We start from the raw sequence: 220,990 nt of genomic DNA on the forward strand, positions 1-220,990 counted from the left end.
AGCCGCGGCCGCGAATGGTGGCGCAGGTAGGGTGCGCGCAAGCTGCGCCTGTCAATCACCTACCCGGAAATGCAAAATCACGTATATACTGTATACGTGATTTTGCGCACCCGTTCCGCTCTGTAGCAGTATTATAGGACGGTCAGGAAGCGATTAAACTTCTGTGATATTGATCTGGTCAGTTAAGTAGCAGAGGGGGTTGTTAATTAGTTTCAGTTCCTTTGGTGTTAATGAAATTAACAACAGGTGCACTAGATGGGCAACAATAAGATGAAACCAGAAATGGTTTTACGGGTGGAGGCCACTGACATTTTTTTCCCTACTCATCTTTTCTGACTGTTTTTCACTAGTTTTGAATTTGGCTAGGGTCAGTGTCACTACTGGTAGCATGAGGCGATACCTGGACCTTACAGAGATTGCACAGACAGTCCAACTCCTCCAGGATGGCAGATCAATACGTGCCATTGCCAATCTCAAGAGCATGGAGGAGATTTCAGGAGACAGGCAGTTACTTTAGGAGAGCAGGACAGGGTCGTATAAGGTCCTTAACCCATGAGCTGGTCCGCTATCTGCTCCTTTGTGCAAGAAGGAACAGGATGAGCACTGCCAGAGTCCTACAAAATAACCTCCAGCAGGTCACTGGTGTGAATGTCTTTGACCAAACAATCAGAAACAGACTTCATGAGGGTGGTCTGAGGGCCCGACGCCCTCTAGTGGACCCTGCGCTCACTGCCCGGCACCATAGAGCTCAATTGACATTTGGCAGGTCCAACATTAGTGCCTTGTGCTTTTCACAGATGAGTGCAGGTTCACCCTGAGCACATGTGACAGATGTGAAAGGGTCTGGAGAAGCCTTGGAGAACGTTATGTTGCCTGTAAAATTGTTCAGCATGACTGGTTGTGGGTCAGTGATGGTCTGGGGAGGCATATCCATGGAGGGACGCACAGACTTCTACAGGCTAGACAATGGCACCCTGACTGCCATTAGGTATTGGGATGAAATCCTTGGACCCATTGTCAGATGTTACACTGGTGCAGTGGGTCCTGAGTTCCTCCTTGTGCACGACAATGACTGGCCTCATGTGGTGAGAGTATGCAGGCAGTTCCTGGAGGATGAAGGAATTGATACCATTGAAAGGCCCCCACGCTCGCCTGACCTAAATCCAATAGAACACCTCTGGGATATCATGTTTATGTCCATCTGAACCTGCCAGGTTGCACCTCAGACTGTCCAGGAGCTCAGTGATGCCCTGATCCAGATCTGGGAGGAAATACCCGAGGACACCATCCGTCGTCTCATTAGGAGCATGCCCCGACATTGTCAGGCATGCATACAGGCACATGGGGGCCATACAATCTACTGAGTACCATTTTGAGTTACTGCAATGAAATTTCAGCAAAATGGACTAGCCTGCTGCATCATTTTTTCACTTTGATTTTCAGGGTGTCTTTGAATTCAGTCCTCTGTAGGTTGATAATATTAATTTCCATCAAACGATGGGGCATCCTTATGTTCCCAACACATTACCCAGTCCATATCAGTATAGATATCCAGCATGATGATTTTCCCCATTGAGATCTGATGTGTTTTCAAAGTTTTCCTTTAATTTTTTTGAGTAGTGTACTTGATTCCAATGCAACAAGACTCACACATAGTAAAATACTATACCACCATGCTCATATTCCCTGTCTATTATTGTAAATAATAAGAACACAGGTCTATTTATAGCATATTCGCAACAATTGACTCAACATATTTAGTTGATTTTCAGCATCTTCAGACATTAACCACTTGACCTCCAGAGGATTTACCCCCCTTAATGACCAAGGCTCTTTTTGCTACTCGGCGCTGCACTAATTCAACTGATAATTGTGCGGTCATGCAATGCTGCACCCAAACAAAATTTACGTCCTTTTTTTCACACAAATAGAGCTTTCTTTAGTATTTGATCACCTGTGCGCTTTTTATTTTTCACGCTATAAACAAAAAAAAGGCCAAAAATTTTGAAGAAAAACGATATTTTTTACTTTCAGCTATAAAAATTATATAGTAAACTCAAAGTTGGTTATAAATTTAGGCCTCGTGCGCGCCCCCTACCTGTTTTCAAAACACACGTTTTAAAACGTGCTTTTGCCCAGCCGTGCCGCCCTGCCGCCTTATTTCTACAGTGGCTGGGCGGCATGTGGTTAATGGTGGGTAAACAATCTAAAGTTTACATAACAATACAAAAAGCAACTATAAATATAAATAATTATTTACAAAAATACAGACTAACTAAAGAAAAAATGTCTTGTTTTATCATTAGTACTTACAAACATGATAAAAAAGCACGCATATGAAATCATGTGGAGATCACTCTTATCAAGGTATTATTAAGGCAGGAACAAGGGGAGGCGCTGCCAGTAACCACTGGAAATGAACGCTCAGAAGAGCAGTACTGACAAAATGTACTATTTTATTATAGTCTTTTTCTATAGTCTTTTCAATGCCCTTTTTATGTACATGAAGAATAGATCACATTTATGTACAGTAGATTTATGTAACCACATCAAACCGTTTAATAAAGTGATTTGTACATATATTTTATGTGATGTACATATTATACTTTCTTACTGCACACACACGATCTACAGTACTTCCTGCTTTGAAGTGCTACACAATGGTTGTGTCCTATTACTTCTTCTCACAATGCAAGTCTTTGATTCATATGGATTGCTTTACTAAAGGCAAATACGCTGTTCACGTTGCGTGTCCCTTAGCTTAGTTAATTTGGCGCAAATTCACTTTGCAAAGCATACCCAATCATAGGAAAATGAAAAATGGTATTTTTGCAAGCATTCACTAAACTAAGGGAAAATTCCATTCTTGGGTGCAATTTCCCTTGCAAAGTGAACAGTCTATGTGCTCTTGTCAAATCAACCCTGCTGAAAACAATGCACCTAGGCAGGGAAGTGTGAACATCATGAAAGGACTCCAGAAGTGGCTTCTGGATTGTTTGGTCCTCCTACGGTTCCCAGAGGTGACCCACCAACCCAACAACTCATTGACACATCATTCGTGATGAAGTAGGCTTTATTTAAGTAGGAATAAACCATATAAGGGAAGTTCAGTTTAAACAGAAGCAACAATCACAGGTTAACCCAATCTGAACTTCTGAAAAAAGTATAAGTGTAACAAGGTAAATACTGTTTGTTTCCCTAGCTGCCTGTGAAATGGCACTGCCAGAATGCACTAATTGCGCAAAAAGGTAACAACACGAACACAGGAATAGCAGCAGTATCTAAGGTTAATACCTTTGCAATGTAAGATAAAGCAGATGTCTACTGTAGTGTTCAAGCCCTGTCAAGCCACTAACCAGTGGATTAATAGAACAAGTTATCTGGAGGTGGGGCCCTTGATTTCAAGTTGGAGCACTCACCCTTAAAGTAAGGATACTTGTAATCCACAAGAAAAGGAAGAGTGATGCAATGTGAAGGCATCAAGTTCAGTACATATAAGATTGGCCAAAGGCCCCTCACCACAACAGTGCTTTGCATGAACACTGTCACAGCTAGCTGGAACCACACAGGCTGCTTCATCTCTAGATGTCTTCACCTTGCTCACCTAGAGGAGAGGGAGACCAACAAGCTCTGGGCCTCACCTCTTAAGCCTTCACCTGTAGCTGATGCTCATGTGGATCCTATGGTCTGATGCTAACTGCTGTGCAGACTGACTGCCCTGTCTGATGACTTGTGGATCTCCCACTGGTGCAGGCTGACTGCCTGCTTTGTCCTGGTGCATGTCCCTTCAGGGTTCTCCTTTTTTTTCTTCTCCTCTCCCATTTCCCAGGCAAGTCCTGCTCACAGGAAACGGCATACAGAGTACACTCCCCTCAAGGCTGACCTACCAGAGATCCCATGTTGCTGGATGTGCCTGCTTGGTCCGCAACCATGATCAGTGAACATGAGGAAAAGAAGTAGCAGCACTCCAATATACAAACAGCAGACTTCTTTATTATTCAATCCATGAAGATCAAAAGACATTAATACATGGCTCTGGGATCATCAGTAGATGTGTTTCACACTCCTTTAGTGCTTATTCATTACTATTACAGTGTCGTGTCCTACAGAGCCGTGTATTGATGTCTTTTTATCTTCATGGATTGAATAATAAAGAAGTCTGCTGTTTATATATTGGATTGCCGCTACTTCTTTGAGCAAGTCCTGCTCACAGTTCCCTCTCTGGTTTGGTGCTCATACATCTCTCTGCGGGTTCTGGCCTATTTATTTCCCTGGCCATGGACTCTTCTCTCCCCCCTGGGTCTAGAGATGGGATTTCTAGCTGGCTGGCAATGCAGCCAATCAGAGTCCTCTTCTCTCATCTGTCTGTTACATTGTCCTATCTTGGTGGGGATGAGATGCAGGCTGTTGTGGTGAGAATGCTTGGGCTGAGCAGCTGCTGCTCCCTAAAAAGGCTGCCAGCCAAGGCAACATACATTTGCTCTGACGGCTAAACTCCAGGCAAACAGTTACAAACACAGATAAAATAGAAGAAAATTGTTTACCTGCTAAGCGATTTTTATTTCTATTTATCCAGTTCTGCAATTTACACAAAAAACACAGAGTGCACAGGTTCTGGTGCAATACCGTTAAATAAGACAATAAAGGAAGTGGGGAAATTAGCAGTCACAAACAACAACTTGTGTTCAAGCATATCATTCTACATTACCCTTCGGACAGTTCTCTTGCCATCTCCTGGGATAGAATAGTCACATGGTGTAGGAAGCAAGGGCCTAGGTCGGGTGTCGGCAACCCGCGGCTCCAGAGCCGCATGCGGCTCTTTTTCATCTTTGCTGCGGCTCCGGAGCACACTGCCCACCAGGTGGTCGGCAAGCCGCAGATCGCGAGCCACATGCGGCTCTTCTGTGTGCCGGGCGCCCGCTCCCCTCCCTCCTCAAAAATCCGGCCCGCGGAGCGTGGAACATTGGCTGTCAGGATGTAGGTGGGGCAGCCAGGATGTAGGCGGGGCAGAGTGACGAACTCCTCTCTCAGTCCGCCCTGAAGACCAGAACGGCGCGGGAACACAGCGAGAGGAACGCGCGGAGCAAAGGTAAGTGAATTGAGACAATATGGGGGATGAATTACTATGTGGGGGATGAATTACTGTGTGGGGGATGAATTACTATGTGGGGGATGAATTACTATGTGGGGGATGAATTACTATGGGGGATGAATTACTATGGGGAATGAATTACTATGTGGGGGATGAATTACTATGGGGGAAGAATTACTATATGGGGGATGAATTACTATGGGGGAAGAATTACTATATGGGGGATGAATTACTATATGGGGGATGAATTACTATGGGGGATGAATTACTATGGGGGATGAATTACTATGTGGGGGATGAATTACTATATGGGGGATGAATTACTATATGGGGGATGAATTACTATATGGGGGATGAATTACTATGGGGGATGAATTACTATATGGGGGATGAATTACTATGGGGGAAGAATTACTATATGGGGGATGAATTACTATGGGGGAAGAATTACTATATGGGGGATGAATTACTATATGGGGGATGAATTACTATATGGGGGATGAATTACTATGGGGGATGAATTACTATATGGGGGATGAATTACTATGGGGGAAGAATTACTATATGGGGGATGAATTACTATGGGGGAAGAATTACTATATGGGGGATGAATTACTATATGGGGGATGAATTACTATGGGGGAGGAATTACTATGTGGGGGATGAATTACTATGGGGGATGAATTACTATATGGGGGATGAATTACTATGGGGGAAGAATTACTATATGGGGGATGAATTACTATGGGGGAAGAATTACTATATGGGGGATGAATTACTATATGGGGGATGAATTACTATATGGGGGATGAATTACTATGGGGGATGAATTACTATATGGGGGATGAATTACTATGGGGGAAGAATTACTATATGGGGGATGAATTACTATGGGGGAAGAATTACTATATGGGGGATGAATTACTATATGGGGGATGAATTACTATGGGGGAGGAATTACTATGTGGGGGATGAATTACTATGGGGGATGAATTACTATATGGGGGATGAATTACTATATGGGGGATAAATTACTATGGGGGATGAATTACTATGGGGGATGAATTACTATATGGGGGATGTATTTTCAGTTTTAAAAATGTGGCTGTCAAAATAAATTTCAATCGTGGTTTTGGCGAGATTTGGCTCAGTTGAAAAAAAAGGTTGCCCACCACTGACCTAAGGCTATGATTGTGATTATGAAGATACACTGTGGCCCTGATTAACCCTTTGCTTACTGGGCCCTTAAACCCCCTTCATGACCAGAGTGCTTTTTGCAATATATGCAGTGTCGGATTTGTTATAAATGTTGCAATGGTTTTGCGGCTCCCAGTCTTTTTTTTCCCTTCGGAAACGGGTCCAAGTGGCTCTTTATGTCTTAAAGGTTGCAGACCCCTGGCCTAGGTTGTTGTTGCCATTGTTATAATGATGCGTTTCAGAAGGCATGGCCTTCTTCCTCAAGTCTGCCCAACACTGGTACAGTCCCCATTATATAGCCGAACCAGCTAGCCTAAAGGATCAACCCTCAATTAACTCATACCAATCCAACTAGCTTGAGGGATTAACCTTCTATTCATTCCCAGATGGAAAGGCTAAGGGCAAACCAGTGTGTGTAGTAGCCACAGAATGCCATAATTATAACATAATATTTCACAGCATAACCCTTCCATTTCAAAAATACTTACAGATCTTGCACCTTCCCCAATCAGTGAAAGGACAGTGAAAGGAGAAATGTATAGAATCCAACACCAGGATAAACCCCAAACACCAATCCTCTAGCACAGATAAATAAAATATATAAAAATCAATAAACTCACCCACATGACACAAGATCCCCAGTTGCTAAGATATTACTTCCTCCCCAGGAAGCCAAGAAATAAACTCATTGCTCATCGTCCAAATTTGATCAAAAAGTATAAATTCATATGGTAAGTTCTTATTTTTCCTGAATTTTCACCATGGGTTTTTAAGTGCTCAGTTCCTATATCTCCAAGACGATGTGGTCCTCTTCCTCTTTACCACTCAAAAAACAAATTTCTAAACCGCACATTGCAGTGCATTATCTCTTTCACATATAATAAATCAAAATTAAATTACACTCACACAGAAGTGCACACAAAGTGCAAAAACTTCACCAAGTGCCACCATACTATGTCCATAATTCCTACTCTTACCCTCTAGTCAAAATTTCTTGCTTTATAAACGGACATAAATCCCGTGAGTTCCTCCTTAAACGTTTCCTCTTCATATGTGATGAATGACTCTCCAAAACAACAAAATTCATATAGTGTAGTATTTAAAATCAATGAGCATCATATAGTGCCACTCTATGTACCCTTAACTCAAACCAGTGACCAAGTATGATAAGTAAAGGTGCAGCGCTAAAAACCACATCAAAATAATAAATAATTAAATATCAATAAAATTGCTAGTGATAGCAACCAAAACTCTCAATAAAGATGTATAACAAGGAGTTACAATATTTCCAATATCAGGAAAAATAAAGTGACAAAAGTGCAAATGCACATCCAAGATGATGACTACTAGTGTTTTGGACTCGGTCACTTACAGACCATTTACCGTGATCTACCAGTGAGCCAAATTAATATGAGAATACGTGCACGTGGAAGTAAGACACTGACACTTCGCGGTTTGCCAACTTCCTAAAATTCTGTTTTATTGAGGAACTAACAGTATAATTTATAGGGCTTATGTTGCAGGCAAAGCATATACATTGATTGGGTGAAAAGTCCACTGGATTTCTGCGTGTTCTTCCATCAGTGTTGATATCTTCCAATCATTTTCCCCAAAAAGACTCATTCCCTTTTATGGGGGTTGTTTACATTAAAAGATACTTTTCTCCTAATGAGTGACCTAGGGTGAGACTCCGGATGAAGGCACCATCTTAATTATCATCATTGTTCTGTCAACCTATATCTGATTGTTTACTTAAGAGAGTAAGGAATTTTAAAGAGCAAGAAACAGAAAGTAGCAAGACTATAAAATTGTCATTTTACTGATCATCTAATAAAACGTGGACTGTCTATCACAATCCACTACACTAGTGACATAGTCTATATATAATGTGAAGCTCTTATTCGACTGATCCACTGTGCATCTTCTGGTCATCAAATATGCTAATTACACACTCACCAGATGCATAATTCTATCATGCATTTGAAAAAATATCACATCTCAGTGGGTCAGCTGGGTCCTCCTATGGACTCCTCTATCCTGGTAAGGACTTATCTCTGGTTCATCAATGGGATGCTGCACCTCTCAGCTCCTCTCTAACTGGGCTCTGTGGGTGGTAGGCTCAACAGGAGCCCCAAGAAAGGATGCCTAAATGGTGTGATATCGTTTCAACAGGGGATATTTATTGATCCATAGCAGGAATAGACAAACAGTATAAAACAGACTGACCATGAGTTGACGGCTTGACGTCTAGACGCTGCAGCTCTTCCCTTACGCGTTTCATGCTAAAGCACGTATTCATAGAGTGTGCCTGCAAGCGTCAGAGGTCTTGTATGTTCAATTTATAGCCAGCAATGGTGCGCATGTTATCGCGTCCACCATATTGCTGACTATTCTGCGTATGCGCAGTAAGACCAGCGCCAAATCGTTCGCTTTTTTGCGCATGTGCTCCGCATCAGCGCCGTTTTGTTGTAGTCCCCATTTACACATATGACAAAGGCAGATGCGCACGCAGTAAGTGGCCATAACCAATTCTTATTATGCACATTACCCTTTGATCACCAGGGAACAAACCATATACTGAAATAGTGAATATATTGCGCAGTTTGTGTATAACAATAAAGTGACCCACTACCTCACGGCTCATGCCCCATACCAAATTCCTTAGAAATAAAGCCTTGGGTATATACAATCTCTGCGACAATTCAGACCACCATCACTGTTGTCAATTCCGTCTCAATACCGGTATGTAAGTCAAAGCACAGTAGGCAACCATAGTATAGCAAACCAAACAAATTAATGTAATAAATGTAAAAAGCTCTTACAAGTGAAATGATGTACATCAGCATTATCATGCAATTCCTACCTCCAACCTCAACCAAAATGGCCACCGCTGGACTTCCGGCTAGCGTCTGAAGTAAGTTCCGGACGCGTTTCGTCATTACGACTTTGTCAAAGGATGCAGAAGCAGAAGACTTCACTTTACCAGACTTTTCTTATCCTATAATCATGCTGCTTGCATTGTACCAGAATTAGCTCCTTGTACTTTCTTGTACTTGACCTAGTCAATTTCAGGTATTAACACTGCTTGCATTTACAAAATACCTTTAATGGGTATTAATTAATACACAGCTGCATTAAAATGGGACTTTTAATATCTTCTTAGAGTTCATCTTTAAGTGAAGACATTAGGGATGCAAAAGCTCAAGCCCTGGGAACCTGAGCATTGGAAAGAAATGTAGTCTGGTGATATATCTTTCCCCAACATCCAGATGGAAAGTCCATGGGTGTGTTTAAACCATCAGCTGCCTACTATTAAGCATAATGTGAAATCCATAGTGGCATGGGCATCCAACTTGTGGACTTCATTAATCACTGCAAACCACGAGCCACTGTGGACACTGCCAGAGGGCAGAAGTGATACAAAACAAGTCATTGGGCAATTATGAAGTATGAGAGGATTTTTAGCGTAAAACAAAAGTCTACAGCCCACCTAGAAGACTGGGATAGTTCACTGGGATGAAAAGAAACATTAGTTAATGTTTTGTTTTTTAAAAACAGTAGCAAAAGCTTTCACAACAGTAAAGAATCTAACAGAGTTTCAAAACAAAGCAGCAATGTACAAAATTCTGCTCGTCCATGATGCCATTGGCTATTCACAGACTTTATCAGCATATCCAATTATCATGCGAGTTCACAACACGCCTCTTTAACTCAGCTGAGTATTTCCACAGTACCCAGCTTTTTGGCAGAGCTCTCTCTACACTTACCTTTTCCTCTGACCTGCTCCATAGTAGGATTTCCTGTCCTGTTAGATGCCCTATGCATCTCCTGACCCCTGTCTTTTATTAAAATGTGCCAGATGCAGCAGGTTGACTGCCTAGGTTTTCCTGGTACCTGGGATAGAGGAAGGATGACATATTTTACCCATACATGCAATCTAGGATGTTTTTAGATCACAGAAAATAGACATTTGGAATTTGCATATAGAAAAACATCTAATCAATATAGCCTGTGGCTTTTTATGATAATTGTTTTCTGTTAGCAGTAAAACATATGAACAGTGTAAATATTAATTATTAATCCAAATAAGTATAAATCTGTTGCTTGATCTTATATGAAGTGAAAACATATTACATGTTAAATATTTAAAAATTAGTTTTAAAGAAAAAGTATTTGTGATGATTGTAGCACACAGTTATGGTGTTGATGAGATGGTGATATGGAATAAGATTCTAGGCAAAATATCCACGTTAAGAATATTAATTTTCCCCAGCAAAGTGAAATAGCCTCTATCTCATTGTTCCCTTTAAATGCTTCCATGGAAAATTTGCTGAAAACAAGTCTTCCACCTTAGCAGTTAGAGTAATGCCAAAATAGATAATAGAGAGGGTCTGCCACCCAAAGGTGATAAAGCTCTCTAGACTTCTACCTGCCTTAAGGATCTTGGTCAGAAGAATCTAATTTAACTTAAATTTCATCCAAAGTTCCTTTAACAATTTTGGACACTTTTTTGGGGGGAGGGGGAGAGCAGGTATCTGGTTTTAATGAAAGAAAGTGAAAGTGAGCGCTAGATAAGAAGCTGCTAAGCGCCAATAGGAACCAAAGGACTCTACAAAGAACAAATGAAAAATGGGGCGCAGCGCTAAAATATACCTGATACACATATATATATAACAAACAGAATTATTGAAAAGATAAGTGATATAGTGTGCCAAGGAAATTGTGCAAAAAAGCATTCAAAAGCCTTTTTAAGGACTTTTGAATGCTTTTTTGCACAATTTCCTTGGCACACTATATCACTTATCTTTTCAATAATTCTGTTTGTTATATATATATGTGTATCAGGTATATTTTAGCGCTGCGCCCCATTTTTCACAGGTATCTGGTTTTGTCTAGGCAATTCAAGCTGAAGTTCGCCTACCCACTTTGCCCACAGCTTTCTGGGACATGTCACAGGTCCCAGAAGGCTGCAGAACCATTCACAAAGTACAGCATTGCTCAAAATACATAGTGACATAGTGGGAAGCCAGCTGTGAGACCACAAGGAAGCACAGACGCCTTTCCTTAGTAAAAATGCCGGTGCTGAGGAACCAAAGACCGGCAAAGAAGCCTCCTGGGTGAGGATGGAGCTGCATCCATGGACAGGTAAGTGTCCTTTTTTTAAAAGTCAGCAGCTACAATATTTGTAGCTGTTGACTTTGAATTTTTTATTGAGGGATTAGAGATCTTCTTTAAAACTAGAAAGTTTCTGGAACCTATCCAGTTCTTCTAAAATATTAGGCAAGGAGATAAGGACCATAGTGACACAAAACAATATCATCAGCAAAAGTTGCAAGCCTGTAGAAAACAGGCTTGACTTGAACACCAGTAATATCGGGGGTTCAGTCTGAATCTGCGAAGCTTCAAAAATCAGAACCAATTATATAGGCAACAGGGGGCACACATATTTAATGCTGGTCACTCACAAACGCCAAACTAAACATTGACTGTATATTTGCAATCTTATGTCATGGTCCCGCTGAGATGTAATTTCACATGTTTAAGAAAGGCACTGAGGGTACTATCCTTACCGAACACACTACCTGTACGTATGCCTGCCAATGGCAAGATCATTTGTTTTATTTTTGCCCCAAAAGTACTATCTAATTTTCATTGCGTTTACTGATTTGTTATCTGTTCAGTTAGCTGTATTTGTTCATTTTTTTCCTTTTTGTTTCTACTATCGTGTAATTCCTGATAGTCTAAATGGTTTAACTGACATGTGCATAAAAATATATTACCGCTTTAGGAGCCCCTTGGTTAAGTCCCGATTAATATTGGTAAATATATCTAATCAATGGGTATAAAAATTATCTCTATTAATATCAATGGCTTTAATCATCCAGCCAAATGTACAAACATGTGGACACAGGCATTTAAAGATAAATGTGATATATTCTGTGTTTAAGAGACTCATTTCTTAGATTCGGCCCCTCCTAAATGCTCACACATGTCTAAACTGCCAATGCCTCTGAAAAAAACTCACTGCTATTAGAACTTTGTTCTTCATAAAAATATCTCAGACCCCAAAGGCCGGTACCTGATTCTTATATGTACTATAGATAATACAGATTACACTATTGCAAATTCATATGCACCTAATACTCATCAAAAAAGATACTTTATCAAGCTCTTCAAACTAATCTCCAAAAATCGTTCTGGTTCCCTTATACTATGCGGTGACTTCAACCTCATAGTTGACAGAAACCTAGACTCAAGAAAATCTCAAAAAAAGACTTCCCCAACTCTATACCCCTTTCTAATAAATGAAGATGTTTATGATGTTTGGAGGTGTCAACATGCAAGTGATAGAGATTACATTTTTTTTTTGGCTAGACACCAATCTTATTCGGGAATTGACCTTATATTGGTATATAAATAGCTACTGCAAAATGTTAGCACATCATCCATAGGCAATATAACGTGGTCAGACCACGCGTCGGTTTCAAATACTATTTATAACCACTTATTGAACCACTAACTTCTGGCGCATAAATACCACCATTAGAAAAATCCCTAACAATTACTTGATACTTGAAAAACATCTTGAGAAATTCTTCCATATAAATTCACAATCTGTATCAAAATCTGGCACCCTTTGGTGCATTCACAAAGCATATATACGTGGTATAATTTTACAAATGTGCGCTAAAGCTAAAAAGCAAAGAAATAAACAGCTTAATGACTTACTACAGGATATTCACAAACTAGAAATGCAAAATAAAGCTGAATTCAATCAAACCACCTCAAATACACTCTCCAGACTAAGGAACGAATTACGCTCCTTACTAATGTACCAATTTGATAGAAGTACGCAAAGATTAAAACTCAACTACTACTCTAATGGAAACAGGGAAATACCTAGCGAATAAAATGAAATCCCTGCATACTAGAACTAAAATACTGTATCTTATCAACCCAAATGATAAAACTAAAATCACTAATCCTCAAGAAATAGCAAATTGATTTGCTAATTACTACGATTCGCTTTATAACCTAAATCAAGACAAATCCACTCTCCAACCTTCTATGGAAAACATACAAGCATTTTTATCACACATTCGCTTACCCACTATTTCGAAATCACAACTAAGTATCTTAAACTATAAATACAATAAATGAAATAAACAGAACAATAGAAAAACTACCCAATGGCAAAAGTCCGGGACCAGATGGATTTTCCAGTGAATACTATAACATTTTCAAAAATACCTCAGTCCTCATCTAAACCAACTATACACTGACGCGTTTTCAAGCATTAATTGTAACAAGCATTAATTGTAACAATCCCTAAATCAGGTAAAGATCCAGACAACTCACAAAATTTAAGGCCTATTTCTTTATTAAATACTGATATTAAGATCTACACTAAAATTATAGTGTGCAGACTGGCCAATATACTCCCAGATTTGATCAAGCCTGATCAGTTAGGCTTTACTAAAGGTAGACAAACATCTAATGCAACCCAGGGACTAATCAACATAATTCATTACGCAGGCTCATGTAAAATTCCCTCCTTATTACTTGCTCTGGACGCTGAAAAGGCTTTTGATATACACTGGACATACATGTTCCAAGTACTGCATAAATATGGATTTTCAGGAACAATTATTAATGCTATTTCAGCACTTTACTCAAATTCTTCCACCCAAGTCTATGTATCTAACATGCTATCAAAACCATTCTTAATTGTGAATGGTACCAGACAAGGATTCCCATTGTCGCCACTATTTTTAACCTATCAATTGAACCTCTTTCTGAAATTACAAGAAACAATCCAGATATACATGGCTTCTATATATGTAGAAACCACCACAAAATAACGCTCTTTGCGGATGATATCATTTTATTGCTAACTAATCCCTCTATTTCTTTAGCAACAAACTTTCATACAATTCAGTTATATTTCATATTATAAAATAAATGCATCCAAATCTAATATCCTAAATCTGTGTGTAGATCACATTCTAAAAATGCACCTCCAAAACAAATTTCCCTACATCTGGGAAAATGAAGCCATTTCTTATCTTGGAATATTGTTGACAAACAAAACCTCTGACCTAGGAACTCTCAATTATTCTAAATTCATTCCAAAAATTCAACCTCACCTTAATCAAATGACTAAACATGAACTATCCTGGTCTGGCAGAGTGGGCACATTTAAAATGTTCATATTGCCACAGATTTTATATCTATTTAGATCAATTGCAATCCCAATTAAATCTTCATATCTAACAAAACTACAATCTACGCTTAAAAAATACTTCTGGGGAAATATGAGACCTAGATGCTCACATAATATATTAATCAAACACAAAAAAATAGGGGGAATGGGATTTGTTGACATTAGGGACTATCACAAAGCATCATTATTAGACCAACTTAAACATAGGTTTATAGTGGAAGATGATACAAAATGGGGTGACATTGGAAAAACTCTAGCCTATACTACAGATTTAAGTGCCATAGTACTAGTGAGCTCATGGCAAAGGATTCCCACTAGTATATTAACACCAAATATACAAGCCGCAGTTGAAGCCTGGAAATCCCTAAGCTCCATGCCTATAGATCCTCTCCGAATAAGTCTCCTTCCTATACCTATAACAGCCTTAGAAGTCGTAATACCTAGCATAGATATCTCAAATTGGAAACATAACGGCATACGCACAATACAAAATATTTGTGTTAAAAACTATATAAAATTTTTTAAATTCTTTATGAAAGATTTTAACCTCCTCCCTTTTGAAAAATAAACCTATACACACATCAGTTATTGAATCAAAACATCCAGTGAAAACAATATATATACCCAAAGTATCTTTACAGTTCTATAGTTCCGCTACTCCTAAATCAGGTGGTATAACCCTATTGTATAACCTTCTACAATGTAAATCAGAATTTAACAAGACTACTCCCTTAATCAAGTGGAAAAAAGACATATGGCTCGTTCACACTTGACTGTTTTACCAACGCTTGCCAAACGCCCCTATAGCGTTTGGCAAGCAATGGTCCGGCATTTGCGGAGCATTTTTTAACGCTCCGCAAATGCTCCACAAACACCGCATGCGCGGTTTAGCAGCGTTTGCTAGGCATTTGCCGTGCGTTAAAAACGCACACGCCTCCGCAAACGCCTATAATGAAATTTAAATGGTGTTACCACTCCGCAAACGCCCCACAACCGCGTCGAAACCGCGCCGCAAACGCCGGCCGGGCGTTTGCAGAGCAGCACCATAGCCTAGAATATGAGGTTTCAATGCCTCCTGACTCGACCAGAGGCGTCCGTTTTTTTGCGACGCTAACACTCCCATTAGAACAGCACCATGTGCTGCAAGATGCAGAATTGTCAGAGGCGTTTGGGAAGCGGTAAAAATGCTTCCCAAACTCCTCTCTGCCGCCTGCACACAACACTACTGTGAACGTAGCCTTAGAGATGGAAATCTCTATTGAGCAGTGGGAATGTGCATTCGGGAATGTGTTTTCAGCTACTAGATGTGTTAAACTTTGGGAGCTAATGCATAAACTTTCCACAATACGGTATCTAACTCCTTACCAAATGGCCAAATTCTCAGAACAACATACCTGTAATTCTCAATGCTGGAGAAACTGCAGTCATATTAGAAGCTATTGGTATAAAGTTTTCAACATGATATCTGAAATTGCTGGGATATTAAAACAACCTGATCCTACCCTAGCCATTCTGAATATAAATATAGACACATATCCAATCCATTATCGACTTTTAGTGACACATATTCTTCTAGCATCAAGACTTACCATTACTAGACACTGGAAAAAAGACCTAGCCTCTTCTCTAAAAGAAGTCATTGAGCTTGTCCAGACCCACTTCAGCTATGAGAAATCTTTAGCTTATCTAAATGATAGAATTACCAAATTTGACAAAGCTTGGAAACCCTGGTCCGACTGGTTCAGAACTGTAAGCTAAGATATTGTTAAGTTTAACTTCTTCACGTCGGCTGCAAGAAATGTGCGGCCTCCTGGCGTCTGGGCCTACACGCCGAGCGGCTGCACTTTTGGGTCGCAATTAAGAAAAACATATGTGCTGAGAGCGCGCGCCCTGCATGCTCCCAGCACACATGTCTGGTACTCACTCACGGAAAGGTTCCGATCTCCTCTTTCGATCGGGACTTTTCCCAATAATGTGACTGCCATGACAGCGAATCACGGCGGTCACATGACCCTAAAACCCCGCCCTGCCTCCTGGCTTCTGAAACTCTTAAAGGGCCGGGAGGCGCCGGCGCCAAGAGGTTAACCTTTTTTGTGGATACTCTAAAATTATTATTTCGTGGAACAAGTAGGATTATTAGGAATTAATAAATATTTCGTTTTTTTTCTTTGGTAAACTTTACCGCAATACCTATACTGTGATATTGTGTAGCTTTTTACTGTCCTATTTTTTTTTTTTGTAACTATATTTGTAAAACCAAATAAAAATGTATTATGAAAAAAAAAGAAAAATAGCATTAAAAGCACTATGAGCAAAACAAGAAACCCGGCCATTATAGAAGGCAGCTGTTTACTTTTGATGCTGGATGTGCTGTCTCTATTCTCGTTAAACATTTACACTGGGTTACCACATCCAGAGTAAATAATCTCACTTGCCTCTGTTAAAATAAAGCATTTCAGAGAAATAAGCAACCACTAGATGGTGTCCAAATCACATACTGCATATGAGGATCTTCCGCTTCCAGATCTTCCATGATTTAAGGATAATGCTGCTATTATTATAAATAGATAACTGAAGTATTGCTCAGCATTTTATTGCAGTTCAGTAATGTTTAGTAATTAAATAATTACTAAATTGTTATCGTTAGTTCCAAACAATGTCATACTAACACTTACTGTACATTAACCTTTACACATTTTTCCTAATTAGCCAGACAACCAAACAAACTAAAGAATGACAGCAATCGTTCCTCTTTTGGTGAAGTTCTCTTATCATCAACTTGCAAAACGGCAATGATTGTTTACCAAGATAGATGAGCAAAGTTCCCAAAGATCAACCCTGCCAACGATTTCCAACTACGAGCTTTTAAAAGGTTACATTTTCTTTCAAGGAACCCCATTCACCAATCTTTAGCTTGTTATCACAAAGTTGTGCAATTCAAATTTTTGAGAAACTTGAGACTGAAAGAATAACTTTTTAAAAAAATACATCTAATTGAGCAGCAAATAAGATGCAATTATAAACAAAAAACTGCTTGATGAGGATGTTGCCAATTCCACTGAACACCGCTGAGGGGGAATAAGGGAGTCCCTGAGCATAGCTTAGACATGTGCGGCTCGTTTCAAATTGATATTTGGAAAACATTTTATTCAACCAGTGATTCGGATGAATTTGAATTTCCAAATTAAAATAGTAAATAATTTAAAAGAATACAAAATAACGAAACACATATGAAATATATACATATTGATGACTATTGCTGCTTTCCTTCAAAGACTGTGTAATAGTGTTAATATATAGCTGTCTTCTGAAATTTGAATTTAGAAAAGAATAGAATAAAACAGAATAAAATACAAAAGAAAAGAACCGAAAATAAAAGAATAGAATAGAAAAGAATAGAATCAAATAGAACAAAAGAATAGAATCAAATAGAACAGATAATAAAGGAATAGAATAGAAAATAATAGAATAGAACAAATAGAATATAATAGAATAAAATAGACTATAGCCATCTTCTGAAATTCAAATTCCAAAAAGAATAGAATAGACTATAAAAGAATAGACTAAAAAAGCACAGAATAGAATAGAAAATAAATAATAGAATAGAAAAGAACAGAATAGAATAAAATAAAAAAAATAATAAAATAGATTTGAATTGAATAGAATACATACAATACAATACATTGAATTCAGAGTGATTTGATATTTTCAATTCAAATCTGATTTGAATACTTTGAATACAATGGAAACATTTGAATTCAGTTGAAAACGAATAAAAGAAAGGAAAGAAAATTAAATTAATTTATTTACGAATGCAAGGAAACAAAATTAGAAACCTAAAGAATCGATCTGAAATGAAACAAAACAAATTTTTCGTTCTGTATATGTCTAGTGTAGTTGCCCTACATGCAAGTAGTGGTGTGTTTCTGCGAACACAGCATGAACCCCAATGACAGTGCCATATTTATGGCCAGTGGAACATTATATTATCCAGTGGGGCAATGGGCTCCTGCTGCTGTCTCAGCCAATGAGGAGGGAGAGTCCGCAGACAGCAGGGGATGTTGAGAATGTGGCTGGAATGGAAGGGCCCAGGTAAGGATGGGGGGGCGCTGCACACAGAAGGTTTTTACCTTCATGCATTGAATACAGGAAGGTAAAAACCTTGAGCCTTTAGAACCACTTTAAGAAGGAAGCTCACAGGGACAAGTTAATATGTCAAGTATTACAACCCACCAAATAAATCTAAGTTAAGATAATTTCATATGCGTTTGCTAAGGGTTTCTCCACTTTGCTAGACCTCTGTGTGTTCTTGATGAAATATAGTTGTCACGTTTCAGGCAAATGGAAGTTTGGAAAAGAGCATGGAGGTATAAAAGGCCACTTTCACCTTGTAAAACAGTTTAAAATAGAAATGAAAAGCAACACATTTGTGTATACATGTAAAAAACATGATAAATACTTTTTTTCTTTTATATAAGTGATCACATAATCTCTGTTCTCAGCTGCAAAAGGGGCTTGGAGAGGTAGGGGTGGAGAAACAGAAGTACACTGATCTTCCCAGTGAATGGCTGTGCAGGGGGGGGGAGGCATGTCAGAACAAGTCTGATCATTGGAGAACAGACAGGCAGCAAACTAACTACACTGTGATGGATGAGCTCTCGTGCCTAACGTGGTCAGTTTGAATCAGGAAATCAGGGGGGCCTGGCAGGATCACCAGGTATTTCACCCAAATGGAGAAATATAAACAGAACAGGATACTTTTTAACACAAGTACATGCTACAACAGACACATATCAGGAATAAGAAATGTTTGAGTTACATATTCTTTAACCAATTGAGTCATTGCTTCTCTAAATTCTACCTCTATATCATCATTTATTATACATCAATAAAAACACACAACAAAGTAATAAATCATTTATGTTAAGATTTTTAATACAGTGGAAGATAAACTTTTACTAGGTTTAAAAAGATACAAGAATGTGGAATATATCCCCAAACCATATTTCTATTAATTTGGGTTGTGTATTAGATAATCAGCAGTATACATTTTATATTATAAATTGCACTTTTAACCAAAATAGACCAAAGAAAGAGATGAGACATAAAATGGCATACTAGGTAGTCAAGTGCACCTTGCAAGAGATTAATTAGGACCAGCCTTTTACATTGAGTAGCAAATGTCTGATGGCTGTTTTGTTCCTTGGCAATAACATCTCTTGTGCATCTTATAAAAAGGATTGTATTTGGTTTCCGTCTTACAAAAACAGCAATGGTCATCAGGCAAGGAAAAAAATCAGCACTTTAGGTCAATGTGACAGACGATTCAGTTTGCAAGGAAGATACATTACACTTAGATCCAGACGATAATTTATTAGACAATGGACAATGAGCACATCTGTTTATAGTGGGTACTGCTTTACCTGCATTGATATAAATTCAATCTGGACACATACAATATCCAGTGATTTTATATTAACATATTGCTAATAAGATACCTAAAATGTGGTTAGCATGAAACCTGTCCAGCCTTTTGACTGCTGCTAGCGCCATTATCCCCCAATGTTTTGGGAATGTTCCTGTAAAAACTTACAATGAGAACAGATGTCAGACCTTGGTAAATGGTATCTGACAAATGAAAAGTCTTTTTGCCTTGTATAACATGTTTTATTGAAGTACTATACTAAATGGTTTAGGAGGAGTGATATTTGGAGAGAAGCCATAAGAAAATAGCATTTACTTTCATAATTCCATTTATGTGATATACTGATCTCAAAGCTGCATGCTGAGCATTTTGGCTCCAGCTTGTGTGTGTAGAATACATCTTGGAAAGGGATCAGAATTCTGAAATCTGTGCCCCCCTAAAAATAAACACAGGCAGAGGTCAAATGACTAGCCACTGGTATTACCTGTATTCTACCAGAAGCCGGTCTTTTCTACATTACTAACTTACCTGCCTTGTTTACACTGTGTGTGACACCCACCAGCAGCCCCATTATGCCACTCGAGTGGTGCTCACCCTGTGCAGCTTGTTGTTCCCTCCCTGGCATCAGACCAAGAACATGGGGAGAGCAGGAGCTGAAAGAACCCACCCCTGGAAATCTGAGGCTAGGAGAAATCTCATTGGGTACTGCAGCTAGGGGAAGTTAAAGTGGTTGTAAACCTCTGACATGAAAAATGAAAAAATCATATCCTTCTACAGCTATTGCCTCTGTCCAAAGTGTGATTTCTGTCGGCTGTCTCATTCCTCTGCTACCTGCATAAGTACTTTCTGACAGGCTGTGCTGACTCCAAGGAATCCATGGGGGATGGGTTTTCCAGCATACAGCCTGTGATTGACAGCCTCAGCTGTGCCTATGTGATTTTGTAGAGGGGGATGACTCAGGTCTCAGATTACACTCAGCTTTCCTCTCTGAACTGTGAAGTGTGTGACAACAGATAACCCCCTTCCCTTCTGGAGCTCTGAGAAACTGTTTAAAAGGTGTGCTGTAGGAAGCTGTAGAGAAAAGATAGCAACAGATAAATAGGTACAACTTATATAGGAGGATTTATTGATTTCTGTGTATCACATGAGGCCAGTCACTTCACTGGGTACATGTAAGGGTTTACAACCACTTTAAGCCCTGTCTACCACTCAGAATGGGACACAGTGGTGGACAGCCCAGGGAACATAGAGATTAGTTGGGGCCTGTTTAGTAAGTGGGGGTGCCTGGGAGATTGTGCACTGTCCCCTAGAGAGGATGGAACCAGCAGGCTGAGCAGGGTAGTTGTGGAGGACAGAGGTGAGAGCGTCAGGAAGTTTAGGGTAGAGATTGGACTGAGCTACTGTGCAAAATTGCTGGCGAAGGAAGAGACCATGTGCTGCTGTGCTTTCCAGTGCTGTTCTCGGAGAGAATGATTGTACTGTAAGTACTGCTGCAGATGGAGAGGGACTTTCTGCTGTTTGAAGAAAGCTACAGAGGACTTTGTTGCTTTGAACCACATGACTAGTGTGCTGCTCTGGGATGAGTGTATGTTACAGAAGCCCTAAGGCCATGTGTTGCTGTGCTACTGATACAAAGTGTGTTGCTGTGCTGGATTGCCACGATGGTCTATTCAGAGGGGACCAAGCTGCTGTTCTGTTGTTCTGTGGTTCCAGTGCTCTGCTGTTCCAGTTCTGCTGTGATTATAGTGTCGAAGACCTCTGTGAAGGAGAGACGGTGACTTTGTCCAGCACCAAACCACCAAGAATGGTGAGAGATCTCTGGTCTTTAGTTTCTGCTATGAATACTTGGACTCTAAGTGAACCAACAATATCATAGATGCATAGACTGATTTTTGTGTCCCACAAATTCTTCATACACCACTAGATGCTGCTGACAAATGCCTATATGAGCATACTTAAATGTATGACTTACACATGAAAGTATAAAATGTATTTAAAGTGCATAGTTGAAACAGGTACCAGCATTTAAATTTGAATTGAACTACCCACATTTAAAATATAGAGAGTCCAGTGTTAGTGCAACAATATAAGTCCAATATGTGTCCAGAGGAAACATGATTTTTTTCTGGGAAACATATAGTGCTTACTGACCTTCCTTTGGGGTTCAAAATTATCCGTGAGGGGCAGTGTGTTTGGTGTTGGTGAAGGACTTTTTCCTTTCCTCTTTGATGTTTCTTCTGGACACATATTGGACTTATATTGTTGCTCTAACACTGGACTCTCTATATTTTATATGTTGAATTTCTTGTATTATGTCATTTTAAACATATACTTAGCCCTGCATTTTTTTCCATTTCTATAGTTTGTGTATTGTAACCTGTAATACTGTGCTAGCTGCTAGTGTGGATTCTAACTGTTGATTTACAATTGATCTCAAGCGTGATTTTATGTTTCTGTTTTGGTGTACTACCCACTTGGCTGCTGATTTGAGAATTTCTACTACAAGAGGTGGTAATGCCATTTTTTTTTATAGTTTTACCATGGTGGGACAAAATTTTGACCAAATTTGGAAAAAAGTTTCAATTGACAACTCATAATTTAAGAGTAACAAGAGTAACTCTGCTCGGGCAGGCAAGGACGAGAGTCAGGGATACTCTGACACTATGGTGTCCGTTTATGACACAGAGAATAGCTGTGATTCAGAGGATTGCAGCTATTCTCTGGTCATTCACAGTTTATGACACTCAGGAGATCAGCGGAGAACATGTTCAGCCCTTCACTGGAGATCTGTGTTCTCCCTCCAGATTCTCCAGCCCAGAGCTGGAGAATCGGAGGGACCGCAAACTAAGCAGCGATAATTTACCTCTGCTTAGTAAACTGATCTTTTACTGTAATCTCATGAGATTATAGTAAAATCAGCCGTTTTCCAGCTGATTTTACTATTCTCGGAGAATGCCGGAGAACTGTGTTCTCCGAGAATGCCGGAGAACAGAGCAGCGTTCATTTACCGCTGGTTCATAAACGGACACCTATGACTGATAACTATCCTATTAGTTCTCACCTCAAATTTGCCTAATTATTATTATTATTATTATACAGTATTTATAAAGCGCCAATAGTTCACTCAGCGCTGTACATTACATTACCTGTAGATGCTGATTAGGGATGAGTGAACCAGGCAGAGTTTCATTTGCAGTAGGTTCGGTAAACCCAAGAAACAATCAGTTAAACCTGAACATATTGCTGAACTCCACTGAGGTCTATTTTTTATGCCCTTTTTCAAGACCAGTTTACAGTATTTTGTTAAATAAGGGTATGAGTAGCTAGGAACTGCCATGGGGTCATAAACCACTGTAAAGTATTAAAAAAAAATACTCTTCAGGGAGAGAGTGTCTTTTAATATGGCTTAAGAGCAACATCAGACATTCATATATCATTTAAATAGCATGCTCTGAGGATGCCTTAAACCTGCACATCATGCTGCAGAGCAGTACTATGGACTTCGTTAAAAGCTATGATTGTTATTTTCATTTTTACTAACTCTTCTGCTACTAAATGACGGATCCCTGCCAGCTTGTTTGTAAACATACAAACTGGAAAACTGGGTAACATCATTGACCAAATTTGGTCATGACCTAATTTGTTCAATTACATGAAGCATCCCTGGACTTATTTGTTTACATACAGAAGCTGGCAGGGCTAGGAGTACCAGTGAGTGAACATCATTGGGTATTGTGGGTTGTCATGTTGGTGGGTCATCATTATTGGCATAGATCTACTTCACTGGTCAATATGAATACAAATTTACTTTGGGGTTTCCAAATAAAAGGGATCATCCAGCAGAAACAGGGGATGCTTTGGTGGCTCTGTGGGATCAGTACACCTTGATCCACACTTCTCTTTCCATGGATATTTTCTCTTTTTCGGACCTTTTTCTGTAAACCCTAAAGATGGTTGTGTGTGAAAATCCCAGTAGATTAGGAGTTTTTGAAATACTCAGACAAGCTGGCTGGCACCAACAACCATGCCACATACAAAGTCACTTAAATCACCTTTCTTCCCCATTCTGATGCTCGGTTTGAACTTCAGCAAGTCATCTTCATCACGTCATATTGAGGTCATATTGCATGAATCCAAGTCATCGATTTTCTGCTCCCTCACTGGGTATGAGGTGTCTATTTGCTATTGTCACATGTTAGCCTGCATTTTCTTGTTTGTGTATTCTTACCTCCTTGCTGCAGTGCTGTTCCTGATTCCTTCACATGTGCTTGTCTGTGCTCACCTATGGGCGTCATCTTCTGTTCTCTGGGTTTTTTTTCCTTCCCTTCCATCACTTCCTGGACCGCCTCCTTGTTTGCCTGCCTATATAATACATGCTCGGTCTAGGCCACTTTACCTGAGCAACTAGTTGTCTAAGCTCCTGTGTATTGCTATCTCCTGTATCCTGCATTGACTACTTGTGTACCGACGCCGGCTACGGTCTCTGACTGTGCTTGTTTTCCGCCTGTCCTGACCTCGGCTAGTATATCGGATTTCCGTTTGTCTTCTCCCATTGTACTCTGCTCCCACAAGCGGTCTCCTCATCCTCAGCTGGGCATACTGGGGGCCTCAACCTGGTCCCAGCTTGCTGCAAGTCCATCCCCACCATCAGGGGCTGTGGTGAAGAAGCAGGCTGGGGCTTAGACTCCACGCCCTGGGGAACCCCAAGTTGGGTATCTACAAGGGCTCACTACCACAGGTGCTGACAGTTTGCTCAGGCCATGAGCTCCTCAGAGACCCCATAGCATCTCCTGGAACAACTCCAGTGTTTGGTGAAGAGAGTTGATGTCCAGCAGGCCTATCAGGAATGTATTATGCAGTGTCTGCAGGAACTTTCCTCCTGGTTGGATCAGCTGCAGGTTGTGTCCACTTCCTCACCCTCTGTTTTGGCTCCTGCTCTGGTTCCTGCTGCTCCAACCCCCGCTGTTCCTCCAGTGGAACACAGTCCTTCAAAACTCCAGCTGCCTCCACCGCCTCGCTTCTCTGGTGATCCCAAAGCTTGTCGGGGCTTCATTAATCAGTGCTCAATTCACTTCGAGCTAGCAGACCACCATTTTTCTACTGACAAGGTGGCGTACGTGATTTCCCTCCTTTCTGGTGAAGCACTGGCTTGGGCCTCGCCACTGTGGGAGCATCAAGATCCAACTATTTACAGCCTCTCAGCCTTCCTGCAAGCTTTCCGTAAAACCTTCGATGTGCCCGGCAGGACTTCATCTGTCGCAGGAGCTCTTCTTCGGCTTCGTCAAGGTAGCATGACTGTTGGACAATATGCAGTTCAGTTTTGCACCTTAGCTTCGGAACTGGCATGGAATAATGAGGCCCTTTCTGCAACCTTTGGCAGGGTTTAGCAGACCGTATTAAGGACGAACTAGCTGGAAGAACCATACCAACCACCCTGGATGACTTGATTGCTCTTAGCATCCAAATCAATATCCATTTCCAGGAGCAAGATCTGGAAAGGGCTCGTCCACGTCACCCCCCAGTGGGTTTATTTGCTCCTGTGTTCCAGAAAGCCCCTGAACAACTTACCTTTGCAACCATACCGACATCTGAAGAGCCTATTCAGTTAGGCCGAACATGCCTCACTCCACAAGAGCAATCTCGTCGCCTTAGATTTGGTCTATGCCTTTACTGTGGGGCTGAAGGTCACACAATTAAGTCCTGTTCTGTCCGTTCGGGAAACTCGGGTCTAGGTTACTCTGAGGGAGGCGATCTAGACAACCTGAATTCCGCCACCTTCCCTTTATCTTACCTGTCTCCATTCATCTTGCCCTGAACTCGTACCAGGTTTCTGCTTATTTGGACTCTGGGGCATCCGGGAACTTATTGAATTCATTCACTGTGTATGAGGTGTCTACTTGCTATTGTTACAGGTTAGCCTGCAGTTTCTTGTTTGTGTATTCTTACCTCCTTGCTGCAGTGCTGTTCCTGATCCCTTAACATGTGTGTTTGTCTGTGCTCACCTATGGGTGTTGTCTGCTGTTCTCTGGGTTTTATTTCCTTCCCTTCCATCACTTTCTGGCCTGCTTCCTTGTTTACCTGCCTGTATAATACATGCTCAGTCTAGGCCACTTTGCCTGAGCAACTTCCTAGTTGTCTGAGCTCCTGTGTGTTGCTATCTCCTGTATCCTGCATTGGCTACTCGTGTACTGACCCTGGCTACGTTCTCTGACTGTGCTTGTTTTCCACCTGTCCTGACCTCGGCTAGTATATCGGATTTCCGTTTGTCTTCTCCCATTGTACTCTGCTCTTGCTAGCGGTCTCCTCATCCTCAGATGGGCGTACCTGGGGGCCGCGACCTGGTCCCAGCTTTCTGCAAGTCCATCCCCACCATCAGGGGCTGTGGTGAAGAAGCAGGCTGGGGCTTAGACTTCGCTCCCTGGGGAACCCCAAGTTGGGTATCTACAAGGGCTCACTACCACAGGTGCTGACAGCTATTGGATATTTCTCCTATAAGCGGCAGTATGACCCCTAAATGGAAAGACTTCTTGTGCTCCTAAATAGACTCCTTAAAAATAATTTTACAGTGAGTACAAAATTCCTAATTCTCAGTTTTTGATAGATTACAATTTATTTTCTGCTGTCCTTGTCCAGTCAGGGAGATTTCTCTTCACTTCCTTTCCTAGATATGCAACAGGAAGTGTGAAGAAAATCTGCACACAGTGGAGCAAATTACCTTTCTTGACAGTTGCCACCAGAACAGATGTCCTCATTAAAAGATATATCCTCACCTCTTTTTCTGGTGACAACTATACAATTTTGAATTTCCCATCACTTTTTCTTTTGGTAACATTGGTCATCAGGACAAATAGAGGGTGTTTCTCCCCAATGGAGACACAGACAGAGTATAAACTTGACATGGTTTGAAATCCTTTCCTACTCTATACTAAGTTTACAATATGTTGGCTATACCTAACGTTTTAACTTGTTCATTGTTAAAGTTACAATGCAGAAACCTGTTTGGTGGGCACAACAGACTATTCAGTGTAATGTGTGAAGGGGTAACAGCAGATTACACAGTAACAAGCAAGTACGCCTTTGCTAATAAATGTAAGCACTGATGTAACTATTTTACAATGCAGCCATTGACAGAAGACAAACACCGAAGAAACATGTTTCAACTCATAGTTTTCCATTACAGCCAGCTCAACAGAGAAGTAAGATTACATGTGTGCAGGTACACAAAGCAAGAGCAATGATATCATAGGGCATTTGAACATAGAAATAATAATTATAATACAATTAAAATATGAAAATATAGTTGAATTGGGGGATATCTTTTTAAGCATTAGGCAAAATGATTGCATTTGTCCTTACATTGTATTTGCCTCTAAAGTCTACTTCATTTTATTTAGGTCCAACACAGAAAAATCTAGTAGGTTTGAGAAAAAATATATGACATCATGAGAAAAGCATCTTCTTCAGCTTTCTTCCAATAAAAAGAATGGATAATCTATCTATAAATAAATCTGAAAGGATTATTTTCACCTTAATTAATATATGCCAAAAATGAAGCGGTACCGATTTAGAAACAAGCAAATAAAATAAAAATCAGATCTTGTACTTATAAAATCTTTTCCCTGAAGTCCATTGATGTGCACAGGGATTCTAAAACAGTCAAGTTATATTGTTAACAAAGGAGGTTGGGGCATTGGCAAATAGAAAAATGTTGTAAGACAGCTCTAGTATAACCTGTCCTCTAACCAGTATGCCTAACCCTTGTGTGGAACCAGTACATAGGGCCAAAAAAACACAGAGGGGTGGGATTTTTTTGGCAAAGACAAAAATGAAGGAATTCAGGTATTTATAACCAGTTGAGACATTCAAAAGCAGTCCAACTGCATGGTGGGTAACAACTACTAAGAGATCTAACGGACATAGGGATGTAGGGACCATCCCACAACAGAGTATCTGAAGGAATCAATACCCACATCAAGCTGGATTAAGAAAATGCCATGCAAAACAGAGGAACTACAATCACCGAGAACACTGAGGATCGCTCTAGTATGCTTAAGAGTCTGCACTGCTTATCCTGTCTCACTCTGTTTTTAGCCAATAGGGTCACCTATGACAGCCATGAGCTAATAATGAGATGCTGGAGAGAGTGAGCCAGGTTCTCCCAGAACCCCCTTTGCATATCAGAGGGCATTTGAGTTCAGAGCTCCGAGGACACTAAACAGGAAATATAAAATGAATTAAAAGGTATAATGCATGCTACCCCCAATAGCACAGCCTAATGATAGTGTCACATGACAGACAGAGCTTGTACAAAAGAGTGTAATTCAAGTGAGTCTAAGGATGCATGAAGTCTTTGTACATTGCTGACTAGGTTGCCTGTCATGTGTCATTCACCTATATCACCAATCAACAGTTCAGCCGTAGTATCACATCAACAAGAGGATAGGAGAGTGGCTAAAAGAGTCAGTTTGCCTTATTGTGATGGTATACCTCAAACCAATGACAGAATAATGCTTTGCTAGAAGTTTGAATCTAGGTGTACAAACCCAAGTGAATGAACTGTAAATACACAGTACATTTTCCCACCAACAAATATTGATTGGCATAGAAAAAATGTGGTACCAGATTACAAAAAAAGGAATGAGATGTATACCAGGAGATCACAGACCAGTCAGCCTAACATCAGTAGTATGTAAGGTATTTGAGGGAATGATAAAGGGCTCTATTTATAAATTTGTCTGTGATAAAGATATCATAAATGACAACCAGCATGGATTTATAAAAGGCCGTTCTTATCAGACCCACATGTCATCGTTCTATGGGTAAGTAGGTGAGAAATTGGATGGTGAAAGTCCAGTGGATGTACTTTATCTAGATTTTGCAAAGGCATTTGATACCATACCTCATAAACATTTATTCTATAAAATAAGATCTGTTGGAGTTTATAAAATTGTAAGTACACGGATAGGAAACTGGCTGCATGATTGGGTCCAGATAGTAGTGATAAGGAACTCATAAGGAACTCAGTTGTGAGTGGTGTGCCCCAGGGTTCTGTCTTGGGGCCAAATGCTGTCCATTTTGTTTTTTAATGATATACCCTTACCAGCTACTTTATTACTGTAGGTACACCTTGCTAGTACTGGGTTGGACCCCCTTTTGCTTTCAGAACTGCCTTAATTCTTCATGGCATAGATTCAACAGGAATCATTCCTCAGAGATTTTGGTCCATATTGACATACTGAGTTACTGTTGCCTTTCTATCACCTTGAACCAGTCTGCCCATTCTTCTCTGACCTCTAACAGCAACAATGCATTTTAGTCCACTTAACTGCGGCTCAGTGGATATTTCCTCTTTATCGGACCATTCTCAGTAAACCCTAGAGATGGTTGTGCATGAAAATCCCAGTCGATCAGTTGTTTTTGAAATATGCTGACCAGCCCGACTGGCACCAACAACCATGCCATGTTCAAACTTAAATCCCCTTTCTTCCCCATTGTGATGCTTGGTTTGAACTTCAGCAAGTCTTCTTCACCACATCTAGATGCCTAAATGCACCGAGTTGCTGCCAGGTGATTGGCTGATTAGAAATTTGTGTTACCAAGCAATTGAACAGGTGTATCTAATAAAGTAGCTGGGGAGTGTAGAGGTTGGAATGAAGAGCTCATTTTCTGTGTTTGCTGGTGATACCAAATTATGCAGGGAAATAACTTCAGAACATGATGTGCATCATTGCAAGTAAAGTTTGAGGAAATAGAGGGTACGACAGCTACATGGCAGGTTCAGTATAATAAAATGTAATATTTTGCACTTGGGTACCAAAAATACACATAAGGAAGGGCCCCCTTGGAATCATCAGTGCTGGAAAATAATGTGGGGTCACTTGTAGATCACAGACTTAATAACAGTATAAAATGCCAAGCTGCAGCTAACAAACCTAGCAAAATACTGTCATGCATTAAATGACATGACATACATTCCAGAGATTTAATAGTTCTGCCCTTTTTCAAAACACTGGTTTGGGCACATCTTGAATATGCAGTTCAGTTTTGGTCACCAATCCTCAGGAAATATGTTGTTGAATTAGAAAGAGTTCAGAGCAGATCAACAAAATTAATAAGGCGGATGGAGGACCTCAGCTATGAGGATCTATCACAAAGATTACAGTTATTCACTCTGGGGAAGAGGAGCTTAACTCCATTGACCACACACAAATTATCGGCCTCACAGAATTAGGCTTTTCTCTGTGGGGCCGCTAATTTGTGTACCTGTCTTCAGGGGCGGACTGACAATACATGGGGCCCCTGGGCAATAGGGGATCATAGGGCCCCTGTGTCCTTGCCCAAATTTAAAAAAGCCTATGAAAAAGGTACCAGGGGCATCTCATGGGGCCCCCTACTGACCCTGGGCCCTCGGGCGGTGTCCGAGTTTCCAAATGGTCAGTCCGCCCTGCCTGTCTTTGTGCTGGAAGAATGCCGCATGTCATGCTCCCAGCACAAAGACCAAGGTGTCACTAAGAGCCTTGGGTCCCGTTCTAATGATTGGGACCTGAAACTCCCTATTGTGGGTCACCTGATCGCTGGGATAGCCTCTGATTGGCTATCACAGTGATCAGTCACTGTGAAGCCCATTGCCCTTGTATTCTCTCTCTGAATGAAAGAGAGGGATACATTGTATCTCTCTCTGTCCCTTCAGTGAGAAAAAAAAAAGAATATGTAAAAAAAAAAATAAAAAAAATAAAAATTAAATAAATAAATAAACATTAATACCTAGAACAAGATTTGATCTAGGTCTGTGCCAGGGTTAGTGTTTGGGTCAAGGTCAGGGTCAAAGGTCAAGATCAAAGGTCAGTGTCAGATTTGTTTGTTTTTTTGGGTCAGAATTTTTTTAAAATTTTTAAATTAGTATCAGTGTCAGTTAGTGGCAGGAAGAAAAAAAAGTAAATTGCGCACTATTGTTTCTGGGCTTTACTACAGGTACAGAAAACAACTAACATACACACATGTGATATCGCTGTGATCGTCAGGAGCAGGAGAAATTATTTTGGGTTGTTCTTTGATGGTAGGTTATGGTAGTAGCAAGAAATATACAGGTACAACTAAATTTAAAAAAAAGTTTTTTTTTCACTATTTTGGGCTGTTTTAGTTTGGTAATAAAAAAAATCATGAGATATCAATTACCATTTACCACCAAAGTCCAACTTGTCCTGAAAATCCACCTGGATGCACAAAGTAGTTGTGAGGATATGTGCGGTTTTGCTAACACATGTCAAAGTTGCAAAATTGTGCTTAAGCATTGAGACTTGTTTTACCCTTAGGCACAAAGGGGTTAAGGGGGGATATGATGGGGTGACTATATTAATTGTAATAAACAGCTTACTCTAAACTCCCTGTAGAGGACACGTGGCACAATATGAGGTTAGAAAAAAGGAGGTTTAACCTTAGATTGAGGAAAGGGTTATTTACTGTTAGAACAATAAAAATATTAAACTCCCTCCAGCAGAAGTGGTACTAGCTGAGAGTGTCGACAACTTCAAAAAACGTTTAGATGTCTTGATTAGGAAGCAGAGTATACAGGGCTATGGGAACTATTCGAGATTAAAAATCACACACAGACACATATAGGGTGAACTGGATGGACCTGTGCCTTTTTCAACTGTAGAAACCCTACAGCCTTATGTAAATATGTTCCAATTGTGCAGGGACATCAACATTGCGGACGAGCCCGAATGTTCTGACAGGCAAACATTTTTGTTATACATAGTAATGCCATATCTTAATGTCATAATGTGTGTGCTTCCCCTGACATCCTTGCAGCTCTAGGTAATGGCCGACACTGGCTATGTAAAAATAGACCATACAATGTATGTTTAACAGGCTGATGCATTGGCTTATCTCATCCAAATATTTTCAACTTGCAAGATGTTTAATAATTTTATTTGTTGTGATTTACATAATCTTTTGTAAGCGTGCTCAACCTTCTTAACAGAAGGAACCAAAATTTTGAGGTCTCAGGTAGTCAGTGGGAGATGGGCTCCATTACACACATGGTCAGTGGAAAGAATGCTCCTTATATTGGTAGCCATTGGGAACAGAGGTGAGCTGACTTTTCCATCTGAACCTAGGTTTAGACCGAACTTTGGCAGTTCGTGTATTTGGATGAACGCTGGAACTTCTGGCCAAGCATCATATATAGAATCAGCAATGTGGTTGATGATGGATTTATAATAAGGGATTTTTATATTTGCAAAAAAAAGGACATCAAACATTTGGATGTTTTTATTTCTTTTTCCTATGTCTTTATTTCCTATGACAAGCCCTCCTGCCTGCAGACCCACACAACCACTTGCCAGAATTGTTGGAAAGATTTCTTTGTAGTCAACAACATGGGAACAAGGTGCTTTGCCATGGGAGTCCTCCCTGGCAAGGCACCCCTCACGTATTGAGACCTGGTATGGTTCAGGGAGGATAAAGGGAGCGCTCAGATTAAGGGCCTAGTATGGATTTTTATGGGGGCCGCATGCATTTTTTCCTAGAGATCCTTCACACAGACCCCTCCAAAGGTACCCCAAAATACATAGAAGACCCTTGCACGGGTCTGTGTGATAAAATTAAGTGTCATTTTAGCCACTTGCCCTCCAGAGGATTTACCCTCCTTCCTGACTAGGCCATTTTTGCATTACGGCGCTGCGTTACTTTAACTTCCCTGGCGGTATTCCCGAGTGTAGCTCGGGGTAAAGTTTCAGTACCACAAGCGGTAACCCCGAGCAACACTCGGGCTTACCATGCGGCGTTGCTCCAAGATCCCTCGATCACTTACCTTGTCCTGCGCTCCCGCAGTGTCCCCTGTAATGTACTCCGGCGGATGCCGGCATCTGTCATCTGGGTTCCGTCCCCTGCGAGCGTCGGGACGTACGGGGACGGAACAGAGGGAAATTTGAAAATGACAAAAAGTGACATTCACTAAAATCACTATAATCACATAGTAAAACATTACTGTATCAAACCATTTCACATACATTTTGTCCCTAGTGCTTTGTCCTGTGCCCTGCCTGCATTTTGACTGGTCTTTCTGCCTGGAAAGTTAGAAAAGTCCATGACGTCCAAAAAGCATCCCTTTAGGTCAAAAGAGGTTTTAGACCAGCTAGAGAACGATAGTAAATTAGAACCACTTGCAGAATTGAGTGATAATGATTCGTGGGGAAATTCGTCATCAGATACTGAAAACGATTTTGCGACTTTGCTCAGTGATGTGAGAACTTGGCGCTATATTTCAAATTTCAGTGTTTTTGGTTTGATTATATTATTGAATTAAATGTATTAATATTATATTATTATTTTTTATGATTATTTATTAAATTATACGTTATGATTTCGTGTTTCAAGTTTTATCTTACCCGGGATGTTTACTAGACTCTTGTTCGGACAGATTTCAGTGAGTTATTCCTAAAAATTACAGGCCTACAATAAGAAAAATACATATTTCCATGCAACAAAATTTACCGCTTTGAGCACAGAAATATGAACATAATCGGACCGCTAGGGAGGTTAACTGAAAATTGCGTGGACATGCAATGCTGCACCCAAATGAAATTACGTCCTTTTTTCCCACAAATAGAGCTTTCTGTCAGTGATATTTGATTGGCTGTGCGCTTTTTTATTTTTTGTGCTATAAAAAAACATACCGCCAATTTTGAGAAAAAAAAACAATATTTTAGACTTTTTGCTATTAAACATGTCCAGTAAAAAAATTTAAAAAATCAAATTTTGTCATAAATTTAGGCCAAAATGTGTTCTGCTACATGTCTTTGCTAAAACAAAATCCCAATACATGTAAATTAATTGGTTTACGTGAAAGTTCTACAAATGGCGGTATAATTTAAAAAATTTAATTTTTTTTTTATACTAGTAATGGCGGTGAACAGCAACTTAGCAGGACTGTGGGAATGTGGAGGGCATTCTGACACTCGGGGGGAACTGACTAACTGTCACTGACATCCCCAGTGACACCAATACAGTGATCAGTGCTAATAAAAAGCACTGACACTGTACAAATGACACTGGGCAGGAAGGAGTAAACATCTGGGGTGATCAAAGGTTAACTGTGTGCTGTGTGTGTTTTACTGTGGGCTGTGTGTGTGTGCTTTACACTGTAAGCACACTGCTTTGTATAGCTCTGCTATGCAGAGCCATACAAAGCAGTGTGCAGGAGCTGACAGGGGAGAGATCTGTATTGTTTATATACAGGTCTCTCCCCCATCCGTGATACACGGTGATCGCCGGGTGCCAACAGGGAATCACTGGCTGGGACCCGGTGGTTGACAGGTGAGGCCGCCAATGGTGGTGTGGGTAGGGTGCACGCCCCCTACCCAGAAATGCACACCCCTGCCGCCTTGTAGCAATATTTCTGCTATAGGGCAGCGGGAAAGAGGTTCAACACTTTCTTTCCATTATAAATATTGCAGCACTTTTTGTACATCACGGAGATATGCCCCATTCACAAGCAGGATGACGGTACACAGGCAGGATTGCCTTGTCAATCAAACTACTCCATCTGTCTAGTGCGAGAGTTATCTGTGTGGCGGCTGGGTTTCAGGATCTCCACCTTACGCTGGTTATATGTACAATGCTGGTTTTGTGTTCACTTCTGTAAGTTTATCTTTTTATTATTAAAGGCGAAGTACAGCCAAAGCTTGTTTGGCTGTACTTCTGTGGATCACAGGACTGCAGTTTGTTGTGCACTCCTATGAACCATTTTCAGTGGACAGCAAGCTGAAATCCAATGTCTGCCGAAGTCACCCAGCCAGTCCAGGCTGGGGAAAGATCCTGACTTTAAAGTCAGGATCAACCCAGATGTCTGAACCGGCACTTGGCTCAGTGTTGTGCTGACAGCCTGAGCCAGTTACTCCCTCGCACCCACCCAGATGCCTACTGACAACTGACTCAGCCTCTCAGTGTTGTGCTGACAGCCTGAGCCAGCTATTCCCTCTCACCCACCCACCCAGATGCCTACTGACAGCTGGCTCAGCCTCTCAGTGTTGTGCTGACAGCCTGAGCCAGCTACTCCCTCTCACCCACCCACCCAGATGCCTACTGACAGCTGGCTCAGCCTCTCAGTGTTGTGCTGACAGCCTGAGCCAGCTACTCCCTCTCACCCACCCACCCAGATGCCTACTGACAGCTGGCTCAGCCTCTCAGTGTTGTGCTGACAACCTGAGCCAGCTACTCCCTCTCACCCACCCAGATGCCTACTGACAGCTGGCTCAGCCTCTCAGTGCGCCACTGAGAATCTGAACCAGCCATTCCCACCCCCTCCACAGCTCAGAGCTCCAGTGAGTGCTGGGGAAGGGGGAGGGGCAGAGCAGAGAGCGGTGACTGACAGTCACCAGCTCTTTGCTCACAGAGCGCTGAGATCCTAGGATCAGCAGTGTTTGATCACTCAGTCTTAGAGATGGTGGGGACCTATCACCTAGGCAAGTATACTTTCAGAAAAAAAAACGAAACTTCTCTTTTTATAGTAGTTTTAAAAGTGAATGCACTATTGAGCTTCTCTCTTCAATTTATTATTGATGGAGAGAGGGAGACTTTCTATTAATCTGGGGGCAAAGTGGAGTTGAGGAGACTGACAGCCCTGGGATTTAAAGTGCTGAATGCCTATCTTTAACCAAAGAAGGCATGACCATTTGGTGAGTGTCTGTCTAATTTTGGCACTGATGGTAAATGATAGTGTGGAGACAGTTTTGGAAATCTGAAGACTTTTGTGTGGACTTCTGCATTATGAGAATGTTGCACTAAACTGGATATTATTAGTCATTATTTTCATGGAGGATTTGATTGACATGCAAGGCTTCATGTACACGAGTAGCTGCTAAACTCGGGTTTAGGAGCTTTTGGCATTTTTTTGCCAAAGCTCCTAAACTCAACTCCATAAAAGCCAATATGTCCATGTATACATAGGCTTTTAGCAGAGTTTACCCTCCCTGGCGGCATTCCCGAGTGTATCTCGGGGTAAACTTTCAGTACCAAAAGCGGTAACCCCGAGCTACACTCGGGAATACCCTGCAGCGTTGCTCTGGGACTCCCTGTTTCACTTACCTTGTCCTGTGCTCCTGCGATGTCCCCCCTGCAGAGTCCTCAACCATCTCCTCCAGCCGATGCCTTCTGGGTTTCGGTCCCTGCGAGCGTCGGGACGTACGGGACGTACGGGGGACGGAATCGGCGGGAAATGAAAAAATTTTAAAAGTGACATTCACTCAATACACTAAAATCACATAGTAAAACATTACTGTATCACAGCATTTCACATTCATTTTGTCCCTACTGCTTTGTCCTGTGCCTGCATTTTTACTGTTCTTTCTAACTGGAAACTGAGAAAAGTCCATGGCGTCCAAAAAGCGTCCCTTTAGGTCAAAAGTAGTTTTAGACCAGCTAGAGAACAGCGATAGTAAATTAGAACCACTTGCAGAATTGAGTGATAATGATTCATGGGGAAATTCATCAAACACTGAAAACGATTTTGCGACTAAGCTCAGTGATGTGCGAACTTGGCGCACTATTTCAAATTTCAGTGTTTTTGGTTTGATTACATTATTGAATTACATTTATTATTATATTATTATTTTTTATGATTATTTATTATATTATAATTTATGATTTAGTGTTTCAAATTTTATCATACCCGGGATGTGTAGACTCTTGTTCGGACAGATTTCAGTGAGTTATTCCTGAGAATTACAGGCTACAATAAAAAAAAACATATTTCCATGCAAAAAAATGTACCGCTTTGAGCACAGAAATATTGACATAAATCATACCGATAGGGAGGTTAAGAGCTGCTGCTTTTAGGTATGGTTAAACCTCCCTCTCATGAATGTGAAAGAATCACGCTCAGGATAGAAACGTTTTGACCGTCGACTGCGGGAAAACACAAAATGCTGTAAAAATGCGGCAACCATGGTACTGCATTTTTACCGTGATTTGCGTATACCAGCGGCCTACAGTCTGAGTAGGCTTGTGTACATGAAGCCATTTATTGTTATTTTGTTGTTATATTTGCAACTTTTTATTCACTGATATTTATGCAGCTTGTATATTCTACCCAGCTCTACTTCTGTGGTGTTCACTAAAATAATTGTCAGTATTTATATTATTTAAAGGAATTGGGCATTTTTATTTTTCATTTTAAGTGCTGGTTCACACTCCTACTGTGCGAATCCCTCTGGGTGGCTATGTTAAGCTAAAGGCACCTCAAAAAGGTTCACAAAATGCAGTGCGATTGGGTGAATTGAATCGCATGGGTGCATGCACCTTTCCTGTGGGTGTGGTGCAATTTGCGGTGCGATGTGAGCCATACAAAATGAATGGCTGAAATCTCACTGCAAAGATTCGTATGTGATTTGAACAGGAATGCAGTATGATTCCTGTCTGAATCACATGGGGTTTCCCACACCACAGTAGTGTGAACCAGCCCTCATTTGGTACTTTATGTAAATTACAAAAAAATGGCCAAACAGGCAGGATTTTTAAATGCAGAAGAGACATGCTTTGTCTCTTCTGCATTAACCAGTCGCTGATCACCCGTAGTACATATATTGGATGTACCTGTATGTCACATGGCACACAAGGGGCGAACCCCTTGAAGCACGCACCATGCTGCTCCCACAACCACAGGACACAACAGATTGCAGCTCACAGTACCTGGCCACTTTGATTGGCCAGGGGATCATGTGATTTCATCACATGATTACAATGTCAACAAAGCTGTTATGAATAAATTGAATTCCTAATAGCAGTGATTCCTATAGTGATGCTGTTATTGGTCCACAGCTATCACATGGTACCTGGGCCAATCACAGCACCCTGTACCATGTGGTTAGCTGTAACCAATCACAGATCATTAGTAATCACAGATGTTATGAATGTAACTCATTCATGGAAGTGCAAAACATTGCTGTTACAGTGATCATCATTGTAACAGAAACTCAAAGTGAAAAAAAAAAGTAGCTCTGATCAGTGCCACATGAGTCGTGTGATGACATTTTCCTTAACTGGTGACAGTATGTACAAAATTGTGAAAAAAAAAACTAAAAAATTTTATTTAATTTGTTCATTTTTCAAAAATTGTGACAAAATATTACAACATCAAAAAACTCACCCTGCCTCTTACTCAATACCCCAAAATGTCTGATATCCAAAAAGGGGGCATTCGGGGGGGGGGGGGGCGGTATTTGTACTGTCCTGGCATTTTAAAGTGATACTAAAGGCATGATTTAAGAAGAAAAAAAATAACAAAAATATCATACTTACCTGCTTTGTGCAGTAGTTTTGCACACAGCAGCCCTGATCCTCCTCTTCTTGGGTCCCCCACCGGCACTCCTGGCCCCTTCCTCCTGTTGGATGCCCCCTTAGCAAGCAGCTATTAGGAGGGGCTGCTGCACAGAGAAGGTTTTTTTTACCTTCATGAATAGAATGCATGAAGGTAAAAAACCTTCAGCCTTTACAACCACTTTAAGTGCTCATGAAATGAGACATCAGACATCAGTACATCAGAACTAATCAATTTTAAAATATATATACCATAGTTTGTAGATGCTATAACTTTCACACAAACCAATTAGTATACACTTGGGGTTTTCTATTTTTCCCAAAGACATGTAGCAGAATACATTTTGACCTAAATTTATAAAGACATTTGATTTTCTTATTTTTATTGGATATGTTTTATAACAGAAAGTAGAAAATACTGTTTTTTGGTTTTTTTGCTTTCACAAAACGTTTAATGTTATGAATATTTTATCAGACAAAGATATCACAATTTTGGACAGTGAAATAAGAGCAGGTAAAATTGCAATAGCAATAGTATACAATCAAACTGAGCAACCCCCTAAGGGGCTTGTACTGTAACAGTGAACCATTGGCTGTTTATAAATTGGCCATTATAAATGTGGACTGGTGTCAATTGCAAGAAATGCAAATATACATTAAAGCCAAAACCTGCATGTTGACAACCTGCTTCTAGAGGGTCCTAATGCCACTCCAGTTAGTATTATGTAGCTTGTTGTGTCCAACTTTAAGTGTACAGTAATAACCAATATTGCAACAACAATAGACGAACATGGAAACTAAAAGAAAGAGAAAAACAGAAGGAAGAAGACAAGCAAGAGAAAGATGAAGGCAAGGACAGGAATAGTGACCAATCTTGGTGTCATCCCAGATATATTGACTTCTTGGGCCCAGGGTTCTCATATGATTTCAAACTGTTTAACCTTATCAAGGAGTACACTGACCGCTTTTTCTTGAAGCATTATCCAAGAGATTTTCCATCTTGTGGCTTTGAGGGAGACTTTTGGTGTCTTCCATGAGCAAGCAATAGTCAGTTTTGTCCCAAGAAGAATGAAGAAGGTAATTTCTGTTTGTTTTTGGGGACGTGCGGCCAACAACATGTTAAGTAAGGCAAACTGCAAGGTCTGAGGGGCCGCTATACCAGCAACCTTACGTTTTCCCCGGATCCTGTGGCAGGACCACCACACGTTGAGCATAGTACCTGTGAGTTCACATCCCCTAAAACAAAGTGGGGAGGCTGTAGGGTAAACTTTTGCTAATCTAGCAGGATTTAACGATCATCTGGCTATGAGTTTCAGGTTAGCCTCAATCAATGAGAAATTCAAAATACCCTTAAAAGAGTGAGAGAAGCCTCTATACCAGTCTTCTAAGTCCCATTCCTCCAACAGTTCACCCTCCCATTGCAGCATATAAGGGAGGTTGTTAGGATCCTTGGCAAGTGACTTGTAAATGATGGAGATCCCTCCTCTTTGCACTGCATTCTGGCCACACCACTGTTCATAAGGTGTGAGACAGGGAGGAGCTGGTTTCTTCATCCAAATCGAATGTAGAAAATTAGATATTTGGAGGAATCTAAATCATTCTCTTTTGGGACATTTCGAGTGAACTTACACAAAAATCCAAAGTTATAGGGCCTGTCAATTTGAAGAGGTGCCCAATCCTATACAGTCCTTCATCCAACCACAATTTAAAAGCCACGATGTTCATTCCTGTGGGAAAACGGGGATTATGAAAGAGATGAGCAAGGGGACTAAGGTGAGAGGAGATGGAGGGATGTTGTTTGAGAGAATCCTAGAGGCTCATAGAGTGAGAGAGGGTAGGGGCTAAAATTGAGGGATCTGCTTTTGGCTTCACTCCATAGTAGCAAATCTATAGTGTAAAGAGGTAGTGCCTGTCTTTCCATCGGTACCCAGTCCAGTTTTGGTCCCTTTGTGTAAGCTATGGATAATTGGGCCAGTTGCGCTGCACAATAGTGCCACATTAGGTTTGGCAGACCAAGTCCTCCTCGTGTCTTGTACCTCTCACAATGGAAATAGGTTTAGAGTAGTAGCCTTGTAAGCACACTTGTGCCAGAGGATTGGATTAGAGAGCTCTCAAGACTACAAGGAAATGGGGTCCAAATCCCTATCGGTCCAAAACTGAGAACAGGTATGGCCAAGATACAGAATCAAAGGATTTTTTGGAGATCAATGGATAAAAGGAACCCTTCTTGGGGGGGCGGGGGGGCACCATCCCAACCTGATCTCAGCAAAGATATTATGTCTATTGCCCTGCAGATTTGGTCTGAGCCTTGGCAATCTGGGATTAAACCCACTTGGCCATTATTTTAGTCATTATTTTGAGATCATTGTTTATGAGAGAAATAGGCCTATAGTTACTGAAATCTCAAGGGTTTTTTCCAGGTTTGGGGATCACAATATTATAGGCGGTGTTCAGAGAAGCTTCCGCTGCTCCTCACTCCCTGAGAGAGTTAAAGAAATAGGACATATATGGGGTCAGGGTGGTGCCAAAAGATTTATAATAAATGACTGACAGGCTATCCAAGCCTGGGGCCGAACCCTTCTTCAAGTGTTTGATTACATCCAAAATTTCCTCCTCCGTAAATGTAATTTCAAGAAGATTACGGCGGTGTTGCGCTAGAAAAAAACACAGTTTTTTTTTTTTTACAAAATGTTTAGTCTTTTTTATAAAAAATAAAAACCAGTGGTGATCAAATACTACCAAAAGAAAACTCTATTTGTGTGAAAAAAATTATATTAATTTCATTTGTGTTCAGTGTTGCAAGATCGTGCAATCGCCAGATAAAGTAGTGCAGTGCCGAAAAGCAAAAAAATGGCCTAGTCATGAAGGGGGAAAGACCTTTCGGAGCTCAAGTGGTTAAACTTACCTACCTGCCTGTCTGCCTCTGTAGCACACTGTAGAAATTTGGTAATGCCGAAGCCTACTGGACTCCCACACAAGCATAGGAGTGATGTCATATCGATCTGGCCAATGAAAGCGGCTGGTGCTCGATACCCAGAAGTTGGCAGTTCAAAGATGTGAGCAGCCAGCTGGAAGCTTCAGGATGTGCTATCACTTGAGCCAAGGTGAGTATATATATATGAAAGAGATGCAGCGCAATGTTCCTATACATCAATTAAAAAAAAATTAATGAAGTCCATAAATAAAATAAATAGTCCTTCACCAAAAAAACAAAAATAAATTAATATTGAACGTAATATTCTGTGCCAAAATTATCAATAGTCCTTCACCACTTTAACAGAATCCTATGTAGTCTCTCTTTGTCTTCCAATTCTTTAATAATTATCTCTCTCATCATCTGATGCAAAATATGTTCTCACCTTTAAATTTGGACCCCAATCTAAATCAAGGTCACACTGGCAAAATTAAATCAATCCCAGGGAATATCTCAGAGAATTCTACTTCCTTCTTCTCTTCCTCCTTCTTCCTCCTCTTCCATCTCACAAGTACAGGCGCATGCAAACTAAAAAAAAATAATATATATAGTACTTTCCTTACCCAAATGATCTATTTATATATATCCAAGAAATGCACACACATTATTATTATGCATGCAGGTAAACAAATATGTACCTTCAGAATCAGGAACAGTGCAAACACATACGTGTGCTCTGCTATCACTAGCTCCTCACCTCCTATAGAGGACCCTATTTGTATATATCAAGGTCACATAAACTTTTGATAAATCCTCCACCACCACATCTCTTTGCCTTTTTTTCAAAACTCTCCTCCTCCTGCAGTGAGCAAGCACAGGTTAGATCACACGCCAATACAGAAATAGGACCAATAGTGCTCTCTGCTTAAAAGACTCAGTTAAAACCATCCAAATGCTACTCACATTATAGAAGCACTCATAGTGCTATGATATAAACCATAAAACCATATCAAGGGATCATTCACTATTGACAAAAAACGCCCAGGACATTACTCATCTTGAGGAAAGATTGCAGCATGGCTCCGCCCCTATACATGTTACGCCCTCAAGGCTTCTTCAGTCAAGGTGAGTATAGTTCCACTCAGGGCCATCTTTAACGTGGGGCAAAAGTTTCAGCCTTAATTCCGCCACCTCCGGCATTGCTCACTTCTGACACTTGTAAATACAGAAGCACTGCTTCTATATTTACAAGTGGCAGCTCTCCTCTCCCGGTGGGCTCTCAGAACCCTCCCTGCTCTACACATCGATCTCCATAGGAGAGCACAGGAGGAAGGGGGCAGGGAATCCACACAGGCAAAAGCTCCTCCTCACTGGCAGCCTGCACAGACACACTGTAAGTACTCCTCTGCAACCCCACTCTGAAAATTTAGTGTGTGTGTTTCTGAGTGTGTGTGTATGTGTGTGTCTGAGTATGTGTGTGTTTCTGAATGTGTGTCTGCGTGTGTGTGTATGTGTGTGTCTGAGTATGTGTGTGTTTCTGAGTGTGTGTGTGTATGTATGTGTGTCTGCGTGTGTGTGTATGTGTGTGTCTGAGTGTGTGTGTATGTGTGTGTCTGTATGTGTGTCTGCGTGTGTGTGTGTGTGTGTGTATGTGTGTCTGCGTGTGTGTGTATGTGTGTGTCTGAGTGTATGTGTGTGTGTGTCTGAGTGTGTGTGTGTATGTGTGTTTCTGAGTGTGTGTGTGTGCATGCCTGACTGTGTATGTGTGTGTCTGTGTGTGTGTTTCTCTGTATGTGTGTTTTTGGTGGGTGAGCACCAAAATGAAATCTGTTTGGAAAAGAGCTTTGTACTTGTGTGTTTGGGGGGGGGGGGACTTGGATGTACAGAGCACACCCCTCAACTCAGCACTCTGTACACAGTGTACCTCTCAATCCTGCACTCTGTACATAGGGCACCCCTCAACCCTGAACTCCATACACTGTGCACCCCTCAATCCTGCACTCCGTGCACAGTGCACCCCTCAACCCTGCACTATGTACATAGCGCATCCCTCAATCCTGCACTCTATACAAAGTGCACCCCTCAACCCTGCACTCTGTACATAGCTCACCCCTCAACCTTGCACTCCCTATACAGCGCACCTCTCAACCCTGCACTCCGTACATAGCGCACCCGTCAACCCTGAACTCCGTACACAGGGAACCCCTCAATCCTGCACTCCGTACACAGAGCACCCCTCAACCCTGCACTCCATACATAGAGCACCCTCAACCCTGCACTCTCTACATAGCACACCCCTTAATCCTGCACTTTGTAAACATTCAAGAAATGTTTGCCCAGGGTCCAATCAATATTAAAGATGGCCCTGGTTCCACTTTAAGCATTTTAAAAAAAATCGCTGCTCCTGGCCGAATAAAAAAAAATGTTTGCTTTAATACATGTTCCCCAGGGCAGTGTGTGGATTTCACAAACCTGAAAACTTTATTTAAGAGAATTATGGGATCACAGCTGTAATATGTAATCCAAAACAGAACTAGCTGTTGAAGATGAGGTAACACTGACATTGACATTTATATTGCCCCTTTCGTGGGAGTACAACACTATCCAGCTGCTTAAAATCCATAATTAGTAAATTTAGTAAATAGGATGACATGTTCAAAAGGCTGAAATCTGTTTTGATAAATATCTGTCACCAGAAATGCAAAATACAGATTGAAACAAGTGCAACATAAATGGCAGTAATAAACATTTGAAACATCAGATGATCAGACAGTGTGCAGATTTTTGCATAGTTTGTACCAAAGTTTTAAACTAGATCATTGCAAGATCTGTAAGCTGAACATAAATACATGGTACACACCCTTGCATCCTCCTCTTGTCTGATTTCCTGGTGACTACACTTTGTTTGGGAATATTTGACAGTACTTGTTTGGTGCAGAGAACATTGATGAGAGGCTGGAGTGAGGCGTGGGAGGGTTGGGAGTGCCTGCCTCTTTCTCCAGTGTCTTAGAGCCATCTGAGCCAGCTGCACACTGGCAGCTCACCACCCTGCATCTACAATCCCAGCACTGCTGGAAAGGACATCAGTCTTCCCTGGGACAATCATAACACCCATAGGATTTAAACATGATTTTTCTCCTTGGATTCTGCTTTTGTGTTTCCACTTCCCTGGGAGATAAAGGGGCTGAAATCACTGACAACAACCTGTTAGAGTTTTCATTAGTAAATGGCATAGAGGAAAAAGTGAGTACTCCATGCTTTGCTATTTCTTATCTTAACTTTTATCATGAGGATTAAGGACACTTTTATGATAGCCACACATGTATCAGTCTGATCATTCAATCGATCATTTGATGTGACTAAACCAATTAAATCAAATAAAAATCACAAACCAAAGTCCCTCTATTTGATCAATTTGGAGATTTCCTGATTGATCTTGAATCTGCATCATCAATTGCCTATGGTATAGGTTATGGTATAACCAAATGCAATACAGAGTAATTATACAATAGATTTTAATTGTTACATTTATTACTTCAGGATCATATTTTGGATTGATATTTTTAGCTGATTACAAGTCTGGAACAATACCGTTTGATATTTCAGTTGATGATGAATTGCTCATACAAAGATCAATAACACATCACTATGTGTATGGCCACAGTCTTATACCTGGCCAGCCAGTAATATAAATGTAAGGAGTTGAAATTCAATGTTCTGTTGTAAGGTGTTCTACAATGGGCATGGATTGTGTTAGGTATTCATCAACTACTTTGTTTCTTCAGGTTATATTTTCTGATGCTAACTGTTCGGAGATGATGTTGGAGTTAGTCATTGCACAGACTTGTATGGGCTTATGTAACAGTCATGATTCATTAGAAGGAAGGAATGAATGCAGAATAATGTATTCTTTGCTGTGTGCTCCGTTGGCTTTTTACTTAGATCAAAGCCTTCACTGCAGCGTATGGGGCAACCTTACATCCAATGTACTTGCATAGCAGAAACCTATTTAAATAGTTGTAGTGATCATCAAGTGTGTCTGAAATGAAATTCGTTTTGAGTTCTATAACATATTCTTTACTTGCTTGCACTAGGAATATACTTTCTGGGATGTGAAATGTAGGAACATAGACATGATCTACTACTGTGCCTGCTATCAGACTCCAGAAAATGTTATAGCCCATTGCAATTATTTTCCCTTTATTAAATGTGTCCTATTTTATAATATGAACATCTGTTAATGACCATATGACCTTATATACTACAGTGTAAGGATATAGTATCCAACACAGAGTGGTAACTGTGAGGATATATACAACGCTTCCAAGTGCCACGTCCTGTTCAAATCATTGGGAAAGAAAGAGGGCCATTGAGTGGACTTTATGGGCACTACAACAGTATTAATTCAAATTATTGCTTTATTGAATAAATAAATCATTTTCATTAATACTGTTGTAGTTGCCATAAAGGCCGCTCAATGGCCCTGTTTCTTTCCTTATATACTACAGCGCTTAGATGTGCACTCTAGACAAGCATGGAATATTTACTCATAAGTTGACATATGGAATACAACATATCTATTGCATAGCTCTAATTTGTAGACTGGCATTCAGCTATACAGCTGGCTAGCTGATGATCCTGATCTTTGTAGCTGCTAGTATCTTTGACTGAGGAAAACTGAATCTCAGGCTGTCAAAGTGCGTGCATTGTGTTTACTGGTTGATGCACTGCCTTACCTTTAGACTCCATGGACATTGGGCACTTTAATAATGCTGGTAGCGTTAGCTGTGTAAAGTCACGTTAAAAATGCAAGTTTTTCAGCATTTTTTAGCATTTTTGCATTAGCTTTTAGCTGCGTTTTTCCATGTCTGCAAGAAAATAATTTTTTTGCTCAAAAAACATCCAAAATGCTGGTTTGCCACGTTTTTCAGCGTTAGAGCGTTTTTACAGCTGAAAAAACTCTTCTAGAAACCCACTAGGTTTTTTTCCCAGCCAAAAAACTCCCCAGCCAAAAAACTCTGATTACAGCCTACATGTCCATGGACACATAGGATAACATGCTGGCGAGTTTACTGGCCAAAAGCCAAAAACAGCAGCTGTAAAATCGTCCAGTGTGCATGAGGCCTTAAACCCACTGCAAACACATAGCTGAACATGAGAATCTAATGATCAGAGGCTGCACTCTATTCAAAAGCATATTTGAGAAGCTTGCTGTGTCTGGCTTTAAGAAATATATATATATATATACTGTATAGACATACATATACAGTGAATTCATATTTTTTTTCTTTAAAGATGATTTTAGTTTAAATTGATTTATCAGAATTTGGATTTCCACTGAATGAAGTCAATTCACAGTAGGTGAAAATATTCCATGGTATTTTGCCTCCATGTAGTGTGCGCAATTTCTCTGCTTGCTGAGCTCTTTCCCATAATACTCTGTATGTGTTCCAACCCTCTAATATGTCCTCCATTCCATTACAGCAGTCAATCATCAAAGGGAAATGAAGTTTGGTCTATATGTAATGGGATGTTAATCTGACCCCTAGGCTATGTAATTTGTATACAGAACTGAATGGCTTAGAAGAGTGACACATCCTACCTCTATCTCCCTTCCAGGCTGCCTGTTCACATGCTCCCTGTGAAGTTTCAATTAGAGAAAGGAAGTCTGGAAGTAAACAATTTCTGTTGATAACAATGTTTTCTGAGTCCTGTGTCATAGGTGTATTAAATGTTTGAAAAACAAATGTGTTTAGATGATATACAGGCCTCATTCAAATGCGTACTTAAGCATACACCCATGGCAAGGGTCAAGTTTGCCTGCAGGGGGATGCACAGGTGTTTCCTGCATCTCAATGCAAGCAGTCCCATTTATGTCAGTTAGGATGCAGTGGCTGCATGGACACAGCTGCTGCTCCCAATTTGACATCCTTGTGGGTGCGAGTCTGTGTCTCTAAATGTACACTGTCAGCATTAGGAGTCACACACTCGCACCATGGATATCAGATTGAGAGTAGAGGATGTATACTTGCAGCCAGTGCATCATAATTGACATGAATGGGACTGCCTGCATGGAGATGCATGGAGCACCTATTCATCCCTGTAAGGGATCCTGTAAAATGGCCCTTGCATGGTTGTACAGTTAGGTATGCCCGTATGAACAAGGTCTATTATCATCCATTTAAAAATATCCAAACAATAATAAAATAACCTAGATTAAAAAGCATTAGAGTATGCCTGTAGTGAGGAACTATGGAAGCTGCCATTGCTGACTTCTTAATTTTAGAGGAAATAGTTTATTGGCTGTCATTAAGATCATGTGGCTTCAACGCTTTTTTAGATCATTGACTTAAAACAGATCAATAATCTTGGCTTTGCTTTCTTGATTTGTAGATGGCCATAGTTGGTCAATGGCACCACCTGCCTCTTTGTGGTGGGGCCCTGGGAGATGTCATTTAGTGCGAGTAAGCAATAGGATCAAACATGTCTGTTGGTCAGTAGGATTTTATTATTCCAGATTGTGATAAGTCCTCACCCACCCCCAGGCCCCCACAACCCTTGAGCCAGGGTTGTGGAGAAGAGACCCTTGTCTTCATCAACATTGTAACTAGGTGCTTTGTCAAAGGGGTCCCACATGTTCAGGGTATGAAGCTTGGTTTGGTTTGGTTTTGGGGTCATGCGTGGCCCCCCATCTTTCCTGGCCTGGGAGGCCAGATAAGGGTCTGATATAAATTTTTTTGAGGGGGACCCCAATATTTTGTTTTTGCTTTTTTCATGCAGTTCCCCCAAATTAGGCATAACGGTCTGGTATGTATTCTTAGGGGGAACACGATACTTTTTTTGTATATAGGTCCACCATTAACATCTATATTAGATTCTCATTTAGAATAAGGTTCTGGTGTAGATGAAGGGAATCCCTGGCTATTTGTGTACAAACAGAAGAAAAGCAGTCAATGCTGTCATTAGCTGGCAATTTTTTTCTTTGAAAATGTCAGTTTTGCTGGGGTAGGTTGTATACATTATACAGATGCTCAACTTTAATGATGAAATTTGTCCATGTCCATATTTGATCAGTTATGTAACCCACCCATCCCCTGCCCCCTTTTTTTCAGTTGTCATTGGAGAATGCCTGGCTGACAGTTGAATGGGTGGGGAATCCTGTTTGTTAGAAACTGTCGACCGTGGCTCCTTAGGTGCCCTGTGGAAGCTGTCATATTTAGTAGCAGTAGTAATACTGTTAATGAGGTAGCTGCTATATTTAGTAGATGTAATAATAATATTTTTTTTTCATTTGACACAAGCTTTAACACTGGTGAAGGTAGTACCTACATCGTTGCATGCCCTGGTGCATTTTAGGGAGGAGCACAAGGATTTTGGCTAAATTGATTTCTCTGCGAAAATGCACTAGAATTAGTATCTAGTTCTGCCATACATGCTGCTTAGGCAAAATCTGTTTGCAAAAAAATCTGCCTTTAAAATAACTTTATAAATAATTTTTATTTGCAAGCCCTGAAAGCGAACCTTAGTAACCAGTTAGTGAATAGTGTGCCACAACCAAACATGTGGATTATAGTAACAAGGTTCAGTACAGAGAAACCTGTCACTGGTGACATTAATTAAATAGTGACATTAAATGAAAGTAATTTAAATCAAGTCCTCTAAAAAAAGAGTAATGACTATGAAAACATAGACAAGAAATAGCAGTCTTGACAAATACATGGGCAACAAATCAGCAATTGTTACAATACGCAATATACAATATCCAGTTTTTGAAAAACCAGGTGTATTTATGCTCCTGGTGAAGTGATAGTCAAAGAGTGTCAGAAAGCTTCTACATCAAGACTGTTACACTTGGGGTTTTGTTCTCCCATGGTCTAAGCCTACAGTGTATGTCTTGAGAAATGGTGTCATGTTTATAATAAAGATGTAATAAATTGCTTTTATATATATTTCCTGTTTTTAAATTGTTTTTGGTGGCGGGAAGTTCCATACACCCATGAAACAATTTATTGGATAGGCTATTTCTGGGATCTTGTCACCCTAGTTGCCTCCAATCACACCAGTTATCTTCTGTTATGAAAATATATGGTCATCAATATGCCTTGTATCATTATAAATTAGACATAAATAGAATATACTAAAGCTGAAAGCACACATTGTATTGTATATTATATCCATAATCTAACCTATTTTTAAACAAGCAAAAGTGGGAAAGTGCCTGGAGAATAAGTTTTAAATTGGTAACAAGACTAGAAAGTTTTAGAAAACATTCCCTAGACTGTACTCTTAACTCATATCAGTATCTAGGAATGAAGTTTGGGTTTGCCACCACCATGGGTTCTTGACAAATTCCTGGGATTCACAAACTTTCTTGAAAACTTGGCATGCTCTTCACAAGAAATAAGGACCAACCTAGCCATTGACTTAAAAGAGACAATAATTATAAAAAATAGATAATTCAGCACCCTTTCTATAAAGGGTTGGCCCATAGAGGCCATATTGTTAGTGTTGTTCGAGCTGTTAGGGGGAGCTAATCATTCTGTGTATTTTTCTTGGCATTGGCACATGTTCCCCATGACAGTATCTGGCTACCCATCCATTTTTTTTTTTGACAATAGCATGCTTGTTAACCCTAAAAAAGGTCAGAACTGAGTAATAGGATTTGACTCCTATAGATGTCAGTGGGATTCCCTGCAACGTTTATGAACTTCAAAAATTATTCACAAAACGGTTTGCTAACTGAAAACAGATTTGTCAATCCCTAGTGATTACCACCTCATGTGCCTCAAATCAATACTCTTTTTTAAATTTTACTTTTGGATAGAGTGGGGAAATGTAGAAACCCTTTTCAGGTTTTTATTATGGTCTGTATCCCTTCTGGGGAGATTTACCCATCTAATTAACCTGGTGACCACTGTCAATGAAAGTGTTGGGAAATCCAAAATTTTACAGTTGTCATTGCAACAGGAATAGAAAGACAACTGCATCACTCTCACTCAGGGGCACCTGGGCCAAGGGGGAAGGTTGGTGATAGCCCCCCAGGCCGCTCTGATGCCACTATGAGGGGGCCCAAGAGGCCGGACTGTGGCTCCCCAGCGGCTGCAGGGCTCTGAGCTTAGAGAGTCTCTCTCTCACAGAGTCAGCACTGACAGTCCCCCCCGCATGGACCGGAGAGGAGAGAGAGAGCTGGTTATGCTCCTCCTCCTCCCACCCTCTCCTCTTGTGTCTTTCTTGCCCACACTCCCCGCCAGTCTTGTACCTCAGAAAAAAAGATGTGGGGGTGGAAGGTTTGAAGCCCAGAAGAGGAAAGGTGCAGCCTGCTGATACATCCATCCATTGTGAAGTCTCCCTCCTCCCTTCTCTGTCTTGCTTCCCAATGAGTACTCTATTGTAAGGACTATGATGTAAGGGTTGTTCTGTGGTCTTTCTTTCTTTCCTTTCTTCCTTTCCTTACTTTCTCTCCCATCTTAATATGTTTCTATGCATTTGTTTATAAGGCCAGCCACAGATGGATCAAAATTCGGCCGCTTCAAAGCAGTGTAATTACCTTGTACAGCATGGCAGGAGTGTGAGAGGAAGAAGCATTAGAAGGTGCCAATCAATTCATGTGTTGACAAAGAAGCATGCTGATAGGAGAAGAAAGCAGATCAGAGAGATGAAATCATCACTGTGCTGCTTCTCCTTTCACTGTCCTGTCATGACTGGAGTGGGTCCAGGGCAACCTGGGCTCAGAGGAAGCAGGTTGAATGATTCTGGCTATCAGACTGACAATTTCTAGTAGCAGAACAAAAGTACTGCAAGTAAACACTGGATTAAATATGAATATTGCAACTAAAGTTGGTTTTATTATTTTTAGCCTTTAATAGAACATTCATTTTTAACTTGGTTTTTTGGCTGGAGATAAGCTTTAAAATATTTGTATCTTACATTATATATTTGTACTCAGTCCTGTGGGACATGGTGACTTTTTGTAAACTCAAAATATTCCCACTATTTCAAAGGCACAGTTACAGTTCATAAATATTAAAGTAAAAGCTCAGGAAACTGTGGAAATTAGCAAATGTTTACAAAATGGAAAAGTTTCAAGTCCCCAGCCTTACTGCAGAGGCCTATATAATGTTATTATTTGACATTTCTATACCATTAGTAATATATTTAACAACAAATTATCACAAGGGCAATAAATACATTCTATCTGGTATAATGGTTTTAAAGATGTACTAAAACAGAAAAATATATATTTGTTAATATTAATTTAATTACATAAATCTAAATAACCTATTCAGGTATGCCTAGGGAGGCATTGGGGTTGATTTACTAATGGCAAATATGTTCTTTATGTTGCAAGGGAATTTTCACTCTTCAAGAGAATTTTCTCTTAGCTTTGTGAATGAGGTGAAGGTCTGATGACTTCCGACATCTAATCATGTGCAAGCAAAAATGCAGCTTTTTTTCTGTTTCCTTGCATGTAATTGGGTATTCTTTGAAGGGTGATTTTTCACCCCATTCGCTAAGCTAAGGGAAAATCCGATTAGAAAGTGAACAGCCTTTTTTCCTGAAGTAAATCAACCCTATTATGTCTAAATCTGGTCTTGCCAATTTGGATACTGCTGGATGCATGGATGCCTTATTTTACAACAGTACAGTAAAGGCAGCTTTCTTTTGTAACCATAATCTATGACAACAGTGTAATATTACTGCCAGTGCAACATATACTAATAAGAACAATCAAACAACAAACATTGCCTAATAATGTGGCTCAATATCACTAAACGCCGCAGCACGCACTTTGCTCTGGCTAAAAGACAAGATGTACCCATAAAATGGAAGCAGGGGCTCCTTGAAAGGTAGGGCTAATAGGGTGCCCTTTGTTCTGCCCTGCCCTTGGTTGTTTCAGTAAGGCTGATGGCACACTAGGGATTTAGGATTGCTAACAAGAACAAAGAAATTGCTTACCTGTTTCTATGTGTTGCTCCCTTAACGGCGGGATAAACAAGGCATTGCTTCCTCAGTATTGAGAATTAATTTAGCTGAGGAATGTCACTCCCTGGTGGGGATGCTTCACACTTCCACCATTTGTGGAAGAGATCCATGCAAAGAGTCTTTATTGTGCCATGGCCTTAAAGCAGTAGCCCAAATTATGGCCATATGCAATTCAATGAACAATCAATAACTTTTCCAATTAATGTCTTCTGAAATAAATAATTTATCTATAGATGACAACCTATTTGATCACACACAGGGAAGCTGATTTCAATAAGATAACATTATAGTTTATCTTATCAAAACCATAACTCTGTTTTTACCATGGTATCTCAAATCTGATTGGTTGAAATATGATCATATTCATGAACAAATTATCAGCGATCGATGCTAAATAACCAAGAATTTTCCACCCTGACCGATCAAAACGGATCTAAACTAAGTCCAATTAATCAAAAAGGAAGTTACTGCTATCAGTTTGTTGGTTGTTTGAATCACTTGGATTGATTTGCAGAATGATCAGACAAAAAACAAAATCAAAGCTCATATGGCCAGCTTTATAGAAATAGTAATGGGCTCTACTGTATGATCTTTACTTTACTATACTCCACACTATGCTCAGGCTGAGCATAGGCAGAGATGCCTTTGTAGGGCATGTAGCATTTTAAAGGATACTGCCTGTCTAAGTTTTGATTTTTTTTTTTTAGATACTGCCATCAGGGAAGTTTGTTGGGAGCATTTCAACAAATAAAGGGCTGGTAAATTCAGTAAGTTAAAAAGTTAAATCAGAACTTCCCTGCAGCTGAGCACCACTAACCAAAAACCCTGTTTAATTCATTTTTAATATTCAGAGCAATCTCACCTATCCATCCATGTCTCCATGCTTTATTTTACTGAGAAATCACACTGAAAAACAACCCCCTAAAGTTTCTGGCCATCTTGAGTAAGGGCAGAAGATTCATGTAGCATTTACCTCCTGTAAACCATTTTCCCTTAGCTCAGGCATGCAGAAAAGAGGGTGAGCTTAGCTAAGAAAACCCCTCCTCCCCTCCTGAGGACTCCTGGGATGTATGACATCATTTGCCTAGGCATAAACCAAGAAGCAACTGAATAAATGTAAAAAAAAAAGTTTAAAACGTTTATACTTACACAATGAGCATATGGTGCAAACCTAAAGTAAAGAACATGGAATATAACCAGTAAGCAATAAATCATGATAAGTCCATATACAGTCCATAAATAACTAAAACGTCCATAGGAAACACCTAAAGGCAGCTCCACCAAGAGACTGGAATATACAGTTGCAAGAAAAAGTATGTGAACCCCTTGGGATTACATGGAGTTTTGCATGAATTGGGCATAAAATGTGCTCTGAACGTCATCTAAGTCACAACAATAGAAGAACACAGTCTGCTGAACATAATACTACACAAACATTAGATGTTGCCATGGTTTAATTGCACATAACATGTAAACATTCACAGTGCAGGGAGGAAAAAGTATGTGAACCTTTGGAGTTAATAACTGGTTGACCCTCCTTTGGCAGCAATAACCTCAACCAAACGTTTTCTGTAGTTGGAGATCAGACCTGCACAACGATCTGGAGTAATTTTGGACCACTCCTCTTCACAAAACTGTTTCAGTGTAGCAATATTCTTGGGATGTCTGGTGTGAATCGCTCTCTTAAGGTCATGCCACAGCATTTCAATCGGGTTGAGGTCAGGACTCTGACTGGGCCACTCCAGAAGGCGTAATCTGTGCTGTTGCAGCCATTGTTTTGTTGAATTACTTGTATGCTTTGGGTCATTGTCCTGTTGCATCACCCATCCTCTGCGGAGCTTCAGTTGGCGGACAGATGGTCGTACGTTTTCCTGCAAAATGTCTTGATAAACTCTGGAATTCATCTTTCCATCAATGACAACAATCCGTCCAGGCCCTGAGGCAGCAAAGCAGCCCCAAACCATGATGCTCCCTCCGCCATGTTTTACAGTGGGGATGAGGTTTTGATGTTGGTGTGCTGTGCCTTTTTTTCTCCACACATAGTGTTGTGTGTTCTTCCCAAACAACTCAATCTCGGTTTCATCTGTCCACAGTATATTTTGCCAGTAGTGCTGTGGAACATCCAGGTGCTCTTTTGCAAACTTCAAACGTGCTGCAATATTCTTTTTGGACAGCAATGGCTTCCTCCGTGGTGTCCTCCCATGTACTCCATTCTTGTTTAATGTTTTCCTTATTGTAGATGTGTCAACAAAAATGTTAGCATGTGCCAGAGATTTCTGTAGGTCTTTAGCTGACACTCTGGGATTCTTCTTTACCTCATGCAGCATTCTGCGCTGTGCTCTTGCAGTCATTTTTACAGGACGACCACGCCTAGGGAGAGTAGCAACAGTGCTAAACTTTCTCCATTTGTAGACAGTCTGTCTTACTGTGGACACATGAACATCAAGGCTTTTGGAGATACTTTTGTAACCCTTTCCAGCTTCATGCAAGTCAACAATTCTTGATCGTAGGTCTTCTGAGAGCTCTTTTCTGCGAGGCATGGTTCACATCAGACAGTGCTTCTTGAAACCAGTAAACCAAAACAGGTGTGTGTTTTTTAAGGGCAGGACAGCTGTCAGCAACACATCCAATATCATCACACTGATTGGAGTCAAGGTTGGCTCACTCCTGGCTCCAATTAGCTCTGGGAGAAGTCATTAAGCTAGGGCCTCACATACTTTTTCCTCCCTGCACTGTGAATGTTTACATGTTATGTGCAATTAAATCATGGCAACATCTAATGTTTGTGTAGTATTATGTTCAGCAGACTGTGTTCTTCTATTGTTGTGACTTAGATGACGTTCAGAGCACATTTTATGCCCAATTCATGCAAAACTCCACGTAATCCCAAGGGGTTCACATACTTTTTCTTGCAACTGTATCTCTGCAGAAACAAAAAAGAACACAAGGGGGTGCCTCTAAGTACAGTACTGAGAATTAATTTAATGATCATACATAAAACACTGACATATGTGAGGAGAATTAACAGCCTAGAATAGGTGAAGACCATAGCCACTCTGCTAGTCCCTCCGCTATTGGTGTATGGCATCGGCGTCCAGGGTCAGGTGGAGCCTAAAGCGGGATGGACATCAGTGTTCCACAGGAGGCACCGCTCCCAGAGATGGAGAAGACTGCAGAACTGGTCAAGGAAACCACCGTGAAATGCAAGACCTGAAAGTGGTGTCAGGGGGGAGGGTCCGTAGCCTTGGTAACATGCTACGGAGCTCCAATCAGCTCCTTTGTCAAACCTGATTGGATGAGCGGACGAGTCCCATTTATATGCCTGCATTAGGGATGGTATACATCTTATGGAATCATTAAGTAAATACACTTGGGAGCTCACTCATAGGTGGGTTTCCCTAGACGTATGTTCTCTGTCCGTGATTGTGTAATGACACTAAACTGTTGAATCCTTTCCAACAATTTTGATCATCACTCCAGCTCTTTCAGAATGCATTGTGATACGGCGTCAACATTTACAAGTAAGCACATGAGTGCATATCCCAGTATAGAGGAGCTGAAATACATCATCCTTTCATAGACTGGAAAATCTTTAGCTTCTGAAAACACAGGGATTCATTCATTGTAAATCAACTTATAGGGTGCTAGGTGTAGGCAATTCAGAATTTTCAACTTTCAACTTTTACTGATATGTACTTTTAAATCTTGTGCATAGCGTGAAAAGCTGGACGCTGTAAATATATAAGCACAAGCCCAGGAACAGAACAAATATGTATGTCAATTTAATGTTCATACACCATAATAATACATTCCTTGCTGTCAATGTGTTGAACTTCTGATACAGAGAGGATGCACATTTGTTGTTTTTTCCACTTCATTTGGTAGCAGTAGTTGGAAATCCTTTATTATCCTGTCTGTGGTTATCTAGTGTCTACGGCTAGCAGGCTGTTGAAGCTTTTATCTGAATATACAAAGACAGGTTGCTTTGGTTTGGTGCCCTCAAGTCTGATAGAAATGCTTTAATATTGCAAAGACATAAAAGAATGACATTTACAAACAATCTTCTATTAAAAACTTAAGTTTTATGAATGTTTTAAACAACAGGAGCTCCCATTATTTCTATTTTAAAATCTTTTATGTTTTTTATGTTTTGCTTTATAGTATACTGAAAAAATCTAAAGAAGTGTGAGAAATAAAAAAAACAAACATACTGTATATACTCAAATGCTGCAGATGTCCCTTGGTGGCTTTAAGGCCGAGAATTGAACAATCACATGACTGCTGGTCACTCAGTTCTTGGTCTTCACTGAGCAAAGAGCGATGACTGTCAGTCTCCACTCTCTGCTCTGCCCCTCCAGCACTCATTGGAGCACCAGTCTGTAGAGGGTGGGAATGGCTGGTTCAGATTCTCAGTGGCGCACTGAGAAGCTGAGCCAGCTGTCAGTCAGGCATCTGGGTAGATCCTGATATTAAAGTCAGGATTCAGTGTGTATGCTTCTGCTCCAGGTGGGTCTGCCACACATTAAAGTCAGAATCTTTCCAAATGTATTCCAATTGTTGCAGTTGTATGGGTACACGCAATTATAAAGAGCGACAAGTTTGATTTCTATTTACTTGGCGTAAAGTCATCTTTTATATTTTACAAAAAAAGTGAGTTATGTATTGTGTTTTTTTGCAATAAAATGCAAAAAAGTGTTTTTTCCCAAAAATTGCTTTTGAAAAATCACTGCCTAAATATGGTGTAACATAAAAAAAGGCAAAAACCACCAATTTATTTTCTAGGGCCTCTGCTTTAAAAATATATATTGTTTTGGGGTTCTAAGACACTTTCTAGCAAAGCACAGGGCCAATAAGCACTGGTCAGACAGAGAGTCAGGGGTTATGCAATCTCATAGGGCAGTGAGAGGAGAATGAAAACTCCTGCTACAAGCTTTAACCAGTGCTCAGCTGGACACTGCCAGAAGTCACAAGACTGCTCTAACTGCTAATGAGAAAAGGTATTTAGCAGTTCATATTTTCTAAAATAATTGCATTCCCAATTATATTGTGGGAGACCAGATATAGTGGATGTAGGGTCCTGGGTTTAGTAACACTTTAAGTGTATATCTGGGGGAAAATAAAGTATATTCAGTATACGTTTCTTTTTTTTCTTTGTTTAAAACCTGATCTGTTGAGTCCAGTATGCTCCTAATTGATTGTTTGAGCTGACAACAGAGTGCCTTTGCTGCACTAAAATCTCAAGCAGTGTTGTCAGACCAGTTGTAGGCAGGTGCAGGTTTTCCTCCATCCTGTTGATGGCAGCGTGCCATTATTACAGTTAGGGTTGAGTCTGTGAGGGAATTGTCCTCTCATGGACTCTGTCAGACTTTCAGGCAGGTCAGTGTCCAATTGGATGCTGTACCCTCTAGGTTTCAGGTGGCCATCTTGGTGTGATCAGGGACAGACCAGGGATCAGGGATAGATCAGGGACAGAGACCTTGCTGGTGAGAGAAAGTGTATAGAGAAGGGAGAGGTTCTTGGTGAGTAGGAACAGAGCAGGGAACAATATCAGTCTTTTTTAAACAAGGGTGTCTTATGGATTTTTCAGGAGTGCCTTGGCAATATTCCTGAAAAATTGAACCAAAGTGACCAATAATTATCAACAAGCTGGTAGGTGGATCAAGCCTGCCTTTTTTTTGTTACACGATGCCACAGGTTTTTATTGTGCAGCATTACAACCTTCAGCATCGTGCGAGCTGCCCCAACAACCAATGACATCATAGTTTGATAAAGAGGATGTTGGAAACCTGAGGATCTCTTTGTTTGTACTCCCCTTACCTCTTTCTGTCAGCACTGGGGTTCAGTTAGCTGCATGAGGGAGAAGAGAAACTCTTGAATACTAATACCAATGTGTGAAGATGTATTTGCTTTGTTAGAATAAATCACCTCTAATGTTAGGTGTCATACGTATGTAGATGCCGCTGCTTTATGTAAAACTATTCGTTTAGATTTTATATTTTAGAGTAGAGAGCCTCAATAATTTGAAAGTTTGTCGTGATTGGTAATTATTGAGAAACAGTGGTTGGGAAACATCCCGGTAGCTGGAATAGTAACGTAGAACTCCTCCCAGCAGTATAACAATGCTGTCCCAGTACACCACAAACTGCCACCCCTCAAGTAGAAGCCATTCTCCGGTAATACAGGCTCATGCCTGGTAACACTGTGCGAACACCAACTGTTATATTGCCTACTCTCAGTGCCTACAAGATCTGTCATTATTTATTACGGCTAACTAAAATATATACACTTGCAAGCCACTTTATTAGGTACACCTTGCTAGTACCGGGTTGGACCCCCTTTTGCCTTCAGAACTGCCTTAATAGTTCATGGCAAAGATTCAACAAGGTTTTGGAAACATTCTTCATTTTGTTCCATATTAACAGGAGTTGCTAACTGCCTTTCTATCATCTAAAACCACTCTGCCCATTCTCCTCTGACTTCTGACATCAACAAGGCATTTTCATCCACACAACTGCCTCTCATTGGATATTTTCTCTTTTTCGGACCATTATCTGTAACCCTAGAGCTGGTTGTACATGCAAATCCCAGTAGATCAGCAGTTTTTAAAATACTGAGACCAGCCCATCTGGCACCAACAACCATGCCATGTTCAAAGTCACTTAAGTCAACTTTCTTTCCCATTCTGATGCTCGATTTGAACTTCAGAAAGTCATCTTCACCACGTCCACGTGCCTAAATGCATTGAGTTGCTGCCATGTAATTGGCTGATTAGCAATTTTTGTTACCAAGCAATTGAACAGGTGTACCTAATAAAATGGCTGGTGAGTGTATATAAGCATTACTACAATCAAATGCTGTTAATGTTCTCTTCCTGACTGAGTATCTTGGTCCTAGACCCCACTTACATGTTGGACAACAGAATACCGCTCCCTTCCTTATTTATATAACACAGGCAGAGGTGTTCTGTAGTCCAGAGAGAGAAATTAGCAAGGCTGATAATAATCACTGGGATTTCACTACAGCAGAGGAGGAGTTCACAAGAAGTTGGGAACTCAATGGATTTTGGCAGGATCAACAGGTATTTTTCTGTCAATAAATACAGCTCTATGATTAATACCCCTAAAATATATAAAAATGGTTATCTCCCTTTTTACAATAATCTGTGCTTTTCAAAACTATATATCCCCAAACATTCAGTAAAAAAAAAAAGTGTTCAGTGCTTAAAATTAGTGAAATATAAAACATTTAAAATGAATCAACAATATTGTCCAGTTTGTTTCCAAGTGCTGCACAACGCTCTGATTGAAGTGCTTCAACCTGGATCACAGTGCACTTCAATTTACCAACTTTAGGTTTTATTTACTAAAGGCAAATATACTGTGCACTTCAAGTGCAGTTGCACTAGATCTGAAGGGAAGCTCTGAAATGGGGAGAAAGTCTACTGATTTCTATCATCCAATCACGTGCAAGCAAAAATGCAGTTTTTGTATTTTATTGCATTTGATTGGGTATTCTTTGCAAAATGAAGCTTTACCTCATTTACTAAGCTCTATAGTAGGGGTCTCCAAACTTTCTAAACAAAGGGCCAGTTTACTATCCTTTGGACTTTAGGGGGGCTGGACCGGGGGTAGAAAAGGTCCTGACGTCAGTTGGAAAAAACAATGCCCCAGTTTTGGTATCTTAGGAATGGATTGTGCCTCATCATTTGTGTCACTGGGCCCCATTGTTAGTGTCACTGGGAGAAATTGGGCCACATTGTTGTTGTCAATGGGAGGAATTGTGTCCCATTGTTGGGTGTCATTGGCAGGAACTGTGCCCCTTCATTGGTGTCAGTGGGGGGAATTATGCCTCATTGTTGGTATCAGTGGATGACATAATGCCCCAAGGGCCAGATAAAAGCAAGCAAAGGGCCACATCTGGCCACCAGGCCACAGTTTGGAGACCACTGCTCTAGAGCAACTGCACTTGCAGTGCACAGTTTATTTGCCTTTAGTAAATCAGCCCCATTGCATCAAAGTGATTCAATCTGTAATCAATGCGATCCACAGTGCTCTTCCTCTGTGTGGTATAACACCAGTGATCGTAAAGAAAAATCCCCCCAATACGCATGAACTCACCAGACACTTAGACCTCTTAATTACAAGTGGGTCCAATACGCTTGCATAATCCCCCAGTGGTAGTTATGTCTGTACTTATATGTCAGTACAAGAGCCACCTGCCACACTACAGTCCAGGCACTCCTCCAGCTCAGTAGTTGAGGGTTCTACCGACATTTCCTCTGTACTAGCTTTGAGCCTCGTACACATGATCAGAAAATCGAATGAAAAATACCGCTTTCAGAGTCATTGTACGATAATCTGATCATTAGTGCACAGTTTTTGAGAGCCGATCAGGAGAGTTCATGTAAAATTTTCTGAAGGGACAAGCTTACAAATACGATAACAGAACTAATAATTTTCATTTAATCAGTACAGTAATCATCAGTAAAAAATTGAGTGACCAAGACGCCGCATGCTCGGAAACAAAAGAATACATTACAATTCAATACATTACATCATAGCGATAGTTGTATTTTGTCTTACGAGAATTTTCATAACTCTAGCAACCTATTTGTTTTCGATATGAGACTAGTATACAAAAAAAACGGACGATCATTTGTCTGATATTCTCATCATGTGTATGAGACTTTAATGTCATCATTTAACAGTTCTTGTTCCTCATCATCACTGTCACCAAGAGAGCCAAGTTAATCTTCATGTGAGACTGTAATGTGCACTGGAGCAATATAGGGACAAGGGTTAGATCTCTTTGTCTTTAGTGGTTGGACATCCGTCAGTATCTGCAGGAAGGGTATCACAGTCCCAGAACTTTGGGATATTTCCCAGCAAAGGCAGAGAAGCACCTTGGTAGTGCTCAGTAATCTAACACTCAAACAGTATTTTCAGTCACCTGTCTCAAACTCCTACTACCTCTTAGGGGTAATGCAGGTTTTTTTGCAAAAGCATACACTTTAAATAAGTGTGTACAGTAATGATGTGATAAACAACCTCTTTTAGTTGCATGGCCTATATGTACATTTGGTATGTGGGTCTAATAGATGTCTAATTGTTGTTCTGCCACTTCAAAATTGATCTGTGCTCTTATTGTACATTATTTTAGTCCCATTCAACTGTGTATACAAGTTTAGGCTTCAGTTTGGAAAATCATCCTGTCCGGGCCTCCCTGTGTGCTCCCCTTGTCACCCCGCCCTGCAGCACTGTGTATACAAGTTTAGGCTTCAGTTTTGAAAATCATCCTGTCTGGGCCCCCCTGTGTGCTCCCCTTGTCACCCCGCCCTGCTGCACTGCTGGCTTCTGCTCCTCTCCCTTCTGCTTGTTTGCCGTGCTTCAGAAGACTGTGCAGAACTCCTCCTTCATTTATTCTGTGCCACTAAGTCTGTAAAGATAGAGATTGAGGACTGCGTTCTCAAAAACTTTCATTTGTCTCAAAAGTTTATACCCCTGCCATTTCAACAAAGCCCCCCAACAGGACTGTTTTAAAAAAAAATTAAAAATATGAAAAAATAAAATTGTATAAAACAAAAATAAAATTGTAAAAAAAAAATTAAAAAACATATAATTAAGGGTTCATTCACACAGATTCTCTGGCCTATACAATGTGAATGAGTAATTTGCTTGTGTGTCTGGAGCCACCTGTTACTCCATGGGGACACAGCAAATGTACGAACACAGCTTCAAACAAACTTATTCACACTGTACAAGCCACAGCACCCATGTGAATGAGTTCCAAGACCTCACCCACACACAGCGCCTTATTTATTAACTCAATACAGTTTTATCTTTTGAATTGAACAAAAATTGTGTAAATTATGTTGTGTTTGTGTTCGCTAAAATGATTTTAGTGTATTTTTAGTGAAAATATAGTTTTGATATTTTTTTTGGAGTGGGGACCTATCCGGTATGCTATACGGGACCTCATGACTTTTAAAAGTGGCCAGGGCTAGGTGTTGTTGCCTGGATGTCCCCTGAGCTCCTCCTGCTCTAAATACTACAACACTGTACTGCAGTTGGGAGGAACAGGATAGCCTGTAATCACCTGTGAGTGTTGTGGGATGTTTATAAATGTATCTTGGTAGACAAAAGGTTAAACAGCAGCCCTCCCCCCGTTTAATATTTATTATTGTGTGCCTGCAATATATACACATTATATATATATATATATATATATATATATATACACAATATATATGCAGTATATGTTGTCTCTTTAAGGGACTACTGGTTCCATGTTTTTTTTCAAGTATGTCGTTTACAGAAAATAGCTTCATTTCATCAGTAATGCAAAGAAACTAAGGCCATGCCCCTATGGGAAACATGTAAAAACAAAAAAACTGATAAGGGTTATAACCCTCCCTTACTCCATCTAAAATAAAAAAAAAGGTTTTATCTGTAGTTACATTTTAATTGTCTACCCACTCTTGATCACCTTGTTCACTGAAGTCATAGCTGCATGTGTTTGGCCCACTAGGTGAACGGATCTGGAAAGGTGTCAACTATTTCCCTTCGGCCCCAGATATCTGACTTGGTTTTCTGTACTCTTTTGATATACCCTACATTGTGACCCTCTCTGAAAATGTGTTTCTTCCTTATGGCAGACTGAGAGATAAGCCATAACTATTCTATCTAATACCCCCATGAATTACTGGACCTGTAGACTGGAGCAGTGGCGAAATTGGTCCAGTTTCCAGTTTATTCATGCAATTCAACAATTTTTGGATCCAACTCACACAAATGAATAGTGAAAAGGATTTTGTTTAAGTTATACAACTCTTCTGTACACCATTCACTCCACAATGTTGACATTCAGTTAAAGAGGACCAGAACTGTGGTAGCTGTGCCTGAAAAAAATTTAAAGAAGTACAGCCAAAGCTCTTTTGGCTGTACTTCTCCTGAGGATCACAGGAGTGTAGTTCGTTCTGCACTACTGTGACCCATTTTCAGCTGACAACAGGCTGAAGCCCACTGTAAGCTGATGTCACTCAGCTGGCCCAGGCTGGGGAAAGATTCGACTTTAAAGTCAGGATCCACCTCAGATTCTGGAGCTGCACCTGGCTCAGCCTCTCAGCAATCCACTGAGAGCCTGAGCCAGCCACTCCCTCCCTGTCCACAGCCCAGTGCTCCAGTGAGCGCGGGGGGCAGAGCAGAGTGACTGAGAGTCACCACTCTCTGCTAAGAGTGGTGGTGAAAACTCAGTGGTCATGTGATTGCTGAGTTCTCACACTTACATCCCCCAAGCCAGACTTTCAAATTGTGCGACTTACAGTGAAGTTGCCGATTTCAGGTGCGATTTGCAAGACATTTGACACAGATGTCTATGCAAATTGCACGAAAAGTAGTGCATGTACTACTTCAGAAATCGGTGCATCTCCGACCAAGTTGGAACCGCAGTAATTTGACCGCTGTAATTGCAGACAAAAGAGTGCAATTTGGCACACGATTTGCAAGTCACATGGCATGCAAATCGCATGCCAAGTCTCACCCAGTGCGACCAGGGTGGACAGATGCAGCATCGGACCAATGCTGCATCCACCTAGGTAAGTATAACTTAGAAAAAACAAAACAAAACCCAAACTTCCCTTTTAACTGAGGATAAATGAACAGTCACCAATTTTGCTGGTAGGCTACATGCAACTAATTATTTCCCCATTACTGACTTACAATGCCTTATTTTGCATTGTGTCTGTCTGTGTGCTCATTTCAAGACCTCTGATGACCAGTGGCCCTGGCTGGTGGCCTAGTATTTAAAAAGCAGCAGGAGCAGCTTAGAAACCACAGATCTGAAGAATGAATGAAGCAGAGGCATGGTAATCCTGGAAATGCAGGTACAAATTCCTCTCCAGTAAGGAGAACAATGAGCAGCATAGTAGTGACTTCACTAAATATTACTTCAAAACTCATGAGCCTAGCAGGGTATTAAATGTTACAATGCAGACATACAGTTATGAGGATTGAAGAACAAGATGTGCACTGCTATTTTTTGGGGGCCATGTTATTACTTTTATGTATGATGGCTGTATGGAGTTAAGATACATACATGAATGAACTGGATGAATTTCAATCCATGTATGGGGACAATGGTTTGTACAGAAGTCTATCCACTGATTCTGTACAGCCATACAGTCAGATAAATACTGTTCGCCAGCTGATCAATGTATTCTGACCTGGGGGGACGTCTCCCCAGCCCCAGAATGCAATAGCTCAGTGGGAGTGATTCCCTCATCTACCTTGAATGTGTGGATGGGGAAATCTGGTCAGTTTTTTATTCGTACAACCTGCTGGTTGAATGAAAAATTGGAATCATCTGTGGGCTGCATTAGGCTGGTATGCAGCTGTATTAGAAATGTGAGTAGTTGTGTATTGCAGGGGCATATTTTCAGTTGACCATTCTTCTTGCTTTGACTTGTATGTGTATGCCAAATTTAGCTTACATAATAATTTAGTGAGCGAGACAAGGTTATGCCAGATGTTTTATAAACATCATGATAGATTCACATAAGGGCTTACTTAGACTAGGGATCATTGTGCTGTATTGAGTTTCATAACATTACTTCTACATTTCCATTGCATGTCTAGTTATACATGGCACCCCCCTATCCCTCCCCCCCTCATCATTTGGAGCACCATAACTGAAATTCTGTACATTTCATATTTAAATTACACATCTTTATTAAAATGAACACCTGTCACAAACCAGGGCAATTTAAACTAAGCATATGATGAAAATTGTAGGCATAGGTTCCCATTAGAGAAAATCATGTGTAAAATGTCTTGCTTTGCGTTGTGTTTCTCTTTGTGTAGCTATCTTGGTGGATGCACGGGGATTTTCTTTGTTTTTCTAGACCCGTAGACATAGGCAGATTTCCACTTTTCTTGGCTTCGCCTACCATATTTTCTGATCTCCCCTAATAGCTTTTGTTTCATCCTTTCACTAAAGGATGAAACAAAAGCTTGCAGCAAAGTAGGGGTATGACAGAGGTCAACTTGTATTGGAGATGTCACAGGTAACGTCAACTGCATATATCTTTCAAGCTATTGATTTGTTTAAAATGTGTTTCACTTAAAATTCCACTTTGCACATTTTTTTTCATAATATGCTCAAATTGAATTTAATAGATGTTTACTACTTGAACGAACTGTCTTAATTGTACCTGTGGAACGAGAAGATACCCATACCCATGTACTTCTAGTCAGCATTTTGGATAGTGTAGGGAATGATTACAACCCTTGTCAATTTTTTTACTGTCTGTGTTCTATTGGGGAGTTTTCCCCTCAACTTGAAGCCACATTAGGAAGTGTAGCACTACCCCCTTAGGAGTTGCTGAAGGTTTTGAGTCCTCTTATAGTCCTGCATAGCCAGGCAACACGCATTTCTACACTGACTTGCATTTAGGAGACAGCAAACAGTCCTTGAGCTTGGTTTTATGATATTTATTAGGGGGATTTCAACTTGGATAGGGTTAATGGTGTACGGGATCCTCAATGGAACTGAGAAACCGAAGACTGAACTTCCTGAACTATGTACAGTGGTTACAGCAATCCGTCTCTTCTGGAAAGCTAACTAACATCTCTCCAGATAAATCCTCTTCTTTACCCAGCTGTCTGGAGGAATCCCTAAGCAGGGGATCTGGTGTCTGCCATGTAAATAGTGAAACAGTCCTGGGTGACAGGCTAATCCAGCTTCCTACTAGAGTGCCTCCTTCCCACATCTGGCCCAGGGGGTGCAGGTATACTCACTTAGTCCTTTTCCTGTATTGCTGTTGGGTTGGTGGCTGCTACCAGGCCTTCTAGCTGGGCTGCTCCTTCCCTGCCACAGAGGTGGTCCTCTCTCACGGGGAAGGTGAAGCCCTAAGCTTTCAGCCTTCTCAGGTCCTTCTGCATGGAAGTGAGCCCCTCACCCATCTGGGCCACCTTCCAGGCTCCTGCTCCTCAGCCTCACATCTTCCTCTTACACCCGAATTCTCTTCTTGCTGCTGAGCAGGCTCCTTTACTCTTAAAGGTTGTCCTGGCCCCTTACAAAGCCTTCTGTTGGGGACTGGCCTGGATCCACCAGGAGTACAGACCAGCCACTCCTTAGATCCACCCACTGCTTCTAGACCTTTCTTCAAAGTTCTAGAGCAGGGGGAAATTCCATAGGGCCTCTCAGCTCAGAGGGTGCTACAGAAGTAAGAGGAAATTACCCCAAAGTAAAGAAATGTCTAAGTAGACTTACCCTCTTAGACTTTTGTCACAAAAACAGGTTCCCCGTTAGGAGAATTCCCTGCTATGTCTTTACACATGAAACATTTTGGATTTCAATGACTTTCTGTCCAAGTGATAACAAACACCAGAACAAATAGAATAGTGAAATCTCCTCAGTGGGGACACAGACGGCAGTATTAAGCTGGCCATACCCTATAACCGTGATGGTGAAACTTTTAGAGACCGAGTGCCCAAACTGCTACCCAAAACCCACTTATTTATTGCAAAGTGCCAACACTGCAATTAAACCTGAATAGTGAGGTTTTAGTTTAGAAAAAATGATCCATACATAACATCTTTTGTCTTAAAAGAAAACACAATAACAGAGCTTCCACTGGCCACCAGCACAAGGGGACAAGGTTCCACTGACCACCAGCACAAGCTGAAATCTTGTGTTAATAAAAATGAGTGTATTAAAACTCACAGCCAGTCCTATATATCCTTGACAGCGCACTGACCGGCCATGTGAAAGGTTGGACAAGCTAATGAGTTGTGATGTGTGACGTCATTGTCTGGTGACGCCACCCCTTTCCGAGCATGCGCATGGTCAATATGTGCGCTGTTATCCGATGTTCAGCTGGTGGGTTGATGCTGAGGCGACTTGGCTGACAGAGAGGGCTCTGCTTGCCTGCTGCGGCACGAGTGCCATAGGTTTGCCACCACTGACCTAGAAGATATTTAACAAACTTTTAAATAAAACAAATAAAACAATTCTCAGCACATTCAATGACTTGGCAAATGTTTGAAAATGTCTCAAAATTGAATATGCTTTTAACATTCATTGTTGGACTGAATGTCATTCCTGAACAAAAACCACATCATTGGTACAAATTTCTTCATTTCAGATAAATTTTCCATCCTGCTCCTTCGAATTTTCATTGTGGTTGATAACAAACATCATTTAACCTTAATAACACTAATGATTAGAAAATCAAATGAACGTTCCTAAAATGAAATTTTTTTAACAACATTCTACTGTGTATGGCCAGCTTGAAGGTGAGAGGGGTTTTAATCCCTCCACTCTATCCAAAACTACAAATATACTTCCACAATGAATGTGTCTGTATTGTGCAGCTTTTATATTATAAATAAATTACCTTATTACCATATGCAGTCATTTACAAACATATTTTTAACATTAAATGTTTTGCTTTGTTCCTGCTGTAGGTTGCATCCCGAGTTCCAAGGCAAATTCCCTTTTCTTCAAGAAGAGTAAGTGCTACAATAATTCCATTCTTATGCATTCATTTATCTGCTCTTCCATCATGTATAAAATGTTATTCCAGAGATCAATGTCATTATTACTAAGCCAATTAACAAATATATTGTACTTTAAGCCCATAGCAAACAAAATCAGCATCAGATATCACCTTTCATATACTTGAGTGTACTAAACTGGTGAAAACTGAAATGTGATTAGACATGAAATAGCCCTTGAAACTCTGTTATTAAAAATAATATGTGCATGCGGGTCCTTCAGTTGACTGGGAAACAATGTTGAAAATATCTAACTAAAATAAAATGAATTACTTCTCAGTACCAATGGTATTATTTTCAGTTTATCATGTTTTATTTTATGAGGGTGGGTGTGCTGAAGATTGTTCAGGGGCATTTCTGTTTACATATTAAGGAAGCTTGGAACTGCAGTATGCATAGAGTAGATCCCCCATAAGTTATTAAGGTTATAAAAAGTTATTATTAACATTGTAAGCTGTCATGTACAGGACCCTACGTACCTTCTTGTCTTGCATTGTATTGCAGGTGTACTATGCCCCTTTATTTTGTAAAGTGTTGCGCAAACTATCTGCACTCTACAAAATCCAATATAATACCACTACTACTATTACTACTACTACTGCTACTATTATGTTGTTTTTTAAGAACTTATACTTTTGCTCACATTTAGTTAAAGTGTATCTAAAGACAAAACTTTTTAAACGTTTTGAATAGATTAGCAAAGGAGTTAGAACCCCTGTTAGGTTTTAATTGATATTTGTGTTCCCTTTGGGGAGATCTGCTTTATTTGTCCTGGTGACTACTATCACTAGCACTGAAAGTGAAAACAAATCCAAAATATCTAATCTTCAGTAAGGTAACATGTTCTTTACTCTATCCAAAAAAGTTTTTGCTTCAGATATAGTTTAAATAATATTAACAAAAAATATTTAAGTATTACTTTCTCCTGATTGCTCCGGAGCATCAGCTGGTCACAAGATTTACAGAATGGTATAAAATGTAGTAGGTATAAATTATAGTCCCATTCACCAACAACTCCTCCAACATGTCTACATTTTAACCATCTCCTGTAATATATTTAGAGCCTGTGACCATTTCCTGTAGCATCTTTGGGGCCTCTGACCATCTCCTGTATCATATTCAGAGCCTATGACCATCTTATGTTGCATGTTTGGTGCCTCTGACCATCTTCTGTTGCATGTTTGGAGCATCTGACTATCTTCTGTTGCACTTTTAGAGCTTCTAACCATCTTATTTTGCTTTTTCAGAGCCTCTGACCATCTTCTATTGCACGTTGCAACCTCTGACAACTTTAGTAGCAATACATGCACTGAATATTTTGTGCAGCCCTTTAGAGATGTCAGGATGTCAGGATCACCATGTCAGCCCTTGTATCTACGTCCTCATTTGCTATGACAATGGAACTACTTGTTTCTGGAGAGATTATAAGGCTTGCAACAATTTCCAGCAAAGTTTGGTTGAATGACAGCATGGACATGACTTGATATACAACTTTTATTTTTTTTACAGGAAATCAAGCCCTTGGTTTCTGAATTCACTGTGAAATCAACCATTATATCACGCTATGCTTTCACTGCTGTGTCCTGCACCATGGTGAATCGGGCAGCTGAAGCTAAAGATGTTGTATTCCAGATGCAGATTCCAGCAACAGCTTTTGTCTCCAACTTCACTATGTAGGTACCTATAAAAACAAATTATTGTTCACTGAGAAGTTTATTCTTAAGCTGTGTTCCCAGATGCGCAGCTAAAATTAAAAATTGTGTTTCTCTCCGAATCTTCTCAAGGCTATTAATACAGTGACACTTTATAAATATGATATTACAGCTTATGTGGTAGAGCCCACTAAAGCTACTAAAAAACACCTGTAAAAATTAAGTTAAAAAGTACTGACCTGCATGTAACTTGTAATACCAAAAGGAATGGAATGAATATGGAGGCTACCATTTCAGATTTTCTTCATTTGAAGATGCTAGTTGCCGGGCTGGTAAACGTATTCATTGGCTTCAGTACTTTCTAAGTCAGTTACACAGGACAAGTATTCAAATTTGGAAAGTAGTATAAAAGTCAGAAGACCTTATCTGCATATTTGATCTGGGTCCGTGACTCAATATATTTAAACCAGAGAGTAAGCATTGCAGCCTGGCAGTTGAAATTGTCAGAATGGAAGGTCAGCAAAAATAACCTTCATAGCTCTCTTGTGACCACTTTCCTTTTTAAGATGCTTACATACTGTCCTGCCAATATAAAATATTTTGACTACTGTGCGCAGATGAAACACCGAAATGCTTGCACTCTCTTTCCACTGTAAAAAAGTTTGGCTACTGTGTCTCAGACGTTTTTTGTATGATAAAATCTGCCTTGTCTCTTATGTGTGACCTAATCAAGTGCTCACACACTCTCCTGCCACTGTAAAATATTTTTTGGCTACTATGTATTACGTAGATGCCACATTATAAATTGTATTCCAGAAAAAAAAAACTTTGTCTATTTCTATTCAAGTACAGTGCTTATATACTGTCTTGCTGCTGTCCAGTTTCTAGTAAAACATATCTGAAGTCTATGTTTTGAATATTTATTTAAAGAATTGGGAATATGGAAATGGAAGGGAGTGTGGGAAATGTGGGGTTCTTGTGTGTAACGCGTTGATATTTTGTATAACCTTTTTTTTTTTATCAGTAGAGCTTTTATTGAATTTGAACAGTACAAAAAACAGAGGTACACTACAAGCCAACTAATCAGCCAGTATAATAACATACAAAAGAAGTGTACTATAGTCACAATGTATAAAAATTGTATAATGTATAAAAAGAAAATCTGGCAAACCAGACAAGCATTTGGGAACAAATATATTTGTAATAACAAATGATGAGCCTAACCGTTGACAGAGTTTTTGGAATGTGGTGGATAGGAAAGACGTGGATGAAAAGGTGTATAACCATTTAAGATCATGCAGTGTGGTATTGAATAAAAAAAAGCCGATACATTGTCCTATCAAACTATTATGCTATTGGACAAATGAGGGCTTTAGCTGAGTTTTTTTTAAGAAGACACCTCCCTATGGCTTTTAGATCTGTTGTAATGGTTACTGCTCTTGGTCACAGCAGGCTTACTACCGCCTAATGAAAAAGCATATGTTGCTGCTAAAACTACCTTATTATTATTTTTTTAACAAACCAGACTAAATGTGAAAGAAAATGAAAATGTCCATTAAAATCATACTTTTCTCACCACATACTGCTTTAAAATGTATTTCCACTTTTACAGCTGAGATAACGTCTACTTTATATTTGTTACATAAATAAAAAAATATAATTGGTGCTTGACATTTAAAATGCTCTTTTCTGATAACTCCGGCACTGAAAAATTCTACTTAGTTATATTTGTTTACAGGAGGACTGGGGAACAAATATGTCATCGTAGTATTGTACAGTATGCATGACTTTTTAGTATGAGGGTATGCAACAGGAGGAATGAGACTGGCAGTTTGCAGATATAGGCACCCCAAGTGCAAGTGCCCTTTTTTGGGGAGGGGTTATGAGAAATGGCCCTTCCCATACAGGCTATTGTGCTAAACCTGTAGGTAAATAAGAGAACTAGAACCTTTGCTAAGTGGAAGAGTGGGTTTGATAATAAAACTGGCATTGCCTCCACCCAGGACAGGGACCCTGTGAACAGAGGGAATTCCCTTCCTGGGAAATTAACCAGTAATCTAATCAAAGTAAGTGGGATCAGATGAACTACTTTAGCCAGCAGACAACATTAACCATAAGTATGTAGATGCACATCAGTATGCTAATTATATGGATGATATATATGAATACAATAATAACAGCACCTACATTCAAAGCACACATAGGTATGATCAGCAAAGGGCCCAACAAAGTCCTGTTGGACTTGTGCACATATACCCAGGTTTATATAATTATTACTAAAGATAGTTCAGTAGCAGGGGACCCCTAGGATGATCTGGATGTGGTTTCTGTCTCGGTTTTGGAGACAGAAGATGATCAGTGGTGATGAGGAGATCTACAACCAATGTCCAACCAGTCTGGAATGTAGCTTCTCACCAACAGAAATTGTGGTGTGGCACCGGAACTCAAAGTCAGCCTATCTACTCTGTATCTTAGTCCCTAGTAGCTTCTAATCTGTTCTGCAACTGGACAACTCTCAAGTTGCCGAATGCCTAACCTGGCTCTAACCTATACCGGTTATTGAACCCTGAGCTAAAAGTAGCTATAGAATCCCAGACAATAAGAGGCAGGGTCAGCTAAAATAACAAGAGCTGCATATAAATAGGTTCACCTTCTAATATAATGGAAGGTGACCACTACACACATACAGCAGCACAGACCTGGCTATCTAGCACTGTGCTTGTGAGATGATAAAAGTAGGAAAGAGATATGTCTGTTACAGTGATTCAGATACACACTCAAGCTATGGACAGTGGGCATTGAACTATTAGAACATAGGAATACTAGCATAAAAGTCTCTACTTCTGGTCTGGGTGAAACACAGCAGCTCCCGTGTGTGTGTGTATAAGATCAGTTCCTCTCTCTCTTTTCACCTCTTTCTTCTGGGGTTTCCAACCTAGCTAACAGCAACAGGAAGTGCATGTCTGTAACCAACTTACTCTGTGGAAAGTAACAAACAGCAGCTATTTACAAATACAGACAGTGGTGGGTAGCATATACTTACACTCCTGTAGCCTCAGTCAGGAAATCATAGAACAGGACCAGTCACTGCAGACTACACACATTGTGCTGGAGATACATAAACATAGGGGACATTTATCAAAACTGCCTAGGGCTCATGTACACTGCAGCTGATAAATTCACGTTCATGAGCTTTTCTGCATTTTTTTCAGCAGCCCCTGAACTCTCCCTAATGTTTTCCTATGTGTCCATGTACACTATGTCGTTTACAGGCAGTTGAGTTTACAGTCATTGTAAACATGGCTAACCGCGTTTATAAGCGTTTGCGTTTAAAAGCGTTTTACAACTGTTCCATATCCAAATGCTGTCCAGAGCCTTTTTTCATCATCAGAAATGCATGCAAAGCATTTTCCATGTATTCAAATGGACCTAGCACACCAGTGTAGTCAGTTCCAGGTTTTGCGTGAAGGAAAAAACGGTAGAACGTGCTGCATTATGCTCATGATGGGATCCATAGTGAATACAACTAGAAAAGATAGTTAATCTCAACACATACTGCTCTCTCTATTTCTCTCAAAATGTCTGAAATAGTTAATTTTTACTGTTTTTCAGTGCATTCTGGGCATTTTGGAAGGTCTCCTGATGTTATCTCTAAAAAACGCTCTAAACGCAAAGGCACATAAACGTGCAGAAATGCGGTATGCAAATGCGGCTAAACAGACGTTTTTAAACCTATGTTTTCCAGCAGTTAGTTTCCATCATTCAGAAGTGTATTCCAAATGTCCCATGTACATGGAGCCTTATTGTTTGCAGTTGCTTTGCTGCATCATCTATATTTTTATTGCAAATATAGGGCAGGTTTATTTTCTGTATGCAATTTGTGCAATAAATTAGCCACTGTTGAAAATGAACATATCTGCATTTGTCTAAAAGTGTTCCTTAGCAATTTCAAGTTTGGTGACAGTTCTGAGGCTGAAATTCATTGCTATAAGTACCTGAGATAAATAAATAATAATAAATAATGCAGCACAACTGAGAAAATAAGTGGATGTCACATATGCCGATGCTGCCATAAATTCCCATAATACTTCTTTTCCTTTCCATGTACTTTCCTTTCAGTATAAAGTTCTCTATTTACTTCCCCTGTTTATGAGGTTCCAGAGATTGGGATCCATCTCTTGGGGAAAAGAGGGCTAATGGTAGTTACTGCCAATGACAGCATGGCTCTGGCCATGCAACCATGATGGAATTAGTGTCTGCTTAGCATCTTCCTGTATATTGTAACCCCCAGGGAGAGATGTCTTCTGTAGCTTAAACAGATATAGAAATTATAGATCTTGATAGAGAAAGACCTGTAGAAACATATAAGAGAGGAAGGATAAGGACATTGTCAGGCCATACAAGGGACAGAGATGGTACAACGGTGGCATATGTGATGCATTAAGCCCCCCAAGTGTACTGATATTACTGGGATTATCATGTTTTTAATTCTGAATTGTGCAGGACTACATAAAAATGGATTTGCTCATGAACCATCAAAGTGAGGTAAAATTTGTGAAGAATGGAAGTGAAATTTTAAGTTTATGTTAAGCCCACAATGTTTTTGTTTTTTCTTTTTGGCTATGACAAAAATGTTTATTACACCTATATATTTTTTAAAAAAACATAATACAGTAATCCATGTTTTACACCAATTAAACACTGCCCCCCTCCAATTATGCATTAAAGTACAGTGATAGCACACAATAATGGCAAATTGCAAAATGGAAATGTGTAGTACCACTTGCAAAAATGTGTCATCTTAAAGGAAGTGAAGTCCCCTTTAAAAAAAACACTGTCACTTTGCCCATGCAGGGAAAGGCCTTCATGCTTCCCCCCTTACCTATATTTCCACTCAGCTCCTATGTCCTCCACAGCCAGCAAAAACACCCTGCATTTCCAGATAGGAGGGAACATGTCACTTTATCCATTCTGCTCTTGAAGGTCTTCAGGAAGCAAGTTATCATGCTTTAGTCCACACTGTATATATTTCCTACATGATGATGGGTGAGTTCAGGCAAAAGAGTTTTTTTATTCCTTAGAAATAAAGAGGCACTGTCACATTACCTATGCAGGTCACAGGAACAAAATAGCCACTTCATAGGGTAAAGTGACATCTAGGCACTTCCAATTATGGAGAAGCATGTGATCTACCCCCTTGTGACAGTGCCCTGGCCTAGCAGCCAATTGCTAGACCTTGGCACATCATATGTCAGGCAGAGTGACGTCACCATTCCCCTGGGTTGTCAAAAGAGCTAATCTCCTTTGAAAAGGATGGTATATGGGGGTTCACGTATTAGTGTTCATTGTTGCCTGGGTATGCTCTTTAATACACACAGGCAATTGAAACATAAACTCACATTACAGTGAAATATGTCATTCTTATTCTATAAATGATACAATGGTTATCTTATTAATTCTAGGATTCTTGGAGGCAAAACATATTACAGTGAAGTCACATGGAGAAAGAAGACTGGAGACAACAATATACATGATTATGAGAAAATTAATGGTGACAGGGGGTAAGTAACACCCTTAAAAGATAAATTAGGACTTTTGAGTAATATAAACTTGAAAGGAACTCCTAAAGCCCCATTCACATTGGTACTCCTGCATTTAGTTTTTCTAAACATGTACAAGTTTTTCCTGTGTTTAGATATTTCTGCTTTAAAGCAGGTTTGGCTGCATTTACATATGTTTAGCTATTAAATTTTTTATCAGATCTTACATGCACAGAATTCTATGTAGCACTCTCCTAGCATAGGATGCTAGGTAAAATTAGTTTTCTCTCCTTCTGTAATCTAAGGAGCAATAATTGTTTGGCCTAGTCTTCCAGAGATTAGGGCAGGAGATTCAAAATAACCAGCCTAAATATTTATTAGGTTCCAGCCAATCCAGAAGGGTGCTGGAGGGGCAATAAATAGTCAAAGACACTGGAGAGCAGGGTTCCTTCTCCTCAGGAGGGTTCCAGAGCCTGAGGGCTGTTATCTTCAGGCAGCCTATGAACTGTGCAGCTGTTCTAGAGGCCTCAGTGGTGTCAGGTCAGAGGGCCTGGATGAATGTTGCTAAAAGATGATTGCAGAACTTTACCACAAGAGATCTGATCTGGAGAAGGTCTGTCTCACAATCTGGAGTGTATCTGGAAGAAGCTGGAAGGTGGCAGCTATCCTGGGGACTTGTGAGTAAAGACCCTAAATTGATCTCTGCGACTGTGTAGAGTTATGGAAACTGCACTGGGTACCAGCAGTTGTGCAATAGTTCAAGATAACCAGATACCAAAAAGATTTGTTCCATGGTCCTCAGCTGTGAAGCCTTAGACTGCTCAGGAACTTGCCCCATAGTCCTCAACAATGAGGGAATAGACTTTTACCTAAGGAACATTGTTCTGTAGCTGCTGTTAGCTAATGGTTTTGGAGTATGCAATGCCCTAACCCCTCTCCTGGTAATGTTTTCAAGCATTAAATTACAAAAAGACATCCCCTAGACTGATTCATTTGAGCTGGTGTGACTGGACTGATGCTAACAGTGATGGGTAGCCTCTGTACTTGTTGGGGAAGAACCAGTTAAAACCAAGGGCACCTACGGGGGTAGCAACACATACAGTATATGTTCTCTAAACACAGCTAAACTGACAACATCTAAATGCGGGTAAAAGTTCCGTTTGAAGACATAATTGAAAAATGATTACCTGCATTTATTATGACTTTAGAATTGTCCTCTAAATGCATATACACTCATGCAGGTTCACCAGTGCCAGTATGAATGAGGCCTAAAAGTGACTTGGTCACCCAAAAATCCTGTTAACAGGTATAAGGTAGAGGCCCATACCTTTGACATGCAGTTAGCAATGCTATGTTTGAAAGCTTGGGTCACTCTCATCCGACACTTCCTGATAGCATTGAAGCTTGTTTGCTTGCTCTTACTTCCCACACATTGATAGCAACCTATCACTATGATAGACTGTTTCACTGGCCAATAGGAATGTGCATTATGCAGAAAGGGTTTGGCAAACTTTAATTTCCATATTGTGTCATGCATGAAAAGGAAGAAGGTCTTTGGTTGCTGCAGACACCAGAAACAGTTCTTTCACTTTTTTTTTATAAAACATTTCATGATGTCACCCACTGTACATTGCAAAGAGCTTTTGAATGTTTTTTTTATCTCCATTACATAATAAGTTTACAGATAACATAAAAACTTTAAATAATAGCTATTGCTAAAAATGTTTGGCTTTAGTGCTGTTTGTGATATTGTTGGATACATTTTCTACTTCCTATTTGGTCACTAGGACAGCAAATTAGCAAAATCTCTTCAATGGGAGACACACATGATGAAATTGTTTTTTTACAAAATAGGAAGGGGGGTTAAGGCCTCTTGAATTTTTACCTGCTCCCTATTGGAATCTTCCCACTTCCTGAGAGTTTCCTGTGACGGAAAGGAGAAGAATTATTTTCCCAAACATAGACAGCAATATAACATGACAAAGGTTGTATCCCTTCTCCATCTACGGAATACTTAAAAAAAAGAGTTTTGGTTGAAGTTGGGCTTTAAAGTGGTCCTAAATGCTGAAACCTCCCTGCAGCTTCCCTCTTGACCCCCCTAATATTTACCTGAGCTCGATCTTGATCCAGCAATGTGCATGGGAGCAGCGGCTCTCCCAGGTATCTCCTTCCTCATTGGCTGAGACACAGTAGCAGGAGACACACAGAGGTAGCACAGGAGCGAGCACACACGAGTGCCCCCAGAGCAAGCAGCTTGCTCTGGGGGCACTCAGCAAGGGGGAGGAGCCAGGAACACAAGTGGGGGACCCATAAAGAGGAGAATAGGGGTTGCTCTGTGCAAAGAGCAGGTAAATATGACATTTTTTTTTTTTTTTAAATCGGAACCTTTAGTATCACTTTAATCATCTCGATTATTGTACCTAAGTTTCATTGCATTTTTGGGTTTATTTGCAGAGAGAATGAAATGGAAACATTTAATGCATCAGCATTCATTCCTGGAAGAGACAAAGCTATTTTTCTGCTTATGTATGAAGAGCTGCTTCAAAGACGTCTTGGAATGTATGAGCATGTAATCAGTGTACGCCCACAGCAGTTAGTTGGCCGCCTATTGGTGGAGGTCAATATTTTGGAAACATCTGGAATCACTTTTCTTGAGGTTTTGCCACTCCAAAACAATAAGCAGAAAAGTAAAAATGGTGAGTAATGGATTACATACAAGGATGTAATTAACCTGTCATGTCCCCAAGGTGCAAGGGTCTAGGTTAACATTTAATGCAGGAAGACATCATCACATGGATGACATCAGAATCCTTCTAACTGGGAGATGAACTAAAGAGTGGCAGCATTATCAGTAAACTACATTTTGTCAGGTTATGGTTTGGTGCTAAATACAATATGCCTACAATATTCAGATGTAAATCTGAAATGTATAGCAATTTTGTGCATCACATTTCTAGAAAGGACTGAAAAAAACACCATTTTAAAAAATATTTGATTTTTTATTAGTCAAGTGTTGTATATGAAATAATTAATATTAATAATTTGCATCTACTTTTGAGCCAGCCGGTTGAATTTTCATGTTTATGTTTTCAGGCTGTACCTTTGCTTTGTCAATAGAGTTTGTGTTTACAAGACTCAATAGCTTGAGATGAAATTTGTATATACTAGTCAATATATTTGAGGAATGACTTATCGAAAAGCTTACATTGAAGACAAACTAAACCTCAAAGCTAACCCATAGTGCCTGACAAATCCTTTGTCATACTTTGTATTTGTAAAACAAAAATTGTATATAGATCCTAATGAAACAAAAAAAAGTATTAAACTAAAAAGACAGAATAACATTGACCCAAAACCATTGTCATGTCCCATCAAATGACAGCAAATAAGCAATGAGTTTCCCTTTAATATCGTATGCCTCATTAATAAATGGGTGTGTGGGCTGTTGATGACTAACAGCTCAGGAAATAACATCTATCCATAAGGTCTTCATAAATGTGTTTATTTTGGAAAGTCACACAATAGATAATTTCCTCCATCAACACCTGACATTACAGAACTTCCTGACTTTCTAAGGAAAATTCTAATGAAAACCACCTAGATATGGAATCATCCCTAAAATGATCGTGTTTCTATGGAAACAGTCACAGCTTCTGATATACAGTGGCCTCAGGGAAGATGATTATATAGCAGAGAAATTGTTAGCTACTAACTTATTACTGTAGACATTGACAGTATTTGTCTGCACAGTATATTACCCAAAATATAATGCATTATATTATAATTACATTATTATTATATGCAATAATTATTTAAAGCAGAAATAAACTCTCCTATTCTTTAAAACCAAGAAAGCTGCCATCTTAGCCTCTGTTTTATCTGCTGTTGCCATGGTGCTGCACATGTGATCAGTTATGACATTAGCCATTTGATGGCTTGACAGTTTGGTGGAGAGCACAAGCAGCTTTGACAGTTATCATTCATAGCATGCCTTGAATGTGTCTGTTTTGGGAAATAGTTCAATTGATGGGTTTAACTTGGTGGCATTCCATAAAAAATGGATTTAAATACTTAAATGCGTATATCCCCAAAGCATATCTAAACCCAAAAGCAAAAATGTCATATATTGTAACCTATCTGTCTTTAAATGTAGGGTGTGGGAATTAAATTCCAAATGTAGAGTTTTTAGCCTGTCTAATGTGGGGGTGCAGTAAAAAAATGTCAGGGTGGCAGAGGATGGGAGATCAGCAGGGCAGAGGACAGGGGTAACTGCTGGCAAAGCAGAGGACAGGCAGAGCAGAGGACTTTCTCCCATCCCTGCACTGCACACAGCCTGGGCACAGGCAGCAGAGCTCTTCCCCCCCACCACACAATGCAATGGAAGTATAGTGTCAAACTAAGGCGATAAAGTATCAGATTAGGGTGGTATAGTGTCAACTAAAATCTGGGGGGGGGGGGATAGCCCACACCTGCACCCCCCTAGATCCGGCCATGATTCAATCGCCCCTGCCCACTTTTATTCATTACCAAAAGTTTGTTTATACAAGAGTTTATACATGGATTTACCTCGCAGAGGTTCGCAGTTTATCACAAAACAACACCTTCCATTCATTATCTGCAGCAGTGTGTGTCTCTTTACCCGCAGGTGGCTGCAAAAATCTTCCTCCTTCATACTCACCAGATACTGCCCTGAGTAAATCTTTTCTGGCACTATGAAGGTTAATAGCAGCTGTGGCTACTGAAAAAAAAGTTGCATCACTTGCCCATCGCCTTCGGCTGTCTTCGTCATTCAGATTTAATTTATTACTATTTTCGCACAATGCAATATGTTCCGTGAATGGAAGGAGCAGATGAATGACACAATGAATACAAGCAATATGAATGGTGGAGAAGGCTGAAGTAGGCAAGCAAGTGGCCCGACTTCTATAAGATTAGCAGTGGTGGCTGTTACCTCTCACAGTGCCAAAAGATAGCACTCAGGGCTCTGAAGAAGTAACAGAACTGAATTTTTACCAGAGTCAGCTGTCTGCAGGTAATGGGATACACACTATTACACATAGCTAATATGTTTGGTGCTGTATCCCAGAAAATGAAAAAGCAAAGTTCAACTTAAAAAAAACAAAACTACCTTTTCATTTTTAAAATCAGTCTCCAAAGAAGTGGCTCTGCCAAAATATTGTCTTTTAGGGGTAGATTTACTGAAACTGGAGCACTCAGAATCTGGTGCAGCTGTGCATGGTAGCCAATCAACATCTAACCTCAGCTTGTTCACTTAAGCTTTGTCAATAAAATCTGAAAGCTGATTGGTTTCTATGCAGAAGTGAGCCTGATTTTGCACTTTCCAGTTTTAGTAAATAAACTCCTTAATGTATGCCTAAACAAAGCCGTCTTAGAGAATTATATTATCAGTCTACTCCAATCATGAATGCGCATTTCAAAAAATGAAGGAAGTAGGGTGGATAATATGGGTAAGACAGTGATAGGGAGACTGAGTGTTAACAGTAGTGTGACAGTAGGAAGGTAAAATCACCTGGTTGTGTCCAGGATGGCAGGCACATTTCTCCGAGATTCAGGCTGTATGTAGATTTATTCCACTAGTGGGAAGTGCTGAGCCCTTCAGCAGTGAGGTAATGAGCCCAGCTGAAGCAAGTAGGCTCATTAAGGCCTCTATAAAACTTCCCAGCCTGCAAAGCGAGTTGCCTGGAACCAGTCCTGTGCCTGAGTAGACTGGGGAACGTCATATCTGTCAAACACCTGTGTGGAAAGCCTTTAAAGAACAGGGCTACAGGCTACACCTAGGTGATAGCGAAGGAAGCTATGTGTATAGTAAGTGGCCAAGTTGGCAAGGATTTATTTTCATGTTTCTTTTTGTTTTGATGTTTTTCCTCTTGTAAATAGTGTAAATAAACCGCAACTTTGTTTTCTCACCTAAACTGCTGTTTTGCTGTGCCTGTTTTGTGTTATTAACTCATCCAGGGGGTCACACACACCCGCTGCTGAGCTAACCCCTTTCCACATGGTGGAGGATGCGGGCAGTTTGTGGTAAATAAAGACCAGGAAGGTGAATCCCAGGAATCCTCTGAGTGTGGTGAGGACTCTCTTGAGTTCCCCTTGTCAGTATTAGCAGGGGAGACTCAAGGAACTAGGGAGGAGCCTACATCTTCAGGCAAAAACATGCTGGCTGTTGAGTTTTCTGACTTAGAGGTTCATAGGGAAAATTTTGCCACCAAGCAGTTAATAGAAGGAGAACTAGTGATCCCAGATATGACTTGTGCTTATCCGTACTTCCTTGTGGAAAGGGAACTACTAAATCGAGTCGCTCAAGGGGCGGAAGAAACCATTGAGCAACTGGTGGTGCCCAAACCTTACAGGACGTTGGTGTTGGAGTTGGCCCATGGACACATCTTTGGAGGTCATTTGGGGGCAGAGAAAACACGGGAGAGAGTATTGCAGAGATTCTATTGGCCTAGGGACATTAAGGAGATAGAAAATTACTGTTCCTCCTGCCCTGTGTGTCAGAGGTCAACCCCTATACCCCATTTCTGTAGTTCACTCGTACCTCTTCCCATCATTGAGGTCCCTTTTCAGAGGATTGCAATGGATTTGGTAGGTCTGCTGGTGAAGTCCGCTAGGGGGCATCAGTACATGTTGGTCATACTAGACTATGCCAACCGCTATCCAGAATTCCGCTCCAAAATACCTCTACCAAGACGATAGCTAAGGAGCTATTTCTTGTTTTCAGCGGAGTGGGTATTTCAAAGGGATTGCTTACGGACACGGGTACCCCATTTATGTCCTGGGTGATGAAAGAACTGTGCAAGTTGTTCAAAGTGTCAGGGCTCCCAGGTATGACCAGAGATGTGTGACTGACGCAGGGAAACGCAGACTTCAGATATGGGATAAACAATATAATTTATTAACACTAACAATACAAACATAAACGCAGTGCAATACTAAACATAATACAGTGCAAACAAACCAAACCAACCACCCACAGATAACAGCACATACAAGCAAGCGTCGTCAGGCAGGCCGGGTCAATATCAATTGGGCAGGTAGGTACAGGGGGAGCAAGCGGAGAATGGTCGGGGTCACAGGCCAGGTTCAGCAGGTAGCAAGCAGCGTAGTACAGAGGGTCAGGCAGAGGGATGGTCAGGGTCACAAGCCAGGGATCAGGACAGGTAGCAAGCAGCGTAGTACAGAGGGTCAGCAAAGGAACAGAAACAGGATGCAGGACAGATACAGGGCCCAGGACAAACACACACCAAGGCAGAGTCTGTGGTTCTGGCCATCCCTTAAATACCCCAGCATAATCAGTTCCAGGTGTTAGCTGGCTGCAAAGTTGAGTCTCTGATTGCTGGGAGCACCCGCTGGCCAGCCCTGGTACTGCAGATCAAAAGGCAGGTGAGTCCCACCATTGCTGGCCAGTCCATTCCTGACAGTACCCCCCCCTCAAGGAGCGGCCTCAGGACGCTCCAAACAGTCCTAGCTGGGAAAAATGTTCCACCGCCCGGGTCTGGTAACTGGCGGGATATCAAAGACTGGCACACCTGGCAGGACTCCGGGCAGCGGTACACCAGGCAGAGGCACATCGGGCTGGACACCGGGCAGAGGCACATTGGGCTGGACTCCGGGCAGAAGCACATCGGGCAGAGGCACACCGGGCTGGACTCCGGGCAGAGGCACATCGGGCAGAGGCACATCGGGCTGGACTCCGGGCAGAGGCACATCGGGCTGGACTCCGGGCAGAGGCACATCGGGCTGGACTCCGGGCAGAGGCACATCGGGGTGGACTCCAGGCAGAGGCACATCGGGCTGGACTCCGGGCAGAGGCACATCGGGCAGGACTCCGGGCAGAGGCACATCGGGCAGGACTCCGGGCAGAGGCACATCGGGCAGGACTCCGGGCAGAGGCACATCGGGCTGGACTCCGGGCAGAGGCACATCGGGCTGGACTCCGGGCAGAGGCACATCGGGCTGGACTCCGGGCAGAGGCACATCGGATTACCAGGCGAAGCAGCAGGCAGCGGGTCACCGGGCGGAGCAGCAGGCACCGGGCCCCCGGGGCGGAGCAGCAGGCACCGGGCCCCCGGGCGGAGCAGCAGGCACCGGGCCCCCGGGCGGAGCAGCAGGCACCGGGCCCCCGGGTGGGGCGACCGGCATCGGGCCCCCAGGCGGGGCGACCGGCATCGGGCCCCCAGGCGGAGCGGCGGGCGCCGGGCCCCCAGGAGGGGCGACAGGCATCGGGCCCCCAGGAGGGGCGACAGGCATCGGGCCCCCAGGCGGGGCGACAGGCATCAGGCCCCCAGGCGGGGCGACAGGCATCGGGCCCCCAGGTGGGGCGACCGGCATCGGGCCCCCAGGCGGAGCGGCGGGTGCCGGGCCCCCAGGAGGGGCGACAGGCATCGGGCCCCCAGGAGGGGCGACAGGCATCGGGCCCCCAGGCGGGACAACAGGCATCGGGCCCCCAGGCGGGGCGACAGGCATCGGGCCCCCAGGCGGGGCGACAGGCATCGGGCCCCCAGGTGGTGCGACAGGTCTCGGGCCCTCAGGCGGAGCGGCGGGCGCCGGACCCCCAGGTGGAGCGACAGGTCTCGGGCCCTCAGGCGGAGCGGCGGGCGCCGGACCCCCAGGTGGAGCGACAGGTCTCGGGCCCTCAGGCAGAGCGGCGGGTGCCGGACCCCCAGGTGGAGCGACAGGTCTCGGGCCCCCAGGCGGAGCGACAGGTCTCGGGCCCCCAGGCGGAGCGGCGGGCGCCGGACCCCCAGGTGGAGCGACAGGTCTCGGGCCCCCAGGCGGAGCGACAGGTCCCGGGCCCTCAGGCGGAGCGGCGGGCGCCGGACCCCCAGATGGAGCGACAGGTCTCGGGCCCTCAGGCGGAGCGGCGGGCGCCGGACCCTCAGGTGGAGCGACAGGTCTTGGGCCCTCAGGCGGAACGGCGGGCGCCGGACCCCCAGGTGGAGCGACAGGTCTCGGGCCCTCAGGCGGAGCGGCGGGCGCCGGACCCCCAGGTGGAGCGACAGGTCTCGGGCCCCCAGGCGGAGCGACAGGTCTCGGGCCCTCAGGCGGAGCGGCAGGCGCCGGACCCCCAGGTGGAGCGACAGGTCTCGGGCCCTCAGGCAGAGCGGCGGGCGCCGAGTCATCTGGCACGACAGTGGGCTCCGAGTCAACTGGCATGACCGCTGGCACTGGGTCAGACATTGGATCGTCTGGCTGGACAGCGGGCATCGGGTCACCAGGCATCAGGTCATTTGGCTCAACAGCGGGCACCGCGTCATCTGGCAAGGCAGTGGGCTCCGAGTCAACTGGTATGACCGCGGGCACTGGGTCAGACATTGGATCGTCTGACTGGACAGCGGGCATCGGGTCACCAGGCATCAGGTCATTTGGCTCAACAGCGGGCACCGCGTCATCTGGCAAGGCAGTGGGCTCCGAATCAACAGGCACGACAGTGGGCACCGGGTCATCAGGTACCGGATTGTCTGGCTCGACAGCGGGCACTGGGTCACCAGGCATCAGGTCATTTGGCTTGCCAGCGGGCACCGCGTCATCTGGCAAGGCAGTGGGCACCGGGTCACCAGGCATTGGATCGTCTGGCTCGACAGCGGGCATCGGGTCACCAGGTATGATAGCGGGCACTGGGTCACCAGGCATCAGGTCATTTGGCTCGCCAGCGGGCACCGCGTCATCTGGCAAGGCAGTGGGCACCGAGTCACCAGGTACGACAGCGGGCTCTGAGTCAATTGGCACGACAGCGAGCACCGGATCAGGTACCGGATCATCTGGATCAACAGCGGGCATCGAGTCAACTGGCCTAATAGGATCATCAGGCTGGATCAGTTCATCATGCTGGGTAGAGGCATCAGGCTGAATGCCGGCGTCCGGCTGAGTAGAGGCTTCAGGCCGAGTAGAGGCTTCAGGCCGAGTAGAGGCTTCAGGCCGAGTAGAGGCATCAGGCCGAGTAGAGGATTCAGGCCGAGTAGAGGCTTCAGGCCGAGTAGAGGCTTCAGGCTGAACCACGGAAGGCAGGTTCACCAGTTTGGATACTGGCAGGATGGTATTGGTTGGAAAGAATTTTCGCTTTTTTCTGGTTTTAACTACTGGAGCACTGCAAGTAAACGCAGGTCTGCAAACGAATGGAGCAGCTGGAGACAGAGAAGAACTGGAGGATGGAACAGGAGAGGGAGCAGTTGCTACAGAGGGCTTTTTTACAGGGTTAAAGGCAGGATAGGTGCAGCAAGTGGGAACAGGGTACTGACATGCGGTAGATAGCCAAGTATACTGGGCTGTAACTGGAGGAGCTGTTGGGAATACAGGAGAAGAGTTAGAAGCAGGACTGGGTTTTTGTAAGCTGACTGAGGCTGGGTGCAACAAGTCTGTCCATGTCTGCAGTAGGGGTTGAACAAAGCTGAGCTTACACAAAGCCTGTCTGGTCAATGACTGCACTGCGTTTATACAAACTCTTAGTGTCTGTGGTGAACATGTGGAATAACGCTCCAGAAAGTAACCCACATCATCCTCTAATAACCACACCAGGGACTCTACCTGGTCTGCACTAAATGGTGGCAAAAATTCATCCCTGCATTCGGGGGAACCAGATGAAACCAACTCTGCACAAACCTCAATCAAAGACTGCACCTCAGAGAACTCTGTGCCCTGATCTACTAGAACATGAGCGAGCCGTATACATTCTAGCAGTTCATCCCGGGGATACTCCTTCAGAGTTTGATAAGCATACTCCCTGTCATCAAACACTAGCAGAGATAAATACTCAACCTCATCCAGATCCATCCTTCCCATCAACAAACCAAGATGGCTTCCCTGTGCAGCCACTTCTGGTCAGGATTGGCCTTGGTGTAATGTCAGGGCTCCCAGGTATGACCAGAGATGTGTGACTGACGCAGGGAAACGCAGACTTCAGATATGGGATAAACAATATAATTTATTAACACTAACAATACAAACATAAACGCAGTGCAATACTAAACATAATACAGTGCAAACAAACCAAACCAACCACCCACAGATAACAGCACATACAAGCAAGCGTCGTCAGGCAGGCCGGGTCAATATCAATTGGGCAGGTAGGTACAGGGGGAGCAAGCGGAGAATGGTCGGGGTCACAGGCCAGGTTCAGCAGGTAGCAAGCAGCGTAGTACAGAGGGTCAGGCAGAGGGATGGTCAGGGTCACAAGCCAGGGATCAGAACAGGTAGCAAGCAGCGTAGTACAGAGGGTCAGGCAGAGGGATGGTCAGGGTCACAAGCCAGGGATCAGGACAGGTAGCAAGCAGCGTAGTACAGAGGGTCAGCAAAGGAACAGAAACAGGATGCAGGACAGATACAGGGCCCAGGACAAACACACACCAAGGCAGAGTCTGTGGGTCTGGCCATCCCTTAAATACCCCAGCATACGTGGGGAAGTACAGAGAATGTTGGATTTGGGGGTGATAGAGGACTCCCAGAGTGACTGGTCCAGCCCCATAGTGTTGGTGCCCAAACCGGATGGGAGCTGGCGGTTTTGTAACGATTTTCGACAGTTAAATAAAGTTACAAAATTTGACACCTACCCCATGCCACAGATAGATGAATTAATCGACTGATTGGGAGCAGCCCGGTACATGACAATGCTTGATTTAACCAAAGGATATTGACAGATTCCCCTAGCTGAGTCAGCAAAGGAGAAGACTGCATTTGTAACCCCGGATGGGGTATGCCAGTATAGAAGAATGCCATTCGGGTTACAGAATGCACCGGCCACCTTTCAGCGAAAAATGGATCAGATTCTCTGCCCCCATCAGAAGTATGCTGCAGCATACCTGGACAATGTGATTGTCCATAGCACAGATTGGGCCTCACATTTGCCAAAGGTTCAATCTGTATTAGATTCTATACGGAAAGCTGGGTTTACGGCCAACCCAAAGAAGTGTACTATTGGACAGGAAGAGGCCAGGTATCTTGGATACACTATTGGGAAAGGAGTAATAAAACCCCAAATCAACAAAGTTGAAGCGATACAGAGTTGGCCGTGTCCAAACAACAAGAAGCAGGTACGGGCCTTTCTAGGAATTGCTGGCTCCTAACCAACTTGACAAAAGGGAAGGAGTCAGTCATGTTTAAGTGGTCCCCAGAGGCTGAAGCAGCCTTTCAGTCTTTTAAAAGTGCCTTATGTAGCCAGCCAGTTCTATACTCACTGAACTTCTCAGAAGTGTGGTCCAGACGGATGCATCCAATGTGGGCTTAGGAGCAGTGTTGTCCCAGGTTTGGAAGGGGGAGGAGCACGCAGTAATCTACATCAGCAGAATGCTAAAATTACGCCACGATTGAGAAGGAGTGTTTAGCGGTAAAGTGGGCTCTAGATTCCCTTTGGTACTATCTGCTAGGCAGACATTTTGACCTGATCACGGATCATGCTCCCTTAAAGTGGATGGCTCAAAATAAAGAGACCAATAGAAGTGTAAATAGGTGGTCCCTGGCCCTGCAAGAGTTCCACTTCACTGTAAAGCATTGCCCTGGGGTTCAGATGGGGAATGTGGATGCTTTATCCCTGGTTCATGCCTGCCTGACTGCTTGTGCTACAACCCCAAGGTTGAAACAAGAGGGGGGGGGTATGTGACAGTAGGAAGGTAAAATCACCTGGTTGTGTCCAGGATGGCAGGCACATTTGTCAGAGATTCAGGCTAAATGTGGATTTGTTCCACTAGGGGGAAGTGCTGAGCCCTTCAGCAGTGAGGTAATGAGCCCAGCTGAAGCAAGTGGGCTCATTAGGGCATCTATAAAACTTCCCAGCCTGCAAAGGGAGTTGTTCCATCCTGAAACCAGTTCTGTGCCTGAGTAGACTGGGGGGCGGCATATCTGTCTGTGCGGTGAGACAAACGCCTGTGTGGCCAGCCTCTAAAGAACAGGAAGATAGGGACTGGGTGTAGCACAAGGCTGCACCTAGGTGATAGCGAGGGAAGCTGTGTGTATAGTAAGTAGCCAAGTTGGCAAGGATTTATTTTCATGTTTCTTTTTGTTTTGATGGTTTTCCTCTTGTAAATAGTGCAAATAAACTGCACCTTTGTTTTCTCACCTAAACTGCTGTTTTGCTGTGCCTGTTTTGTGTTGTGAACTCATCCAGGGGGTCACACACCCACTGCCAAGATAACCCAAGTAGGTTGATTGAAAAAATGCATAAAGGCCACTGCAAAGGCACTGGGATTTATGTGACTGTGCCATCTCTGGGCCAGCATCATATTTTAGGAAGCGTATATTCACTTTCAGGTAATTACAGAAGACAGGAGGTCACTCTTTTACATCTTAACCTCCACATATGGAAAAACTTCCTCACACTAAGAGCTGTGAAAATGTGGCATAGACTCTCTCATGAACTAGTTCTGGCCATCTCAGTAGATTGTTTCAAAAATAGCTGGATGCATTCCTAAATGCCCAAAATATAACTAGATATTACCATGTATAGGTAATAACACCAGAGATGGTTGATCCAGGTAATATCTGATTGATCAGGAAGGAATTATGTTCCCCATTGGATCAATATGGTTCATGCTCTATTGAGTTTTTTTGCCTTCCTCTGGACCAACTGTAGGTATAGGATTATCTATATGGAGGTTTTCTTTTTTTCCTGTTGGTTGAACTAGATGAACGTCTGTATTTTTTCAACCTGACTAACAATGTAACTATGTTGTACACTGACCCTGGATGATGTTGGAGCAAATATGATTTCAGTCTTTTGGGAAGAAAGAAATATGGAGGCAATGTCAGATGGAGTATCTTTGTCTAGTTCAGAGGTTAAACTGACTGTTTAGAATTTTATGCTGTTTAGATACCACATAGTAAATTTTGTTAAGATTATAAATCAAAGTTAAGAGCCCTTTCACATGGGCTTTCCTATCAGGTCTGCTTATCAGTTTTTCGGGGAGACCTGATCTGAAGTTCCATGCAGCTCAGTGGGTAGGTGAATGTAAACAGACTTGTGTCCGCTTACACCTGCCTATCTTTGAGTTCGTCCAGATCAGAAAAAAAAACAGAAAGGGACTGAATCCTTTTCAGTTTTTTTCACATCTAAACTTGATGGAACAGTGGCAGCCTGATCCAAACAGATGCAAGTCTGTTTACATCTGGCCTCCCATTGAGCTATCAAGGGTCTGCCAGACACAAACTGAATAGATACGGTTGACATTCATCCCTACAAAATGACATCCATACCATTCAGCTCTGATTGGGTATGGGATTGGCTTAACGGAGTGCAGCGGCTCTGTGTGAAAGAGCCCTAAATCAAAATTTGACTGTGTGTGGTAAATGTATTCTTGCACATTACATATGACTTAGAATGCTTACACATACCATGAAAAAAATCTGATCCTAGGTCTTTTATTTAGACCATAATTACCTTTCCAATTTAAATTCAGAACTAGAAAACAATGGATTTATTAGTAGGATTCAGTGGAAAAAGGGGTGATTGAACTCTGACACTAAGTGCCCATTTATAAAGTAGTAATATGACCTTACTGTAGTCATACCACTGCCTAAAAAATAACACCTTACAATTATCAATAGCATGACAAATACAGACTGCCCATTGGAGTGAACACTGCAGAGTCCAGCAAAGAGCCGTATTCACTCTCCTTTATAGATAGGGCCGTTAGGTATAACTGACAATTTCAAAGAGAGTAGCAAATAATACCAAGCGATAGGCAGTGCCAAATGTGTTGTTGTAACTGAAGTATGTGTGTCATTAAATAGTGTATGTTTGTTTTATTACTTTTCTGCTTGGAATTAAAATAAAGAATACCTTTGTCTTGCACAAACTCATAACTGGCAAGAAATGATTTGTATCTCTTGGTCTTTGTGTTTTCAGTTAACATCAAAAGCAGAATGAGTAAATACATAAAATAGGTAATAATGGAACTACATCATGACGATGGTTGTTCTTTTATTCTGCCATGTTTGCATGATCTTCTGGCAGCCAATCAAAGACATTTGAATTCTCATTAGAAAATTATTTTTTTAGAACAATAGAACTGTATACTCTTTGGAGAAAATATGTAGGTGGCTTTCATGCAGGTTCAATAAGAAACATTCAGAGGAACAGATATTTTAGTTTTCTGTGAAGTAATATACTTCCTCTGTACTTATCCTGGGGAAGTAACATTACACCTCTAAAAACAGTACTGTGCCTTTACTTACAATGGTTAGTTGTTTGGCCTTGCTATCAGTCTAAACAGAGGAACTGGACTGGAGTCCGGACACGCAGATATGTCAAGGTGTCACATAATCTAAAGTCCAGTAACTAGCTTTTTAAGTGTTTCCTAAAATAGACAGAAACGGGAGCCATGATCAACAGCCATATGACTATCTGGAAGTTAAAAGATTACAGCCAAAAGACTCCTTTTTAGGAGATCTGATAATGTATTATCATAAATATGGTTGTTTACCTTTTCCTATTATTACAAATGAAATGTAATATACTGTTCATCTAGGGAAGGACGCAAGTGATAATGGAGGAGGAATTTTTGTTTCTTAGCTCTATATGATTATGAGTATGTGAAACAGTCCATAATTCAATCTGCAGTTTAAAAAAGATCTCAGCCCAATCATTAAAATCACATCTGTATATATATCTGTAGAATATTTAACACATTCATGTAATTTCAAAAGAAATGCAGCTTTCAATAAAAGAATAGTGGGAATCATTAATTAAGTTAAAGTGTCCACCTCACAGTAGCACTGTAATATAATATTGTCAAAGTGTATAAAAAATCCTTGTAATGATAGTCCACAGGTCTTTGTGAAAAGAGATGCTTAATTCCTTCCCAAAACTACTTCTTTTCCACCAAACAGCATTTGTGCTCGGGCAAGCTCTTCTCCCTTATGGGCAAACATTCCCCCACAGTTACTACCTTTTGTACAACTAGCCCCTCCCTCCTAGATTTGTAAGCTCCAAGGAGCAGGGCCCTCCTATCCCTCTTGTATTGTATTGAACTGTATTGTTGCTGTATTATCTCCCGTTATATTGTAAAGCGCTGAGCAAACTGTTGGCACTATATAAAACCTGTATAACAATAATATTGCCATGCCCCCCACTCTCATGGTTGGCATAGCTGTCTTTAGACTTTCCACATCTGCTCTCTGATTGAGCAGTTTGATCTATTCTTCTAGATCAAACTGCTCAATCCAATCCACCATGTATCATCAACATTAGAAAGAAACAGATGCCTCCAATGGCACAGTAACCAAAGTAAAATACTTTATTAAAAGTGAAAATCCACTCAAAATTAAGTCATTAATGCGCTCATCTCTGTTGTCACATGGGTAGGTGTCAAGTGTAGTGTCACGTCTGGTTCTGGTGCTGACATCACCTCCAATTGCTGTGCAGCCATGTCGTGACGCGTTTCATTACTTCCAACTCTGTCACAGGGGTGCACCTCTGACGAAGTTGGAAGTGACTAAATACATCAGGACATGGCTGTGAAGTGACTGGAGGTGATGTCAGAGCTGGAAGTGACATGGCAGCGGGGTCCGAGTATTCTGGAGGTGGTGAGATAACATGGCATTACTAGTAACACTACACTAAAGCCTATCCATGTGTTAACAGAGATGAGTGCATTAATGATTTTAATTTTGTGAATGGCTTTTCACTTTTAATAAGTATTTTACTTTGGTTACTGTACCATTGGAGGCATCCTGCTTCCATGAGTGCTTGGAGCTGGGAACCCAAGTATACAAATGGTGAACCTGCCCAATTGCTTACACTTTATGGACCTAGGTCTATGATGTGCTGTTGACAGTGTTGAAGGTTAACATACCTATAACCCCTAGTGAAGCCCTAATTAATTTGAAACTGTACAGGCTCTTACAATCCCAAGCTAGTCTAATGACACATGTTTTTATGGCAACCAAGCAAACCACCATGAAAACTTAGCTATTAGACTACCTCAGGAGCTTTAAAAAAAAGGTACATTGCATCTTTATCAATGAAAAAATATCTGCAAAACTTACACGATGCATAAGTTCCATAAAATGCACGATCTTTGGGTTCCCCGTTTGTTGCCATCTGACTTTAATTGATGTCTAACGGACCTATAACTTATGAGGAGTTACTAATTTTGCAATACTTATTTTTTCAGGATTTTATTTTTTTTTGCAAGACTATATAAACTAAATCCTAATAGTATATAATCCTTCACAATCTGCTTTTTAGTATATAGAGCATGGCTAAAAAGTATCATCATACCCCATTCCCAGTAAAACCCCTCTCACCTTTTAATCATTTTTATGATTTGGAAAAGAATACCAAAAATATGACATTTAAAACATTTAGACATTTGGCTATCCCACACTCCCACTGTGGGATAACAACAACAAAGGCCAATCGCCTAAACCAGAATTTTTCACTTACTTTCTCATTTATCATTTAGTTCTATTAGACTATTTCTGCCATTTACCTGTTTTTAGTACTTGAAGGGTGAATGATTCATGCATTATGTTTGTTGTCTAAATAGTTGGCATTCAAATAACTAAGCAAGTAATGGAGGTAATTGCTGGGTATAATTCTTGACAATACATGATGGACCCACACATTGCAAATTCAGAATAATAATATGATATAAATTATGGATTACAAAATGTTGTGTGATTTATAAAAAGCTCACATTTTAAAGGATCATAGAAAATATGTATTATAAAAGTTTGAACTACAGATCATTATTGTTTCTATGGAACTAGACAGGCTGTTTCCCAAATCTCTTTATATATTTCTCATTACTGTAATGCAGGCTAATTAATTAAAACTATGACAACTAAATCAGCACTAACATGAAACTAATGAACTAATTTTTGTCACTAGGACAACTGATTTTGTCTTTGATTTTTATTTATGTAGTGAAGAAAGAAAATGTGTTTGTACATGTCAGAATGATTACGATACTAAAATTAGGCTCTGTAGTACAATTTGTCACCTCCTAAAAGGAATTAACCTCTATGTATCTGACATATACTATTTTTCTTCAGTAGATGAAATCTCCCCCCCTCCTTCAACGATTATTAACCAGACAGAAAATTTTGCAAGAATAACATTTGAACCCAATGTAGTTCAGCAAGCAAAGATCACTCAAAATGGGAATCTTGGTGATTTTGTGGTTCGATATGATGTAAGAAGAGAGCTTAGCATTGGCGACATTCAGGTACTGATTTATAAAACTACATTTTATATGATAGGAAGTTATTTTACAATACAATGTCAGGTTGAACATATCCTAATTCTCAGTAAATTTGGTTAACCTGACTTCCATGAGTAAGTTAATGCATTACTAAAATGTTTATGCAATCGGTTTCTTGTTAATTTTTCAACTCTGATTTTTTTTTAGGGTGTTACTACCAATGAACAGTAGCATGCCTCTTATAACTGAGTACCAGACAAATTAAGTACATTTTTACATACTCTAGTTGGATATCAGTTGCTATATCAAAATAGGGGTGACCAGTTTAGATGATTGATGGTCTAAGATGGTGCTCTTGTTTGTTTGTTCCACCTGTTAACTCAAAGTGGACACATTCCCAAGTGTTAACACTCTTAACTGAATAAAGAGTAATAGAAAAACTGCAATACTTACATTTCTTGGAGACAATGTTAATTCACTGCTGGTGATCTGTCTGAAATTCTGGTTATTTGGTCATGTGGCTATGCTGAAATCCTAATGTTCTCCTTCAGCAGAAACCCCATTATCAAGTTCTTAGATCTTTCGGTTTGTGGTCAGTACCAAAAAGAACCTACAGAATCATTTTCTCCAGAAAAAGGCAAGTATTTAGCCTATTACTCTTAACTTCAGAAGAACTGCTTATATAGCTTTATGTTAACATTTCAGTACCGTTCTGCTTTAATTGGAGAATGATTGCTTTTTTGTTGACACCAAAAAGTCTTATGGGGCTCTAAAGGTTCTTAATACAAATTTTATATTGCACTTAATAATGAGAGTGTAAATTGCTTACCATATACATTGCTTTTTAATTACAGATATTAAACGGATACTTTGTACATTATTTTGCACCCACTGACTTACCTCCTCTACCAAAGAATGTGGTTTTTGTCATTGATACAAGTGCTTCCATGGTTGGAACTAAAATGAGACAGGTGAGAATTAATGAAGATATTGATTGGTGGGATCACTTTTGAAGAAACAAAATATTTAACTGTTAGGTAAAGAAATTATTATTTACGCTATCCTTTAGCATTCATTACCGATAGTTGCCCATGCTAATATTTGATTTTTAACATACTGCATCTGCAGACGTGGGAAATTTAGCAGTTCAAATGAATGGGCAATCTATTCTATCCCTCACACAAAAAACTCCCATACAGTCTTGTTAATCAGCTGTTGGCAAAGCATTATGGAACATGTGGCTTAATATAAGCTGCAGTGCTAAATTTTGTTTAGGCCTGCTAAAGGGTATATCACTGTAAAAGCACAGAAACATAATGTTTGACAATGTTCTTACATTCACTTAATTAGCAATTTTTGATGGGTGATATGTTATGTTTGCAGAGTTTAGTGGAAATACCTTCGTGCTCTCCCATGTTCTTTTATAATCTATCATTTCAAAGTCCCCCCAAATTCACTGCATATTTGTGTATGTTTGGCAAAGAAAGATCTTCACCAAAGCACGTAACAGATATATCTAGAAACTATTGTGATTCAGTGCTCTACATCATGTAGTTGCTATTAGTTTTACCTACCATAGATACAAATAAGTCATACAACAGCACTTATTGTGAAACTCTTACAATGATTACTATGCATTGATGATGCCTCTCTTGGAGAATAAGGTACTGTAAGTATTCTCAAAGAATCTGAACTAATATCACCAAGCCCTTAGGTGTAGCAGTTGCAGGCCATGCTGCCCTATTTGTAGTACAATGTAGAAATTGAGGGCCAGTTCACACTTTTGCATTGTCTTGTGGTGCGTTAATGCACATTATGTCATACATTAATGTGCTATTCGTTAAGGTAGCCCATTCAATATACCAGCACAATAAACCAGAATTGTACATGAACCTCTCGTAACAATGTATGGTCTGTGTGTTGTGGTGCGCTGTGGTGTGTTGTGCATTTGAAGTCAATCTAAAGGATTTTTTTTTTTAATATTAAGCATGTCATATTTACCTGCTCTGGTTGGTTTTCCACAGAACAGCCCCACTCCTCCTCTTCTTGGGTCACCTGCTGGTGCTCCTCGCTCCTTAGCAAGCCACTTTCTATAGCGGCACTCATGTGGGCTCAGTCATAAGCTGCTTTGTGTTTGTCCATTGATACACACAGCATGGCGCAGCCCCACCCCCACCCCCCTCTCCTCTCACTAGCTGTGGTTGACAGCAGCAGAAGCCAATGCCTCCCATTGCTGCCTGTTTCCAGTGAGAAGAGAGAGAGCCGAGAGTACCACTACGCTCAGGCAGAGTGCTGGATCAAGATTGAGGCACACCCCCTATGAACACGTGCTATTGCACGAAATGCATCAGGGAGGAGCTACAGCGTCGTGACGTCATGCCACCAGCACCATGTGGGTCCCGGCGGCCATCTTTGGAATCTACATCTGGTCAGTGAAAGTTGTTTTGTCCTTTACTACTGTTATCATTTGGAATAAATACCAATCACTTTAAAAACAATATCACGCTATTGGCCTCCTCTTTCTGGGGCTCCCTGGGAGCTTTAACCACCCACAGAGCGGCTGTGCCATTGCTGACAGTGGATGTTGAACAGTGAGGGACACCAGACCAGACCTTTTCCACCTTAAAGGGACCTCCAGGTTTCTGAGAGTGTTATCTCTAAATGCACACATTGATTGCGCATCTGGTGAGTGCACAGTCTTTACAATTTTGGCCACATCACCACCTTACTGGATACGACCACCAGATATTGAAGATCATCACGATCTCCTATGCACCTTATTTTGGACTATATGTTGATTATCAATTTTAGCACTTTACACACCATTGGACACTATATAGTGACAAAGGTAATCACTATTCAGTCATTTTATTCATTTGTCAGCACCTTACCACTGGTGTCACTTATATACCAGTTTGCTATATCTTATGTTTATATATACATGTATATTGGATGAGAGTGACACTTTTTTATGGTACCACTAAGTCACTTTATTATTACACGCACCTTGTCACCTGTCGTTTTATGTTTTTATGGTCTTATAGATTCTTTTATTTATCATGGTTTACATACAAATATGGTTATTTTAGTGCTATACCGTGTTTTATATTGTTATTTTGGAGGTTTTTTTGGTACCTTTTGGTGTTTAGTGGCTTCATTGACTTTTAGCGCTCACATATCCCTGTTTGTGCCATATAAGTATAAGGTAGGATGGGGGGAGGGGAGCTTCAGGCAGAAGGTTTTTTGCTGTAATGCAGAAAATTCATTAAGGTAAAAAACCTTCAGCCTTTAGAACCACTTTAAACCCTTCACTGTACATTGCTCACATAAAGCAGATGTACTGTATTTCAATAATACAGGAATGCATGCATTTTCATGTGCATTGACAAAAGTGTAAATAGGGACTAAAATATTCTGTTGACTTACAAATGTATCCAGTCTCTTTTTGCACAAGTTCCATAAATGTTTCTTAAAGTGTTACTGCCATTGCTATCCTCTCCTTTGTTTCCTGGCTGTCATGCTGATGCTTTGGCTTAAATGCTTCTTAATCTCTGACCCAGAACAAGTATGGCAAGTATTTCTGACTCTCATTTACAGCATGCTTGTACCAGGTCTGTGATGCAAAAGTATTGAAGCCAGACACAAACAGGCAACACGAATTTTCAGAAGTGGACCAGCAATGGCAGACACAATACTTTTATCATGACAGATTCACTTTAAGCTACAGTAACATTACTTGGGGTTGGAGATCAAGGGCTGCTTAATGAGTAAACAGAACAATTGTTTTCGAAAAGAAGAGGGGATTTTTGTCTTTTCTACCCAGGAGATTTTAAATATACAATGCAAGGTTCATTATATGACTCACAAGAAAGGCTGTCCTTGGAAAGTTTTAATTAGATTTAGTTTATAGGAGTTGCTAGTCTTAATACTTTGCTTGAATAACTGTAAAATGACTAAGACTTGTGTAAAAAAAATAAAAAACCTGTCCCCATTTGACACTCTTTTATTTGAATACCTTCTTCAATGCAAAACAAAATACATTTTAGCTTTGAAATTTGCTCTTTCCTTCCTTAGAAATAAACCCTGCAAAATAATAGAGATCTGACACTTCTGAGAGTCTTGGCTCTTACTTCACCCCCATCATGCTCCACTATATCAGGGATCCAAGCAAAGCTGTCAGGATGGGGCTCAGCATAGATTTCATGACTGTGCTCACTTTTACTGGGTGAGCTGTCTGTGTAAATGGCACACTACTCTGTGCCCTTCTCTTGTGGGTCCAGAGATCAGCCTCAGCATTTTCAGTAGAAACAAGGCCTTGCTGCCAGCCGTAGCACTCATGCATGCAAGGGATTGCTGACAGCTCTGGAGCTTGCTTCTTGTTCCTCGGGTTCCAGTAGCAATGGCTGTACACAGGTTCTAGAGCTGTTAGCAATCACTAAGTTACTGTTAGGAATGGACTGGCCAGCAATGGTGGGACTCACCTGCCTTTTGATCTGCAGTACCAGGGCTGGCCAGCGGGTGCTCCCAGCAATCAGAGACTCAACCTTTCAGCCAGCTAACACCTGGAACTGATGATACTGGGGTATTTAAGGGATGGCCAGACTTGCAGACTCTGCCTTGGTGTTGTGTTTGTCCTGGGCCCTGTATCTGTCCTGCATCCTGTTTCTGTTCCTTTGCTGACTTCTCCTGCTCTGATCCTGGCTTGTGACCCTGACCATTCCTCTGTCTGACCCTCTGTACTACGCTGCTTGCTACCTGTTCCGATCCCTGGCTTGTGACCCGGACCATCCCTCTATCTGACCCTCTGTACTATGCTGCTTGCTACCTGCTGAACCTGGCCTGTGACCCCGACCATTCTCCGCTTGCTCCCCCTGTACCTACCTGCCCAATTGATATTGACCCGGCCTGCCTGACGACGCTTGCTTGTATATACTGTTATCTGTGGGTGGTTTGGTTTGGTTTGTTTGCACTGTATTATGTTTTAGTATTGCACTGCGTTTATGTTTGTACTGTTAGTGTTAATAAATTATATTGTTTATAACATATCTGAGGTCTGCGTTTCCCTGCTTCAGTCACACACCTCTGGTCATACCTGGGAGCCCTGACATTACACCAAGGCCAATCCTGACCAGAAGTGGCTGCACAGGGAAGCCATCTTGGCTTGTTGATGGGAAGGATGGATCTTGATGAGGTTGAGTATTTATATCTGCTAGTGTTTGATGACAGGGAGTATGCTTATCAAACTCTGAAGGAGTATACCCGGGATGAATTGCTAGAATGTATACGGCTCGCTCATGTTCTAGTAGATCAGGGCACAGTGTTCTCTGAGGTGCAGCCATTGATTGAGGTTTGTGCAGAGTTGGTTTCATCTGGTTCCCCCGAATGCAGGGATGAATTTTTGCCACCATTTAGTGCAGACCAGGTAGAGTCCCTGGTGTGGTTATTAGAGGATGATGTGGGTTACTTTCTGGAGCGTTATTCCACATGTTCACCACAGACACTGCAAGATTGTATAAACGCAGTGCAGTCATTGACCAGACAGACTTTGTGTAAGCTCAGCTTTGTTCAACCCCTACTGCAGACATGGACAGACTTGTTGCACCCAGCCTCAGTCAGCTTACAAAAACCCAGTCCTGTTTCTAACTCTACTCCTGTATTCCCACCAGCTCCTCCAGTTACAGCCCAGTATACTTGGCTATCTACCGCATGTCAGTACCCTATTCCCACTCACTGCACCTATCCTGCCTTTAACCCTGTAAAAAAGCCCTCTGTAGCAACTGCTCCCTCCCCTGTTCCATCCTCCAGTTCTTCTCTGTCTCCAGCTGCTCCATTCGTTTGCAGACCTGCGTTTACTTGCAGTGCTCCAGTAGTTAAAACCAGAAAAAAGCGAAAATTCTTTCCAACCAATACCATCCTGCCAGTATCCAAACCGGTGAGCCTGCCTTCCGTGGTTCAGACTGATGCCTGTACGCAGCCTGAAGCCTCTACTCGGCCTGATGCCTCTACTCGGCCTGATGCCTCTACTCGGCCTGATGCCTCTACTCGGCCTGAAGCCTCTACTCGGCCTAATGCCTCTACCCAGCATGATGAACTGATCCAGCCTGACGATCCTATTAGGCCAGTTGACTCGATGCCCGCTGTTGATCCAGATGATCCGGTACCTGATCCGGTGCCCGCTGTCGTGCCAATTGACTCAGAGCCCGCTGTCGTACCTGGTGACTCGGTGCCCACTGCCTTGCCAGATGACGCGGTGCCCGCTGGCAAGCCAAATGACCTGATGCCTGGTGACCTAGTGTCCGCTGTCATACCTGATGACCCGATGCCCGCTGTCGAGCCAGACAATCCGGTACCTGATGACCCGGTGCCCACTGTCGTGCCTGTTGACTCGGAGACCACTGCCTTGCCAGATGACGCGGTGCCCGCTGTCGAGCCAAATGACCTGATGCCTGGTGACCCGATGCCCGCTGTCCAGCCAGACGATTCAATGTCTGCCCCGGTGCCCGCGGTCATGCCAGTTGACTCGGAGCCCACTGCCTTGCCAGATGACGCGGTGCTCGCTGTCGAGCCAAATGACTTGATGCCTGGTGACCCGATGCCCGCTGTCCGGTCAGACGATCCAATGTCTGACCCAGTGCCCGCGGTCATACCAGTTGACTCGGAGCCCACTGCCTTGCCAGATGACGCGGTGCCCGCTGTCGAGCCAAATGACCTGATGCCTGGTGACCCGATGCCCGCTGTCCAGCCAGACCATCCAATGTCTGACCCAGTGCCTGCGGTCATACCAGTTGACTCGGAGCCCACTGTCGTGCCTGGTGTCTCGGTGCCCGCCGCTCCGCCTGGGGGCCCGAGACCTGTTGCTCCGCTTGGGGGTCCAGCGCCCGCCACTCCGCCTGGGGATCCGGCACCCGCCGCCCCGCCTGGGGGCCCGAGACCTGTCGCTCCGCCCGGGGGCCCAAGGCCTGTCGCCCCGCCTGGGGGCCCGAGGCCTGTCGCCCCGCCTGGGGGCCCGAGGCCTGACGCCCCGCCTGGGGGCCCGAGGCCTGTCGCCCCGCCTGGGGGCCCGAGGCCTGTCGCCCCGCCTGGGGGCCCGAGGCCTGTCGCCCCGCCTGGGGGCCCGAGACCTGTCGCCCCGCCTGGGGGCACGATGCCTGTCGCCCCGATGCCTGTCGCCCCGCCTGGGGGCACGATGCCTGTCGCCCCGCCTGGGGGCACGATGCCTGTCGCCCCGCCCGGGGGCCCGGTGCCTGCTGCTCCGCCCGGGGGCCCGATGCATGTCGCCCCGCCCGGGGGCCCGGTGCCTGCTGCTCCGCCCGGGGGCCCGGTGTCTGCTGCTCCGCCCGGGGGCCCGATGCATGTCGCCCCGCCCGGGGGCCCGGTGCCTGCTGCTCCGCCCGGGGGCCCGATGCATGTCGCCCCGCCCGGGGGCCCGGTGCCTGCTGCTCCGCCCGGGGGCCCGATGCATGTCGCCCCGCCCGGGGGCCCGATGCATGTCGCCCCGCCCGGGGGCCCGGTGCCTGCTGCTCCGCCCGGGGGCCCGGTGCCTGCTGCTCCGCCCGGGGGCCCGGTGCCTGCTGCTCCGCCCGGGGGCCCGGTGCCTGCTGCTCCGCCCGGGGGCCCGGTGCCTGCTGCTCCGCCCGGGGGCCCGGTGCCTGCTGCTCCGCCCGGGGGCCCGATGCATGTCGCCCCGCCCGGGGGCCCGGTGCCTGCTGCTCCACCCGGGGGCCCGATGCCTGCTGCCCCGCCCGGGGGCCCGGTGCCTGCTGCTCCGCCCGGGGGCCCGCTGCCTGCTGCTCCGCCCGGGGGCCCGATGCATGTCGCCCCGCCCGGGGGCCCGGTGCCTGCTGCTCCGCCCGGGGGCCCGGTGCCTGCTGCTCCGCCCGGGGGCCCGGTGCCTGCTGCTCCGCCCGGGGGCCCGGTGCCTGCTGCTCCGCCCGGGGGCCCGCTGCCTGCTGCTTCGCCTGGTAAACCGATGTGCCTCTGCCCGGAGTCCTGCCCGATGTGCCTCTGCCCGGAGTCCTGCCCGATGTGCCTCTGCCCGGAGTCCTGCCCGATGTGCCTCTGCCCGGAGTCCTGCCCGATGTGCCTCTGCCCGGAGTGCTGCCCGATGTGCCTCTGCCCGGAGTCCTGCCCGATGTGCCTCTGCCCGGAGTCCTGCCTGATGTGCCTCTGCCTGATGTGCCTCTGCCTGATGTGCCTCTGCCTGATGTGCCTCTGCCCGGTGTGCCTCTGCCCGGTGTGCCTCTGCCCGGAGTGCTGCCCGATGTGCCTCTGCCCGGAGTCCTGCCCGATGTGCCTCTGCCCGGAGTCCTGCCCGATGTGCCTCTGCCCGGAGTCCTGCCCGATGTGCCTCTGCCTGGTGTGCCTCTGCCTGGTGTGCCTCTGCCCGGTGTGCCTCTGCCCGGTGTGCCTCTGCTCGATGTGCCTCTGCCCGGAGTCCTGCCCGATGTGCCTCTGCCCGATGTGCCTCTGCCCGGTGTGCCTCTGCCCGGTGTGCCTCTGCTCGATGTGCCTCTGCCCGGAGTCCAGCCCGGTGTGCCTCTGCCCGGAGTCCAGCCCGGTGTGCCGCTGCCCGGAGTCCTGCCCGGTGTGCCAGTCATTGATATCCCGCCAGTTACCAGACCCGGGCGGTGGAACATTTTGCCCAGCTAGGACTGTTTGGAGCGTCCTGAGGCCGCTCCTTGAGGGGGGGGTACTGTTAGGAATGGACTGGCCAGCAATGGTGGGACTCACCTGCCTTTTGATCTGCAGTACCAGGGCTGGCCAGCGGGTGCTCCCAGCAATCAGAGACTCAACCTTTCAGCCAGCTAACACCTGGAACTGATGATACTGGGGTATTTAAGGGATGGCCAGACTTGCAGACTCTGCCTTGGTGTTGTGTTTGTCCTGGGCCCTGTATCTGTCCTGCATCCTGTTTCTGTTCCTTTGCTGACTTCTCCTGCTCTGATCCTGGCTTGTGACCCTGACCATTCCTCTGTCTGACCCTCTGTACTACGCTGCTTGCTACCTGTTCCGATCCCTGGCTTGTGACCCGGACCATCCCTCTATCTGACCCTCTGTACTATGCTGCTTGCTACCTGCTGAACCTGGCCTGTGACCCCGACCATTCTCCGCTTGCTCCCCCTGTACCTACCTGCCCAATTGATATTGACCCGGCCTGCCTGACGACGCTTGCTTGTATATACTGTTATCTGTGGGTGGTTTGGTTTGGTTTGTTTGCACTGTATTATGTTTTAGTATTGCACTGCGTTTATGTTTGTACTGTTAGTGTTAATAAATTATATTGTTTATAACATATCTGAGGTCTGCGTTTCCCTGCTTCAGTCACACACCTCTGGTCATACCTGGGAGCCCTGACAGTTACAGTACAAGTACAAGAGCAGTGCTCCACCATACGCATTGTTTCTCCTTAATGTGGTTGTAAAGACCAAACATTTTTCACCTTAAAGTGGTAGTAATCAGGCTTACCTGTAGGTACTGTAAATACTACACCGCTTAGGAGATGTTTACTTCAGCACACTGCGCTCTCAATGGACAGGTTGCTATCCATTGATAGAGCTGTGCCATGGCCTGAGACTCCCGTGCGCATGCGCGGGAGTGACGTCACCACGGCCTGGCCAGTCAAACGGCCACAGCCTGGGAACCCGGGTGAAGATGAAAGCCCCGGGGAAGCATGACAGCGCTCCACTAGAGGGCTTCGTTTTCAGGTAAGTTTCATAATGTGCTAGTATGCAATGCATACTAGCACATTATGCTCTTAACTTGCAGGGAGAAGATTTTTTTAGATTTTTTTTGAGGTTTACTAGTGCTTTAATATATTCTCTGCATTAAGGTAAAACAATGTCACAGTGTTTGCATCCCCCCCCCACCTTCTTATATGTTTTCCTGAGTCCTCATTTGATCCAGGGCTGTGCCTGTCTGTAGCTGATCTCTCCTTTCTCCCTGCATTCACAGAACAGAAAGCCAGAAGCAGAAGCCATTGACTCCTGCTGCTGTTAATCAAATACTGTGAGCAGAGAGTGGGAGGGACCAAGCTCTGCTGAGTGTGTCTACAGATGCACACAGCCTAGCTTGGGAGGGAGCCCACACGTTCGCCCCCATAGGAAATGGCTTCCTAGGGTGGTGCGCAGAGAGGAACCAAAATCCCTGGCAGGGGGCAGAAGAGGAGGTTTGGGGCTGCTTTGCGCAAAACCATTGCACAAAGCAGGTAAGTTAAAAAAATTGACATTAAAAAAATTAGCTTTAAACTTTGTTAAATCTTGTAAAGGTAGACTGCGGCAGTAAAGATCCATAGACCAACTAAGTATTTATTTGACCTTCAAACATTGGATTTAAACAATGCAGCTCTGATTTCATTCTACTGCCTATAATATATTTTATGACAATATTATATGTGAAAACAAAACATGTATTACTTGATCCACTTCTGCCCCATTCTTACTCATCTTTATGTGAATCCTGAATTGTTATTCTGACTACTTTAAATATAAGGAAAGGTTTTTGTGTTTCCTTCAGAGCCAGATAAGAAGCACAGCCCTTGACCCTAAGAAAACATTCCTCAGTACTTTAGAGTAGCTGGCAGAAGACTTGAGCTCTCTAATCACACAAATGGCTCCTTTCCAATGGGAACTGCTCTAAGCTGTGCCAAAGAAACTCCATGGTTGCTGCTGAGCAAACAGCAATTCTAATTTCAACAGGAGCAATTCCCAAAACAGCCCTAGTCACGTACTTAATTGAAAGGTGTCATTAAACTTTTACTTAGAGGTGTTGAATAGTCACCTGAAGACAAACACAGGAGCTGTATTATTGTGCTGGAAAAATACACCCCTCAGTAATATTCATGCATTGAGCGTATTCTCATTTAACCTCACAATTTAATTATTAGCCAGGAATTGTTAACAATTATTTCTGTTGCTTTTTATTGTTTTTACCACAGGTGCCAAATGCTTAGTGATAGTCTGGTTCTGTTGAGCAGAAAACGGAGCCCAATAAACATCCAGTAGTCACTGGAGTCATTAAAAGATCCTTGGTGGGCCATACTATGAGCCCCCTGAAAAACAGCAGAGTGTTGTCAATTTACCATCTTCTGTTAGATACAGCAGGTTAATTTAAATTGACAAATAGAGCACTGCATAGAGACTATCCGGTTCTTGCATGTGCAAAAATACACCTAAATAATTACATGACGATAATTATTATTGTTCTACATTAATTGCACAGTACAGGACAGAAGATTTGTAGTTGTTAACTACTGAAAGAAGCTTATCTGTCCCCAACGTATACCAAAAATATATCAAATGACTAACTGTAAATGCTTGATTGCAGAGTTTTGCCTTTCCATAATTTTTTTTTGTAAGCCCACGGTAGGTGCACAAAAGCTAAACACCAGAAAGTGAACCAAAAGAGTGCATATGAACACACACAAAAAGAGTACTTTGGGTGTGCTTCTGCCCCCTCCCCCTTGCAGAAGTAAAGCCTTGTACACACTTCCAGTTTCATTCAACGGGCTGAACAAAAAAAACTGTCAGCTCAGGAGGAGCCACTGTACTAACTATCCAATGTTAGCACAGCGATCTCCCCCTGCCCCCCCCCCCCCCGCCAGAACACTCGGGTCAGTGCTCTCAGCCATGAGGTTGAGAGCGCTGATCAGGAGCTGATCGGCAGATCTTTTTCGGTCATGCCCCTTTGACAGAAGCCGCCATAACAGCCAGCTTCTGTTGGACTGGCTGCCCTACACATGGGCTGAATGTCGGCCGGGTTCTATTGAACTGGTCGATGCTGTCTGACATTCGGCCCATGTGTACTAGGCTTAAGGCACACTCAAGTCCACCTAGCTAAAAGGCCTGGAGGACTTCTCTCCTCATATTCAGCCAAAGCTGACCAATGAGTACTAGGTGGGGCTCTCCTAAAGAGAAAACACCTAAGGTGAAAAGAAGGAACCATACATCCTTCCCTAGACTTCAGGGTAGGTCCAAGACCCACACTTTCCATCCTGAGTCAAAAGAGAAAGTGTATATAAGGGAACACTTCTATAAGTGCATAGTGACACAAAATAAATACTGACAACTGCTTTACTGTGCACCTCATTATTTGGTAAGAGCTTCTGGGGAGCTATGCAAGTGGAGCTTGAAGAAGTTTGCATAGCCAATATCTGCAATGTTATGTTGTTTCTGCTTTGCGTGCCAAAACTGCTTGGCTACAACTAACATCCTGCCTATCTGACACTCCCACTTATGACATCCTGTGGACTGTCTAGAGAGTTTTCCATTAAACAGCCTAGCATGAGCTGGGTGAAAGTCTAATATATCCATCCAGTAACTGCCATATATGTTGCCAAATACTGACATTATTATACTGAAGGGAATGAAGCTGCAGTGTCTATGCTAGAGTTATTATATGTTGTAGGAGGAGAAGAAATCTGATGGCCACACATTTTTCCCCTAGGCTTCAGAGTAAGCCCAAGACCTGCACCCTCCATCCTGAGTGAAAAGGGAAAACCTATATAAAGGAACACATATATAAGTGAAAAGTGACACAAAATAAATAAATATGCAAAGATAAAAAAGTGCTATTGTACATGCATTGGCTAGGCCTTTTGGTCTGGTAACAAGAATTGCCCCGGCCTCAGCTAAAAAGCAAAGGTGCTGTGACCTAGTGCAGTTTCACACAGTAAAATCCCAAACCCATAGTGCTACTCTGACAGCCCTGGGTTGCCACTCTCAGGGGGTGCTTGACACCACAAGCTTCTCTGCTTTCTCAGCCTCTGACCAGACCAGGTAGCACTGCTCAAATCAGGAGGCACTGGGCTCCTCAAAACCCTCCACACCAGGGAAATACTCCTGGTCCACACCTTATGTGGTGCACTCTTGATTCAGCTTCATTTGCCATTGGGAAGATCCCTTAGGAACCCCATCGTACCAGCAGGGGCACTATACAGCCAATCATCCTAGCCATTAGGCCAGAATGATGGCAGAGCACCCCTTACAGGATACTAATAAGAACAGAAACTACACTTGATCTTAGTCAAAAGAAGCAATTTTTCTTCCTGACTTGCTATTTGCCTCTCAAGTTGTTAGCAAATCTCTCTCCTTCAAAATAGTCAATTCCCTTGCACAGCCCCCCTTCCTTTTCCGGAAAAGTCTAATTATTTCCTGTGCTGGCCCATCATCTCCCCTCTTCCTTTCACTATACTACACAAACTTTAATGTAGCAGCCAGGGAAGGAGTGTAGGGGAATACTATAGATTGTCACTTGATTGACAGTTCTGAGTCCGCTGTGGCTTCTTACATCAGATTGTGGTGCCCAGCATCAGTTTCAAGGCTTTTGGGGGGCTTTTATAGGAATATAACAAGTTTAAAATGCGTTAAATTCACATATATTCTTATTGTAAGATTGTTGTTGAAGTTAATGATCTGGTGACAGGGTCTCATTCAAGTTAAAGGACAACTGAATGGTTACTCTTAAACTCAGATATGCCCCCTCTTTTTTTTCCGCAGCATAATTGTTGCTAACATTGTTCTCCCCTGAGTTCTAACACAACTTACCCATTTAGAGCTGTAAACACAACTTATATACACTACTGCATTAGGTATATTGCTATTATACCTGACTTCCACATTAGGTAACATTACTGCAGTGTGATAGCAAAATTTTGGACACAAACAACAAAACATACATATTTCCGCATGTTATGTCTCTTTAACCACTTCCACGCCACCCTATAGCACAAATACTGCTACAGGGCGGCACGGGTGTGTAAAATCACGTATATACAGTGGGGATTGAAAGTTTGGGCACCCCAGCTAAAAATTTGTATTAATGTGCATAAAGAAGCCAAGGAAAGATGGAAAAATCTCCAAAAAGCATCAAATTACAGATTAGAAATTCTTATAATATGTCAACAAGTTAGATTTTATTTCCATCATTTACACTTTCAAAATAACAGAAAACAAAAAAATGGCGTCTGCAAAAGTTTGGGCACCCTGCAGAATTTATAGCATGCACTGCCCCCTTTGCAAAGCTGAGACCTGCCAGTGTCATGGATTGTTCTCAATCATCGTCTGGGAAAACCAGGTTATGTCAATCTCAAAGGTTTTAAATGCCCAGACTCATCTGACCTTGCCCCAACAATCAGCACCATGGGTTCTTCTAAGCAGTTGTCTAGAAAACTGAAACTGAAAATAGTTGACGCTCACAAAGCTGGAGAAGGCTATAAGAAGATAGCAAAGCGTTTTCAGATGTCAATATCCTCTGTTCGGAATGGAATTAAGAAATGGCAGTCATCAGGAACAGTGGAAATTAAAGCAACATCTGGAAGACCAAGAAAAATATCAGACAGAACAGCTCGCAGGATCGTGAGAAAAACAATTCAAAACCCACGTTTGACTGCACGATCCCTCCAGAAAGATCTGGCAGACACTGGAGTTGTGGTACACTATTCCACTATAAAGAGATACTTGTACAAATATGGTCTTCATGGAAGAGTCATCAGAAGAAAACCTCTTCTACGTCCTCATCACAAAAATCATCGTTTGAACTTTGCAAATGAACATATAGACAAGCCTGATGCATTTTGGAAACAAGTTCTGTGGACCGATGAAGTTAAAATTGAACTTTTTGGCCGGAATGAGCAAAGGTACGTTTGCAGAAGTAGGGGCACAGAATTTAATGAAAAGAACCTCTGTCCAACTGTTAAGCATGGGGTTGGATCAATCATGCTTTGGGGTTGTGTTGCAGCCAGTGGCACAGGGAACATCTCACGAGTAGAAGGAAAAATGGATTCAATAAAATTTCAGCAAATTTTGGATGGTAACTTGATGCCATCTGTGAAAAAGCTGAAGTTAAAGAGAGGATGGCTTCTACAAATGGATAATGATCCTAAACACACCTCGAAATCCACGGGGGATTACATCAAGAGGCGTAAACTGAAGGTTTTGCCATGGCCTTCACAATCTCCTGACCTCAACATAATTGAAAATCTATGGATAGACCTTAAAAGAGCAGTGCGTGACAGACAGCCCAGAAATCTCAAAGAACTGGAAGACTTTTGTAAGGAAGAATGGGCAAAGATACCTCAAACAAGAATTGAAAGACTCTTGGCTGGCTACAAAAAGCATTTACAAGCTGTGAAACTTGCCAAAGGGGGCAGTACAAGATATTAACTCTGCAGGGTGCCCAAACTTTTGCAGACACCATTTTTTTGTTTTCTGTTATTTTGAAAGTGTAAATGATGGAAATAAAATCTAACTTTTGTTGACATATTATAAGAATGTCTAATCTGTAATTTGATGCTTTTTGGAGATTTTTCCATCTTTCCTTGGCTTCTTTATGCACATTAATACAAATTTTTAGCTGGGGTGCCCAAACTTTCGATCCCCACTGTATACTGTATTTGATTTTGCACATCTGGGTAGGGGGCGCGTGTGAGCGCCCTACCCGTGCCACCATTCGCGGCTGTCAATCACCAGGTCCTGGCTGGTGATTACCCACTGGCGCACAGTGATTACCGACAATCACTGATGGGGAGGAGGGTTGCTTTGTTTACTAACAGTTCTCCTCCCTGTCAGTTTGGGCACACTGCTCTGGATGGCTGTGTACAGCCATCCAGAGCAGTGTGCTTACAGTGAAGCACACACCCCCGCCCCCTAGTAAAACACTCCCAGCACACAGTTAACCCTTTGATCGCCCCTCATGTTAACCCCTTCCTGCCCAGTGCCATTAGTACAGTGTCAGTGCTTTTTTTTAGCACTGATCACTGTATTGGTGTCACTGGGGATGTCAGTGACACCAAGTCAGTTTCCCCAGTGCCAGAATGCCTGCCGCAGACCCGCTATAAGTCGCTGTTCATTATTATTAAAAAAAAATTCCAGTATCTACAGTATACCGCCATTTGTAAATACTATAACTTTCACATACACCAATTCATTTACACTTATTGGGATTTTTTTTGTAAAGATATGTAGCAGAATACATTTTAGCCTAAATTTATGGCAAGATTTGATCTTTAATTTTTTTTTTTACTGGACATGTTTAACCACTTCAGCGCCGCCCTATAGTAGAAATACTGCTACAGGGTGGCACGGGTGCGCAAAATCACTTATATATATGCAATTCACGCTCCCGCGGTTTTCTCGGGCCGGGGGATGTGACGACCCGTGGGTGCCGTGATTTGATTCCCGAGGGATCAATCATCCAATTTAGGCCAGTGATGGTCAGCCTAAGTTGGATGATCGATCCCTGTCCTATCAGGGATCTTCCTGTACCTGTGTTTACAGTTACACAGGTACATGAAATTATGAAATCCTCAGTCCCAGAGAGAGAAGAATCAACACACTTTAGGACACATTTAACCCCTTGATCACCCCCCTCCCCGGTTAATCCCTTCACAGCCCTGTCACCTGTGCCATTAGTACATTGCACAGATTTTTTGCTAATCACTGTATTAGTGTCGCCGGTGACTTCAGATAGCGTTAGCATCAGTTGGCATCAGTTTGCGACACTCTCAGACAGCGTCGAATTGCCCATCAGTACACCAGTAATCATATTTAACCTCTTGATTGCCAGGAAAGTGCTCACATACACTATAAACCTCCAATGCTAGTATAGTGTCTGAATGGATCAATATCTTTGATAGATCAGCGTTCACATTAGTATAGTGTCCCCAAAAATGCAGCATTAGCGGGATCAGCCCCAGCACTGGCCAGCACCTGCGTTTAGCCCCCATGCTTACCCCCCCTTCTCCCCCAGCAAGTGCAAAGTCAGTAGGTCACTGTCACTTGATACATTGCACACAAAACCGTAGTGTTTCGCAGAATCAGGCCTGATCTCTGTTAGCACTTGCCGGTAACTTTTTTTGTAGCCGTTCAAGTGCTCTTTTTCTCGTGAGTCACACTAGGTACCTATAAATTTAGTGACCAAAATGTCAATGGAAAGGTACTCTAGTGAAGAGGCCTACAGGATTCTGAGCATGTCAGATGAGAGCAAAGGGGAAGACTCACTGACACAATCAGCCTCAGAATACGAACCTGTAGACAGCAGCGGCACCCTGACAGATAGCTCAGGCAATGGAGAAAAGGTCCCTGCTAAGATCAGGCATAACCAACCGCATTCCCAGGTTGCTGAGATGTTACAATTGCATGATGACTCTCATATGCAGCAGAGTGCCAGTACTAGTGCTGCTCTACCTTTTGGTGAACTGGTGAGCACCAGCGGCCTAGTACATCCTGGTCTTTCACATACCAGCACTTCAGTATCACTGACGTGATATGGCGAGTCCCATAAGTGCAGTACAAGCTGGGTCGGTGGCGAGCACAAGTATTGTCCCACAACCACCAGGAATTTTCACACAGGCCCGTAGAGCCCCTAGTATCCTTCTGGATGTGCTTGCAAATCCCGATTGGCAGCCCACACATTCTGCAGCACCTGTACTTCCCCCATTCACTGCCCAATCTGGAATTCAGGTGGAAACAGCAAATTTAAATACTTCCCTTGATTTTTTGGAGCTGTTTTTCACAGATCTGTATGCATTGATTGTGGATCAAAGCAATTTATATGCACAACATTTTATCGCCGCCAACCCAAATTCAAACCTTGCCAGACCATTCACATGGAAACCCATTATGGTTTACGAATTTACATTTTTTTTCGGGCCTAGCCCTCAACATGGGCATTACTAAAAAAAATTAATTGTGGTTGTATTGGTTCACAGATCATCATATGCCCGTGTTCTCTGCTGCTATGGCCAGGCATAGATATGAGAGTATAATGTGTTTTATGCATTTCAATAACACACTCTGTTGTCCTCAGGGTGACCCTGAATTTGACTGGCTTCCCAAAATTCGGCCACTCGTAAAGCACCTTAACCAAAAATTTGCAGATGTCTAAACTCTCCAGCAAAACATCTGTATGATGAGTCCCTCAATTTTTCTGGCCGCCTTGCATTCAAACAATTTATCCCCAGCAAGAGTGCCAGATATGGGGTCAAAATGTATAAGACCTGTGAGAGGGCAACAGGCTATACAAATAAGTTTCAGATTTACAAGGGAAAAAATAGTCACGTGGAGCCCCCCAGATGCCCAGACTACATGGGGAGCAGTGGCAAGATAGTTTGGGACTTGGTGTCATCCTTTTTCCATATTGGGTACCACTTATACAAGGACAATTTTTATTCAAGCATGCCACTATTTAGACATTTGTACAATCTTGGAATTGGCGCATGTGGCACAGTGAGACGTAATAACCGGGGCTTCCCCCAATGGCTTGTAAATACCCATCTTAGAAATGGGAAAAAGCCTGCTTGAGAAATGAGGATGTCATTCAGCTGCAGCACCGTTTTGTTTATTCTGACAGCAACAGGGTCTTGCTCTCAGAATATACATAAGTAGGTGAGTGCAGTGCTGTTGGATGAGATTTTTCATCCGCAGTTAAAAAAAGAGCATATATGCTGAAGTATGGGGGACCTGGGGTGGCCAGTGGGTGGATGGCCCCTATGCTTTGGCATATATATTTTATAATATTTGTTGGCACATTTCATGTGAGCCCACCATTAGAAGTAGGTGGATGCAGGGTGGTATATGCTAATGGTGGGTATACCATTTCTGCCAGAGATTTCTTCTCTTTTTTTCATTCAGCCCACAGGCTGCATACAAAAAAAAGGAACATAGCATATACACCCAACAAGGACCAGCGACATACTGGTACATCATTGGACTTTGAGTGGCTCTACCAGGATGATGCCTGCAGCTCGGCTTTCATGTAAAAGCAATCCTAGTGGCTAATTAACTGCAGAATTGCTTTTACAAGCAGTGGGATAAGATGCCCCCCTCCCCCACTGCCTTCCATGGCCTTCTCGGGCAGTCCCGTGCCATCAGGCAAACCTGACAATGCAGCCGAAGTTTCTGCCAGCTGACCATAGAGCTGATTGGAGACCAGAATGGTGCCAATCATCTCTAGTCTAAGAAATCGGAAGATACGAGCATTTCATCACTTCAGTTTCGCAGGATATAAACATTGCCATTTATAAATTGGGAAAGCATCTATAACACCGATCTTGGTGAGATTAGATAATGTAATGGCAGAGGAGAAATCTAGAGTCTGATAGACCCAGATTTCTCAAAAAGAATATATGACAATGCCCATTGAAGTTATAGGGGATATTTGCATTCCATGTGATAGCATTAAAAGTGATCAAAAAAAAAATTAAAGGGACAGTGTAAAAATAATTTAAAAAATCAAACTAACTTAAAAAAAAAAGCACCCTCACCCCCCCACCTGCACGCGTTGACCCTGTGGCAGTGTGTAAACAGTGGTTGCACCATGCATGTGAGGTATCGCTGCGAACATCAGATCAAGGGCAGTAATTTTAGCACTAGCCCTACTCTGTAAATCTAAAATGGTAGCTTGTAAAGGCTTTTAAAGTGTTGCCTATGGATATTAAAAATGTATGCAGTTTGACGCCATTTCACAGGGCATGCGCAGTTTTAAAACATGTCATGTTTGGTATCTATTTACTCAGCATACCATCATCTTTTATATTTTACCAAATAATTGGCCAATATATTGTGCTTTTGTGCATTGAAAGTAAAAAAAGTATATTTTTTTTAAAACAATTTGCATTTGAAAAATTGCTGTGCGAGTACTATGTGACATAAAAAAATTGCAGCACCCACCATTTTATTCACTAGGGTGTCTGCTTTAAACAATATATAATGTTTGGGAGTTCAAAGTAATTTCCTAGCAAAAAATACAGATTTTTTTTCATGTGAACAAAAAGTGTCAGGAAAGGCTTGTTCTTCTGGTGGTTAGAAGAGTGAGTAATGTGTGGCATAAACTTCTAATGCTGGGCATAAAATGCCCCCACCCCCCAAAAGTAGACACCCCAAACTATTTGCTGAGAGGCATGTTGAGTCAATAGAAGAATTTATTTTTTTACCACAAGTTTTTGGAAAATGAACAAAAAATTTTTTTTTTTTACACAAAATTGTCACTTGATTTAGTGCTCACACATGCCATGGGTATATGTGGAATTACTCCCCAAAATAAATGTTGCTACTTCTCCGGAGTATGGGGATACCACATGTGAGAGACTTTTTGGCAGTCTAGCCAAGTACAGGACCCCAAAAGCCGATAAGCACCTTCAGGCATTTAAAGGGCTTTATTTCCTCATTACACTTCCTGGTTATCACAGTTTGAGAGGCCCTGAAATGCCAGAATAGCACCAATCCCCCCAAATGATCCCTTTTTGGAAAGTAGACACCCCATGAATTTGGATAAAAAGCATGGTGAGTATTTTGCAGATCTTGTTTGTTGGCACAAGTTTTGGACAATGAAGAAAGAAAATATATTTTTTCTTTTTATATATTTCAAAACCTTGTGAGAAAAAATTAGATCAACAAAATACTCACCATGCCTTTTTAAATTCCTTGGGGTGTTTACTTTCCAAAACAGGGTCATTTGGGGAGTTTGGTTCTATCCTGGCATTTCAGGGCCTCCGAAATTGTGATAGGTAGTGAGGTAGTGAGGAAGTAAAAAAAAGAGGAAGTTACGCACTTTCAGGCTTTCAAAGTGGTCATTGGATTTCAGGCTCCTGTATGTGGCTAGACTCCCAAAAAGTCTCATACATGTGGTATCCTCACTCTCGGTAGAAGTAGCAGAATGTATTTTGGGGTGTAATCCCACATATACCCATGGCTTGTGTGAGCAATATATCATTTAAGTGACAACTTTGTGTAAAAATATATATATGTTTTTGCCATTTTCCAAAAACTTGTGGAAAAAAAATAAATCTTCCATGGACTCAATATGCCTCTCAGCAGAGGGCAGGGGTGTCAAACTGGCGGCTCTCCAGCTGTTACGAAACTACAAGTCCCATCATGCCTCTGCCTTTGAGAGCCATGCTTGTAACTGTCAATCTTGCAATGCCTCATGGGACTTGTAGTTTGGCAACAGCTGGAGGGCCGCCAGTTTGACAGCCATGGCTTAGGGTGTCTACTTTCCGAAAAGGGGTCATTTGGGGGTGTTTGTACTGTTCTGATATTTTAGCACCTAAAGAAATGATAGGCAATCAGAAAGTAAAAGCTGTGTAAATTCCATTATCTATACCATAGTTTGTAGACGCTATAACTTTCACACAAAGTAATCAATATACACTTATTGGGATTTTTTTTTACCAAAACCATGTAGCAGAATACATTTTGGCCTAAACTTATGACAAAATTTTAGTTTTTTTGAGAAAATATTGTTTTTTTTATCGTTATATCGTGAAAAATAAAAATGAAGATGATCAAATACCACAGAAGGAAAGCTCTATTTATGTGAAAAAAGGACACAAATTTCACTTATGTACAGTATTGCATGACCGCGCAATTGTCAGGGAAACTAGTGCAGCGCTGTATAACAAAAAGTGGCGTAAATTGCAGTATCTATACCATAGTTTGTAGACGCTATAAACTTCACATCAAGCAATCAATATACACTTATTGGGATTTTTTTTTACCAAAGACATGTACCAGAATACATTTTGGCCTAAATTTATGACTAACTTTAAGTTTACTATATATGTTTTATCAGAGGTGTAGCTAGGATATTTTGCGCCCGGGGACGATCTATAAAATTGGCGCCCCAGTCCCACCCCCCCGTTTAATCACATAAGTGACACCAATGATGGGGCACTATTCCTCCCACTGACACCAATGACACTTACCTTGCTGACCCCTGCTCCAGCCTAAGCTCCTTCCCTCTCCCATCCACAGCCAGCATACCTGGTTGCAGAAGCACCATCTGCACGGCACACTTACCGATCAGCTGTTTTCTTCACTTGCTCCGGCCGCTCCCTCACTCGATCTTCGTGCTGCTCCTCCTCTCCAAGCTCCACCTCCTTGCAGGTGATTGGCCGCCTGTGTGCCTTTCCTGAGCTACAGTTCTGGCGCCCAATCACCGGTGAGGAGGCGGAGCTTGCAGAGGGAGGTACAAGCTGCCATAGGCTGTCCAGTGATCCCGAGGGTGTGGCCAGATGACAAGGGCGGCATGTCATCCCGCCCACACATCGCTTCCAGGGAAAAGAAGACACCGGACCTCTCTACCCCTCCTCCATGAGCGCCTCCTGGACTGGATCATCGTGGGACTGGGACACAGAGCCAGGTAAGACACAGCAGCCCACTGCCCGCCCCTGTACTAAGTGTACCTTCAGTTGGAAGGGGGAGGGCGGCGGCACCGCGCAGCCCCCTTAAAAAAGTGCCGCCCTAGGCAAACGCCTTGTTTGCCTCGCGGCAAATAAGCCTCTGGTTGTAAGCCTCATTTTGGCGCCCCTGTACCTTGGCGCCCGGGTACATATGTAACCCCCCTCCCCCAGCTATGCCTCTGTGTTTTATAGCCAAAAGTAAAAAATATGTTTTTTTGTCAAAATGTTGTCTTTTTTTATTTATAGCGTAAAAAATAAAAAGCGCACAGGTGACCAAATACCACCGAAAGAAAGCTCTATTTGTGTGAAAAGGATGTAAATTTCGTTTGGGTACAGCATTGCATGACCGCACAATTGCCAGTTGAAATAGTGCAGCTCATAATAGCCAAAAAAGGGCTGGTCAGGAAGGGGGGTAAATCCTCAGGAGGGCAAGTAGTTAAAATGGTTCAAATACAAATACCTGTAGATCCTGACAGAAATTGGGTGAGCTCCTAATTTCCTGTTTGAGGTGAGTTACAGTGCCTCTGCTGCACTGAAATCTGAAGCAATGTTTTACCCTGTAGTTCACTTTTGTGGACTACAGAACCCCCCCCCCCCCCACCATGCTATGGGTGTAGGGAGAGGAAGAGGTGGTCTGTCGTTCCAACATAATTCACCCAGTGATCTGCTCAGTAACATGCTTCCTCTCCTTGCATGGCCCTGCATTATGGTAAAACACATTACTGCAACACAAAGGTATGAGTCCACCCTTCGTGTCAAGGTTTGTTAAAGCTGATCTCCACCTTCTCCACCTGATTTTTTTTTCAGACCAATCCAAACTTTGTTGCAGGTTATAAACATTTCAGATACTCACCCTCCCAGTAGATCTACCAGTGTCTTGCAAAATTCTATCAGAGTCTGCCCCTGCTTAGTATCTTCTTATGTGATGTCATCAGGAGGTCTGCTGACTCTTCCAGGTTCAGGTGCTGGGATTCATGATTACACGCCCAAGGGCCAGCCCCCCTCCTTTCTCACTGAATGACTATGCCGTGCATATCCCAGGAGGCCATGTGGGCATAATGCTGTCATTAACCTAGGTGAGTGACACACATAAGGGGCAGGCCTGAAGTTCTTACACAAAAAAATGGTTAAGAAAAGTGTGCTATGTGTGCAGTGGAGGGAAGAAGGGGTGGAGAGGAGGAAACTTAAACTTGAGGGTAAAGATCCACTTTAAGGACTATACTTAGGTTAAAAGTCATTACGCCAAACACTAACATTCACTAAAAGCCCTGCACTGAGAATTAAATTGTATCTAAACCCCAGATTTAAACAATGTCCTTTTCCTTCTGAAAACTTGATTTTTTTTATATGTTTTACCAGGTGATGATGCCTTCTTTAGAACATCCCCTGCTAGGATGGCAACATTCACTCCTATTTGTCTATGCAGGGGCAGCGTTGTCATTCTAAGACACACACCCCAAATGCAGAGCTTGGTCCTCTCAGCTCCTCTTCATGTACACCAGGGGTCTCCAAACTTTCTATACAAAGGGACAGTGTACTTTGCTTCACACTTTGAGGGGGCAAAACATGTCCTATCCTGGAAATGAACAATGTCCCATCTTTGGTATTAGGGGAAATAATAGTGCCTCTTGATGGTGTCAATTAGAGGAACAGTGCTGCATTGTTGGTATCAGAGGAAGGCATAGCGCCCCATCGCTGGTGTCAGTGGGAGGCATAGTGCCCCATCATTGGTATTAGTGGGAGGAATAGTGCCCCCCTGTTGGTATTAGTGAAGGAATTATTGCCATATTGTTGGAGGAAGAGTTCTGTGTATCAGTTGGAGGAATAGTACCCCAAGAGTTGGATAAAGGTATGCAAAGGGCCACAGTCGGCTCCCAGGCCATAGTTTGAAGACCACTGATCTACATAACCTACCATTTCAGGTCTGCCAAGTCTTGCCTAGGTAGAGCACAGCCACTGGTGTAAATCTGGAAATGGGCAGAAGAAGCATGTGAACCGTGCTGGCACATAGCTCTAAAAGCAAATAAATTATACACTTGAAAAAGAAATTGGAGGAATAAAAGGTATTCATACGCATTTTAATTGCAAATTTTTAAAATACAGTTATATTGGAAGGTTTAATTACACTTTAACATCAGACTCCTGACAGAAAAAGACAATACTGATGTTATTAACTTTCAGATGATTTGGAGACATTGACTAGAATCAATTTTATTCTATAGTATGCTGAAGAAAGAGGTCACTGATGCGTAACATTTTCCTTTATTACCAAAGTGCCATTTAGATGGTGGATTTGAATCAAGTGATTTTTCCTTGTTAAAGAAGATCTGAATTTGACTACAGTTCATGGGTAGAACTGTGGAACATCAGACACTGTCTTACAAGTAATCCTTTGTGTTCACATTCAGCTTTGTAAAAAGAATATGTTAATACTTTATCTCCTGCAAGCACGCTAATCAGAGGGAGAAGGGATTTCTGAAAAGTTTATAATTACAGAAACCCACATTCTTCAGATGTTACTTTATCACACTAGTTTTTTTTTTTTTGGAACAATACCAAAGTAATTTGCAAGCCAACCTGACATCATTAGAACGTTTGATATAAATAAAGTATGCCAAACACTATGTACTGAGTACCTCAAAGCAGCGAGGTTTATAGAAAGAATCCAAGAATGTTAGGAGAATGAAGACATATTGGTGCCACTGGGTGTCTGAACTGAGTTGATTCCAGATAGGAGATTATCAAGAAATTGAAGGCCTATGCACAATTAAGCATTTCATTGCAGTGTTTTAATACATGTGCATTAATGCACATTGTGGTATATGTTGACTTGCATTATAGCAGCCCTTTTAATTATGAAAGGGCTGTCAATGCACTACAGTGGATGAAAAAACACGCACAATCCTTTTAGCAATGCAGGGCACCGCAATGCATGTTTTATGAATTTGGGGAACTGTGGTGTTTAGTGCATTGGGCTCCACTGTACAATGCATTGGGGTGCCATTTACAGTGAATGGTCCCGCACATAGAGCAGGTGTGTTACCATTTTCTTGTGGTATCACATGTGTTTTAGTGCCATTACCACAAAGTACAAGTGTGAATGGGCCCTGAATTGAGTGACTCACTACCACCATTGTACATATTTCCTTCCCTCTTCACTCACACACAAATATCGCATGTATAAGCATTTTAATCCGTATAGGGATTTTCCATTAAATGTAAAATGTGCTTATTATGTGATCACCATTCTACAACATTCTTTCTAGGAAAGCCTTTTGGTTTGTAGGATTTTTTATTGTTTCACAATTTGAATCATTAAACCAAACATAATAAAAAAATAGTTATGTATATGTGACAGAAAAGAGCATTGTATACATGGCATAAAAGTTACACATGCTAAACAAATCTTCAATTAAAATAATTAAAATCGTAAAGTTCACCCTTCGTAACATGTTACGATACAACCATATTCACGGTGTAACATGTAACATGTTACTGTACAACCGACCCTCACACCCTCCCGATCTTCTTCTCCGCTAGCTGTCACAATTTAAAAAAAAACAAGGCTGTGCAGAGCTCTGCCCACCCAACTGCATCATTCATTCACAGAGTTCTGTGAATGGGAAAGTACAAGTCCCGACTGCTTTTGCGGCTGTTGGCTTGTAGTTCTCAATTAACTACCATGGCACTGTGGAGCGCTGTGATAGTTCATTGATTTTTCCTGTCAGTGTAAAACTGCCTGCCCGTACAAGGTACGATCAGAAGGATTACACTGACATTCTGCAGGAGACGATCTGCTGATCACTGGCACAATGCTTTACGGGCTCTAAAAACAATAAAAAGTAAATGCACATTTTTTACCTGCAAAAAAAATGTACATTTAATATTTTTTGATAAAAGGTGAACATATCCTTTAAAGTATTTACATTTTTTATTATGTTAACTAAATTACATCATAAAATGTTGGTAAATATTTTATGCTAAAAGTAATCAACATGTAGTCAACATATGTAAAAATGAAAAAGGCAAGATTTAGGATCGAGCAGTTCAGATTTGAGCTGATATAATATGACATACTCATTTAGAAATGTTTGGTATGTTCTAAATTGTCGTTGTCTGGCTGCTGATAGACTGTTCCCGTAATACTGATGTAATGTTTGTATTCACTGTTCATTAATGACAACAGCCTCTCATTTATATGACAAAGGTCACTGATTTTGCCAAATTTAACAGCTGGAGACAGACTAACCTCCAGCTGGTAAATTTGGCAAAATCATTATAAATGTATAGATAAGAAAAGTTGAATGGTCACATAAAATTATGGAGTTTTAGTAAAACCAGGACCTTTTTCTTTTTACTTTTTGGTGTAGGGGTAATTTTTTTTCAGAGTGGTGAAGGGTTAAAACCACTATCAGATTTTTATTGCTGTCACCGGGATGATTCAATTTACCCTCTTTATAATGTCCTGGTAACCACCACTGAAAGAGAAAATCCAGAATTTTGAGTTGTCACCAGAACAGAAATAGAGGGGATTTTATCTCACTCTGGAGTGTTACTTTCTGTTGTGTTTACAGGACAGGAAGTGTAGGGAAATCTCTGAAATAGGAAACACATGGCAAAAAAAAAAATCACTTTACTTGTAGTGAATCAGAAGGATAGCCCTATTGTTTTAGATCAGTCAAGTCAAATTTAAAACAGTGGGTCCAATGCAGTGGAATCATTTTTTAGGGGGGCGTAAAAATGTAATACCATTAACAAAAAAATAATATGGAACATTTGTACTCCATCTCCAACTTACGTTTTATGCCAGAAAGGGACTTTTAACATTTCCAAAAGTGTTTGGTTGCAGTATTATGTAAGGCAGTATAACTGTTATCAGTTGAAACATTTTGAGGGCTCATTTACGCACGTTTTTATACCACAAAGACTGAAAAAGACATGAGAATGCCACATGCAACCCAAAAATCTAAATTTTGGCTTAGCCATTTTGGATCTACCCATTTGCTCATCAGACTGATGTAAAGGATTAAAGTAAACATTTCTTAAGTGAAATAAGGGGGTTTTCAATGCTGACTTCCTCCTGAAGATACTAGTTAACTGGCTATTATGCCCACTGACTTTCACAGTGATTGACCAGAAGTCGGTATACAGATGAAGAAAGTTGGAAAAAAGACCTTATATGCAAGTTTGTTGTGGATCCATCATTCAAAGAATTTAAAGATGTTGGTGAACATGACAGTGAGGCAACTAGCATTAATAAAAAGGAAAAATAAAAAAATGTCAGCCTTTATTTTTCTTTCCTGTTTATTTGAAGGTGCCCCTGATCATATAAAGGTGGTCAGAAGGTCCAAGTAACAATTTTTGTGCAGTCAGCAGTGTATAAACATGGGCATTTATAACAGCTATTGTACGTGTGTGAGCATGCCCATAGTTATCCAAACATTTCCCAGGCCAACTGAATTTGGCCAGATTCGTTGATATTCATTGTATGCCTACTGGCAGCTTTAGTAAGTCATTCTGTTTCATTGCACTAGGTATAACCCACTATATCCATGTACAACGCAATACAAAATTGCTGTATTTTTGTAATATGCACCAATATATACATGGAAAAAGTTTAATGAGAATATATCATTATTATACATAAAAGTAATCAGTAATTTGTAGTAGTCAGTTGACTAGTTATTTGCAGTCTTGAGCTAAATATAATTGATCTGGAGGGATGTTAATAAATGTTGAAATGCAATTCTAGCATATTTTCTCAGGACCATTGGCTCTCAAAGTGTGGTTCATGATCATCCTCTGTGTGGTTCTTAGCAATCTTTCTTTAGTGTACATTCTGCTGAAAACAATAGTATCATTAGTGGTACTGGACAGCAGTCAGCCAGAAAAACACAAGGTGGTAGAATGGTTTGGAGTGTGTGATTAACACAGCTGGAAAATAAGCATCACTGCCCATAAGAAATTAAATTAGAATCGACCATGGAGAAGAAAGAGAGAACATAATCTACCATACCAGAAGGAAAATAAAGCAGCTGGGTAAAGAGAAAAAGAAAGCAGCTGAGCAGGCAAAGAAAAAGTCAGAGCATGCCAGTTGTGTAGAATTACCATAGCCAACAACCATAAGTGTTGTGCTTGGATTTCTGACACTTGCTAGACTGAAAATGCAAGAACAAATATTATGGTCTTGGAACCTGGGACTAAGGTTGTCCAGCTTATATTTAGATATTACTCTAGTATGACATAACAAAAGCAGCTCCAATACTTCCTACTAACTTTCAGCTATTATTTTATTATGGTACAACAAAAGCACTAACCTGAAAATGTAAAAACGTGCTACATATATACCTGGAAACTTTTTTTTAAATCAGTGGGTCTGAGAATGGGGGTAGACAAAGGGCGGAGCAGGGGGTGCTGCACCAAGACTTATGTAATGGTTGCAGCATAGTGCCAATGGTTGTGGTGCAGAGGAGAAACTATAAGTTTCATAGTGGTGCACATACTGTCGTGCTGTAAAATACAGGGCTAACACTGGCAAAAGAAGAAGTGCCTCCATCATATGTGTGATTAAATAAAAATGTCCCTACATTGGTATCAGTAGGAGGAAAAAATTTAGCTGTGTTGATATCAGTGGGAGGAAAAAATGTTGCTGTGTTGGTGGGATGAAAAGAAGGAGAACTGGAAGGCTGTGGGACTCTGTGGGGTCCATTTAACTAAGAGGTCCTGTGTGGCTCTATGAGAGGGAGGGTGGCCAAAGGACTCTGAGGGAGGTAGGATGGCTAAGAGTCTCTTAACGATGCTTTTACAGAGGTTCCAGGGTTGTGTATTCACAGTTCAGACCTTATTCTGAGCTCAAGTGCTATCCCAGGAGGGAAAACAGCTTCATTTTATCTCTAGTCATGTGATTTGTCACATGACTAGGGGAAAAAGGACAGTCCACCCTCACTCCCCAGTGGGCACCCATGCTGAGAAAGATGCCTGTGTTCTAAGCAGGCGCCCCCTCTCACTGCTCTCTTCCACTCACAGTAGGCTGCTCTCAGCAGCTATACTGGGCAATGCTCTGTTGGACAGGATTGAAGCTGCAGTCACTCATATCAATACACAAGAAGCCAGAAAACGAACCACAGACAGAATTGACCCTAGCCAAAAAGCCAGAATCTTCAGATACATGCCAGCAAGTTCCCAAGTATGAGCATATGCAATTTGAAATATGAAATACTAACACTTTTAACAAAATTGGATTCAATAATGAGTATGTCCTGTATCGTGTCATGGAATAGCCAGGGTCATCAACAGTCGGGCAGCACGGTACAGAATCAGAAGGAAAAACCAAGGTCAGGAGCAGAGCCGAAGTCAGGAACCAGTATCAATCAGGAGAACAAGCAGGGTCAGCAACAAAGGAATCACACAGGAACAAGCAGGACACGGGGGAGCTGAAGACCAGTCAGCACTTAACATGAGCAGAGACACTCCATAAATAGGCCGTCTGGTGCCAATCTTCGCCGTGCGTGTGCACGTGTGCATGCGTGTGCAACCGGCAATTCTCCTGCGGGAATTCCTATGCGCATTTCCGATAGCGATTCGTCTGAAATCCCTTACAGCTGCACGCAAAACTGCAATAGTGTGAACTGAGCCTAACATTATAGGTAAACAGTATTGGTAAAGCGATCAAACGTTTCTCAAAACACAGAGGCAATTTCCTGCTCAGACCAATTAGAATTATTAGGGGGTAATATACAAATTCACGCTCTGCAGAGAACACCTAACCTAAACAATATTTTTAAGTAGGAGTTTAGTAAGGGATAGTAGCAAATCATCATGGAAATGAAAACATCACCTAATCTATTTGTAAAATGATGCATAAAAGGTTTCCATTTATGTTGGTGGAAATGTTTGCATATTTATGAATCAGCTTGATTAAATTTTTCCATTACATTTTACCATATTTTGACAGCAGTGAAATAAATTCAGCAAGATCTATTTTGCATAATTCATTTTGACAATTTTTAAAGACATTTTTTAGATTCATTTACTAACCTAAACCTGGAATCCATTATTTTAAGTGAAAAAAATATGAATTGGATAAAAGTAGCATCATTATTTCTCCATTAAATTTTATTGGTTTGTTTGGTGACTTGTCATTGGCATCACAAGGCAGGCTGAAAAGTTAAGACCCCAAAATTTGGGATTCTAATATGACATGAAGTTACTATATGATGATGTCAGACTAGCATGTTAGGGGTGTTGGGGGCCTCAGCTTTTCTGGTATGAATTACCCTTGGCACTTCTGCTTTTGTTATGTTGACTGTTCATATATGCAGATCTATTATACTATTCATGACCGATGTACTGTGAACAGTGACTTCTCACTGGGGCAATGTGTATGATGTCTAATGTTTCTAATATACTACAAACTATTTTATGAATACAAGCATTAATAAACATTGATTATTGTGGGTGTGCTTGTCATTTTGTTCATGTTTAACTGCATTTTCTACCCATAAATTAGCCTGTAGCTTTCCCATGTACCAGTATTTTCAAATATATGTTAACTTACATTCCTGTTTTCAACAAAATACTAAATGCAAATTACATTACCTTTCTTTGATAAGCTATTATGGCTTAGGGCTGGGGCCTAATCCTTTTATAGTTTAATATATATGTATATTACTAGAAATGTTGCTCAACAAATCAATTCTTTGCAGACACAAGATGCTTTATTTACTATTCTTCGGGACTTGAGACCAGATGATCATTTCAATATAATTGGGTTCTCCAGCAAAATAAAAGTTTGGCAACAAAACCAACTTGTGAAAGTTTCTCCAAACAACATTCGAGATGCAAAAAAGTTCATATATGGCTTGTCACCTACAGGAGGTAATGAAAATAAAATGAGCATGGTATTAGTTCTATAAGATGCATATTCAACCTTAAAAGGCAAAATATGCATGATAATTGCTTGTGTTATGTTGATGATTTGAGCCTATTGACAGCTGTTAAGGGCTTTCCTATTGGCTGGTGCTTGATGATAGTTAGAGATGAGCGAAGAAATGAAAAATTCGATTCGACTGATTCGGCGAATTCGTGGACAATATTCGATTCGAGTCGAATAAATTCGCTGTGAATTTAACTTAAAAAAGGGTGTTTCTAGGCTTCAGAGAGACTTAATATTAGTGCAGAACACTGTACCTTTAATTTAAATGCCCTTGGAGTCTGCTGGGGAAGAGAAATAATACTGTCTGTCAGTATGACATGCAGATGAGTGCCGTCGATCTTAGAATCACTGCACACTTCACTCCTTTGGCCAGTCACGGGGCCAAAACCAGTGTTTGGAGCCACAGTGTGGCGGTGGAGGCAGCAGCAATGGGAGGCCATACAGCAACCTATGACAAAATGGAAACCAGCAGGAGCGTGAGGAGACCTGAAAGTGGCACATGGCAGAGTGGGAGCAATGGGAGGCGGTACAGGGACCCAGAAAACACTATGGGCCCAGCAGCAGCGTGACCAGGCGGTACGGGGGCCCATGGCCGATATGGGGCTTGGTGGCACCTATGGAAGGCCTGTAATCTGCCAGCAACCTATGACAAAATGGACAACCGCAGGAGTGTGAGGAGATTTCAAAGTGGCACATGGCAGAGTGGAAGCAATGGAAGGCCGTACAGGGACCCAGGTCACACTGTGGGACCAGCATCAGCGTGAACAGGCGGTACGGGGGCCCATGGCCGATTTGACCTCATTCATCCCATAGTCCTGCCGACTCACGAATAGCGTGGCCTCCTCAAAGGGCCTGAGCAAGCGCAGGTGTCACACATGAGCTGCCAATGGCTGACATCTAAGTTACACAGGGAGTACCTTTATCCGCTTTTAACATCAGGAAATCTGTGATGGCCTTTAGCTGTTCGTAAAGGCGGTCTAACATATGTAGGGTTGAATTCCACCTTGTTGCAACGTCACAGCATGAGGAGTCGGTACGGGGGCCCATGGCAGATTACATGTCTGGCAGCAGCTATGTGAGGCCCGTAATCTGCCTGCACCCTATGTCAAAAAATTTAACACACCAGCAGTGTGAAGAGACCTGAAAGTGGCACATGGCAGCAGAGTGTGGCGATGGAGACAGCAGCAATGGGAGGCCGTACAGGGACCCATGAGAGACTCTAGACTTGGCAGCAGCATGAGGAGGCGGTATATAGGGGCCCATGGCAGATTAGGGGCCTGGCAGCAGCTATGTGAGGCCCGTAATCTGCCTGCACCCTATGTCAAAAAATTTAACACACCAGCAGTGTGAAGAGACCTGAAAGTGGCACATGGCAGCAGAGTGTGGCGATGGAGACAGCAGCAATGGGAGGCCATACAGGGACCCATGACAGACTCTGGACTTGGCAGCAGCATGAGGAGGCGGTATATAGGGGCCCATGGCAGATTAGGGGCCTGGCAGCAGCTATGTGAGGCCCGTAATCTGCCTGCACCCTATGTCAAAAAATTTAACACACCAGCAGTGTGAAGAGACCTGAAAGTGGCACATGGCAGCAGAGTGTGGCGATGGAGACAGCAGCAATGGGAGGCCGTACAGGGACCCATGAGAGACTCTAGACTTGGCAGCAGCATGAGGAGGCGGTATATAGGGGCCCATGGCAGATTAGGGGCCTGGCAGCAGCTATGTGAGGCCCGTAATCTGCCTGCACCCTATGTCAAAAAATGTAACACACCAGCAGTGTGTGAGGAGACCTGAAAGTGGCACATGGCAGAGTGTGGCGATGGAGACAGCAGCAATGGGAGGCCGTACAGGGACCCATGAGAGACTCTGGACCTGGCAGCAGCATGAGGAAGCGGTATATAGGGGCCTATGGCAGATTAGGGGCCTGGCAGCAGCTATAGGAGGCCCATAATCTGCCAGCACCCTATGTCAAAAAATTCTACACACCAGCAGTGTGTGAGGAGACCTGAAAGTGGCACATGGCAGAGTGTGGCGATGGAGACAGCAGCAATGGGAGGCCGTACAGGGACCCATGAGAGACTCTGGACCTGGCAGCAGCATGAGGAGGCGGTATATAGGGGCCTATGGCAGATTAGGGGCCTGGCAGCAGCTATAGGAGGCCCATAATCTGCCAGCACCCTATGTCAAAAAATTCTACACACCAGCAGTGTGAGGAGACCTGAAAGTGGCACATGGCAGCAGAGTGTGGCGATGGAGACAGCAGCAATGGGAGGCCGTACAGGGACCCATGACAGACTCTAGACTTGGCAGCAGCATGAGGAGGCGGTATATAGGGGCCCATGGCAGATTAGGGGCCTGGCAGCAGCTATGTGAGGCCCGTAATCTGCCTGCACCCTATGTCAAAAAATTTAACACACCAGCAGTGTGAAGAGACCTGAAAGTGGCACATGGCAGCAGAGTGTGGCGATGGAGACAGCAGCAATGGGAGGCCATACAGGGACCCATGACAGACTCTGGACTTGGCAGCAGCATGAGGAGGCGGTATATAGGGGCCCATGGCAGATTAGGGGCCTGGCAGCAGCTATGTGAGGCCCGTAATCTGCCTGCACCCTATGTCAAAAAATTTAACACACCAGCAGTGTGAAGAGACCTGAAAGTGGCACATGGCAGCAGAGTGTGGCGATGGAGACAGCAGCAATGGGAGGCCGTACAGGGACCCATGAGAGACTCTAGACTTGGCAGCAGCATGAGGAGGCGGTATATAGGGGCCCATGGCAGATTAGGGGCCTGGCAGCAGCTATGTGAGGCCCGTAATCTGCCTGCACCCTATGTCAAAAAATTTAACACACCAGCAGTGTGAAGAGACCTGAAAGTGGCACATGGCAGCAGAGTGTGGCGATGGAGACAGCAGCAATGGGAGGCCGTACAGGGACCCATGAGAGACTCTGGACTTGGCAGCAGCATGAGGAGGCGGTATATAGGGGCCCATGGCAGATTAGGGGCCTGGCAGCAGCTATGTGAGGCCCGTAATCTGCCTGCACCCTATGTCAAAAAATTTAACACACCAGCAGTGTGAAGAGACCTGAAAGTGGCACATGGCAGCAGAGTGTGGCGATGGAGACAGCAGCAATGGGAGGCCGTACAGGGACCCATGAGAGACTCTAGACTTGGCAGCAGCATGAGGAGGCGGTATATAGGGGCCCATGGCAGATTAGGGGCCTGGCAGCAGCTATGTGAGGCCCGTAATCTGCCTGCACCCTATGTCAAAAAATGTAACACACCAGCAGTGTGTGAGGAGACCTGAAAGTGGCACATGGCAGAGTGTGGCGATGGAGACAGCAGCAATGGGAGGCCGTACAGGGACCCATGAGAGACTCTGGACCTGGCAGCAGCATGAGGAAGCGGTATATAGGGGCCTATGGCAGATTAGGGGCCTGGCAGCAGCTATAGGAGGCCCATAATCTGCCAGCACCCTATGTCAAAAAATTCTACACACCAGCAGTGTGTGAGGAGACCTGAAAGTGGCACATGGCAGAGTGTGGCGATGGAGACAGCAGCAATGGGAGGCCGTACAGGGACCCATGAGAGACTCTGGACCTGGCAGCAGCATGAGGAGGCGGTATATAGGGGCCTATGGCAGATTAGGGGCCTGGCAGCAGCTATAGGAGGCCCATAATCTGCCAGCACCCTATGTCAAAAAATTCTACACACCAGCAGTGTGAGGAGACCTGAAAGTGGCACATGGCAGCAGAGTGTGGCGATGGAGACAGCAGCAATGGGAGGCCGTACAGGGACCCATGACAGACTCTAGACTTGGCAGCAGCATGAGGAGGCGGTATATAGGGGCCCATGGCAGATTAGGGGCCTGGCAGCAGCTATGTGAGGCCCGTAATCTGCCTGCACCCTATGTCAAAAAATTTAACACACCAGCAGTGTGAAGAGACCTGAAAGTGGCACATGGCAGCAGAGTGTGGCGATGGAGACAGCAGCAATGGGAGGCCATACAGGGACCCATGACAGACTCTGGACTTGGCAGCAGCATGAGGAGGCGGTATATAGGGGCCCATGGCAGATTAGGGGCCTGGCAGCAGCTATGTGAGGCCCGTAATCTGCCTGCACCCTATGTCAAAAAATTTAACACACCAGCAGTGTGAAGAGACCTGAAAGTGGCACATGGCAGCAGAGTGTGGCGATGGAGACAGCAGCAATGGGAGGCCGTACAGGGACCCATGAGAGACTCTAGACTTGGCAGCAGCATGAGGAGGCGGTATATAGGGGCCCATGGCAGATTAGGGGCCTGGCAGCAGCTATGTGAGGCCCGTAATCTGCCTGCACCCTATGTCAAAAAATTTAACACACCAGCAGTGTGAAGAGACCTGAAAGTGGCACATGGCAGCAGAGTGTGGCGATGGAGACAGCAGCAATGGGAGGCCGTACAGGGACCCATGAGAGACTCTGGACTTGGCAGCAGCATGAGGAGGCGGTATATAGGGGCCCATGGCAGATTAGGGGCCTGGCAGCAGCTATGTGAGGCCCGTAATCTGCCTGCACCCTATGTCAAAAAATTTAACACACCAGCAGTGTGAAGAGACCTGAAAGTGGCACATGGCAGCAGAGTGTGGCGATGGAGACAGCAGCAATGGGAGGCCGTACAGGGACCCATGAGAGACTCTAGACTTGGCAGCAGCATGAGGAGGCGGTATATAGGGGCCCATGGCAGATTAGGGGCCTGGCAGCAGCTATGTGAGGCCCGTAATCTGCCTGCACCCTATGTCAAAAAATGTAACACACCAGCAGTGTGTGAGGAGACCTGAAAGTGGCACATGGCAGAGTGTGGCGATGGAGACAGCAGCAATGGGAGGCCGTACAGGGACCCATGAGAGACTCTGGACCTGGCAGCAGCATGAGGAAGCGGTATATAGGGGCCTATGGCAGATTAGGGGCCTGGCAGCAGCTATAGGAGGCCCATAATCTGCCAGCACCCTATGTCAAAAAATTCTACACACCAGCAGTGTGTGAGGAGACCTGAAAGTGGCACATGGCAGAGTGTGGCGATGGAGACAGCAGCAATGGGAGGCCGTACAGGGACCCATGAGAGACTCTGGACCTGGCAGCAGCATGAGGAGGCGGTATATAGGGGCCTATGGCAGATTAGGGGCCTGGCAGCAGCTATAGGAGGCCCATAATCTGCCAGCACCCTATGTCAAAAAATTCTACACACCAGCAGTGTGAGGAGACCTGAAAGTGGCACATGGCAGCAGAGTGTGGCGATGGAGACAGCAGCAATGGGAGGCCGTACAGGGACCCATGACAGACTCTAGACTTGGCAGCAGCATGAGGAGGCGGTATATAGGGGCCCATGGCAGATTAGGGGCCTGGCAGCAGCTATGTGAGGCCCGTAATCTGCCTGCACCCTATGTCAAAAAATTTAACACACCAGCAGTGTGAAGAGACCTGAAAGTGGCACATGGCAGCAGAGTGTGGCGATGGAGACAGCAGCAATGGGAGGCCATACAGGGACCCATGACAGACTCTGGACTTGGCAGCAGCATGAGGAGGCGGTATATAGGGGCCCATGGCAGATTAGGGGCCTGGCAGCAGCTATGTGAGGCCCGTAATCTGCCTGCACCCTATGTCAAAAAATTTAACACACCAGCAGTGTGAAGAGACCTGAAAGTGGCACATGGCAGCAGAGTGTGGCGATGGAGACAGCAGCAATGGGAGGCCGTACAGGGACCCATGAGAGACTCTAGACTTGGCAGCAGCATGAGGAGGCGGTATATAGGGGCCCATGGCAGATTAGGGGCCTGGCAGCAGCTATGTGAGGCCCGTAATCTGCCTGCACCCTATGTCAAAAAATTTAACACACCAGCAGTGTGAAGAGACCTGAAAGTGGCACATGGCAGCAGAGTGTGGCGATGGAGACAGCAGCAATGGGAGGCCGTACAGGGACCCATGAGAGACTCTGGACTTGGCAGCAGCATGAGGAGGCGGTATATAGGGGCCCATGGCAGATTAGGGGCCTGGCAGCAGCTATGTGAGGCCCGTAATCTGCCTGCACCCTATGTCAAAAAATTTAACACACCAGCAGTGTGAAGAGACCTGAAAGTGGCACATGGCAGCAGAGTGTGGCGATGGAGACAGCAGCAATGGGAGGCCATACAGGGACCCATGACAGACTCTGGACTTGGCAGCAGCATGAGGAGGCGGTATATAGGGGCCCATGGCAGATTAGGGGCCTGGCAGCAGCTATGTGAGGCCCGTAATCTGCCTGCACCCTATGTCAAAAAATTTAACACACCAGCAGTGTGAAGAGACCTGAAAGTGGCACATGGCAGCAGAGTGTGGCGATGGAGACAGCAGCAATGGGAGGCCGTACAGGGACCCATGAGAGACTCTAGACTTGGCAGCAGCATGAGGAGGCGGTATATAGGGGCCCATGGCAGATTAGGGGCCTGGCAGCAGCTATGTGAGGCCCGTAATCTGCCTGCACCCTATGTCAAAAAATTTAACACACCAGCAGTGTGAAGAGACCTGAAAGTGGCACATGGCAGCAGAGTGTGGCGATGGAGACAGCAGCAATGGGAGGCCGTACAGGGACCCATGAGAGACTCTGGACTTGGCAGCAGCATGAGGAGGCGGTATATAGGGGCCCATGGCAGATTAGGGGCCTGGCAGCAGCTATGTGAGGCCCGTAATCTGCCTGCACCCTATGTCAAAAAATTTAACACACCAGCAGTGTGAAGAGACCTGAAAGTGGCACATGGCAGCAGAGTGTGGCGATGGAGACAGCAGCAATGGGAGGCCGTACAGGGACCCATGAGAGACTCTAGACTTGGCAGCAGCATGAGGAGGCGGTATATAGGGGCCCATGGCAGATTAGGGGCCTGGCAGCAGCTATGTGAGGCCCGTAATCTGCCTGCACCCTATGTCAAAAAATTTAACACACCAGCAGTGTGAAGAGACCTGAAAGTGGCACATGGCAGCAGAGTGTGGCGATGGAGACAGCAGCAATGGGAGGCCGTACAGGGACCCATGAGAGACTCTGGACTTGGCAGCAGCATGAGGAGGCGGTATATAGGGGCCCATGGCAGATTAGGGGCCTGGCAGCAGCTATGTGAGGCCCGTAATCTGCCTGCACCCTATGTCAAAAAATTTAACACACCAGCAGTGTGAAGAGACCTGAAAGTGGCACATGGCAGCAGAGTGTGGCGATGGAGACAGCAGCAATGGGAGGCCGTACAGGGACCCATGAGAGACTCTAGACTTGGCAGCAGCATGAGGAGGCGGTATATAGGGGCCCATGGCAGATTAGGGGCCTGGCAGCAGCTATGTGAGGCCCGTAATCTGCCTGCACCCTATGTCAAAAAATTTAACACACCAGCAGTGTGAAGAGACCTGAAAGTGGCACATGGCAGCAGAGTGTGGCGATGGAGACAGCAGCAATGGGAGGCCGTACAGGGACCCATGAGAGACTCTGGACTTGGCAGCAGCATGAGGAGGCGGTATATAGGGGCCCATGGCAGATTAGGGGCCTGGCAGCAGCTATGTGAGGCCCGTAATCTGCCTGCACCCTATGTCAAAAAATTTAACACACCAGCAGTGTGAAGAGACCTGAAAGTGGCACATGGCAGCAGAGTGTGGCGATGGAGACAGCAGCAATGGGAGGCCGTACAGGGACCCATGAGAGACTCTAGACTTGGCAGCAGCATGAGGAGGCGGTATATAGGGGCCCATGGCAGATTAGGGGCCTGGCAGCAGCTATGTGAGGCCCGTAATCTGCCTGCACCCTATGTCAAAAAATTTAACACACCAGCAGTGTGTGAGGAGACCTGAAAGTGGCACATGGCAGAGTGTGGCGATGGAGACAGCAGCAATGGGAGGCCGTACAGGGACCCATGAGAGACTCTGGACCTGGCAGCAGCATGAGGAAGCGGTATATAGGGGCCTATGGCAGATTAGGGGCCTGGCAGCAGCTATAGGAGGCCCATAATCTGCCAGCACCCTATGTCAAAAAATTCTACACACCAGCAGTGTGTGAGGAGACCTGAAAGTGGCACATGGCAGAGTGTGGCGATGGAGACAGCAGCAATGGGAGGCCGTACAGGGACCCATGAGAGACTCTGGACCTGGCAGCAGCATGAGGAGGCGGTATATAGGGGCCTATGGCAGATTAGGGGCCTGGCAGCAGCTATAGGAGGCCCATAATCTGCCAGCACCCTATGTCAAAAAATTCTACACACCAGCAGTGTGAGGAGACCTGAAAGTGGCACATGGCAGCAGAGTGTGGCGATGGAGACAGCAGCAATGGGAGGCCGTACAGGGACCCATGACAGACTCTAGACTTGGCAGCAGCATGAGGAGGCGGTATATAGGGGCCCATGGCAGATTAGGGGCCTGGCAGCAGCTATGTGAGGCCCGTAATCTGCCTGCACCCTATGTCAAAAAATTTAACACACCAGCAGTGTGAAGAGACCTGAAAGTGGCACATGGCAGCAGAGTGTGGCGATGGAGACAGCAGCAATGGGAGGCCATACAGGGACCCATGACAGACTCTGGACTTGGCAGCAGCATGAGGAGGCGGTATATAGGGGCCTATGGCAGATTAGGGGCCTGGCAGCAGCTATAGGAGGCCCGTAATCTGCCAGCACCCTATGTCAAAAAATTTAACACACCAGCAGTGTGAAGAGACCTGAAAGTGGCACATGGCAGCAGAGTGTGGCGATGGAGACAGCAGCAATGGGAGGCCGTACAGGGACCCATGACAGACTCTGGACTTGGCAGCAGCATGAGGAGGCGGTATATAGGGGCCCATGGCAGATTAGGGGCCTGGCAGCAGCTATGTGAGGCCCGTAATCTGCCTGCACCCTATGTCAAAAAATTTAACACACCAGCAGTGTGAAGAGACCTGAAAGTGGCACATGGCAGCAGAGTGTGGCGATGGAGACAGCAGCAATGGGAGGCCATACAGGGACCCATGACAGACTCTGGACTTGGCAGCAGCATGAGGAGGCGGTATATAGGGGCCTATGGCAGATTAGGGGCCTGGCAGCAGCTATAGGAGGCCCGTAATCTGCCAGCACCCTATGTCAAAAAATTAAACACACCAGCAGTGTGAGGAGACCTGAAAGTGGCACATGTTTGAGGCATGATTCATGGCGGATTTAGTCAGTTGTGTCAGGAACTGGTGGTTTGAAATCCAGACTAATCCACGCCTGATTCATTTTCACAAACGTGAGTCTCTCCACACTTTGGGTGGACAGTCGTGTCCTCCGCGGAGTTACAATACCTCCTGCCGCACTAAACACGCGCTCCGATGCCACGCTACTGGCCGGGCATGACAGCCTTTCAAGGGCAAATTCAGCTAGTTGGGGCCAAAGGTCAAGTTTCGTTGCCCAGTAGTCAAGGGGATTGTCTACCTCGGTTGGCAGGGTGCTGTCCAAGTAGGCCCAAGCCTGTTGTTTGAGCTCCTGCTCCAGGTCCACCTGATGCTGCTGCTGCTGCTGCGGCTGGTTAGTAGTTTCCTCACTGCGCTGGTGAAGAAAGCTACTCATCATCGACTGCAGACTGAGGCAGCCGCTGCTGGTGGAGCTGCCACTGCTCCTACCACCCCACCCCTCCCCTGCTGCCATGCCAGCGGAACGCGAGCGCACAGGGCCCACAGTGTCTGAGGATGGACGTTGGCGCACAAAGGCAGAGACCAACTGACTACATAGGTGGTTTTTATAGTACGTAATTTTGGCCTCCCTCTCAGCAGGTGTGAAAAAGGCCACCATTTTGGACCGGTAGCGAGGGTCCAACAAGGTGGACAGCCAAAAGTCATCCCTCTGTCTGATGGTTATTATTCGGCTGTCGCTACGCAAGCAACCGAGCATGCTATGGGCCATTTGTGCCAAGGAATGCGAGGGACTCCCTGCCTCCATCTCCACAGCATACTGCCACGGTGCGTCTGGGTCCTCTGTCTCCTCCTCCTCCTCTACCAGATGCTCCTGCTCCTCCACTCCTGTCCGCTGAGTTTAAAAACCACCCATTTCACTCAATAATTCCTGAGCACAAATGTCCTCCTCTACCTCCTCCTCTTCTTCCTGTCCTGCCCCCACAGGGGTCATGTGGCGTTGAGATCTGTGCGCCACGTCTACCGCACCCTGACCAGCCATTGTTAACAGCATTTGTTCCAGGACGTGCAACAGAGGAATGACGTCGTTCATCCCATAGTCCTGCCGACTCACGAATAGCGTGGCCTCCTCAAAGGGCCTGAGCAAGCGGCAGGTGTCACGCATGAGCTGCCAATGGCTGACATCTAAGTTACACAGGGGAGTACCTTTATCCGCTTGTAACATCAGGAAATCGGTGATGGCCTTTCGCTGCTCGTAAAGGCGGTCTAACATGTGTAGGGTTGAATTCCACCTTGTTGCAACGTCGCAGATCAGGCGATGCTGTGGAATTCCGTTCTGCCGCTGCAGCTCAATGAGGGTGTTCTTTGCGGTGTAGGAATGGCTGAAATGCATGCACAGTTTACGTGACATTTTAAGGATGTCTTGCAGTGGGATGGTGGATTTTAGGAACCGCTTGACAACCAGATTGAACACGTGAGCCATGCATGGCGCATGGCACAACCTTCCTTGACGCAGAGCAGACACCATGTTCTTTCCGTTGTCAGTCAACATGGTTCCGATTTTTAGTTTGCGCGGAGACAGCCATCTGTCGATTTCTCTGTTCATTACACTCAGCAGTTCCTCCCCTGTGTGACTACGTTCGCCAAGGCATACCAGGTGCAGCACAGCGTGACACCGTTGCGCCCTGCACATGTGATATGCCGGTCGGGTAATGGGACTTGGCACGGGGGTGGCGGCTGAGGACACGGCGGAAAAAGAGGTGGTAGAGGCGGACATGCTTGCTGGACCAAGGACGTGCAAACGTGGAGGCAAAAGCGTCGTGACCTGTCCAAGTTGCTGGTGCGGCTGTGCCGGCACCACGTTCACCCAGTGGGCCGTAAATGACATGTACTGTCCCTGACCGTAGTTACAGCTCCACACGTCGGCGCTGCCGTGCACTTTGGCAGAGACCGACATGCTCAAAGACTGGCCCACCATCTCTTCTACATGTGAATGCAGGGCTGGCACTGCCTTTTGGGCAAAGAAATGACGGCTTGGCACTCTCCACCGCGGCGCGGCACAAGCCATCATTTCTCGGAAAGGTGCTGAGTCCACCAGTTGGAAAGGGAGGGACTGCAGCACCAGCAACTTGGACAGGAGGACGTTCAGCTTTTGCACCGTCGGGTGCGTGCTCGCAAACTGTTGTCTCTTGGATACGGATTCCAAGAAAGACTGTTGACGGAATCCGAGAAGAGGAGTAGCAGGAGAAGGAGCATCTGAACGAGCGGAAGATGCCAATGAGCGACAACTCCCCTCAGCAGAGGTGTTGGAGCCTTGACTGGCTGATAGAGGGCGATTGACGACGTCGGGTGACGGAGCAAGTAACGGAGCGGGTGATGGAGCGGGGGCTGGGGCAGGCAGAACCGCCGTATGTTTATCACGGTTTTCCCAGGCCACCGAATGGTGACGCTGCATATGCTGACGCAACGCTGTAGTCCCAACATGGGCCCCCTGGCCACGCTTGCATTTCTGGCCACATAGTCGACATACGGCTACGTTTACTTCCTCGGGCGGCTTGAGGAAAAATTGCCACACCACCGAGTAGGAAACTTTGCCCCCGCTACTCTTCACTGGCTGACTGCTACTTCCTCCGTGCGCAACGGCACCACTACTGGCCGTGGTGGTAGGCTGCAGTGGAGCTGGTGCTCTACTCCGTGGACGTTTGGCTCCACTGACACTGATGCGACCCTGCTGCTGTCTCCTGGGCAACCCACCGACTGTTTTGCTCGCTGCCAAGCTGCCACCCTCTTCTCCTGATGATGCGGAAGAAATTGCCTGATGACGACGAGGCTGCCAAGTGCGATCAACCTCCTCATCATCAAGTAGGGTCTCCGCCTCACTACTAGCCCCCTCGGCTGCGTCTGGGTCAGGAGACAGACCTGTCTCTAGACCGGCTACCGAGCCACTCTCCTCGCCAGTACTTGTTCGCTTGGCTGCTGAAAAGGCCGATGTCTCCCCCCGTTCCTGACCGCCCTCTGTTAGCTCTTCCTCACTGTACAGTGGGGCTGAGCCCACAGCATGCGATACTTCGCTTGGTGAGGGAACAGCAAAGGACAGGGGCAGGTAGAGGACACGTGATTTCAGTGGGCTTGGTCCCGGGCCATGCCAACTAACGGTTGTGTCTGACGTACCCACCGACCGTTGGCTGTAGGTGTCAGAGGTGACCTGGGAAGAGGAAGACGACCGAGCCAACCAATCAATGACGGCAGGGTTGTCGGTGGAGACACGACCGCTGGATGACACCGGGAGCACTGGCCTCTGGCTGCGAATACTGCTGCCTCGACCCCTTCCTCTGCTGCCACGTCTGCTCGCTCCTAAAACATTGCCTCCTCTGCCACTCCTCTGCATGTTGTCTGACATACTATTTAATTCAACGATTAGGTGTCCCTGAGTAACAATTCTCTGGCACTCAGTAACAATTCTGTCTGTCCCTGAGTATGAATTCTGTGGCCCTGAGTAACAATTATGTGTCTGTGCGAGTAACAATTCTGTGTCTGTGCGAGTAACAATTCTGTGTCTGTGCAAGTAACAATTTTGTGTCTGTGCGAGTAACAATTCTCTGGCACTCAGTAACAATTCTGTCTGTCCCTGAGTAACAATTCTCTGGCACTCAGTAACAATTCTGTCTGTCCCTGAGTATGAATTCTGTGGCCCTGAGTAACAATTCTGTGTCTGTGCGAGTAACAATTCTGTGTCTGTGCAAGTAACAATTTTGTGTCTGTGCGAGTAACAATTCTCTGGCACTCAGTAACAATTCTGTCTGTCCCTGAGTAACAATTCTCTGGCACTCAGTAACAATTCTGTCTGTCCCTGAGTATGAATTCTGTGGCCCTGAGTAACAATTCTGTGTCTGTGCGAGTAACAATTCTGTGTCTGTGCAAGTAACAATTTTGTGTCTGTGCGAGTAACAAATCTCTGGCACTCAGTAACAATTCTGTCTGTCCCTGAGTAACAATTCTCTGGCACTCAGTAACAATTCTGTCTGTCCCTGAGTAACAATTCTCTGGCACTCAGTAACAATTCTGTCTGTCCCTGAGTAACAATTCTCTGGCACTCAGTAACAATTCTGTCTATCCCTGAGTATGAATTCTGTGGCCCTGAGTAACAATTCTGTGTCTGTGCGAGTAACAATTCTGTGTCTGTGCAAGTAACAATTTTGTGTCTGTGCGAGTAACAATTCTCTGGCACTCAGTAACAATTCTGTCTGTCCCTGAGTAACAATTCTCTGGCACTCAGTAACAATTCTGTCTGTCCCTGAGTATGAATTCTGTGGCCCTGAGTAACAATTCTGTGTCTGTGCGAGTAACAATTCTGTGTCTGTGCAAGTAACAATTTTGTGTCTGTGCGAGTAACAATTCTCTGGCACTCAGTAACAATTCTGTCTGTCCCTGAGTAACAATTCTCTGGCACTCAGTAACAATTCTGTCTGTCCCTGAGTAACAATTCTCTGGCACTCAGTAACAATTCTGTCTATCCCTGAGTATGAATTCTGTGGCCCTGAGTAACAATTCTGTGTCTGTGCGAGTAACAATTCTGTGTCTGTGCAAGTAACAATTTTGTGTCTGTGCGAGTAACAATTCTCTGGCACTCAGTAACAATTCTGTCTGTCCCTGAGTAACAATTCTCTGGCACTCAGTAACAATTCTGTCTGTCCCTGAGTAACAATTCTCTGGCACTCAGTAACAATTCTGTCTGTCCCTGAGTAACAATTCTCTGGCACTCAGTAACAATTCTGTCTGTCCCTGAGTAACAATTCTCTGGCACTCAGTAACAATTCTGTCTGTCCCTGAGTATGAATTCTGTGGCCCTGAGTAACAATTCTGTGTCTGTGCGAGTAACAATTCTGTGTCTGTGCAAGTAACAATTTTGTGTCTGTGCGAGTAACAAATCTCTGGCACTCAGTAACAATTCTGTCTGTCCCTGAGTAACAATTCTCTGGCACTCAGTAACAATTCTGTCTGTCCCTGAGTAACAATTCTCTGGCACTCAGTAACAATTCTGTCTGTCCCTGAGTATGAATTCTGTGGCCCTGAGTAACAATTCTGTGTCTGTGCGAGTAACAATTCTGTGTCTGTGCAAGTAACAATTTTGTGTCTGTGCGAGTAACAATTCTCTGGCACTCAGTAACAATTCTGTCTGTCCCTGAGTAACAATTCTCTGGCACTCAGTAACAATTCTGTCTGTCCCTGAGTAACAATTCTCTGGCACTCAGTAACAATTCTGTCTATCCCTGAGTATGAATTCTGTGGCCCTGAGTAACAATTCTGTGTCTGTGCGAGTAACAATTCTGTGTCTGTGCAAGTAACAATTTTGTGTCTGTGCGAGTAACAATTCTCTGGCACTCAGTAACAATTCTGTCTGTCCCTGAGTAACAATTCTCTGGCACTCAGTAACAATTCTGTCTGTCCCTGAGTAACAATTCTCTGGCACTCAGTAACAATTCTGTCTGTCCCTGAGTAACAATTCTCTGGCACTCAGTAACAATTCTGTCTGTCCCTGAGTAACAATTCTCTGGCACTCAGTAACAATTCTGTCTGTCCCTGAGTATGAATTCTGTGGCCCTGAGTAACAATTCTGTGTCTGTGCGAGTAACAATTCTGTGTCTGTGCAAGTAACAATTTTGTGTCTGTGCGAGTAACAATTCTCTGGCACTCAGTAACAATTCTGTCTGTCCCTGAGTAACAATTCTCTGGCACTCAGTAACAATTCTGTCTGTCCCTGAGTAACAATTCTCTGGCACTCAGTAACAATTCTGTCTATCCCTGAGTATGAATTCTGTGGCCCTGAGTAACAATTCTGTGTCTGTGCGAGTAACAATTCTGTGTCTGTGCAAGTAACAATTTTGTGTCTGTGCGAGTAACAATTCTCTGGCACTCAGTAACAATTCTGTCTGTCCCTGAGTAACAATTCTCTGGCACTCAGTAACAATTCTGTCTGTCCCTGAGTAACAATTCTCTGGCACTCAGTAACAATTCTGTCTGTCCCTGAGTAACAATTCTCTGGCACTCAGTAACAATTCTGTCTGTCCCTGAGTAACAATTCTCTGGCACTCAGTAACAATTCTGTCTGTCCCTGAGTAACAATTCTCTGGCACTCAGTAACAATTCTGTCTGTCCCTGAGTAACAATTCTCTGGCACTCAGTAACAATTCTGTCTGTCCCTGAGTAACAATTCTGTCTGTCCCTGAGAATGAATTCTGTGGCCCTAAGAATTCTCTGGCACTCAGTAACAATTCTGTCTGTCCCTGAGTAACAATTCTCTGGCACTCAGTAACAATTCTGTCTGTCCCTGAGTAAAAATTCTGTGGCCCTAATAACGTTTCTGTGGCCCTAAGTAACAATTCTCTGGCACTGAGTAACAATTCTGTCTGTCCCTGAGTATGAATTCTGTGGCCCTAACTAGCGTTTCTTTGTCCCTAAATAACGATTCTGTGGCCCTCATTAACAAGTCTGTGTCCCTGAGTAATGGTTCTCTGTCCCTAAGTAACTTCTCTCTGTCCCCAATTCTCGTTTCTGTGGCCCTAACTCTGTCCCTGTCCCTAGTACAGAGCGGTCTGCCTCTGTTCAATGACTGCAGGCAAATGAAGATTTCCAAAATGGCCGCTATATATACCTCGACCATTACACAGTGCTGGCTGGCTGGCTGCTGATTGGCTGATGCGATCACATGTCGTTGAGGAATGCATTATGGGGCAGCGCGCCTTGTCTGCGCGCCTTCCCCGACATCCCCGCTCCGTCGCCGCACATGTCAGCCGCCATTTTCGGAAAAATTTCGATTCGCGCGTCCGAATTAGGCTGTTTTTCGGATTCGGCACGAATCGAAATTTTTCCGATATTCGACTCGAATTCCACTTCGGATACTTCGATTCGCTCATCTCTAATGATAGTGTGTTGGCAAACATTTTGCAGTTGATTGAGATACACTATTTTCATTGTAACAATGATCCCCTTTTTAAACCACTTAAGCTCTATATTGATTTCTCACAACCTGGTAACAAGCTGTGTCTCAATTTGTTATAAATTGGAAAGAAAAATAAAACATAGCACCCTGGCTGTTGTATTGAGGGATTTTAGAAATTAAATATTTCAAAACACTCTGTTGTTCTATGTATATTATGAAATATATTCAACAACAAAATAAACAAAATATACATTTCAAAACAGTTGTTCAATTAATTAATATAAAAAAAAACTATTAACAGGTATCTGAGTTTAACAAGTAAAAAGTAAAGTGATATTAAAGACAGATTTGGAGAAAAAAAATAACAAATATGTCATACTTACCTGCTCTGTACAGTGGTTTTGCACAGAGCAGCCTCTCTTCTTAGGTTTTCCGCCAGTGTTTCTGGCCCTCCCTCCTGCCGAGTGCCCCGATAGCAAGCTGCTTGCTATAGGGAACCCCAGCAGAATCGCTCCCAAGCCTCTACTCTGTGTGTCCATTCACACACTAGCATGGCTTGGTCCCAACCCCTGCTCTCTCCTCATTGGCTCACTTGCTGTGATTGACAGTAGCAGGAGCCAATACAGGAGCACCAGATGGACAGTCGTTATCCATTTATAATGCTAATAATGTATATTATTTAACCAATTATAGTCAATTGGCATATTAGGAATATTAGGCAGATTAGTAAGCATGCACTGTAGGGCATCAATTCAGCCTCTGGAGTATATCAGATATATTCTACAATCCCCTGTCACGCTATATGTTTCCCCTCACACACCACCATAGGTCCACATTGTTAGTTCAATAGCTGTGGCTTCAGTTTGTGCAGAGGAGCTGTTGACATTGGCTCTGTCTTCAATATTCTGATGTAACTGACAGCTAAGATATGATTGTTTCATTGCAATGGACAAATATTGTAAATTGTGGTAGGTCATGCAGGTGACAGGCTTTTCCTGTCATCTGCTCTATGGTACATTTTCAGTGGCAGAAACCTGCAACGTGTGAAAATCAATCAATTAATCAATAAATAAATACATATTTTTAACTAACCTGTGATTGCCTAGTTTACATCTTCCCCTTCTTACTTTAGCTAGATTTTTTTCTGTTTGAATGCTAACATTTTTTTGCATCTTCTCTTTCATTTCATTTTGATCTGTGGAACATAAAATGCATAAAGTGTAAAACATGTCTTGATAAATTATTTCACCAAGCTTTGTACCTGAAATATAACTTTAGTGTGATGATTAACATCACACTAAATGCCAAAATTACGAGTTACAAAATAACATTTGTTTTAAATATAGAATTGAATAAGGCTTTGAGGACAATACCACCAAAACAGTCATGTCTCCAAAGAAATAACACACATTTCACTTTAATACAGTATCTTAGCTAATGTTATTGTTACATCCCTGGCACACTATTTAAGATTTGAAAATTCCATCCATGTGATATAAACAGCTGCAAGACCTGAAGAGGTTTAACCCTGTATTGATTATTCTAAATTATATTATTCTAAATCCACAAGGAATCTTAAACTAGGTATAGATTTCTTGAATTTCAGCTATTCCTGCTACACCACCCAGCTAGACAAAAGTCGATCCAAAAATTAACTGAGCTGCTGTGTGCAAAATTAGAGGCTGAAGGGTGATTGCATCCTATCAGATACAGTCACTGTTTGGCAGCGGTTCTGCATTCATGCATTGGTGGGTGACACAGCTACCGAATACAAGAGCCAGTAGTGAACATTTCTTCATCTATATTGTTCAGCGTGTATCGGAGAATTGATTAATAGGAATATCTTGTTCAACTGTGTATGGTTTGCTTTAAAAAACTAAGCATCTACTAGACACCAATTATCAAATTGTGTCACAGTAATGAATGTTACAGTTATTAACATGTAGAATGTACTACGAGTGCAACCAAGTGACACTAGTGGTCCAAGACATTTAATTGTCTCTTTTTCTTCACTATAAAGGATGATGCTTTTATTCTCAGAGCTCATAAAATGCATTGATACAATAGAAAAACAGTTGACCCTGGTATGCTGCTGTATTGGATTATAAAATGAAATATTTGTTATTTTCAGGTACAAATATAAATGGAGGTATCCAGGCTGCCACCAGCCTCCTCAACAATTATTTAGTTAATATGGACAAGCATGAAAAAACTGTGTCACTGATAATATTCTTGACTGATGGAAGACCAACCCTTGGGGAAGTCCAGTCTAGTAATATCTTAATTAATGCCAAGAATGCCATCAGGGAAAAGTTTTGCCTATTCAGCATCGGCATTGGCAATGATGTTGATTTCCAACTGCTAGAAAAATTGTCTCTGGAAAACTGTGGCATGATGCGCCGGGTCACTGAAGACGATGATGCAGCTATTCAGCTGAAAGGGTATGTAATTTACTGCTTCCACATCATGTGTAAGAGATCCCTTTAAAACTAGAATGCTTTTGTTTTGACTGCACAAGGAAAGTTTCCACGTATATATAACTTGTATTATAAACCTACATACTGATTTGATAACAAGTTTGCTAAATAGTCTTCTGCCCCAAGCACTGCTAAACTGTGGTTAATTTAAAATCATAACCTATTTCAGAGAAACAAAAACTAATTTTAATGAGTAACTTTTGCAAGCACTTGTATCTAAAACAGTAAGATGTTACCCTGGTGTAATTTCAAAAAAATTTAAACTTAAGTGAAAAATAAATGATTAGATGTTTTTAAGGAAAAGGTGTCATGGCTGGTTGCAAGGTTTTTTTTTAAATGTTAGGTGAGCCTGTCCCAGGTCTGTCCTCATTAACATGCAATGCAAGAAACCTAGCCTCTAAAACTTTAACCCTTTGTTAGGATAGAGAATGTTCAAATTAAGTTCAAAATTAAAAATAGAGATCTGCCTATACAGTACAGACAGGGTTAATTATGGCAAACACAGTTGCCCAGTCTCCTCAAAAAAAGAGAGCAGTACTTAGGATGTTTTCCTTGCTGGAGAGTCCAGAATAAAGCATCCAAAAAGGTAAGCTGCAATTTTAAAATACTTTTTTAAATTATGCTTTATAAATGGAGATATGTAACAAATATACAGTAGGTGTTATCCCAATTTGGCTGCAAAAGTGGAAATACACTTTAAGGCAGGAGAGTTGTAAGTTTAGATCAGCTTATTTGCATATTAAATGACCTTTGAGCTTTAGAAACCAACAAAAACTGATTTTTTAAATTATATTTAATATGATTAGCTTTGTTATACGAAAGTATAGAAATTAGATTTGATTGGATTGGACTGTAGTTTTTATATTTTCTGTTAACCTAATTAATTTTAAGTAAACACAAGTTGACAAGTCATAATGCTGTGTAGCTTACCACTTCATGGACCTATAATATATAACAAGGGTCTCCAAACTTTCTAAACAAAGTGCCAGTTTACTGTCCTTCAAACTTTGGGAGGGCTGGATTGTAGAAAATGTTTTGGTGTCAGTGGGAGTAAACAGTGTCCCATCTTTGGTGTCAGTGGGAGAAATAGTGTCCCATTGTTTGTGTCAGTGGGAGGAATAAAATGCCCTATTGTTGGTGTCAGTGGGAGAAATAGTGCCCCATTGTTGGTGTCAGTGGGAGGAATAGTGCCCCATCGTTGGTGTCAGAGGGAGGAATAGTGCCCCATCGTTGGTGTCAGGGGGAGGAAAAGTGCTTCATCATTGGTGCCAGTGGGAGGAATAGTGCCCCATCATTGGTATCTGTGAAAGAAATAGTGCCCCATTGTAGGTGTCAGTGGGAGGAATAATAGTGCCCCATCATTGGTATCTGTGAGAGAAATAGTGCCCCATCATTGGTGTCAGTGGGAGGAATAGTGTCCCATTGTTGGTGTCAGAGGGAGGAATAGTGCCCCATCGTTGGTGTCAGGGGGAGGAAAAGTGCTTCATCATTGGTGCCAGTGGGAGGAATAGTGCCCCATCATTGGTATCTGTGAAAGAAATAGTGCCCCATTGTAGGTGTCAGTGGGAGGAATAGTGCCCCATCATTGGTATCTGTGAGAGAAATAGTGCCCCATCATTGTTGTCAGTGGGAGGAATAGTGTCCCATTGTTGGTGTCAGAGGGAGGAATAGTGCCCCATCGTTGGTGTCAGAGGGAGGAATAGTGCCCCGTCGTTGGTGTCAGGGGGAGGAAAAGTGCTTCATTGTTGGTGCCAGTGGGAGGAATAGTGCCCCATCATTGGTATCTGTGAGAGAAATAGTGCCCCATTGTAGGTGTCCGTGGCGGAAACATAAAAGCAAGCAAAGGGCCACAGTTTTCTTCTGTTCTCATTGGCACTTTCTTCTCATTTTGATCTCACACTATTTAGACTTTCAGTTTAAGGTTTTTCCTAACAAAATGGTGGCAATTGTAATGAAAGAAATCCTCTAAGTTCTCAAATAATTCTAAATGAGTCTCATATCTCCTTTAAATTTCCTTTTGCCTGGTCCTTTACTTTAGCTGAGCTTTACTTCTATCTGTCTGTAATATTGTTCTCTTTGTCATTTCTCTTTCTCTGTATCTTCCTCTTTATTTCTTCCTGTTGACCCCCATGGTATCATGATGGGCTTTAATACCCTGTTGGAGCAATCATTGTTCGTTGGGTAATAATACCCATGGTCATTATATCCTGTCCTGTTACTCAGCACCAACCTAGCCTCGTTTATATACATGTTTGTGCAGTGGCAGGAATGATGAGTCCCTTTTGATTTTAATCTAATTAATTATATCAATATAACTAGTGAAAGACTTAAGACACAATGACTTTAGAACAAAAATGGTACAATCCGTGTTTGTTTAGCTGGGGCTAGGTTATGCAGTAAGCTATGCAAGCTGTGACTTTACCAACAGGAACTTTTTTAAGTTTATTTTTTCTTGTTCAGTTCCCACTTTAATGTCTTGTTCCAGGAGCTGTACTGACCCCAGTATATAAATTGGCTCTTTTTAAAGAAATCTTAGTATTATTTCTGGAAGCTTTTCTTCTACCCATACACTTAAAAGGCCGAAGGGAATACAGCTGCAAAGGAATCTAATTTAAGTCCTTTTTTTAAACATTATTTGGAAATACTGCTGTTACTTGTATACTCCTGTTCATTATGCTACACATATATATTAATATAAAGCAGCTGTTCCCCCTTAATTAAATAAGTTGGTCAGTTTTATGAGTTAGCCCTTTCACATGGGCTTTCTTTTCAGGTCCGCCTGTCCCTTTTTCAGGTGGACCTGATCAGAAGCTCCATGTAGGCCTATGGGCAGGCTGATGTAAGCTGACGTATGTCAGGTTACACCCCCTATGCCTGAGTCCATCCAGAATGGCTATAGACTGCATCCTTTTCCATTTTTCCAGATGTAAACATGACGGATCAGAGTTAGCCTGATGCGAGTGGACACAGGTCCATTTACATTCAGCCGCACATATAGCCATTACAGGTCCATGCCTGTGTAAATGTGGGCATGGATGTAAAAAAAACTGACAATCATCCCATGCAGCTCAGATTCAGCAGAGGATCTGCTCATAGATCCCCTGCTGAATAGACCAGAGCAGAGCCATGTGAAAGGGCTCTTAAAGTGGAACATTACCCATAACAAATTAATAAAAAATAATGTTCTTTAGCAAGAAATATACATTCCACATTAATAATTATGCTACCAAAATTAGTGTGTGCTGTATATTGCCTTCAGTATATCTGTTTAGTCAAACAGGCTGAACTGCTGTAATACTGACACTCAGTGGCTGAATGTCTCCTTGCTATGGGAACTCTGCCATACTGAAGTTTCTATCTGCCAAACCCAGCTCTGATGAAGAAAGGAGCACCTTAGAAATGCGTTAGCTTTTATCTCCCCTTTGGATTGACCTGTAACCCTGTGTGGATTATGGTTAACTTATGCCTGTTTTATCGCTACTCTTGTGAGTATATTTCTTAAATAAAATAATTCATTGTTTATTGAGGTAATGCGCAAGGTATGTGCGCTCTTTCTTTTATCCCCTTCCACAGGGGTTCCCAAACACCATCCTGTGGGCTGGATAAGGCCCAGCAAAGCCAATTATCCCGTCTGCCAGGCCAGCCAAAAAAAAAAAAACAAAAACAAATCAGGGCAAAAAAAACAAATCAGGGCAAAAAAAAAATCAGGGGGAAAAAAAAAACCCAGCGCCAGCCGGCGCTGGGTGCAGCAGAGGAGCAATGGGAGAGCACACCAGGCATCAGGTACAGTGAATTGCGGTGTCCAGTGTATCAGAGTACAGTGCGTTCTAGTGTACAGTGCATTGCGGTGTCCAGTGCATTTTGGTGTCAAGTGCACTACAGTGTACAGTGCATTTTAGTGTCCAGTGCGTTACAGAGTACAGTGCATTGCGGTGTCCAGTGCGTTACAGCGTACAGTGCATTGCGGTGTCCAGTGCATTACAGAGTACAGTGCACTGCGGTGTACAGTGCATTGTAGTGTCCAGTGCGTTACAGTGTACATTGCATTGTGGTGTCCAGTGCGTTACAGTGTACAGTGCATTGCGCTGTCCAGTGCGTTACAGTGTACAGTACACTGTGGTGTCCAGTGCGTTACAGAGTACAGTGCACTGCGGTGTACAGTACATTGTAGTGTCCAGTGCGTTACAGTGTACAGTGCATTGTGGTGTCCAGTGCGTTACAGTGTACAGTGCATTATGGTGTCCAGTGTGTTACAGTGTACAGTGCATTGTGGTGTCCAGTGCGTTACAGAGTACAGTGCACTATGGTGTCCAGTGCGTTACAGAGTACAATGCATTGCAGTGTCCAGAACATTAGTGTACAGTGCATTGCGATGTCCAGTGCGTTAGTGTACATTGCATTGTGGTGTCCAGTGTGTTACAGTGTACAGTGCATTGCGGTGTCCACTACGTTACAGAGTCCAGTGCATTGCGGTGTCCAGTGCGTTACAGAGTACAGTGCATTGCGGTGTCCAGTGCGTTACAGAGTACAGTGCATTGCGGTGTCCAGTGCGTTACAGTGTACAGTGCATTGTGGTGTCCAGTGCGTTACAGAGTACAGTGCACTATGGTGTCCAGTGCGTTACAGAGTAGAATGCATTGCAGTGTCCAGAGCATTAGTGTACAGTGCATTGCGGTGTCCAGTGCGTTACAGTGTACAGTGCATTGCGGTGTCCAGTGCGTTACAGAGTACAGTGCATTGCGGTGTCCAGTACGTTACAGAGTACAGTGCATTGCGATGTCCAGTGCGTTAGTGTACAGTGCATTGCGGTGTCCAGTGCATTACAGTGTACAGTGCATTGCGGTGTCCAGTACGTTACAGAGTACAGTGCATTGCGGTGTCCAGTACGTTACAGAGTACAGTGCATTGTGGTGTCCAGTGCGTTACAGAGTACAGTGGATTGTGAAGTCCAGTGCGTTACAGTGTACAGTGCATTGTGGTGTCCAGTGCGTTACAGTGTACAGTGCATTGCAGTGTCCAGTGTGTTTAAGAGTACAGTGCATTGCGGTGTCCAGTGCGTTACAGCATACAGTGCATTGTGGTGTCCAGTGCGTTACAGCGTACAGTGCATTGTGGTGTCCAGTGTGTTACAGAGTACAGTGCATTGCGCTGTCCAGTGCGTTACAGTGTATAGTACACTATGGTGTCCAGTGCGTTACAGAGTACAGTGCACTGTGGTGTACAGTGCATTGTAGTGTCCAGTGCGTTACAGTGTACAGTGCATTGTAGTGTCCAGTGCGTTACAGTGTACAGTGCATTGTAGTGTCCAGTGCGTTACAGTGTACAGTGCATTTTAAATATTGTATTGTGTTTTTCCTGTTTTTTTACACTATAAATAAGATATGTGCGGTGTACATAGGAATTTGTTCAAATTTTTTTCAAACTATCCCCCTGTCCTGAACTGTCTCCCTGTTTAAAACGTTTGAGGACCCCTGGTCTATAACTTCCCAAATAGGCACTTTGATCATGTGTGCATCCATTATCAATTGCAGTAATAAGCTCCAGCAGGGGCGGACTGACAACTCATGGGGCCCCCAGGCAATAGGGGACCATGGGGCCCCTGTGTCCTTGCCCAAACTCAAAAAAGCCTATCAAAAAGGTACCAGGGGCATCTCATGGGGCCCCCTACTGTCCCCGGGCCCTCGGGCAGTGCCCGAGTTTCCAAATGGTCATTCCGCCGCTGAACTCCAGCTACACTATATGGAACTAGGAGGATCATAAAACAGATTCATCCATTTAGTCCCTGCACGTGTGGCTGACATAGACAGTGAAAGCCATTCACCAGTTTGTCAGTAATAAATACTGTCCTTATTGCCCCACAGCCACCAGAACAGAATCAAACAATGGAATAACAATACAGTAGTAATTTTCCAGTACATTTGAACCACTGCTATAGCTGCTAAATCTTGCAAAAAAGAGCGTCACCAACATTGCACCATTATTTACCATAATGGGCCTTAATGCTTCTATGCAGAATAGAAAGGGTACAAACATTTCTGGAAATAATTTTTTAGCAAAAGCAAATAACTGAGCAAGTGTGGTGATAAAATACACTTTTACCATAACCATCCATTGTAGGTATGTTACACGTAGATAATTATAGCAATCCCTTCATTACAAACAGCTGTAGTCACCCACTGCAAGTACAAAGTATGATCAAATTACTATGGTATGTAATGCTAATTTGAACATTGACTATGGAAATCCTCTAACATCATTTCTTCTTTTTTAGTATGTAATGTATCATACAAGGGTTTCTCGACTTACAGCAGGGCTGAGCTCCTGCAAGAGCCTGTGTAATTCAAATTTCACATAATTTAAACATTGGTCTCCCTCTGGATATGATAATAATTGCTGGAGCTGCGATCCAACTTGCATCATTTTGATGCTAACTACACCCCAGAACTCTGAACCGTGAGGCTTCTCATACACTAAATACATTAAAATAATCAGCTTAGAATCAAAATACCTATAACATACATTAAAAAATCCCAAAACAAATTGTATTAACCAGATACCTCAAAAGCATGAGACCCCATCACTGTACTTGGCATTCAGCATGTTGGTTGAGTCTAATATTCTACATCGGGGTCTCCAACTTTTCTAAACAAAAGGGCCCATTTACTGTCTTTTAGACATGGGGGGGGGCAAGAAAAGGGCCACATCCAGCCCCCAGTCCACAGTTTGGAGACCCCTGGTCTCCCTTTGGATATGATAGTAATTGCTGGAGCTGCAATCCAACTTGCATCATTTTGATGCTAACTACACCCCATAACTCTGAACTGTGAGGCTTCTCATACACTAAATACATTAAAATAATCAGCGTAGAATCAAAATAACTATAACATACATAAACAAACCAAAAATAAACTGTATTAAGCAAATAACTCAAAAGCATGAGATCATATCACTGTACTTGGCATTCAGCATGCAGAATGAGTCTAATATTCTACATTGGGGTCTCCAAACTTTCTAAACAAATGGCCCGATTTACTTTCTTTCAGACATGAGAGGGGGGCAAGCAAAGAGCCACATCTGGCCCCCTGACCACAATTTAGAGACCACTCTTCTACACGATTAATACCAAGGGCAGTGATTGGGTAAAAGATGTTCTCTGATTAACTGAAGTGGAATTCTTATAGGATCATAAAGTGTTTGTTGTGATCTGTCTCTGCTCCCAGCAACTCTTGATAGCACATAAGGCATAACACAAATTTTTATTGCAAATTTGAGCCCCTTTTAAGACTAAGACTGCATTTAACTAGGAAGGCAAAACTTCCTCAATTATCGATAACTGTATCCAAACCCAAAAAACTAAAATTTAATATAATGCAGCTTGGGAGTGCTTGGATATGGTGGCAGCATTGGCTTTCTTTTTTTCATACTTTCCCTATATTTTCACCTATTTTTCCTGTGTTTAACACCTTCTATTCTTTTGTGGGAATGTCCACTCCACTGTATCTATGGCAGGAGCCTTGGTTGTCACTTCAAACTTGCCTTTTTTTTTCATCTTGATTACATGGGGGTGGGGGGGAATTGTACGTTGTTGTTTAGAGAAGAAAAATAACATTGTTTATGCTTTTAGTTCAGCTCACAACTAAGTGTTAAGGACGCCTCATTTCTGGCAAGATCAGCATTTATTTTATTTACTTACTGAAAATGTTTTGAGCTTGAAAAGGAAACTAATGCAGCCACCAGGATGGAACTAACCCAGCAATATATTATATTCTTGTACTGATTGAAAACCTCCAACAGGACTTTACATGGCATAATAACTAATATATATGAAAAATACTAAATATTTTATTGTATGCAATGATAAAATAAAATTCCATAAAAATCTAATTTCTTCAGCAAAGTTGTACATCTTAGATGGAAAGGCAAAACTCATACAGTACATAACTGGTGGGAACGGAATCATAAACATCTCTTACAAGAATGTCTTCACAGCATGTGTCCCCAGCAAGATAGTTAACTTCCAGTTATACTGTATATGAGTTTTGCCTTTCCAAATAAGATGCACAACTTTGCCAAAGAAATGTGATTTTTATGGAATTTTGTTTAATTTGTTTATTGATGTTTATACACAATATGAAATGCTGCATTAGGTAGTGATAGCACTGTCTTTACATATTTATTGCATTTTGATGGTATTTAAATCATACAGATAGTTGCTGCACTAGACATAGTGTTTGTTTATTTTTTTCTGTGGCAAAGAATACTGCGGTACCCTTCCATCTATTCTGGACTCGCCAGCAATGAAAAAAATCCTACAGAGTCCTCTTTGTTGGGGACTGGGAAGCTGTGTTTGCCATAATTAAGCCCATATATACTGTGCAGGCAGATTTTTATTATCAAATTTAACTACATTTTAATACTTTCTGTCCCAACAAAAGGACAAAGGTGTAGAGGCTGGGCTTTTTGCATTGTATGTTAATGAGGACAGACTCACTCTAAAGTCCTGTATACACATTGAGAATATCGGAAGAATGATCATCCAGTTTTTTGGTTTTTTTTGCATGCTAGTCTCATATTAAAAGTGAAGAGGTTACTAAAGTTATGAAAATTCTCATATGACAGAATAAAAATTCGGAAGTGATATAATGTATTTGTATTGTATTTTCGGATGAACACTGTACTGGTAAAATGGAAATTGTACAATCTGGTAAAGTATAGGTACAATTTTCATGCTTGTTCCTTTGAGATCAGATCATCGGACGATTGCTTTGAAAGCGGCATTTTTTGCATGATTTTCTGATCCTGTGTATGGGTTGTTACCTAGTCTCATATTAAAAGTGAAGAGGTTACTAAAGTTAAGAGCATTCTCATAGGACAGAATAAAAATTCAGAAGTGATGTAATGTATTTGTATTGTATTTTTGGAGGAAAACTGTACTGGTTAAATGGAAATCGTATGATCTAGTATTGTATGGCAAAAATGTGCGTTTGTCCCTTTGAGTAACTTCGGACGATTGCTGTGTACAAACAGATTATCGTACGATTGCTTTGAAAGTGGCATTTTTCGTACGATTTTCTGATTGTGTGTATGGGTCGTTACCTTGTCTCATATTAAAAGTGAAGAGGTTACTAAAGTTAAAGTGTTACTAAACCCACAACAGTAAAATCAGCCTGTATATGAAGTAAAGCATGCTTGTTATACTCACTGTGGAACCTAAGGGGTTAATCCTCTGCATTGTGTAAAAAGGCTGTTTGATCCTTAGTTCTCTGTTCATCCCCTTTTTCAAGCAACCACCTCTTATCTCCAGACTGAACCGTAGGCATGCATATGCTCAGTTTGGTGTGTATTGATAGAGAGGTTTGTTTTCTTTTCTTGGTATAGTGCATGTGATCAGCACAGGGCCAATCAGTACTGTCCAAACAGAGGTCAGGGGATCTGCATCCTCCTAGAGCAGAAAGAAACTTCCTCCTACAAGCTTTAGCTAGTGGTGGGCTGGACACTGATAGAAGCCACAAGACTGCTTTAACTGCTGATGAGAAAAGGTACTTAGTAGTTTATATTCACTAAAATAATTGCATTTCCATGTTCTGTGTACTGTGGGAGACCATAGTGAATGCAGGGACCTGGGTTTAGTAACACTTTAAGAAAATTCTTGTACGACAGAATAAAAATCCGGAAGTGATGTAATGTGTCTGTATTGTATTTCCAGACAAACACTGAACTGGTTAAATGGAAATTGTATGATCTGGTATCGTATGGCAAAAGTTTGCGTGTTTGTCCCTTTGAGTAACTTCGGACGATTGCTGTGTATGAACAATCAGATTATCGTATGATCACTTTGAAAGCAGCATTTTTGGATGATTTTCTGATCGTGTGTATGGATCGTTACATTGTTAAAAAAAAACAAAAAACTTGCAGTCAGCCATGATGCCTCCTCCTGAGAAACATCTAAAAAGTAAGACATATTTTAAAAAACAGGTATGGTGCAAATAGGTATGGAGTGGGAATGGGAACACAACAAATATATAGTAGAGTTTTCTCAAATGTGACTGCAAAAGTAGAAATATTCTTTAAATCTACTTAATTACTTAGCCTACTGCACTTAGATCCTGGTCAGTGTTTTTTTTACTCTGCCTTACTTGAATAAAGCCCTATAAAAGAAGAAGAGCTATATGTACCTTTATGGTGGCCTGTGTCTTGAAATGCTCTCCAGCCATTTACAGGTGTCTGAATATCTACTGCTCTCGAACAGTTTCCCTGCCAGCTCTTATGTCACTACAGTACATGGGAGCTAGTGGGAGGAAACATTGCATGCAGTGAAGGGAGTAGATACCTGCAGCAGGTGGAGAACTGCAACGTTTTAAAACACTGTGGTTACATGGTCACTTTAAGGCCCAAGTATACTTTTAGTTTAAATCAGCTACAGTGAATATATTACAGGTGCATCAAAATAAAAGGAGGGGTATTTATCAAAGCTTAAAGCAGAGTTCCACCCAAAAAAGGAAGTTCCGCTTTAATACCTGAATTTGACAGGTACCCGCTCCCACTGCGATCACCTAGGCCAGGGGTGGGCAACTGTGGCCCTCCAACTGTTGCGGAACTACAAGTCCCACCATTATTATGCTTCTGGGAGTCATGATTTAAACTGTCAGTCTTGCAGTGCTTCATGGAACATGTAGTTCAACAGCAGCTGGAGGGCCACAGTTGCCCACCCCTGACCTAAGCGATCGGAATTGGAAGTTGTCCTCCCTCCCTGTAGTCTTCTGGGACACGTGACAGGTCCCAGAAGACTACAGGGCCATTCACAAAGCGCAGCGCTTCTCACGCATTCGCAGTGGGCACCCGGCTGTGAAGCTGCAAGCTGTCACAGCTAGGTGCCCACGCTAAAGATGCCGACGCCAGGCAAACAAGAAGGCCGGTGAAACCAGCAGTGGTAAGGACACAACTGGACCGAGGGACAGGTAAGTATTGGGTGGCTGTATTTTAAAAGCAGCAGCTATAGTTTTTGTAGCTGATGACTTATTTTTCAGCTGGAACTCCGCTTTAAGCAGCCAGAAACTGAAGCAGCTATGCATGGCAGCCAATCAGTTTCTATATTTCATTTAGAACGTCCAGCTGAATAAGATGAAGATAAGCCTGATTGGTTGACAAGCACTGCTGTTCCAGATTCTGGCAGCGTCAGTTTTGATAATTTACCCTCAAGGTGTTCATGGTCTTACAGTTAGTTTAATTAGAAAAAAGTCACACCTTGAGTAGAAAAGGTTGTCACCTGCCAGCATAATGTATGGGGGTGTGGATCACACCTGGATCTAAGTTCTGGGTTTTTTTTTCATTTACAATGTAACCATGTAAAATAAAAATAATGACACAAAATTAAATTTACATTAGATTTTCGATGTCATGCAGCTTTTTTCACTTTTTATGCTCTTTTGCTCATTTCAGGTTCTATGATGAGATCGGAACACCATTGTTATCTGATATTCGAATTGACTATTCACCGGATAGTGTAGAATACGTCACACAGAACATGTTTTACAACTACTTTAATGGGTCCGAAATAGTGGTGGCCGGAAAACTGATGAATAAATCCAGCGATGCTTTGCATGTGGAAATCACAGCAAGTAACAGAAACAAATATGTTGTTCTCGAAGCCGATGTAAAGATTGAAGGAGCTGGACAAAAGGAGATTACAAAATCTCAGATTATTGAGGACAACAAACAATACAGGAACCACATAGAACGGCTGTGGGGGTACCTGACATTCAAGGAACTCCTTACAGCTTGGCATAAGAGTGACAGAGACCAAGAGAAGGAGGAAATAACAAGAAAGGCCAGCCAACTTGCACTGAGGTATAATTTTGTCACACCATTCACACTGCTAGAAGTAAAGGACTATGGCTTCCAGGCGGATCTTCCCAAAGAAGAGTCAGCCAGCCTTTATACAGAGGGGATCGGACAGAAACTGCTCAGCCTACAAGGAAGAAAAGTAACAAAAGGTACCTCAACTATATAGAGTTGTAGAAATTGAATTCTGGAAATGCAAAATACTTGTAAATGTGTTAGGCTGGGTTTAGACGTGCGGATAAATTACCGATCCACATTCAGTTTGCTTTTCAGTGGCTGTTGACACGTAATGAGGTGGTGATATGATGTCTCCTTACTTCCCATTTGAAAGTGATATTAAAGGTTTATTTATTCATTTTTTAAATAACAAACATGTCTATACTTACCTGTTGTGTGCAGTGGTTTTGCACAGAGCAGCCTGGATCCTCCTCTTCTCAGGACCCCGCAGGCTCTCCTGGCTTCTCCTTTCTGTCAGGTGTCCCCACAGCAAGCAGCTTACTATGGGGGCACCTGCTGCTCCGTGTGTCCATTCATGCACAGAGCCATGGCTTGGTCCCGCCCCCTCTCTCTCCTCATTGGCTGACTAGCTTTGATTGACAGCAGCAAAAGCCAATGGCTCCTGCTTGCTGTCTCAGCCAATGAGGAGGCAGAGACCCGCGACAGCCAAGGCTGTTGTGCACATTGCTGGATCTTGACGGGGCTCAGGTAAGTATTGAGGGGCTGGGGGAGCATCTGCACACAGGTTTTTTACCTTCATGCATAGAATGCATGAAGGTGAAAAACCTTGAGCCTTTATAACCGCTTTAACCCCGTAAATGCATTTATGTGGTTGCGACGCATTTGTAGTGTGTCTTTGTTCACTGGAGAGGCAGTACTGAATGTCAAATGTGATGGGGGGAGATCATTTTTGCTACAGACATAAAGCAAAGTGTTGCAATTGTGGCATGTAAACTTCCCTGCCCACTGCCTTTTCAGCTTAAAGCGGAGTTCCACCCAAAAGGGGAAGTTCTGCTTTAAAGATTTGTCCCCCACTCCTCATTAAGGATTGGCACCTTTGGGGAGCGGAGGGGGGGAACGGGTACCTAAATTTGATAGGTACCCATTCCCACTTCCGCTGCGATCGCCTAGGCGATCAGAAACGTAATCTGTCCTCCTGCCCTCCCTCCCCGAAGTCTTGTGGGACTTGTGATATTTCCCAGAAGACGACGGGCTATTCAGGAAGTGCAGCGCTACTCTCGCAGTTGGCACACGGCTGTGAAGCCGCAACAGGACGGCCAGTGAAACGTGCTGCAGTGTGGGCAATGCGGGATCGTGGGACAGGTGAGCGGCTGTTTTTTAAAAGTCAGCAGCTACAGTTTTTGTAGCTGTTGACTTTTATTTTTTACAGAGTAAATGGAACTCCGCTTTAAGGGAGGTGCTTGGGAGGTACTAAAAATACAGCTCAACTGCATGTTTTTAATGCCTTCCCCAACCGCAAGGTTAAACAAGCCTTTAGATTATTATTAATGGTTTGTTCTAATTTCCTCTTTTGTTTAAAACAGAACTTCAACTTTTCTGCACATTTTTTCTCCAAGGGCCTTCTGTCCAGTCTGCCAACATCACCGGTGCTCACTCCTGCACCAAATGGTGCACGCGTGACCACCCTTTAATGCAGTATATACTCTGAGCCCAGGCCGATATGACGCCGCACCACCAGGGAAAGAGGGGTGCCCATGGCAGCCTGGGCTAAGAGAAAGTAGGCTGAATGAGCATGGCAGCATCTAGCAGCAGAAAACATTACTGCAGGTGGGGCTTATGGGGCACCCAGTCTTGATTTTTTTTATTTTTACAGATATGTGAATAATTATTTTTTTCCAAGAGTTCTCCTTTTAATTCTTAAATGTCTTAGTTATAATGCATGATATAACCCCATTTTATGTGTCTTGACTGCACTTTTTCCATATCACCCTGTTCACTAATTTTGCCAGTTGTTAACATGCTTTGTGGACAGAACCAAATGACCTTGACTTGTTTGCAGATGCCGGCCATACATAGTACAGGTAAGAATAACTTCAGGAGTGAAGTCTTGGCCACTGGAAAGCCAAGTCAATGAGAAATAGAGAAAGATTAGCATGTCAATTAAGCTTCTCTAAAGTAGAACATTACCAAGCACAATGTACCCGTCTCAAGGCTTTTATCTCACATGTGCTGCTTCAACCCAATATATTGAGTTTTACAATGGCGGGTGCCAATGCCAAAAATAAGATGAGTCCATTGACTACCTGTCATTCTCAGGAAGACTTCCAGGCAAACTGCTAAATGCATTGTTGGAATTCATATATTGGAGCTGCGTTACTTGCTGATTTACACAGCCTTGTCAGACTGAACTGAGGAATAAGTTGGTGACCTCAGTTGTGTCTACTGCAGTTCAGAAACAAAGTTTGGTTAACTGCCTGGCCCTAGCATGTGATTGGACAATGAAGTACTGTAGCTACAGCAGCAGACTAATGAGGTCATCTCTCTCCTCTTGTCGGCATTTTCCTTGTCAGCAGATGCACATGCCGCAAATCCACCTTGGCTCTCTCTACCATTTTGAGTGCTGCTGTACAGGGGAGTACAGGAGTTTTGTATCACATTCAGGTACTAACACTCTTTTTTAATAAATATAGAACTTTATTAATTTTGTCTTCTCTTGGCCTGGAATTCAGCTTTAAGCTTGTGTTTTTGTTGTGCCAGCCTATAACAATAATAAGAAAGTGTGTCGTGCAAATTGCAAGGCTAAGAAAATAGGCAATGAGGCTTTCCAATTTTTTTTTTTTAAATACTTGACGTCAAGCCAATGAGGTCTATTACAGCTTTTCTAACAATACAAGCTCAGTGTGTATTATCAACGGAAATGTGTTATCATGAAGGAAGCCTGACACTCTCAACTCTGTTGTTTTTAGGAGTTTTAATGAAACAGGTGTCTGACTTTTTTTTTTCTCTTACTAGAACCTCCATCTCAACAGATAGGCAAACAAAAACCACCAATGTCTAAAACTTCAGGTAATCTACAAGGAACTTGCTTTCATGTCTAAAAACTTTGTAGCCTCACATGATTTGGATAAACAGTCCAATGATGTTTAAATAATATGTTCCCCAACATTTCATATCCCTGATATGTGTCTGTTGTACCTTGTACTTCTGTTATAAGCATCCTGTTCTCTTTGTTTTAATGCGTGAAATACCTGATGATCCTGCCAGTCCCCCTGCTTTCTTATTTTTTAAACTGACCACACTAGGCATGGAAGCATATCCATCCTAGTTTTCTGGCTGTGCCTATACTCCAGTGGTCAAACTTGTGCTGACATGCCCCCCTGCACAGCTCTTCACTAGAAAGATTATTGTACTGCAGTTTCTCCACACCCACCTCCCTAAGCCCCTTATGTAGCTGAGAACAGAGATTACGTGATTACTTAAAAAAAAAAAGGTATTTATAAAGGTGTTTTTACATATATATACACACAAAAATGTTTTGCCTTTTTTAAACTGAATGGGTTGTTTTTGTAAGCTAAGGGTTTACATATACACTAAGGATGTGCTGGTGTGGAACTCATTCAAACATGATCTTAATCTGGCTTTAAGATCTATCTTTGTAATTTGTAATTTTATTTTACATATCTGTCCCCTATAGGACAAAGTAAATACAGTACTTTGCCCCATGTTTCTAAGTGCTGTATAATCCTACCACAAAATGAAATACAATCATACCCCTTATGCCCCGTACACACGATCAAAATATTAGACGAATGATCGTCCGTTTTTTTCCTGCTAGTCTCATATAAAAAGTGAAGTGGTTACTAAAGTTACGAAAATAGCTGTACGACAGAAAGAAAATTCAGAAGTGATGTAATGTATTTGTATTCTATTTTCGGACGACAACTGTGCTGATTAAACGAAAATTGTACGATCTGGTATTGTACGAAAAAAATATTTTGTGCTTATCCCTTCAAATAATTTCAATCGAAAGCTGCGCACGAACGATCAGATTATCATACGATCGCTTCTAAAGCAGTATTTTTCGTACGATTTTCTGATTGTGTGTACTAGGCTTTAGCAAACATCCAGGTTTCAGCTACAGTCCATGCTTCTTATGCAGGCCATAGATGGGGAGAAAAACGGCAGATTTTCGGCCGATTAACGAACTATCGGTCGGTCTAAAAAACTTACCTGACCACCAATTATTACGAAAATCGGCCGATTAATGAGTAACCTATAACGGGAAATGATGTCATTTTGTGGCCTTTGTGATCCTTTTTCGGAAAACGATCGTTCGTTTTTGACCATCAATGAGGATAAAGTCGGGCGTTTTTCGAAAATTTTCCAACATCACCGATAATCTGAAAGTCCAAAATACACGAAAAACGGCCGACAAAATCGTCCACTAACGATAAGATAATCGGCCGGTTTTATTTTCGGACGAAAAATCGGCCGTTTTTCTCCCCATCTATGGCCTGCATTAGCCAGGGCTGATGTGTTTTACCCTGATTGGACTTAGTAATTTAGAGCAATGACTTGGGAAGCAGAATAAAGACATTTCTTGCTTTCCTGATACAACTTGTATTCACAGTCACTATATTGTACTGGATATGGCATAACTACTAGTGTGCTGCTGGTGTAGGTGCTCACCATGAGGTACTATTAATCTGCCATTTGTCTCAGATTAAAGGGATTTGTCAGCATGGAAGGAAGTATTTCGAAATACAGCAGTTTGTTCTTTCTATAGTGACTTTTTAGCATCCAGAGTAAATTTAAACTTAATTTCTGCTACAAAACCTCCTACAGATGAAATATATAAATTTCTCTGTTCTAATGAATATTCTGTTTGTATCATCAAGTGCTTTCTCAAAGTGATTTCTTAAAGGTAGGGACTGTTTTCACTCTAATTGTCTGTGCAATCTCTGTGTTCTAATAAGAAAAGCTGCAGTATTTGCATCCTTTTAGGTGAGAATAAACTTTAGATAGTGTATTACTGAAAATGAAACGAAGACTATTAAGGATGCCCATAACTTAACTTGTATCGCAGTGGAGTCTTCTGGAAGTAGCAGTGAGACAGTCACACAAATAGTAAATAATAGGTCCTCTAGGGTGCCATATTGCAAGTTATCAAATTTTTTGACAGTTCTTGCCATTTGCGAATGATTGCACCAAGAGTTGTCACCTTCTCACCAAGCTGCTTGGCGATAGTTTGGTAGCCCAGTCCAGCCTTGTGTAGGTCTACAATCTTGTCCCTGACATCCTTGGACAGCTCTTTGGTCTTTGCCATGGCAGAGAGTTTGGAATTTGATTGTTTGATTGCTCCTGTGGACAGGTGTCTTTTATACAGGTAACAAAATGAGATTAGCAGCACTCCCTTTAAGAGACTGCTTCTAATCTCAGCTTGTTTCCTTCTGAATGAATGATAGCGGATCAAATACTTATCCCCCTCATGAACATGCAAATCAGTGCATAATTTTTTAGACGTGGATCTCTTTTGATTTTTTTGTTGCTATTCTGTCTCTCAGTATTACAATACACCTACCATTCGATCTTTAGACTGATCACTTCTTTGTGAGTGGGCAAACATTCAAAATCAGCAGGGGATCAAATACTTATTTCCTTTTATATATATATATATATATATATATATATATATCAACCTATTTGCCAGCTAGGGGGGTGCTAGACTCCAATTGTTAGTAAGGAGGTCTGAGTAGCAGCCTGGGAGTGATAGCTAGCAGGGGTCAAATTATAATCAGAGCTGAGAGGCTCTGCAGACCAGCTCTCTGGAATTTCCCCCGGCTCTAGACCTTTGCAGAAAGGTGGGTGGATTTGAGGAGTGGCTGATCTGCATTTTTTGAGGGATCTTGCTAAATCCCCAACAGGAGGCTTGGCAAGGACCAGGACAACCCTTGAAAGTGACAGAGCGTGCTCAGTAGCAGGAGAGTTGAAGGAGAGCTCGGGTGGAAAATAGTGAGGATGTGAGGCTGGAGAGAGGAGCCTGGAAGGGGCCCCATATGAAGAGGGTTCACCTACAGACAGTGGAGCTTGGAAGGAGGAAAGCTTAGACCTTCATGGCCCTGTGAAGCGAGGACCACTTGTGTAGCAGAGAAGGAGCGGCCCAAAAGGCCTGGTAGCAGCCACCAGATGCACAAGGGAAGGACTAAGTGAGTAGACCTGCATCCCCTGGGCCAGTTAGGAGAAGGAGGCACTCTTGTGGGAAGCTGGATTAGCCTGCCACCCAGGACAGTTTCACTATTTACGTGGCAGACACCGGATCCCATGCTCAAGGATTCCTCCAGACAGCTGGGTAAAAAAAAGGAGTTATCTGGGTTCTGGGGTGGTAGTACAGGAGATGCTGGCTATTTCTCCAAAACAGACTGTTTTGCTGTAAATAGTTCCAGGAAGTAGTCCTCGGTTTCTTGGTTCCATTGGGCATCCCATACACCCCTTACTCCTTCAAAATTTAAACCCCCCCTAATAAAACATCAAAAAACAAGATCAAGGACTGATTACGGACTCCAGGATTGAAGCCTGTGAAAATGCGTGTTGCCTGGCCAAGCAGGACTATAGGGGGACCCAAAACTTCAGCAACTCCTAAGGGGGTAGTGATATATATATATATATATATATATATATATATATATATACGCCCTATTACATTAAAGTGATTGCAGACCCAGACCTCTGAAATGAAAAGTGGACAAAGCTATAGTGTGTACTTGCCTCAATTCAAAGAACGTAGTGTAATTTCTAGCTTTTCTCTCCTCATTTTGCTATCTGCATGAGTCCCTTCTGACCATTTATCCTGAGCCATGCCACCCCCTCAGGCACACAGCAGGTGATAGACAGTCTCAGTTGTGTATGTTTCCCTTTGAGACTGTGTAGAGAGGGGTGTGTCCATTCCCTCCACTCAGGTCTCAAATTACACCCAGCACTGTGCTCTATATTGTGCAGTGAGTGACATCAAATCCCTGCCCCACCTCTGGAAGCTCAAAAATGCTGTGTAAACTGTGCACTTTGAACAGCTGTAAAGGAGAGATAAATGGGTACAACCTATGTAGGAGGATTTGTTTCATCCCTATGTATCACTTGAGACTAGTAACTTCAGAGGATGTATGTAAGGATTTACAACCTCTTTAAAGTAGACCCGAAGTCTGCAAATATTAACCTTCCCTTTTAGCAATGTGACAGCCATCATATCCCTAAACGGAGCAGGCATCTTCACCCACTCCATTTGAAGGTTCCGGATATCTGATCACCTTTAATGGTTGGGCCAAGATGACATAATTCCCACACATGTCCATGGGAGTTAATTCATTCCAGCGCCTGACACATGTCTGCTTTAACCACAGCAGGTAAAAAACTTTATTGCAGAAGATACTTTGCAAGTATCTGTTGCAATAAAAAACCTTCATGCTTGCGAATGTTGTATTTTTTTGCTAAAGTTCAACCTTAGCCAAAATTACTAGTTCCATTTAAATGACTTACGTAATATAATTTATTAGAAAAATTGGAATTTTGTTGTTTTGACATTCTGCCTTGTATATTTCTATATCTTTTAAGCGGATGGAGATCCACATTTTGTTGTTGACTTCCCTCTGAGTAAGTTGACAGTGTGCTTCAATATTGACGGTGAACCCGGAGACGTACTAAGGCTGGTATCAGACCACAAATACTCTGGTAAGAGATCAGTAAATTTTTTTTTGTCTTTAGGATTTTACATAATTATCTGAAAAGAGGTTAAAATACAAAACATAATGTATCTAAATGCACTCATATTTCAGAGGAAGATAATTGGCATTACGAGGCTTCTCTAAGCTTCTAAATTTGTATTGCTATATTTTCAAGGTGTGACAGTGAATGGACAGTTGATCGGTGCTCCAGCTCCTCCAAATGGACATAAGAAACAACGGACCTACTTTAGCAAAATCACTATAATCATCAACAAACCAAAGCGCACATATATAGAAATCTCTCCCATAAAGGTGGTCCTAGACAGCAAGGATCGGCTCATTCTAGCATGTGACAAGAGTGCCTCAGTGAAGAGTGATGACCTTTTGGTTTCTGTTGCTGCTAAATCCAATGTCACTGTGACCATTTACGGAACTATTTCTTTCGTAATTCTGGTCCATCGTTACAAGAATCCAGCTCCCTATCAAAGAAACCACTTGGGATTTTACATCTCTAACAGCAAAGGACTGTCCCCAAATTCTCATGGACTTTTAGGTAAGTTTGATTGCTCCTAAGATAAACAGTAAGAAACATAAATGTAAATTGCAGAGTAATTGTAAAGATACAAATCATATCCTTTTGCTCTATTGCATTGCACTTACTTTCCCTGGCAGTTTTACTTTGTACTGTTTCATTAATTAGTAGGTAAGTTGTTTAATTAATTAATATGGGCACAAGTTTATGTAAAAAAACGAGTAAAGAGTAGCAATGGGGTTGATTTACTAAATCTGGTGTACTCAGAATCTGCTGCAGCTGTGCATGGTAGCCAATCAGCTTCTAACTTCAGCTTGTTCAATTAACCACTTGCCCTCCAGAGGATTTACCCCCCTTCCTGACCAGGCCATTTTTTGCCTTACGGCGCTACTTTACTTTAACTGACAACTGCGCGGTCATGCAACGCTGAACCCAAATGAAATTTATGTTCTTTTTTTCCCACAAATAGAGCTTTCTTTCGGTGGTATTTGATCGCCTGTGAGTTTTTTATATATTTTTTTTATTATTAAAAAATGACTGACAATTTTGAGAAAAAAACAATATTTTTAACTTTTTGCTATTAAACATGTCCAGTAAAAAAATTTGAAAAATCAAATTTTGTCATAAATTTAGTCCAAAATATATTCTGCTACATGTCTGCTAAGAAAAAATCCCAATACATGTAAATTAATTGGTTTACGTGAAAGTTACAGCGTTTACAAATGGCGGTGTATATATACTGGAATTTTTTTTTTACTAGTAATGGCGGCAATCAGCGACTTATAGCGGGACTGCGGCAGGCATTCTGACATTGGGGGGAACCGACTTGGTGTCATTGACATCCCCAGTGACACCAATACAGTTATCAGTGCTAATATAAATCACTGACATTGTATTAATGGCACTGGGCAGGAAGGGGTTAACATGTGGGGCGATCAAAGGAATAACTGTGTGCTTTGTGCTGTTTTACTGTGTGTGTTTTCATCTGTAATACAAAGCAGTGTGCAGGAGCCGACAGGGGGGAGATCTGTATTGTTTACATACAGTTCTCTCCCCCCCGTTGGTAATGCTGGGCGATCATTGGGAGCTGGCGAGTAATCACTGGCCGGAGCCCTGTGATTGACAGTCAAGGCCGCGAATAGTAGCTTGGGTAGGGCGCGCGTGCCCCCTATCCGGAAATGCAAAATCACTGCCGCCCTGTAGCAGTATATCTGCTATAGGGTGACGGGAAAGCGGTTAAAGTGTAGTTCACCTTTACCAGAAACCTGCCTATGCAAATAAGGGGTGTCTCTGGACATTTATGTATCTCATGAAGCCATTTATGTATCTCATGAAGCCTGACTGGAATACTCCCAGGATATTACTAAGTGAGGCCTAGTCATTTCTGCTCACCTCCAACATCACAGGAGTGAGCTTTTTCTCTGAATAAAAGCCCCTTACATGCTCTCTCCCCCCTGATGCAGTAGCTCTGAACTCAGCATCTGAGAGCTCACTCCTGTGATGGTGGAAGTGAGCAGTAATGACTAGGCCTCATGGAGCAACACCATGGGAGTTTTTCAGTCAGGCTTTCATATCATATTCACAAATATTCCTATTGATGTTCCACAAAATTACAGTTGAATACCAAAAAAAGCGCATCACAAGGCTCAACGTGTTTTGTGACTATTTCACTTCATCAGGACTAGATGCTACTGGCAGGGTATTTACACATTAGAAAACAAAAGTTCAAAAATGTCATAGTACTATAACACATATATCCTTTAAGACAGGGGTGTCCAAACTTTTTTCAAAGAGGGCCAGATTGGATGAAGTGAACATGGTGGAGGGCCGAACATTTTTCCAAACATTCTTTGAACCATTACAATTAAATGCAAATAAATTATTTTATGCCAAGTTACCGTATTTTTCGCCGTATAAGACGCACCTGACCATAAGACGCACCTAGGTTTTAGAGGCAGAAAACAGGAAAAAAAAATTCTGAACTAATGGACTGCAGACACAGTACAGGAGATGACCAGAGACTGCGGACAGCACAGGGATGACCAGAGACTGCGGACAGCACAGGGATGACCAGAGACTGCGGACAGCACAGGGATGACCAGAGACTGCGGACAGCACAGGGATGACCAGAGACTGCGGACAGCACAGGGATGACCAGAGACTGCGGACAGTACAGATGACTGCTGACCTTTGGGGAGGTGGGGAGCGGGTACCTGAATTTGACAGGTACCCGCTCTTACTTCCGCAGTTGTTCTTTGATCTTACCTGTTCCTCGATCCAGCCGCGCGCTGTCTTCCCGGCTTCTGTAATGGCGCTCGGCATGACAGCCGGGTGCCCAGTGCGCATGAGCGAGAAGCACTTGCGGCTTCTGGGATCTGTCATGTGTCCCATGTACCGCCTTACCATTCACAAAAAGCACCGCTTCTTGCGCATGCGCACTTGGCACCCGGCTGTCATGCCCAGCGCCCACACTACAGAAGCCGGGAAGACAGCGCGCCGCTGGATAGAGGAACAGGTAAGGTCCCGCTGCAGAGCTGAGCGGCCGGCCCGGTATTCTGATACGGCCGTGGTGGAAATACCGGACCGGCCGCTCCATATTCGCTCCATAAGACACACTGACACACTGACATGGAGGGCCGTATTAAACCGACCCTCGGGCCGTAAATGGCCCGCGGGCCGGACTTTGGACATGCCTGCTTTAAGAGTATGTGCTCAAATCCCTATAGTTGATCATAAAACCAATACTTACAAACCGGCTTTAGAAGTTATTTAAAAATTACAGTGGCTAAATGGTTAGCACTTCCGCCTGGCAGTACTAGGGTCGCTGGTTCAAATCCCGACCACGGCACCACCTGCGTGGAGTTTGCATGTTTTCCCTGTGCCTGCATGGGTTTCCTCCAGGTACACCGGTTTCCTCCCACACTCGAAAGACATGCTGGTAGGTTAATTGGACCCTGTCTAAATTGTCCCTAGTATGTATATGTATGAATGTGAGTTAGGGACCTTAGATTGTACACCCCTTGAGGGTTAGGGACTGATGTGAATGTACACTATATGTGTAAAGCGCTGTGTAAATTGACAGTGCTATATAAGTACCTGAAATAAATTAAAAAAATAAAAAAATAAAAATGACAGCACTTCCAGATAACAGCCTAGTGCGTCTGCCCAGGAAGCTGTGAGAATAAGACCTGCGATACCAGAACAGGACAACAGAAGAGGAACAATTTTTTTTTCACAGAGGTGAATGTAGCCCATTATTTACAATGTGCCTTTGCACACAATCGCGTAAAGAAGTATTCTTTATTTAAAAAAAAAAATAGGAAAATCTGCATTTTTGGTCAGTAATTTACCCCACGTTCACACATTTGCGGACAAATGCATGCAAATACGTGCATATGAGCATAAACGTTAATGGATTTTCCCTAAGAATATATTGTGCGTTCAAATGTGTGAACACGCACACATACGTGTGAATACGCGCAGAACAAGTGCCTGAAATTATGTCCAAAAAAGCAGATGCTCAAACATCAGTACCATGTGCAAGCGGCCTTAATGTATTGTGGGATTGTATTATGAGAGATGGACGTACTTCATTTCATGTATCATATGTAGGTTGTAATGAATCTGAAGATTGTTCTGTACCTGGAAACAATTTCTTTTTACCATTGTGGTATATATTGCCAAAAGTATTGGGACACCACTCCAAATCATTGTATTCAGGTGTTCCAATTACCTCCATTGCCACAGGTGTATAAAATCAAGCACCTAGGCATGCAGACTGCTTCTATAAACATTTGTGAAAGAACGGGTCGCTCTCAGGAGCTCAGTGAATTCAAACGTGGTACCGTGATAGGTTGCCATCTGGGCAGTAAGTCCATCCGTGAAATTTCCTTGTTACTAAATATTCCACAGTCAACTGCTCGTGGTATTATAACAAAATGAAAGCAACTGGGAACAACAGCAACTCAGCCACTAAGTGGTAGGCCACATAAAATCACAGAGCAGAGTCAGCGCACGCTGAAGCGCACAGTGCGCAGAAGTTGCCAACTGTCTGCAGAGTCAATAGCTAAAGACCTCCAAACTTTGTGTGGCCTTCAAATTAGCACAACAGTGCATAGAGAGCTTCATGGAATAGGTCTCCATGGCTGTGCAGCTGCATCCAAGCCTTACATCACCAAGTGAAATGCAAAGCGTCAGATGCAGTGGTGTAAAGTGCGCCGCCACTAGACTCTAGAGCAGTGGAGACGTGTTCTCTGGAGTGATGAATCACACTTCTCAGTCTGGCAATCCAATGGATGTGTCTGGGTTTGGCAGTTGCCAGGAGAACAGTACTTGTCTGACTGCATTGTGCCAAGTGTAATGTTTGTTTGGAGGAGTCGGTTATGGTGTGGGGTTGTTTTTCAGGGGTTGGGCTTGGCCCCTTAGTTCCAGTGAAGAGAACTCTTAAAGCATCAGCATACCAAGACATTTTGGACAATTTCATGCTCCCAACTTTGTGGGAACAGTTTGGGAATGGCTCCTTCCTGTTCCAACATGACTGAGCACCAGTACACAAAGCAAGGTTCATAAAGACAGGGATCAGTAAGTTTGGGGTGGAGGAACTTGACTGGCCTGTACACAGTCCTGGCCACAACCCGAATGAACACCTTTGGGATGAATTAGAGTGGAGACTGCGAGCCAGGACTTCTCATTTAACAGTGCCTGACCTCACAAACCCTACGGACTAAGACTGGGATGCCATTAAAGTTCATGTGTGTACAAAGACAGGCATCCCAATGCTTTTGGCAATATAGTCTATTTCACTGAGATATCTAGTGATACCAGAAGAATGACTAAATCCACACATTTTTCTTTTTGTTCAATAGGTCAATTCTTATACAATGAAGTTAAGGTCACTCAGGTGCCACTGAATACAAACAATGATCATGCAACAAACCAAAGCTCACATGTCATTAACATGCTAAAGGTTAGAAATCGCTCAGTCCCTGTAATCAGAAAGCAGAGGAGATTATACAATGGCCTTCACCAAGTGGACTGCTGGTTTGCAAAGAATAATGCAGAAAAACTGATCGATGGCGTGTATCAGGATTATCTGCTCTCTCATCCCTTTGACTGTGGTAAGGATTTAATAACAAATGAAGTGTAAAAAACAGTGTTTAAAACATTCCATGTATATGTGCTAACAGCTGATTAACAAGAATTAGAAGAGGACCTCAACCAATGTATCTGGTATAGAACAGTGTACCAATATTTGTAGTCTGGGCCTCAGCAGATGACTGTGACATCTTTGCACAGAGAGTTCCTTGGAAACTATTATAGATGAACTTATAGCTACATTTTTTGTACATCCTTTTAGCAAAGATATATTCATAAAGCAAGGGTATTTTATATGAAATTGTACTTGTACTTATAACTGTGTGTGTGCCATTGTTCCCTCTGTTCCAGCATATGATGCATTGATTACTGAAACTGTATTTTTAACTTTCTTTTAACTTTGTTATCTTTAATATGTTTTCTTCAGAGAAATATAGGTTAAAGACATCTGGTTGTAATTATATTGAACTTTTACTCAGCCTTGAATGTTTAAAATTAAATATTGCCTGACAGCAGATACCACAAGGAAGAGTCTACTCTGTGCCTGTCTGAAATGGATTAATTTGCAAAGAAGGACTCCATAGTGAAGTATAGTACTCCACAGCAAAGAGATAGGAAATTCTTACAGTGTACAGAAAATAATGTAAAGAAAAACCTTTTCTGGACCAAAGAGGTAATAGCCGACTCCTTGCAGTGCCTACTGTTGGGTGTGATAAGAAAGGTTCACATGGATCAAATAGTATTGTTGATCATAAGATTTCAGTTTTTACTCTGCAATATGCAGTGTGAGAAAAAGAACATTTGAATGCAGTAAATGTATCACTAACTAGTATAGTTAGTTTCATGTTAGTTCACTGTATATTAGCATGCAAACTGGTGCTCCCCCATTTCATCACAAGTTACATATGTATACATTTTGTGAATATAGGCCAATAAAATAGAACACATTGCACACAATCTTATGACAAGCTGGTTGTAAAGGCTCAAGGTTTTTGAACATAGAATGCATAAAGGTAAAATCCTTCTGTGTGCAGCACCTCCACCATCCCCCGTACTACTTACCTGAGCTTCATTGCGGTCCAGCGAAGTGCATGAGAGCCTCAGCTCTCTGGGGACTCATTGGCTGTGTCACCAGTGGGAGCCATTGGCTCCTGATGCTATCAGTCACAGCCAGTGAGTCAATGAAGAAATAGAGGGGGCAGGGACAAGCTGCAGCTCTGTGTGTGATTGGACACACAGAGCAGCGGCTTGGGAGTGAGCCTGCTTGGGTGCCCACATAGCAAACTGCTTGCTCTAGGGGCACTTGGCATGAGTGAGGGGCCAGGAGTGCCAGTGGGGAACCCGAGAAGAGGAGGATCTGGGCTGCTGTGCAAAACTACTGCATAGAGCAGGTAAGTATAACAGGTTTGTTAATGAAAAAAACACTTGCCTTTAATATCACTTTAACACCACCATATAATATGTGCCTTACAGTTATCTCATAATTTCTGACCTCTTATTTCCTAAATATATGGATAACGCAAACATAATTTTTTTTCTAAGTCTTCCATGACAAAATCTGTTGATAATTATCCAACTATCTAAACATATGATCCCACATCCATCATTTCTTATGCCTGACACAGCTTCATTGCTAGTTTATACCCTTATCATATCCACCTCAGTTGGATATGTGAAAATGGGGAAGCTGCCTTTGATGACTTTCACTAATATGCATAATTGTTTCAGATTAGTAACACAAAGTATTAAGGCCACTGGATCAGCATGACAGCAGGAAACGAGCATTGGAAGCCGACATATCCTATTACAGGTTTCCTTCAAGGGCATTAGCTTTCTGTCTTTTTCTCAAATCAGCTGTCAACTACACAAAAAAGGCAGTTTAATTTTTGAACTCTGACCTACAAAGTTCTACTTAACCAAGCCCCCTCCATAGATCTCCTTGTTAATTTTCAGATACTGCCCTGAGCACAATCTATACTCTGAAGATGACCCTCTCTCCTTCTCCACACTAGTGATGCTACAAATGCCCATACCTCTCTGGAATTTCCTCCCTAAGACTTAATGTACACAAGCAGCTCCTAAACTCGAGTTTAGGAGCTTTTAGCATTTTTTGTGCCACAGCTCCTAAACTCAACTCCATAAAAGCCACATAGGCTTTTAGCAGAGTTTAGGAGCTGCAGAGTTTAGGTGAGGTTAAACCTCCCTAGAATAGCATTCAGGAAAGGAATGCTTTGACTGCTGACCGCAGGAAGCCGAAAAACGCATTTTCCCGCGGCCTGCGGTCAGAGTAGGCTCGTGTACATGAAGCCTTATGCTGCTCAGTACTCTGTAATCCTTTAAACCTTCCAGTGATTAGGGAATTGGTCCCACCTGAATTTACACTGGCCTCAGACTGTTTTATCCTTATATAAACCTTTACCAATTGTAAAGTTAGTGCGCTCAGGAATTGTGGGATGCGATCTTTCACTGTTTGTCATGTAATATGCCCAGCAAGGAAGTTCTATACTTCATTCTCAGGGCAACACTAAATAATGTCATTTGTTAGTTACTTTTTTTACTTATCAAGGTTGTAAAATCCTACTCTGAGCAAGCTTGAAACAATGTCCAACAGACCCATATACTAGTTCACCAAGCAAATATATTCTGTTTGATTATTTTATAGATGCAGAAGTAATAAATTGCTGCTCTCACCTGAACATTTGCTAACAAGTAGCCCTGCTATCTGCTTACATAGCATAGGGCAGGACTAGGGGCTGGCATTGACAAGAATTTACACTTACAGAAAGATTCCTACTAAAGTTACACAGACCACAACATAGGACAATTTTTTTAAATGGCGAACCATGAAGGTGCCTAATATTCTCTATGGCTATACGGCTTCACTTAAAAAGTGAGGTCTGGTGACAAGGACATGTAAAAGTGCTAACAGGTTTGACCAAATGACTGCAGAACATTTATAAAGGTGGTCTAACACACATAATAATATGCACAAGGATTTGCCAAAATATACTGGAAGTGATGGAAAAAAATTTTTTGGACTCCATCGCTTTTTGAATATTACTGATAATATGGGGTGGTTAAAGGAGAAGTACAGCCAAAGGTCTTTTGGCTGTACTTCTCTGTGGAGTAGTTTGTCCTACAATGTATTTTGTCCTACTATGCACTGTATGGTATTGTCCCAGCAACTCCTTTAGGTGAGTAGGTTTACATTTGACTTGTAAAACCCCTTCTTAAAAATAATAGTCTTAGAGGCACCCCTGTATTTTGTGTTTTTATATACCGTATACAGTATATCTGGTTACTACAAAAGCCCCTGCATGGCCTGTAAACTACTGTCAGTCTGTATGCATTATAGTGATGGGCCTGGCATGCTGAGACTTGCAGCTCCTGAGTTGCTGGATATTTCCAGTTCACCTATCTCCATGCTAAATGATCTATGATGGAAACTAAATGGAGAATGACAACTGATTTATTTCAAAAACATCTAATTTTGTCTGAACAAGACACTGAAGTTCTAAAATTCGAGTTTGTTTATAGAAAACAGAACATAAATGCACTGATGTACGAATTGTTTTACTTATGCTCATGATTGTTGAATTTTCTGAAATGCCAAAGATTTGTTTGACATTTGATTTTGCCTGCATCGCTTTACATTTATAGAATATATTTTTTTTTAGTGTCTGTACTACTTTCACAACCGTGTGAACAAAGAAAAATGATTCTGGATACAAAGTTTTAAATGTTGTTTTACAAAATGTAAAAATTAAAGAGCAGCATTGCTTAAAGTGATTCTGTATGTGTTATGGTCATTTTTTCAATTGTGGATCAAATTTTCTGTTTGATATTGTTTTGATATGCATATTAGGAATGATCACAGCATGCATTATTGTATTAAATTTAGCTCTTGTAAACAAGCTAAAGATCACCTTTTTTATACATGCTCCATTCTTATCCTTACTTTTCAACTCAGTTACAAACATGGTATTAGGTCCCTTTCACATGGGCTGGAGTGTGCAGATGGCAGGACCATGTCCGCTCTGCTTATGCAGAGCAGACATGGACACAGCCTGCTGTGTTCTATGGGCAGATTTAAACAAACCAGCTGTCCGTTTACACCTGACTGCCCTCCTGTTCGAACCGACCAGATGGCAGGGAGTGGATCCCCTTGTGTTTGTTTTTGCTGGATTGAATTGGAGGTAGCCAGCTGTAAACAGACACAAGTCATTTTTACATCCGCCGCTCCATAGAGGAGAATGGGGAGTCTAATCGGGTCTACCTGAAGAATGGACAACAGACCTGATTGGACTGCTCATGTGAAAGTTGCCTAAGCGTATGCATATCTGCTGTATTGGGACGGCTACATGCGGCATTCAAGTCTAACACTAACTATTCTTAAAAATGTTCCCTCCCTCTCCTCCTACCTATACTGCCTGTGCAAAAAAAAAAGAGATCTGTATACTTACCTTGTTTTCTGGTCCAATCATGTGATCCTGCAGCTCTAAGTCCTGTTTATCATGGAGTGCTCAACAACAGCAGGGAATTCCCAGAGCCGTGATGCCACTCATGAGTTCCCATGGCCCAGCCATTGACGGAGCACCCTCATCTCCCTGCAGCCGCAGACACCACTCACTGACACAGGGAACTGGAGTTGCAGGATCGCATGACTGGGCTGGAGCAGACTAAAAAAGATAAGTACACAGATCTTTTTTTGCCCAGGATAGCTAGGAGGAGGGGAGAGGGAGAAAGTGTACTTAAACTGGCCATACAGTCAGGTCCATAAATATTGGGACATCGACACAATTCTAACATTTTTGGCTCTATACACCACTACAATGGATTTGTAATTCCTATGCCGTTCACCTGATTTGGATGTAAATACCCTCAAATTCAAGCTGACAGTCTGCAGTTAAAGCACATCTTGTTCGTTTCATTTCAAATCCATTGTGGTGGTGTATAGAGCCCAAAATTTTAGAATTGTGTCGATGTCCCAATATTTATGGACCTGACTGTACATGGTTCAGTTTTTTATTCATCCAGTGGACTGAACGAAAAAAAAACTGAATCAATTTCCCCATCCCCACATTTGAGGTAGGTGGGGGAATTATCCCCAGTGCGCTATTGTATTGGAGATTCCCCAGTGCGCATGGAGACTCCCTCACAGTCAGAATGCACAGATCAGCGCTGCAGCCATTGCATTGTAGCCATTGCAGCCATTGTTTTATTAGAAAGGGCAGTTGAACAGAAGTTGATCGGTAGACCAACTTCTTTTCAACTGCAGTGGCCACACACAAATCGAAATTTGGCCAGTCCCTGCTGATCCAGACAAATTTCAATCTATATATGACAACCTTTAGTGTTAGGCTTTAATTCCACTCTAATTGGGTAATGATGACAGTCCTAAATCATGAAACTGCAAAAAACAAACCAGCAATGCCAGCTTTTATATTAAAGAGGTAGTAAGCCTTCTTTTTATAAATATAGGCCCCTGGTGATTTAAGCTATAACGGGCTAGTATGCACAGCATACTAGCACATTACGGCATATTTACCTTAAAAAGAATCCTTCCAGCTGCACGATGTCACCACTGACAGGGCTTCCATCTTCACCTGGGCTTCCTTCTGGCTTTGTGGGCTGCAGCCGCTTGAACGACTGAGCCACGATGGTGTCACTTCCATGCTATCAGCAGGAGTCATGGCCACGGCACAGAGCTCTGAAGGGATGGCATGAGTGTGTTTTCCCTTCAGAGTGCATGCGCTGGTGATGTCACTGGCTGCATCCCATGTGAATATCTCCTAAACACCCCAAATTTAGGAGATATCCACTGTACCTACAGGTAAGCCTTAATATAGGCTTACCTGTAGATACAAGTTCAAAAGCTGAGTTTAATACCACTTTAATATTAATTAACTTATATTGACAGACAGGCTACTTTAAATGCTTTAAAATATAACATGTTTAAAAGGCACACTCCAAACATGAAAGCCTTAAGTATAAAGCTTGGCAAACAGTTAAACACATAATGTACAGTATATGAAATGTGCATATGAATCCAGGAACCCCTTACAGACACTAAAGGATTTTTGCAGACTACACAGTGAGCACCAAGCTGATTAAACAATGGAGCAGAAACACATCAATGAAGGTCATCACTCTGCTATTTTAAGCTGGCCATACACTAGTAGAATATCATTAGAAAATGTTCATCTATGTTTGATTTTGTAATCATAAGTGGGGTTAAATCAGCATTAGTTTTGGACTATGGTGATGAAAAAAAATGGAATGGATGGAAATACTTCTCAAACGAAGGAATTTCTAACAGTGCACGTGGGTTTTCTAATGGAAGAATATACTCATTCCAAATCAAATGTTAAAAGCAAATTAACTTTTAATGTACTTTCAAATGACATTTGTCAAGTCTCTGTATGGATTATAGAATGTACGGATGACTTTTACATTTGTACAAAATTCTACCAATGTATGGCCAGCTTTACCCTGCAATCTTCCAAGGTTAGACTGACAGCACTATGCAATGTAGCAGTGCCTGACTGGGTAATTGTGTTGACTCTACCTCCTCCAGTGTCTGCAGGTAATTACAAGAGCCTACAACCAAGAAAGTTTCAGATACATGTTTCAATATTTGTCTGGAATTCAGTATATCTAAAGCCAAAACTTGTTTCATTCTCACTAGATAAAGGAATGGTTAAATAATTAAAAAAAAAATCAATAATCTGTTTATGTGTTTCCAGCGTCCAAAGGTAAAATCCACATTAAAATGGACAATATTGTCCTTATTCCCTTAGAAACTCTAACATTCAATTCTACATAACATACAAAACAAAGAGGAATTTCTGAATTTGACTACAATATTCCGTTGAAGTGTTTTTCTACACACAAATTTTTATTGACCAAGAAATTTGCAAAACAAACTCATTTGAGAACAAACTTTAAAACAAATGCCATAGAAATCCCTACAGCTCTCAAGGTGGTTTGGAATCCGCTCCTTTTCCTTCCCGTCCATGCCTATTGAATTTGATTGACTGGCTTGTAGCTATGGGGTGGTGACACAGGAGAGAGAACTCCCTTGACACTGCCCACAGAACTTCCCAACCAAGTCACCACTTATCCAAAGCATTATGGGATATATAGTTCCATGTGACACAAGGAACTATGTTGAAAAACCTCCCATTTCACTTGGAAAGAATTCTGACCATAACTAGTGAAGTCATAGGTATTTTAAATGTGCTTTTTTCATTTGATTTGACTTTTTATAATAAAATTATGCAATGGTGTTGAAAGAACTTTGAGAGGGGGAGGTTTTTAATGGTTATTCCACAGTTCAGGTTTAAGACAGGATAGAAGGGGAGCAAATAAACAATAACAAACCCTACACCAGGCTGGCCATTGCCGTGGCAACCTGGGAGCGTCCTGCTCTGGTGATAAAAGACTGGAGTAGGCAGATGTTTCCCTACTCATAACCCAGAGTGCTGTGAGAGGTCTGAGCTGTGGCCAGACCCTACATCCAAGTGGATTTAACCCTTCCCTGCCTGAACTGCCCCTCTGCTGTGTGCCTGGACCTACTGCCTGCCATGTGCCCCTCTGCTGTGTGCCCTCTGTTGTGTGCCCGGACCTACGTCCTGTCAGCCGGACTTTACCCATTGCCTGCCCGAACTGCCCTCTGCTGTGTGCCTGGACTTACCCATTGCCTACCCTCTGCTGTGTGCCCAGACTTTACCCATTGCCTGCCTGAACTGCCCTCTGCTGTGTGCCCGGACTTACTCATTGCCTGCCAGCCTGCCCCTCTGCTGTGTGTCCGGACTTTACCCTTTGCCTGCCTGAACTGCCCCTCTGCTGTGTGCCCCTGGACTTAACCTTTGCTATACCTACCAAGTGCCCCCAAATCACTCAATAAAAACCTTGTGTGTCCACTGCTCTCCACGTGTGTTCTGTCCCACCTACACCTCCGTCACATACTGGTTGGCAGTGGTGGGATCAGAACGCAGAAGAAGACGATGGAGAGCAATAGCCCCCTGACGCTGGACCTAGCTCGGGCTAGTGAGTACAGGAACTGGACTGTGACTAGTTTGCAGGAGAGGGCCTGGGAACTAGGCTTCTCCGGAAGGGGCCTATCCAAGGAGGAGCTGGTCACCGCCATCGAGGATGCCAGCCCTCGAGGGGCTGACAGCTTGGATGCCCCTCAACCAGAGACAGAATGACCTGCATCAGACAACCAAAGCCCCAGGAGCCCCTGGATCACCTGGTATGAGTAGGAGTTGGCCATCCTGGGCCCCGGGGCCACTTTGGATGACAGGCGGGAGGCTATCCAGAGGGCGCATGAGAGGGAAACCCTGGGAGACATCAGAGGACGAGATTCCCTCCCCAGCCCATGAATCCTTGGGCCTGACCCTCCAAAGATTTCAAGCCCTTTAGTGAAGCTTCAGATGTGGAGGGGTTCTTTCAGGAGTTCAAACATTTATGCCAGCTGCTGGAGGTACCCCAGGCAGACTGGATGCAGCACCTGGTCGGCCTGCTGGGGAGTGCAGCTGCTGCATACTGGACAATGGACACACAATGGAATCGAGACTACATGAGGGTCAAACAGATGGTGCTGGAGCACTACGCTGTAACCCCGGAAACCCACCGGATCCACTTCCGGGACCTTTCTTGTCACGCTGAGCCATCCTTCAAAATGTACGCACACAAGATGTCACGGTCCTGCCGGTGCTGGCTGGAAGGGGAACAGGCCCTCACCCTTGAAAACATTATCCAGGCCTTTCTGAAGGAACAGTTCTATACCCAATGTCCTTCAGAAGTGCGAGAGTGGGTGAAGGAGAGAAACCCTGCCACCCTCGAGCGGGCCGCTGCACTGGCAGACAAAGTCCCCACCATCAAGCCCCACTGGAAAAAAAATGGGTGACTGAACTGCTTAAGGCCCATAGCCCCGCCCGGCCAGCTCCTTGGCCTCCCCACGCCACCCTTCTGGCAGCCCATCGTGCCAGCTCCAGTGCCCTCTCCAATGCCTTCCTACCGCCCCAGACCATCAGGGCCACCCCTGGACCGTTGGTATTGTGAGTGCAACCAGACCAGACACCTCCAGGCCAGCTGTCCCAGGAACTTCTGCCCCACCCACCCGATCAACTACATCGAACTACCACCAGAGGAGGGGACACCGGGACCTTCCTCACCATTGCTGATCCCCGCGTGCTAAAACCGGAAGCCATCAAACCAGACCCTGGTTTCTCCATTGAACTAGCAGGTGGTGCCAGGTAGCACATTCCCAGGGCTTCAGTATGTCTCGACTATGGATTTGGGAAAAAGCACTGCCAGATTGGAGTTATGAGCAGGCTCCCCGCAGATGGCAGATGCCAGTACGTAGGGGCTGTGGCCAGGAGCCAAGCCAGGTGAGGTCTTCCAGTTGAAGAGGCCCACCTAGAACCCCCTCCCACATTGGATCCGGTGAATGCTCCCAACCCTGACCTAAATACCACTCTGACCTGGGACCGGGAAAAATTTAAAGGGGAACTGGACTCCAACCCCACTCAGATTTAGAGCCCAGGCTGATGCCGGGCCAGTAGGGGAGTGCGGGGAGCAATTCCTTTGGGAGCAAGGACTACTATGCCACCTGACGGAATCAAGCCACTCCCAGCCAGCCTCAAACTGCAACTAAACAGCTGATAGTTCCCCAACTGTTTAGGTTCCCGCTGCTCCAAATCGCCCATGACATTCCCTTAACTGGCCACCTGGGGAAGAGGAGACCAGAAAAAAAGACTGACCCAAGCATTGTAGTGGCAGTGCATCTCTCAGTCCGTTGCTAACTTCTGCCGGACCTGTGATGTGTGTCAAAGGAAAGGGTGCCCAGGGTATCGCCCCAGGGCTCCGCTCTGTCCCCTACCCATCATTGAGGAGCCCTTTCAAAGAGTGGCAGTAGATATCATCAGCCCTCTAGCCCGCCCCAGTAAGTACTCACTATAGTGGACTACGTGACCCGCTACCTGGATGCTGTAACCCTGTCTAGCATTTCGGCACCCAAGATAGCAGAAGCCCCGGTCACCGTTTTTTCCCGCGTGGGATTCCCCAGTGAGATCCTAACTGATCAAGGCACCCAGTTTATGTCAGATGTAATACAATCCCTGTGGCGCACCTGCGGAGTACGGGCCATTCGGACCACCCCATACTACCCCCAGACAAACAGCCTCTGAGAACGCTTTAAGGGGACCCTAAAAAGCATGCTGAAATCCTTTGTCGACAGTGAGGCAGACTGGGAAAAACTCCCCCCATCTTCTGTTTGCATACCAGGAAGTGCCACAGGAGTCCACGGGGTTCTCCCCCTTTGAACTCCTATACGGGAGAAAAGTCCGAGGTCCCCTGACCATACTGCGGGAGCACTTGGAATGGAAGGTTGAAGATACGGGCACTCCAGTTGTATCATATGTACTGGAACTGTGAGAGCGGCTGACCAGACTTGCTGCTGTAGTCCACAGCCACCTCAAAGCGGCTCAGACATGACAGAAGGTGTGGTACGACTGCAGGGCCCATGGATGGGAGTTCACTGAGGGTAAACAAGTTCTCAAGATAGTCCCCCACACCCAGAACAAGCTACAGCACACCTGGGAAGAACCTTATAAGATCCTCCGCATAATTGACGTGACTAGTTATGTGATTAGCCTAGACGATCGTGACCAGCAGTAGTGCACAGTCCATGTAAACATGCTTAAAGAATACCATGACAGGACCCTGCCCATACTGGCCATCTGCCCCACACCTACAGGGGAGGCTGATGAGAGAACCCTACCCGACCTCCTGCAAGCCACCAAAACCACCCACTCCCTTGACCAAATTCTCACTGGAGCCCGGCTAAGCTCCCAGCAAACCAGTCAGATGCGGGCCGTACTAGAGGACCGGGCTGTTGCATTCTCAGAAGTCCCAGGACGTACTGGTTTAGTCCTTCACCATGTAGAGATCCACGGACAAAAACCTATCCAGCAGGACCCCTACCGGGTCCCCGAGTCTGTGAAAACGGCCATCCAAGAAGAGCTCACTGAAATGCTCCAGCTGGGCATCATCAGGCCCTCTCGCAGCCCCTGGGCTTCCCCAGTGGTGCTAGTGCCTAAAAAGGACTAGAGCACCTGATTTTGCATAGACTACAGGTGACTAAATGACTACACTGTTAGCGACGCCTACCACATGCCATGCATAGATGAACTACTGGATCGACTGGCTGGGGCCCAATACGTCAGCACCCTGGACCTCAGTAAGGGCTACTGGCAAATTGCCCTTACCAGGGAGGGCATATAACGCTCCACCTTCATTACCCCTTTCAGACGGTTTGAATTCCTGGTGTGCTCTTCGGGATGAAAAATGCACCCGCCACCTTTCAGCGAGTCGTAGATCAGCTGTTGGAGGGATGCCAGGGATTAGCTTGTGCCTACTTAGATGACATAGCCATCTTTAGTGACACCTGGAAAGAACACCTACTGCATGTGAGGACCATCTTGGACCGCATATGTGGGGCAGGGTTGACAATAGGACCAGACAAATGTCAGCTGGGAATGGCTGAGGTGCAGTACCTAGGCCACCGAGTAGGGGAAGGGAAACTGAAACCAGAAGCCACAAAAGTCCAAGCTATCCATGACTGGCCTATCCTTCAGACCAAAAAACAAGTAATGTCTTTCCTGGGCACTGCAAGTTACTATCGCAAATATGTCCACAATTTCAGCACTGTGGCAAAGCCCCTGACTAACCTTACCCGGAAAAACAGCCGTAGGATGGTGAACTGGACCCCGGCCTGTGACTCTGCTTTCCATAAACTCAAATCCGCCCTTGCAAGCAACTCTGTTCTGGCTGCCCCTGACTACAACAGACGCTTTCTGGTGCAAACTGATGACTCCACCTACGGCCTGGGGGCCGTCTTTAGCCACGTGAATGAGGCTGGAGAGAAACACGCTATTGCCTTCATCAGCTGGAAACTTCTGAACAGGGAGGTCGCCTACGCCACCACTTAAAAAGAATGTCTGGCCATAGTCTGGGCCTTAAAAAAACTTCAATCCTACCTATATGGCCGAGAATTCACCACCATCATGGATCACAACCTGCTCACATGGCTGAATAGAGTATCCGGGGATAACGGGCGCCTCCTGAGATGGAGCCTCGCCCTCCAACCCTACAACTTCACCATCCAGTATCGACGGGGAAGCCAACATCAAAATGCAGATGGGCTATCCCAGCAGCAGGGCCCTCAGTAGGTGAGCTTACCCCCCACAAGTGCCTCCAAGGATACCCGCCGAGGTCTCCTTGTCGGCACTTGTAAAATAAAAGGCGGAGGGGCTGTCACGGTCCCCCCTCCCTCTCTTCCCCCTCTTCTACATTGCATGTGCCTGCACCCGCACGTAGCCCACATAAAGTGGTGTATGCCTGGACTTTACCCATTGCCTGCCCGAACTGCCCTCTGCTGTGTGTCTGGACTTACCTATTGCCTGCCAGCCTGCCCTCTGCTGTGTGCCTGGACTTTACCCATTGGCTGCCCGAACTGCCGTCTGCTGTGTGCCTGGACTTACTTATTGCCTGCCAGCTTGCCCTCTGCTGTGTGCCTGGACTTTACCCATTGCCTGCTGAACTGCCGTCTGCTGTGTGCCCGGACTTACTCATTGCCTGCCAGCCTGCCCCTCTGCTGTATGCCCAGACTTTACCTGTTGCCCGCCTGAACTGCCCCTCTGCTGTGTGCCCCCGGACTTAACTCTTGCTATACCTATCAAGTGCCCCCAAATCACTCAATAAAAACCTTGTGTGTCCACTGCTCTCCGCGTGGGTTCTGTCCCACCTACACCTCCATCACAGTTACCTTTATGAATAAAATGTTCTGTGTATTTCCCCAATATTAATCACAATATATTTACTAAAGAGTTATGGTATCTTCTGTACCTTTCATTTAAATTTGAACAGGTCATTTTAAATATACATCGCAAATGTAATGTATACCGGATCAGTGTGACTTGGGAAGCTTTCAAATACTGTCTGTCACTACAAAGAACAGCATACCTTCTACAGGTTATACTGCTTAGGTTCTTGTTTTCATTCAAAGCTTGGTATGGATATCCAATATCCTGGTTCTATATAGGTATTCTTTATAGCGTTGCATTTGAACAGTATTTTTCATTGCCTGGCTTAACGTTTGTACAATCAAGACAGTCTCACAATTAAGCATAACTCACTCTTATTTCAGGGATTATCACTGTACCATGTATACAGCTCCAGGACGAAGGGCAGAGTTACTTACCATGTACAGTGGCTTAATGGTTAGCACATCTGCCTTGCAGTAAATGGGTCATGGGTTTGATTCCCAACCATGGCACCTCCTGCATGGAGTTTGCATGTTCTCCTTGTGCTTGTGTGGGTTTCCTCTGAGTACTCCGGTTTCCTCCCACACTCCAAAGACATGCTCGTAGGTGAATTTATTCCTGTCCAAATTGGCCCTAGTATGTGTATGTATGAATGTGAGTAAGGGACCTTAGATTGTACGCCCCTTGAGGGTTAGGGACTGATTTGAATGTACAATATATATGTAAAGTGCTGCGTAAATTGACAGCGCTATATAAGTACCTGAATAAATAAATAAATGTATCAAACAACAAAATTATGATCATATGGCAATGTGCCGAGGGAATTACATCAATGGCCCATGACTGGATCTAATCAAGCTGTTCTATTCTGTTTTAGAGACTATAGCATGGACATCATTTTAAAATGTAGTCTAGACAGGAATATCAAGTCACTTGTGCTGCAAAATGTAATGGTTGAAGTATGTTTGTCACTACTTTTGGCCCATGGTCTTCTTATACTGTAGGTATCTGCTCTTCACTGTGTATCTCATAGCTGCATGTCATAAATAGAGAACAACCATGTGGGGAGTCCATCTTTGAGAGATGAAAATACTGACACATTTTGCTGGCATGTAGCTCTATCACCTACAGTAAAGTAAATATGCTACATGATACCTTAGTTCTCATTGTATATAAACTGGTTAGGATTAAAAGAGGAATTTCCTATTGATGGATAGAGGATTCAGGAGATGCCACCAATACATAGCATGCAGACATACTGCAATCAGGAGGAAATTTCAATCACACACCACAGAAAGAACATTTAAAGTAAACCAATCTGTAAAACAGTACACTAAAATTTGGTGCTTCTTTAAGTGTGTGATTGTAAGTTTTATCATGTGAGAACATAACAAAAGTTGAAGAAAAGGTTAGAGGAACTTTCATGAACCATCCAAGAGTGGGTAGGCCTGGATCATATTTTCATAATCACTTTGAAAATCACTGTACAAGTCTACCATGATTTTAATAATTCTGTGTCGATGAGAGGTCAGGCAGAAAGCTCTCACCAAGCCTCTAAAACAAATGTGTGTATTCCATTCTTTGAAATTTTAATAACAGAGAGAAGATTTTAGACTCCAAACATGCAAGGTTTATTGTAAAACATGGGAAAGTTATTAGCATTTGGGTCTTTTCACATTGGCACTGATTCTGTTAGGTACACCTAACAGAACAAGATCTGAAACTATTACTCTTACTTTTGGATCTATAGGTAATAACCAAGCAAGGTTATACATTTTTGAAGATTATGATCATCCAAATCCTACCTGTACTAATTAGGAAAGATGCAGCAGTCAGCCCTTTAATCCAATGTAGAAATATTTACTTGTGAGCCACTGTGATTATAAATTATTAAATACTGTGGTTCGCTGACATTATTCACATCCTCATAATCATGTGCAATAGTATCTTACCAACGAACAAAAAAACAGAAATGTCGCACTCCAAAATTTAAATTAATTAAATATCTCCAAAGAATTCCCAGTGAAGTAAATAATTGACTAAATATATAATCAATTGTGCCTTATTCCATAATTACCATAAATTCATTAATGTGATAAATATTTCAATTAATTTGTAAAATAATAAAAATGAATTATACCTTATTAAAAATCATTATAACTTAAATGTGATAAACTCAAATAAATAAATCAGTTTATAATTGTGACACTCCCATAAACCATGATTGTGATCCAAAATCGATATTTTCAAAATCTTGTGTGCTCCAATTTGTAACAATAATATACGCTCACCTCCATGTATGCCTAATATTAAATTTAGGCAAACATCACTTTGTGTCCATATTTTAATCCTGCTGTATTCAATTGCCGAACCGTTGGGATTTGATGGATAATGGGTATCCCCTGGGAGCTCCTTACTGATCCTCTCCTTGTCTGCAGATATGGCTGCTGGGATTTCTCCCTCCTTATGCTGCGTGGTTGCTCCTCCGTCCCTCCGATCCTCTCCTAGATACTCCTCCGTGTAAGGTGTATGAAAGAAAGGAGATATAGTGCCTTATCCTTTTTAAAAGCTTTATTTAGTGCCCACTATATTGCTGCACTCACATTTAAATAAAACATCAATCACTTGTGTGCACAAACAGAGCCTCCACTGTGTGTGTGTACCGCACACAGCCTATACTCGCCGTCCTGGGTGTGTGGTGACATCAGAGCCCCTTGCAGTCCGTATTTATTTGAGTTTATCACATTTAATTTATAATAATTTTTAATAAGGCATAATTCATTTCTTTTATTTTACAAATTAATTGAAATATTTATGACATTACTGAATTGTTGATAATTATGGAATAAGGCACAACTGATTATATATTTAGTCAATTATTTACTTCACTGGGAATTCTTTGGAGGTATTTAATTAATTTAAATGTTGCAGCTCCTTAATCCAGTTTTTTATTTTTAAATCCAGAATGTTTTTATTAAGAACAAGATCACAAGTTACAATGTGTGGCATATGTACAAAAACAGGTAAACAAGAATAAACTTTTAACTTTCAATACAAGGTCATAACAATGTGAAAATGTAAGATTAGTACATACATGATCCTGAGTTTCATTTAGTGAATAGAGTTAAATTTAACCAAGAAACAAACAGGTTGAATTGTTTACGAACTGAGGAAAGCAGTGTGGGAATACAATATGCACCTTACAGATTGCATAGCATAGAACTCTATAAAAAATATAGCTCTATAATGACAGGATAGGTCTACAATTGAAGGGTCACAAAAATAAAACGAAAAAAGGGGCCACCTATATTGACACGAATATTAGTGTCATAATCATATCTCCAACTCACTTAACTTGTAAGTGTGGATCCATAAACCCAAGAAATACATATTGAACAATATGGTAGTGTGACCAGAGCACCCCTACCGAAGAAAAGGAGGTTACTAAAGGATCCAAGGAGAGTAATATGGGTTCAAAAATTACAGACAATATTTTATTTGATCACATAGATCATAAGGAGGTTAAACATAAGCACGGTGAACATATCAAACAAATAAAATCATTTTAAAAGCACTTGGCGTCCTCATTTCTGGGTCATATTGGCAAATAGGGTACCATATAGGGCAATGTGGAATAGTGGTGTGGTTCTGATCCTAGGTTTCCATAAATTTCCAACTTGTATTAGAGTAAACCGTGTATTCAACAGGTATGTTCTTGGTATAAGCCAGGGTATGTAGAGTAACCTCCTGGTATGTGGAAACTGGAACATAAAGATGAGATAAATAAATATATGTGATAATCAAGGAGCTAAATCGCACCTAAGCCATACTAAGCCACCCTATACAGTAGTCAATGGACACTTTTATTACCTTCTCAGTAGTTAGACTGTCATACCAGCTTCTTAAGTGTGGAGACTTCCTGGGTAACCACCCCAAGTGAAACAAAGTCCACAGTACCAAATGATTCTGAGGATATATATAAAAATTATTGTATAGATCACGAGCATCAAGTAAAAACCCTGAAAACAAACGCAAAGTATGGGTATATTACCATCAATTATGATCAAGAAGACTCCTGTCGACTTGAAATAGGATCAGGTCCTTGATGCTTGTTCAAAGATGCATATGGGGGTGGGAAGCCAGGTGGTCTCAATAGATGAATTCCAAGAACATGTATTATGTATATAGCAGGCAGTGGATACCTGAGTATATATACCCAATGAAGGGTTTCCAAAAATTACTCAATCTGAGAAAAATGAAGCGGTTCTTATAGGATATGGCTTTGTCACAGCATACAATGCCTATATGGGATAGCGTATATATATATATATATATTCTCCTCTAGAGAGGATTTCCAAAAAATTCCCCAAAAAAGACGCAGGGTAAATCAGGCACATATAACATTCCCTCTTAACTCCATATATGCTCTATAAATCTAAACAGCAGTAGGCTATAGTAACTTGCCACCGGTGGAAGATATATTCCCATAGAGGATTGCCGTTTGCGAACCGCTGTAATAGTAGCCTTATGGTAGTTTTCCGAGGGCCACGTGCCTTCCTAGCAAGGAGCTGTGACACCGCCGTTCCTTCCCACCTCGTAAGCGCCGCACCCTATGAAGACGCCGAACGTAGTGACGTCATTACGTTGACGCGTTTCGTCCGCCAATCACCGCAGACTTCGTCAGAACTGGGAGGGGACTTCTTTCCTTTGCCTTATATGGTGCACTAATTGCATATCAAGGAGTCTCCATATCACCCTCTTGTGTTGAAAAGATATCACTACATTCAGAAATCCAAAGTGAATTAAAAAACATGTATTTAAATTTAAAATTGACTGCTGGCAAATAGATAAGGGGGACCATACTGAAGTAAACCATATCATCCTTTAAGAGGGATAATGGAAAAGAATAATTATTATAATTCAGAAGGGGAAAACCATCAAGACCAAGTACAGAATTCAAATTTTAGTATTATTCTAATTGTTATAAAAATTCAATCTTCAGTGGAAAAAAGAGCCCCGGGGCTGAATTTATATTTTACCCAAGTAGATCCATGTTCATTTCAATTCAAAGTAACCCAATACAGTTTGTGGCTCAAGATAAGGTAAAAATTCCCGGGAACTCAATTTAGAAAGACTTTAAAATTGAGTTCTGTATTTAGTCCGTATGGGACCAGTGCACCCAGGGTATAGATCCAGAATTTTTCTTTTTGTAGGAGGACTTTGTCAAAGTCACCCCGTCGAGCTGAAATATTCAGCAGGAAAATCCCTTTAACTTTCAAGCCTTCTGTTTTACCTCCATGTACTTCTCTAAAATGTTGTGCCAGTGGATTCTCTTTATCTCCCTTCCCTACGTTCCTATTTTCATTTCTGATGTCTCTCAAATGTTCACCAATCCTGGTTCTGAGGTTCCTTTTCGTTTTACCTATATACTGTTAGGAATGGACTGGCCAGCAATGGTGGGACTCACCTGCCTTTTGATCTGCAGTACCAGAGCTGGCCAGCGGGTGTTCCCAGCAATCAGAGACTCAACTTTGCAGCCAGCTAACACCTGTAACTGATGATGCTGGGGTATTTAAGGGATGGCCAGACCCACAGACTCTGCCTTGGTGTTGTGTTTGTCCTGGGCCCTGTATCTGTCCTGCATCCTGTTTCTGTTCCTTTGCTGACTTCTCCTGCTCTGATCCTGGCTTGTGACCCTGACCATCCCTCTGTCTGACCCTCTGTACTACGCTGCTTGCTACCTGTTCTGATCCCTGGCTTGTGACCCGGACCATCCCTCTGCCTGACCCTCTGTACTATGCTGCTTGCTACCTGCTGAACCTGGCCTGTGACCCCGACCATTCTCTGCTTGCTCCCCCTGTACCTACCTGCCCAATTGATATTGACCCGGCCTGCCTGACGACGCTTGCTTGTATGTACTGTTATCTGTGGGTGGTTTGGTTTGGTTTGTTTGCACTGTATTATGTTTAGTATTGCACTGCGTTTATGTTTGTATGGTTAGTGTTAATAAATTGTATTGTTATCACATATCTGAAGTCTGCGTTTCCCTGCATCAGTCACACACCTCTGGTCATACCTGGGAGCCCTGACATTACACCAAGGCCAATCCTGACCAGAAGTGGCTGCACAGGGAAGCCATCTTGGCTTGTTGATGGGAAGGATGGATCTTGATGAGGTTGAATATTTATATCTGCTAGTGTTTGATGACAGGGAGTATGCTTATCAAACTCTGAAGGAGTATCCCCGGGATGAACTGCTAGAATGTATACGGCTCGCTCATGTTCTAGTAGATCAGGGCACAGAGTTCTCTGAGGTGCAGCCTTTGATTGAGGTTTGTGCTGAGTTTGTTTCATCTGGTTCCCCCGAATGCAGGGATGAATTTTTGCCACCATTTAGTGCAGACCAGGTAGAGTCCCTGGTGTGGTTATTAGAGGATGATGTGGGTTACTTTCTGGAGCGTTATTCCACATGTTCACCACAGACACTGAGAGATTGTATAAACGCAGTACAGTCATTGACCAGACAGGCTTTGTGTAAGCTCAGCTTTGTTCAACCCCTACTGCAGACATGGACAGATTTGTTGCACCCAGCCTCAGTCAGCTTACAAAAACCCAGTCCTGCTTCTAACTCTACTCCTGTATTCCCACCAGCTCCTCCAGTTACAGCCCAGTATACTTGGCTATCTACCGCATGTCAGTACCCTGTTCCCACTCGCTGCACCTATCCTGCCTTTAACCCTGTAAAAAAGCCCTCTGTAGCAACTGCTCCCTCTCCTGTTCCATCCTCCAGTTCTTCTCTGTCTCCAGCTGCTCCATTCGTTTGCAGACCTGCGTTTACTTGCAGTGCTCCAGTAGTTAAAACCAGAAAAAAGCGAAAATTCTTTCCAACCAATACCATCCTGCCAGTATCCAAACCGGTGAGCCTGCCTTCCGTGGTTCAGACTGATGCCTGTACGCAGCCTGATGCCTCTCCTCGGCCTGAAGCCTCTCCTCGGCCTGAAGCCTCTCCTCGGCCTGATGCCTCTACTCGGCCTGATGCCTCTACTCGGCCTGATGCCTCTACGCGGCCTGAAGCCTCTACGCGGCCTGAAGCCTCTCCTCAGCCTGAAGCCTCTACTCGGCCTGATGCCTGTACTCGGCCTGATGCCTCTCTTCAGCCTGAAGCCTCTACTCGGCCTGATGCCTCTACTCGGCCTGATGCCTCTACTCGGCCTGAAGCCTCTACTCGGCCTAATGCCTCTACCCAGCATGATGAACTGATCCAGCCTGACGATCCTATTAGGCCAGTTGACTCGATGCCCGCTGTTGATCCAGATGATCCGGTACCTGATCCGGTGCCCGCTGTCGTGCCAATTGACTCAGAGCCCGCTGTCGTACCTGGTGACTCGGTGCCCACTGCCTTGCCAGATGACGCGGTGCCCGCTGGCAAGCCAAATGACCTGATGCCTGGTGACCTAGTGTCCGCTGTCATACCTGATGACCCGATGCCCGCTGTCGAGCCAGACAATCCGGTACCTGATGACCCGGTGCCCACTGTCGTGCCAGTTGACTCGGAGCCCACTGCCTTGCCAGATGACGCGGTGCTCGCTGTCGAGCCAAATGACTTGATGCCTGGTGACCCGATGCCCGCTGTCCAGTCAGACGATCCAATGTCTGACCCAGTGCCCGCGGTCATACCAGTTGACTCGGAGCCCACTGCCTTGCCAGATGACGCGGTGCCCGCGGTCGAGCCAAATGACCTGATGCCTGGTGACCCGATGCCCGCTGTCCGGTCAGACGATCCAATGTCTGACCCAGTGCCCGCGGTCATACCTGTTGACTCGGAGCCCACTGCCTTGCCAGATGACGCGGTGCCCGCTGTCGAACCAAATGACCTGATGCCTGGTGACCCGATGCCCGCTGTCCAGCCAGACCATCCAATGTCTGACCCAGTGCCTGCGGTCATACCAGTTGACTCGGAGCCCACTGTCGTGCCTGGTGACTCGGTGCCCGCCGCTCCGCCTGGGGGCCCGAGACCTGTTGCTCCGCTTGGGGGTCCAGCGCCCGCCGCTCCGCCTGGGGATCCGGCGCCCGCCGCCCCGCCTGGGGGCCTGAGACCTGTCGCTCCGCCTGAGGGCCCGAGACCTGTCGCTCCGCCTGGGGGTCCGGCACCTGCCACTCCGCTTGAGGGCCCGAGACCTGTCGCTCCTCCTGGGGGTCCGGCGCCCGCCGCTCCGCCTGAGGGCCCGAGACCTGTCGCTCCACCTGGGGGTCCGGCGCCCGCCGCTCTGCCTGAGGGCCCGAGACCTGTCGCTCCATCTGGGGGTCCGGCGCCCGCCGCTCCGCCTGAGGGCCCGAGACCTGTCGCTCCTCCTGGGGGTCCGGCGCCCGCCGCTCCGCCTGAGGGCCCGAGACCTGTCGCTCCGCCTGGGGGTCCGAGACCTGTCGCTCCGCCTGGGGGTCCGGCGCCCGCCGCTCCGCCTGAGGGCCCGAGACCTGTCGCTCCACCTGGGGGTCCGGCGCCCGCCGCTCCGCCTGAGGGCCCGAGACCTGTCGCTCCATCTGGAGGTCCGGCGCCCGCCACTCCGCCTGAGGGCCCGAGACCTGTCGCTCCGCCTGGGGGTCCGGCGCCCGCCGCTCCGCCTGAGGGCCCGAGACCTGTCGCTCCGCCTGGGGGTCCGGCGCCCGCCGCTCCGCCTGGGGGCACGATGCCTGTCGCCCCGCCTGGGGGCACGATGCCTGTCGCCCCGCCTGGGGGCCCGATGCCTGTCGCCCCTCCTGGGGGCCCGATGCCTGTCGCCCCGCCCGGGGGCACGGTGCCTGTCGCCCCGCCCGGGGGCACGGTGCCTGTCGCCCCGCCCGGGGGCCCGGTGCCTGTCGCCCCGCCCGGGGGCCCGGTGCCTGCTGCTCCGCCCGGGGGCCCGGTGCCTGCTGCTCCGCCCGGGGGCCCGGTGCCTGCTGCCGCGCCCGGGGGCCCGGTGCCTGCTGCCGCGCCCGGGGGCCCGGTGCCTGCTGCCGCGCCCGGGGGCCCGGTGCCTGCTGCCGCGCCCGGGGGCCCGGTGCCTGCTGCCGCGCCCGGGGGCCCGGTGCCTGCTGCCCCGCCCGGGGGCCCGGTGCCTGCTGCTCCGCCTGGTGGCCCGCTGCCTGCTGCTTCGCCTGGTAATCCGATGTGCCTCTGCCCGGAGTCCTGCCCGATGTGCCTCTGCCCGGAGTCCTGCCCGATGTGCCTCTGCCCGGAGTCCTGCCCGATGTGCCTCTGCCCGGAGTCCTGCCCGATGTGCCTCTGCCCGGAGTCCTGCCCGATGTGCCTCTGCCCGGTGTGCCTCTGCCCGGAGTCCTGCCCGATGTGCCTCTGCCCGGAGTCCTGCCCGATGTGCCTCTGCCCGATGTGCCTCTGCCCGGAGTCCTGCCCGATGTGCCTCTGCCCGGTGTGCCTCTGCTCGATGTGCCTCTGCCCGGAGTCCAGCCCGGTGTGCCGCTGCCCGGAGTCCTGCCCGGTGTGCCAGTCTTTGATATCCCGCCAGTTGCCAGACCCGGGCGGTGGAACATTTTGCCCAGCTAGGACTGTTTGGAGCATCCTGAGGCCGCTCCTTGAGGGGGGGGTACTGTTAGGAATGGACTGGCCAGCAATGGTGGGACTCACCTGCCTTTTGATCTGCAGTACCAGGGCTGGCCAGCGGGTGTTCCCAGCAATCAGAGACTCAACTTTGCAGCCAGCTAACACCTGTAACTGATGATGCTGGGGTATTTAAGGGATGGCCAGACCCACAGACTCTGCCTTGGTGTTGTGTTTGTCCTGGGCCCTGTATCTGTCCTGCATCCTGTTTCTGTTCCTTTGCTGACTTCTCCTGCTCTGATCCTGGCTTGTGACCCTGACCATCCCTCTGTCTGACCCTCTGTACTACGCTGCTTGCTACCTGTTCTGATCCCTGGCTTGTGACCCGGACCATCCCTCTGCCTGACCCTCTGTACTATGCTGCTTGCTACCTGCTGAACCTGGCCTGTGACCCCGACCATTCTCTGCTTGCTCCCCCTGTACCTACCTGCCCAATTGATATTGACCCGGCCTGCCTGACGACGCTTGCTTGTATGTACTGTTATCTGTGGGTGGTTTGGTTTGGTTTGTTTGCACTGTATTATGTTTAGTATTGCACTGCGTTTATGTTTGTATGGTTAGTGTTAATAAATTGTATTGTTATCACATATCTGAAGTCTGCGTTTCCCTGCATCAGTCACACACCTCTGGTCATACCTGGGAGCCCTGACATATACATCTTCTTGCATGGACATTCTATCATGTATATTATTCTACTGCTGGAGCAATTAATAAAGCTTCGTATCTGAAATACCTTAGATTTGTCATTATTAAAGAACTGGTTAGACTTATGTACAAATGGACAAATTTGACAATGGCCACATGGGAACATACCATATAAGCCTGTCCTCCTAGTTAACCAGTTCCTTTGTGGTGCCCTCTGAAATTCTGATTGTACCAGTATGTCATTTAGATTCCGAGCTCTTTTTGCTACCATTTGAGGGCTCTCTCCTACCACTCTTGCTATCTGTGAATTTTGTGTTAGTAGGTGCCAATGAGAGTCCAAGGCCTTCTTGACTTCCCCCCATTGTTGTCCGAATTTAGTTATGAATCTTATCGGTTGATTTACCGAATTCGTCTCTGTCTTTGGTTTTGGTTTATTTATGAGCTCCTCTCTTGTTCTACCTAGGGCTCTTCTTTTTGCTCTTCTTAGGGTTCTATGTGAGTAGCCTCTTTCTCTAAATCTCTTATAAAGCTGAATAGATTCATTTCTGTATTCAGCTTCATCTGTACAGTTCCTTTTTATTCTCTGAAACTGACCAATAGGTATGCCCTGTTTTAAGCTCCTTGGATGATAGCTATTAGCATGCAGAAGTGTATTCGCCGCTGTTTCCTTTCTAAACGTTTTAGTAACTAATTTATTTCCTTGTATCAAAATTGATAGATCCAGAAATGTTATTACCTTTCTATCAACTATATAGGTAAGTTTGATGTTTCTATCATTCTGATTTAAAAATTCCATGAATTTTTCTAGCTGATCCATACCTCCATCCCAGACCATGAGGACATCATCAATATAACGCAGCCATTTTATTACATGTTGCCTATAGGGAGTGGAGGGATATACCAACTCCTCTTCCCATAAGCTTAAATGTAAACATGCAAATGCCGGGGCCCAAGGTGCTCCCATGGAGGTACCGCATATTTGCTGGTAAAAAGAACCTAAGAACTGAAAGCAGTTATGGGTCAACATAAATTCCAGCAGGTCCAATATAAATTCATTTTGGGCTTCCATTTCAGAGAAGTATGTCTCTAAAAAGTAAGCCACAGCTCTCCGTCCCCAAGTGTGTGGAATAGAGGTATATAGTGATTCCACATCAATACCCACCAGAAGTGCACCCTCAGGTACTTTCACGTTTATAATCTTTTTCAATACATCTCCCGTGTCCCTAACATAGGATCTAAGTTCCAAGACCAAGTCCTTAATTAGATCATCCACATATCTACCTATTGGTTCCAGCGGGCCCTTAATAGCAGACACTATCGGGCGTCCCGGTGGTTGAGTAGGATTTTTATGTATTTTTGGGATTACATAGAAGGTGGGGATATTGTAGATATCAACTGTCAACATGTCGCATTCCTGTTTAGTTAGAAGGTTTGCTTCACGTGCTAATTCCACTTTTTTATTTATGGCAACAACAATTTTGGGGAAAGGATTAGTATGTAATTTACAGTATGTATCGAGGCTCCTCAGTTGTCTAAGTACTTCCTTTTCATATTCCACACTCTCTAATAATACTACATTTCCCCCTTTATCACTTTTTTTTAATCACAATATACAATACAATACAATTGAAGGGGCCTCTGCATAACTAGCTGAGTTGGGGCCAGCCCCGGTATGTGTAGCCAACCCTGTCAGATTGACTCAAATTTACGCTGGGCATTTCAGTGGAGATAAGTGAGTTGTTCTCTTAGAAGTGGGGTTATGACTAGGTGGTACTATACACTGTACTAAACAATATGATAGTGTGACAAGAACACGCCTATCTGAAAAAGAAGGTTTCTAAAGGATCCACGCGGAGTAGTATGAATTCAAATGAATTTAACAATACTTTATTTGATCACATGGATCATGAGGAGGTTAAACATGAGCACGGTGTACATATGAAAAAAATAAAATCATGTTTAAAAACACTTAGCGTCTTCAATTGAGGGTCATCTTAGCCAACAGAGCACCATATAAGGCAGAGTGGTGTAATGATGGAGTAGTTATCCTGGATTTCCGTAGGTTTCCTGCTTAATATTGTATGAACCGTATATTCAGTGGATGTGTTCCCAGTATATATCAGGGACCTCCTGGAATGTACAAGCTGGAACACAAAAATACATAGTATGTATCTAGCAATATGGAAACCAAATCACATCCAAAAATTTACCAGGCCTCCCTCCACAATAGTCAATGGATACTACTGTTACCTTCTCAAAGGTGAGACTATCATACCCGCCTCTCAAATGTAAGGACTTCCTGGATAGCCACCCCAAATGGAACAAGGTCCACAGTACCAAATGATTCTGAGGATATACATAGAAAAAGATAATAAATGTGTAGAACATGGGCATCAGGTAACCCCGAAAACAAAACACACATAGAGATGTGGATATATTACCATCAATGAGGATCAAGAAGACTCCTGTCGACTTGAACTAAGATCAGGTCCTTGATGCTTTTCCAAAAATGCATATGGGGGTGAGGGACCAGGTATACACCATGCGTGGATTTCAAACACATATAGTGTGTATATAGCATATAGCAGGCCGTAGATACCTGAATTTAAAATACCCAGTAAAGGGTTTCCAAAAATTGCTCAATTTGAGAAGGTTATTTGCGGTTTTTATAAGGATGTGGCTATGTCACAGCAAAAAAATACCTGAATAGGATAGCGTATATATATATATATATATATATATATGTAGATTCTCCTCCTAAGAGGATTTCCAAAAAATTCCCCGAATATACAGGGTAAATTAGGCCCATACAACATGCCCTATGAACACCATGTAGGCTCTGTAAATCTCAACAGCCATAAGCTTTTGAATAACTTGCCACCGGTGGAAGATATATTTCCCTGAGGGATTGCCGTTTGCGAACCGCTGTGATAATAGCCCACTGGTAGTTCTCAACAGGTCTTGGGCCTACCTAACAGGGAGCTGTGACACCGCCGTGCCTTCCCGCCTCGTGGGCGCCGCACCCTGTGAAGACGCCGAGCGTAGTGACGTCAATACGTTGACGCGTTTCGTCCGCCAATCACCGCAGACTTCGTCAGAACTGGGAGGGGACTTCAGTCCTTTGCCTTATATGGTGCACTAATTGCATACCAAAGAGTCTCCACCTCGCCATCTTGTGTTGAAAGAATATCACTACATTAGGAATATCCAAAAGTGAATTAAAACATATATCTTGAATTTTAAAATGATTGCTGGATGTGGAAGAGGAGCCTAATTACTATGGATCAAATCATCTTCCAAGAGAATGATAAACGGGAGATTATTGTTAGCATATTTCACTTTCACATAGGGAAACATCAAGACCAAATACAGCTACCAAGATTTCAAAAACAGTCCTATTGTTCTATATGCTCACCACTTAGTAAGAGTGGAAAGAATCGAGCAATTAGGTTCATATTTTGTCCACAGAGGCCCATATTTAGTGCATATATAAGGTATCGCAATGTAGATTATAACTCAGGGTATATAAAGAGTTCAAGGGAATTTATTTCAAAAACACCCCAAAGTTAAGTTCTGTGTTTAGTCCAAATGGGACAAGTGCCCCTAGGGTATAGATCCAGAATTTTTCTTTTTGTAGGAGGACTTTATCAAAATCCCCCCGACGGGCCGAAATATTCAGCAGGAAGATCCCTTTTACTTTTAGACCGTCTGTTTTGCCCCCGTGTACTTCTTTAAAGTGTTGCGCCAATGGGTTCACTTTTTCTCCCTTTCTTACATTCCTATTTTCATTTCTAATGTCTCTCAGATGTTCACCAATCCTAGTCCTAAGGCTTCTTTTGGTTTTACCTATATAAATCTTTTTACATGGGCATTCTATCATGTATATCATTTTACTACTAGAACAGTTAATGAAGCTTCGTATTTGAAATATCCTAGAGTTATCATTGTTGAAGAACTGATTAGACTTATGTACAAATGGACAAATCTGACAATGACCACATGGAAACATACCATATACACCAGTCTTCCTAGTTAACCAGTTTCTCTGTGGTACCCTCTGAAATTCTGATTGTACTAATATATCATTTAGATTCCGAGTTCGTTTTGCCACCATATGGGGGCTCTCTCCTACCACTTTCGCTATCTGCGGATTTTGAATTAGTAGATGCCAATGGGAGTCCAGGGCCTTCTTGACTTCATCCCATTGTTGTCCGAATTTAGTTATGAATCTTACCGGTTGGTTTTCAGTATTCGCAGCTGCCTTTGGTTTTAATTTATTAATTAGTTCCTCTCTTGATTTACCGAGGGCTCTTCTTTTTGCTCTTCTTAGGGTTCTATGTGAATAGCCCCTCTCTCTGAACCTTTTATAGAGCTGGATAGATTCATGTCTATATTCTAATTCTTCTGTACAGTTTCTTTTTATTCTCTGGAACTGACCAATTGGGATTCCCTGTTTTAGACTCTTTGGTTGGTAGCTATTAGCATGTAGAAGTGTATTGGCCACTGTTTCCTTTCTAAATGTTTTAGTGACCAGTTTATTTTCGTGGACAGAGATTGACAAATCCAAAAATGTTATCACCTCTCTATCCACTGTATAAGTAAGTTTGATATTTCTATCATTCTTGTTCAAAAATTCCATAAAGCTTTTAAGCTCATCCATACCTCCATCCCATACCATTAGGACATCATCAATGTATCGCAACCAGGTTATTGCATATTGTTTATAGGGAGTGGAGGGATATACTAGCTCCTCTTCCCACATACCTAGATGTAGACATGCGAATGCCGGGGCCCAAGGTGCTCCCATGGAGGTACCACATATTTGCTGATAGAAGAAGCCCAGAAACTGAAAACAGTTATGGGTCAACATAAACTCAAGCAAATCCAGTATAAATTCATTTTGGGCCTCCATTTCAGGAAAATATATCTCGAGAAAATGGGCCACCGCTTTTTGTCCCCAAACGTGTGGGATGGAGGTATAGAGTGATTCCACATCAATTCCCACCAGGAGTGCACCTTCTGGTACTTTTACATTTCGAATCTTTTTAAGTACATCCCCCGTGTCTCTTACATAGGATTTGAGCTCCAGGACCAAATCCTTGATCAAGTCGTCTACAAATTTACCTATTGGTTCCAAAGGGCCACCAATAGCAGATACTATAGGGCGTCCCGGTGGTTGAGAGGGATTTTTATGTATTTTTGGGATTACGTAGAAGGTGGGGATATTATATGTATCAACTGTCAACATATCACATTCCCGTTTGGTTAGTAGGTTTGCTTCACGTGCCAGCCCCACTTTTTTATTTAGATCGACCACCAGTTTTGGGAACGGGTTATTATGTAGTTTGCGATATGTATCCAGACTCCTCAGCTGTCTAAGCACCTCCTTCTCATATTCCACACTTTCTAATAGTACTACATTCCCCCCTTTATCGCTCTTTTTAATCACAATGTTTTTAGCATTTCTAAGTTCCTTGAGGGCTATTCTTTCACCCCTAGTGAGGTTATCAGCATTCCTCATTGTCCAGTCTATTTTTCCAAGGTCATCATGTACTAGATCTAAAAAAGTACTTTGCCATTTATTTTCCCTGATATTGGGCATGCTTCTGGAAGGAGTTTTAAGTCTAGTATGTCTTTTCCACTTGTTAGAAACATCTCCCTCCCCAAATTCACTGTCTGTGGGAGTCTCATCAAGGAGACTAATGAGATCTCTTAATGCCTGTTGTTCTCTCTCTGAATTCAGATCACAGGGATTTTGTTCTTCTCTAGATACATATGGAATTCTTAAAAGGATCTTTCTCAGAAACAAGTTTAAGTCTTTATAGACCTCAAACAAGTCCATTTTGTCCTTAGGAGAAAAAGTTAGACCTTTCCGCAGTAAATCATAATGTCTTTTTTTCAATACAAAATTAGATAGATTTATTACCTTAAGGTCATTCGTTTCCCCCTCCTTTTGGTTAGTTTTTATCTCTTGTGACTTCTGGTTCGATTTTGATTGGGTGGTTTGAGGGCAATTGGGGTATTTCTTTCTTCCTTTGTCCCATTCATTTGTTTGTTTGTTTGTTTTAGTATTCCATGGTTCTCGCCATCTGTTTTTTCCTCTAAAAAACTGACAGATCTCTTATTACTTTCATCGTCATCCTCACTCATTGATGAATATCCTCTATTATTTCTAGAAAAATGTTTTTTTCGTTTTGATCGACTCCTTCCTCTACTATTAGTTAGGTCAAATATCTCACCTTTCTCCCAGTCCTCTAGGTCTCTTCTAAATTTTTGTTGTTTCGTAAATTTCAGATTTTTTTGTATTTTTTCTATCTCTTTTCTAAGGAAATCATTATGTTTATCAAACTCAGGATCATTCTTCAGAGGATCAAGTGATTTTGCGCTCTCATTAATTTCATTAGAGAGTTCATTTAGTTGAACCTTCTCTTCTTCCACAATTAATCTCATAATCTCTATGCCATGTTTTATACAGACCTCTTTCCACCTTTCCAGAAATCTGGGGGTGTGAAGATGTTCTGCTGGAATTACCCTTTCTCTTAATCCCCTGGGAACAATCCCTCTCTCTATATATGATTCAAGGGATGTAATATCCCACTTTCTATTCAAGTATTTAGTAGTTAGTTTCTTATGTAGCTTAAACTTGGTCTTGATGTCTCCCTCATTTCCCTCTCCTTGGGGGTCTAAGTTCTTAGTAAATGCAGATCTAATTTCCGCATCCATCTCCTCATTGATCAAGTAGGCCATTACCTCCTTAGGTATTTTCCCTTCCACAAAAAGGAGAGGGAATTACACAGTATCATATAGATATAATCAAAGAATATCAATAATCCAGCAATCACTGTACACCATGCAGATGTTTAAGACTAAGTCCAGACCTCCAAGGTGGCAGAACAGGTTATAAGAACCGGTACTATACACCGGCCCGACTGGCTCGATCATCCCTTCCTACCTGCCAACTTGTTTTCAGGGCTGTCAATAAATTGGCACCATGGCTTATATATCGTGGAATTGTCCTAAGGTGTGCAGACTCTGGGTTAGGTTCTATGCTCTTCTCTGCACAATGTTTCATGCAAATATTAGGCGCAATCCCTATGAGGCACTGTTATTTAAACCTCTGGACGACCTACTCCATCCTGAGTGACAGCTGGCATCACATTTATTGATAGCTGCCAAATTAACAATTGCAAAAGCATGAAAGACCCCTCTCCTCAGTTCTGAGGCAGTCAAAAACCGGATGAACTTTATAATGGTTAATTAGAAGTTCACAGCCATACTGTTGGACACACATACAAAGTTTCTAAGGGTATGGCGCCCCTGGATTGACATAGCCCAGCAGCCTAGATTTGATCATGCCCTTCTGCTGATATGATGTTTTCTAGCTTGATCCCCTGGGACCTCCCCCTACCCCTTTTTCTTTTCTTTCGCTCGTCTTTTTTCTGTTCTCTTTCTCTCCTGATCTACTTTGTCTTTTGGTACCTGCACTGATCATGATATTTTCTGAGATTTGTACCTAAAGTGTTTTGTATATTTGCTGGACCCTCTTTGGGGTTCTACGGATTGGAGTAATAAGGTTCATCCAGTAAGACTCCGCTTTATGTTTTTTTTTTTATGCGGTCTACAGGATCCTCTACGGCCTTTACTCAATGGCTCATTGGTTTCCGTATGCTAATTTTTACTGCAATTTGTTATGTGTTATCTCATCTATCTGAATATTGTAATTATGCACCCAGTTTGCCTGTAACTCAGTGCATTTATTATGTTGTTTATTGGAATAATTGTATGCTACTTTTCCTTGTATCATTTCTTTCATCTTTGGATTTTTCTGATGACTTGATATTTCTAATAAAATCCATTGTAAAAGAAGTAGGTGTTAACATATTCTGTCCATTGTTTACATGTCAGAGAGGAGGATGACATCCAGTATCTGGCAATAAGTTTTCTAGCAAGGTATAGCAGGCAAGAAACCATAATATATACTTCTGGTTGGTACTGTTCAGCATCTACTGCTCCTAAGAGGCATATGATGGGATCTAGCTAAATAGATGATTGGGAAACTAAGGAGATGGTAAGTATAACTTTGGTCCAATATTGAGTGATCTTTGGACAATGTCAAAGCATATATATGAAGTCTCCATGGTGTTGTTTACATTTTGGACATAAGTGTGTGTCTCTCCTGCCCCAGTTGTACAGTTTCTCTGGAGTCCTATAAACTCGATGGAGTATAAACAGTTGAGTAAGCCTGTGCACTGCGGACAAAGAGATTATGGGTACAGATTCCAGGGCCATGTCCCATTGCTCACCATCAATCTCCCCTATGTCTGTAACCCATTGAGCTCTACTTCTAAGGGCAGCATGATTTTGTATAGTGGATAACAGCGATCCCTTTATTCCAAGTTGATAGGTTAGGAGGGGGTAACTCATCTTTAAAGGTTCAAAGGTTGAGAACTGCAATCAATTTTGGTTCATATCTAAGAGTTTTGATTTATGTTGAAAGGTAAGATCCATGTTTTCCAACCAACCCCTATAGTGGGAAAAATAATTTTACTGTATGTTTTTAATCTTTCATTTTTAATACCGTTTGCTTCTGTTTTTTTTTTTGTTTGCAACCTTTACTATGTCCTGTCTGCCTAGGGATAATACATTTGAAATTAATAAACCATTTTTAATTGCTTCAAAGAATTCATATCTCCTTAAGAGTCTGTTGTATTACCAGTTACTTGTATGCTCAGTTGTAGGTTCACTGCTAATCTTTGTGAGATTGCATTGTGTGGCTGCCCCCTCATGTTCCCTGAAATTGCAGTGGGTAGCTGAAGAAGATGGCTAATCTGATTGCATGCAGATTAGTACTAGTGTATAGAAACTATAATATCTGTCATAGACAGGGAGAGATCCCAATGCCAGCAACAGGGATCTGTGTGTCTAATGTGTGTGTGTAGGCTGAGGGAAAGATCACTGACCAAGGAATTTAGTTCACAGGATAAGCTTGGGGAATTTCAGAAGTGTGTGGGAATGACCAAGCTGGTACACAACCATTAGAATGTACCAGACTGTATGCAAGATTTGCATCTGCCTATGTATGTATGTGAATAGATATTAGCAACTGACAAGAGCAGACCTGCCACAAAGTGGTATATTATGAATCCCAAGCGGAGTAATAATCACTATATAAGTGGATGCAATAGTATTTATTAAGATCACATGGATCATGGAAAGGTAGACATTATATCATGATGAACACAGTGTCAATCATGAAAATAAAATCAAAAAAGTAAAAACAAAAAACACAAGAGTGATAATGATGGAAATATCTAAATACCACACTATAAAAGGAAATAGATGAGCTATCCCCTCCCAGTTCTGATGAAGTCCGCGATGATTGGCGACGAAACGCGCCAAGGTAGTGACATCATCACGCTCTGCGTCCTTCCATGCTGCAGTGTCCATGAGGGGAAATAAGCAAGCCGTGCGTCTCCATCTTGGATAAACATGAGGCAAGACGGAAAACCACAAATACATATTATTCCCGGAAGTCTATTGCAAATTTAAGTGGCTTAGTTCACTTCCACCTGTGGCAAGTACCCATGAATAGACCTAAGTCATATCTTGATATTTACAGTGATATGGTATCATTATACTGTATGCTTTCACTGGGAATTCCAGCACTCTTATATATAGAGAGATTTTTGGGCCTTTTATAGGTGAATGTTGAGCATTATCTCACAAGTATTTTTTCTTACTAAACAGGACAATAGTCCCAATAACCCCTATAAGGAACCACACTTGCTCTTACATAGAAGAGAAATTTTTGGAGCCCTGTGTCTGTGGCTGGCCTGTCTTTGAGAAACACCCCCCCCCCCCAATTCATGTGATCCTTATCAGTTCCTAATTGGGGCAGAGAAGAGTTGCTCATTTGACCATCTCCATATAAATTTAGACCAGCTCATGGGGGAGGTCACAGACAGGGGGCACAGTCACAGATGGGGTGCAGTTTTCTGCGTGAGTGTGTTTGATGCTAGAGTGTGAAGCTGCAGTTGAACACAGCAGTTGAACTAAAGCAGGATAACTCAAGCAGCAGGAAGATACAACAAGGAACTCTGGATGGACTGCAAACAAACACCCTGGGAAAAAATCTCCTAAAAGTCTGATTCCCACTCTTTACCCCTCTGTTCCACCCCAAAGCTTATACATATCACCCTCACTGCTACCATCTGCCTACTACTACTCTCATCACCTTCTGATACTCTACTCACCTGCTGACCCAAACACCAGGACAGGAAGGCATGTGCACTTATATACAGTCATGGCCGAAATTGTTGGCACCCTTGATATTTTTCCTGAAAATCAAGTATTTCACACAAAAAAGGTATTGCATTAACACATGTTTTGCTATACACATGTTTATTCCCTTTGTATGTATTGGAACAAATATAAAACAGAGGCAGAAAAGCAAATATGACATAATGTCACACAAAACCCCAAAAATGGGCTGGACAAAAGTATTGGCACCCTTAACTTAATATTTGGTTGCACACCCTTTGGAAAACATAACTGAAATCAGTCGCTTCCTATAACCATCAATAAGCTTCTGACACCTCTCACCCGGAATTTTGGACCACTCTTCCTTTGCAAACAGCTCCAGGTCTCTCTTATTGGAAGGACACCTTTTCCCAACAGCAATTTTAAGATCTCTCCACAGGTGTTCAATGGGATTTAGATCTGGGCTCATTGCTGGCCACTTCAGAACTCTCCAGCGCTTCTTTGCCATCCATTTCTGAGTGCTTTTTGACGTATGTTTGGGGTCATTGTCCTGCTGGAAGACCCAGGATCTTGGACGCAAACCCAGCTTTCTGACACTGGGCCCTACAGTGCGACCCAAAATCCTTTGGTAATCCTCAGATTTCATGATGCCTTGCACACAGTCAAGGCACCCAGTGCCAGAGGCAGCAAAACAACCCCAAAACATCATTGAACCTCCACCATATTTTACCGTAGGTACTGTGTTTTGTTCTTTGTAGGCCTCATTCCGTTTTCGGTAAACAGTAGAATGATGTGCTTTACCGAAAAGCTCTATCTTGGTCTCATCTGTCCACAAGACGTTTTCCCAGAAGGCTTTTGGCTTACTCAAGTACATTTTGGCAAACTGTAGTCTTGCTTTTTTATGTCTCTGTGTCAGCAGTGGGGTCCTCCTGGGTCTCCTGCCATAGCGTTTCATTTCATTTAAATGTCGACGGATAGTTCGCGCTGACACTGATGCTCCCTGAGCCTGCAGGACAGCTTGAATGTCTTTGGAACATGTTTGGGGCTGCTTATCCACCATCCGGACTATTCTGCGTTGCAATCTTTCATCAATTTTCCTCATCCGTCCACGACCAGGGAGATTAGCTACAGTGCCATGGGTTGCAAACTTCTTGATAATGTTGCGCACTGTGGACAAAGGCAAATCTAGTTCTCTGGAGATGGACTTGTAACCTTGAGATTGTTGATATTTTGCCACAATTTTGGTTCTCAGGTCCTCAGACAGTTCTCGTCTCCTCTTTCTGTTGTCCATGCTTAGTGTGGCACAGACAGACACACAATGCAAAGGTTAAGTGAACGTCTCTCCTTTTTATCTGCTTTCAGGTGTGATTTCTATATTGCCCACACCTGTTACTTGCCCCAGGTGAGTTTACAGGAGCATCACATGCTTGTAACATTCTTATTTATCCGCAGTTGTGAAAGGGTGCCAATACTTTTGTCCAGCCCATTTTTGGAGGTTTGTGTGACATTATGTCGAATTTGCTTTCTTTCCTCCCTTTTTTTGTTTTGTCCCAATACACACAAAGGGAATAAACATGTGTATAGCAAAACATGTGTTAATGCAATACGTTTCGTGAGAAATACATGATTTCCTGGAGAAATATCAAGGGTGCCAACAATTTCGGCCATGACTGTACATCCCGCTCCCATCTTACTTTCCTCACCCTCCTTCTCATAACCTCTGGGGATATCTCCCCAAACCCTGGTCCTCCACTATCTCACTCCCACACCAGGCACCCTCTTTCCTCCAGGAAATAGCCACAATCTGCTCAATTTAACATCAATACCCGTGCTCCTAAAAACCAGCCTCCCTTTTTCATGTGCACTCTGGAATGCCTGCTCTGCCTGTAATAAGCTTACCTCTGCCCATGACCTTTTTGTCTCCCGCTCCCGTAACCTACTAGCAATTACAGAAACTTGGCTTCAAGCAGCATATTCTTCTTCTCGCGCAGCACTTTCCTATGGAGTCCTTCTCTGGATCCACTCACCCAGACCCAGTGGTCGACAAGGTGGTGGAGTTGGTTTGCTTCTATCCCCACTGAGCACCTTTCAAGTCCTCCATAACCCTCCCTCTCTATCCTTCTGTTCTTTCGAGACTCACTGCATTCGGCTGTTTTCTCACATTTCTCTGAGAATTGCAGTGATCTATCGGCCTCCTGGATCGGTTTCTTGATGATTTATCTGCCTGGCTACCCTACTTTCTCTCCTCTGAACTAACCACTATCGTTCTTGGAGATTTTAACATCCCCATTAATGTGAATAACCCGGCTACATCCCAACTCTTCAACCTAAGCTCATCTTTTGCCTTAACACAATGGACACAATCCTCCACTCACTCTGATGGGAATACAGTAGACCTTGTCTTCTCCCATCGTTGCACTCCCTACAACCTCACAAACACCCCCTTTTCTCTCTCTGATCACAATCTTATCACCTTGACAGTGTCCTCGTCTTCAAACACCTATCCCTCCAAGCAGCAAACAATTATCCGCAGAATCCTTCATAACTTTAACCCTTCTCTTTTCTACTCTGCAACTGACTGCCTCTATGACAGAATATCTCCCCTGTCCTGCCCTGACCTGGCCACTGCTGTCTACAACAGTTCGCTTTCATCCAGATTAGATTCACTTGCTCCTCTAACTACAGGAAGCATCAGGCCCCAACCATTACAACCTTGGCAGTCTGACGATACCAGATATCTTAAGCGACATAGTCCTGCTCTGGAGCGATTGTGGCGCAAAACCAAATCTCAGCAAGCTTTCACCCTATATAAATCTGCTTTCTTAACAAACAATTTCTCCCTCCTTGCTGCCAAACAAGCCTACTTGGTCACTCTCATCAATAGCTTGTCATCCAGTCCTCGTTGTCTCTTCTCTACTTTTAACTCTCTACTTTCTCCACCTCCACCCAGTACCTCACTCACTGCTTCTGAGATTGCAAATCATTTCAAAAACAAGATTGATGCAATTCATAGGGGCATCTCCACTGCACAGACATCCATTCCACTTAGCATACCTTATACTAAACCTTCCTCAACACTTTCCACTTTTGACCTTGCTACTACTGAAGAGGTCACTAAGGTTTTCTCAGAAGCCCATCTCACTGCCTGCCCCCTAGATCCTGTACCCTCACAACTACTACAGTCACCCTCTTCTTCCATCCTATGCTCCCTCACTCACATCTTCAATCTCTCCCTCTCTAAAGGTGCCTTCTCCTCCCCTCTAAGGCATGCACACATCACTCCCAAACTTAAAAAGCCCTCCCTGGATCCCACCAACCTGAACAACTTAAGACCCATGTCCCTTTTCCCGTTCACCTCTAAACTCTTGGAACGCTTAGTCTACAATCACCTGAGCTCCTACCTCACTGACAACAACCTTCTTGACCCTTTACAATCTGGCTTTCGCTCACTACACTTCACTGAAACTGCCCTACTAAAACTCACTAATGATCTACTAACAGCTAAAACCAATGGCCACTACTCTATACTCTTACTACTTGACCTCTCTGTGGTCACTTGATAAATTCCCATTGCTTTAAGTACCATCTCTATGCTGATGACACACAAATCTATCTTTCTACTCCTCACCTCATCCCTTCAGTCTCCTCTTGCATTACTAACCTACTAAGTGACATATCGGCCATGGATGTCACTCCGCTTCCTCAAACTCAATCTTTCCAAAACTGAGCTCTTAGTATTCCCTCCAGCCCATGCCCCCTCCCCAGACTTCTCCATCAAGATCAATATCACAACCATCAGTCCCTCGCCTCATGCCAGTGCTAAGTGTAACCCTAGACTCCCATCTGTCCTTTCAGCCCCAAATCCAATATCCCCTCTTCAGTCTATCATGAATGCTTCTGCCAGACTAATCCACCTTACTAACCGTTCCGTATCTGCCACCCCTCTGCCAATCCCTCCACTGGCTTCCCATTGCCCAACGGATAGAATTCAAAACATTAACAATAACATATAAAGACATTTATAATTCTGCCCCAAATTACATCACCAATCTTGTCTCCAAATATCACCCAAACCGTACTCTCCGCTCCTCGCATGACCTCCTGCTCTCTAGCTCCCTTGTCTCCTTCTCCCATGCTCATCTCCAGGACTTCTCCAGAGCTTCCCCCATCCTCTGGAACTCTCTACCCCAATTTATCAGACTATTGCCTACTCTGCTCACTTTTAGGCGATCTCTGAAAACCAGGGATCAGGGAAGCCTATCCTGTCCTCAGCTAATAATGGAATCTTCTACTCCTCCTACCAGTCCATCCCCCACAGTTATTGCCTTTGTATCACTAGCCACTCCCTCTTAGATTGTAAGCTCCAAGGAGAAGGGCCCTCCTGATCCTCTTGTATTGAACTTTATTGTTGCTGTATTGTTTCCCGTTATATTGTAAAGCTCTGAGCAAACTGTTTGAGCTATATAAATCCTGTGTAATAATAATAATAATAGTAATAATAAAGGCCTCGATTATGAAATCTAAAAAATAAATGGAAAACAACCATGTAAAAAAAAAAAAGTTCCAAAAAGATGGTGATATTTTAACCCTTTCAAGGGATATATTACTGTTAATGTTTTTTAGGATTATGAGACAATATAGACTACATACTGCAGCTCCCACCTGCCCCTCATTTGGACAGACTGTCCTTCCATTGGCACCAAATCCTTCTGTACCTCTCTTTGGTCTGATCTATAAATGTCTATAAAACTGCATTATCAAACTACCAATAGTATAAATATTTCATCCAGCCTCTATATTATTGCAAGTATTTTTAGAACCAGTAAAGGAAAAGTTATGGTGAAAAATTGGCACTTCTGGGTTTAACCAATCATTTTTGTTTTAGTCATTCTTTGTGATCCACATGGGACATTCCTATCTCTACATACCTTCTGCTAAAAAGTTGTGCCTCTTTCTCATTTCAGGAAGTTGGACGGTCTGGGCATAGAATTAAAAATTAGTGTGCAGTCCTTTTATATGATAATATGCTAATGTGTTGGATTGCAACATAGTGTTAGCATAGCAATATCGAGAACATCTTGGTACATTGCCCTGCCACCCCCCCCCCCCCCCCCCAAAAAAAAAATTTTTTTTTTACAAAGTAGAAAGTAATAAACCAGCAAACCATGAAACTGCTAAATTTCTTTTAATTTGCAAAAATATAGCTCCAACAGATCCCAGGTTGGAATTCCCCAGGCAATGGGGGGAGATAAAACAGCAAGCAGCCCAGCCCACACACAGGCACACCTGAAATGAGCGATCCCACACAGTGACAGATCTGACGCAACACAACAAGCCACCACCAACACTGACAAGCAGGCACTAGAAGAGCAGGCTGTGGGTTTGTGATGATGTCATCACTCACTGATACATTGCACATGTGATGGATGGCCGGTGGGGTCACACTCACACAGACACGAGACATCAGAGTCAGACACTACCTTCCTCTGCAGGTGCAGCTCTGCCTCCACTGATGAATGGGTAGAGAAGGGATGGAACTCCACAGTGATCAGCAGCCTCCAGTTGGCTTGCAGTAAGGCACTGCGTCTGAGAGGAACACTGGAAGGAGTGGCAGCTCAGCTACTACACTGGCCCCAGACACCTGGCATCTTCCTCTGTCCTTTACTCCTCCTCCTCTGCCGACCCTCCCCTCCCCTCAGCTGAAGGATCATTCATGACATGGTGGCATCCCACACAGAGGGAGTGCCAGCCTGTGCTGTGCCTAAGCACCCCTAGGTGGCAGTGCACCCTAGGCAGCTGCCTAGTGGAAGCACTGGCCCTGTTTGGATATATAGCTGTTTGTATTCTTTGGGCTCTGTATGTAACTGGAGAGTGTTCAGTATCACTCCTTAGTTGTTCACACTGATACTGTGCAGCTTGTATTATGCTTGATATTTTTCAGAAAAAACTTCATAGAAGAAAAAAAAAATTAGTATGCAGATATAATATTTTATAATGTTAATTTATGGTTTTACAATTTTTAGCAGCGAACCCACTAAAGGTGAATTCCCCTTTAAAGGTGCACAACGTTTTTCAAGCATTTCCCAGCAGCCAGGTTAGGTTTCAAAGTGTTGGAACTTTTAGACTGAGGGCGCCATTAACTGCTTCCCGACCGACCGCCTGCCTGCAGTATACTGTGGCCAGGCGGCAGCTACAGGCAAAGCAACATACCCACATGTCACTCTGGCTGTACCAACAAGGGGGAGGGGGAGGCGCTGGCATTCCCCCCTTGCAACTGCTGTGTCCAGCAGACACAGTGGAGAGAAAATCCCGGTGATCATGCGATCACAATGTAAGCAAAGCTGTTATGAATCAACCTCATTCATAACAGCTCTGCTCCTCTTCCTAGTGAGCTGTGATTGACCCACAGCTGTCACATGATACACATGGCCAATCACAGCACCCTGTACCATGTGACCAGCTCCAGTCAGTCACAGATCACTATCTTGAGCTGTCAAAAACCTATCTCATTCATGAGAGTTCATGAATGAGTTAGGTTCATGACAGCAAGTTTTGCATTGCAGGAGAAATTATCTTTATTTCTCCTGAAAAGCAAAGTGTAAAGAAAAAAAACATCACTGATCACCCCCCCCCCCCTTACAGTAGTACAATGGTACTATGGTAACATTGTACTATTCTGATAAAAGTATTAAAAAATAAAAAATGAAATAAAAAATACTGTATTGAGAATTAAAAAAAAAAATTTTAAGGGTTTTTTTTTAACTACTTGCCAATCGCTTACCTGCTTCTGTCGCTTCCTATTTTGGGGTGTGAATGTCCCTGCACCCCCCACTGTCCACCCAGTCAGGAAAGAAGAAAGAACACAGCACTGAAATAAAAGCACTAAATTTTAAACACACACATGTAAGATTAGCACATTTAACCCTTTGATCGCCCCTATTAACCCTTTGATCCATTAGTACAGTGTCAATATATAGAATTTTTCAATGAGCACTGTATTCCTGCCACTAGCGACATCAGATAATGCCAGGGTCAGTAAGTGCCCCTCCCAGCCAGGGTCAGCTAGCGTTAGATTGCCCGCACACTATCGCACTCACACTATAGGTCGCTAATCACCATCATTACTAGTATAGTGTTTGTACGGATCAAGATATTGATCATGAACCGAACTATACTAGTGCCTGCTTAGTAAAGTATCCCCAAAAATGCAGTGTTAGCAGGATCAGCCTCATTCACTGCTAGCACTAGCGTTAAGCAGCAGCGGCCTAGTAGTCTTTCACATACCAGCACTACAGTATCACTTGGTGATGTGGTGAGTCCCATAAGCGCAGTACAAGGTGGTGTGGTGGAGAGCACAAGTAGTGTCCTGCAGCCACCAAGAATTCACACACAGGCCCGTAGAGCCCCTAGTATCCTTCCAGATGTGCTTGCAAATTCTGATTGGCAGCCCACAAATTCTGCAGCACCCGTACTTCCCTCATTCACTGCTCAACCCGTAATTCAGGTGAAAACAGCAAATTTAACCACTTGCCGACCAGCCACAGTACTTATGCTGTGGCAGGGCAGCACCGCTGCACAAAATCATGTATATATACCTGATTTTGCATTGCGGGTAGGGGGCGCGCGCAACCGCCCTACCCGCGCCACCGATTGCGGGTGTCAATCACCGGGCCTCATAGTTAGTCTGGCTGAAAAGAGACAAAAGTCCATCCAGTTCAACCATAAAAAAAAAAAAAGTTATAGTCCTTTACCCACAGTTGATCCAGAGGAAAGAAAAAAAACCCAGCAAAGCATGATCCAATTTGCTCCTGCTGTGAAAAAAATTCCTTCCTGATCCCTGAGAGGCAATTGGATATTCCCTGGATCAACTGTACCTATAAATGTTAGTATCCAGTTATATTCTGTGTATCCAAGAAAGAATCCAGGCCTTATTTGAAGCAACCCACTGAGCTGGCCAGAACCAACTCTTGTTGTTGTCATTGTGTTTACTGTTCTACTGTTACAATTTTACAGTTTTATTGAGTTACTGTTTTATTGTTAACCATTGCTGTTTTCTTTGCAGGAATGTCATTCAGCTGCAGCACCAATATGTTTATTCTGACAGCAACAGGGTGCAGTGCTGTTGGATAAGATTTTTCTTCTGCAGTTAAAAAAAGAGTATATATGCCGAAGCATGGGGAACCTGGGTTGGCCAGTGGGTGGATGGCCCCTATGCTTCGGTATATATATTTTATAATATTTGTTGGCACATTTCATGTGTGCCCACCATTAGAAGTGGGTGGATGTGGGGAGGTATATTTTAATGATGGGCATACCACACAATTTTTCTGGCAGAGATTTCTTCTTTTTTTTTCATTCAGCCCACAGGCTGCATAAAAAAAAAAAAAAAAAAAAGAACATAGCATATACACCCAACAAGAACCAGCGACATACTGGTACATCACTGGACGTTGAGTGGTTATACCAGGATGATGCTTGCAGCTGCAGGATTGCTAATTAGCTGCAGGATTGCTTTTACAAGCAGCGGGAGAAGATGCCCCCCCCCTTCCCCGCTGCCTTCCACAATCTTCTCGGGCAGTCCCGTGCCAACGGGGGAACTAGAGAATACAGCCGGAGTTTCTGCCAGCTGAGCATAGAGCTGATTAGAGAACGGAACGGTGCCAATCATCTCTATAGTCTAAGAAATCGGAAGCTACAAGCATTTCATCACTTCAGTTTCCAAGGGTATAAACAGCATCATTTGTACTTTGGGAAAGCATCTGATCACACCGATCTTGGTGAGATTAGATAATGTACGGGCAGAGGACATATTTAGAGTCGGATAGACCCAGATTTAAAAAAAAAAAAGAATATATGACAATGCCCACTGAAGTTATTGGGGATATTTGCATTCCCTGTGATTGCATTAAAAGTGATAAAAAAAAATTGAAAAGGGACATAAAATAATTAAAATAAAAATAATAAAAAAAATAAAAATAACTAAAAAATTTTTTTAGAAAAGCACCCTCGCCTCTCTGTGCGTGAGCGTTGACCCCATGCCAGTATGTAAACAGCGGTTGCACCACACATGTGAGGTATCACCACGAACATCAGATTAAGGTCAGTAATTCTAGCGTAAGAACTCCTCAATAAACCTAAAATAGTAGCTTGTAAAGGCTTTTAAAGTGTTGTCTATGGATATTAAAAATGTATGCAGTTTGTTGCCATTGCACGGGGCATGCATAGTTTTAAAGCATGTCATGTTTGGTATCTATTTACTCAGCATACCATCATCTTTTATATTTTACCAAATAACTGGCCAATATCTTATGTTTTTGTGCATTAAAAGTAAAAAAAATTGTATTTTTTTTAAAAATTGCATTTGAAACAACACTGCGCGAGTACTATGTGGCATAAAAAATTGCATATATTTAGATTTAAATAGGGTGTCTGCTTTAAAAAATATATAATTAATGGGAGTTCAAAGTAATTTCAGAGCAAAAAATACTGATTTTTTTCATGTGAACAAAAAGTGTCAGAAAAGGCTTGGCCTTCAGGTGGTTAGAAGATTGAGTGATGTGTGGCATAAACTTCTAATGCTGGGCATAAAATGCCCCAACCCCCCAAAATGACCCCTTTTTGGAAAGTTAAGACCCCAAACCATTTGCTGAGAGGCATGTTGAGTCAATAGAAGAACTTATTTTTCTCCACCAGTTTTTGGAAAATGACTTGTCAATTAAATGATTTATTGCTCACACATGCCATGGGCATATGTGGAATTACTCCCCAAAATACATTCTGCTACTTCTCCCAAGTATGGGGATACCACATGTGAGAGACTTTTTAGCAGTCTAGCCAAGTACAGGACTCCAAAATCCAATAAGCACCTTCAGGCTTTTAAAGGGCTTTATTTCCTCATTACACTTCCTGACTACCTATCACAGTTTTGGAGGCCCTGAAATGCCAGGATAGCACCCCCCCCCCAAATGACCCCTTTTTGGAAAGTAGAAACCCCAAGGAATTTGATAAGAAGCATGTTGAGTATTTTGCAGATCTCATTTGTTGCCACAAGTTTCTGGAAAATGAAGAAAGAAAACAAAAACATTTTCCTCTCTTCGTCTTTCAGGACAGCACCTTGAGAGACCTCAGCTCCTCCCCACCTGAGGAAACACCTCCACCCAAAATAAAACACCTACCTCTCCCCTCAAGACCTCAGTTTCTGGTGTTACCTCAGGTGGGGAGACACGCTATGGAGGCCTGTCCAGGTGCGGTCAGGGGATCGGGAAGACCTAGTGAAGAGAGAGAGAGGTGCAGCTGTGTTGGTATGGGTCAGAGAGCTGGTTTCTACCCTCCACGGTTGTGCAGTGACAGGCGGGCCCCCTCTGTAGGAGACAGGGGGGGCTGAGCTTACCTGTCAGGCTGCGGCCCGGCCCCCACCGAAGGGGGTGTTGGTGAGCCGGGTGCCCTCGTGTCCGGTGTCCAGAGGGGGGAGTCCCGCTTTGCTGGCATTGGAGAGGGGCCAGGCCGGATTATGGGAGACCAAGCTCCAAGGGGTGTTCCCAGCCCTCTGGTGGCCAGAGGTGTCAGGGCAGGAGGGGGGGGGGGCCCAGGGCTGTAGCTCCACTCCCTACCTCCCTGCCAGGGGAAAAAGGGGGGGGGCAGGAGGTCAGAGGCGTTCCCTAAAGGTAATAGGTCCCCTGGGTCTCCTCGTTATGCAGGTGAAAGCCCGTGAGAAGCCCAAGACACACCAGGGGTCTAAGCGGAAGTGCCCTTCATGCAAAGTGACCCTCAGGAACTCTTGGAAGAAGGTGCTGTGTGGGTCCTGTATCGAGGGGCTGGTTAGGGAGGAGATTCCTTCACAGGTGGATCTGGTTATGTTGCTTAGAGAGTCTCTGGTTGAGAACTTGGCCTTTCCCCAGGCACGTACCGCACCCCTTCCCCTCTAGCACACTGAGGTGGTCCCTTCTACTAGCAGAGGGACGGGAGGCCAGGGGTGTGAAGCGGATGAGGGCGATCCATCCCTGGGCTCAAATTCGGAAGAGGATTCAGATGGGGAGGGCCCCTCAGATGAACCTAGAGGCCCCTCTAGATATAAGTTGTCCCTGGAGGAGGTTGATGACTTGCTGGGAGCAATTTATGCCACACTGGACATTAAAGAGGATAAGAAGCCTCTGACGTTACATGACCAAATGTATCAGGACATGGAAGAGCAGAAACATAGGGTTTTTCCCGTCCATGAGGTGTTGGTGGAGACTATTAAAATGGAATGGCAGGACCCAGAAAGGAAGCCTTTCTTTGCCAAATCCCTCAAACGTAGGTTCCCATGTGACGAAGTGTCAAGGTCCTACCTTTTCCCAGAGGTTATGTTACTCTATGTGCTGGCATCCATCTTGGATTTCTGCTGAGCATGGTGCGAATCTTTTATGCCTTCAGGTCTCTGACGTCCATCCCCCAGAGGGGTGTGGCTGATTACATATAAGCCTATGGTCCGCACATGCCCTTTGCACTTGTGTCTTGTGTCTTTGTGTTGCTATAACTTTGTTCTGACTCTCGTGAATCTCCTGGAATCTGACTCGGCTTGTGACTCGACTATTCTTTGTGTTCTCCTTTGATTTGACCCTCCTTTGCTGAACCCGGCTCGTGACCTGTGATTCTCGTCTGCTGTCCTGTACCGTTTTGTCCCGTTGTTGTCGACCTGGCCTGCCTGACTACTCTATTGTCTTTTCCACCAGCTACATGCCATTGGCGGTGGCCATTACCGCAACTGAGGTGTCTCGGGGGCCGCGACCTGGTTCCTGGCTGCGTCAAGTCCATCCCCACCATCAGGGGCCCTGGTGAAGGGCTGCCTGGGACTTAGACTCCGCGCCCTTAGGGACTTTGGTCTGTGGGTGGTGGTTGTCGTCAGCCAGTGCGTTACATTGTTATTAGGCCTGCCTGTCCGTTCCTCAGCTCCTGCCCTGACACGAAGACTCATCTGAGTTGTGGAATAAGAGCCCCAAATTAGACTGTTAGGGACCAGCCGGTGGTAGCCTCTAGCATTCTGCAGACCAGAATTCCCCAGGGCGCAGAATCTAAGTTCTGACCTGCTTGTTCACCAGAGCCCCTGATGGTGGGGATGGACTTGGAGCAAGCTGAGACCAGGTCACGACCCCTGGGTGCAACCAGCTGTGGCAGAGGCACCTGTCGGTGGTACGCAGCAGGTGAGAGTCTGATGTGAGGAGGTAGAGTAAGCGAGGTCAGACAGGCCGGGTCAGTAACAGCGGAGCAGGTCGGTACAATTGGCAGGCAGAGGAATAAACGGGTCACGGTCCGGGTTTGGCAACTGGAGATCAAAAGTGCAGGAGCAGGCAGAAGAATGGTCAGGCAAGCCAGGGGTCAGAGCAGGAGAAGTCAGCAGATCAGGATCAGAAGAAACTGCTATCTCAGGGCCCGGTCCTGTGTCCCAGGGTAGACAGATGGAATCGGTCGGCTTGGTTTCTGAGGAACAGCTCTTGTTAGCCAAAGGGCTCTCAGGTAGGATAGTTGCCACGCTCCTGGATAGTAGGAAGAAAGAGACCCAGGCGATCTATCTGAAGATCTGAAAATGCTTTAATAGATGGTATACCCAGGCCTCGGTGGACATTTATAGCTTGGTGTCGGTCCTGGAGTTTTTGCAGGCAGAGGCTGACAAGGGTTTGGCTGTCAGTACACTTAAGAGGCAAGTATCGGCTCTAAGTGATTTCTTGGAGCCCCCGTTAGCCAAGGAGGTACTAGTAGCTAGATTTTTTAGGTCTTTGACCAGACAAAGACCGACAGGGGATAGACCATTTGCCAAATTGGATCTGACAATGGTGCTTAATGTACTGACGGGATCCCCGTTTGAACCTCTGAATTCGAGCTCCCTAAGGTCCCTGATTCTCAAGATGGTCTTCCTTGTAGTACTTGTACTACTGCAAGAAGAGTGAGTGAACTAGCAGCTCTGTCAATTAGAGCCCCTTTTTTCAGGTATTTACAGATAGGGTTACATTTAGGACAGATCTGACTTTTGTACCCAAGGTGGCCTCGAGTTTTCATAGAGGTCAGGATATTATTTTGCCTTCTTTTTGTTCTAATCCTTCGTGTGACCAGGAGGTAAGGTTTCATACGCTGGATGTGAGAAGATGTGTTCTCCTTTATTTAGAAAAGACTAAAGAGTTTTGGTAGTCGGATTTGTTTTTTGTTTCTTTTTTGGGCGTAAGGAGGGCCAGAAAGATTCCAGATGCACATTAGCTAGGTGGCTGACTAGCAATCGGACAGGCATATCTAGCCGAGGGCCTGGAGGTCATCATGGTACATTCTACTCGTGCCATGGCGGCCACACAAGCTGAGCGGGCCGGTGCTTCCCCGGGGCAGATCTGTAGAGCTGCGACTTGGTCCAGTTACGGCACCTTTGTCAGACATTACAGACTCGACCTGGTCTCGGTGCAGGAGCCAGCCTTCGGACGTAGGGTTCTGCAAGCAGTGGTCCCTCCCTAGGGGTGAGTGCTCGCTTATCCTCTCAAGGTGCTGTCCTGAAAGAAGAAGAGGGGAAAAAGCAAAGCTACTCTTACAGTAACGCCTTTTCCAGGAGTCTTTCAGGACAGCACCGGTTACCCACCCTCTGTTACATGATTTTCATGAGATACGTTTTATTGTTTTTTTTTGTGTCTTATGTTGTGTCTCCCCAGGTGACCGGAGGTGCTTAAGCGTGAACTGAGGTCATGAGGGGAGAGGCAGGCATTTTATTTTGGGTGGAGGTGTTTCCTCAGGTGGGGAGGAGCCGAGGTCTCTCAAGGTGCTGTTCTGAAAGACTCCTGGAAAAGGCGTTACCGTAAGTGCAACTTTGCTTTTTCTTTTCTTTTTTTATATTTCAAAACCGTGTGAGAAAAAATTAGATCTGCAAAATACTCCTCATACCTCTTTTTAAATTACTTGGCGTGTCTACTTTCCAAAAAGGGGTCATTTGGGGGGGTTTGGTGCTATTCTGGCATTTCAGGGCCTCCGAAACTGTGATAGGTAGTGAGGAAGCGAAATTATTATTATTATTATTATACAGTATTTATAAAGCGCCAATAGTTCACTCAGCGCTGTACATTACAAAGAAGGACAGAACATGTGACAGAACAATACCAATACAATGCAAAACACGAGGGGTTCGAGGGCCCTGCTCTTTCGAGCTTACAATCTAGGAGGGAGGGGATGGTGGCACAGGAGGAGATAGCTGTGGGGGATGGAGTGGTCGGAAGAGTGGAGGAGGTCAGCAAGTTAGCAGGGGGTGGGGTAGGCTTCCCTGAAGAGATGGGTTTTCAGGGTGCGCCTAAAGGAGAGGAGAGTAGGTGATAATCTGATGGGTTGGGGCACGGAGTTCTAGAGGATGGGTGACACCCTGGAGAAGTCCTGGAGGCGGGCATGGGAGGAGGAGACCAGGGAACTAGAGAGAAGGAGGTCTTGTGAGGAGCGGAGTGTGCGTGCTGGGCGGTACTTGGATATTAGGTCAGTGATGTAGTTCGGGGCAGTGTGGTGGACGGCTTTGTATGTCAGCGTTAGGATTTTGAATTTGATCCGTTGCGTAATCGGAAGCCAGTGGAGGGATTGGCAGAGGGGGGTGGCGGAAACGGAGCGGTTGGAAAGGTGAATGAGTCTGGCAGCCGTATTCAGGATCGACTGAAGCGGGGATAGACAGCGGTGAGGCAGGCCAGTAAGGAGGGAGTTGCAGTAGTCGAGTCGTGATATGATGAGGGAGTGGATGAGCTGTTTAGTGGTTTCTGGGGTTAGGAACGTGCGTATTTTAGCAATGTTGCTGGGGTGGAGTCTGCATGAGTTAAAGATTGGACTTGGGGCTGGAAGGATAGGTTGGAGTCCAGAATGACACCAAGTACTCTGGCCTGCGGGGCGGGTTTGATGGTGGCGTTGTTGGCTGTGATGGAGAAGTCAATGGGGGGTGGTGTCCGGGCTGGGGGGAAGACAAGAAACTCAGTTTTGGAGAGGTTCAGTTTAAGGAAGTGGAGCGACATCCAGTCTGATATGTTGCTCAGTAGGTGTGTGATTCGGGCGGAGACTGAGGGGGTGAGGTGGGCGGTTGAGAGATAGATTTGTGTGTCGTCGGCATAGAGGTGGTAGTTAAAGCCGTGAGAGTGTATGAGTTGGCCAAGGGAGGAGGTGTAGATGGAGAAGAGAAGGGGCCCAAGGACAGAGCCTTGAGGGATCCCAACAGAGAGGGGCAGTGAGGGGGAGGTGGTAGCATTATAGGTAACGCTGAAAGAGCGTTGTGACAGATAGGATGAGAGCAGAATCTCTGAGGCCGAAGGAGTGTAGTTTTTTGAGGAGGAGGGGGTGGTCGACTGTGTCGAAGGCCGCAGAGAGGTTATGGAGTAGGAGCACTGAATGGTGGCCATTAGCTTTGGCGGTTAGCAGGTCGTTGGAGAGTTTGAGTAAGGCGGTTTCGGTGGAGTGTAGGGGACAGAAGCCGGACTGTAGGGGATCAAGGAGGTGGTTGTCGTTAAGGTGAGAGCATAGGCGGGTGTAGACGAGGCGCTAGAGGAGTTTAGATGTAAATGGGAGCAGGGAGATGGGTCTGAGGTTGTTCGGGTCATTGGGGTTCAGGGAGGGCTTTTTAAGTATGGGGGTGATGTGTGCATGTTTCAGAGGGGAGGGGAAAATGCCTGAGGAGAGGGAGAGATTGAAGATGTGGGTGAGGGAGTGTAGGATGGAGGGGGAGGGAGGTCGTAGGAGTTGTGAGGGGATAGGGTCGAGAGGGCAGGTGGTGAGGCAGGCATCAGAGAGGATCTTGTAGACTTCCTCGATGGTAGTAAGGTCACAGGTGTGGAGTGTTGGGGGAGCTTCAGTATGAGGAATGTAGGGTGGGGTGGAAGTGGAGGTCAGAGCAGTGGTGGGGCCGTGGGAGAGGGGTGATGAGGGAGTAGCTGAGTGAGGGGGAACGGGGTTGGAGGGAGTTTGAGCAGCGAAGTCCCTGCGGGTTATGTCGAGGGAGAGGGGGTAGCTGTGTGAGAAGGGACGGGTTGAGAGGGCGTGTGAGTTGCGGCGATGTCCTTGCGAATTGTGTCAATCTTGTTTTTGAAGTGATTGGCAATCTCAAGGGCGGTGAGTGAGGTGCTGGGTGGAGGTGGAGGTGGAGAGAGTAGAGAGTTGAAGGTGGAGAAGAGTCGGCCAGGATTGGAGGAGAGGGTCTTGATGAGGGTCAGGATGTAGGCTTGTTTGGCTGCATGGAGGGAGGAGGTGTAGGTGTGGAAGGCAGATTTGTAGCAGGTGAAGGCTTGTTGGGATTTGGTTTTGCGCCATAGTCGCTCCAGGGCACGACTGTGTCGTTTGAGGGTTTTGGTGTGATCAGTCTTCCAGGGCTGGAGCGGTCGGGGTTGTCAGGGTCCGCCGCGGCTCCGTCCCCGGCGCATGCGCAATAGCGGCGGCTCACGCCGGGACACAGGCACCAGATACCGGCGGGCCGCGGCTGACAGGAGGCCGCGCATGCGCAGTAGGAGCCGCGGGCGCGCCTCGGGCGACCAATGACAGCCCGGGGGCGCGTCCTGGGCGGCCAATGACAGTACAGGGCGCGATATTTAAAGATGCCCTGCACTGTCACAAATCGCCGCAAGGTCTGATCTGATACCTGTGTTCCCTGAGATTGTGACCCGGATTGTTTGACGTTCTGCCTGTTCCTGCCCTGACCCGGATTATCTGACTACGCTGCCTTCTCCTGTGATTGACCCGGATTGTCCCTGACTACGCTGCCTTCTCCTGTCCCGACCCCCGGCTTGTTGACCTTTCTGCGGACTGACTCCGGTAACTGACCCTGCATGCGACCTGACCACTCTCTGCCTACTGTCTCGGTACCACGCCATTTCCCACGGTGACAACCGCCGGTTTATCCTGTCAGGTCCTGCCGGCCTCCTCACATCTGGCTCTACTCTGTCCTACTCCTATCCCCAGAGGCTCCCTCTGCCACGGGTGGTATTGCTCGGAGGTCGTGACCTGGTCCTGGTTCTGCTCCAAGTCCATCCCCACCATCAGGGGCCCTGGTGAAAACGCAGACCGGGACTTAGACCCCACGCTCCGGGTGATTCCGTCTAGTGGGCTGCCAGAGGTGCCACCTGGCGGATCTGTAACAGGGGTCTGATGTTGCGTGTGGATAAAGGCACTAGTGAGTCAAGGGCTGTTGACAGCGCGTTGTTGTAGGCAGTCATAGCCAAGTCAGGGCAGGACAGGGGGAGGATGCTGTCATGGAGTTGATCAGCTGCAGAGTGGAGGGGGGCAGGGTTAAGGTTGCGGAGGTTACAACTGGTAATAGTGTGACATTTGGAGGAGTAGGCGTTGGAGGATGAGGAGATAGAGAAGGTGATCAGGTTGTGGTCAGAGAGAGGGAAGGGGGTGTTAGTGAGGTTGTGGGGAGTGCAGCGGTTGGAGAAGACAAGATCAAGGATATTACCGTTGGAGTTGGTGGTGGATTGTATGGTGGAGGTTAAGTGGAGGAGATGGGATGTGTCCAGGTTGTCGAGGTTGACAGGGATGTTGAAATCCCCAAGGATGATGGTGGGTAGCTCAGAGGAGAGGAAGAACGGTAGCCAGGAGGAAAAGTCATCCAGGAAGCGGGGTATGGATCCAGGAGGCCGGGTATGGATCCAGGAGGCCAGTATATCACAGCAATCTTCAGGGGGGTTGGGGAGAATAGTCGGACGCAGTGGGCCTCAAAGGAGAAGGATAGGGAGGGAGGGTTTGGGAGGACTCGGAACGTGCTCTGCGGTGACAGGAGCAGACCAACCCCACCATCTTTACGACCGTTAGGCCTGGGTGAGTGGGTCCAGGTGAGACCTCCGTAGGAGAGTGCAGCAGGGGAGGTAGGGTCAGTGGGCTGGATCCAGGTTTCTGTGATCGCTAGGAGGTTGAGGGAGCGGGAAACAAAGAGGTCGTGGATGGCGGTAAGCTTGTTGCACACCGATCGGGCGTTCAGGGGTGCACATGAAAACGGGGGGTAGATATTAGGGAGCAGGTGGACAGATACTAAGTTGCGGGGGTTGCGGCAGGATGTGGAGGTGGGAGGGTGTTGTGCTGGTGAGGGAGGTGGTGGAGGGCCTGGATTCGGGGAGATGTCCCCCGCGGTTAGGAGGAGGAGAAGGGTGAGAAAGGTGGCATGGGAGCGGGATGTGCAGGAGTGTGAGAAACTACTAGTGGAGGTGTTCGGGTCAGTGGGAGAGTGGAGTAATAGGAGGAGGTGGTGGGTGACGTAGAGGGGCGAAGGAAGCAATGAGGACACAATATACAATTGTTTGGGAGGAGCAGAGGGATATAGTGAATGGATTTTGGGAACGGAGGAGAGGAAAATGAGGAGGAGTGGAAGAGGCATTTTGGGGAGGTGATGAGAGCAATAGTAGGGAGATGATAGCAATGAGGGGGAGATGTACAAGTTTTGGGGTGCAGCAGAGGGGTAAAGAAATGAGATTTGGGAACAGAGGATAGTAATATGATAAGGAGAAGAGGGGGCGTATTATATAAAAGGTACACGGAGTGGGACTCAGGCATGTAAGAGATGTTTCCCAGGGTGTTTGCTTGCAGTCTGTCCAGCATGCAGTAGAGTTTCTTGCTGTTGTTGTTGTGTCTTCCTGCTGCTTCAGTTCTCCTGCTGTAGTTCAACTGCTGTGTTTAACTGCTTCGCACTCGTTCAGCGCAGCACTCAATCAGAAGCAGCACCCCCATCAGAGACTGTGCTCCCCATCAATGATCTCCCCCATGAGCTGATCTAAATTTATAGGGAGATGCTCAAATGAGCATTTAACTCCACCCCAATTAGATGCTGATAAGGATCACATGAATAGTGGGGGATGTTTCATTGGGAACAGGCTAGTCGTAAACTGGGTGCAGCTGGAGGTGAGGACTGGTCAACATATACACAAATATAAGGAATATATGAGGAAGTTATGTACCTTCAGACTTTCAAAGTGGTCATGTGGCTAGGCTCCCAAAAAGTCTCAAACATATGGTATCCCCATACTCGGTAGAAGTAGCAGAATGTATTTTGGGGTGTAATTCCACATATACCCATGGCTTATGTTAGCAATATATCATTTAAGTGACAACTTTGTAAATGTTTAAAAAAAAAATGTTTTTGTCATATTCCAAAAAATAAATCTTCCATGGACTCAACATGCTTCTCCGCAGATAGCTTAGAGTAAGTGTCTACTGTCCAAAAAGGGATCATTTGGGGGTGTTTGTACTGTCCTGGTATATTAGCACCTCAAGAAATGTGATAGGCAGTCAGAAAGTAAAAGCTGTGTAAATTCCATTATCTATACCATAGTTTGTAGATGCTAAAACTTTCACACAACCCAATTAATATGCAGTTATTGGGATTTTATTTTACCAAAGACATGTAGCAAAATACATTTTGGCCTAAATTTATGATGAAATTTGAGTTTTTTGATATTTTTTATGACAGAAGAAAATATTTTTTTCAAAATTTTCAATTTTATTTGTAAAAAAAAAAAACAAAAACAGAGGTGATCAAATGCCACCAAATGAAAGCTCTATTTGTGTGAAAAAAGGACATAAATTTAATTTATGTACAGCATTGTATTGACCACGCAGTTGTCAGTACACTTATTGGGATTTTTTAACCAAAAAACATACAGTAGCAGAATATATTTTGCCCTAAATTTATGACTAACTTTGAGGTTACTTTATAGTTCTTAAAGCCGAAATTAAAAAATATTGTGTTTTCCAAACTTTTTTTTGTTTATAGCGCAAAAATAAAAAGCGCACAGGTGATCAAATATCACTGAAAGAAAGCTCTATTTGTGTGAAAAAAGGACATAAATTTAGTTTGGGTACAGCATTGCATG

At 43.5% G+C, this 220,990-nt stretch overlaps 1 protein-coding gene and 1 long non-coding RNA gene across 3 annotated transcripts; one reads left to right on the forward strand and one right to left on the reverse strand.

The window, feature by feature from the left end:
- The first annotated feature begins 44,118 nt into the window (after nt 1-44,118).
- On the forward strand, nt 44,119-171,624 carry LOC149462364 (inter-alpha-trypsin inhibitor heavy chain H5-like). Of its 2 annotated transcripts, none has more exons than XM_089676859.1 (14): nt 44,119-44,413; nt 67,618-67,662; nt 69,217-69,380; nt 74,822-74,920; nt 77,354-77,595; nt 92,906-93,078; nt 93,909-94,025; nt 123,934-124,105; nt 142,350-142,659; nt 154,135-154,688; nt 157,507-157,560; nt 162,100-162,216; nt 162,385-162,762; nt 167,607-171,624. In XM_089676859.1, exons 1-14 carry the CDS (start codon nt 44,297-44,299, stop codon nt 167,885-167,887), a joined length of 2,823 nt encoding a protein of 940 aa, XP_089532985.1. In that variant the 5' UTR covers nt 44,119-44,296; the 3' UTR covers nt 167,888-171,624. The 2 variants fall into 2 exon arrangements, with proteins under 2 accessions (XP_089532985.1, XP_089532986.1); XM_089676860.1 differs by having other exon boundaries at nt 92,909-93,078.
- Nucleotides 171,625-184,136: 12,512 nt separating this feature from the next.
- On the reverse strand, nt 184,137-184,864 carry LOC149462365 (uncharacterized). Its single transcript, XR_016312663.1, has 2 exons — nt 184,539-184,864; nt 184,137-184,429 (listed from the first exon to the last, which is right to left on the reverse strand). It is a non-coding gene; the product is annotated as an uncharacterized LOC149462365 (long non-coding RNA).
- Nucleotides 184,865-220,990: the final 36,126 nt, after the last annotated feature.

Source organism: Staurois parvus, unplaced genomic scaffold (genome assembly GCF_062004578.1).
Source record: "Staurois parvus isolate SC_StPar_1 unplaced genomic scaffold, SC_StPar_1.0 ptg000175l, whole genome shotgun sequence".
Taxonomy (NCBI): Eukaryota; Metazoa; Chordata; class Amphibia; order Anura; family Ranidae; genus Staurois; species Staurois parvus.

Bases quoted from the DNA above. Each gene is read 5' to 3' on its own strand.
- LOC149462364 (XM_089676859.1), top strand. From the start codon at position 44,297: ATGATTTTTCTCCTTGGATTCTGCTTTTGTGTTTCCACTTCCCTGGGA. The intron at 74,921-77,353 runs GTAAGTAACACC...GTTTATTTGCAG, and splicing joins AAAATTAATGGTGACAGGGG to AGAGAATGAAATGGAAACAT. The intron at 142,660-154,134 runs GTATGTAATTTA...TGCTCATTTCAG, and splicing joins GCAGCTATTCAGCTGAAAGG to GTTCTATGATGAGATCGGAA.